Source organism: Rattus rattus, chromosome 4, assembly GCF_011064425.1.
Source record: "Rattus rattus isolate New Zealand chromosome 4, Rrattus_CSIRO_v1, whole genome shotgun sequence".
Taxonomy (NCBI): Eukaryota; Metazoa; Chordata; class Mammalia; order Rodentia; family Muridae; genus Rattus; species Rattus rattus.
Genome location: NC_046157.1, coordinates 93,564,303 through 93,852,660, shown reverse-complemented (window position 1 = coordinate 93,852,660; position 288,358 = coordinate 93,564,303). Strand labels below are relative to the sequence as shown.

General features: G+C 39.0%; 1 protein-coding gene across 4 annotated transcripts; it reads left to right on the top strand.

Annotated features, from left to right (window-relative positions):
• Positions 1-85,154: 85,154 nt before the first annotated feature.
• On the top strand, positions 85,155-275,986 carry Ptchd4 (patched domain containing 4). 4 transcript variants are annotated; one of them, XM_032900840.1, is made up of 4 exons: positions 85,155-85,459; positions 85,801-86,386; positions 147,166-147,646; positions 269,208-275,986. In XM_032900840.1, exons 1-4 carry the CDS (start codon positions 85,455-85,457, stop codon positions 270,839-270,841), a joined length of 2,706 nt encoding a protein of 901 aa, XP_032756731.1. In that variant the 5' UTR covers positions 85,155-85,454; the 3' UTR covers positions 270,842-275,986. The 4 variants fall into 4 exon arrangements, with proteins under 4 accessions (XP_032756731.1, XP_032756732.1, XP_032756733.1 ...); XM_032900841.1 differs by lacking the exon at positions 85,155-85,459 and adding an exon at positions 85,540-85,630; XM_032900842.1 differs by lacking the exon at positions 85,155-85,459 and having other exon boundaries at positions 85,787-86,212.
• Positions 275,987-288,358: the final 12,372 nt, after the last annotated feature.

The window sequence follows — 288,358 nt, the reverse complement described above, 5'->3', positions numbered from 1 at the left end:
ACTACATTCTCATTTCTAGATAGTCACACAGACAGATAAAACTCAGAGCTAAACTACAGCATGTATATGCACTTTACCCCTTCTTCACATAAGGCCATGGAATCTTCTTGAAGATAAAATACAAGCTAAAATAAAATCTTGATACATAAAGGAATGAAAATCTCTTTTGAAACTTATCACATAGTGAAATAAAAATAGAAATCAACACCAAAAGAAAATACAAAAATACAACATCCTCTTTGATCCAATAAGTGGATTATTAAGAAAAATTAGAGTGATTTATAATTTGTTAGAATCAATAGAAGAGAAATAATGGTTTACCAGTACTTTTGGATACAGCTTTTCCAATTTTAAGAGTAAAATTCACAGCTGTGAATGCTTCCATTGAAAAGTCGGAGAGACCTCAAATAAATGACCTAATCATGCACCTCAAAATAGAATAATGTAAATCCCAAAGAAGTAGAAGCAATAAAATTCGCCACACAAAGAAAAGCACAGGACAAGATCAATTTGTAACTGATTCTACCAATTCTCATTGAAGAGCTAACATAAATACTTTCTAAACCATTCCATAACATATCAAGGGAAGGAACGCTAACAAACTCAATCTACGATGCCAGCATTATCCTGATACAAAATTTGATAAGATCACAACAAAGAAGAGTATAGACCATTTTCCCTGTTGAACAAAGCACAAAAATTCTCAGTAAAAATCTTACAAACAAATGGAAGAATGCCGTAATATCATACACTATGACCAAGTTTAGACATATAAGTTTGGTTGACCAGATCAGCAGTTACAATACAGCACATTAGTAGATTTCAGGACATAAATCACATGATCATCTCAAGTAATGTAGGAAAAGCTTTTAACAAGGTTTAGAAATATTCATAATAATAAAAAAAACCCTGACTAACCTAAGAACATGAGGAATATACCTCAGTATAATAAATAATTATGTATTACAAACATATAACCAATATAATATGGGAAAAGTTGAAAGAATTTCCTCTAAAACCTGGAAGAAGAAGGGATCTTTGTCCACTCTTATCTCATATATGCTCAGTCTTTTATACAATAAAAAATTAAAAGAGATGCAAATTGGAAGCAAGGGAGTCAAATTATGCCTATTTGCATTTGACAAGATTGTATAGTTAAGACATTGTAAAGATTCCACAGAAAATGTTCTGACTTCATAAAAAGGTTCAGGCAGAAAACAACAGAATACAAAATCAAGATAAAAAATTTAGTGGTAATTCTTTACGTCAATATAAACTTGATGCTGAGAAATAAATTGGCAGGAATAATCTCATTCGCTATCACTTCAAGACAATTAAAATAACAAATAACCAACAGCTTCACCAAGAATGTAAAAGACTCTGCAGTGAAAACTTTAAGATAGTTAATAAAGAAAGACTATTATCATAAAAGAAGCTATATTGCCAGGAGAAATCTATAATTACAACAAAACCCTAATAGTATTCAGAGACCTAGAAAACCTAATGCTAAAGTTTGCATGGAAGCATAGGTTATCCAAAATAGCAAAGCAATCTACAGAGCAATTCTAAAGGTAACGACATATCTAATCTCAAATTACGTTAGAAAGACATAAGAATAGCCACACAATAATCCCACACAAAAATATATATGCAGAACAATGGAATACACTAGAGAAGACTCACAAGAAATTCCACAGAGTTATGATCATCCAATTTTGTTTTTATTTTTATTTATTTTCTCCATCTTTATTAACTTGAGTATTTCTCATTTACATTTCGATTGTTATTCCCCTTCCCGGTTTCTGGACCAACATCCCCCTAGCCCCTCCCCCTCCCCTTCTGTATGGGTGTTCCCCTCCCCATCCTCCTCCCATTACCGCCCCATTACAATCACGTTCACTGGGGGTTCAGTCTTAGCAGGACCAAGGGTTTCCCCTTCCACTGGTGCTCTTACTAGGCTATTCATTGCTACCTATGAGGTTGGAGCCCAGGGTCAGTCCATGTATAGTCTTTGGGTAGTGGCTTAGTCCTGAAATAAACACATATATTAGAAAAAAGCATCCTCTAATAGATTTTCTCTGTTGCAGATATCCTGAAAGTAGTAAGTGTACTGTTTCAGACACCGCCTTCTGTTTTTGGTTTCTGAGATCAGAGGTTTCTAGTTCATTGTTTCAACTAAAATCGTATCTTTCTAAAGTGATGTTTTTATACATTCTTTGAAAATTTCATAGAATGTATTTTGATCATATGCCTCACCCAGCTCCCCTCTCAACTCCTCCAAAATCCTCCTCTACCTCCAAACACCAAACGTCATATTCTCTCTCCCTTTCAAAGACAAAACCAAAAGTTACCAAGTTCAGTTTACTGTGATACATTAATTGTAGGCACAAGGCCCTTCTTGGAGTGTGTCTGAAATACCAGGAGCCACACCATTAAAGAAAATTGACTCTCCCTCTCCCAGGAGCAATCCAATGCCAATAACTCCTCAGGTGGAGTAGAGACTTTGACCCTACCTTCACTCTTCCACGTTGGGACTTTGTCTGGCTTGAGCTTACACATGTCTCATGCATGCTGTCACTATCTCTGTATGTGTGCAGCCACCCTGTTATGTTTGGAGAACAGTTTCCTTAAAGTCACTCATCACATGTATTCCTGGCCCCTTCTTCCTCACATATTCCATAGCCTCGAAGGGGTGGATGCTTGTAGACGTCTACCTGGAACTGAGCATCCTAAGGTTACTTATTCTCTACATGTTGAGCATTTTGACATTAGAGCAAAAGTACAACAGTAACCTGCCCAAAACAGCCTCTGACATTGCCTTTAAATTGATCCAAGCACTGAAAGTGATTTGTGAAGCAGCTGAACTACATGTATTTCCCACACTGTTCTGAGCTGCAATTCGCTGGGAAGCATACAATGACTTTAGAATCTATTTAAGAGATACAGCTAGAAGAAATGTGGGATGCTCATTAAGATCTTGTGTGTTTCTGTTGTTTCTCCAGTCTAATTGTCGCAAAAGTTTGACATAAATGAGTTCAAACATAGATTTCAGTCAAATCAAGGATGCATTTCTCCATACTCACCAGAAAATGTATGTATGAACAACCCAGCATTTTCTAGCAATCATATCTCAACTGTCTTTCTGTTACATGACCTTGGATTTTAGGTTTTTAAATAATTTCCAAATGGTATCTCAACGACTAAAAAAAAAGGATTGGGAGCCCTTGCACTGGAAGTTTTGCTTCTAATTAGAGCCCTCTTTTCTTTTTCTTGATATAAATTGACATTTGGTCATGGAGAATTTCTCAAGGACCTTAGACTGTAAATATCTGTTTTACTATGAAACATTATAGTTTAGACTGTTGTTTCCAAAACTACACATTTGAAGCCACTGTGGACATGCCATGCTGTTGTGATTGGTTAAGTTTCATGCCAGAAGAGTCATTACAATAATCTAAGAGCATATTGTTGCCAAGGACAAGAATTCAAATTTAGAAACCCATTAAAATGAACTTTGTGATATTTCTTCACCCCTGACCTTCAAACGTCATGGTATTGCAGTAAAACAAAAAATCAAGAAACCAAGCTGTAGTGATAGTCCTCTCAGAATCCTGGATAATTCCAATCCTATCGGCTCCAATTTAAAGTAAGCAATGTTAAGCCACTGAGACTTTTAAATAAATCTTACTGGTAGAAAAATTGTGGCCTTCTAGGGAAACCAAAGTAAGTGTTCTTTTCTGTGACATGTCCATTTTTCAGAGCCAGGAAATGATGGTTCAAAGACTAATAGATGTGACCAGCTCCATCCATGGTTTCCTTCTATATGAATGGAGGAAGCTCATAAACAGCCAGAATATTTAAGTTCAAAAATGTAAAAAGCAACTGAAGGCCATAGTCAAAGATTAATTTGTGAATGACTTTAAAATCCCTTCACTACAAATCAGAACTTTTCTTTCTTTTTTATAATTAGCAGAGTATAATGTTCAATTGATACCATTCAAGTGCTTAAGACCATTCTAACAGGCTCTAATCATTACCTGCACACTTGATTAGAAATTCACAATAGAGAAGTATTAGAACTGCTGATTTCCAGTGTTAATAGTATAAAGTTAGTTTTTACAAAATAATAGCCTCTTAAAGATATAAGAACATTGAGTAGCACCTCTCAATTTATATGTAAAACGTCTGTAAATGTAAGTGCCTGGGAGAATTATTCAAAGACAGTTGGTAAAAAGAATATTAAATATACATCCTATTCAGTTTTCTTGCCAAATACATTGCATTCATGCAAATTCTACTCTATGGTGCTTCCCTGTGAGCTACCCTTCATCTCCATCAGCTAATCTACTACCTCCATCATGAAATATGAACTTAGACTTCAAGCAACAACTTACTCCACCAGACAAATATAAGTTATGTGTCATTGATATGGCAGCATTGAGCCACTAGGGACATGTGCTAAATCAAGACTTGTCTGATACAAGCCAACGAACCTTCTGGTAGAAAAAGCGTATGAAGTTCCTCACTAGAACAGACCTTCACTAGCCATCTCCAACTTAAGATCAAAAGTCAGGGAAACACAGAGTCTGATAATGGATAGCATTCATAGTCACGTATGAGTCATGAATGCATTGCATGAAAAAGAAGGAACTCCATGGCTAATATAAAAGATACCCAAAGTCTATTGGTAAAGACTTGGTCCTTATATGGCAGGGCTGTTGAAAGGCGAGACGAGGTAAGACAAGGGTACCTGTCTCAGAAGAGGATTTTGAGATATCAGTCCTCTCCTTTCACACTGTTCTCCAGTCACCTCTTCCTCCTTGCTGACATGAAGTGTTACCTAATCACAGACTCAATAGTAATCAGACCAACCAAACACAAAACGAGACCCTCAAAACTCATGATCCAAAATAAAGTCTCCTATTCTTAAATTATCTGAAGTATTTTTGCTACAGTCATGTAAAACTAACTAAAAAAATGATATTTAAAACTTACAGATGTTAGCCTATGACATGCTTCTCTGGTGACCTTGTTGGCATCTGGTTATCTTGATCAGGTTCACTTTTCCTGTCATTTAAAGAGTTAAAAGGCAGGAAAAAAACTGAAACACATCAGGTTGCAGAAGGGAAAATCAGCAGAATAAAAGAATTCTTTTAGCATAAGAGGTTTGTCTTGTCTAGCCTCAATAGAAGATGTGCATAGTCTTACTGCTACATCATACGCAAAGGCTGGTTGATATCAGTGAGTAGCCTCCCCTTTTCTGAGGTGAAGGGGAAGAAAGGTAGATAGAGGGGAGAAGGGTAAAAGGAGGGACTAGGAGGAAAAGAGGGAGGGGTAGCTTTGACCAGGATGTAAAGTAAATAAATAATTTTTTAAAATGCTGCTAATAGGGGTGGGGGAACATACAGAGAGAGAGAGAGAGAGAGAGAGAGAGAGAGAGAGAGAGAGAGAGAGAGAGAGAGAGAGAGAAGAGAAAGAGAAACTCTCCATAAAGCAAAGTGTGACACATGAAGTCGAAGCCTGGTTTCTCTATGAGGAGTATGAAGACTGACTTTTCTAAGACATTGCAAGGGTTGTCCCAAGTCCCCAGTTTAGGATTGATCAGTTTTGGAGTTAGGGAGGAAATGTGATGGCTGGTTGGCCTCCAACTGTTGTGTAAACCCATCCAGCATGCACTGAACTGTCCATGAACTTGTTGAGTCAGAGCATCAACAGGATAGCATCTCCAATAAGAACTTTGTGTCCAGTCATGAGGGTGAGGAAGAAGCCACCATCTTGGAAGTTCACCATCCTTATCACCAGCCATGCCCCTCTCCCTGTCTGACTACCAGGAAATCTTTTAGACTCCTAGTCCGTCAACCAGATCATGAATTCCAACCTGCCCTCAATGCACTCGGTGCTTACAAATTGAAAGATAGTTATAAGCCCTCGTCTCTGTTTACCTATTAGCTGAACTGAGTATGGACAGCTTCTTTTTGGTATGACCACCCTCTGCAGCATCCCTGACCCTGGGGAAGGACAGTCTCAATAAAGGCTGTATGAAAATGAAGGTCTACAGAGAAAGCACAAGATGAAAACAAAACAAAACAAACAAAAACAACAAAATACAAGACAAAGTCAACTTTTCCAATAGAAAGCTATCACTATGGAAATTTCAACGAAGGCTGAAAACACTGCTTTGTACAAATAAGTTTGAGATAAAGTTTCTCTGAATACATACATTTCAAGCTAAATGAAAATAACAGTATTAACAATGCCATCACAATAGTTTCTGGTCCATTTGAAAGCTTGTAAGGAGCTTTCTTTCTAAATTCTTTTTTTATTTATGAAAAATGAGGAGTAGATTTATGGACCAGACAGATACAAATGAAGCAGTGCAGGAGATGGAAGTTAAAAGGAATGAAGAATAAAAGTAATTTTTCTCACGAAAGGTTGTGTTTTATTTACAAATCATGGCACATATACTTCAAAATACAAGTTAGAAAGCAGGTTCAAAGAATTTACCAACTTAGTTACAAATGAATGAAGAATAAAAGCAAGAAAACAACAAACAACAAATATGCACACCCATATACAAACAATTTTTTTTTTAGTTTGGTAGTAAAACATTTGGCTAAACAGTCATATTGATTTGGCAATGTTATCATTAAGATATGATTCCTTTCTCACTTTTCAAACATTTAAGCTTTACATTGCTATGTACTCTATTTCTTAATGTAAAAAAGGTACGAGCTCTTGGCTGCCCTGGCAGATGACTCAGGTTTAATTCCGAGCACCCATCAAACGGCCTCTAACCATCTACTATTCCATTTCTAGAAGAGCTAATGTCTTTGTATGCTCCCTGTGGACACCATCAAGTCCAAAGCTCCTTGTCCCCAAAAACGGCAGTATTGGTGACAGTATCCTAACTGAAGGCCTCAGGAAAGGTAAACTGAAGGATTATTATTGGGTTAATAAGCCTAAATGTTTCTATTTGCTAGAAAACTGATCTCATAAGGCAGTTTGTATCATGGGAACTGACCTCAGTCCTCCAGAAACCTCCCTCAACCTTCTAGCAAAAGACAACTACCTCTGGCAAAGGTACCATTTTGGGAGTCAATCTGAAAAACCTACATGAGTGCGGATCCCACCCTGCTGATTGTCATATAAAGTCTGCACGCTCTTCCACCATTTTGCTCTCCTCCCTGGCCCCACATCTGAGTAGAAATAAGCATAGCAAAGCTACACAGGCTTCATGTCACTACACAGCACTATTTACAATAGCTAAGACAATTGACTCAGTTGCTGCTCTAAAGATGAATAAATACGGAGAGATGGCCTTTGTCTTTTGATCCCCAAGAAATCTAATTTTTTGCCCATAAGTACTCTAGTTTAGTATTTCTAAGCATCATTGTTTATAGGCAGAAGACTCATATACTGGGCACAGATATACATGCTGACAAAATACCTGTATATTTGTAGAATAAATAAATTAATGCATACATTTTTTAAAGTAAGAATGCTAATAATAGGAAGCGAATTGCAATTCACTGTGTGTCGGAGAAACACACTGGAGAAAAAAAAAGTGTCTTCAATAAAAGCCTGCATAATCAGTAGAAGCCTCACACATGACCTCTGTGTCTCACCATCCATGATAATCATTTCACACAAACATACATACTTAAAATATTTGTTTCATGAGGCTCCAAATGCAAAAGACAAACCAAAAATAGAACATTAAATTTTACCTCAAATTAAAAAGCAAGAAATAATCAAAAAGGTAAAAACACATGCTGGAGAATAGGGAAGTGTGTGTGTGTGTGTGTGTGTGTGTGTGTGTGTGTGTGTGTCTGCATGTGTCTGTGTGTGTAGTGCCAACTATCCATCAGCAAAAGGTCAATGTCTAAAATATATTAGTAGCTAAGAAAAGTTAAAGACAAGCCACATGATATAGAAATGGTCCTGATATCTTTAAGAAACAAAAAAGCATTCGCAAACATGAAAAAAATGCTCACTATTTTAATGCTTCTTGAAAGACAAATTGAAACTATGCTGCAATGTCAACTCACCAAGGTCAGAATAACTATTATCAAATCAACAAATTCTGTTAAGAATATGAAAGAGGGGGAAACCTTTATACACTGTTATTGGGGATATGAACCAGTGAAACCATCAGTGAGTATAGTAGAAAAGCTGCTTTAAAACTAAACATAAAATAATCACATTAGGAAATACCATGTATGCGTAGAAATTGCATAGCAAAGCAATACTTATCTCCATGTCACTACAGCACTATTCCCAGTAGCTAAGACAGTGACTCAATCTAAGCATCCCTCAAGAAATGGATACAGAAATTGTGGTATATACACACAATGGAATATTATTTTACAATAAGAAAAAGCAAAGTCTTGTCATTTGCTGAAATTTTGGTGGAACCAAAGAAAAGCATCAGTGCTATATACCAGACAGGAAAAAGACAAGCAGCTCATGGTCGTCATTATATTTTGAAGCTGAAAAAGTCAGCCTCAGTATCAACTTCAAACTTGTAGAGGATTGATAAAGAGAGGTTAGATAAGGAGTACTAAATCACAGGTATGTGGAAAGAAATTGCTGGTACCACACAGCACAGAAGGATAATTGTAGTCTGTAGTAAGCTGTTATGTATTTTATGAAGATGTAGAGGAGAAGAATTCAAGGGAGCCAAAGAAATGAAAAACTAAATTGTCACGTTTACTGGGTTGATCAGAGTACATGTCACATGGTGTTGAGACATAATGCTAAAATTTGTTTTATGATGCAATTGACACATGTTTATAAATAATGAGAATTTACAATTAGTACTCAGAAAGTGAATACACAGCATAATACAAAATAAAACTCATTTAAGCCATGTGGTGGTTTGAATGAGAATGGCCACTTTAGGTTTATAAATTTGGAAATTTACTCAACAGAGAGTGGCACTACTTGAGAAGGATTCACTGTTGTGATCTTATTGGAGTAGGTGTGGCCTTGCTGGAGGGAATGTATCACTGGGGCTACCAAGTGTCTTCCTCTTCCTGTTGCTCACAGATCCAAATGTAAAACTCTCAACTACTACTCCAGCACCATGTCTGTTTGTGCACCACCATGCTCTCTGCCATTCTGGTAATGGATTAAACCTCTGAGACTGTTAAGCCTGCCCTCAATTAAATGTTTTCCTTTACAAGAGTTGTCAGGGTCATGGTATCTCTTCACAGCAACAGATTTTTAAAAGCCCATAAGCTAGCTAAGGAATTGGTTTGAAATTGGTGGAGATAAATTGACAAGACAAAATTAGTTTTGCAAGACTTTCTTAGAATGTTTGGGATAATAGCATCTATCTGGTGAATCTTTGTTAAATTAATGCTTACTGAACCCATGTTCAGCTCCTGACAACGTGCTGTATGTGAGATTGTACTAATTAAAAATACAGACACAATCCTTCCTGTTGTGATATTAATCATCATGTTGAAAGAACTGAGAATTACCTGGAAGATGGGTTTGTAGGCAAGCTTAGGAGTGGTGGTTTTGGTTATAACTGAGATGGGAAGACTAGGCGGTAGGCACACTATGTTTGGAACTATCCACTGGTTAGGATCTTAATGACATAAAATTGAAAGAGCAAGCTGAGTCCAGCATTCACTCCTGCATATGGATGCTGTGTCCAGCTATTTCAAGTTCCTGCCACTGTGACTTTCTTCTGTAATGTCCTGGAACCTGGAAATGTAAGCTAATAAATCCTTTCTTCTTTAAATTGTTTTTGTCAGAATATTATATCAGAGAGCAGGAAAAAGTACCTAAAAACTACCTGTCTCATAAAATTTCAAATTTGTTAGCCAACTATGAGAGCAAAAGTTCATTTTCTGAAATCCAGTTACCAACTTAATTGTGCAAGTTTGTTGTATAGCTTCAGGAATTGGAATCATGAACATAGTTTCTATAGTCAAATGACATCTGTGATCTCTTTAACTTATACTGTCTGTGTTCAAAATTACTTAGGTCTTAGAATGAAATAATTCTATAATTTTCTAATCCACTACATGTAGGCAGTCTGATTTAAAATAAAAAATATGCTACCTTATCAAGCATATGACACATATAATACAGTGTAGAAAGCCATTGATTCTAGTATTTCAGGTGAAACATTTGCTCAAACAGTTGCTTATGCAAACAGTACTTTAGTGGTAGACAGTTGGCAATCAGGATGGTGGATAGAAAAGTAGATGCTAATAACTATCATTCTCTAATTCAAGAAAACCAAATGCTGAATAAATCTACCTCCTCTCCTATAAAAGATGAAAAGGGTAAATGTTTAATTAAAGAAATATTGTACATGGATGCAACTGCACATATATTAATTTGGTCCCCTTGGGCAGAAGCCAACTGCTTCAGCAACTCAACAGACCAATCATACCTAAGACAGCAAGGCCTCTGCCCTTTCAAAGGTATTTTGTAAAAGTTCATGGCTAAATATAAGAGGCATCTTGGGGACAAACCAGAGGTTAAGGGTATTGTTCTGTCACAAGATGGGTGCTGAGATGTGTGGGAAATGGGGAAGCATTGAGTAAAAGAGACTACAAGCCTGCAAATCAAGTCTTCGAAGAGAAAATCAAGATCTGAGAAGTAGCCTTTTTCTAAACCTCTTGTGACTCAAGCTGTAAAGTGCTGTCAAAATAGCTTGGTTCATCAGGCTATGAACACAAAATGCCTGTAGCACCCTCCAACTCCATGCTAAACCAGTGAAATTAAGCAATTAATCACACAGTCCTTCGAATGGCATCTTTTTTTCACATTAAAAAAAAAAGAACAAGTTTGGGCTGAGGAAACAGCTCAATTAGTAAAATGTGTGCCTCTTATGCTCAGGGATCTGAGTTTGACCACAACTTCTATAGGAGAAACTTGGTTTTGTGGCTCACATGTGAAATCTCCTTGGGGAGATAGTCAAGTTACATGGGCTTGCTGGCCAACTAACCCAAGAGCAAGGCCACAGAGCCTGAGATGTTTTTATCTTAAAGAAACAAAATAGACAGTTCCTGGGGAACAAGAATTCAGTGTTGACTTCTGGCCTTCACATCCAGAAGTACAGTTGGGCATCTACACACATAAACACACACACACACACACACACACGCACACACACACACACACACACACACACACACACACACACACACACACACACACACACACACACACACACACACACACACACCAGTGTAAAATCATCAGCTAAATTATTAAGCCTGGAGTAAACTAAAAGGTGAAATGATTTTAGAATCAATACTACTTTACCATTAGTGGCTTTTCAGGTAATGCCACTGCAATTTCATAGCTTGGATATCGTTTTCCAATAAGTGCTATTCATCAACTTGGAACCATTTTCATTCCCCTGAAGACTAACTATTGATGCCTTTGTACAATGGGTAGTGATTATATTTTCTCTATGTTTATGTTAACTTCATTATATCTTATTTATGACTAAATATTTTCTGTAATATGTCCACCTAATTCTTCTACTTTGAATCATTCAAAAGATCAAGTAAGTCATGGTCATAATGTAGTTTTTAATCAATAAAATAAAAATATATTGATCTCCAGCTGATGCATTTCAGCCAATAATCATGGCATTACTTCCTTTTCTGTATAGGAAATGGTACTGAAAATTACCAATCATTTTCTTTTCATTCTCCCTTACTAGGGTCTCTGTAATAACATCAGCTATAAGGAAGACTGACACAGGGTGATATCTACTTACCTACTTTATTACTAGAGAAGCAGCGCCCTTTCAAAAATCAACATTCAAACTTAAGTGATTTGTCAAATTAGATCAATGCTTATCAACACTATTTTTGTCAGTGACCACTGCAAGGAAATCTTTACCATATTTCCCATAATAATTACTGTGAATTTTAATAAACTATAGTTTTAGTTTTATAGTTTTGCTGAGGCAGGGAGAGTGATTCTCCTATGAGAACATCACAGCTCAGATGTTCTCAAACCCCAGCAGATGGTCATACACACATGTATATTTGGGCAGCAGTAACTGGACTGAGAGTTATTAATAAAAAAGTATGGAAGGATAAGGCACTGGGAGAGAGTTTGGGGGGAGGCAATTGTGTAAACTTATGAAAATTTCAACAACAACTTAAAATATTACTTTAAAATAAAGTGTCAATATTTACTCTGTTGGAAAATAAGGGCCTGGCTAAGAGCAATTGATAAATAGAATGATTTAGGAAGTGATTCCAATATGATGATTATCTTATCAATTACCAGGACATTTATAGTCTATGTATTTCCAAAGATTACACTTAATGATTTTGAGTCTTCTCACCTTAAATAAGTGAATATTGTAGAAACAAATATACTTAATCTGATTTGAACATTCTACAATGTATATATTCCTGAAACATTTTTATTACCTTCATTAATATGCACAAACTTTAAATCAACTTAAAAACAATTAAAACTTTGTAATAGAGTATCTGATATGGTAAGCATAAGTGTTTATGCAGAAAGCAAAATTTCTTTGAAAGCCTTTAAAAATTCTTAGTTTTCATATCTTATATATTATGTAAAATATATGTAGATATCTCATATTTATATATTCTTTATCGTTCTTCTTCCCCAAAATCTCTCACTCAAGTAGCCCTTCTCCGAGAATATGTTAGAAGAATATCATGGCTCCCTATACTGTGAGTCATTGGACCTTGTGTCATGAGGACCCCAGCTGAGCAGCAGTGTTATATATTTAAGCCTTAGTCTTGACCAGTGAAGAACAAATGACTCAGGCTGGTACCAACGCATTTCAACTCAGAGGACTCCGTTTCCTGCTACATGGAATTCCTGGCCTTATTCGTCACAAAATATTGGGCATAGATTCTGAAGAAAGACTGCTGGAAGCCTGGAATTTAGGAGAGGTTGCTAGGATGAGGACTAAGTGACAGCTTCAGGGTGTTTCTGCCTCTCAACTTCCTTTCTCTACCCCCAAACTCCTACATTGCAAGATAGTATTTCAACAAATGGAAAGATTAGTTACCTTGTTATGTCTCGAGGAAACTAATTGCACACAACTTCTATTCTGGACAGTGTGACCTTGTGTTTGTTGCACTGTAACACTAAAATCTGAGAGAAATTTACTATGGCATGAAATGCCTTGTATTGCGAAGCAGGTATTAGGGTTTTATTTTTAAATACATGTCACTGCTTCTACTTAGGGGGGCTCTGAGAGTTAGAAGCCTCAAGCCACTTTCAGCTCCTTCTCTCTGTTTCTAGCTTGTATTTCAAGATGTGAGCTCTCGACTTCCTCTGAGTGATGCCATGCCAGCCTCTTGGTACCTTGCTTCATCACCATGATGGATACTTATCTCTCTGAAAGCACAAACCCAAATAAACACTTTCTTCTTGAAGTTGCCTCGGTCATGGTGGTTTATCATAGCAACAGAAGAGTAATTATGCCCACTCGTGAAGATGAATAGTCTTACATAATGTCATTTTTAGGTCATTTATTTTTGGTGTTCACTAAGATTTATTTGAAATACATTCTTTGTATAAAGTCCTGGTTTTCATCGCAGCATTGTTATGTGTGTACTTACTTCATATTCCCTCCCTATTATCCTTCTCTTCTTGGTCCCTCTCCCTCTTGTACTTCTTCTCTTACACTTTCCAGTGAGTTTCATCTCACTTTCACATCTTATATTCATACTTGTAGTTTAAATTCTACATAAGAAACAAAGATTATAGTGTTTTCCTCTAATAGGATTGTTCCTGCTGTGATTTAAGTGCTATGAGGTCTTATTTATTTTAAAAAAAAAAAGAGCCAAAGATGTACTGTTAGCATTCCCAAATTCCTAGAGGGAAAGGTTAAACTGTACTCTTATAATTGATTCTTCAATTTTACCATCATTAATGACTTCTTTCTAGTTACAAGGGGCTGTTCATCTGTGTGGGTTGTATTATTCACTTAACTGAACTCCACTTTCATCATCCTTGCTTAGGTAGTAACTATAAATTATAGTTGCTTGGTTTTCTGTATTTATCTTCCTCGTTAAGTATTGGACATCTAGCTAGGAAAGTTATCTGTGTCACATCTTCCAGTAATGAGTTCAGGGGATAGATATGTCATACACTCAGAACACATAACAGACCGTTGCTAGCAGAACTGAGCGTGGAAGACAAAACTTTACTTCAGTCTGTGCTCCTTCTGCCTCCAAACTTTCACTTCCAATCTTATGTGCAGGTGACGGTCATGGCTCAGAGAATTGGATTTGTTTTGAAATGTATAGTAAATTGTCATGAAGGATTGACTTTAAGCAATACAGTGAAGCAAAGCCTTATTCTATGGCGCAAATCTATGAACGTATAAACAAGGTTAGCCTGAAGATTCTGTTTTCAGTGGTCATTACAGAATTGCTATCATACAGGACTGGTTTTGGGTCCTCAGAAATTGTGTAACTGTGATGCCTCATATTAAATCATGCACCAGCTGGTGTACACATCCCGGAACAAATGGGTCATGGTGACTTTCCTGGCCTTTGAGCTGACAAGAGCATTCATGCAGTGATTTCTCCATGGGGTAAAATAAGGACACAGAGAGACTTATCACCTTGTCCTTTATTCTAAGGATCCCAAACTGCAACTTTAATAATGAGCCTTGCATTCACTCAAAGAATTCTATGCATTAGTAATATTCATAAAGCACAATCTTGAATCTTAATTTATTGTTATACAAACAATCCCTCAAGTAAGTCTGCCTGCTGTTTGTAGTTTCATTAAAGAAACTCAATGGATTTAAAGTCAACATCCCTCCATCACCTTTTTAGCACCACAGGCTTAGCCCTGTATATATCAACATTATTAATAATAACTAGAAGCAAACCTTAGATATTCTTTTCACTTAGCATATGTTAATTCTCACAAGATTACCATCTTTTTGAAAAGCATCCACATCTTGTAGAGGAGTCCCACCCTGACACAGCTTTAAATAACTGATATTCTTTGAAATAGATCTTTAATGTAAAGTAGACTGGCCTGACACTCCTCACATATTCCATTTTGGCTTTCATTTCCTAAGTGTTGGGATTTATATAGCTCATCCATGGGTTTAAAATAGCATGCATTGCAGGGTACTGTGCCAAAATAATTAATATGTATAGAGATTATATTATGAGAGAAAAGAATTCAGGCAAATGCAAAAGATGCAGGGAAATTGATGCTTGGGCACCAAACTGTCATGGTGGTAAAATGTAACATTCCTCATATGCCCACTTAGATTAATATGAGTTTAGCACCTGCCTCCTGACATTCACTTCAATGTGATTTTTTTTTTCAGAGATGATTCCTAATTTTCACGTTCAACCCGTGAAACGCATTCAGTTGCAGCTATGGGTTTACAGAGTGTTTTGATCAGACAATAATTATTAGATAGTCTTAACGACTGGAGAAATTTCCAAAATAAAAACAGAAGCCTGATTTCTAGTCCTCATTGGATCCATCCCTGTTACACCACTGAAGCGAAGTTCATTTCCACTGACTTCCTTCACTCCTGTATGGCCTTGAATTCTCTCCTCTGTCAATGGATGTCAAGATGATTGCACAGATGGCAAAAGCTAAGCAGCAACACAGAGCATTTACTGAAGCTCCGAAAAGCATTTCAAGGAGAGTTATAACAATTCAGAGAGGCTGGTTGTATAGGCAATTGTCTTAATGAAGTGTAATTGAGGTTGGAAGACACAAGGAGAATCAAGGTGAGACCCAGCGGGCAAAAGTGAGACCTCAAGGGAAATTTCGGTTTTATTCTTAATGTTGTTTTAATTTCCTTTGTCCAAAAACTTGGTGATTTAAAATGGTCCTAATGATCTGTCCTTGAACTACACAACCATTCTGTCACAACTCTGTGGGGGACCACTTTAGAAGAATAGAAACAGAAATACAGAAGTTTCTTTAGGGAAACTAGAATGATAATGCCCACATTCTATCTATAGATTTTCCAACAGATCCTATGGTTTAGTTTTTACTTGAAAGTCAGTCAAGACTATTAGTGGACTGGGTTAGATAGCTGGAGAACTGGATTAATTCTAAAAAGAATTTTTTTACTATATTTTATATTCTAACATCTTTTTCGATTTAAAAATACTTAAATTTTAATTAAAATGAAAATGCCTGTGGAGAAATTTAGACAAAAAAAGATTAATAACTTTGTGTCTCACATGCTGAATTTTCCCTTTCATCTGTTTTCTGTAATAAAGAAAACATAGAGAAACAAATATCAAGTATGGGATATTCAGGAAGCATCTGGTAAATATATTACATTAAAATAAAAATAGATGTCTAATAATTACAAAGTCATAACATACATACAATTGACATTATGCAGACTGATCAGATTGAATTTATATATTTAGGAATGTAACCTGTATGTATATATACATACACATAGATGTGTATATTTAACAACCATTCATGAAAAACAGTGGCCATGAATTCAAAAAAGAATGAGAAGTATATGAGAGTGTTGGGGGGAAGAAAAAAGAGATAGAAATCATGTAAATATGTTATAATTTCAAATATAAAATGAATAATTTAAAATTTCAATGCCAGTAAGACTTTGACACTAATAGAAAATGAAAGGTACTTAGCTGAATTATGAATCAATGATTTAGAAACTCATTTTTCTAGCTAACCTTGTAAGCTCTGCTTTTTCCTGTAATTCACAAAACAATAGGGCATAGACTTCCTTAATCTCTTATCATGTGGAAAGCAAGCATGAACTGGACCTAAACCTCTGAAGGAGAAACAGAGCCATCAAGTGTCTCTGGGAAAAAGTTGTTAGTTTTAAAAATAAAAATGATAACAGCAGCAGCTTCGAAAGAGGAGTAGGAAGTGGAAGATGAGGAGGAAGAAAGAGGAGGAGAAGGAGGAGGAGGAAGAGGAGGAAAAATCAGTTCATTGCCCTTGGCTGATTCTAAGTATAGTTTGCCTATGCAGAGTACTTAGAATTCTCAAAGTCACATCTCTGGGTCTGCCTTAGTGATCTCCCTATTAACTCCTCACACAAAGGTCCTTGGATGATCTATGCCCCCTGCATCATCACCATCAGTCAAAATCTTTCTTCTGCATCCAGACAAGTACATCCAATCAGTTCTTCCTAGAGTCCAGACAGAATGCCCTCAAGGAAACTCAAGCCCAGCAGATTGAATTTATCATTTCACCTCCAAACCCACTTCTCTTATAGAATTGGCCAGACTCAGCAAGGGAAAATACTATCATGCTTGTGGGTATAGAAAACAGTCAGCTGAAAGTCACTGGCATCCCTCCCCACCATCCACTATTCAATTTCTTTTATAAATATCATTTTTAAATCTTAAAGGTATCTTTATTTTTCCATCCATAACATTTCTGCCAGCCTAGTCTGAGAGCTGCTTCTTCCTCTCTACTTAATGCATCAACAATTCATTGTTATTAAAAGAAAAAAAAACATTTTGCTATAATGAATGTTTAATCCTCCATATCGCACAAAAAAATCTAACAAATGCTCTCCGTATTGTAGTGGAATGGCCCATCGCCTTTTACTCTACTGCCTTCTTCTATAACCTCTCTTTCTTTGACCAAGCCCCTATAGAGGCACGTGTACTCCTGAATGAACTCTTTAGGCCATAGGTCTCTATCAGTCTCCATATTCTTCTTCATGACTACCTAGCCTTTTTTACCTGTATGCTTCTCTCAGACATCAAATCAATTAGCTTCTTTTCATAGAAGTCTGTCTATGACTCTCCGATTCAATGAAATATTATCTTGTATTCCTTTTTCCAGTCCTAGTGCTTGTCAGATTTTCCTTTTATGCATTTGCGAGATCACCTGTTTGCTCTGTTTGCCCATTCCATTCCATATCTATACTTCTGGCCCATTGGGTAGGCTACCATATCTAATTGGTTTTATTCTTGACAAGAACAAGGAAGACATATGCAAAAATAAATGAGGAAATGAATGAAAACAAATGGCAGTAGATGGTCTCCTGACAAAATCAAGCATGTATGCCTCACATGACAAGGACACGATTAAATTCTATTCAGCCATAAAATAAATGAAATCCTGTCCATCTATGATAACATGGTTGAAACCAGTGATTATCAGGTTAAGTAATTCAAGCTATATGTATTTGGTACATGTATTTGGTGTGATTTCCACTTCTATAGAAACCAGAAAAGCTGATCTCAAAAACTTTGAAAGTAGGAGGCAGGATCCCAGAGGGTGAGTAGAACAGGGACTAAGAATTGCAAAATCCAATGAGCCATAAATTTGCAATTAGGTAAGTAAAATAATTTCAGACTTTCTTTTACTCAGTGAGGTTAGCACAGAAAACAATAATGTGCAGTTCAGAAGAGCTGGAAGAAAGGGTGTCTAACTTCACCACAGACAAATGGTAACTATTTGAGAATGTGGAGGGTATATGATTATGTCAGTTTTAATGTGCACATTCACAATTTAAACTATATTAGAATACCACACAGTATCCATAACATGTACTATTTTGGTGTGTCAGAAAATATGGACAAAGAGAAAGACTTATGCAGTCCTTTTGAAGCTGAAATAATTCTGCCTCTAGTGAATATAGTAGAAAATGAAATAAAAATAGGTTCATGAAATGAGCAATTCTGCTTTATACATATGCTTTAGAGAACTGAAATCAGGATCACAGTAAGATATCTGAACTCCCAGAGTTCTTGTGGTGTCATTCATTAATAGACACCGGATGGAAGCACTTTAAATGCTATCAACTGGTGAATGAGTAAGGAAAATCACAAACACAAAGACACACACACACATACACACACACACACACACACACACACACACACACATACATACATACACGTACACTGAAATGTTGTGTAATCATTAAAAGAAAGTAGGAAACCTAAAGTATGTTGTCACAAGGAGCACTAAGGTCAGTGCGCTAAATAAAATAAGGCAGATATAAAATAAAACAGACTCCATTTTCCATATAGATAATTTACACAAGGAGTCAAGCTTCTAGAAATAGAAAGAAGGGGTGTCAGTAGTGTTGTGTCCAGGGTGTATGAACCTCTGTGTTGCAGGATGAAAAAGTTCTGAAGATTTAGAGAACATCAATTAATGGCATTGAATTATCCACCTTACCAAGCTAGAATGATTTGCAATTCATTCACGAATAAAGATTAGCAAATTGGACGAAGGACTTGTGAGGTGGCTTGGTTCAATCAGGTGCCTGTCTCTCAGCCTGACGACCTCATTTTGATCTGCAGGCTCCAGGTGGTAAAAGGAAAGGAACCACGGCTTAAGTTGCCCTTTCTCTGACCTCCACCCATTCGCTGCAACATGCACATGTACTACCCCTTACACACGCACAATAACTAATTTTTAAAATGTTTTCCGTGGAAACACAACAAGGCACTGGTGTATGTACAGCCTTACAGCTTTAGAAGTGCAGAGCATATATGGTTCAGCTTAGGATGCCTTATGAACTACCTCCTACACAGGCGTTCATACAGTTAAGAGTGCTTATTTGGGCCAGCATCCTGAAGCTTTTCCTCCTCTTTAACAATGCATGTAATCATAAAAAATAAAACATCAAGTAGTAAGTTTAGAGCTTTTCTGACTTCACAGCGCCCAACAAAAATATGTTTAGCAACATCTGCATATGTAAAGCTAGAATTTAGGTCAGAGCTCCAACTTACCCTCTATAGAGGCGAGGGGAAAGCTCTTGGAAGAAAAGATTAAAAATAGAAGAAAGCAGAGGGCAAAGGATCCTTGAGAGGCATTAACAATGGGAGTCTCTAATACGAGAACTAGACAAGACTAAAAAAGTTTAAGATGTCACAGAGAATACTCAGGCTTAGGTCAGTGATCATGGTCCCTTCTAAGAGGCAGCAAAGGAAAGTCTTCACTAAATGGAGGGTTAAAGTCTCGTTTCTTATTTTAGCATGAAATCACATCCCGTTGCCTTAGGAGAATTCTTCTCCTGTGTTTTATAATGTGTCGCTGATGTTCCACGTAGGGGAGAACAGAAGTAAATCAAATTCTAAAGCACAGTGTGAAATAAATTGGGGAAATTAGCTTGTTAAAAAAAATAACATCATTACAAAAACGAGTTACTAAAATTCATAACGCAGCTTGCAATGCAGAGCAAAGACAATATAAAGTTGAAATGACATTCATGCTTTAGGAAAATGACATAAGAAGTTTTCCATCTAATTCTTCTATGGTCAATAATGACAACCAATTTCCATGTTTAACTGAAAGGAATAAAGCAAATAACATCCAAATGCAAATGAATTTTCAGTTAATAAGCAAGAAAAAGAGTCACTCAAAACCAAACATTGAACACAGAACAAAGAACTACTGGCAACTCAGACCATTATTTACCCAATGCTATTTGCTCTTAAATATGCGCGCGCACACACACACACACACACACACACACACACACACACACAAATGTTTTATAAAAAGCAATCCAAAATATCATAGGTCTTGGGAAAAAAATGAAGAGTTGAAGCTATCATTTAAACACAGCTGTCTGACCATTTTGGCTACAGTTATATTTAGCCAAAGTTTTCCTGTTCTCAACTCCTTAGTTAAAAACTATAACCAGCTGGATCTATATTAATGTTAGGCTGGAGTGTCAAAGGAGAGAAAAAGGAAAGGAAACTGAACAACAACCGAGGAGGAGGAGGAGGAGGAGGAGGAGGAGGAGGAGGAGGAGGAGGAGAAGGAGGAGGAGGAGGAGGAGGAGGAGGAGGAGGAGGAGGAGGAGGAGGAGGAGGAAAAGAAATTCATCCTAAAATGACTGAAGCAGGCTTTTGGGGTTAATAATTGCCACAGATGTGATTTAGACATGTGTGATTGTCTCACAGATGTGAGACAAGTTAGGTTGCAAAAAGATTTCTAATCAGACTGCGTACTCCACTTAGAAGGCTACACTCACTGTTTCAAAGAGGAAGTCATAAAGAGAAAAATGCCTTTGTCCAGATGAAAACAAAGAGCAGGTGTATGATACAGGGACTCACAGACATATCCAGCACTTAATAATCGGAAGAGCACCCTTATCTTACCCCAGCTTCGTAGTTAGGGAAGTGTAATCCCTGCAGTGTCACCTTGAGAAAGAATAGAGAGTTCAGATGGGAGCATCATATGACACTGTCACCACTCAAATACATGTGCCATATTTCCTTATTCATGAATCTATTCATTCTGGTAGAGTAGGCTCCTAAAATGTAGGAGCCGGTCTATGTTTCTGCCATGCCAAACAGTCAAGAACTCATTTTAAACTTGTTTGATCCCATTCCTTTTTCAGGCTAGAAGGTACCAGAACAACTTTTTCTCTTCCCAACCACCGTCCATGTTCATTTTGGCAGTAAGTAGCCTCAGTGTTCGTGATGTGAGTCTTGGCTATCCGAAGCTTAAAAGTCTAGCTTTTGTTCTCAATTGAAAAAAGAACTGGACTTCATCCAATGCAGGAGCCATAGCTACATTGTAGGAAATTAAGAACACTATATTTTATTGTCATAGTTCACAGGGCCTACGTTTAAAAGAGTTTAATAATATTTTTAAAAAATAGTACAGAATGAGCCTTTTGTAGATATAATTGTCCTTTTCATAAAGCAGTTAGCATTTCACAAGCAAATGATATGTATTCTGATAAACACTTTCTGTTTCTTCAAATATGAAGCAAATATATTTTGACACATACAAAGCAGAGAGCTGCCTGGTCCGGCCTCAGTGAGAAAAAATGGACCTAGTCCTTGAGACACTTGGGGCCCCAGGAATGGGAAGGCAGTGATGGGATATGAAAGTGTGGGGGGGTGACATCCTCTTGGGGTGGAGGAATGGGATGGGGAACTGTTGGAGGGCTCAACATGAGAGTAATAGCGATTAGACTGTGAGAAAAGATTAAAGATAATAATTTTAAAAAATGGTCCATACCCACCAACTTCTGGAACCCTCTCTCTTAGTCATCCAGGACCAGTGGGTTCAAGGGCAGTGCACAAACCAAGCTGATTATACTTAGACATATTTAATTCAATTAATACCAAGAGAATGACTCAGGGCCTTCAGCGTGGAACAAGAGGTCATAGTAAACAATGACTTCACAGTGAGACATATTAATGATACTTATTTAAGTTTTTGCCATCTAGCAGTTCTTGTTAAGAAGTTGAACTTACTTACATAAGAATGATTTTATTCCTTAAGAGTGTGAATAAAAACAAATTTCAAAACTCAAAAATATGAAAATTGTCCCTCCAAAATATTGTATGATAAGTCAGAAAACTATTAAGGCTCAGATCATCATCTTTAAATGATCAGGGGACCAGTACAAAATTCTCAACTTTTTAAAAAATTTTTCCAAAAGAATAATATGTTCATTTACCAGTGGCACATGTGTAAGCATAACAGTTACTGTATACGGTGTTTGTACAATTTTGGTGTCATAACCTCTGTAAAATAGCTAGCCACAATGGCAACTGAAATGCACATTAACTGCTGAAGTAATTAGTTATCTTTCTTGTGACCAAGATAAACAAAAGAGTATATTAAACGCAACAAATAATACAATGATGAGAATTGTTGTCTCTGAATTAATTATAGGCAGTCCCATGGTTTGCCCTCTATCAGGAATATTTAACGAGAAAGATAAACTATGGAAAATTATTAATAAAAACATTAGAATGACATTGTTGCAGCCACACTGAAATAAAATAGAGCAAGCTAAGTAAGAATTTTTTTCCCTTGCTACTTACAATACTGAAATAGATGACAACGAATTTGGCATTTTAAACAGAGGAAGATTAATAGCACTACAGTAATTTTGCTCAATGTACACAGTATAAAACAGTTCCTTAAATATGTACATCTCTACCCATGCCCTAATGCATTTCTCAGCTCTCATGGGAGGAGTTTCTTTGTGCGGTAGGTGCTAGCTAATACAGAAAATGATCACTGAGCAAAGCACTGAGGTGGGGTCAGTGGAATGGCCATCCACAAATGGAATGTCTAAGCCAACTCTCACAGCTGTCAGTAACCATCTCAGAAGAGGGGACTGAAATGGCTGAAGAAATAGGGGATAGGGAGGAAAGGACTGAAACGCTGTCTCTGAACATGACAAGATCCTAGACTCATGAACTCACAGCGACAGTGGTGGCCTGCACAAGATATTCCCTGGATCAAGCCTATCAACATTCTAGTACCACTGTGGCTAGGTAGTTTACGGGTATTACTATGCCAAAACTGTACAAGCACCTCATTATAATGGCGGTGCTTTATCCGCATATCACTGGTAAAGGAATTGGGCCGCAGTTTTGGAAATAATTGAATCTTGTAAGAATGGACTGACAAGCCCAACTTGTAACTGAGGAACTATGGACAGCTGAGAGTCTCTGGAGACTGGATAGTCAGGTTTCTTTAAGGATGTGGCCCTGGTAGCTTGATCATTACCCGGTAGATGACTCTATCTCCATAAGCATATGGACATCATGAGTTGAACTAGGTGTGTTACTTTAAAAACACTACAAGAAAAGGGGAATAATTTTGGGTAGAGGTGGGAGGTAGACCTGAAAGGAATTGGGGGAGCACCTAGTGGTGAATATAACCAAATGACACTGTGTGAAATTCTCAAAGAATTACTAAAAACAATGTATTGAATAAATGAGGAAGACTTCTAGTTGTTCATAGTATTTCCCGGAGTATTGAGAATGCTGCTCATTCTCTGCTTGTGTAAAAAGTAATACCATCCCTATAAGAAGGTGGTAGTAATAACACAAATGCACATATAAATGTGTAAGAAGGCTGCAGTTATGCTTGCGATACTAACGGTAAAGCCCCTGTATATCTAGTAGATAGCAATGCTGAGGTCGTTCCATAAGAAAAAGAAAAGCTTAAGTTCAGTTCCGCTGTGAAGCAAGTGCATGATCTTGGGAAAGTCACATCGCCTGTCTAGGTCTCTACTTATTTATGTAACGGATGAGGGCTGTGATGGGTCACGTGAAGTCTTTCTATTTATAACTGTTCAGGTGCTCACTCCTGGGCAGACGATGAGAACTGCGTGAAACAGCTGCTGTCACTCAATATGGAAGAGGTATGTGATAATATTCAAAGACTCCAAAATAGTCCATCTATTCCTGAACTCCTTTGCCTTAGATGTCCTAATTTCATCAACAAATAGAGCAAAAACTGTCCATAAATGCACATTGTATGCAGAAATGTAAACCAGTGTTTCTTTGTAAGTATATTTAGGAGCACCAGGGAGATGATTTAACAAGAATAATTGAGACAATTCATACTTAATCTTTTGAAAGTGTTATTCTAATAATAATAACATATTAAATATTGTATGATTAAATATTGTATGGAAATTGTAAGTCTCAATTTGCTCAGTAAAGTAAAATGTGAAATGAACTTTCACTCATGATGTTCCAGCATTAGCATCTCTATTTGCAATTTAATGATCATTTGGATTTTATAAAATGTAAATAAGACTCAAATTTAATTCACCTTCTCTCCTTCCAACTCCAGCTCATCTGTTTTTAGTCTGTCTTTAAAGTACAAATGGTCATGACAAATAAGGCAAACGCTCCAGACAGTGTCACTGAATTTCCATATTGTGGAGATTTTTAGGCTGTGGATGAAACACAAACTCTTGGGACAAGTCAATATGATCCTGTGCTTCTTTGAGAACTAAAGTCTTTCAGATATATTACTTACCCTCATGAAATCATTAATTTAATCTAATCATCTTCATCAATATTTTATAGTTATGAAGAGACACCATGATCATAGAAACTCTTATAAAGAAAAGCATTTAATTGGGGTTGGTTTTTAGTTTCAGAAATTTAATCCATTATCAACATGACATGGAGGTATAGAGACTGACATGGTTCTAGAGAAGGGGCTGAGAGTTCTATTTCTGGATAGAAATAGGCAGCAGAAAGAAAGAGACACTGGTCCTAAGTTGAGTGTCTGAAACCCCATAACATAACCCTCCCCATGATGCACTTGCATCAATAAGACCACACCTACTAAATCCCTCTCAAGGGTAGTATCACTCACTAATCACCAAGCACTCAAATATGGGAACCTATAGGGACCATTATATTCAAACCACTACAATCATGAATGTCAAATGAAATTCAAATGTTAATCATAAGTTTGGAAATTATGTCCAGGTTGACCTTGCCTACAGACTTGCCTACAAATATAGGCAACTTCTTCTTGAGTCTAGGTAACTTTTGCTCTACCAAGAGACATGTTTTTTCTCATCTACCATTGGGAATGTTCTAATCCTTTACATTCATTTTCTTAATCCTCTTATTAGCTTCTGCATTTTGGCAACTTGTTTGACAGAATAATTCAGATTCTCTTTTTCTGAAGCACCAACTAGGTTTCTTGTAGAGTTGCCTATAGACCAGTCTGATAAAGGCATCTTCTCAAATACAGTTCCTCTTCCCATAAAATTTTACCTTGTACCAAATTGACAAAAACTATCACAGCTACTGAGTTTATATAGTTGTAGAAATTTCTGTTTGACTTTTACACACACACACACACACACACACACACACACACACACAAGGGGTTAGTAGGGGGATATTTATATTTTGTCATTTGTAAGTGTGTTTTCATTCAAATAATACAACTCCTCTGAGCTCAGTAAATTCTTCTGTACAATGAAAGCAATAATATTATGCTTACAGCACAGGGTTCATGGAATATATTTAACATCTCAGAAGAATATATCTATATTAACTGTGTTCTTTGCTTTTGTATGTAACTTGTTACCACTTTTACTTTAAATTTCAGCTACCCTGATAGCTATGTGTCCTCACAACAAGCACTATATAAAATAGACAGTAGAAAGAAACTAAAATAATAAGAGTTAAGGAGTCTAAATTAATAAAAAATAGTTGAAACTCCAAAAGAGCTGAAAAATACACTTGATACAAGAGGAAGGTGGGTCTAAATGTTATCATTAGCTACCTGGATGATACACAGATGCCTAGCTCCAGTATGACAGAACAAACTAAAGGTCAAGGTCACCAAGGACTGTCTTAGGTATAAATACAAATTATTTACTAACAATAAGAATTTATAGCTACCAGTTCTAAGGGATTAGATATCCTCTTGGCATGTATACATCTATGGAGATGTCCTTCTGTGGAAGGGCACTGTATAAACTGAAAAGGGAGTTCTGCCGTTATTTTGTACTACATATGAATACTGTGAGATAAAAAACTTGATTTCAGATTATAAGACTGTGCTTATTGTTCTATGATGAGTAACATACAGAATTGTGAAGAGTCACTGGGGAAGTCGTGCTGGGGAAGAGAGGTTTGTCATCCTCCTGTTTCAGAGATGAGGGCACCAAATGCAATGGCCTTACTTACACTTATATAAAGACTGCTTGTGTTTGAGAATGTTCCCTCCAAAATTCAGGAGTTTGCAATTTGATAGTACTGACAAATGGAGTCTTTAGGAGATGATTATGCATGAAGACCCCTCCCACTTTATTCAGTTTAAGTTACTTAGAGAAGAGAGTGTTGCTGTCTTGTTCTGACACATGAACACACAACAAGGCCTTCAAGTGTACTTCATGCTCCTATAACAGATTTCCTAGGGTTTGGGAGTTTATAAGGAATACCATTTTCTTTCTCATTGTCCTGGAGATAAGAAATTCTAAGACCAAGACCAAGACACTGATCTCTAGGGAAGGCATTGTTGTGTATTATGTGTAGAAGAACAAGGTAGAGGGACATTGCAAATAAAGCTATTGCTTTTGGTGCCCTTACCTCTAAAACAGCAGGATGGTAGGCCTGTTTCTGTTTCTAACTTAGGACTGTGAGTAAACAAGAACAGTGTAATAAGAATAGAAAAAAAAACTTAAGAAATGTAAAAATAAACTTAGTCAGGATCTCTACTACACCCAAGGCTGTACCCGATAACCAGAACCTACTGACATCACTCACTCAAGAAAAACACAGTCCAAGAACCTCATGACACCCACTGCACAGTACATGAACTGAGACCAAGAACAAAGCTCTGCTTCACACATTTGGAGAGGCACCACCTTAATCTGCCCTGCAGCTGAAGAGTGTACTCCAGGATCCTGATTCTCAAATTAGAGACCTCTGTTACACCCCGGACCCTACCTTCAGTTAAGGTATGGTCACACATGTGAGCAGTCTTGGAGAGACAGGTTAGTTCCACAGATAAGAATCTGGAATGTGAATCTTGTGTGATGACCCTCAGATTAATAAAATTTAACTTTTGTTACACTAATTATGGGTATCTACCTTCTTGCTTAGGACAGTTATTCTAAGAGATCCTTAGAAAAGTGACACTAAGGTGACTTCTTAGTATTCCAAGGGCATCCTCAGACTCACCACTGGGAGAAGGGTGAATTTCTGACTGCACGACTTCCCTCCATGAAGGCACAGTATTCTGGCCTTAAGACCACAAAGATGAATTAGTTTTCTCAGATACATAAGGATGAGGAACTAGATATCCAAGAGACTAATAAGAGTAGATCTTAAATCTGAAGAACTGGTAAATTGGGCCTACTCTACTAGAAACCTTAATTGGTGCTTCAGAAAAAGAGAAGTCAAATTCCTCTATTATTTAGCTAACAAGTTGACAAAATGAAGAGACTAATAAGAGAAAATAAGAAAATAAAGGGTGTAAAGGATGAGAACAGTCCTGAGGGTAGAGCAAAAAGTTACCTAAGCTCAAGAAGGAACCTAAGGTCAATATTCCATTGTCCACCTTAGTAGTTGTTGAGCTCTTGCTAAACAGGGCAGACCCACCAGAGGTTCCGAGTTCTTATTGAAAAATAATTAAAAACATTGTCTCCAGTAGAATGAAAAGGAAACAGCTAGCTAGCAACTTGTCAGAAAGAAAGATGGATAAAATGCCTCAATGACACAAAGATCTTTCGACCAGTAATTGCCCGTAAGGTCAAGGTAGCTCCTAGCCATTTAACCAATCATACTCATGTGACCATTAAAGAAGAATTTGATCCATTTACAAAGACAGAGCTGCACCAAATAAGACATGATTTTGCACAGAGAAGAGATGAGGATACATCCTTACGCAGCCTGCTTATGGGAAAGGGGAGCTGGTAAGTCATATAAGCCTCAAAAGAAAAGAAGGGTGTGTAATGGATTCTAGAAAATCCCCACATAGTTGAAGGTCTAGAACAAATTTTAGATAGAGCCAGAGAGGAAACCTATCTTTTAATTAGACTGGGTAACAGCTGAGTGGAAGCAGGCTTTCCCCACACTTGATCTAACTCAATTAGAGGCAGAAGACAATGAAAAAATATAAGAGAAGAAATTGAACTGGCTAAGTTGGAAATTACTTAATTTACCTTCACAGCTCAACACCACTGGTGTCACCACTGCTCAATGTATGAGGAAAATTCTAATTAATGGTGCCTCTCCACAATTGAGAATGGTACTGACATAAACTCTGGCCAATTGCCAAACTGTTGGAGGAGCAAGCAAGTTATTCAAACAGACTAGAGAACTGGAGACAAATAAGATAGCATCCCTCCAGTCTAACTTACAGAAGTGAACCAAAACAACAACACAGAAAATCTTGCCTAAAGGGCAAAGACAGGTCAAGACCACTTTGCAGACCCAACTCATCATTCTTTCAGGAAATGAAGGATAGATTGTTTGGAAGAGGAGATCAGATACCAATAAGTCAGCCTCAAAGAAGAGGATTCAGAAACTGATTTCTAGGCATACCAAAGAATATATGAAATCAATAACCCCAGAATCAAGGAAGGACCTTTCATATAAATCCCAGTAAGAATTATGAAAATGATTCAACAGATAATTTGGAGAAGAGTTACAGGGAGTGAGGTGACAATTTGCAACTTCTAGCCACACCTACCTACCCCCCCCAAAAAAAATTAGATAATTATTGAAGGAGTAGCAGGAAAGCCATTTAAAGCAGGAATAGAAAATATAGAATCATTAGTCTATAACTTATGTCTAAATATGCCCACAATATTATACCAGCATCTAAGTGTGCACTGGGAATGGACACTATACCTGAGTTGTTTCTTCAATGGCATTACATTCAAAAACTCAAACCCTTGGGCTGCAACATCACCCAAGTACAAATTCCTCCTGTAGAACATCCCCAAGAGATCACTTACCAAGCATTATCCTATCAAGGGAAGTGATGAACCATCACTGACACTGTAAATAAATTATTGAAGGAAGATATTATTGAAACCACAGAACCCTTCAACTTTAGTAGTCTTGTTTGATAAGTATAGAAGACAAATGGTTAATTGAGATTCACAGTAGACTATAAGACCATTAACTTGCTTTCTCCACAAATACCAGGAAATTTACTTGTTGTAAACTATGTATTCTTAAAGACTAGGAATTACAACCCCAAATTACTTGGAATCATAGACTTATCAGACATATTCTTTTGCATACCACTCCATATGCACTCTAGAGACATTGCTTCCTTTACCTGGAATAATATAATAAACAATTAGAATTCAAAAGAGTTCATCAAGAGTATATAAATAACTCAACCATTGCCTCCATAACATTAAGATGGCCACTGAAAAAGCTATTTAAATCAGAGTTCCCGCTTCCAAATATGTAGATGATATTTCCATTGCAGGACACCATAAAGACACTGTTCAAAACTATATGGACACGATAATTGGCACCCTGGTATATGATGGCTGAACCATTAATAAAAACAAGGGGAAAGAGCTAGATGTCTCAAAAAAATTCTAGGTGTATTATGACATATAACGGTTTAATGTTCAGTATTGCATAAGATTTTAAATATCCCCACCCACTCAGGACAAAAATCAGATACCTAATTGGTATGCTTGCATACTGAAGGAACCATATACCATATTTGAAGATTATTATGAAACTCCTCTATAGGGTTTCTAAAAAGGCAGCTTAATTCCAATGGGGACAGGAACAAAGAGAAACTTTTGAGACAGCCTTTAACCTCATCTCTAAGCATGCAACCCTAACCAATATTAAACCTGATGCTAGCTTAATTATATATATATCATATTTATTGGGAAATATAGCAACTGTAGACTGTTCATAAAGCAAAAGGTAGCCAACATTTGCCTGTTGGCTTCAATTACAAGTATGTCCCATACAAAGAGAATAAATATTCTCTCATTGAGAAAAAAATCTAGATATTTTGTCAGGGATATGATTGCCAATCATGGCCCCATTCCAATGATAACCTGGGAAAAGACAGAGTACTTATCAGGATTAGCCATGGAAGGAAAAATATTAGAGTAGAAACAGTATCTATCTGAATTCCATTGTGAGCAGGATATGGCAGCAAAGGCATTTATGCCTTCCTGCACTGAGGAAATCGCTCAGTTGTCTATAATCCCAATCTCTAAACCATTTATCCCTCCCCCAAAAAGGGCACCTATTGAGCTGTGAGTACCTAAAAAATGGTCACAGTATTTGACTAATGCATGATTTACTGATGTCTCATCAACCACTGATAGAACCAAAACTAAATGGAAAGCTGTAGCCCATACACTGGGGAATAAAATTGCTATTACTGAGGAAGGAACCATCAAATCAGCACAACATACTGAAGTAGTAGCAGCACTCTTGGTCATAAGAAAAACAGCCAAAGAAGGCAAGAAGAAAATCTATATTTTCTCTAATGCATGGAATGTCTGCAATGATATATGGTCATCAAAATGGAAAACTACTAACTGGCCAATAAATGTCAAAGACATTTGGACAAGGGGAGCATGGATAGAAGTGGAAAAACATAGAAAAGACATCAAAATTTATATAGCCCATGTAAATGCCCACACAAGCCAAACAGACAAGACATGCAAAAATAATGAAACAACAGAAAAATTGTATATATTCAGTTAAGACTAGAATATTAAATTTTGCTAGGCAATAAATTCAGAATAAATCAGCAAGGATGATAGATCACACAATTGATAAACTTAAAAGTTTATCCCAAACACCAAAAACATGAGGAAAATGGGGAACCAGATTAAATCAGGACAACCCTATGAGGATAGCTATTCAAAGGAACTCAAACTGCAAAATTAAGAAACCTGAGAATGTTGTCATAATTTTGCTAAGAAAGAAATATAATTATGTGAGGAGGAAATCCTAGGTTTGGTGCCCATGGGCACACAGGTTTTGTTCTAATGGGTTGATAAAAGGAACATTAAGGCATCGTGCCAGGCTTGTTAATAGACCTTTCTTTACAGGCAACCTTTGTTCAGCACGTAAAACTGGATTCAAACATCAAGTATCATCTATAACATGATCTCTTAAACAATTGAATTATAAATTAGATTTCATTGGACCCTTGAATACTCACAGAGACCTATTTGACTACACCCTTATAGATGTAAGCACAGAGTCATAGACCATGCCAGTTGGCAATTTTATACAGACCCTGATGTTAGATAGCCAGGTACGGTTTCCCAATACTTATTGAGTCAGCTCAAGGAACACACTTTAAAGGATCTAAAGTTCAGAGATGGTCCCAGACTATAGACATACAATGAGGATTCCATCTAGCAAATAACTCAGCTGCAACTGACAATATAGGAAGATTGAACGGACTGCTTCAAACCAAATTACTACAATTCAATGATACCCCCTTGAAAAAAAGCTATTGCAACTGCATGCTATGACTTAAATACTAGACCACAACTGAATAGAGCTTCTCCCTTAGAAACGGTTAAATCAGACGTACAGCTAGAACAATAACCACCAATTTCCAGACCACACAGTATAATTCCCCATAAATTTGTTTGCAGGGACAGAAATGCTTGAGACTTAAAGGAGACAAGAGTCAGGGCACCCAGAACAGGAAATACAATATGGACCACAGACAAGAAGGGAAATCTGGACCCTAGAAAGTTAGATGACTTACAAGCATAATGTGTCTAGAACCTAACCCGATATATTGGATTTGTAATATCATAACTATAGTATGCTATTCCTAGGATTAATTTACTCAGTGCTGGTATTAACTGGGCATTAGCTACTATCAAGACAAAGAGGTAAATAGCACCTAGTGAGATAAAGCCATAACAAGTTACACCCTATGTCTCATATACACTTTAATAAGGAAATAAAAGAGAACACAAGATGGAACAATGCCATGGTATCAATCTGCTGGGCCAAGTCATCCAGCTTGTTCCTGAAACTCCTTCCTGTTGAATTCTTTCAGTTTAACATGGCCCAGGGATCAAGCTCAGGCTCTTCGACAAACACCATTTTTCATGGCATCATCACCAACACCATTGAGCTCATCAGAATCGGAGACATCATCAACAACCAGATCTATAGTACAGGAACAATGAATGAAGCAACCACCACATCAACAGCTACAATAACAAATATATCAAAACTAGGATATAATTGATTTACCCTACTATGTCTTGGATAGATTCCTACCAAAATACTGGAACCATGAACACTTCATCCTGACCCTCACAAATGCTAGGAATGTAGTTTATTCTCAATATACTCATTGTGAAGCTATTGAGCATACAGCTTGGTATAGCTATTGTGATGAATTGATAAAGGCTAGTGCCAATTTTGTAGCAATTTTGAGAACTATAGCCAGTGATGACCAAGAAAAAACTGAAAACACCAATTTTAAGGAAAGAAACTCATGGGTATGACATTGACATAAATTTGGAGAAATATCTCAGTAGCATTAGACAACAACTTCCACTAGAGAGAAATAGGACCTAAATCATTTTTCCACCCTACAATGAAGAACAAGGAGAGAATAGGGTTTGAGATGCTAGACATGGAAGACTTCATCTTTGACTGTGAGATAGAAGCAAACACAAAATTCCTCTCAGCATTCTTTGCCCAGTACATATGGGCGATAGACCCTGTCTTTGACTACCAGTACAATAAAACTACTGGATTATGAACAGAAATGTATACAACTATCCAGATTGGTACCAGAATGAGAAGCAGGGTTATTTGACTGAGGATACATTAATGTCAATCAAAACAAACTCATGTGAACCCATGATTTAGCAGAATTGTACTGTTGACCCAAACAAAGATAGAAGATTACCATGAAAGCATTTTCTGTCTCAGAATACAATACTATCGCCATATGGATTCAAATGCTCAAATTAACTTTTTACATCAAACATGTCTGTACTGTGTATAACCAAATTTCATAACCTACTGTATCATGGTAGGATGCACATAAAGACTAATCGCTGGAAATAAAGGCAGAAAGTAGTTTATTTCTACCTGTTAATGGTTGGCTGGAAATTGCAGCATCGGGGATGCAACATTACAGATTTCTATTGACCTTGACTGACATACATGCTCCTTCTTGACTAGGATCTAGTGAAGATGATGCTCTTCTATGATGGGCTTGGGTCAGAGTCCAGTAGTCCCAACCCCATATGCCCCCTTAAACCATTTTTGTTTGAATGTGATTCCATAACCATTTATTTCTGAATGTGTTTTTTAACTTGGTGCATACCAAACCCAGAGAAAATATCAATTAGGGATTTATATATACATATATATATATATATATGGATATATATATATTATAGGATATATATCATCAAGAATCACAGTAATATCCCATGATTTTCCTTGTTTTGAACATTTTGTTTAATAATTGCATGTTTTAGTGCCTGAGATGTATTTTTCTGCATTTATTTGTCTATTAGTAATTGGAATATTTATTTTTATGCTTTGTCCTTTTCCTATTGTGGCCTGAATTTGTAAATTGCTGTGAAATTGTTCATAATTCTTATATGTAGTCCTCAATAGCACTGTGTATGTCTCAAGGACCAGGGAATTGAATGGAATGGACGTATTAAAAAGGGTCTTATAGACATGAAAAATAGCTTAGTCGGGAATCCTACTATACCAAAGGCTGCACCTGATAACCAGAACCCAGTGACATCACTCACTCAAGATAAACAGACACAGTCCTAGAAACCCATGACACCCACTGAACAATATATAAGCAAAGGCCAAGAACGATGTTCTGCTGGAGAAATGCCACCTTGGTCTCCCCAAGGATCATGACCCTAGTATCCAAGACTTTTGTTAGAAACAGAACCTGACCTTCAGTCTAGATATATCACACAGGTGAGCAGCCTTGGGAAATAAGCTTAGGAACTTAGTTAGGACTTCAGAATGTGAATCTTTTGTTACTACCCTTAGCATACTAAGATATAACTTTTGTTATAATAATGATGAGTATCTACATTCTTGCTAGAGATAAACAGTCGGCCTCATTGTCAAAGGTCTTAGTTGTAAGAACCACAATTTCCGTGCCTAGTTCTCCGCTAATATTGATAATTTGAAGGACAAATCTGTTGAGCAAATCACAGTTAGAGTGTTATAGCCATGATTTCAGTCATAGAAATATATCTAGGAGGAGTCACATCCATTAGTTCCTGGTGCTAGCTTCAAGGGCCTTGGGTTCTCTGGAGGAAAAAAATAAAGACCATCTTCTACATTCCTGGTCTGATCTTTGTCTCATGGGTCCCAAAACAACACCCCATTCCCCCCAAATCTCCCAAATTCCAGGTTAACACAGACATCAGCCTCTGTCTCTGTCACTCAATTCCTTCTCTATTAGTTCAAACTTGGCCAAGCCAGGGTCTTTGTGTAATTTCTTTTCTTTTAATTTCTTGCTTTGGGACAACTCCCACCCCACCCCAATCCCCCAAAAAGATCTCTAGTATCTAAAGGAAAACACAGGGTAAGATTTATGGAAGCTAAGCAAGGTGGAAATCTATAAGTTATACCATTGACAAAGGGAGAAACTTCTATTTAGTATCAGGTGTCCCAAATGCTTGGTTTTTTTTCTCTTTCTCTCTTTTTAATCCCTTAAGAGGAAGTCAACCCTTTTAAGATAACTTCAAATGCACTAATACTGTAATTTCACAAAGACTTTCTTTCATGCACTATAGAAATTAGGCCATTAAATTTGCATGTCTAAAGGAATGTTTTAGTAATTGCTTTGCTTAAGTACATTTAGTATATCAGCCCGTGAAACCACAGGAAAAAAAGAGGGCAGAGTAAATGATCCAGCTTGATTTCCATGTGTAGACAGAGAAGAAGTCGCAAGTTTCTATTAACAGCATTATTTATGTTGCAGTCTGACTTTGTAAAAGAAACAGCACTTTCAGCCTTCTTTAAGGGGCTTGTCTTCTTGGCACCAGGACTGTCTGATCAGAAGTAAAAACACTTTCAAAATTCTCCCTTAGAAAATTAAAGAAAAAAATTCAAAATCTCTATTGCAAACACTGTATCTCATTAGTTTCAAACTTAATTTATTTTCTGAGTTTTCGTTTGTTAATTTGTAAGGCTAGATTTAAACCTTGCCTTATAAGACCATAGCCTTTGGTACCCTCATGTCTGAAACAGCAGGATACCAGGCCTCTTTTTGTTTCCAACTGGATTCCATGAGCAAACAGCAACAGTATGCCTCATTTGTACTCAACCAAGGGCTTTAGTTGTACAAATCACAAATTTTTGTTTAATTCTCTCTTAAAATGGAGATCACTGAAAGATGCATCTATTGAGAAAATCATGGTAACCAGAAAGATGGCTCAGTTGTTAAAAAAGAAAAAAAAACACCTATAGGTAAACCTGACAACTGGAGTTCAATGTGTGGTAGAAGGAACAAACCTACTCCCATAAGCTATGAACGCCTGTGCGTGCGTACACACACATACACACACACACACACACACACACACACACACACACACACACACCACATGCACACATATACTTACACACAAGCATACATGGACATATACACACATGCACACACACACACATGCACACATACACTCACACATACATACACACACACACACCACATGCACACATATACTTACACATACACAAGCATACATGGACATATACACACATGCACACACACACACACATACACTCACACATACACATGCACCAGGAAGCAAACTTTACCAGAGGGACCTTTGACTGACAAAATCCAAAATAAATTTTACATGCCATTTAAAAGTATATATATAATCTTAAACCACAAAGAGCATTTGAACCTATCCTGACATATATTGTAATTTCTATTACTTTTTCAGAGAGGGAAACAAGCACTTAATTTAGTTTTTACTGTCCTATTTATTATTGAGTAAAACATTTGTGATGTGAAGCAAGAGCTTCAGCATCTCTTGATTCAAAATGCACATTGTGATGACAAGCTCTACTGCTGGCAATTTACAGAGCATAGCCTCTGCTTTCCATCTGGTTCACCAGGGAGCTTTAGAACTGGCTTTCCAGGAGAAAACTTCCCAAGAACACTCAGTACCAGGAGATTCAGTTTAGGAAGACACAGATTGAACTTATGCTTGAATGAGCATAAGTCTATAGTCATGGTTGCCCCTTCCCTCTCAGCCTTTTCTCAGGACCAACTGAAGAAACAGGATTGAAACATTTTTATTTAATCCTTAAATGCTGTTTATTTCAACCTATGTGTTATGGTGTCTAAATAGGATTTATTTATAAAGCACATAAAACTCTTAGTTTCTACTTTGTTACAAGGTATTATTTGAAATAGCTTGTACATATTTAATCATTTAATGTTCAAATTGAGGGAGTGAGGAAAGCAATAATCATTCACACTTTATAAATAAGGAAACTGGGGTGTAGATTGAGTAAGTAGCTTACCTAAACTGTCAGTTTGCCTGGAAATTGCCCAGTGATTGAGCTGATGTGGGGAAGAACAGACACAAAGGCTAAGACCTAAAATGTGTGAAAAATCTCCAGGGCGGATCCTGTAAATCTACCAGTAGAGGATCAAGCATAAATTGCAATCTCAGAGTAGGCTAGTCCTCCCTGTTTTGACCAGCATCCTATGCTTTAAACATCTATCTCCCAAGCATATCTTCCACCTGGAAGCATGCTACCCCATGTCTCAGAGAGTTTCCAGGAAGCAGTAATGTAACCCAGGGCAACTGCCTTTTAAATCATTCAAACCCCATGGTGTGGATCTGACCTTGCCTCAAACAATAACATACATTAAATAAAAAAAAACAATAGCAAGATTTCTGAGTACTGAAAGGTCAAAGATAAATGTTGATGAGATCATTAAATTTCTCAGTGCCAGAAAGAAAGACACAGAAGTAACTCTAAGTCATAATCAAATGTCAGCATCAAAACCAGGAAGAAAAATGAAGTCAATAGACCTGGCTGCTCAAAATGAAGGTGTGGTCAGGGCCATGTTACTCAAGTAGACAGCTGATCTTATGCAGGTGTATTTTCATGACTTTGTAGCTATTATATTTTAAGACATGAGTCATATACTAATATTCCTAAAGTCAATGAGAAATATTGCAACTTGCAGACAGGTTCAAGAATATAGCATTATAGTAATTAAAAGAAACAGAAGAAACAGCCTGGTCCATTGCTGAGCTAGTGCTGACGTTGCCTTCGTTGTTTCCAGTGTGGGTCTTGTTCTCCTCCTTGCTTCCAGTGGATTTCTTTACCTTTGTTTAATATTAATAGAAACTAAACATTCCCTGAAGATTCTAATTGTGCAATGACAAAGGGAAAGCCTGAACGCCTGAAACCTGATTTCGAAAGGAGAGTCAACAGATACGTCATTTTATGGTTCTCAGATTAGTCAGTCTCCAGGAGATCTACTTCCCTTCTCTAGAAGATGCTTGCAACTCACAAAGAGGGCATCTATTTCAGTTCCTTTTCCCCACCAAGATTTGAAGACCATCAGAAAAAAAGAGGGCAGAAAGATTAGAAGATCCAAAGCTCAGGAAGAATAAGAGTCCTTCTGGATTGAGAGGACAGCAGGTTTGTGAACTCACCACAGCTTACATTTACCTCAAATAGACTTGCACAGGATGCATCCAGTTAACCTTCCAACAAAAGGTGGGAGGAGGTTATTAGCCCTGGTTTCTAACTGAGGAGCAATGGGCAGTTGATGGCTTCTTAGGGAAGGGAAAGTCAGTCTTAGTGATGAGCCCTCTGCTTGGTTGTCCATGGTGTAGTGGATGGCTACAAACCTGTGAGTCCATAAACAGAAGAAAAAACTGGAGAGGAGTTACAAGAAGAGAGAAAAAACAGAAGACACAAACTTAGGAGAGGTCATGGGGTATTATCTGGAAGGAGTTAAGAGGAGAAGTGGTTGTAAATATGATCAAAGTACATTATATGCATGTATGAAGTAGACAAAATTCAGGCCAGAGAGATGGCTCAGTGGTTAAGTACACTTGACACAATTAAAGAGGACCTTGGTTCGGTTCCCCACATGCAGATCATAATTGTCTATTACTTAAGTTCCAGGGGATCCCTCTTCTGGCTTCCACAGACACTCCATACTGCTGGTACACATATATGCTTGCAGTCACATAAGCATTCATATATATAATTTAAAAAAGAAAAATTCTCTCCCTTTTGTTCAGTATTTTGGCTAATATCATCCCTGTTGGGTCCTGGGATGCTATTGTTGATGCCAAGAGTTGCTTGCTGACATGAGGCTGGTATAGCTATCTTCTGAGAGGATGTGCCAGAGCCTGACTGATACAGATGTGGATGCAGATGCATGTAGCCAATCATCACACTAAGCATGTGGACCCCAATGGAGGAGTTAGGGGAAAGACCGAAGGAGCTGAAGAGTTTTTCAACCCCATAGGAAGAACAACAATATCAACCAACCAGACCCTCCAAAGCTCCCAGGAACTAAACCATCAACAAAAGAGTACACTTGGAGGGGCCTGTGGCTCCAGCTGCATATGTGGCAGAGGATTACCTTATCTGGAATCAATGGGAGGGGAACCCCTTCCTCCTGTGGAGGCTAGATGGCCCATCTAGGGAAATGCTAGGGCGCTAAGGGGGGGAGAGGGTTAGGGTGGCAGGAGTACCCTCATAAAAGCAAGGGGGAAGGGAAAAGGATAGGGGATTTAACTGGGAAGGGGGATAACATTTGAAATGTAAATGAATAAAATAACCAATAAAAATTTTAAATAAAAAAAAGTCGAAATCCAAAACAGTCATTTTAATTCATGCCTTAAGAAAGTAAAGAATCCATCCATTGAAAACACCTCAGGATAAAGACAAAGGTCACCTTTGTAAAAGGTTTGGAACAGTAGGAATTACCAGGTAAGACAGATGGGAATGAGGAAGGCAAAATGTAAGGAAAGAGAGGTGACATTTGCAAACTGTGACCCACTTGAACATTGGTTTTAATCAGTAGGGTAATTATGCAAAAACCAAACCTCAGGGATTATAGTGTAGGGGATTCTAGAACAAGCTCAATGTAATCTGAAACATGAAAGGGCTACATCCTCAGAGACACAGCTCAGACTGTAAAAAAAAATTAAAGTTTTGGTTTTTTAATTGGGTTTGCCTAAGCCATGTCCTAGACCCCTGAGAGGCCTTATATGCGAGTATTCAGGCTACTTTTGCCCTGGGGGTCCACAGGCACAAGGAGTAAGGGTGAACCAGGAGTAATATGGAAACAGGATGCAATCCTTTCATTGAATAAACACACAAACAATAGTGTTTAGCATACTATAAGGTACAATGGGAAATTTAAGATATAAATACAAAATTGGAAACTATAGAAAAATTATTATGAACTTGAAAACACTTGCCTCTTGAGAAATTACACACAAAATAACTAAAGGTTAACTTCTAAAAAGCTCTAACCATAGCTTATCAGGATTGCAATGCTGGAATCTGGGGACAATGCAAACACTGAGGCGATAGTAAGCATCTACTGGAGAAATATTATGAATCAAAAGAATATCCTGGGGCTGAGAAGATGACCCAATTGTATGATAAAGTGCTTTGCATAAGCATGAAGATCAGAATTCAAATCCCAGCTCTCATGTAAAAGCCAGGAAGGATGCTTAGAATGCAAGAACCTGAGAGGCAGATGCAAGATGCTCTCTGAGGCATACTGACCAGCTAATTTATTGTTGAGCTCTGGGTTGCATGAGAGATGCTGTCTCAAAAAATAAAGTGAAGAACGAATTGAGGAAAACATCTCAATGTCAACCTGGGGCCCACACACACATGAACAACTGTATTCACGCACATCTGTGTCCCACACCCACCCTCTCAACATGTACATGTATACAGATATACACACACAGTGGATATGCTATTTGTCTTTTGTGTGGATTTTCAAATGATATCCTTGCAAAAGACAATGCCCGATGGATATCTATTATAATATTCATTCATATATATTTTTGTAAGATTACATTATAAGAAAAAAGACTGTTTATAATTCCTGGCAGTCACACTGACCAAGGAAGCAAGTAGGTAATTTTCCAACCTTTGTTCTCTCTCCTCTTCCATATTCTATCCCCTAGTCTCATCCTGGGGTTCTCTCCCCTTCCCCTCTGCCCTCATACAGATCCTCTCCTACAGCCTCCCTCACCACACCATCTTTGTCTGAGTCACCAATTTCACACAAGCATTCCCTGGGAACATGCCAGACACACCAGCCAGGGAAAGAGACAGGCAGTCTTTGAATCTTACTTCTCTTCCTGCCTCTCCAGAACTGATCTGTCTCCCAGTCTCATCCCTAGCTCTGTAGTAGTCTATCATCTGTGGCCTCTCCCCATCACTGTCCCAAATCAGAGGTCCTAAAATGGAAATAAATAACTCATACATTATTCATTTTGATGGCATACCCTGATTTTCTCCTGCAGAACACTCCTCAGTGCCTCACTTCCTAGCTCATTTCCATCTCTTAAGTATCAGTATCTAATATGAAGAAAGACATTCATCCATTAGAAGTCCAAAGAGGCCACTCCTGGCAGGATTTCAGAAGCATTCCAGAACACAAAACCACTACACTCTCCTATGAGCCAGAAAAAAAAAAAAAAAAAAAAAAAAAAAACAACAAAAAAAAAAAAAAAAAAAAAAAAAAAAACAGACACTAAGGATCCATATAGCCCCCAACAAAACAAGACCAGAAATCGCCACTTAGAATTACAATCATCCCAAATCCACATGCCTAAATGGCAGTATAAAAACACAAACAATAACATCCAAGCAAGTATGTCTCCACTAAAGGCAAGGACTACTATAGTAGTCCCTAAGAACGGCAGTAGAGCTGAAGCAAAAGATAAGGACATCAAAACAGATTTATCAATGTGTTAGAAGTCTTCAAGAGGAAATTAACAATTCCTTAAGAAATGTATGGAAACCTAAGTGTTGTTGCAAAAATATAAAAAATAAAAAAAAATGTATTGGTGTCTTTTAATTCATTAGGTTTGGCACCACGGTGCCCCAAGATATCTGACTGATAAACTCTGCCAAGACAGGGTGATCAGCCCTTCAAAGTCTACACTTCAAGAGTCTGTCAGTTGATTTTGGGCCAGAAGGCTGAAGACTTTGTGCTTACATGTTGCTAACAGGGGACTGTGCTAGTGGAGATTTGTCTCTACAACCTCTCAGTTCTAGAAGCTGTGTTAGGTTTCCTATGTGTATAGATATTTGGTCATTCTCAGATTTCTGACGGGGTTGAAGACTGATTATAATCTCATAGCCTATCAGGCTGTTTAACTCTAAATATATATTTTATTAGATAGTTATCAGATAGTATACAAGCTAGCCAATATATATAGATTTTGAGCCTTTCTTAAGCTGGAATGGATAACTAAATGTTCTGTTTAACTGATATAGTGATGGACTGGGTGTTGAATATATCTTATGCTTTACAAATTGTAGAATGGTAATAATCATACTCAATTTATATATAAGTGAAAAGGCTTTTTAACTGGACAAAAAGGGGGAAATGTTGTGCTTTGCCCTGGAGTTCTCTGTATTTTGATGTTAATTCCACTGCCCCAAGGACAGCTGCCTAGTCACATACTCAGGAATCAGGTGACTTCACCAGAAACTTCTCCCTACTGAATTTGTAAAATACAGGTGAGGGGCAGGTACAGGATAAAATGAGGCCTGTCATTGGAGGAGACGGAAGGATGGGTGGGAGAGAAGTTTGAAGGAAGAGGAGGAGTCTGGAACAGAAGGCAGAGAGGAGAGGGAGAGAGAGAAGCCATGGCAGGACAATATGGCGGGTGACATTAAGATTCCACGCTGTACTTTTACAGGTTGTTACAAATGTTCTTAAGGGATGGATGGTACTGGGATTTGTATGTTGGTATCTTACCAATTGGGTCAAAGATTATTGTGTTGTGTGTTCTTTTATGTGACGGTTTGAGTGTAGGAAAGTGTGTGGTGGCTAGAGACACTGGGCCACCAGAGAGTTGGGATGTGTTTCCACCAAGATATCTAGGAGATATCTTGAGGCACCGCAGTGCCAAACCTAATGAGGTAAAAGACACTGATACTTTTTTTATTTTTTATATTTTTACAACAACACCTAAGTGAGGAGGAAGAAATGAAGAAACTAGTTCAAGACATACACATGGAAATGGAATCAGTAAAGAAAACTGAGAGAAAACTGGAAATCAAAATTTGAGGAACTTGAACAGGTCACTCAGAGTCAAGACTCAGCAACAAAATACAAGTAAAAAGGGGAATCTCAGGCATTAAAGACAAGATAGAAGAAGTGCATATTGTGGTAAAAAAAAAAAAAAACAAGCAAACAAAAAACTTTAAAAGTTTCAGCACAAACATCCAAGGAACTACTATGAAAAGACCAAATCTATGAATAGTTGGAATAGAGGAATGAGAAGAAAAACAAACAAACGAACAAACAAAGAAACCAAACTACATTTTCAGTGGAGACTTTAAATGTCAGAAAGGCCTGGGCTACAAACTCTAAGAGACTGTGGGACAGTGAAAGGCACCCTGGTTCCTGGTTGAGGAAGCTTGAACCCCCAAGACCCTGATGGGATGGTAGGCATTTCATTTGACTCCTAGGAAACCAGGCTGGTCGCTAGCCTGCAGCACTCCATAAATTTCTGGACATCAGTCACATATGGGCAATGTCCCAAGCTCCTCTACATGTGGACGACATAACCACAGGTCACATTAGCTCAAGACAGACTCCATTATAACGAGGTACCCGGAGGCTTAGCCAATAACCTTTCCTTCCCAGACACTCCTCCCTACAAAAGATATTTAATCTCAGGCCCACTCTGAGAAGTGGGGTTTGGTTTTACTCATCTACTTTCTGCCATGACAATAAACATGGACTGAACTAGAAAATATCATCCTGAGTGAGGTAACCCAATCACAGAAAAACACACATGGTATGTAATCATTGATAATTAGATATTAGCCCCAATGCTTGAATTACCCAAGATACACAGACCACATGAAACTCAAGAAGGATGACCAAAATGCGGATGTTTCATGCCTTCTTTAAAAGGGGAACAAGAATACCCTTAGGAGGGGATAGGGAGGCAAAGTTTAGAACAGAGACTGAAGGAACACCCATTCAGAGCTTGCCCCACATGTGGCACATACATATACAGCCACCAAACTAGATAAGATGGATGAAGCAAAGAAGTACAGGCTGACAGGAACCGGATGTAGATCTCTCCTGAGAGACACAGCCAGAACATGGCAAATACTTAGGCCAGCAGCAAACCACTGAACTGAGAACAGGACCCCCGTTGAAGGAATCAGAGAAAGGACTGAAAGAGCTGAAAGGGCTTGAGACCCCATATGAGCAACAATGCCAACCAACCAGAGCTTCCAGGGACTAAGTCATTACCCAAAGACTGTACATGGACTGGCCCTGGGTTCCAAATTCATAGGTAACAATGAATAGCCTAGTAGGGGCACCAGTGGAAGGGGAAGCCCTTGGTCCTGCCAAGGCTGGACCCCCAGTGAATGGGATTGTTGGGGGAAGGGCGGTAACCGGGGTGGGGTGGATGAGGAGGGGAACACCCATGTAGAAGGGGAGGTATAGGGGCTAGGGTGATGTTGACCCTGGAAACCGGGAAAGGGAATAACATTTGAAACGTAAATAAGAAATACCCAATTTAATAAAGATGGAAGAAAAAAATTTAACAAAGAGCAAAAACAAAAAACAAAACACGGATTATCTCTTTTCATCGGGATCTGTCATGGGGAGCCACAGAGAAGGCCTTCGTCTTCAGAGCCGCCTTCTAATCTCTCAAAGAAAACCTCCCTGTGCTCCCAGCAGAGACCACCAAGCTCAAGCTTGCTGCTGTCCAACCAAGGTCTCCCCAGACCCACCACCCAACCCTTGTGGGACCAGTCTCTGCTTCCCTCCTCTGTCCCCAGGCCCTAGACTAGATCCAGCACTCAGACTCCACTCCATTTTCAGCTCTTCTGCATCATCCCAGAAGCTCCTGGATGCCCAAGCGGTTGAGAACAAGACTGCCTTGGCCTCTTTGCAGGCCCAGGGACCGTTGAGCCAGCTCTTGCTGTGTCCCGAGCTTAAACTGTGCTTCCCTGCCCCCAGAGAGATGTTCCAAGGCTTTTCACAGCCTGGCACCTTCCCTGCAATGGCATGGGGTAAACTCGGTAAATGGCTCAGCCTGTGGAGGAGCTGACGAGGGAACCCACAACTAACCTACAAGAAACCACAGATGCCAGCCCAGACTATTATACCCAGCAGAACTTTGAATCACAATAAATGGAGAAAGACATTCCATAATAAAATCAAATTTAATCAGAATCCATCCATTAATACAGCCCTACAGAAGGCACTAGAAGGAGCACTTAACATGAAGAGGCTAACTACAACCAAGAAAACAGAGAATGAATAGATAGTATCAGGTAGAAAAATCAAAAGAAAAGAGAAGGAAAGATCCACACTAAAATAACGGAAAGCAATAACCACTGTTCATTAATAAGCCTCAACATCAATAGCTTCAATTCCAGAAAACAAAATAAAACCACAGAATAACAGAATGGGTTTGGATAGACTATCCATCCCTCTACTGCCTCCAAGAAACACATTAACATAACAAATAGACATCACTTCAGGGCAAAAGAATGAAAAAGATATTGCAAGCAAATGGACCTGGGAAGCAAGCTGCTGTAGCTCTCTTAATATCTGTCAAAATATACTTCAAACCAAAATGAATCAGAAGTGATAAGGAAGGACAATACATACTCACCAAAGAAAAAGTCCACCAAAGGATATTGCAGTTTTAATATGTCTCTACCAAACACAAGGACTCAAAATTTCATAAAAGAATCACTACCATAGCTTAAATCACATATTGACTCCCACACGCTGCTTGCTACTGAGTGACTTCAATAACCCCTCCTTGTCAATATACAAGTCACCCAGAAACAATTAACCAGAGAGATGCTGGAGCTCAGTGAATTCATAAACCGTATAAACCTAACAATTATTTATAGCACATTTTCCCCAAGCACTGAAGAATACACATCCTTTTCAGCACCTTATGCAACTCTCTCCAAATTTGACATGATAGTTGAACACAAATGACTGTAAATAGATTCAAGAACAGTGAAATAACACCCTACATCCTATCTGACTACCACAGTTTAAAGCTAGGTATCAACAACAACAACAAAAACCAACAAGAAGTTCACAGAAACTGAACAACTCACCGGTGAATTTAAAAATGGGTCAAGAAAGTAACTTAAAACTTTCTAAAGTTGAATGAAAATAAGAGCACAACGTAGCTAAGTTTGTTTGACAAAATGAAGATGGTTCTAAGAGGCAAGTTCATAGCACTGTCTACAGATAAATAGATGATAGATAGGTAGATAGATAGATAGATAGATAGATAGATAGATAGATAGATAGATAGATTTAGATATATTTAGATAGGTGTAGATATAGGTGACATAGATACAGACATAGTCATAGACATATATATATAGATAGATAGATAAATAGATAGATAGATAGATAGATAGATAGATAGATAGATAGATAGATAGATGCGAAGAAATCTCATATAGTAGTAACTTAACAGTACACTTGATAGATCTGAAACAGAAAGAAATCATACCAAGAATAGTTGTTGGCTGAAAAACGTCAAGCTCAAAACTAAAATCAATAAATTAGGAACAAACAAAAACCAGTACTACAAATCAGTGAAACAGAATTAGTTCTTTGAGAAAATGAAGACAATCGATAAACCCTGGCCAAACTGACTCAAAGACAGAGGGAGAAGGTCTAACTTAATGAAATTAGAAAAGACAAGACATAACAGACACAAAGGAAATCCAGAGAAAGGATTCATATTCTTATGTATCATAAGGACATACTTCAAAAGCCTGCACTCTACAATATTGGAAAACCTAAAAGGAATGGCTAATTTCCTCGATATATACCACCAACCATAGCTAAATGAGGATGAGATAGCAATTTAAACACACTATAACCCCTAGTGAAATGGAAACAGTAATTAAAAGTCTCCCAACCAAATATTAAAGCCCAGGGCCAGGTGGTTTTAGTGCAGAATTCTACCAGACTTTCAAAGAAGGGTTAACCCTAATATAACTCGAATTATTTTAAAACATTGCCCAATTCTTATTATGAGGCCACCATGAACCCAAAAACACAGTAATACCCAGTAAAGAACGTGGTTACGAAATTTTCTCATTAAAATACTTACAAACAGAATCTAAAAATATATCAAGAAGATCATCCACCACTATCAAGTAGGTTTCATTCTACAGATGCAGGGATAGCATAAATCAACATGCGTGAATCGTCAGAGTAGTCCACCATATAAACAGACTGGAAGAAAAAAAAATATGATCATCTCATTAGACACAGAAAGTGACTTTGACACAATTTGATTCCATTCATAATAAAAGTCCTGGAAAGTATGAAGACAAAGGACTCCACTAAAATCAAGATCAGGACAAGGGTTTCCCATTCTTTCCATACCTATTCTATATAGTACTTAGCAAAATAGCATTTAGTTTATCGTTTTAAAAAATTTAAGGTGTGTAGGTGCATGAGTGCATGTTTGAGTATGTTTGCATCTCTGTCTCTCTCTGTCTCTCTCTGTCTCTCTCTCTGTCTCTCTGTCTCTGTCTCTCTCTATCTCTCTGTCTCTGTCTCTCTCTGTCTCTCTGTCTCTGTCTCTCTGTCTCTGTCTCTCTCTGTCTCTGTGTGTGTGTGTGTGTGTGTGTGTTTCTGTGTACCATGTCCATGCAAGTGTCCTCAGAGGCTGAAGAAGTTATGATACTCTGTAACTGGATCTACAGGCAGTTGTGAATCATGTGAAACTGAAATTCTGGAAACTGAATCCAGTTTCTCTTGAAGACAAGCAAGTGCTCTTAACCATTAGGCCATCTCTCCAGGACCCAACATACTCTCTCTTGCTCTCTTGCACTAGCTGCACAGGTCTCTACACAATCTAGGACTGGGCTTCCTGGCTCTATTGTTATAAATTGTGAGCTCTACTTACAGCCTTCTTTTCATAGTATCAATTCAGCAGTTCAAGTAATGCCTTGTCTCATATCAATAATCCCTCTTTTGTTTTTCTTCACTTAGAGAACTAGGTGGGTGATAAAATTATCTCGTCTTTTTTTCTATCCTGTGGAATGATGGAAAATGCTATTGGAATTAAATCATCTAGTAAAAACATGGGTAGAGTCACAGTAGTTAATCTTCACAATATAGAAAGTTACAAAATTTAAAAGATGGATGTGCCATTTGTCCCTAGTAATTTCATCACCTGTAGCAGTTGATATTTCAATATCACTCTCTAGGCATTTGAAAATGGCAAGATGTCTTAGCTCTGTGTCTACAAACCAGGACTGCACCTCTTTAACATGTTAAATATCATGTTAACTATTTTGATCATCGATTTGTAAGCCATTGTATGACAGTAACTGAGGGACTTTCATGCATGAGATTTTGAGCTATCCATAAGGCATGATGCTTGATGATGGTGCTGCATCTGGCCAGATGGTGTTGCCATGATACCCTTTCTCTTTGAGATGTAGCCAGAGAGTGCATTACATAACAAAAGACTGGTGTCCCAGCACTTGGGTTGGCAAAAGTTGTCTAGGATTTTCAAGTTTTTATGTTCTGATAGATAAAGCCCTTTTAGGTCCCTGCATTGCGCAAGAACACATTATACATTTAAGCAATTCTATTATCATGTGCTATAGGTTTAAATAAATTAATGTAAGAAATAACATTAAAATAAAACATGACGAATATCCATTATGGATAAATGATACTTATGTGGATATAACAACGTTTTAAAAATGAACACATCCTTGCATCTGGAGAGATAGCTCAGCCACTAAGAGTAACTGTTCTTCTAGAGGATCTGAGTTTGGTTTCCAACATCCATGTCAAGTAATTCAACACCTCTATAACGCTCTGGTTCCAGAGCATCTGACACCCTGTTCTAGTCTCCTTGAGCACCAGGACACATACATCATGCAATCACCTGCACACACTCATAAATATGGAAAAAAAATCAAAAAATGATGGAAGATACCATTGTGGAATTGTGTGTGTATGTAATATATATGTAATATAAACACATGATAAATATGATAACACATTATATAAAATACATTATGCATTTATATATTATATATTAACATTATATATACTATATAAGCAGTATATAATATATTGCTTTACTTTATTAATGTATAATATTTTAAAATTTCTATATTATTGTTGGTTCTTACAAAAGTGTATGAATTCCCTTACAGGGGATGTGAAATACTTAGGTATTAACAACTCAAGAAATCAATCGCCATAAATAAGGTTGAGGACAAAGGTAGAAAATGATTTTCATACCACAACCATGGTACGAAACCCAAACATGGCTACGGCAGGCTTGCCCAGACCTACCTAGAAGTAGCTTGACCACAGGCAGATGAATACAGCACCTACCAATGGCATTGTAGCAAGTGATAGCAGAGTATAGATAGTAAAACCAAATATCATTCTACATTTCTGTTAGAATTTTCATAGACTAATTAAAATTGAAATCTAAAGGGAGTGGGCTCCAATATCAGTCTCTTAGTCGTCACAGGAAGACAGAGCACAGATATAGATAGATGGTCACAGACACATAAACTTTGCATGTTTTGAGGGTTCATCATCATTAATAATACCTACCATGTATTAGGCCAAGAGCATTCAACAGTGAATGAAATAAATATACTACCTCCCTAAAACTAACAACTCTATATAGTGAAGACAAAGCAAGATAGCATTGAAAAAATACTTGTTAAGCACAAGGCATTGTGTGCAGTGTTCGTGTATATTGCCTTAGTAGGTAATTGGATAGCACCAATTCGATATCATTTTTCTTTCCATTTATTCTTTTCTCATATAATCCATATTGACAACAACCTCCCCTCCCTCCAGTTGCCCTTGTCTCCACCTTCCCTTTCCCCCGATCCACAGTTCCTCCATTTCCTTTCAGAAAACAGCAGCCCTTCCAGGGATATCAACCAAACAACATAACAAGATGCAATAAGCCTAGGCACAAGTCTTCATATCAAGGCAGGCCAAGGCAAACTAGTAGGAGAAAAAGGATTCTGAGAGCATCACAAGGGTCAGAGACACCACCGCTCCTACTGATAAGAATTCCACAAAAACCCCAAGCTAAAAAATACCCCACAGCATATATGTAGACATCCTATCTCAAACCCATACAGGTTTTTGCGATTGCCCCTTAGGTCTCTCTGAAGTCCTATAAACCCTGTTTAATTGATTTGGTGAGCCATGTGATCCTGGTATCGTTGGCCTCTCTGGCTCTTAACCATAATTGAATGACAGAACTGGGGCAGGAATAAAGGACTGCAGACTAAAGCATCAAGATCAATATGTAAGAGGACAGTATGCAGAGGAAGACTGGAAACTCTGCTTCACCTGGCCTTCATCTAATGAACTAAGTGCTACAACACCATTCAAGACCCATTAAGGAAAAGCTGTTGCCTCTTAGCCAAAAGAATGGAATGTACCTCTAAGTCTAGCCAAAAGAATGAAATGTACCTCTGAACAATGATGTCCCGTTGTCTACTCGCTTAAGAATTAGCCCAGTTAAGCCAATAATGCAGCTGAGGGACTACCTTGATAAAGTCAGGTTCACTTTTAAGTCATAATAAAGAGGTAGGGGGAATAATTAGCTTTTAAAGAGATATTGTATTTTTCCACACCAGAATTCAACTAAACGTTTCCTTCCCATCATATGGTTGCCTGCCCCCAGGTGGTTGCCCATCATTCTATCTCAACTCAAATGGTATGTTTTTTTCTTCCTTCCATCTTCCATTTGCTTCTGAGAAGCTGCTGAGACTGTCGATATACCTGCCCTCAGGTGCTTCTTCTAAAAGCCAAAGACTTTGTCCATGAGCTTCTCTCTGAGTCCATTCTTAAATTCTTTTATTGCTGAATCTAATGATCCCAGGGGGGAACTCAGTTCCATAGTATCAAGAGCATGTGTGAGAAAAGCCTGAGAAACACACGTGCAATCAGGCTGGTTCTGTGCAAAGCTCTTATGAAGGACCGTGTCTTCATTGCCCATTACTTCTGAGGGCTCTGTTCCCATAGATCACTAACTCACACTTACTGTCAGAAGTGCCTTCCATCTCTTAACAAACTGTCCATATTTCTATCAGCATGTTTTTTTCTTTTTCTTCCCCTTATCATTTTTTTAGATACCAATCAAAAGCCAGAGAATACTTTCCTTGACACTCTTAGATTTCTCATGGTTTCTACATGGTTTTCTCTCCATGTCCCTCATCCTGGAGGCAGGAATATTTTTTTAATTTATTTATTTACTGTAATTAATTTGTACACTTTGCATACTGTTTGTGCCCCCTTAATCTCCACTCACACAGTCCTCCCCCATACCTCCTCTGCTTTTCCTCTGAGAAGGTCCCCTGGGTATCCCCAAACTCTGACACACCAAGTCTCTGCAGGGCTAGGCATATTGTCTCCCACTGAGGCCAGACAAGGCAGCCCAGTCAGGCGAGCATAGAGAGCCAACAGCCTTAGGATAGTACTCATTCCAATTGTTGGGGGATCTAAAAGAAGACCAAGCTGCACATCTGCTACACATGTGCAGGGTCCCTAGGTCCAGAATGTGTATGTTCATCAGTGGGGATATGGAACCTGAAAAGGCCACCTGGGGTAGCCAGGCAAGAACTTTAATGGAGGGATAGGGACATTAACACACCCACAAAACTTTCAACCCAAAATCCATTCTGTGTACAAGAAAGGCAGGGGAGGGGGATGGAGGAGAGACTGATGGAGTGGCCAACCAATGACTGGCCCAACTTGAGACACATCCCATGGGAAGCACCAAGACCTGATACTATTCATGATACTGTTTTGCTTGCAAACAGTAGATTAGCGTGACTATTGTCAGAGAGGCTCTACTCAGCAGCTGACTAAAACAGATGCAGAGACCCACAGCCTAATGTTGGATGGAGCTTGGGTACTCTTATGTAAGAGTTGGGGGAAGAATCAAAGGTCCTGAGGGGATAAGAACGCCAAAGGCAACCATGATTTCTATTTTGTCCACCATTCTTAAATTCTTTATTAATGAGACTAAGGACTCAACAGAAAAATCTCGAATTTCCCTGGTAGCATAAGTTACTTTTGCCCCATTCTTGGATGCTACTAACAATATCAAAATGAATATTCTTAGGCATCCTTTGTGCAATGAAATAAGCCTTTCCAGATTTCCAGACACGCAATGACTAATTCAAGAAGAAGGTATTGCATTGATGTTAACAAAGTTCATTCCAATGAACAGCACAGCATAGCAGTCTCCAATGAGATTTTCAGTCTCTCCCATTCCCCTGCAATAACTGCTCTAATCACGGTTTCTTTGTTCTTCCAAGAACCTAAGCAAGAAATGACACATATTGTCTTAATTGGGTTTTTCTAGATATTCATGAGCTTGAGTGAGTCCACTTACAATCATTAGCAACTAAAATTTCTATTTTTCTCTTCAACTATCTATAAGACCACTTCTATTATAACCTAAAATAAGTTTGGTCTGTTGTACTTGAACTAAACAATATGATGTTTGTTATGCCTATGGACACGATAAAGACATGATTATAGTCAAGAGAATGAAGAATTTCATCATGTGACATAGCCTGTAGAAAGAATGTTTAGCATTAAATATTGTCTTATTTTGTCTTAGGGAGCGTCCATTATGGAGTGTCCCCATTTCATGAACTACTGTCATACTATATAGCAATTTATTATTCCTGCAGATGTATAGTCTTCAATCTTTGACCAATATGTCCCTCTCTCCTCATCTGACACTTTAATTTCCTCTGTCATGGTGGCTACTGTTGTACTTTTTCTGTGTATTTAAAAACAAAATACACAAATAACTGAGATCACACTGTGTTTTTCTTTCAGTGCTCATCTACTCCAGTTGTTACGATGTCTGTTACTTTAACATGTGCAATCACAAATGTCAGGAAGTCTCTCTTGCTAAAGGCTAAATTGCATGCTACATTTTCATGACTTATTCATCAGCAATACTTGGATTGAGTCCATAGGGAGATGGTTAGATCATATAGTGGTCATATTTTTAATTATTTAGAAACTTGCATATTATTTAGTATCATAGATGTTCCAGTTCATATTGCCAACAGAGTGTAATAAATCAATATATAATATGGAATGTGTGATGTGTGATATGCGACATATAATAATATAGATATAATATATAGTACGTATAATAGTTATGTTGTCCACTTTCTTGCCTGATCTCTCTTTCTCTTTCTCTGTCTCTGTCTCTGTCTCTGTCTCTGTCTCTCTCTCTCTCTCTCTCTCTCTCTCTCTCTGTCTCTCTCATAGACAGAGAGATAAAGATAGATGAAGTGTGGGTGTATGTGTGTGTGTAAGAGTGGAGAGAGACAGAGAGACTTCCCCATGGCTTGTATTTCTATTCTCTGATGGTTAGAGATATATAGCAGGATCCAGTCCTGGAAAAAGAGAAAAGGGTGAAGCAACTAGGAGACAAAAGAAAGGAAGCTGTCACCTCCCATTACCTACAGCACTCCCTGCAGCATCGCCAATGAGAGAAAGACAAAAGAGAATGCCCAAATCAGATGGGAACTTGATAGTGATTTAAGAGTGGACTGTATTGTCTGCATCAGGACTACTTGGTAAATTAATATAAACAGGAATTATCTATTCATGACAAACCCAATTTATTGATGTAGAGGAAAGTAGAAGAAACAGCTCCACGGAACAGCTGTGAATGATGACTAGAGGTGCGTCCTATGGATCCTGTTTCTTTGGGCACTGTTAGATATACTTGGTCTGAAAGCTTCTGGGAGGACATGCTGGCATTTCCTGTAACCATGATGTCTTCATCTGCTTGTCCCCGTGTAATTCATCAGGTTTTCTTTGTGACCTTTAAACTGATGCCACCAGAAGAATAACGGCTCCTGATGGCTGCCTGTAGCAAAATGGGCTTTGTGTTTGTGCTACATTGAAATGGGCCTCTCTAGAAAATAACTTGTATGTTGTATACTATTTTGTTAATATTGCATCAACTATGGTTTTTTCCTTTTTAATTAGCATACATTAATTACACAAAAGAGCACTTACTTTTTTTGTTATCTTTATTAAGTTGAGTATTTCTTATTTACATTTCGATTGTTATTCCCTTTCCCGGTTTCCGGGCCAACATCCCCCTAACTCCTCCCACTCCCCTTCTATATTGGTGTTCCCCCCTCCACCCTCCCCCCATTACTGCCCTCCCCCCATTACCGCCCTCCCCCCAACAATCACGTTCACTGGGGGTTCAGTCTTGGCAGGACCAAGGGCTTCCCCTTCCACTGGTGCTCTTACTAGGCCATTCATTGCTACCTATGAGGTTGGAGCCCAGGGTCAGTCCATGTATAGTCTTTGGGTAGTGGCTTAGTCCCTGGAAGCTCTGGTTGGTTGGCATTGTTGTTCATATGGGGTCTTGAACCCCTTCAAGCTCTTCCAGTTCTTTCTCTGATTCCTTCAACGGGGGTCCCATTCTCAGTTCAGTAGTTTGCTGCTGGCATTCGCCTATGTATTTGCTGTATTCTGGCTGTGTCTCTCAGGAGAGATCTACATCCGGTTCCTGTCGGCCTGCACTTCTTTGCTTCATCCATCTTATCTAATTGGGTGACTGTATATGTATGGGCCACATGTGGGACAGGCTCTGAATAGGTGTTCCTTCTGCCTCTGTTTTAATCTTTGCCTCTCTATTCCCTGCCAAGGGTATTCTTGTTCCCCTTTTAAAGAAGGAGTGAAGCATTCGCATTTTGGTCATCCCTCTTGAGTTTCATGTGTTCTGTGCATCTAGGGCAATTCAAGCATTTGGGCTAATAGCCATTTATCAATGAGTACATACCATGTGTGTTTTTCTGTGATTGGGTTAGCTCACTCAGGATGATATTTTCCAGTTCCATCTATTTGCCTATGAATTTCATAGTCATTGTTTTTGATAGCTGAGTAATATTCCACTGTGTAGATGTACCACATTTTCTGTATCCATTCAAGAGCACTTACTTTTTAAAATAAAATTTACCTAGCATTTCCATTTGTGCTTTTTGTATTATAATCTTTTATTTACTTATTTCAATGCATTCATGTATGGCATATTCATGTATTCATGGAGGTCATAGGATCATTTGCAGTAGCAACACTTTTCTTCTAACACGTGAACTGAATTAAAGTCGTGAGGCTTGGAGGAAACCATGCTGGCCCACTGAACCATCCTCAAGGCACCCACTAATTAGTGGCTATTTATTAAGGATATGTCCCTTAAAGCAGCATTTATGTGTTGTATGAGTTATTTATTTTTATTCTTGTTTTCTCCCCTTTGATTTTTTTTATACCAGCCAATGTTTTCTAACACTTAGAAGAAAATTTTAGGCCTTTGTATATCTTTTCATTTCTTTCAAAGTATTTTCATTATTCATTTTATTGTTACAGTGATTTTGATCTAATGAAATAGAATACTAAATTACTTTAGGCAATAGACATCATTGATTCTTGACAGTCAAGGCATTCTGCCCATGGACTTCAAATTGGTCCTGTGTATTTTTAAGTGAGATTTTCACTTAAATTCACAATACTAGAAAAACATGTGCACATGTTTGTATTTAGTCTGGTGCCAGGAAACAGAACAATGAGAGAAGCACACACGGCCTTAGTATTGGCAGAATGTCAGAGCTTAACCAATGGCAGGGAAACTGCCTTCTGTCACCGAGCTCAGCTTATTCTCTGTGGCATTGTTTTCTGTGACTTTTGCAAATTTTGTCTAGTGATAGATTTAGGTTCATAATCTTTGAATATGAAGGTGAACCATCACATGGTAAGATGATATGGCAGAAAATAATTTAGATGTCTCTAATTTTGAACATCTTACATCAATAACAGTCTCTTGCAAATTATATTCTCCACTATTAATAGAAAAAGAAGCAAAGCCCTCACGTGGCTACCATACCTCACTATTGGGGGTCAGATCAACTTCTTTTATGGATTAGGCACTTTAATTCTTAAAAATTGTAATAGAAACACTGAAGTGTAGCTATTGAAAGTTGATGGCTTCTGGCAGAGGTCGGGGGAAGGAAGGACTAAGTTTTCTTTAAGGGGCAGGCCACTAGGAGTTTGGCCATGGTCCAGTGAGTATGTAGGTAATCCAATTTAGACTTCTTCTTTTTCTTCTCCTTCTTTGTCGTCTTCTCCTTCTTTGTCTTCTCCTTCTTTGTCTTCTTCTTCTTCTTCTTCTTCTTCTTCTTCTTCTTCTTCTTCTTCTTCTTCTCCTTCTTCTTCTCCTTCTCCTTCTCCTTCTCCTTCTCCTCCTCCTCCTCCTCCTCCTCCTTCTCCCCCTTCTCCTTCTCCCCCTTCTCCTTCTCCCCTTCTCCTCCTCCTCCTCCTTCTCCCCCTTCTCCTTCTCCCCCTTCTCCTTTCCTTTTCCTTCTCCTTTTCTTTTCTTCTTCTCTTCTTCTTTTATTTATGGTAGGTCACAAGTTTGGGGTGTGGACCTGGGAGGACTGAGAATTGAACATGGTCAAGGTATAGTATGTGAAATTTCCAAATAATCAAAAATATTATGACAAAAAGATTAGTAACTTTATAATATATGCACATTGGCATACACTCATAGATAAATCTCTCAAACCCACTGTATCTGATTGCAAATGCCCCAGAAGTCTCAACTGTTTTGCTTTCCCCCTCTTCCACATCGTTACTTCAGGGTAAAAGTTGCAGCTTGTTTCTGATTGCATCTAACAATGTTGGTTTTGCTTATATTCTTCTTGGTGTATTCATTCTCAGTAAGAGAAATTTTATCTGGGTTTAGCTTGCTATGGAAAAGCATTTACCCATCCCACACTGTTGAGCCTCATTACCTATGCTAGAGGCAAATATTGCTTGTAGGGGTTCTAATGAAACCTTAGTGGTAGAAAATCTACTTAGAGTAGATATTTGTTTGCATACGAGGCATGTCCTCAAATACTCTGGGGCATATTAAGTCTATATATAATGAACTACATTTTACATTCCACAGTATGTAATTCAGAAAATGCTACTCACAGCATACCCTAGAAACTCAAAGAAGCCAAAAGTTTTGCTTCAGATATGCTGGAAGAGAGTGAAGGGCTTGGATACAGAGACTCTCCTCAACATCAAAATTATTTTCCTTGGCTTTAAACCTATAAATACACTGTCATAGTGCAGAAAACATGGCTGAACCTAAGTCGTTGTCTGGGATTCTGAGATGGCTAGGACTGTAATGATAATCTAATCTACATTTACACCCCATTGGTTTTCCTTGGTGAGCCTGCTTCTCACACAGACTTCAAATTATAGTTATCCTGTACAATAAATACCTGGATTGATGTTACTATAGAATTGATATCTTGATCACAGGGCATGGATTACAGAAGCAAGCAGCTTTGGGTTACCCTTATAACACAAGAAATACAGTCATTTTTGCCAGCTCCAGAAAAAATTAGAAATTTTGGAAGTGTTAAGAATTTCTGCTGCATACAGAGGTCCCTCAAATGGCCAGCTTACTAACAACTAATCTCACAGAAAGCAGGGATCCCTTTAAGGATTGAAATCCTGTAAGCTGGCAACCACTTACCAAGACCCTGCAGCTCTGAGCACCCTCTCTAAAGGCAAGCTGGAAATCTGGACCAGGACTATGTTTGTGGTGCCAACCTCATTACTACCAGGAAGGAAGAAGGTTCTCAAACAAAAGGAAGAGAATAAGATTCATACCAATTGCAGAAGAAGGAGAAAATAAATTTTAAAAAGCTTTTTAATAACAAGCAAATTACTTTGGACCTTGAAACGTTATTGTTTTAAGTTTGAGAGTTTAAAGACTCTGCTCGTCTATATAAACCTTCAAAACAGCCCAACACCCTGTTCTACTGAGAAATTTCAATGGCTTTCTTTTTGTTTTTGTTTTTGTTTTTCACTCCAATAAATACAAGAACATCTACAGTTAACAAAATCAGAAACGAATTTTGGTGGAAAGAAAATCTTCTACAGAAGCTAGTTAGCAGTATGTAGTATTACCATAGCTTAACTATAATTCTAGAAATATTAATTTCGTAGTCATGAAACTCTAGTAGTTGCTTCCATCCATCTATCTGTCTTCTGTTTTCAGTGACGCTAATGTGACTCCTGCTGCTATGTACCCAGTTATACTTTGTGTTGGGAAATATGAAGTTTGTGCTACTTGAAGATATCTTCAGAAGTTGCCCCATGTTTGAGACTATCATCTGAAATGGTCATGGCTACCACGAATGGGGCTATTGATCATCCTCACTAATGCTATGAGACCTGCTAGATTCAGTACAGGAACACAATGACTAAAGTGGCTAAACTAGTCTTTGAGTCTTTGTTTCTTCCTATCTTCATCTGAAGAACATATTGAAGGATACTTTTATCTTCCCCCTGCTATTCGGCTTGTCTATGCTATTTCTTAGATATCCAGAAAGGTAATCCATTAGTTTTCATAGATGGAAGAACTTAGCTTGTATACTATAACACCTTTCTGAATTTTCCCTATTACAACTGGACTACATCAAATCCCTTTGTTTCTAACAGCTAGCATCTAAGGTCTTCCCCCTAGAGAACAAGGGTTATGTCCTATTCTCTGCCAAGATGCTAGACAAAGAGGTGTCAGCAGTCAGGGAAATTGCTTGAACAAAGCAATTCAGAGACCAAAGTTAAAGTAGATTGGAGAGCACCTCTTGTGTAACAGTTTTCTCTGAGATTGAAATATTCCATTCTGCAGGGAGGATGCTCCTAAGGAAAAAAAAAATAAAGAACTCAAAATATCTTCAGGAAGTCCCTGAAACTGAGCAGATTCACTATGCCTTTTCCCTCCCAAGAGTGAACAACAAAGAATGTTGACAGTCACTCTCAGACAAAACAAGGTACAAAATGGATTCTCAGGTTAACTGGGCTACAAAGAAAAAGCTGAGACCAAGCCAGCTTTCTAAAAGATGCAAAAACTAGGTGGAATGTCTGTAAGATGCTTAGGCTAATGGAATCACTTGGAAAGGACACTCTTTAGATGACTACAGGCTGTGCACTGTGCTCCAAATTTCATCTTTTATTTTCATGCTTGGGAAGGGGGTACTTTGATTGTATGGCTGCCTCTTAGTAATCTCTGCTCCTATAAGTAACCTCCATACATACCCCTGTAAATAACCCAAATAAAACTCATTAGTTCACCAAAGTTAGATTTTGGTGGTATGCATTCTTTAATCTGTGGTAAACTACCTATCTGCCTTGAGTAGACATGTGTTATATCGCCCCAGGAAAAGTTTCATCACACAACAACCAATACCTTAAAATGTTTCTACTCTTTTATTAATCTTTTCCCTAATTATTTATTCACTGGAAAAAAGTGAGCCTGCTATCTTGGTTTTGGTTGAATTTATTTCTGTTTTTCCAAATTTACCACTAATATCTGTATAAATGAAATATCTTTCAGGTAGACTAATGCTACCTTTTAAAGAAGGTGTCTGCAAGAATTATACTCAAATCATAAAAACATATTAAGAATTATATTTGTCATCTCTGACAGGAATTTCTCTCATATTACCAACAAAAACGTAATGTTTCAATCTTAGGTTAGAACAATGAATACTTTTTGTAGTTTTCTTAAATATTTAGTTCTTAATATATCTTGAATACTTATTCAAGCTACATGATTTTATTGGAAGCTTTCGATTGTAAAATTGAGTCCTTTTCATGGTCACATTGCTGCAAGCAAAATCCTTCTAAATGATCCAGAATTAAATGTAAATTTGTTTCTAGCTGAAACAAATTGACAGGTGAATGCATAGGGATGAGCTCCATCCCTTTCTTGCCACCAGTGAGGATTAATGAAGACAGTCCATGGTTTTCTAGGACTCTGAAAAATTTTAAATCCAGTGGATATTTAAAGTTATTTACAGCTCTAGTTGGCAGTGGAAACTGGGGGAATGGACCCTAACAATGCACAGACTAACATGTCAAACAATAGGTAACTTTATGGGCTGGAGAGATGGCTCAGCGGTTAAGAGCACTGACTGCTCTTCCAGAAGTCCTGAGTTCAAATCCCAGCAACCACATGGTGGCTCACAACCATCTGCAATGAGATCCGATGCCCTTTTCTGATGTGTCTGAAGACAGCTACAGTGTACTCATATATAATAAGTAAATCTTTAAAAAAAATAGGTAACTTTATTCAGAGCATCAGATGGTTTGTACCCTGAGGATTAAGAAGGTCATAGGAAGAGAGAGTGTATACATTCAACACATATAATCACATGTACAAGCAAAAACATGTTTTTGCATAGACATATAAATAAATAACAGTAGCCAGTTGTGATGAATAATCTAAAGTAAACTCATTCCTGTTCCGTTACACCTAGGAGATGCACAAAAGCACACTCCAGGAACAATTCCATGTTTTTGAAGCACATGAAGTCACGCAATTCTCGTATTGTTTTCTTGGAGTTTTCTCACAACCACTCAGTATTTCCCTGGCACAGCTTCCATCTTGGACCGTGTTCTAACACTAGGTCTCTAATTTTATAGAATTTTTCTTACAATTCTGAAGATTAAAGACAAATTACCACTTTATTAATTTCAGAATTGTGGCAATAACCATGTATCTTGACATCCAATTCAATTCTGTTCAACATAGACCTGTGTGTATGAGAGAACAGCTGTTTCCACACTGGTCATTTTAAGTCTTTTTCCGTGTAGATAAAACAATCGTGATATTTTATTTTACAGTGTCTACTGTATATCAAGTCTATGCTATATATATATTGTAATTATTGTTTCATCAAAACTTTATAAAATCTTACAATTTGAATTATACTGATATTCTCGTTGGACAATAAAGAAATTATTGGAATCAAATAAATCACTTAAAGTTATCATCCTGCAACTCTCATGATCCATGTTAAACTCAGTCCATCCTCACATGAAAGGCCAGGCTGGAACAGCACCAAACCAGGAAATTGTTTCGATGTGTTGGATACCTCAGTAGTCTTTGAAAATTTCAAGGTTAATTAAAAATAATTAAAAATCTGGCTTCATTCAGTGAAAAACATTTTTCCATATCTAAGGTTTATACTCTATAACTGGACCCCATGTGGAATTTGGCTTTTCGGTTTCATTTACTCGTGATCAATTATGATCTACAAATATTAGATAAAAAATCTGGACATAAATTATTGATTGAATTAGAAATTATTCAAAGAATATAATCAAATCTCACTGCCCCATTCCATCCTACCCAGGAAATAAATCATCTCTTTTTCCAGTGGACCCACATTTTATATGATACCTGCCTTTTAGTCATTTAGTAGCTACCTGAATCTATATATTTGCAATACTGTAGTCACCAAATCCAGTTGTGAGTGGTTGGTTGTTCCTGGAACAGTCATACCACTAGTGCATCAGAAGATGCATCTTGTCTGTTAAGTCAATACTGTTGAATATTGACACATTTTATGCCCAGCAGATGTGTAACACCTTCCAATGCTTCCAATATTAGTTGGCCAGATGCTTCCAGATCACTCTCAGCTTGGTTTCTCCATGCCTTATATTCAAAGAGGGCATTGCCTTCAGCAATAGGTTATGGTAGAGAGTCAAGAGTAATAACCACAGCATTTATTATCTGGGGATTCTATGGTAGATCTCTGTCAAAAATGGCATATATTTATTTCCCAAAATGAAGCTAAATTTAGTTAATATTTTTAAGGAGACTTTTCTGATCCATGGTAATAATAAATAAGCAAACTTTATTTTTTAAATAAAGTTTGAAAGTCTTGGGTAAATATTTATTGTAAATTTATCTAGATTTATATTGAGAAATCATTCAATAGAGAATAATATTATAAACTTTTAATTCTACTTTTGTATCATTTTTAGTTATATCACTCCAATTTTATTGATTATAAAAACAGACATTTTCATTAAAGTAAAGGTTAAAATAGTGGTTTCCAGAGCCTATAAAGTATGGGGAGAAGGAAAAAAATGGACACACAATATTTAGCAATATAAGGGACACTGTTGGATATGAGTTCTATGGTCTCTGACATAATAAAACAACTATAAATGAGAACAATTAATGTATATATTGGGATAGCTAGTAAAGAGTATTTTTAATATCATATTACAATGATAAATATGTGAGATGATAATTATTGTTCTGATTATTAGTAAGCTATTCACATATCAAAACATTACACTCTATGTTATAAATGTATTCTGTTATTATCAATCAAAAATAAAAAGCAATTTTTAAAATGTCAACCATTTAATGGATCTCCTTTTATATTAATTATTTAATGTATGAGTCAACTTTTACTAATATGGTATAATATATATTCATGCTAGTTTTATATTCATTATATACTTTGTATGAGTAAAGTGCTTCAGTTATGTCTAGGTTCCAATCGTATTACCATACTGACATGCTAGAGAGCTCTGTGCCAAGTTGACACAGCTGTAGAAAATTTTGGAAGAGGGAATCTCAATTGAAAAACTGCCCCCACTAGATTAACCTGTATAAGCAAGATTATATTGTCCCTTTTTAAAAAAAAAGTAGAGAATGGGTGTGGGAAAGCCCAGCTCACTGGTGGTGGTGCCCCTGTTGGGCTGGTGGTTCTTGGTACCATAAGAAAGCAGGTTGAGAAAGTCAGAAAAGCAAGTCAGTAAGCAGCCTTGCTTCAGTTCCCAACTCCAAGTTCCTGTATAGAGTTCTTGCTTTGATTCCCATAGTGATGGAGTATGACCTGATAGTTGTAAAGTGGAATAAGCTCTCTCTTTCCCTAAGTAGATATTTTTGGCAGTATAGCAAAAGAAGAATCATCCACACTGACTTCAGATTTATTTCCCCATGTTTGCCCTCTCCTCTGAGCAAATTGAATTTCATGACATATCCCATACACTGCCTTCTTTTGTCTGCTTGTCTTCTGCACAATTCTTTTTTTTAAGAATTATTTATTTTATGTATATGAGTACACTGTAGCTATCTTCAGAGGGCATCAGATCCCATTACAGATGGTTGTGAGCCACCATGTGGTTGCTGGGAATTGAACTCAGGACCTCTGGAAGAGCAGTCAGTGCTCTTAACCACTGAGCCATCTCTCCAACCCTGCACAATTCTTTAATAATCAACCTGCACACTCTTGTCACTGTTAAAATATTTCTTTTTCAAGAACCAAGGGAAATGTCATCTCCTTGTTCCTCAGAGGACCTCCCACCCTCAGCGCTCTACCTTCTTCTTTTCATGGCACTCTTGTGAGATTCCAGGCATCTCTTAACTGATTTGCTTATCTTTCTACATATGTATCAATTTATCATGTCTCAAGCTTCCAGGGAGAAGAGACCATATCCTACTGACCTTTGAAACCTCAAAACCTTGAACAGTTTGAACAAAAAGATATCGTAAATGTTTTTCATAACTTCATCTTTTCTAGCGTGTGAAATGTAGCATACTTTCATTCCCATGTGTGTGGGGAACTCATATGAGTTCTAATTCCATGATCAGATATTTACCATCAACAGGTGCATAGCCTTTAGGACCAATGCACTGCAGAACTCTTTAATTCATTGAAATGAAACAGTTGTACTCTTTGGTAGCCATCATTACAGTTTAGTTTCTCTGTTTGGCATTAAGAAGAGAGAGACCTGTTTTGGAGAGTCAGACATTCCAAAGTGCTACCCAAGGATGCATTTGCCAAAACTACCACACGGTGTGCGTGCAATAGCTTTAATACCCCACATATTATCTTCTTTTAAAATCTGTTTCACTGTGTGTGTGTGTGTGTGTGTGTGTGAGAGAGAGAGAGAGAGAGAGAGAGAGAGAGAGAGAGAGAGAGAGATTTAACATGTGTATTTGCAAGCACATGGCTGCCTGTTTAGCACTGGGGAAAAAGAAGATAGGGAGCACGCCCATGAAATGTTCCTTGTGATTCATAATAATGCATCCTACCCTGTGTCATTCCCCAAGCAATCACTAATGCAAGGTCTATCCATATTATTTCGTTTGGTTTTCTACAGTTTCATTTATCTGTTTTCTCTTGAAAGTGGAGGCTTTTGCCTTTGACTTTTCCAGTCAATACAGAATGAAGGAATTAGGAATACAACCATGCTATTTTGCATCTCAGTAAGAATCTCCAAAGTCTCGTCTTGCTACCCCCTATTACGTTCACCTTTTATATTTAATTATTTGTTCGTAGGATCCTCTATTTACCCCTGTGTTATTTTCCTAATAGAGCCTCACACACAGCCTACAAATCAGAAATCTATCCCTGTGCTATCTTTTGAGATCCAAACTTCTAGATGTACTCATATCTCTTAGAAAGGAAGGGTTTGAAAAGATAAAACCTGAAATATGTAGAGAAAGAAAGTCAATTTCTGAACGCTCAATTCCTAATGTGTTCTAGTGCTCTGCCCTTGCCTTTCTTACTTGATTTCATTACACAGTACACAGTGAGGCCTCTGTCAACCTGTCTTCTAATTGATCCCAGTACCTCTGTAATGTAACCCTATTTCCCATTTCTTCTCACAATTCATCAGCTAAAGAAAACATTTTCAGTCTCCTAAGTGAGTTCCCTCAAGCAGATTTCGCCCATTGTTGCTATCCATGACTCATCCCTTCATTTCCTTGCATTAGGTCTTTATAGGAACCATAATGCTACCACTCACACATGGAGCAAAGAAAGTTTATGATGATTCAGCTAAAACAAGTTTTATTTGGGAATGTTCTTTCCTGGTCAACTCATTTTTTGTCAACAACTATTTATCCCCCCAGATTCATTTTGAATTATTTTCCTTACCTATTCCAGCTATAATTTGATTGAATATCCTTTGTGTGTGCTCTCATATCAACTCTTGTTGGCCCTATCATTATATAACATTATTCATTCATTATATGATATATGTTGTATAAAATATATACATTAATGTATAACATATTTAATATATTGTATAAAGTATATACAATATAATAACACATACCATTATATAGCCATTAAATTTGTGGTAAAGTGTTGTAGGCACAAGAAATACTTCTAACCTATGAGATGGTCAATTAATTGCATTTCAACATCAGTGCAGCTCTCTGTTTTTCTTTAAAATAGATGTAAAACTCCCATGGTGAGCAGAGTCAGGGACTGACAGTCTCTTCATGGCCAGCTTCCATCGTCTCCCAAATTATTCTACCCTGAAAACTGACAGATAATAATGTGAGGAGACTATATTATGAGAGTGGACTTAGTATTTTAAATTAGAAGAATAGTTATCAGATTATTTTTAAAGGACTCATGTCCTTATTTTTTTTCATGCCTTGAAACTAAGTAGCATCTGTACTAGATACTTTTCTGTTGCTGTGATAAACCCCATAACCAAAAGCAACTTAAGGAAGAGGGGGTTTACGACTCCAGAGAGAAAGAGTCTACAATGGCGGAGAAGGTATGGCGTGGCAACAGGAGCAGGAAGCTGGCTGGTTTTCATCTATACACAAAAAGCAGACAAGGATACTAGAAAGTGATATGGGGTTATACATCCTCAAACCAGGCACCAAGGGCATACTTCCTCCTGTAGTCTCCATAGCGTCCCCAAACAGAGCCACCAACTGGACATCAAATGTGAAAATATGTGAATGAATAGGATACATTTATTATTCAAGCCATGAAAGTATCCAACCTTATTTTACCGTTACTTAACAAAAATATTGACATGTCAATTTACAAACTTACTTCTCCACGTTACCTCCAACCATTTATTCAACCTCAAAAGGTAATTTGTGACATTCCAAGCTAACGATGACATTAATAGTATATTAATGACATATTTATCCTGCAAGAGAACCTTATACCATTTTGGAGGATTCCATCTGGTCAATGAGCTAAGACCGCAATTTCACTAAACTGATTAATTATACATGCCCCTTGTCCTCTAATTAAACCTACATCATATTCCAATATCATATAAAAGTGCTTTGGGTCATGTATTCGTTTCTGTTCAAAATGTTAACAAATGAATAAAATTCTCTTCTCTGGAAAAAATGAAACTAAACATTTTATATTTACAGGATTTAAAACATAACTCTGTGGCTTAGAATGATTAATCTGACTCAAACTTACACTCCTAAAGAAGTGCTCTGCTTGAACAAGTCACTTCCCCTTTGAGATTTCAATTTTTCATCTGCAAAAAAGAAGGAGTTTGAAGCAGATGATGGTTGAAGTTTCTTTCATCTCCAAGACTCCATGAATCTGTGACTTTATAAAATGTGCCTTGCAGGGATTCTGAAAAAAAAAATAATGTTTTTGAAATAATTTAAGACCTAAGGATGAAAGGTTTTATGTTCATGCCAAAAACTATTTTTATTAAATGAAGCATGCCAGGGAAATCTGTTGTGCCCGGGGACAGCTGCTGTTGGTGGCATTCCCCAGTGTTGTCTGTGTCCAACACAGTTCCAGAAACAGAAAGAGGAACAAGAATACCACCAGGAGGCCAGAAACCACAGTGAGTGGAGAGGAAAAGCATTCCTGAAATTCAAATCCCATGGCAACAGCACACATGTGCACATATGCAAACTTGCCCTGGTGGTCTTATTAATGACCTTTCACATGCATACTTATGTAAGTGATTGTCCAGCCACTAATTTTTATTTCAAGACTACTTATATGTTATTAATCTAATTTTTCTGATTTTGCCTCTGTTCATAGACAATCAAAAATCACAGTCGATGCATAATTAGCTCGTGACTGAATAGCAGGTCTATAATTCATAGCCAGTGTTTTTCAACCACAATTTATTGTTTTAACTTTTTTTTTACATTATTGCCTCTCATTAATTACTGAATTCAATGAATGTAGCTGCTTATTTAACAAAAGACCTCAATGTTTTCATTCCAAATGTTAAACGAAGGTTATAACCTAGTATATGTGTATTAAGATATTATACAGCAATACTGCAAGAGCAGGTATGAATTGTTCCTCACCATGAGTTTTAAAAGACATTTACTTTTGTCAGTGTGTGTGTGTGTGTGTGTGTGTGTGTGTGCATGAGTGCAGTACACAAGACAGCCAGAAGAGGGCACTATATTGCCTAGAGCTGAAATTATAGATGGTTGTGAGCAGGCAAACCTGAGTGTTGCCTAATGCTGCTTTTGCTCTGAGTTTATGGGCATAAAAATTAAAAAAATATAAACGTTTGAAATACGTTCATAAGATATACAAAAAAATTAAATATTTGCATTTACTCGCCTGATTCTTCGAATTTAACCTAAATGATAACGATAATTTTGCTGGAATTTATCTTGGCATTACAGAGTATCCTCCCAGAATGAAATGAACAGTTCATTCTCCTACTATAAATACTGCCTCAAACTCTTACTATAGGATTTAAGTAAAATAAAAAGGAAATGATTATGTTAGAAATTGATTAATAAGTGTGAGCTTGTAAAGTTTTGAATAAATTAAAATTGTGAAAATGGCCATATTACATATAGTGAGCACTTTGTCAATAAAAGAAAGACTGAACATACATTTACAACTTTACTTCTGGCACAAAAGAACCCATCAAACTCAACACTTAGCAGGAAATAGACGAGCATACAAATCTCTAAGTGATTTTATGAGTTTTGAACTGACCCTTTTGCCAGTGTTCATTCTATATTAATATTATTGTCCATAATTTTGCATGGCCATACACTGTGATAGCAAGGAATTCTATGTCCATCGGCAATGTCATTTCATCATGGAATAGATATTGTCCCCATGTGGAAGTATTCGTGCTTGTAAAGAGCAGTTATAAGCTTTGAAAGAGATAGATTTCAGTTTGGGCACAGGTACTATTTATTAGAGTGAACGTTTTGAAAAACAACATCAAAGGAAGAGATTTTCCAAGGGGAGAGATTGTATTATGTGGAGAAGAAAGGGGGAAAAAGAATAATGGAGATGGTTTTTATGGAAATAGGAGGACTTTCAGGGAGGAAGAATCCAGCTAGAGGAGGGCAGGAAATGGTGGAGGGTAGCAGAGAGAAGGGCTCACAAAGCAGTATCTGAAGATACATGTGTGAAAAAGCCATAACAAAACATGCTATTTTGTATGGTAACTTGAACAGTAACAAAGAGATCTACTGGGAAGGGTGCTGTCTAACAGAATGAGCACAAAACAAGCTGAAGTACTTTAAAGGGAAGGTGTCCCGCAGACAGGATTTCCCTGGGAACAACTTTTCCTCCAGACAAATACCCACTAATCACCTAAAAGTAACAGCTGTCAACTTGTAAATGTTAACCTAAAAGATGGTATACAGGGAGGGACAGAGGGATTTGTGTACATTTCTGAACACATTTTCTTATTTTTCCACATTTAAAATAATTTCTAACCTTAAATATATTACCTACTCTCAAGTTTAAACAAACAACGCTGAGTGTTTATCAAATAGGCTCTCAATTAGCTAACATATATTGATATATAATAATCTGTAGTGATATAATATACTAGGAAGTAATCTGAACTGAATAGCATCCATGTAATAAATATTGAAAGTGGAGAAACTGCCCTGAAAAACTAAGAAAGGGCTGATGGACACTGAGGGAAACAGGCCAATTGCTCCTCTTCCAAGCAGAATTTCCTATAAGAAGGCAGGTGGAAATGATGAAAGAAAAAGATCAGCATACAAAAATGCAAAAATGCAAGATAATTTGATAAAAGTCCAGGATTTGAGTTAGTAAAAATCCAGAATCGACCTGAAGACAAGAGACAGGGAATAATGAAGGCATGGAATTCCTGTTTAAGACACTGCGAATCAGGATTCCCAAGGTTACTGACACTTGAAACAAGGGCTGCTACGGCAGGAGCTTTTCCATGTGTGACAAGAGAGCAGAGAAGGGGTAATGGCCCCACTCCTACCAGAGGACCTATTGGCAGGAAGTGGAGGATGATGGAATGATAGTTCCTTTGGAGTGTGGCTATAGTAGGTCTATCTGCTTTATTAGATGATTCAGTCCATTCACATACAGCGCATACGGGCAGCACTAACTAGATATACCATTGGTATTTTAAGCACACACACATGCACACACACACACACACACACACACACATACAATGTTGGGAGGAAGGTGAGTTGGGAAAATATGGGGGAAGTTGGAGGGATAGCTATGGGTATGATCATCATACATTGTATCCATGTATTAAATTCTCAAAGAAAAAATAAATTCTGCTAACTTTAAAACATTTAAAAATATTTTTCAACTTTCTGTATATCTAGTGATACTTATGAACAAAATTACATTAAAAATCAAAATCCTGTGTAATAGAAAATTCAGCAATGGGCTTTGATAATGTTTAAACATTAAGTTGTATGCTAGTTTTCAAAAGGCTCATCATGGGATTGCAATCACATCTATTATGAATATCATTCTCAGGTGTCTTTTAAATGACCATACGATTAAATGCATTAAAACGTGTTGATGTTTTTAGTTCGAGTAATTAGAATCTATTAAAAAAAACTTAAAATTGTTTATGGGCTTAGTCAGAGATGACGCTGTGGCAAATGGAGACAGTCTGACAGCTTTTATTCTCTGCTAGTTGGTGGTATTCTCTGCCACCACTTAATTAGTGGCCCAAACTTCCTGAAACCTCAAGAGCTAATATTATGCAAATTATGAAATCAACAATATTCAGTGTGTCCTTAAAATCATGTCTGTGTTGGAAGAAGGTTGCTCTTAGTGACTCTGCCGCCATGGTATTTAATTACTGCTAGTGTTTGGGGATTTCTGGTGCTGCTGCCGTTAATTTCGCTACACTGTAGCCTGGCATCCTTCCGTCCTCAACACCAGCAAGCTTGTTTCAGTTTGCCCATCCTTCCTGTTTCTTTAAACCAGAGATTTGGGTGAAGCATCTGTATTGGTTGAAATGATAAGTAACTTCATCTCTGTGAGATCCCCACTGAGCTAACAGCACAATCTTTTAGGCCCTTGCACATTAAGTGGCATTCTTGGAGGATATACTGGCTTTTACAGATATTTCAGAGCACAGCTTTTAAATGACAAATCACCTTCAATAACTTCACCTTCCCATGAATAAAATCACTCAAATGTAAGAGCATCCATTTCATATGCTGATTCTGTTTCACCTATTCCCCAGCTATGCTTAGCGCCATTGAATAATATTCATTAAACAAATAACAAAATGTCAATTTTATGAAAAAAAAAAAAGAAGAAGCATCACAAACTGCAAACTGCATTTATTCCAGATTTGGGGATTTCCATAAAATGTGTTGATCTAAAATTCACATGTGCTTTGAGCAATCAAATGTGCTTAGAGGGATGAAAATTAGTCAGTACAGATCAAAGGGGCTCCACCTTCCTAACAGGACACGTGAAATATGGCCTTCTAAAACTGATAGTTTTCTTTTATATTTTATCAGATCAATGAGCATCTCCCTTGCTGATGACAATGCAACATGTCCACTCCAAAATTTGACTTCAAAATAAAATGCAATATTCTTGGTCTACATTTCCATTTATGCAGTTAATCAGACTGTCTATGATAAAATGAAGCTTGTAGTATTACTGAGACATAAGTTGTTTACCGTGTCGTTGGGATGCCTGGATTGTATCCCTTATCTGAAATTTAACTGCTCAAGTTCCGCCATATAACCATTCTATTGGGAATGTAGATACATACACGCTATCATTGACTTTGTCTTGATTGGATAACTAATAACACCTGGATTCTGCAATAAACTGTAGTTACCGTAACCGCTAACAAATTCTTTTTGGATAGTGACAGCTTTTCCCTTTGTCTCATCGCTTTGTGGGTTTGGGAATGACACACATCTGGATTTGGATCCAGGCTCTGCCATCTAGTGGCTGTTAAGACTTTAGAGAAGCCATTCTTCTTCTAGCCTCAAGTCATCATGCTCATAATGCTAGTTAATAATATTGTGCACCCAGGACTTCTGTAACTATCAAATTAAATAAGCTAGGGTCTGTAGAGACTTTGGCTCCTAAGAAGGTCCCCATAAGCAGTCATTAGTGTGACCAACATCCTTAACATTGTTATTGACAACTTGATTTATCAAATTTGATTTTTTTAATTACTGAGAAATATGGTTACAGATTTGAACATACGTCAGAGGGTTATTTTAAAAGTAGATAACATAAAATATCAGTATGGGTGTTCAGATTGCTAAAGTATTGAATAGGCCCCAAGGAATAAATAATGAGAGAAGCTCACACGAAGTTAGGAGGTTTGCTCGTCTCAGGTTAGTCCTATCTGGAACCAGTAGTATGACATCATGATGTGAGGAACAGGCCCAGGGACAGGAGGAGAGGGTGTTTAATGGGAGAGCTGGCAGTTGCTCCGTGTCCGCCATTTCATTGTCGTAAATGCCTCACTGTGGCACCTTGGTTTTCAAGTCCACTTTGAACAAATGGTGCTATAACATTTAATTTCAACAATATAATTTCACCAGTGTGGTAACTAAAGATTTATCATGCAAAAGGGAAGCTTCATATTTTTTTTTATCTTTTAGAAAACAAGAAATAAACCACACGTAGAGGTATGTACTTGGCTCGGTGGCTTCGCAGACTCAGGCTGGAGGATCCCATGAGCCCAGAAGTTCAAAGCAAGCATAGGCAGCAGAGAAAGGTCCTGCCTCAGAGACAAACAACATGATACAAGGGACAAAAGAACCCCAAAGCAACAAGTTATAAGTCAAATTTTCATATTTGTGAAACAACAAAACTCCTAGACTGCATGAAATTATTAAGTATGTATATATGATATAAAAGTAAGCACAAAACTGTGCAGGGAAATCAAAGAGCACTGATGGGGGGAGGAAGTCTTTTCATAATACTTTATGTATATGAATATATAAATGTCCTTCTGAAACCCATACAATGTATATGAATATATACCCATTAGAAAGAATATTGACATTTTTAAAAGCCATAAAGGATGTACAGTGGAAATGATTTATTTCTTTTTCACAGGCGTTAAATTTTCTCTACAGACGTTCTCTCGCCTTATTAGTCTGAAGCTCACTCACGATTGAAATAAGAAACGCTAACGGAGAAACTACAAACGCCACTTTTCATTTACATAATTTTACTGTCCCCTGCTCATAGCAGGCATGGACCTTTAGTTCATTTGTGTTGGTCTAGAAGATACCTACCCGCCCTTTTCCTTTCACATCTAAATGCCCATTCTGCCACGCCATTTCTGACTGAAGAATATAGGGAAAAATACATCAAATTGGAAAAAAAATTTAAACGTAACGTAGAAATAAACCTTCAGCCTAGAACCTGCAGACTAAATTCAGCCTGATAGTTAAATAAATTCTGAGTTAAGGATAAATTTTCCTTTTGTAAACTGACAGAAAAAAGATTTAAAGTATGCCTTGTGAAAATTGGCATGAAATTCGGATGTAAACATCCATAATTAAAGATGTACCGGAGAGGGAGTATACTAGTGTTTTGCACATAGTTATTTGGTGCTGTAGCACAGCTGGGAAGTTGTGACAGTGTCCATAGTTGGCATCCTGGTGCTTAGCACGGGTGTGTATTTCACAGCAAATCACCCGAACACAGCCACACTGCCACAACACCTCCCCTACCATGCACAAGTCGGCATCACAGGCTTCATTGTTTGGGATCAGGAGGAACAGACAGAAGAAAGTAGATGACACATTGTAGTGTTAGGTGCAACGTGTGGATTAACTCACTGTCGACTTTGACAGTCAAAAAAAAAAAAACCTTTTAGAATCAATGGTGCTGAACTGATATTAAAAGAATAAAATGCCGACAATTCCAAGTTAAGTTACACCACATCTCTGAAAGACAGGGATCAGGATGAGCAGGGATGTTGAAGCAATGGTCTCTTCACAGCAGACTCTCCAGGAAATAAAAGGCAGAGATGAGGCCGCATCTAAACTCCTCAGCAGCTCCGAGGCAATCTGCATCCCTGTGCTGACTTATGAATCGCTAGGATTATGACAGTTGAAAACACAAATAGAGGGAGTAATTAAAATTATTAACCTCTGAAATTACTTCTCTTGTTTTTTGAGATTATAATTATACATATCACTTCTCCCTTTTCTCACTCCAAATACTCCCATATACACCAGCCCTTTTTCTTTCAAATTCATGGCCTTTTTCTTTCTTTTCATTAAATATAATATTCATATACTATATTAATTATTGTACTGTAATGTATATGATATATTAATTATATTGTATAACATATAGTATTATTATGTATTATAAATAATGTTATATTTATATAGTTTGTATTTTATATTATATACTTTATATTTTATGTTTTATATTATATATTCAATAGACCAAACATAGATATAGATATAGATATAGATATAGATATAGATATAGATATAGATATAGATATAGATATAGATATAGATATAGATATAGATATAGATATAGATATATGTCAGTCCACATAATGTAAATTGCATTATGTTTTTAATGCTGACCCTTTGGTATTGGAAAGCCAACTTTAAGAACCAGAGGGTAGGGAGGTTGCTATGAGACTGTGTCTCCTAGAAATAGCTGACACTACCCAAGTAGTCACATCGACATTAGTGCCTGAACATGTGCTGAACAAAGGTAACATCAATAGATGTGCAAACAGCAGGAAAGACCAGGAAGCCTCAACCCTATGCAAAGAACATAGACACTGAAGGAGAGTGCTGGAGAGTGAGAGAAATGGTTTTCCCTGGGGAGGAGCACAGCAGTCATTTCTAATTTCTTGGCAAGAGTAATTTCTCAAAGTAGTGAAAGGAATGGAATGGTCCCAGTAGTCAGTTTAAGAATGAGGGAAATCATTATGGTGAGTTTCCTAGGCTCTTATGAAGTAAGATGTGACCCACATCTGTCCATTATTGTTCGAGAAGCTTGGGGGACAGTTCGACAGGAATGACCCATGGACACTTATCAACATCTGTGCAAAAATAAAAGTTAAGTGAGGATATTTTCAAACGAAGCTGAGAAAACACCAATCCAATACCACCTAGTGTATCATCTAATAGGGTGGTGAGATTAACTGTGTAACGCCAGAGTCTTTGCTGTTTTTAAGTTTGCAAAGTTTACAGAAATGTTAGCTGTTTATTACCTGACCTATTCACCCTATTAGTTATCAGCAGTAACATGGCAGAAAATATGTGAATGTCTGCTGGGTTAGTAATGAAATGGTAATGTTGATAATAATGTTGAGTCAGTAACGCAGACAGTAAAAGTATCATGAGCTTAACCATTGTGTGAGCTTGAGATCAGCTCCCAGACTAAATGTTCTCTCAACACTTATTCTTAACACAGTTATAAAACACTAAAAACTTTTGATACTGGGTTGGTGATATTTTCCTTGCCAACTCAGCAATACTCCTTAATGAGAAATAAGAAAGACTAACACTTATTTTGAAATATATTTTATTAATCATTCCCATAAAAATAATTTTTGTTTGAATCACACAGTAGAAAATGCATGGGCCTTGTGTTTTCAAAAGTTAAAACAATCATCCACTCTTCATTTTCACACAAGTTGATAGTGGCTTAAAGTACAGTTCTGCACTAAAACAAAGTTTCAGTAGAAATCTCCTCACAATGATGAAAACATCTAGGAATTTTTGTGTTTCACAATCCAGTTACCCACTCAACCAAAATACCTTCTCATAAACTCCCATTGGAAGTGACTAATTTGCATGGTAGCTCATGTTACAAGTCAAGTATCAACACAGGTATCAAATAGACTCTAGCTATGTCTTCCAAGGCGCCAATATGTTGAACAAATTCATATGTTTTACACATTGAGTTTAAACGGTGTGTAAGAGAATATTTCCTTGATGAATTAAGCAAAACCTAATTCAAGATAAACATTGATGAGCATTTGCTACCAAGGTGGTAAATCAGAACGCTAAATCCTAACCTAGGGGTGTTTTCAAAGCATCGCTGCAAGAAATTACCACCAGATTGATAATTTTACAGCGTCTTCTTTGAAGAGATTGCAAGATTATGATAGGTCATCTAAACATATATGTCGAAGCTAAATAATTAAAAAAAATTTAAAGGAGAGTATAGGATGGAAATAAGAGTCAAGACAACATGATCCATGACATGACAGATAACATGACATGACATGACAGATAACATGATCCATAGAGCATATAAGCACGGAGGAGGGTACTGGACAGAGGAAGAATAGTTAGAGATGGGAAAGGGAAAACAGCCGAGGAGTGGGCAAAGATGGCCAAGAGCAAAGTATGTATCTCCGTGCCATAGTGAGATCCATTATTTACCATGGTAAAGCAGAGCATGGACATCTTTGTTTTGTTCTGCTACTTAAAAACATATAATACCCTCAATTTTACCTGGGACACCTGTGATCTGTGCTCTACACACCAAGAAACAACATTCATTCTACAAGAAAAACAACTTCATGTAGAATGCCGAAAAGCAAAAACAAACAAAATCTCAAAATATGCCTGAGAATGCATCGCTTTTTCCCCACCGTGCTTTTCTAGGAGTCTGTGTGTGTGCTTACATTTGGGAACAGTGTTTGCCTATTCCACAACATTAACAGCAGCAGAAATACAAAACTAAGCCAAATATGCAATAAGGGCATAGTTGAATGAATGAAAGAAATCCATTCGGCATAAAATTACAAAGAAAAGCATTATTGGTTGTGCACTTGATGATTTCATCAGGCATAAATATTATATCGAGACAAGAAATATAATTAGAACTGGTTTTATGGAATTGATTGCATTCTGTGGGGACAGTAAAAGAAACAATAAAAAGCAATGAGAAAAATGGACAATCTATGAATAGAGCTCCAGAAACATTGTTCAGAAATGTGAAGCAGTCTTCACCTACAAAGGAAGCCCAAATTCTGTAGTATTACCTCACCTTTACGATCTGCACTCCTCAGAAGTAGCAAGCTTTTCATTTGCTGAGGAAAATTATAATTGTTCAATAACTCTTTGAGAACTGTGTTGGATGAACTTGGCCTCCAACCTCTTCATAGTCTCATACTGGTTCATTGCTTCAAGAATCTTCTTTTGTTAATCATTCTCTTGAATTTACACACTGGCTATAATGAATTTTGTTTGGATCTCAAAAATCACCAAGAAAAGGAACCAGCTACTGGAAATATACAGGAACGATAAGCACCAAGCCCAAGATGAGACATCATCACCACAAAAGCTGCAGCTGTTGGCAAAGAAGGAGAAAACACCAAAGACGGTGGAGAACACAGGTATGACCACAAACTGGAACAGGAACCACATCACGGGCCACAAGGACTAAACATTCAAAGTCAAAGGACATCTGTACTTCTGTCATCTTTCTTAGATTTGTCTAGACATATGTCCTTCGAGGAGACTGAATGAATTATGTAGCTATTTCGTTACTGCATATTACTACTACCTGCCATTTTTCCCAGAACTGAACATTTACATTGAATAGGCATTGGCTCCATTAAGCCCAACCCAATGTGTTACTTAGCCCTTACTGCCTATCACCACGGAGGCTATGAGCAGAGACAGGAGCTGAATATGTACGTGCCATTCACTTAGAGAGATAGCAATCTAAGAAGAGAAGATAGCAAGCTAATGCCTTAAAAAAAAAAAAAAAAACTACCTTCCATCTCATCTACAGCCAGATAATTATATAGAGAGATGGCAGTGGAAAGAAAGCTAGCCAACCACTCTGGACTTTAGTCCTGCTTTTCTGATCAGATGGTCTACCATATTTCTGAGAGTGGTGATATCCATGTCTCCTTTGCACTAATCCATTGTTCAGTGATGTGTGGGCTCATGCACTCCTCAAACCCTTGAATCTATTTACTTTCTACTAGTGTCAGCCTTGTACCCCTTCAAGAACATCTGTGTTGGTTTAATTCAAAACAAGCAAACTATAAATAGCATGTGTGGTGTGTCCATAACATATAACATATGTGTAGGTGTATGTGCCGATTTCTTTTTAAAATATAGAGTACAAATGTGTTTGATAAAGTACAACCCTTTCTTTTTCCTGTCTTATGTGAAAAGTAGGCATAGATTTCTTTAGTACACTAAAGACTGCAACAAATTTTCAGTCAGTTCAGCAAAGGAGAGATCCTTTCCAAAAGATGATTTTGACAGAAAGAAATTCCATTACAATTTTTTTGTGTGTGAGTATTGATTTTCCTGTGTCAGCAATATAACTAAATATCCATTCTTAGCCTATGTGTTTTGTATACTTACATAAGAATAGTTATGTGAAATTCATTTTTTTAAAAATGTTCCCATTTGAATATGAGTTGATGTTGCTTGAAATGCTTTTCCTAACTGAAAGAGTAAACTGTCTTCCAAAGGTCAACACAGAATTCCTCTGCTTGATTGACAGGCTAAAGGCCAAATGTTTGAATGTCAAACTTTGTCTGAGTTTGTCTGTTGTCTAAAGTCATTTATTTTACACTATTTCTGAAGAAATCTGTTTTCTCCAGTACAAAAACTCTATTTGAAGCAAAGCACAGATTTTGTATAGGTTTGCCTGAACCAGGAATCAAGGTCTTCCATTTCTTCTACTTCTGTGTCCTTTAGAAGGGACAAAATCATTAGAAGTGGCAGGGCAAAAAATCACAGGTTGGGCAGTGCAGAGATTGCTATATTTAATAATGTTTGCCCTGTTTCCTGAAGACACGAGTTTGACTTCAAGAACTCATATAGGGCAGCTCATAACCACCTGTAACTCCGGCTTTTGGGAATCTGAATGCCCTCTTCTGGCCATCACAGGCTACTGCGCACACATGGCAGCAAATAGACACACACCAAAATATTTCTAATATAGGGGAGAGGAAAATGACATAACTATATATGTATATATACCAAGATATCTATGCGTGCATATCAAGATATTTGTGCATATATAATTATTAAAATCTGTAACTATTTCTTCTGTCATCAACAGTGAATTTAATCCTTTTAACAATATGTAGTAGTATCAAATAGAAAAGTACTCAGAAAACAGTCACAAGTTTTAGGCGCAATGATATTCCATGCACAGAAAGGGTTGAACTGCAGGAACACTCTGCATGGGTATAAGTAATAATATCACTAGTTACAAAACAAAATAAATAGTAAAATGGTGGAAAAATCTGAACTGTTTTTACAATAATTACATACTTTTATTTCCATAGTATCAGTGTTCCTATGTTCTTCCCCACTGGGTTAGAGCTGTCTGTCTAGCCTCCTCTCCTTTGCTTTTGAATGAGGGCATTTATAACCAATGTCACAGCAATCTGAACATGATTGTTGATACTTCATAAGGAAATAGTATGGAGCTTGGCTCCATCTAACACAGAACACCTCTTTAACATAGACAGATACCTACTTCAGTTCAAGCAATGCCCTTGCTAACTTGGATTTCAAGGTTCAAATGGAGAGCAGCCTCATCAGTTGAAAAGTACTCCTTTTCAGGGTGAAAAGGGCACATGTATACACACAAGAATCCCATCATAAAGGAGAAAACATCTCTCTGGATGTGGTGAGCACCACTGATAGCCTAGTTTGCTACACAATATAACTTTATCTGAATATTCACGTTTATGAAAAAACATGTATAGTTTTGTTGACAGTATGTCAAAAATGTACCCATGAGTTCATCCAGGAAAACAAAATATATTATACAGTAGTTCAAATAAAATTCTCTTAGAATTCTAGGGAAGGAAAGTGAGTTCTATCATAAAGTTAGAAAGGAGAGGAAGAAAAATGTTGAAAATAAATTATTTTGAATCTAAAACCGAATGACTTCTATTGTGTTCTTGCAATCTGGGATGCACTCAGCCCTTGCTATCATACACAAGTCACCAGCGAGGAAAAACAAAGGTAGACTGAGATTCAAGCAGGGACCAACAGTTGCAGTTGGTTAACATCTGGGAAATTAACAAATTAGTGCCATAACTCAAACTCCAAAGTGTCCTGAGGTCAAAGCTGGAGGAAAGTATTCAAGCATCTAATTCAACCCCATTGCTTTATCCTAGCTTACAGATATAAGCTGGAGTTTACTTACATGGAATGGTTGGGCCAAAGCAAAACAGTAGTAATCAGGTCTAGATGCTGATCCTTAAGGGAAAACTACATTTGATTGACTGGTATCTTTTCCAGAACATTACTCACTTTCTACCTTACGAAAAATCATAGTTCAGGGGACAAGATGAGTCATTAAAGGAAGAGCTTGTTGGGGCATGTGTGATAATCTGAGTCTAAATGTTATCCTACTAGAGAGAGAGAGAAAGACAGAGAGATGGAGAGACACACAGACAGAGATAGAGAGAGAGACAGAGACAGAGAGAGACAGAGACAGAGAGAGAGGCAGACAGACAGAGAGAGACAGACAGAGACAGAGAGACAAAGAGAGACAGAAAGCAAAACAAAGAGACATGCAGTGTGTGTGAGAGAGAGGGGAAAAGTAGAGGGGAGAGAGAGAGAGAGAGAGAGAGAGAGAGAGAGAGAGAGAGAGAGAGAGACCAGATGTAGCAGCTTGTATCTTCAACCCAATCATTGGTAAGTAAGAAATAGCTAGATCTCAGAAGTTCACTACTCATTCAGTCTACCTCAGTCAGGTTCAGTGAGAAATCTTGTCTCAAAAAATTAGGGTAATGGCCAGCTAAAGAAGGCATTCGGCATTGACTTCTAGACTGCAAACACACACACACGCGCACACACACACACACATACACACAATTCTGTAAAAATATTTATGCTCATAACTCATGAGTCAGCTTGTTCTTCCCTCCTTTTAAAATATCTAGCTGAATAGTTGCTATGATGTTTAGTTTGTGTGTTAAGTATTTACATGAGCTCCAAGGATCTGCCTACCTTCAGACCTCCCATATTTGGGATTACAGACATTTGTAGCCATACTCACATTTTGTGTGAGTGATGCACATTTGAACTCAGGTCAACAGCTAATGCTCTTACCCACTGAGCCTTCTCCCCAGCTCTAGATCCTATTCAAATCTCGATAAAGACAAGATATTTGTAGAGACTCCTTATATCAGTAAACTCTCTCATGTGTTTTCCAAAAGAATAATATGTTGTATATCATTTATATCATTTAAATAAACAGACTTTCTATCCTAATATAAAACTTTGCAACAATGACCAAAAGGAAATTAAAATGAATCAATTTCTCCCTTTTATTCAACTCAGAAAGCAGGATCTCCTAGAACAAAAAACTTTGTGCAGAAAAATCTGCTCAGAAGTTACTGTTAAGATACAAAATATCCGAACATTCACATCCATAGTGCCATGCTTCTTCCTAGAGAAATATTGGTCTAAAGCAAGACACACCCAAGATAAACTTCACAGGTGACAGCAAGCTCGGGGATGAAGCTGGCCCCATTCCCAGCCCAGTAAGAGTCCAGGCTGGCCTAAGCCAATTACCTTGCCATCATTTCTCTTACCAGTGATTCATTTAGACATCGGCATGGGAAATAATGCTTGCGAGGAAGTCCGTTGGGAGCCTTCTGAGAAAGGCTTCTTTACCTCGTGAAGAGCCATACAGGCTGAAGCAATTTCTCCTTCCTCTGAATCTTGTTTTATCGGCGTGTCTTGCTGGGAAGCAAACACCAGCTCAAAATGCCAATCCACAAAGAGCAAGAGGATCTGGATTCCTAACAACGCCTTTGAATTTCTGAAGCAACTAGTGCTGTAACTGCCATTCCTTGTACTTTCCCCTTGTGTATGTGAGATTATTAATTGAGCCAGCCATAGCTGGAGACATCCAAAATACTGAAGATCAGAATTGTCTCATAGATGTAGATAGATATAGACGTAAATAATCATATATCTCATATATGTATCTCATATATATGTCATATATACATGTCTCGTGTGTGTGTGTGTGTGTGTGTGTGTGTGTGTGTGTGTAACAAACCCAAACAATAAGTGTTGATAATCTTAGGAACAAACATTCCTTGAAAACACCACTGAAGACTAGAGTTTCATAAAGCTCATGGCCACATGGGTCCTGGTTAAGCAAGTCCTGGTTGAACTGTCCGAAGGGGGTCAAATGTTAGTGTAAGTACACAGCCGGGAGTTGGAGTGGCCAAGGCAAGAGAATATAGAATGATAAGAGATTTTGCTCCCTGGTTCTTGCATCCATTGCCTCTTTTGAGACCCATAGCTACACTGTGTCAGAGAATCTCCCAAAGGAAATTAGGTAGCAGTCTGAGCAATGTAGCAAAAGAGATAGCTGCCACTCTACCCAAGCCGGCACACCTCCCTGATGTGCTCCTCCAAGCTTGCGTCCCTTTCAGCTGCTTGGCTAGGAAATGACCTTGAACATCACCAGTTGGAAGCAAATGAACATAGAAGCATGCGGCCAACCAAAAATATCCAGAGTAAATATTAACTTCCAGCACCATATAAAACTCTGCTTTGTAACTGACGAGATTTTGGAGGCTTCTTATAATTGCTACTGTTACAGGATTAGCTCAGCAGAGCTGCAGCATTCTGGTGAGTGTTCACCCTGAGTAAGTGGGTTAATGGGATTCCGGTTTACAAATAGGGAAAAGTGAGCATCTGAGAATCAAGTATCTCACCTAGAACAACCAGGAAGTGAGTTCAGGAAACATTCTGTGTCCCCAGTAGCCTTTCCACAAAGAAAACACCACATACATTTCAATCTGCCTCTCAGTCTTGAAAACTAATATTGACCAACACATTTAAAAAAAATGAAGGCTGTGTGAATTAAACATTATTGATTATCGTGTTGTTACTAATATACCTCTAAATACAATTGCTTTTAGCTTTCTACTAAGATTTATTTTTAAACATGCTTATAAGAATTATCATGTGACTGGCATCTACTGATTTTTTTAGTTTTCTATAGGTTGATCATTTGCAACATTCTTCCTTCTTACATACAATTTGTCTTTCTAATAAATCCCTGATAGCTTTTAGTATTAGGTCCTCAAAGGTATCAAAATTAGGGAAAACGAGGCTCTTTCTTCTTGTTGTAAACATTTTTCCTAATAAGAATTGATACATTTTGCCATATTTGTAAAAAAAAAAAAAAGGCAGTTTGAAAAATCACTTCAAAGCCAGGTTTTTTTACTGTGGAATTCTGGTTACAAATTAGCAAGAAAAATGGACTACTGTGCTCTCTTTGGTACTATACTAAGACAGGATGCATTAATGTAAACCGTTTGTGTTAATACGAACTACTGATTTAACATAGAAACAAAGAACATACCTGTAGAATACACACACACACACATACACACACATACACACACACACACACACACACATTCTGAGAGAAGCTAAAAAGAATTGTAATCAGAAAGTAAACAGTCAAATCTTTGTTTCTGATATGTTTTTAAAACAACACAAGCAAAACAAAAATATTCAAGACCGCTAGAAAAGGTCTCAAAGGTATCGAACTTTAGGACCAGTAGTAAAAAGACATAAGGTAAGGCTAGAGCATCTTATAAAATTATGAAGTAATGAATGCTTTTCTGAAAGAGAGAAAAGGGGCTCCCTATAAGAATAGGGTATGTCAAATGTATACAGGAGTCAAGGGGGCAACTGAAAGTGTGGTCAAAAGCTAAACTCAGAATAATCCAAACAATCAAACTGTCTATGATTATAATGCAAAGTATAAAAAATCTATAGGTTTATATTGAAGTAAATAGTATAGTAATGTAAAATAGACCTGTATCCTGCACAGAAGAATTTCAAAGGATGTGAATACCCGACTTTAAGGCAGAAGGAGGCAGAGCTAGCTCTCCAGCCCTCTAGTGTAGATGCATGTATGAATTTCAAAAATATAGTATGGAATATGGTTAGTTTCACAATGAAGAATGTTGACAGACAAGGTCAGGCAAGCAGTTGGGTTCACATTAAGAGTCACATTGAACACACCCTGGATATGATACAGACCTGGCATTTTGCCACTGTGTTCTTCCTTCATTAAACTCCATCTCTTCCTGAGAAAAAATGCCCCATAATTCCAATTAGGGAAAAATTGTAAAAAGACCCCATGAATTCTCTCCTCCAAACTTTCCAGGTGATCAATCAAAAGCAAGGACTCTCTGAGACACCGTCAAAACTGAAAGAGGCCAAAGGGAACACGGCCACTAAATGCACTGTGGATTTGCAGGCAGAATCCTGGGATGGAAAAGGAATATAAGTTAGAAACTGAAGAAATCTAAATAAGTGTTTATTCAATTCATAACAAAGCGAAGTTAGTTTGGTAATTATATCAAATATGCTGTACTAATACAGTAATCATGGAAGAAGTTATACAATGGTTAGATTCAATGTCCTGTACTTTCTAAAACTTTCTGCAATCAAAATGTCATATTAATTTTGTCACCATCATTTTCATCATCAAATTATAAATAGAAATGTTTTAATGCCATTTTGATCTTTCATCTGTGCATGCACCTTTATCTTCCCAGGTGACGTCATACTGTATATAATTTTCACTTAACCGTGGGTAAATGTGTTTCCACAAAAAGTAATTCTACATGATGTGTAACCTACCTATAAGTCATTTTGGCAAGCCATTATACTTTACACTTTTAGCCAATTATATACTGTAATCTTTTTCCCCCAAATTATGATGAATCTATTAGGCAAGGAAATTATCGGGAGTGCAGAGAGAAAGCGGAGATGAAGTAATTAGGACATACTTGGGTATTGTGAGAAGTGACGTGGATATGTACTGTGGGGGACGGGGCGAACATGATAACCCAAACAGAAAATACTCCTCAGGTACCAGTCCCAGCTTCAGTAATGACTCTCAGTGTGTCACCTGAAGTCCCCTAATCTCCCTACTCTCTAGGGTCCTTGTTTACAAAATGGAATAGGGAACTTATTCAACAAGCCCTTTCCCAAATCTTGCCATTGTATTTCTAAGACAGTTTCTTAGAAGATTTCATACAAAGAATATGACCAAGTATATTTAACATAATAAAGATACTGAAGAAAATCGTTTCTATTTTAATACATATTGTTTAAGATTTGTTCATTTTATGTGTATATAAGTGGATTTGCATGTGTGTGTGTACATGCATGTGCCCCATATGTGTACCTGGTGCCTGTGGAGGTCAGAGGAGGGTGGTGGCTTCCATGGAACCAGAATTAAGGATGGTTGGGAGCCACCAGGTGGGTGCTGGAAACCGATCCCGGGGGTTCTACAACAACAACTTCTCTGAACTCCTGAGTCATCTCTTCAACCCTGATGTAAAACCAAAAGTTTTGGATCTCGTGGCACCAATGGAACACATTATAAATGGTATTATAATCTGATAGTTGAAAACAAACAAACGAACAAACAAAAAGTCTTCCCACTGAAGGAGAGAGGGTGTGCCAAACGCTTGAGTTCAACTGAACACAAGTGGCTAACAAAATAACCTTCCTAGAAAATTAGAAAGGCCATTTTTAGTTTTATAAAACTGGAATCTTTATGTAATCTTATTTACACAATCCTATAGATTCTGGTCCATAAATGGTATCTTTACTCCTAAACTAGGCTTTTTTTTTTTTTCTGCCTTAGCTGAGGGATCACTTCTAATAAAGAAAAACAAATGGATAAATAAAGTGCCTCTTTAGAAGATAAGCCCCTTAGCTGTTTGTATTCTGAGATGTGCACCCTTCTAAGCATCCAAAGGAAAATGGGTCCCTGGTTGTTACTAAGAAAGCGAGCACAAAACATCCATTGAGACTTTGTCTTCTTTATGGAAGTCATTCCGAACTGGGGAAAGCAGTTCACAATCGAATTGCACAATTTGTTCTCAGCATTTCTTCGTCTTCTTTCTGTTTATTTGGTTTTGTGTTTTTCCCACACAGGAACATACGAGTGCCCCGGCAGGTTTAAAACTACACATGAATGTTTGACATTGATCTGGCCCGCTGGCTGGTGGGAGTTTCTGGCCTGTACATTTTGGAGCAGGGGGTAATTTTCTTTCTCCTTGATGGAGACTTAAGTGTTTTCTGTAAGATCTGAAGTATGTTGCCCCCTGCCCACCTAGAGCCTGCTGTGTCTCTGAAACTTTTGCTTCTGAAATTCGCCTGACGAAAGAAAATAAGCCTAAACTGTATGTCCTGAAGTGGCTATGATAAGTAGACAGACAGTTGGTGGGTTAAGGGTGTGTGTGTTGGGGGAGGGGGAGAGGGTAAGATAAAGAGAGGAGTCAGAAGCCAATATTAGGTCCTGAATCCTCAAAGAACATGTGTGTAACACTTAGGAAGAAGTCACACTGACACACACACACACACACACACACACACACACACACACACACACACACACACACACAAAACCAATGTTTCCTTCCCAACCTCCAGAGCAAGGGAAGGATCCGTAGAGCCCCCAAGCACCAGCATAGACTGGGGTCTCTGGCAGTCCTCAGCTCAGGGGACCAGTGTGTGGTCAGGCAGCCTGGAAAGTGTTGCAAGGAAAGCCCTTGCATGCTTTGTGGAATGTTAAAAATGCAGCATCATCCTCTCTGCTCCCTTTTCTTTGGCCAAAAGACAGAATTCGAGGGCACGGGGCATTAAGAGGAGCTTGAAATCTGCCCCCTGGAGGAGGCGTGGAGCCACTCCCTCCTGGGTTCTGATGGCCCCTGCTCCAATGGGCCAGCAGCGCCTTCACCCTTTACGTCTCCCATTCATTCCAGCCGGGAGGACAAGGAAAACAAAACTCTAAAAATAACTGTCAGCATCTTAAAAAGAGAAAAGCTTCGCTGTCACCACCACCCCCCCTTCTTCTACTCCCGCCCTCTCTCCGCGCCACGGGGCACATGTCTGCTTCTTACAACACCGCGAGGCACATGGTCCCAGTTAGACACCGAACCCCATCGCGACCGAGAGGAAATCCACCTCTGTGGGACGCTCCGCACAGAACCGCCACCTCCAGCGAGGGAGGCCGGGGGACTGCAGCAGCGACATGAAGAAGGGCTAGAGCGAGGGGACGCGGCTCATGCGGTGAGAGGCAGCGCGCGCGGCCAGCCAGGGCGCGGGGAGGCCGGGGACACCGGGGGGGGGGCGCCACTCCCCGCAGCGCCCGCCGTCCGGCCCCCCACGCGCGCTCCCGAGACTTGCCGGCCTTGCTGCAACTTGCTGCAGTGTTTGAAAGAGTAGTAAGAGCGCATGGAGGTGGGGCCGGGGGAAGACCGGGCGGAGCGGTTGGGGTGTGCGCGGGGAGGGGGCGGGGAGGAGGCGGCGGCAGAGGGGGTTGCCGGAGGGGGGGCTGATCCCTGGAGGGAATGGGATGGGGGAGAGAGGGGTAGCCCCAGCGCTTACACATGTCACATGTGCTTTTTAAGACGGCCGGGAGCGCCTGCGAGCTGGATCTGGTGGAGGATGCTGCGGCAGGTGCTTCGCAGAGGGCTCCAGTCATTCTGCCACAGGCTGGGCTTATGCGTGAGCCGGCACCCGGTCTTTTTCCTCACCGTGCCGGCAGTCCTGACCATCACCTTCGGCCTCAGCGCGCTCAACCGCTTCCAGACCGAGAGCGACCTGGAGCGCCTGGTTGCTCCCAGCCACAGCCTGGCCAAGATCGAGCGCAGCCTAGCCAGCAGCCTTTTCCCCCTGGACCAGTCCAAAAGCCAGCTCTATTCGGACTTACACACCCCTGGGAGGTATGGCAGGGTGATCCTCCTCTCCCCACCCGGGGACAATATTTTGCTCCAGGCTGAGGGGATCCTGCAGACCCACCGAGCCGTGATGGAAATGAAGGTGAACCACAAGGGCTATAATTATACTTTTTCCCATCTGTGTGTGTTGAGAAATCAGGATAAGAAATGCGTGCTGGATGATATTATTTCAGTGCTAGAGGATCTCAGGCAGGCTGCCGTCTCCAATAAGACAACAGCCAGGGTGCAAGTAAGGTATCCCAACACTAAATTAAAGGTATGCTCCTCCTGCATGCTTCAGCCACTTAAAAGAGGCGGCCCTTCATTTCTTGCCCTAAACAAGCAAAGAAAATGCAGAGGTCTCATCCTTAAGGCTCAGAAGCTAAGGCTTCTTTCATTTCTGGAGGGGTGGAACGGAAATGATGGGCATCCGAGCAAAGAAAATGGGCAATGAATGGTATGACTAGATAAGAAGAAATTCAAAGCCAAATCAAATGCCCAAAAAAAAAAAAAAAAAAAAAAAAAAAGAAAAAAAAAAAAAAAAAAAAAAAAAAAAAAAAAAAAAAAAAACAAAAGTTTCTGAGACCCTGCAGTTACATCTTTGTTCAGGGTTAATAAATCAGTGGATGGAAGGGGGAGGGGGGTCCTGAACAACTGGGGGATTTCTTCTCATAATGGGGCTCAATGTATTTCTTATTACTGATTACGCATCCACCTGGTATCATGTCCATCTCTTCGCATCTTCAGCCTGGCTTGATTTTTGACTGGGATAGTCATGGAATTTTGCAGCCCTGTGGATTATGTCTGTGGGTTATGAATGTGTCATGGATTCCAGGAACTCTGTGTGTGTGTGTGTGTGTGTGTGTGTGTGTGTGTTTGCATAGTAAAGGAATTGGGGGGATTTCTATGAATTTGAAGAGGGATGTGTGTTTAGTGGATAGGTTAGTTTACCTAGGAAGCCTTCCTTCCCATAAAATACCCCAAACAAAAGAAGATTGGAAGGGGAAAAAGTCCACCATCAGAAGAAAGTACGAGGCGCTTCAACATTACATGGAGTCGGCTGTTTGGACTCTCAAGTAAAATTGTGACACTCAATGAGATTCCTAAACTCATTCTACACGGTCAGGTCTGAGATGGTGCAGCCAATGAGGTCTGCAGGTGGCATGAAGTCTCAGGGACAAATGTGACTTCCAAAGGACTCACTGCACCATTTGTGTGCTTGACCCTATGTGTACTCAAAAGCTACCCCTCCAAGAGCTCTCAAGACAGGCGTTGCTCTAGAAGAAACATAAGAGTGTGGGGCCATACGTGCTCCCTTATGGAGATAACAGAACAGAAAAGACCTCTGTAGAACATCAAAATTCACATTTATTGATTTTTACAGGTCACCAGTATATAAAGATTCAAATAACTTCTTCAGGACATCTAAGAGACATTTCTCATTTCCTGACTAAGTGACAATTTAGTAGTTAGAAAACAATTTTTAAAAAGACAAGCCTTGCCTCTTTTGAGCTTGACACTTGGTTTTCTGGGATCCGGTTGCTGACACTGGTCTTAGCTGTACCAAGTTGAGCAGCCCTCAGAGGTCTAGGGAACGCAGACAGTTGAGTCAGTAGCTTTAATTGGGTGAGGGGCTTGCCTGCTTTGTGTGCACTGGTGGAGCATGATGGGTATCTGTGATTGGGCAGCATGCTTTCCATTTTCCCAGCCTTTGCCATCACCATTACCACCTGCTAAGGAATGGATGTGGTGGAGAGGTAGTCTTTCTCCCCTGTAGTCCTACCCCAGTTCTGCCTGGGGTCAGTCACATACAGAAACGTTTGCAGCTGTGTCCTACTCACCCTTCAGCTTGTTTTTCCTATCGAGTCAAGTTCGCAGGTCATTAAGGTACAGAATTAATTGGACCTCAAGGGCCTTGATTCAGCAGAACTCTCCAAGGGGAAGAGCGCAGTCCAATCAGCAACTGCGGGCATTTTGTTTGTGTGGCGAGATCATCTTGACACTCACAATACAAATCTCTCTGGTATATTCCTTCTATTCACCTAACAGTTATTAGCTGTGCCCGTGTGACGGGCTGTGTAGTCTTCTAGGCAGGAAAGACGCAACAGGCAAGGTAAATGTTCTTACAGTGAGTTTCAAGGTAGTAGATGTCTGAATTGTCATGCACCAAGACAAGGGTGACGTGCCAGCAGGGGCTCTGCGGTTGTTGGGTACACGCTTGAACAGTGATACCACACTGACTTCATCTTCCACCTACACCTTCTGACTGACTAGTTGGTTGGTAGACAATTAGTTCGGACTCTATGAGTAATCAGAAAGGAATGACGTAATTCATTACAAAGTTTGCTGAGTAATAAAATTAGTCTGTTACCCATAGAAGGAACAGAGCTATTACACATGGACCAGCATTTTTATTTATCAATATTCCATCGTTAGCCTTTCCTCAAATGTGCTGGCTTGAATCTAAAATCATGGCTTCAATGAGGGGGTCTTTAAGCTATTTTGGGGTAAACTTTCCGAAGGCTAGACGTAATCTCACAGGTGCTCATGCAGTATAAAATACAACTTCAAAACTACCACAAAAACCTAGAATTCTGCCACAGAGACTCTGGGAATCTCAGGTACAGAACTTTCTAGGAGAGAACGAAACGAGCTGGCCTTCTGTTTTGTTCGGGTGTTATTTTTCAAATGTTTTTAATTCATGTATGGCAATGTCTGTCAGGTTGAATCTCCATGCTGTTTGGTACTCAAAGTTTGATCAGTGTTGTTGCTAAGGATGAGAGGTGAAACTTCATACGTAGATTTTAGGTCTTTAATTCATTTTACTCTGCTCTCTTTTGAGAGTATCCACACCTCTGTCCAATACAAAAAAACTTATGTGCTGGGACAACCCAACAGAGAAGACTCACACGTTGAATGAAATATCAAAAAAAAAAAAAATAGTAATACCGAACAGCATGAATTGGGATCGTCAGTCATTTAGCTTGAAAGGGGTGGGATCTGGAAGATGGCTTGAGGTTGAGTAAGCACTGACTGACAGGGAGAAGTGGTTAAAGACCTCAGTTAGGATGGTTGAAGTATTAAAGCAGCTGGCTCATCCTGAATTCAGAAAGGTTTAGATCTGGTGAGCGTCATAATCCTTTTGACGTGATCCAGACAAACTTGGGGGTCACATAAAATCGGCCCAAATGGAAAAAATCCACCTAGGAGATCAAACATACCCAATGTGAGAAAAGTGCCTCTTGGCCCAGAATACTACAGAGGTAATCACATGGATCCAGGCTTTCAAAATCTAGGCATAAAAAGTTGTAAAGTCAGAAACACATTCTGCCATCTTGTTATGAATTCTCTAATCTGTACTTCGTACTAATCTTCATGGCACAGCTTCAAAGGATGACAAGGATCGTGTATTATTTCCTTTGTGCAATCCTTTTCTCCCAACATTGATACTTTCATAAAGACAATATTTACAGCAAATGCTGAGTGACTATTCTCCCAAACAATTGATGCATTCATCCAATGTCACAAAATTTATTATTAATCTTTGTGGTACGCTTCCATTCTAAAGATTATATATATATATATATATATATATATATATTCCTTTAAAATCTTTTACCTCAATAATTGAAATACTCATCTTTAACACACACACACACACACACACACACACACACACACAGATGAGCAGATACAACAGTTAATGTACTACATTAGGTAAAGTAGAACAATGTGGCCACACTGTAGTTAAGTAAAATTCTTGTATATTTCCAAAGCATTCTGCTTTTTTTTAAATGAAATGGATACTAAGGACCTGTATTTGTGGGCTGTTCTAGATTGTAATAAATGTTTCCATTATCATTTGGGTACCTTTGGGTGGTGACAGAATATGTTTCCCTGCTTCTTGGACAAGTCCTCATAGTTTCACCTTTCTCCATGTGGAAGTGGAAATTCTCACTAAGCCCAAACCCCTGACAACAGAAGCAGACGTAGTGTAGAGAAATCAGGTGAAGTGGACCTATATCCACTTTAAAGGGAAGTAAGACAGGTTGTATCTCTCTGCAGCACGTTCTTCCCATTAAATTGCACTAACTTCCACACATCTGGACACATTTTAAAATCAGTATTACATCAGTATACCACATTTATAAACGGGAGCAAGATTGGCATTCATGATCATTAATAGAAGACACTGCTTCTTAAGTACATCGTCCACTTTTGGAAGATATTACAGTTAATTTTATTGTTCTGATCTTGGTGGAAGGGGAATTAGAGCCAACTGGAAAAGCTATGGTCAGCATCTAAATTTATCCTAAGATATATATAGATATATATAGATATATATATTATACATTTTCATATATTTTAATTCAAGTTTAACTTACTAATTCTGCCTTTCAATAGGAAAAAAAGTGCAACTATATTGAACATTGTGCTTGTGTCATAAAGGTTTCCAGATGTTACCTTCACACTGTGCCATTTAACTTATATAAAGTTTTAAATTGCATTCCCACTTCCCAGGGAAAGACCAAGTTGCTTCAATGATTTCCTTGAGCTCTTCAAACTAGTGTGTATATTCAGGGTCAGAGTTTAACTCGAGTCTCTCTGGCTGCAAAGCCTAAACACAACACACTATTGGTCTTCTCGACACATCCCCTTCTCTTACATTGGACTCTATAATAACATTAGCCTTTCTTACAAAAGAAGGAGCAGGAGGAGAAGCAGGAATAGGAGAGGCAGATTTTCATACCATTTCCCTTGCAGACTTGGAATGACTGGCACAGGTGAAACTCCAGTCAGGGCAAACACCTGCTATCTACCTAATATGGCAGCTACTACAAGTTTAGCAAATTCCTCTTTGGCCTATGACTTCTCCTTTGATATCCTTTTCCCTCGGTGCAGAACAAAAGAGAGTACGGTTCTAAGATCAGTTGAAAGTAAGAAAGCTGAAAGGAACCCAAGGTTTTGAGCCAGGGTCTTATATGTCAAGGAAGCTTCAGCTTTCTTGGCTTGCCCTGGCACTAAGGGGGTGGGAGAGAAGTATTGATAAGAGAGCATGAGCTCATTAAATGCATTTTAAATTGAGAGATATTCAGGAAAGACCTGGGTTCCTGTGTTAATTCTTTAAAGACAAGTTAGTGGCTGACTGATCTCACCATCCATTTAGGTGTCAGCATTTTTTTAATATGGAAAATTGACAGAGCCAGGCCAAGAAATGGCACGAATTTTTGTCAGCAAGCAAAGTTCTCTTATTGGTGTTAAGCAACATTCCTATGCATAGCATGTGTTACCCCAATGGATTTAGAGTAGATTTGGATGATGCTATTGAAAAACATTGACCCTGGCTCCCTAACAAAATTACTGCATCTGAATCCCAGCTACCAAACCAGAAATTTGTTTGTTCATTAATCTGTGCATACACAGATTATGCTCAAACTTCCTCAGTATTGGGGCCTGCCGCTTGCTTATTGGCTGCATTCAAGACCGACTTTAAATCAAATTAAATTATATTTCTATGTGCTTCTTCATATTGCTGTTTTTAATCCACTGGGCTTTTATAAGAATAAGTTTAATTAGCATGCAAAGTATTAGATTTCATTATAGCACTTCAGAAAAGTCTGTTTATGTGGGTGCTTTTCTCTGCTTCGCTCCCCTGGACCCCATCTACCCTCTTGTGCTCTTACACCTCCAGTAGTCTCCTTCCTACTCTGCCACATATGCCTGCTATACCCCACTCCCTCAATAAAGCCTCCCAAGTCCCCGGTCTAGTTTCATCGTCTGTAACATAGCCCCATCCTCTTATAAAATCTTTGTGTGAGAGGAGTAAGATCCCTGTCTTTCTGAGTCTGAGTCACCTTGCTTAATAGGGTATTTTAAAGGAAGATATTAAAAGGCATTTGTGCTCCCACATCCTTCTTCTCATTTTCTTACTCTTGACTGGTCTGAGGAGGCATTCCTTAAGGTTTCAAGACACCAAAGGCTAGGAAGAGAGGAGGGATTGGAAGTCAGGGTGATGTGACAAATGTGTAAGAAGACACTAATACCTCCCATCCCCTTGGAAAAGACTCCCCTCCCTCTTCTGCTACCTTAAGACATACGATAAGTTTTCTCTTTCCACTTCAATTTAAAAAATTTTTATTTCAGCTAGGTTTTAAAATACATTTGGGTAACATCTGGCATTTTTAACCTACCGGCTATTGCATCGCGATTAGGACACTCTGAATTTAATTCCATTGCAGAATTAATCAGCGTATGTTCAGGACTATTTTAGTTACATTCAGACATTTATGAGTATGTTCAATATAAGCGTTTTGAAGAGGACATCTGTAAATAGCAAACTTCTAGGGTACCCCTCTGAACCATCAACTTCCCTTCCATTTTTTCTCTGTATGCACTTCGGAGTTAGAGATGATCCTGTCTTAGTCCTAGGATGGGCCTCAATATTTCTAACTCACAACTGTCATGAATTTATTTTTAGATCAAAAGCATTTAACAGAAAATGGGGCAGTGGAGGAGACCATCAAGGAAATGTGTGGCAGATTATTGAGTAACCGTTCTATCTTGAAAAGCCCTCGCCTCCATCGTGTATGCTTGAGCCAGTCACTGGCTGAAATGTAAAACTGATTACAGCCATTCAGCAAACCCTGAAAACATTGAAATTAGATTTAACCCTTTTAAAGGGAGCATTTTGCAAGCTCTTTTCACAGGAACTGCACAGCCATCTCAATGCCGAGCTCCTGTCTCCTACATACATTAACAGCATCAGAGAACACAACACATCATACGTAGGAACAAGAATGTCTGAGAGAGGCAATACATAAAATCCCGTCAGGATGCACTGTGGTTAATGCTGTGTTAATGGGGTATGGTAATCTGCGAGCTTTCAGATGGGATTATTATGAGTTCCTGAACATAATCAAGACTCATTTTTCTGACGTGCTGAGCAATCCAGGCCTCTGAAAGGTTCTTAACGAGCAGCATTCCAAAAAGAATGATCTGTGCTTAGGTAAAGGCTATGGATTAGAACAGCCAGGTTTCCTCTCAGGAGCTCCCAGCACAGTGAGAGGACTCACCTATGATCCTCTGACTCACATCTGCTGTCACAAAAACTGCAGCCAGAGTGAGCTCTCTTGAGTTCAAAAGTTGTAGATTTAACCCACCCTGAAGAGAACCTTAGGGTGTAACCCTAAACTACACACATGCAGACTTTTTTATATTCATTATTCCATAAACAATGTGGGTTAACTATTTATGTAGCACTTATACTGTGTGAGCTATTTAAGTCTTCTTTAGATTATCTAAAGCATATAAATAAAAAGGAAGCATAAGCAAATGCACAGGAAGATGCATGATGTTCTGTAAACACAGAGTGACATTTTATACACAGAACTTGAGAGAAAGGATTTCATTACTGGCCAGGGATCCTTGATTCATAAAGATTCTAAGACAAGGCTTGGGGTCCTGGGAAGCCAGAAATGTTTTTCAAGTATTCTCAGAGCTTCAGAATGCCCCTGATGAAGATGTGGATATTTTGGGCAGGTGTAGGTATCCTGAGATGTTTAGAATTTAGCATCCAGCTTTATGCCACTCTTTGAGCAGTAGCAGGATCTTTCAATGACTTTGAGAATAATATTGCTTGATTCAGTAGTCGGTATTGAACATGTTGATGTGGGTGAGATATGTGTTACATCATGTGGATAAAATCTAAAAACGTTCGAATACATGTTCACTCCGGTACATACTGTGTCTTTTCGGTGTCAGGTACTGTATTGCCCATCGTGAGTTTAGCAGGAAGCAAATCAGATGTGGTGCTGGCTGCCTGGGAGAGACAACATTACACATATAACTCATAACTACAGATTACCGTGGGTGAAAAGTACATGACGTTGTAGCGATAGGTATCAAGTCCTGTGGCACTGAAAACTACTTTCTGAAGAAATGACTGAGCTGAACTGTGAAGTGTAAGAGGGAGTTTACATGAAAAGTGTGGCATAGATGGGAGAGACAAACACTTGACTGCGAGATCATGATACTTTAGAAGCACTGAACAAAAGCTTCTTCCGTGACTGGGAGTGACCAAGTGACAGCTAAGAAGGTGTTAGGGACATAGTTATAATTTTTGGAGATGGGTTTGTGGACCCCGGGAATATCTATGTATATATACTAACTCTACCTTTATTAAAATTTTGACTTGAGGTCCATTTCAGCCTTTCTATAACTTGATTTCCTCGTAATAGCCTATGCCTCTTGGTATTAAATACATAAACTGAGTTGGGAGTACCTTTATGAGTGCTTCAGAAAGTACAGTTGTCACCCAGGGATATTGTTAAAGATGCATCTTCTGCTTCAGAGAGCAACTTAAGATTGCTGGTTCACAGAGATGCTAGTGTTTCTCTTCTAAGAAGGACAGCTCTGGGAAGCAAAGGCATAGTGTACTTCCTGTGGAAAGTGCTGGGACCCCTGTAAATTCTTAGCAAGCGCCATCGTTATCCAGAGGACAGGTAGAGTTTGCTAAGTGGCTTTCTTGAGAAGCAATTTTCAAAAGAAGCAACCCTCTTGATTTCTTAAGTTTACAGTTGCTCTCTCTGACTGTAGGCCTCACTATTGCCCTAGGATGTGAAGCGTGACTGGGAGCTCTTGTGCCTTTCGCTCTGTGAATCTGGAGCTGCCTACAGCTCATCATCCTGAATGTGACCTTTGACTGAGAATAAGAAAAGTTGGAAAAGATGGTGTCAGACCTAGGACGCTGTGTACACCTAGGTCTGAAAATACCGTGAGGCTTTTATTCTTATGACATTCTCAACAGAGCGAGCCTTAGCCACCCTGCCAGTTCCTGTCTCCTGCAATATTATGGCTCTCTGCATCATAACGGCTCACTTTGCAATATGTTTTTCATATTATGATTTTTCCTCATCAAAAAAATCATATTATGATTTTTTCTCATCCATCCAAAGAACTACTGTATTTATCCATATGTGTGAATTTATCATAGTATTGTCATTTTGCTACTTACCCAAACTCAGAGACTCAGCCTTCTATGATTAACTCTTCTGTCTGCCTCTCACAGCTTGCCTAGTTATATACACTATATTAACTGACTATCTGACTTCAAACCTCATGAGCTCAACAAGCCCTCAAAGTATCAGAACATTTCTTAAAGCTCATAAAAGTAATCTGTATCGGCCTTGAATCCTCAGGTAGTGAACTCTTTATCCAGGAGTGTCTGGGCCTTAAATATCTCCTCTAGATTCTATATGAGATCACCAAGGTTGAGGACCAACATCTCCTTCTCAAGCTTCCTTTCCTCTTCATAATCACAACCTCCACATTTGGTCTTCATTGCCTTTGGCCTACTGGACTTCTGTCTCTGTCTTAATGACTTCTCAGACAAACTAGCCTGTGTAACATGGTTCTATGCCTCTCGCAAATGTATGCTCTCTTAAGCACTACACAAGAGAGTGTGTTAAAAAGAAACTCCCATCTCCTGGCTATGCCTAATGATACCTGTCTGTAGTGACGCCTCCAACCTCACTTGCAGCATCAGATCACATTGAATCATATGGCGGTAAGAAAGCAAAGCCCGCAAACTTTCCTGTTTTCCTTACTTCCCTCAAACTGTTTCTTTAGCTTGGACTATTTTACTTTCACAGGGTCAAAATTACACATGTCCCTGAAATGCTAAGACCCTAGCTAGCCATCTTCCCCACGATGGAACATTGCTAAGATATTTAGATGCATAAAGCACTTTTATGTACTTTTGGGAATTCTCATCCCCGTCTAATTTGCATTATGGGCTTAAAGTGAGTCTGTATGTGCCTAGTGAGCTAATAGGGTTAGAAAGCCTCTTTATATAAATTAATTTGCCTGCAAGAATCCAGTCAAATGGAAGTTCCCACGCCAAGCCCTCGGGGAAGTTTATAATAAAACAGGGAAGAGCTCGTCCAGGTCAAGCTAACATCCTGTAGCTATGGTTGAGCTCTGAAGAGAGATTCTACCTAAAGCACGTTGAAAATGACCTTCGGGAGTGATTGCAACGTACACAAAGAACAAACAGCATAGTTTTAGATTTGGGAAGAATGCCAGAAAGAGAGAGGGAGAGAAATGCCTTCCCATTCACCTATGTGGTTTCAGCTCCAGGGAGGCTGGAAAGAACAATACATGGTCATAACATTAGATAAAGTTGCAGAATTTAGCAAACAAAAATGCAGGGAAACTTACTAAATTTTAGAGAAAAACTTAATAGGCACTTATGGTAAGTACCATGTAGTTTGAATTTATAGAACCATATTTGGGGTACTGGGTTGCCAGAACCAACTCTAACTTTTGCATGAAAGGGTTAAAGCCCCTGCTATGGAAGCAGGAACGCATGCCCTGCTATTTTATACCTGGCATTGCAAGAAACTAGGCCACTCTGGACCTTCCCATTGGTTCAGATAACTGATTTTTTTTTCTTTTCTTTCCTCTGTGGTTTTGGTTTTGGTTTTGGTTTTGGTTTTATTAGTGATCACCATCCAGGGAACTAAAAAGAAAACTGTAGCTAGAAATGAATAAAAGATATTCCCCAAATCTCCAGAAATGCACATATAAAAGTCTGAAAGGACCAGAGTCCTATTCAGCTAGGAAAGTGAGCAAATGAAAGTTAACTTTCAATCTGACCTCATTTACATAGTCTGGCCTCAGAAAACCCATTACCTTTAATGTTCTACTAATACTGAGAGATTTTACTGAGCGAAAATCCCACTTAGCCAAAATACCTTTTATCATATGTTTTAACTTTTAAACCTTTTGCCAAAACAAAGATGATACATGTTCTGAATATATATATATATATATATATATATATATATATATATATATACCATTTAAAATGGGTCTTCCTTTCCTTGGAACTATAAATGTTTTAAGGTTAGAAATCAGATCTTGCTCATATATGTAACTTCTCCATATTATTGAAAGACAGTCATATATATATACATATATATGTATATATACATATATATATACGAAGTATTTCATACAATTAAATAAATGGAAATATATTTTTAAAAAGGGGATTCTCGTTGACTGCTGACTTGAGTTCCCTGGAACTGTCTAATAGTGTTTACCGTTCTTTGCCAGTACTATCCTAACAGTCAATGTGGAACCCTCTGTGGCACTCACTGTTCATGGCAAAAGTCCAGCTTGTTATTTCCCTCCCACCAGGACTCACCTTCCCATGCAATGGGAATGTATATAAATGTATAAGCTATATAAATGTAGAGAGTGAACTTATCTGAAGCACAGATTGCATAACAGGTCACAAAGACAGAGAAGATAGGACCCATAACAGGGTTACAAGGACAGAGCATATAGCCTTGGGGACAGATACCTTGCTAGAGCTCCCTGGGGGCCTTAGAGAAGGTCAGCGTCTGAACTAGTTTCGTGACCCCCTTTCATAGATAGTACACCCTCTCTCAGGGAGTAGCACAAAAAGCTAATATTAGCAACCTGACACTTGTCTTCATTTCATTCTTTTCAATCCTATTTTATTATTATTATTTTAAGGATTGTTTTTAAAGGAAATGGATTTCTTCTAGGTTGTGAAACTTGACACCATGTTCTCTAGTATTTTTCTAAGTAATATTTAAGTTTTATACTCTCAGAGCGAGTTTGCCTTGTGCACTGATGTTATTTTTCTATCAGGCAAGCCCCTGATAGAATAGTTTAGTAATTAACAGCTACTCTGTTAAGTGATCATCACTCCCTAACTTTCCCTGGGCTCAGTACCTTGATTGTTTACTGAATGCCTTAAAGTTGTTAGAATTCCTTAGTAATCTAACAATGTAGTCTACCCAAAACAATGAAGTCTAAAGCAGCAGTTGCTTTTATCGAGCCAATTCTTTGTCTTCAGGAATTAAAATAGGGAACCAATTAAAACTTGAATCCCCCTCCTAATTTTTTGTTTGTCTGTTTGCTTGTTTGTGTGAATTGGAGTCTTGTAGTCCAGCCCAGCCTTCAACGCATTAGGGAACAGAGAATAGCCTTGAACTTCTAACTCCCCTGGTTTCATGAGTGTAGTAACCGTAGGCATGCACCACCATACCCAGACTCCCAGAGTAGTATCTAAAATAATGAAGGAAAAAAAATGAGAATCAAGCAAACTTACTTTTGATTTCATTCTTAACACTGTGTAACTTTGAATGTGTTACTCGACCTCTTTGTCCTTTCATTCTTCTGTGTAAAAGCAAACAAAAAAATTAATCCCCACGAATACCTACCCTTCAGTCGAACTTCTAACACCTAGTACTTTCTTGGTCGGCTTTAACATTTTTAATTAATTATTTTATGTATTTACATCCCAAATGTTGCCCGCCTACCATTCCCCTCTCCAAGAGTTCTTCATCCCATGCCTCCCTTAGCTGCCAACCAAAGAGCATTACTGGCTGGTCGAGCCCGTGACACATGTGCAGCAGAGTAAACGTTTTCATTTACATAAACTTGAAATGACAGTATCACGGGAATATAAGAGAACCAAATGGAAAGCCATTCACCATCCCATTCACCAAGCAGATTTTTAAAAATCGAGTTTTAGCAATAAAATACAGTTGTTATCATAGAGGAAACACCTGTTTGATCCTATTTATTTCCACAGATTCTGTAAATGTATTTGTCATATTGTCTTATTGATTGCACAAAAGTTCAGTTGATATTTCTACTCCTCACTGAGGAACACTTCTGTGTTTGTTTGTTTGTTTGTTTGTTTGTTTGTTTGTTTGTTTGTTTCATCCTTACCAAGCATAAGAAAGCAAGCAAAATAGTCTGGCTCATTATTAGGAGCCTTAGACCCAGAGCGTTTTTATCTGACTTAGAAGGCTGCTTTTATAAGTGTAACTTTTTGTGAACGTGAAATAGAAATATAGGTCAATAGACTCTGGGGTAGCATTATCCCAGAAGAAACCTTTGATAGCAATTTGGAAGACCTAAGTTATTTATAAACCATCTTGAAACGCTATATATCTTTAAGGACCACATCCAAGATTAAGCCTCTAAGAGTACCTTGTGGCTTATCAAACCAAGAGTTAGTTTACACTACTTTGGTGAAACTTAATAACTCTTGAGAGAAACGATTTAGACACTCTACAGTGAACTGATCCCTATAGCCTCTCCCCAGGTCCATTAAGTCAGAATCTATGGAGAAAGAGCTGGACACTGGTATTTCCACATTCTTAAATGATTCTAGCAGGCCATCAGATTGGGAGGCTTAGACCTAACAAAGATTCTGACATTTTCCCCAGCTCTTTAGCAGACAAAGTAGGAGAATTAAAATCATCAGTGAGCTGGGCAGTGGTGGAGCCGTCTTTAAACGCGGCACTCCAGGGGATGAGGGGAAGCAAGCAGATCTCTAAGAGTTTGAGGCCAGCCTGATCAACAAGAGTACCAGGACAGCCAGGGCCATACAGAGAAACTCTATCTTGAAAAGTCAAAAGTGTGTGTGTGTGTGTGTGTGTGTGTGTGTGTGTGTGTGTGTGTGTGTGTGTGTGTGTGTTGGCGGTGGAGGAAGCATTAGTGAGGGTCTTTATGTCCATCTTGGGTTTTCACAATGGGGAATGAATTCCCTGAACATACAGGTACCTTTCTCTTCTAGGTAAGCTGCCTGCCCAGGATCTGTGTATCTAATGGAGATGACTTTATCCTCTTCTATACTTACCTAATCTGAAATTTCCTGAGCAAAATGGAACATCTCAATCAATTGGTCATGCGCCAAAGATATCCTGACTTGCTTATCTCTGGGAAAATAGATCATTTATACTATGGAAGACGTGCTTATTTAATAGATTTATACAAGGAGATTTAATTTTTAAAGCTGTGGTTGTATGGTAAATATTTACTGCCATGGTGGTATATGTAAGTGTGATAATTCTTGAAGTTCATGAGAGTAATAACACCAGAGCTTGAAGAGGACCTTTGGTTTTTATTTCATTGCTATTAGCTCCCCAACTTAAATAAAGATCATCTAAATCATACAGAGCCTGAGGTGACTAGTGTCTGCCAGTTGGAAACAAATTTACAAACACTGTCCACTTTTCTTTTCTATATAAAACCAACTTTATTCAGAACATCGGACAGTTTATACTCTGAGGGTTGAGAGGAGTCACATGAGTAAAGTATACCCTGTCCACGCTTAATCAGTGCTTTTGCTACTCTGATAGAAGAAAAAGAAATGTTTGTCCAGTGAAAGGTTGGATGGATTAACTCTTAGCATTTTTAATTTACGCTTTGAGTATGGGACACTTCATAGTAAGAATTTAAATGGGACAAGAGTGGAGCTCAGTTGGTAACACACTTTCCCAGTAAGCACAAAGCTCTGGGAACAATCTCCAGCATCATGTGAGCAAGCTTGTGTGTGCCTATAACTCTAGCCCTTGGGAGTAATGGCAGGAGGACCCGAGGTTCAAAGTCATCCTACGTATATAGCAAGGAATACCAATGTATTATGTACTTAGCAAGCTTCAGCAGTATATGAATGTACATAGAAGTCCTGGAGTACATGAGGCCCTGTTTCAAAGTAGATAAAAAAAAAAAAGAAGTGCCACCAATTTCTATTTAAATGGGATTTAGTAGAAAAATCTTCAACCAATTCATACAATTTTCTTTTCCCTCCTCGCCTGTGACAATAATCATAGAATTCTTCCTTCAATGCATTTACTCTTTGAGACGCGTAGCTAACGCATACAGGTGCCCTGGCTTCACCAGGAGGCTTCACCAGGAGGCTCATGGTTGCAAGTCAACCCCTCTTAAAACAGCGTTAACAGGATGTCTAATTAAAGAAGAAGTATGTTCATTAAACTGTAATGAATATTTAAAGTACTTCAACTACATAGGAGCCATAACAATCTAAGTGCTTTCTTTGAGTCACTACAATGCCTTTCCATTAGTTTTGCAATGGACTCACAAATCACACCCTCACTCTCTTATTATTTTTAAATGAAAGTTCTAAATCACTTGATACATGGGTGAGCGGATGTTTTTTAGCCAGAAAAGCCGAGCAGTGTAGGGTTCGCGGCAGGCTGTTGTGCATGGCATGCATTCATACATATTAAGTACTTTATTTTTGACAAAATGACAAAATCAATGAAACTGCATGCACACCCATATTATATTTTTCAGAAATATACATATATATACATATATATACATATATTCTTATATATATATATGTATATAATACATATATATATATATATATATATATTCTTTTCTCCGGGTTACACTTTCAAAATGTTAAGTAGCTGTGATTACTTGAAGAAACATTGGCAGCATAGCTTTTTAAATATATGTAAAATTCCTCCATTATTGTCTCCCTACAAAGTATCTCTCTACAAGAAAATTATATTCATCATATTTATTTAAAACAAGTATTTCTAATGATTCTTTCTCCAGGAGAGAGAAGGACCCCAATCATAACCATGTTTTTTCCCTAGATTAAGGGCTTTGTTGTTTGATGACATTCGCCCCCATACTAACCTCTCTTGTTCTACAGTCCCCCATAGTTAAGAAGTAGTTTTTGCTTTTATTACCCTTTACTAGACTCCACATATGAGGGAAAGTGTGTGATACCTGTCTCTGTGAGTTTGGCTCACGTCCCGTGGCATAATGGTCTCTGGAGAGATCTGGTTTTCTGCAAACAATACATTTCCTTCTTGAACAATCCTCTACTTGTTGAAACTTGTAATTGTATTTTCTCATCATTCTCTTCTCTGCCCAGAGAGTCTATTACCCGCGGGCCTCAGCCTTAGCCTCTTGCTCACCTTTGTTTCCATTCTTTAAGGAGGAAGCTTTTAAGTTCGGCACAATGCTGAGTCGGCTAAGACTTAAACGAGTGTGGTGTGTTGTTATAAAGCAATCAGAATTCTTTTCCCTGCTCTGAACTTTCCTGTCCCTGCATTTATTTCAATGAATAGCTCCTCTGACTAGAGACTTATTCTACACTTACACTGTTAGACATTCGGTATTTGGTGTTAGTATCTGGATATAGCCATAAGTTATAGGCTTTTTCAAGAAATAACACGGTCTAGTCAGGAAGGAAAACGCATAAATGGGAGTTTAGCAACTCAACTCTGGAGCTTCAGTATAAGAGACTAATTCAGAATGATCCAGAACTCTGAGGAACACAGGTCTGAGGTTAATCCAAAATAATTCAGACTGTGAGAAACACAGAGCTGATGGATCTTCAGTTTCAACTTCCTCAAGAGCTTTTCTCGCAAACTGGTTTTCGTGAAAGGATATTGCTGGTGGGGATAAACACTCACAGAGGCTTATTTCCATTGGTAATGAATGTTTTCCTTTCAAAAAATGTATTCAATAAAATTGAGGTCAGTGGAAATCTGTTCCCTCCCTGTAAGCAGAGAAATATTTGCTATGATCATTCTTTCTGACGGTTCTGAAGTCAGCAAAAAAAAATCAATAATTTTAAAGATAGAAAAATGAATAAAAAAGGTGGGAGTTTTTGTGGGTGTAGGCCACGAAATATGAAGTTAAAAAGCACAAAGTTCATTAATCATCCACAGGACATGGCTAGAAGATTGTTTCACAGGGAAACTTTCTATGAGCTCCCCAAATCATCCAACCTTTGTCCTTTCTCCCACATTATGGGGTAACTGTTTAACTCTCCAAATTGAATCATGTATACAAGGTGTCTTTTATAAATTATGAAACATTCATGATGGAGGTGGAGAAACTATGAAGTTTCAAGTTTGAACATTTTAAAAAAGGACAGAGCATAAGGAGTGAATTTTTAGGTTGTTTTATATAACACCTGGTTTCAAACCCGTTTCTTAAGGTCCACTTGAATAGTAAATCATCATTTTATTCCCACTCAAAAAAATGAATCATTTCCATAATTTTAATTAAAGGTCACATTAATTAGCCTTTATTTAAAAAATGGCTAAAATTTGTCTACCAACAATAACACGTTTGACTAGCTGAAAGTTTTCGTAATGTATTTTTCAGAGAATTAATGTTTACAAATCATAAGTCTCTGAGCCTATGAATTAAGAAACAAATGGAAGAAATGTGCAGATGTTCCTATAGATTCCTTGTATGCATTAAATGTGAGTAGTACATTAAATAACTTGTCATCACAGGTAGGAAACACAGACATTCTTACTTAACTGTCATATGACTCAGTTCTATTTTTAACAAGTCTCCGGAATTCAGTTCTCTGTAATAGATGTCTACTTGCTTCCCTTAACGCAAGCATAGTAAGACTATAGGTAGTGAGTCTCTTTCATTAGATATTTTGAAGGCAGAACTATCCATTCAATCATGATGAATGACCCTGTGTAATGGCAGTGTGTGTTCCTGTGGGCCAAGTACTCCGTGCCATTTGTATCACGGCCTGTTCTAGATAAGCATGCCTGAATCAACTTAGTTATCTCTCACCACTATATCCTCGTTTTTCATAATGGGAAACTGAGGCACAAAGAGTCAAGTAATTGATCAAAGTCTACTAAAGTGGATAGAGCCAGTAATCTCATTCACTCTTATCATTCCTGGCCATGGACCATGACACCAGTCTCTCAGTTGTTCCGTGGGCTGCTCACACCATCTCTAGCTATTCCTAATGGTTTCATAGAAAACTCAAATTAGAAGCTGAAAAGTATTCACCAGGTCATTAAACTCTCTCATCCCTAGAACTAATAAAACTATGTTCCCTACAGCCCCCTTTCCAGAAGTAATTTAGTCATTTTTATTAAGTGAAATTTATGTGCACCCTATTTAATTGATCGACTTTCTGTCACTTTCCTTGGAATACTCTTCCACAGAACTAATAAACCTGACTAATAACAGGACACTTCATTATTATAAAACCATTTCTCTTTATTATGATTTTTTATTGTTCCTCTTTCCATTAACAGTATAGAAAGACCTTAAATAATTCTTCTTATTCTAATAAGTCATGCTGATGTCTCATTTTGTAAAGGCCAGAAATCAGAGTCCAATGTGATTTTGTAGTATATTAGCCATTAAAAACAAGGATGCATTCGATGTAGCTTTGTGAACACTTCTTTGTAACACTCAGAGAAATTGACATCCAAATCTGTTAGTGTCCATCATTTTTGAAGGTATGCTGACTAACATTTATGGAGTCCTTCCTTTGTGCAGGATAATAATGGGTTGTGTGTTGCCAAACCAATATGAAGTAGAAGCCCAAACAGCGAGGAATTTATGATCTAATTGACCTGTCTTTCACATAGATACAAAGCGTCTAAAATACGATAAATACCCAACAACATAAGTAGACATTGCTGTACTGTCTATATTGTCTACTGTTGATAGAGAGGTTAGTGGGCAAGTGATCATTTTACTATTCCCAAAGGCCTTTAAGATGATGGGGGATTTGAGCTGGTTCCAAAACAAGCACTCGAATCAAGGCAGAAAACTAGAAAGAAAGCATTTTGGTGGGGAGAGCAATATTTACAGCATTCCTCCTTGGGTGGTAAAGCAGTATTTTCATCTTCAGTAGACAAAACAGGAGGGTGGTTTCATTTTGTGAAGCTATGTTCAGTCAATAAAGGAGCCATAGAAAGCCTTCAAGTAGACGTGTGCCTTCATTTAAGTGATCTCTAATATTATGTAAGCTCTTTATTCAGGATAGGGTTTCCTAACCTTTATTGATTTTTGGAACCAAAAACGTCTTCCTCTGAGGGAGATCTAGCAGGGTCTCTGCCACTTCCCATTAGATGCTGGTAATATTTCCTTTCTGCCCCAACTTGGGACAAGCTAAAACAAATCAAAAGATTCTGCCAAATGTTCTCTGAGGTGTGAAATAGCCCCCTGCTGAGCCCCTCCATTTTCATCCTTTAAACTCTCAGGGAATCCATTCCCACAGACCTTGCTCCTTCTATAAGGCAGACCATCAGAAAAGTGCTTCTGGTCCCTAACCTAAATCTCTCATTTTGCTAGTATGGTCAATTACTTTGTCAGTGGTCTCAGAGGTGCCTACCAGGAAGCCTGACACCACTCTAGGCAGAATATCGAAGATGTCCAGTGAAAGCCACTGAGAAATGCTCACAAACACGTCTTTCCCACTGCAGAAAACCTCTCTAGGCTTCATCACTTGTCAACACTGTACTCCTGTTTAGATTGAAAACCGATTTCAATTGTAAATTCTGCTGGTGAGGGATGCTCAGTGCCATGGAAGCAGCAAGGTTTCCTGGATGGAAAATAATTCATCTTCCTTACTTTAGAGAGGGAGAAACAGCGAGTCGTGATGTTAAATCCACAATGTAGTATTCCAAGCCTGGTCACGGACAGTAAGGATAGAAAGGTGTACTAAATCACAGAGGCCTTCCCACCACCTAGAAGAAGCCATAAAAGGAGCCCTATTTACTAACTTGATTCTCCCCAGTTTGGGAGCACGCACAAGGCAGGTCGTCCTGGGAGAGCCTCAGAAAAGCCAGCTAAGAAGAGGACATCCTTCATACACATTCGAGACGTTGGCAGACTTGTGTCACTTGTGCATGTGGCTCATTTTCTTCCAATGAAATATTTTGACCTCCCCAGAAACCACTTTTCCCCGGGAACCAGAAGGTGAGCAGGAAAGAGGGAACCAACCATCTGTCCAAGTGTAGTCTGTAGGAAACACAGCATCTGATTGGCTGCTTGGTGACAGATATTTCTCCTTGGAGTTTCTCTTTTCACATTTGGCTTTTTTTTTTTATTGCATAATCCATTTCAGTCCAAATCATCCTTGTATCTCTTTAAGCTTGTCTAGGGTATCATGTGATTGTGTAAACTCCTCAGTTTCACTGACAGCCTGCTTTGGGTGTTCATTATCAGGATTTTAGGTAACTAGTAATCTTAGAATGTCTATTTTTATGCTTTGAAAAGAGGTTCTGTTCTCATCAGAATGCTCATTTTCCATAACAATAAATTATCTCCTCCACACATGACAAGGTCCTTATGTGTGATAATATATGTATACTTCTCTCTTAGTCTCCTAAGGGTGCTATAATAAAGTCAGAAAAGGGAGAAAGAGTGGTTTAAATAAGCACAATTTATCTCTTTCAGTTCTGCACATTGACAAGTCTAAGATCAATATAATGAGAAATCCTTGCCTCTTGATGGCCCACTTTTTGGTCTGTAGACCAGTCTCCCCTCCCTCTCCCTCTCCTCTCCTCTCCCTCTCCCTCCCTCTCCCTCTCCCTCTCCCTCTCCCCTCTCCCTCCCTCTCCCCTCTTTATCCCTACTCCCCTCTCTGTATCCTCACACAGTGGAAGGGGTAAAAACAAGCCCCTGTGATCTAATCCCCTCTCAGGGACCCACCTCCACAAACATCACATGGTTATTAGATTTTCAACCTACCCTTGGGGAGAGCAAAACATTCAGTCTACTGTAGGTCAGTCTAAGCAAGGTCCATTGCTTGTCTGTTCGTAGTGACAACCTTCAACATAAGTAAGGTTAAATCATATATGTTTTGTGACCAACTTATTTGAACAGGTAACTATGATACAAAAATCAAAGCAAACATTTCTGTTGGTCAGACTTTTCATTTTTATCTTTATCTCTACTGGGAGTCAATGTAGAACAAAAAAAGTAACAAAATTCTCCTCATAATCAAGGCAATATGCTATCAAGGCAATTCAAGCTTCTATGTGATTATTAAATTCTTTACCTAGGGGATTTTTGCCCCCTCCCAGAACATCTATGTGGATACACCACCACCACCACCAACAACAACACCAACAACAACAACAATAACAACAACAACAACAACGACAAAACTAATTTCTCACCTGGAAACTCTCTAGGTGTAGTTTGTACAAATCTAGTTCATCAGAAACAAAAATAAAGAGCATTGCAGTCATTTGAGCAGATCAGAAAGAGGGAGCATTCAAGCAAACAAAATCTTCAATTTCAGAACAATTGTTAAACTCTTTTTTTCAATTAAAAGAACAAAGAATGTAAAGAATCCCAGTTATGGGACCCATGAGCCATGAAACTCAATATTCAGGCTCTGATAATAAATCCCTGACACTACAAGCAACATTCAGCTTCTGGTATTGGTGCTCAGGGGGATTTATGAGCATCTGCAAGATTCTCTCCTTTAGAAGTTAGGAATATAATCTGAGAAAGTGTAGATTCTCTAATACACAGGTGTCTTTAGCACACCCCAAAGGACAGCATTTAATTCGTTTTATGTTGCTTCCTCTGGAATCTTCTTTGAATTTTATTTCATTTGAAAAGTTGACAGGTTGTATCATATACCAGATATTCTCTTGCATATGTTATGTGTAACCGATAAGTTCTAGGACTTTCAAATGTCAGAACAATTGAGAAATGTATGATAAATTTAGAAATACACAATGAAATAAAAATAGAAATTTTAGGAGAAGACTGAAATAAACGTCCCTAGAGAAAATGTTAAACATGATAATATTGAGCATTATAGCTAAAAATAAAAGGTTAAAAAATTACCCCATACTATTAATTGCATATATGTTTGATTGATTTCAAGTGGAATCAAGAGTTCAGAACATGCTTAGCATTTTCATATCTGTCAGAATCTCATCCAAAGGAGACTGGGAGCACAGCCCCAGTTTTGTAGGAATGGGGCTTCCAAACAAAGTTCTTGAATAAATTTGTTCTGTAAGGGAGGACCTCAGAGATTGTGCCTCAACTTAGAGCACTGACTGCTATTCCAGAGGACCCCTGTTCAATTCCTAGCACTCACATGGAGGCTCATAACTGTAACTTCAATTACAGGGAGTCTCAGCACCCTCTTCTGGCCTCAGTGAGCACTGCACCCACAGGGTGCATCATCTCATATGCAAGTAAAACACCCTCATGCATTAAATAAATAAGTAAAAGTAGTCTGTAGAGAATCAGCTCCAAAAGAAATGATCAGGGAATTAGGAGTTAAAGCCAGATAAATTTTGGGAAGGTAACGACTCAAGAAGACAAGCGCAAAAATGCTTAATCAGAAAGAAAAGATAGTTTATGGCATTCTGAACTAAGCTAGTTAAAAGAAGGTCAACTTTAGGGTTGTTTTCTGATTCAATTTTTCTAATAATATATTTGTTTCATAAAACTATTTCATTTTGGAAAGTGACTACATACCTCTTCAAGTTTTCGTTTTTAATGTTTTTTTAATGTATTATTCAAACAAATTGTGAGTTCATGAAACTCAATCAGAACATATCAACCACTAAGGATATGGCTTCTTGTTATTGTTATTGTTATTGTTGCTTGAAATGATGTCTTCCTATGTAGTCCTGGACTGCCTGGTATTCACTCACTATCTAGAAGACAAGCTTCAAACTCGAAGTATGTGTTACAATTGCAAGCATGTACTCTGCCTAACTCCATAGCTAGCATCTCAGTATTTAAGCATCTTAATGCATGTAGACATTCATCCAATATACACTGTAGTGATGTCCTCTTTACCAAAATCTATCACAGACCCCATTTTAATGAGATTTCAAACCACTATGATAAGCAGTGTGACCAAAATTAACTTAGGGAACAAAGGGTTTGTTTTATTTTAGAGTCTACATTACATCATGAAGACAAATTCAGGGCAGGAAGTCAAGGAAGGAACACAGAAGCAGAAGCCAAGAAGAGACTGTGAAAGGGTGCTGCTTCGTGGCTCGATGCCCGAGGTTTACTCAGCCTAATTTTCTAGACAGTCCATCACTACCGCTCCATACATAGCACCACCCACAGTGGGCTGGGTTCCCCTATATCAGTATTAGTCAATGGAATACCTTATGGTCTTGCCTACCAGCAATCTGGTGAGTGCATTCTGTTGGGTGAGTTTCCTTCTTTCCAAGTCACTCTAGCAAAAATCTAACCAACACAAACCCTGAAGGAAATTAAAATGCAATTGATCCAACCACCACTCTTTGAGCTTCAGTAATTGATGGGCAAAATCCTCATCTGTGGAAACACACTGACTGAGGATCGCCTTCTGACCTTGTGATGGTGGATAAAAGACCGAGAAACTAGATGTGTCCTTGAAGGGTGTATCCCCAATGACCTACTATTGAAAACCTGATGATACTTTACAGTTATTACAGCTTAAATATTTTAAATGGGGTCACTTCCAGATTAGAGGAGGTAATGGATTCAAACTATGGTAAGGCAATGGCCAAAGGAAATATTCTAACTGCAGATGTTGTTAGTAAAATTTATCACCCCCCAAAAAAAGGTATTTTTAGAAATATGACATACACCTGTATCCTCTAGATGATTTGGATGTGGGGCTGACTGGAGCCAGAGGGTGAAATCTTTAGAATCCTCCTCTTCATAACTGATGGAAGCAGGGATGGTATGCAAAATTGACAACTTATAACACTGTGGCTAAGATGGTAATGGCATATTACCAGGTCCAGGGAAATGCAGTCATGCATCTATGAGAAATGGCATATATCCTGTAATTTGGGGAGTTGTGTAGTCTTTTAAAGGCTTAATGTGGAAAACTGAAGGTACAAATTTTGTTCAAAAACACTGCTTAAAACCACAATGTTTCATGCTTACAATACTATTGCAGTGAAGTCCACTGACAAGTTAGCTAACACAATTTGGTTTGAGCAGAAATTGTAGACATAGTAAAAAGGAATCTGTAAGCAAATAAGTATGGCTGTGTCCCATTAAGATTTTATTTTTATAAATGGAGGAGGAGATGATTTTATAGATAGGTTTTAATTTGTTGACACTTGCTTTATATTTTTAAAAGAAGAAAATGAGTACCGTTTTTGAAATGTTGAATGATTCTTTTTTTTAAAACAAAAGAGTATAAAATTTCTATTGATTCTGATGAATAATTCTTACATGCTTCTACTGGGTGTCATATTTCACCAGCCACAAAGTTGGTTTCTGTGTCTATCTAGCTTTTCTTTCTATTCAGAATGCACACTCTATAACTAAACTTTAACAATAAAAATTCAACCTTCGTAGAGCTGACCACTTTGTATTAGGTAATCAGCCAGCACAGGTAGGATGGGGTAAGGATGCTCATTCCTGGGAGAGGCTTATTCTCCCATTCTCAGAAGTCATACATATAACAGTACTAATCAAACGGGAAAAGGCTATTAATTTGAGAACGAGGAAGGACATAGAAGGGGGATGGCGAGAAAAAAAGTGAATTGAAAAGTTAATGTAATTATATTTTATTTACAAATGTAAAAACAATTATTTTAAAAGAAAAGCCCAATTCTACAAAAAACATTAACAAATGCAGGCTGTTATTCCATATCTGTGTCCAGTTGAGAAGTCATTTGTGTGCCATAAAGAGGAATACGTCATAATGACACAAAAATACCCTCGTGGTAATGTGTTAAAACTTCCTGGAAGAAAATGTCAACTTTTTCCTTCTTTGTGTATAAAGTTTTTTCAGCTGCCTAGAGATACAAACACAAAATTTAAAACATTAATGAAACTACATAAAATACCAGCATTCAGCTACCATGGAGAAAGGAATGTACAAGAGTTTTACAGGTCTCTGTAAGAAGACACAGCGAGGAAAAACAGGGACCCTACTCTATTCCCTCCACAAATCCCTTCAGCTTTACACAATACATCTCATCTATTGTAGCCAATTTTTGCTGTGGACTTTGGATCTAGGGCGTAAGGCTAAGAAATCTGTTTCTGCCTCTGTGATGAGTGGCACATCTTCCTTAGATCTTTTGGAGCCCTACATAACTACTACTATCCCCATAAGTTTCATTCCCACCCACCACCTACCAGAAGGCAGAGAACCTCAACTTTATATATAGTCAGCATCTGGAAGCACGTTTTCATTTATGAATATCATTATGAGCTAAGCACCTATTTTGGGTGACATTTCTTAGAGTTGATGTACATGAACCAGCAACGACAAGCGTTTGAACTAGGAGTGATGATATTCTTAGATTTTAGATCTTATCCCCTTCTTGCTGTTCAGATCAACACCTTGTGGCAAGCCTGTAGAGTAAGCTGTTCTGTTAATGACATAAACTATAACTAAGGAAATTCGCATACAGGGAAGGTGTGCATGAGGGGTCGCTTTGAATGAGATGAGTGAGCAAGTGGACCATTAATGTTCCAAGTCCTCACCTTCTGAGTGTGAAAGTAAAAAGATGCAATCTGTCACCATAAAATGAATAATTAAATAGTTGTATGTAGTGTAGTGAGAGTGATATTTATCATATGGGTGGGTTTTCCTCTCAGGTTGGCTTTAAGACATTGCTTATGTTGTGACTGTTAAAAAAAAAGAACAGTTCATACCAGGAAAACTAAATTAAATTGAATTTTAAGGTAAGTACTATGGGAAGCTATGGGATGAATAGGATGAATGTAGAGAGGTTTGGAAGGGCCTCTGTGCATCCATCTATGTTAAAGCTCCATTCATACCTTCCTAGCAATGGATGTGTTCAATATGTTTATCTCTCCAGACCTTTTCTAATAAGACTGTGTTTCTTTCACCCTACTCTAGTATTTGTTACCCTGTAGTATCAACTTAGCCACTGCCTTAGAGTTTATATAACTGTGATAAAACATATAACCTGTGGCAGGAAGGGTTTGTTTCATCTTCCCATGTATAGTAATCATCCAGAGAAGTTAGGGCAGGAAATCAAGACAGAAACTGGGAGTCAAGAACTAAAGCAGAAGCCATTGAGGGATGTTGCTAACTAGCTTGCTCGTTCATGGTTTGCTCAGCCTGTTTTCACTTAGCACCCAGGACTACCAGCCTAGAGATAGTACTACACAAGCACACACAACACACACACACACACACACACACACACACACACACACCACACACGCGCGCACACACACACACACAAGCAGACATGATCCGCGCCCCCCCGTATCAAACAATCAATCAATCATCAATTAAGAAAATCTACTACTTGCTTGTCTACAGACCTCGCAAAATACGGTGGAGACATTTTCTCATGAGAGTCTCCATCTTCTGAAATGACTCTAACTTGCATCAAGTTGATGTAAAACTAGCCAAGATACTTTCCATCCTGTATATTGTAGGAAATCAACAATTGTGTTTGGCATATCTGCTGAGGAGTTAGACCCACCACCACTGATGGGCGTCATTCTAGCTTTCTGTGGAGTTCTATTTCTCTCTGGCTACTAGTTTATGGTAAAAATTAAGCCAATGAGAAAAGTCAGGCATCTGATTAAAGCGATGGATTTTTCCATCAGTTGTTTCTAATTAAGCACTTTGTGGATGAATACATTTCTTAAGTTCCCACCGTATCAGATACCTACCCAATGTTTTGAATTAAGCAAGACCTAGAAAACACAGAACTGGGAGGCAAGAAAAGGAGGAAATTGAAGTACAGTTTGTGGACAGGATGTCTCCAAAGATGTCACCAAGCACCCTCTAGAAAATCAAATTGGGTCACAGAATTGGTTGGAAAGGGGAACTGGGAGGATCGTGGTCCATTGCTCTGTCCAGAGTGCTGAGCTGTTATTTGTAGTGTCTTTCAGTCTGTCTAATGGATTCACCTTTTTAATGAGTTGCAGGATGGGGATGTCCTTCTCTAGCCCTGAGTTGGATTTTACATTTTTGTTCATTTTGCACAGAGGACCACTGTACTATTCAGTACTCTGTTGCATGCAATATATTGCTGTAGGATCATTTTATATTAACAATAATTTCAGGGATTTGTTTCTCAAAGGGCACAAAGGAGGAGATTAGCATAAATCTAACTCCCTGTTTAAGAACTTCTCCCTTATTTACTCTGCATGGTGAAGGTGTGATGGAGACGTTGTTATTCCCATGTAGACGTCCACTATTTGGAGGTCATGATTTATACTTCAACTTCAAATTCAGATATCTTTTCTGGATACTTTATAAGATTAAGAAAAGGCACAAGCTTTTCATTAGAAATAAGTTTTTCTCCCATCACTGAATCACAAATGATTAATATGTTGATCAAAAATGCCAAGGACAGTTTTAAAAGCACAGAGGTAAATTATATGCAGCTTTGGCTGTCATTAATCTATGATAAAGATGAAGAGAATATCAGTAGAACAACTTAATAGGGAGTGTTCTGAGAGTGGTAAGCTGATATGGATACTTGTGTAAATCTCTTCCATTTAAATTGGTGCTGGAGAAAGGATTTTAGCATATCCCATAGAGTGGGTGTGCAGCACATCCTTTGATAGCCTTACCACGGTTACTTTATTTAGCTGACACTCGGCAAGAATTAGATTCAAGATGTTTGAAGTGAATTCTCTGATACAACTCAAGAGCTAATGTCCTATATTGCTGATAGATGTATTGGCCACATTTCTTGTTGCTGTGACAAAATAGCAGACTCACCACAACTTCTGGGAAGGAGTGGGCTTTTGTGCTCAGAGGTTGGGGGCACAGTCTATCATGTTAAGTAATGTGGGCAACAGGAGTTGAGGCAGTTGTATCTATAGTCAGCAAGCAGAGAGAGATGCTCAGTTTGCTTTTCTCCTTTTACTCAATCTAGGACCTGGCCTATGGAATGGTGCTACTCATATTCAAAGTGAGTCCTCTCTGCTCTGTTAGTGCTTTCTTGAAACACCCTCATATTCACATTTAGAAGTTCATTGCCATAGTGATTTTAACTCTAGTCACGATGACATGAAAATTAACCCTCACATCATAGGAGGTAAATTTGGAAATGGAGAAAAATCAGAAAAGACACGGTTGATACACCATTATAAATGTTGTGAGTCTGGTTGGGTTCTTTCTGGGTTGAACCTGATTAGTTTATATATCCCAGGCTATGCTATGAATCAGTTTCCCACTAAGCTGAACTGCTACTGCTGTAGAAATTAGTTTTAAAACAAAACCTGTCTCACCGTAATCTGTAGAAGTTGGTAACTAGTAAGTAAGAAGTTAGCTGTCATATTTATTCTGTTACTACAAAAGAAAAAAAATACCACAACCAAAACTAACTCATCAAGGAAGAGCTTACTCAATCTCCCAGGCAGTCATTCAGAAAAATCCAAGCAGGAACTCAAGGCAGGACACTGGAGGTGGGAACTGATGGAGAGACCATGGAAGATCATCCCTTACTAGCTTGCTCCTCGTGGTTTGTTCAGCCTACCTTCGTACAGTACCCAGAACGACCAGCCAAGGCTGGCAAGACTTAGGTGAGACCTCCCATATTAATCGAAAGTCAAGAGAATGCTTCGTAGGCATTTATAGACCACAAATCAACAAGATTACCTCCTTGATATATAAATTTGATAGTAACTGTAGATATTAGGTTTTATGAGAATCTGCTCAATGTTTTTGTGCTGCCCAGTTTTATGTCAACTTGGCATAAGGTAGAGTCATTTGGGAAGAGAGAATGTCTACTGAGTAAACAGTCCTCCTCTATAAGTCAGCCTTTCCAAAAAGAACCCCAGTTACCCAGAAAATATAACCAACAGTCATCAAGTTGGACTTCATGAAATTACAAAACTCCTACACTATGAAAGAAATTTCTAAATGACTAAAGAGACAGCCTACAGAATGGGGGAAAAGACCTTGCCAGACACCCCAATTAAAAAATGGGCTAAGCAACTTAACTGAGAATTCTCAGAAGAAATACACCACAAATCAAAAACTTAATAAATATTTTTGAAGAGGTTCTTCATTCTTAGCCATCAAGAAAATGTAAATTAAAAAAACCTTGAGATTTCATCTTATCCCAGTCAGAATGACTACGACTAAGAAATCAAAAGGTAATAAATGCTGGCAAGGGTGTGGGAAAGGGGGCACACTCATGTACTGTAGATTGGAGTGCATCCACTATGGAAATCAATGTGAAACTTCCTCCAAAAACTAGAAATAGATCTATCGTATGACTCAACTGTACCACTCCTGGGCATATTCCCAAGCACTCTACATTCTACTATAAAGACACAGGCTCACCCACATCCATAGCTACTCTGTTCACAATAGGACATGAAAATAACCTAGATGCCCATTAAATGGTGGGCAGATAATAAAAGTATGGTACTCATGTACAATGGAATTTCACTCAGCTGTAAAGGAAATGAAATATGAAATTTGCAGGTAAATAGATGGAACTGCAAAACATTATAGTGAATGAGAAAACTCAGACCAGAAAGACAAATGCCCCCATGTTCTCAATCATAATAGATCCTAGTGTTAAATCTTTAGATGTTTGTGTTTGACATGGAGAAACAGTTAGTGCAGTGGGGGAGACAAATATCAAGGGAAGGATAATAAACATGGGGAGATAGGAAGGGAAAAGTGAGTGTGAGGGACTTTATATGTAGGGCAGGGATAACTAACACTAGGATGTGGTAAATGATATGGGCAGAGGAGCAGGAGAAGGGAAGAAGGAACTTTGATTGAAAAAGTGGCTGGATCAGATTGTACTACAGGCATGCTGGGAGCATAGTCTTGATTGGTAATTGATGTAGAAAGGTACAGGTTACTATTAGTAATGACATTCTTAGATGGGTTCTCTTAGGTTGTATAGCATAAGAAAGATAGGTAGAAGATATAAAGACAGGGACAAACAGACATGCATACATGTATAGATGGGGTGGGATCCCAAAGACTTTTTGCTCCCTTGTATTGGAAATATGATAACAAAATGCCTTTCAAAATATTTTTTATTATTTTTTTCTTTTCTTTTTTTTTACACTCCAGATTTTAGTCCCCTCCTGGTCCACCCTCCAACTGTTCCACATCCCATACCTCCTCCACACCCACCCTGTCTCCACAAGGATGTCCCCACCCCACCCACCCCACCGACCCCACCCACCCCACCAGACCACTAAACTCCCTGGGACCTCCATCTCTTGAGGGTTAGGTACAGTTTCTCTCACTGAACCCAACTCTGCAGTCCTCTGCAGTACATGTGTTTGGGGCCACATATCAGCTGGTGTATACTGGCTGATTGGTGATCCAGTGTCTGAGAGACCCTGGGAGTCCAGGTTAATTGAGACTGCTGGTTCTCCTACAGGGCCACAATCCTCCTCAGCTTCTTCCCAGTTTTTCCCTAATTCAACCACAGGGGTCAGCAGCTACTGTTTATTGGTTGAGTACAAATATCTGCATCTGACTCTTTCAGCTGCTTGTTGGGTCTTTCAGAGGGAAATCATGGTAGGTCCCTTTTTTGTGAGCATTCCATAGCCTCAGCAATGGTGTCAGGCCTTGGGGATCCCACTAGGGCCTGTCGCTGGACCTTCTTTTCCTCAGGCTCTTCTCCATTTCCATACCTGCACTTCTTTCAGGCAGGAAGAATTATGGGTCAGAGCTTTAACTGTGGGATAGCAACCCCATCCCTCACTTGATGCTCTGTCTTTCTGCTGGAGGTGGACTCTACAAGTAGGGCATTTCACCCAGGGTCTCTCCCTTTGAGTCCTGAGAGTCTCTCACCTCCCAGGTCTCTGGTATATTCTGAAGAGTCCGCCCAACCTCCTTCCTCCTGAGGTCACCTGTTTGCATTCTTTTGCTGACTCTTGGGGCTTCAGTCCCTTTCCTCCACACAATATATGGTCATGTTCCCCTCTCCCCATCCCTTTCCCCTTTCCCTCTCATGTGCCTCCCTCCCTCCCCCTTGTGGTTGCTTTCTTCTCCCTCCCAAGTGGGACTGAGGTGTCCTCACTTGGGACCTTCAGCTTGTTTACCTTTTTGAGTTCTGTGAACCATATCTTGGGTATTCTGTACTTTTGCAGGAGGGGGGCAGCTAATAAGTATTAGTGAGTATATGAGTCTCATGTACATGTCCTTTTGGGTCTGAATTATCTCACTCAGGATGAAATTTTCTAGTTCCATCTATTTGCCTATAAAACTCAGGATGTCCTCATTCTTAATTGCTGAGTAGAATTCCATTGTGTAAATGAACCACATTTTCTGTGTCCATTTTTCTGCCATGGGATATCTGGGTTGTTTCCAGCTTCTGGCTATCAAAAATAAGACCACTATGAACATAGTGAAACATGTGCCCCTGTGGCATAGTGAAGCATCTTTTTGCTATATGCCCAAGGGTGGTATAGCTGGGTCTCCAGATAGATCTATTTCCAATTTTTTGAGAAACCTCCAAATTGATTTTCAGGGTGGTTTCACCAGTTTGCAATCTCACCAGCAATGGTGACATCCTTGCCAATATGTCTTGTCACCTGAGGTTTTGATCTTAGCCATTCTGATTAGCATAAGGTGGAATTGAAGGGTTATTTTGATTTGCATTTCTCTGATCACTAAGGACTTTGAACATTTCTTTAGGTGCTTCTCAGCCATTCAATATTCCTCTGTTGTCAATTCTCGGTTTAGTTCTATACCCTATTTTTTGATTGGGTTGTATGGTTTTTTGGTGGTTATCTTCTTGAGTTCTTTATATATTTTGGATATTAGCCCTCTGTCATAGTGAAGATTTTTTTCCCAATCTGTAAGCTGCCGATTTGTTGTAGTGACTGTGTCCTTTACCTTACAGAAGCTTTTCAGTTTCATGAGGTCCCATTTATCAATTCTTAATCTTAGAGCACAAGCCATTGGAGTTCTGTTTAGGAAATTTCCCCCTGTTCCAAAGAGTTCAAGGCTCTTTCCCACTTTCTCTTCTATTAGATGAGTGTATCAGGTTTTATGTTGAGGTCCTTAATCCACTTGGACTTGAGCTTTGTGTAAGGTGACAAATATGGGTCTATTTTCATTTTTTTTTACATACAGACAGTCAGTTAGACTGCACCATTTATTGAAGATGCTTTTTCCTTTTTTTTTTTTTTTTTTTTTTTTGGCTTCTTGGTCAAAGATCAAGTATGCGTACGTGTGTGGTTTTATTTCTAGGTCTTTAATTCTATTCCATTGATCAGCCTGTCTGTCTCTGTACTATTACTATGCAGTTTTTATCACTCTTGCTCTGTAGTAGAGCTTGAGGTCAGGGATAGTGATTCCTCCAATTGTTCTTTTATTGTTAAGAATTGTTTTCGCTATTCTGGTTTTTTGAGTTTTTTGTTTTGTGGTTTGTGGTTTTTGTTTTGTTTTGCCTTTCCAGATAAATTTGAGAATTGCTTTTTCCATGTTTTTTAAAGAATTGTGTCATGATTTTGATGGGGATTGCACTGAATCTGTAGATTGCCTTTGGTAGGATGGCCATTTTTACTACGTTAATTCTGCTGATCCATGAACATGGGAGATCTCTCCATTTTCTGAGATCTTTGATTTCTTTCTTGAGAGACTTGAAGTTATTGTCATACAGATCTTTCACTTGTTTGGTTAAAGTTACCCCAAGAGAGAGAGAGAGAGAGAGAGAGAGAGAGAGAGAGAGAGAGAGAGAGAGAGAGAGACCCCTGTAAACACCAAGCCACTGCTAGTAGTTCAGCATCCATCTGCATTAGTCACACTGCGACCATTTCCTTCTCTCTAATAGTGCTGACAAAGTAAACCTTGCATGATAACCTCCTTCTCCTGTTTTCCTTTATGGTTTTTCCCTACTAATCATACATCTCTAAATAATTTGTTCAATTTCATGAACGGGGTTCTATGACATGCCTCCCTTGCTGTGTCAGTGACTCAACTACGTGTTTGAGTCAACCATTTTCTTCTGTTTAGCTTTATCATAGGTTTTTTTCTTTGCTGTAGTATTTTTGGCATTGAGTTGTAACTTCATAACTTATTCTTTCTTCTGTTTCTGAGCCTTTATGTTCTTTATTCTTTGAATATCTGTCTCCTCGCTCCCCACCCCACCTCCTCTGTTTGTGTGCACATGCATGTGTGTGTGTGTGTGTGTGTGTGTGTGTGTTTCTATATCTTCTACCTAACCTTCTTATACTACAAAACCCAGGAGAACTCGTCTGGCAATGACATTACTATTAGTAACCTGTGCCTTTCTACATGAATTACCAACCAAGACTGTGCCCACAGCATGCCTGTAGGATAATCTGATCTGGCCACTTTTTAAATTGAAGTTCCTTCTTCCCAGTTGACTCCAGGGTGTATCAACTTGATAATAAAAATCAACTAGGACAGTCAGTCTCCCTGGTTATGTTCTCATGTGAGAAATGAAAGCTCTGTCACTCTTCATAAGAGCCTTTTTCAGGTGTAGCTTGAAGAAGCCCAGATATGCTAGGCCTTCCATAATTCTATGGCATATCAACTTTTCTTCTCATTTAAAAGAAAACCAAGTAAAAATCACAATGCAAGCACTATTTTTCATTTATGCTTTAAGTTTCCCACTTTAAGTTACTATCCAACCCTTCCTTGATATTCCAAAGCCAAAACAAAAATCAACCTTTATATACCTATGAGTTACCTGTAAGAAACTCATTTTCCTCTTTTTTATAAAGCTGATACTATACCTTATTACAGCAAGATTCTGATATGCTGCTTATTCTCTGTGGATTCATTAATATCACTGTGGATAAGTCAGTGTTTCTTCAGGATCTTTTTAGAATATCATTTGAGCAATTAATCCAGATTAGACGATGTTTATAATTTAAAGTCACTGTTTACCAATGATTTTATCACCTTCTGATCTATTCCCAGCTTCAATCCTCAATCCATATATTCCTCCCCTCTCACAGTTTTTGTAGTTTTTGTGCATGTATGTGTATATGGGGTGCATAAATATACTTACACGTGTGTACACATGCATGTTGAAGCCAGAGGTCAACCTCAGGTATCATTATTAAAAACTCTTCATCTTGATTTTTGAGACAGGGTCTCTCATTGTCCTAGAGTTTGTCAAGTAAGCCGGGGTGGCTTGGCAGTGAGTCCCAGGGATTTGCTTGCTACCTTTTCCTCAGCTCCTGAATTGTAAACATATTTGTCCTTTTGAATGTGTTCTTGAGGGGGGGAGGGTGTTGAATGTAGGTCCTCATGCTTGCAGCATAAGAACTCTACCAACTGAGCTACTCTCTGCCCTCACATCTTTATCATAGGGAAGAAACAAAAGACCGAAACCACAATCTGCATCTTTAGTTTTGCATTTACTCAGCCATTAAGAATTACATTGCTAGTCAAACAACTGAGATCATTTCATCTCTAATCTTAGCCCAAGGAAGGAATAACCACACAAAACAAGCCTGAGCAGCGAAGAGCAATTTACTATACTCTTAGCACATGGCCATTTGTTTTAAGTTTTGCCACTGAACACGATTCTCATAGATCCACATTGTCCTTTAAATGTCTGTTGTTTTGTCCTTTGGCCTTCCTTTTCTTAAGTGTCAAGATCACTGGAAACCGTGGGTCAATAGGTTCTAAGGTTGTCCTGCTCTCTCACCCTCAGTGGAACTGCTTGCTTTTGCACAGTAAGAACAATGTTCTTAGGACATTTCTAACCTTTGGCCTTCTGTTTTCGGTCCTCCAGTTTTATGACAACATTTTCTTGTTCAATGTTCTAAATTTCCCATTGTAAAGGTCACAGTGTCTTGTCTAAGCACAAGCTTGATGAAAATGAAATTTTTACAAAGAGGTGAAGACAGCTGTCTGTATATACTTTGTTTATGAAGACAGAGCCCTGGCTTCTGGAGTCTTGCTTAGTAATTAACTGACCCTCAGATTCCTTCACTAATGATTTTCACTCACCTGCCTGTCCTACTTCCATTTCCTTTTGCTCAGTCAAAATACTCTGGCAAAAGTAGCTTAGAGTATGGGTTTACTTTGTATCAAAACTCCAGGTAACAATCTAACTGTAGGAAAGACATGGCAAGAACCTGGAACAGCTAGTCACATCCAGAGTCAAGAGCAGAAACAAATGAATCCAGTCATGCCTATCAATCAATTCACATTTTCTACTCTTTCATAGTCCTGGAAGATATTATCCATAGTCCAATCCCAGATATTATCCATAATGGGCTGGATCTCCCCACAATATTTAATGTAATCAAGACAGTCTCCTACAGCAATGACCACAGGCTAACCTGATCTAAACCATCTCTCCATAAATGCTCTTTCAGGGTGTCAAGTTGACAATTCCACATTGTGTCAAGTTGACAATTAAAACCATCACACTGCTATAACCATCAGTATGACTTCTTTGTATAATCTCTTCCTTCTGCCAATTTTGTTTCTTTCATTATCTTGGTTTAGCCATCTCTTTCCTTACATGTGAGGTTTTAATGTCTCAGGAACCAAAACCAATTGTTGTGCCATGTTTCTCGGATCAATTTTGACCCATTAACATTAAACTGACATTGCAAGATTTGGAGAAAGATATCCTAGGGAAGTAATCCTCAAAACTCAAGTGTACATCTGCTAAAGACACAATTATTCAATAATGCTGTTGAAGGATGGTAAGGCGGACTGTTTCAGGCAGCATGTCATGAACAGATATTGGGACCCCAGTAGGACGGTGAACAGTAACAGAAGAAAGACTAAAATCAGTTCCAAGTATTATAGAGGAAAGTGTGGATTTATAAGTCAAGGAATAGAAGAAAGGATTTTTCAGTAAAAACCACAAAGAGGAATGTTGGGTGCCTAACTAAACTGACCTGATCAGATTCTTGCCAATCAGTCATCATCACAAGAGATAGTGGAGAATGGAGAACCCAACCAGATATTCAAGATGATCGTATGTTGAGAAGAGGGCTTCCTGGATCAACTGACTTTGATACATTCTTTAAAATTTGCATGTAGGGTATTTTTAAAACTCTAACAATTGTATGCATTAGCATAGATGACCAAAAAGCATGCTCTGCTTTTGAAAGTTGCTCAGAACAGAAGTTGGAATACAATTCTTTCAAGGAGAAGATCTTTGCCACTTCAAACTCATCTGACAGTGTAATAAACCAGTTCTCACTGAAGCTCATCCCCTGAATTTCTGATTCAGAGAATTGAAAGTTAGTGAATTTAATATATTAGGTTTTTCAGGTCATATTAAAGCTGTTAATCCAGAGAACACACTTCGTTATCCAGTGGATTAAATACAGGATTATGATCATGCTAGACAAGCCTTCTACCATTGAGCTATACTCTATCCTAAAGGGTACCGTCTGAAGACCACTACATTAGATATATCTGCGTTCTATGGAATATTCATATTTCCAGTTCCTAGTGAACCCATCCTCATGAATTCCTATTGTAAATGAAGGAGTTTAAACTGATGCTGTGGATTTGTGTACTGTCATCATGCAAGCAAACATTTTTATGGCCTATTCTAGGAATGAGGCATGGTGACCAAATGCATTTCTCTGCAACGTGATGAAGTTCTTACTTATCTACCATACAGATAATGTAGAAAACCAATGTGACATAAGGGAGGAAGGCAAATTGTTTACATTTTGTACTTGAAATGCATGTAGAGTCATAGAACATTCTGGTAAAATAGAATTTCATGAGAAATTCATGGCCTCCTTTTTTTCGGAGTGATCTATAAATTCAGATCCCTTGTAAGGCCAAAGGGTACTGAAGAGAACGGTGCTCAGCTTTCCCTGTTAAGGAGCAGTGCTCAGCTTTCACTCTCATATACCAGATACCATCAACCAGAATTCTTTTATTATGCACTGTTCAAGACATATCATCTCTTAATCATCATGTGAAGAGTGAGGTGGTTAGGAAGTAAATGCAACACTTTCATCGACTGCAAAGAGAACTGGGTCTGATAAGGGATGTAGCCTGTGGCAATCAACTCGGGAGTAATGGAGCTGCTGACAGATGCAGAAAAGTTGCAATGTGATTCAGGCGTAGATGAACAAAACCGCACCAAAACGGAAAGGCTGTAACTCTGGGAACATCATCGCTCCTACTTCTGCACTCTCTCTGCTGTATTTCTGAAATGTTTCTGTGTAAGACTTCCAAGTTCTATTTAAATATTTACACTCTAAATCCACAGGATCCTAAAACACAAAGAGTATTTGAATATTTTCCTACCAATCAACTGTGTTGTATGAAAGTATTAGCCAAATTGTTCCCATATAACCTTCACTTTTCCAGAGGAAGAAGCATGCAGTAGTAATCTGTTGTACTGCCTTTTGCTTCAGGAGGTGACAATGCACTACCAGCCCCTCCCAGCTTCCTTTGAATCCACAGATAAAACACACACACACACACACACACACACACACACACACACACACACACACACACAGTTTGTTCCTTTACAACTTGCCCTCTTGGCACAATTGCTGGGTGTTACTGTCTCCCACCTGGAAAAGCATGCACTTACCAACTTATTACCTCCGTCTCTCCATCTGCCCTAAGTATCAGTGACTAGTCCCTCCTAGGCCCCGCCAAACAACTATGACCACCTACCTGTAGCAGCCACAGGCCCAAGCTCCCTCCCACCCCACCCCCCAAGACCTCCACGGTTGCTGTGTTCTTCATCTTCTGAAGAATACATGGCATGGCAGAAAACTCCTCCCTCCTTCCTTGGGTCTCCTTTTCCTCCTGGGACCTGGAAGTCCCACCTGTACCTCCCACTCAGCCCTTGGCCCCGGCTTTCTTACTGACAAATCAAGAACCAATAAGGGAACAATACCTTAGCATAAGAACTGCCTCAATCAGTAATCATTAGTTATTAATTTTTACATCTATTCTCTCATTTTGGTCTCTCATGATGAAGTCCCACATCCCAGCTTTGACAACCGCATGGTAGTTACCTGGCAATGACTATTCTTATTCATCTCTCTTTATCTACACATGTCATTATTGAGGGATCAACCTGCAGAATTAGAACCTTCTTTGGTAAGCTAGGTGCACCTGTTTGTATGAAATAAACACATATCAGTCGTGTAATTGAAATGGAAAATAGTGCAGCTACCTTTAGTCAGAACTCTACAACATTCTGAAGTTCCTTCTATCTTTCAGTGTTTCCTTAAAGAGTCAGTACCTGTTATGATTCAAAGCACTCATCATGTCTGACTTTTCAAAATCTGTCTATTTAGTGGGTAGCCACTTCCAATAAAATGGTTTCTCATGCAGGCGATCTTGATTATGGGGAAAATGCATCATTCAATTATTCATGTCCAGCAACATTTTTTAACAGTGAACTCTCAGATAATGTTGTTAAAACACTTAGTAAAATTTTCAGGGACAAATAAGAGATGAAGGCAAAATTACAGCTATCAGTACAAAGGTGTAGTTCAGAGAAGGCATGTAAATATGCCTGAAGTCATTCTAATTATCAATTTGATATAAAATATTAATTACTTGGACCCCATCTGTCTTCTGAAAACCTTCATTGATACAGTCTGTGAAGAAGCTCAGGCCTGGGAACTACATTGTGGTTTGTAGTAGAAGTCTACACAACCCACAGTGAATCCAAAGTAAACAATGGAGACCTGCACCACTCAATGAAGAGGAATAGCCAATGTGTTGTCCCTGGAGACATTTGTTGCTCGGAGTTTGAATGGAGGCAGATACTCACAGAGCTGATCTTGAAAGTCAGAAATACAATACAGCACTAGGCTGCAAAGGTGACCACACATGGAGGAAAGAACCCAAAATACTGCATTCCCCTACCCCACAGGCCCTAGTACTGCCCCAGCACACTGAGATCTCTCCACACTAAAGATGACAGATTCCCTGGATGATACCATTCCAGCCCTGCAAGTGCAGGTTGGTGGGATTTGCATAACAATGGAAGACAGTTTTTGCACAGTACCTTCTGAGAACAGCTTCCCAGTGATGACTGGCAGCAAGTTTCCGACTTTGAAATTCCATATGCGTATTGAAAGCTAACTGGTTTCCTTCTGTACCAGACAGTTACCTTTTCTATTCAGAAAAACAAACAACACACAAAGAAAATACTTTCAGCTAATGAGTCATCATGTCTCTCTGTTTAATAGATAACTCTTGATAGAATACTCTATAGCAGACAATTTATATATTTATATATTTATATTTATATATATTTATTTATAAAATCACTCCTTTATTCTGCTCTCAGGGCCTTCCCAGTAAAGACAGAAACAAAAGTCTTTAAAATGGCATATAATACATAGAAATATCATAGAAATGACACAGAAAATAGCCTGAAACTTCAGAGGAAACATTTCTTTCAGCTCGTGTTTACCAAAAATATAGATTATTTCTAACTTGTTTGACTATCCCACACAGGAAGTTCTCAGACCAAAAAATAAATGATTTATATCATTGGGTTTTATAAAAGTGCTAGAGCATTAATGTTCATATTAATCCAACTTGATAATCTGTTTTATTCTCATAGAAAATGTATTAAGTTGTCAAATTGTTCTCCACACAATATGCTATTGTTTTGTAAACAAGAGATCATTTTATTAATTCTTTAATGCTTAATTTTACTTCTGTCTTCCAAATTGTTTTCATGTTGTGAAGTTCAAATTTTCAAAGTATTCCCTCTCATCACAAACACATATGCACACATGTACACAAACAGTGAAAGATCCAGAGACAGAGATTGCCAATTCTCATTGAAAATCTACCATAGACTCAAATGTCTCTAAATAAACAAGCTACCCATTTGCAAGTAATTCTTATACATCCCAGACCTAATCTAACACCATTCCTTTTTCAACAATAGCTCCAGCTTTCAAGATTCATTGCCATGAAAAAAGAAATCTGTGAAATCACTTCTACCAATACTCTTTATGTTGTACCAAGGAGAATATGCTATTTTTTGAATATTCATTTTCTTTTAACTATTTTTTACTATCTAAGATAACTTTTTTCAGTATCTGTTGTTATTCTATGCAGTATCTGTTGTTACTATATGCTGAGCACAGGATTGTGAGAAGTCCTTTCTTCTGTACAAAATAGTCCAGTCAAGGACAGAATTATGTCCTTCTAATGAAATGCAAATTTCTCATTAAAAGGCAACTCCTTCCTCTCAGAAGGCTTTATAGGATACAACTTAAATGTGACTGGTGGGAATTCCTTATGAAGAGTCCTGAAAGAATATTCCAATTGGAGACAATGTAGGATCCAAGTTACTTTCATTTTAATGAATTAGAAAATGTGAATGCATTTTCTAGTCCAGAGCCAAGAAACAATTATTCTGAGATAGCTCATCACATGTTAGCCAATGAGCTGACATCAAACTCCATTTCCTTTTTTGTTTAATCTCTTTTCCCATCCTTTGCTTAGTATACTTATGGATGAACTAGTTCATTAATGGAGACTATGAGCCAATGCTAAGTTGCAACATTATTTTGTAATAAATTTTCTCAGTATTATGTGTCTTACTCCTGTGAGAGTCTTTCACAGTAGCCACTACCCCTGGATAATTATACTCTCAGATGGTAATATGTCTTAGTTTTCACTTAAAAAATAATCACTAAGGTCAGGCTGGTAAGGCTAAGACTCAGAAGGCTGAGGAGAGGAACCCATGTTTGAGCCCATGTGAGCTACATTGTGAGAATTATCTCAGAAGCAAAATAAAATGTTGGGCTTAGAATGTAGCTCAATGACAGAGTACCTGTCAACCATATGTGAGAACTTGAGTTAAATACCAAACATTTATAAAAATAAAATAATTATTCATAATGCCAATTAAAGACAGGAAGAGACTCTCAAGGGATCTGTTGCAATAGGCATAAGGATTACTGCAATGGCATTTTGTAATAGGGACGTGAGGGTAAATTAGCTTTACATAGGATGAGGAAACTGTGGGTTTATGTCTATAATCAGGTTAATGGGTGAGAGGTTATTAGGAGAAAAATTAGAAGCAGATGGCAATTCTACCTTAACCAAACTAACAGGAACTATGTTGACAAGACTGTGATCAGACATTATCCAGGGATGATGCAGGATCATCAAGACCTCAATCTCATTTTGAGGGTCAGGAATTCTAACTAAGTCTTTCTAAAACATAATTTATAAGGAGATGCACAGAGGGTCCCAAAAGAAATACAAGGCTGGATTAAAGTTTGTTAAAGTCAAGAATCTGTGTAACTTTCCCCTCTTGGAAAATAGTAGGCCTGTTTTCTAATTCACTTACTTTTTGTTTATAAGGACCAAGTGAGTCATAGGCCGACCCACAGATAACTAACAAAGCCCACTGTTCTGAATGTCTGAGTCCAGAGGTGGTTACTTGAGATATCAAGATTCTGGGTTTGAAGCACTGTGACCATATGGAGCAGTTAAGAATTGGCAATGTGTCTTAGCTATTTTTCCATTGCTGTAGAGGGACACCATGACCAAGGTAACTTGTGTACTTTTTTTTTTAAATCCTTCAATTGGCAATTTGCTTTGCAGTTTTAGAGGGTGAGTCCATAACCACAGTGGTGAGCATGGTAGCAGGAGGACAGGCATAACGCTAGAGCAATTTACGTGTTGAGACAACAATCATGAGTCAGAGAGTAGGGGTGTGGGGAGTGCCTGGCATATGCTTTCAAAACCCACCCTGACTGACATACCTCCCCCAACAAGGCCACACCTCCTAATCCTTCCCAAACAATTCCATCAACTGTGGACCAAGCATCCAAATACATAAACCTGTAGGGCTATTCTCATTCAAACCACCACACAGAGATAATTTGAGACATTCTCTGATTTGTAGTTTGATGATGTCATTGGTAGTCCTGGTAAATGCCTCTCACATATCATACAGCAGCAGACATGAAAGCTAACTGCACATGATTTGTTTTGATAGTGCTTTTGGATTTTATATCTCGTCCTTCAACTTCAGCTTATGGAACTTTGAAAAATGGGAAGTTTTAAGTTCAGTGTTGTTGTTACTCCAAGTTAAGAATATATAAGAAAAATGGAAACATTTGTTTAAAAATTATATCAGATAGGAATCTAGAATTTAAACTAGCTCCAATAATAGGTGAACAGAATCTTAAGGAAATGAACAGTACTATGATTTCTTACTGACAAGAATCTGCTATAATTGAGTTGTGAAGCTACCAGACTAGCTTGGTCGTTCAGACTTATAATTCAAATTGCTTAGAAGGATGAGCTTGAGGGATAATAGGGACCAAGCTGCTTAGGAGGCCACAGGCAAAGTCCAAGGCCTGAGTGAGCAAACAGAGTGATATTTTGTCTCAAAAGACAAAATACAAGGAAGGAAAGGGGAAAAACAAAGACAGAGATGGTGTTGGAAGAAGAGAGGAGGAAGGTAGAAAGAGGAGGGAAGGGAGGGGAGACAGACAAGAGGGAAACTCTGAAAGTCAACCCTAATTCTTTCAGTTATCTGGTTTGAATTTTGATTTTCAATTATGGCAGTTTATTAAAGCCTTGGCTAATATAATCAAGGTTTCCAATTCTCTCCTGATAGATAAACAGGTTATTATTTAATTAGTGAATAGCTATCTTTCTATAAAAGCAAAAGCAGTCATTTAGAGTTCCTGAATTCTGTAGGGACTAGGTTTTAACTTCATTCACAAATATACTCTTGACTAAATTATACAAAAGAAAAAGGTTGTTTTGGTGTGTGTGTGTGTGTGTGTGTGTGTGTGTGTGTGTGTGTGTGTGTGTGTGTGTTTCCTAGAATGTAAAACTTCCAAGAAGCAGCCACGCCTCAATCAGTGAAGCCGTTCAAGCTCTAATCTTCATGGTCAGCAATGATTAACTGTTTTGCTTGAATCTCAACAGACATCTTTACAAATCCATCAGCCATTCTTGTATCTTTGGTAACTCTCGCAAGTCTGCTCATTTTAGAGTTCCGACATTCTTGCTTTTCAGGTTACACGTCAGAGTATTTCCCATGCGTCTCTTACGACTCAGAGCTCTCCAGGGTTATCCAGAGGAAAAGCAAACAAACAAATAACACTATGTAGGTAGAGACTTAGAAAGGTTGAGAACAAAGGTCCTATCAATAAGACATTTATTTATTTATGTGAATGCAATGTTTGAAATAATAGCTAGAATTATAAATAATAAAATGATGCAGAATATATCAAATTTCCATTCCCCGTATAACCACCAGGTTTCTGAGAAATAAAGGTGGTTCCATTCAACTTCTTCCTCTTTGGTAGGATACTAAGAATTGAAGCTGGTGCTCATCCAGGCTAAGCAAGGGCTCTGCTACTGAGCTATGCTTGCAGCCCTGTTTTATTTGTCCTTCTTGTCCTTCTTGTTTCTCACATATTCAATTAACCACCAAATTCTATCCATTGGGCTTCTTAAACATCCCTTTACTAACTCATTTTCTCTTTTGTTTCTTGTCACTTGCCTAAGTTAGGGCTTATCTCTGAAGCAGGATATCTGCTGTGAGCAACTCCTCAATGTTCTTATTATTACTATTAGTGTAAAAATTTCAACGTAATCTCATGGAGACAACTGCACGTACATTGCAAACCACTGTTCACGCTGCTTCTAAGAGAACTTCTTGCACATGCATCTCATTACACAGCAGAAGATTTTCAGTGGCAAACATTACTTAGGAAGATGCCGAAGTGTCAGTGGCTGGGGGGTGGGGGAAATGAAGGACCTCACTGCTGGTCAGCTTCAGGAGGCCTGTCTTTGGAAGCACACTCAGTGTTCCAGTACAAGCAGCTCTGATGAGATCCAGGCAGCTGCCAGCTCCAGTTCTGGGGGAGTGTTGTTTGGGGTACACACTATCACTGGTATTTTTAACAATGCATTGACATAGAATTCGAAAGGCCTCCCCCTAACTACCTGCTTATGTAACTAATTACAATGGCTTCAAATAGCCCTGAGCTTTCAGTCAAAGCAAACACCCACTTGCAGAGTGAAAGTGCCTCTGTGTAAATGAAGAATGTTAGATTGTTTTCTTTATATAATCTCTTTAAAGAGGAGAGCCTCTCTTCCTATTCCTAAGGGTAACACTGTCACCTTGAATTGTCTGAGTTCTTGCAATATCTAAGGGAATTACTTATCTGGTACTCAGAGTAAAAAGATAATGTATTTAGGAACGACGGGCTACATCAGGTGCCTGTCAAAGAGTTTTTGCTGTACCAACTGCTTTGTAAAAGCACTTCTTCATCAGAAGCGTTGAGAACGAAGTCTTTTGTATTTGCAGTTCTTACTTTGTATTTTTCAAAAGCCCACTGTACTCTAAGCAAGTCATCGTAATTACTATATCTACTAGTAACGGACATGATGCTACACATTAAATTTATACAATGCAGTCCACACTCTGCTCTTGGCATTCAAATATTCTATGTCTGTATTATGTCACAGAATATGAGAGAGCATTAAATATATGCAACAATGGACTATTGTGCTCAAACATGTATAAGGAAAGTTTGCTGCAGAGTATCTTGATGAAATGTATTCTTCTGAATAATCTAGTATAGTTGAAATCATGAAGTTTCAAACACAAGAGCTCTCTATACCAGCAGCCTTCCTGTGGATCACAAACCCTTTGTGAGTTGAATGACCCTTTCACAGGAGTTGCCTATCAGATATCCTGCATGTCAGATATTTACATTATGATTCATAATAGTAGCAAAATTACAGTCATGAAGTAGCAACAAAAATAATGTTATGGTTAGGGATTGCCACACCATGAGGAACTGAATTAAAGGGCCACAGCCTTAGGAAGGCTGAGAGCCACTGCTCTTACATAATTCTAAGTGCCGCAGAACTTACTATGCAGACCAGGCTGGCCTTGAATTTATGATCTCCTGTCTCAATTAAAATCCCCTGCTTGATACAAAGGTGAATGCTCGCAGCCAACCACTGAACTGAGAACGGGGTCCCCATTGGAAGAGTTAGAGAAAGAATTGAAGGAACTGAAGGGGTTTGCAACCCCCTAAGAACAGCAATTCCAACCAACCAGAGCTCCTAGGGCCTAAACCACCATCCAAAGACTACACATGGACAGACTCATGGCTCCAGCTGTAAATGTAGCAGAGGATGGCCTTGCTGGGTACCAATGGGAGGAGAAGCCTGCCAAGGCTGGATCCCGAGTGTAGGAAATGTCAGGGTGGGGAGGCAAGAAGGGGTGGGTGGGTGGGTGGGGGAAAAGGGATAACATTTGAAATGTAAATTTAAAAATCCAGTAAAAAAAAATCCCCTGCTTGGATTAAAGGTATGTGCTACCATGCCTGGCAAGGTAGATAGGTAGGTAGGTAGGTAGGTAGGTAGGTAGGTAGGTAGGTAGGTTGATTTCCATATATATGGCAACCATGAGAAGCTCCTTTATGCCTCAGCTAATGCTTTTAGTTAGAAGACTATTTGTTAGGGGAACTTTTAATTACAGAACCCTCCAGTAGGGGAGGCTTTTAGTTACAGGACCCTCCAGTAAGAAGACTTAGCTATCTGATCCCCTATTGGTGGGAAGGGAGACTTTTAGTTACAGGACCCTCCAGTCGGGGGGACTTTCTTACAACCGTGGAGTCAAGCTTGGATTTTCTATCTTGACCTCTGGCTTCCAGAGCCTACTATAGACTGCAGACACTGCTTCCCTGTGGAACCTGTCACACCCGAAGTCCCAATCTGCTTAGCCCCTGGAAGAAAGCAGATGGCAACCCTGACAGGTAGCTTCGAAGCTAAGTCCCAAGGGATCCTGGGATCCCTGCCATAACAGAGGAGAAACCCCCCAGCTCTCTGAGCTCAGTGGCATCAGCTCAGATAACAAATTGTCTTCCAGGTTTGAGAAAGCCCCTGTCCAGGTGGTCACCCGAAGTATTTACAGGGACATTTGAGCTGTCTTCTTTGTGTTTCTCTTTTAAAATACCTGAAACATACTGTCTGTCCTGCAAACTTTTCAGTGACCTAGAAGCAAGCTCTGTGTGGTATGAAAACCACATCTCCAGGACAGCATCAGGAATGATCTGGATCTTTTATTCCCTGCTTTAGCTGAATATACTCTCCTTAAAGAACCCTGGGAACATCCTTTGTTTGTATTGCAAGCTGGTGCTGATGAAAGGATTTTGGTGTCAAGGGCCATGGTCTGGTTTAATTTATTTTATTAAGACCAGTAAATCACCCAACCACCAGTTTCTAATTAGACAGCAACTATTGATACAGCTTCTATAAAATAACACACAGGATGCCAGCCCTCTTCAAATACCAAACTCGACTATGCTAAAGAGCCTTTTGAGCCCTCTATCTCCAGCTTATAGATGAAGAAGAAGCAGAGCATGTGAACGAAGTTGAAAAAGCCAGAGTAGTAAGTAACACATGACCAAACGAGCATTTCAGGCAAAATCAATTGAATTTTAAAAGCATATCATTCTTTCCAGTGGCATTGCCTGTGAGGACAAAGTGGCCTGCCTTCACCATTACAACCAGGTCTGGGGACCTCTATGATATACAGTGTGGACCTTCTGAGGAACAGGGAATAGACCTTAGCCCATTTCCTAGCACTTTATAAAAGCAGGATTGGAAGAAAATTTTTATTAGTTAATTTATTTATTTATTCACTTTACATTCCCACTCAAAGTCCCTTTTCCTCCCAGTCCCACTGCCTCACATGGTCTATCCTTCCATTCCCCTCCCCTTCACCTCTGAGAATGGGGAAATACCCCCTGGGTACCAACCCACACTAGCATGTCAAGTTACTGCAGGACTAAGTATGTCCCCTCCCACTGAGGCCATCAAGAACTCTTTATGCTGAAGTCTTATCCTTTAAAAAGAACAGTGACGATTTGTTGAAGAGAAGTATTGATTGTCATGTTATGAGAAATTAAGCCACGAGAACTTAAAAGCAAACAGAGGGAGGCTTCATTGATCAAAGTGTTGGCAGCAACCCCTGTGAGCTAAGACGGTGGTTACATCAGGATGACACAGTGAGGGGGAATATTTCTGTGCTACTAGAACGAGAAGCAGTGTAGATGTGTAGAGTGAGGGAGATAAAGCCCCCATGGCTATGGTGAAGGTTGGGCTGCTCACTATCTGCCTTGTTTTGATTATTACTTTCACAAGACCTGACTCCGCTCTGATGCCTGCCTAGCTTAGCATTTTCACCCACTGCACAGAAACCTAAATAAATTCAGTATGAAAGCGTTAGGGTTATCCAACCACGCATGCTTCCTTCCATCTGTTAAAAGCACTTGGATTTTTAAAGCTAAAATATTTTCTAAGGAACCGTCTAGATCTATAACCAAAAGAAAGGTTGTAATTTGTGAATGTTATTAACTGTAAAACCTCACAAGGATAGAAAACAAAGCAAAAAGGGGGGTTTATTTCATGACCTGTTCTCATTGGAGCAACAACATTACATGAAACTTTATCATTCTTTACTAATGCTAGTAAGCTGTTATTTCACATAATTTAATGTATTTCTGAAATAGGTCCCAGCTTAGCTTGGTTTACTACATCATAGAAGTGACTACAAGGAGAATACAAACTAACTTTAGAGTTAGCCTTGAATAAAAACATCCAGAAAGACATTTGATTTACCTGCAAAGAAATAAAAAAGAGTAATTATTTCTTAAAACTTTAATAAGTTTTGGTTCACCTCTTGCAATGAAGCAAAATATCATTTTTTAAAACCCACATGCACTTTGCTCTAGAGTGGTTTTTATGTTTTCTTTATAATATTTACTTTCCGAAGGTGTCGAGGAATTCCTCCTTTGGATAACATTTAAGACTACTTTCAAAATACACCTCACCAGACCAGAAAATGTTAACACAGTTGCAAAGCTAAGCCATTACAGTCTCATTCCCCATGCTGAGAAAAATATTATTTAGCTCCCACATGGAGCTGCAAGATAAGGGAATACTTTCCTCCTTGCCTTTATCAAATGACATTCAATTATTTTCATAATTGAGGCAGGAAGTGTTGGTCATAGTAATGATCAATTGTAAGGCTCTCATTAGGATGTGTATCACAGACTGTAGTTCCAAAGCATGCCTGTCCTCTGGGAAACATGCCTGTCCTAGGGGGATTAAAAAGAAAAGGTAATTCGGTGGAGATAAATTGGACTTAAGCAAGGGTCTCACCCTTTCACACCCTTTCTTTAGCATTTTGCTGACAGAGCTCAATAATTATCTCACATTGTGTATTTAAGGGAGCTAACGTTCAGATAGCAGAAGGGTAGATTCAAAGGGGGAAATGTAAGACCAAGGGGATGAAGGTTCTGAGCTAGTTAGAGAGAGGACAAAGAGAGAGAGGGAAAGGAGAAAACATAAACAATGATGGAAAAACAATAAAACATGGAGGTCTGAATTGAGTTGGTGAAGGCCCAAGAGTGGTACATTTGTTCATCAGGGGGAAAAGGTACAACCACAGCTGTGAAAAAGGCTGTATTTTTGACTTCACGTTCTCTCACATATTATTTCTTTGACCTAAGGAAAGGTACAATCTGCATTCCCTATTCCCATTAAACTCATAAGTTCAATATATATATATATATATATATATATATAATTTAAAAAGGTTTCATTGGATATATAGTTGATACATTTGAAAATGAAGTAAAAATTAGGAAACTGCATTTTCTTTCCAAAATGCTAACATTGCTTCTAGATTACATAAGCCTATGTCATATCGGCTAGTAATCTTATTTAATTTCATAATCCTAGATTCTTATAGCTTTTGAGATAATCCAAGAAAATGTATAAGCCATATTTTATTTTGCAGGATGGTCTGAATATGGGAACTGCTCACAAGATAAATATTATGAGATCAAAGGAACAAAAGGGAAGGGACAGAGCCTTGGGATGATGTACACATAACTCAAACTCAATACAAAGGTGACATTGAGCCATTAAATTCATGAGATTTGTGTTTTGTTAAGAAAGCACTCTTCAGCCAAGTGCAAGGGCAGTTCAGCTCAGGGATTAAGTATATTGAGATTTCACCTGACCCTTAATACCAGACTGTTGACATTTACCTGTAGCCTTAAGCAGAATGCATTACTAATGCCTCAGTGGGGCAAAAACACAGTCCATTATGAAGAAGGCTGATGTATCCCCATGAGTTCATTACCTATAACTTGATTCTAGGGATGAGGGCGTTCTCCTACCTCCTCCACTGCCATTCTCTTCTATATGAAACATGGTGAAGTGTCACATTCCAGTCTACCCCTTGACTCTGTTTCAACGACCCATTCTTCTCTGTTTCTTTTGTAAATGAGTTGGGGTGGGGGTTATAGTTTTCAAGATAATAGAATATAGCCTGCAAATGAAACAAAAGTGGACTGGAAGTTTATACCAAGTGCCAGCCAGTGCTTCTCTTTAGAATGCTGATACGAGTGTGCAAGACTTTAAATGAGTCCTACTGAGTATCTGTGATTTTGAAGCAGGCATGCTTACTTGGGTTCTTTAACACTCTTTTCTGCACTTATGTCTTATTCTTTTGTGACTGTATTGATGTGCTCTAGCATTTAACAAAAACATGGAAGAAAATGCATGTTCCTGTATTTGTCTTTATCTTGATTTTATACTCAGTGATCTACCTTCTCAGACACTTAATACAGATATGTCTAATGTGGGAGAGTGGAGGGAAATCTATATAATTGCCAACGACTCCTACACCTCTAAGTGGCAAAGTTTTTCTAAAACGCCCTTAACACTCCATAAGGGGTTCTTTGGGAAAAAAACACAGGTGTGGAGACATTTATTTTCAGAATACTGTGTATTCCAGAAGAGGTTTAAAAATAGCTTCCTAAGGCTCACAAATGTTAGGTAATGTGCTTTAGAGGAAGCTGTGAGGAATATAAAATGTTCATATGGACAGATGTATGGTATGTATGTCATCTTTCCTCCCTGTAACACAACCCCATCTCTGATGCACTCCAGATGTTCAGGGTTTTTTTTTTAATCTTACAATCAAAGAAAGCTTTGGAGGGCAGAACTGCCTACTTCACTATCAATCCCACCTCAGCCCCCACATTGCAAATTTCAGTCATTCTGGAAGTTCCAGAAATACAATGTACTTACAGTCCTGTGCAGGCCTTTATGCGTACTGTTGTTCCCCGTGTGCAAAAGCCAGGAGGAATCTCATCGTTACTCTGGCTTCACAGTTTTGCTAAAAGACCACTTTCTCTGAAAAGTCTTCTTGCTGCCTCATAGGTCATCTTAACATTCATTCCCTAGGAATGGTATGCTAACTGATGTCAGATAGGTAGCTAGAGAGATGATAGATGATAGATTAGATAAATAAATAGACAGACAGATGATAAATACATACATGATAGATAGATAGATAGATAGATAGATAGATAGATAGATAGATAGATAGATAGATAGAGATAAGAGATAACATAGATGACAGGTAGATACATACATACACACATATGTAGATACATGATGATAGATAGACAGACAGACAGATAGAAGACAGATAGATGATAGATAGAGGATAGATAATCCTACCTACTTATCGCTCCCACCTCATTCTTCTACTCTAGCCAATAGCCACAGTCTCTGAAGTAACTAACTGTACAACTAACTGTACTATTCACTACTCTATTCTGTGCTCACTGGGTATATGAACAAAAACTCTGCCTTATTATCTGTTTCTACCCATGTGTAACATCCTTAGATACCCGGATGTGTTCACTATACTCGGGTCTAATTGTGTTAAATGTCTCCAATGCTTGATTTTTCTGCTTTTCCTAACTTTCTTATTGCTTAGATAATGCTTTTTATTTGAACAGTTTTTATAAAAATATATCAACATTGTTCCTCTTTTCCTTTTCTCTCTCCAGCTCTTCTCATGTTCCCCCTTGCTTACTTTCAAATTCATGGACTCTTTTCCTTTAATTGTTATACATACATACGTATATACATACACACACATACATAATACATACATATACACATAACCCATACATACACACATACAGAATCCTTATTAAGCCCATGTAATGAGGTGTTTGTATGTGGATATAATCATTACTGATCACTTGGTGTTGGATAATTAATTAAGGGTCTCATCCCTTTGGAAAAGTAGTTCTTCCCCCAGAATTTTTTAATTGCCTATAGCTCTTTGTTTAAGGATAGGCCCCATGAGATTGCCCCATTCTGTTAGCATGTCTGTTGATGTTCTCCCTGTTTGGATCTTGTTCAGGCAGCCATATTGTTGAGGTATCATGGGTGAATATGCCCTGTCATTTCTAATAGCCACATTCTCACAGCTGACTTCCTGATACTTTGATTCTTATTATATTTCTGCCCCCCTTTCTGTGATTTTTCTCAGTCTTACATGTATAAGTTGTATTATAGATATATTTATTCAAATCCATGATCAACTGTTCTCTAAATTTTGACCAATTGTAGTTTTCAGTGCTGGTTTTTGTTATTTGAAAAGAGAAGCTTCTTTGATGAGGAGTGTAAGCTATGCTTATCTGTGGGTCAAAGGGTAAGTATTTAGAGTGCAATTTGGAATTATGCTGATCTCGTAAAGTAGAGGCTATAAGTTCACCTCTAAAACCTATGAGCTCACTAGCCTTGGGTAGTTGGGTACATTTCTAGTACCAGGCATAGTTTCTCTCCTGTTTAGGGAGTATTAAATCCAATTAGACAGTTACTGTTTATCGCCATGATGTTAATGCCACTATTGGGTCATCAGGAATAGCTTACCGAACTGGTCAATACCATGATTCAGACTAGGTAGGACTCCTTGTTGGTTCCCTCTTTTGTCAGCTTATATGGTAACTTCTGGAAATATAAATGTTAGTCCTTGCCAGGCTTTTAGGGAAGATGAAACTCAAACCATTTATCTAAAGTGCATAGTGTTTTCAGCAACAGGAGCTTATCTTCATCCGTGAGAGAATGTTCTTAACTCTACACTGAGGTTTTCCCTGCAGATCGTCAATATGGCCTGTTTTTCAACTCAGGGGCTGATAGCCTAAGTGCCACATTCATCATAAGGCCTGTGGTTATAAACAGAGCCTTTGAAGGGGAAATATTCTTAATCCAAAGAAAGGTTATGATGGTGAAACTTTCAATACTTCTACAAAAAGAAATAGCTCGACCTAGGGACTTGTAGTATTCCTCGAGAATTCACTTAAGTGGCAATCAACTTCCTTACTGCAGGTCAGCAACAAAGCTTTCTACTGTTTGATGTCAAATACTTGTCTTTGAGTAGCCGTTACAATTCCCTTGTGAACAACTTAGCTAAACATAAAAATGTTGCTTTTAATGGAAAATTGGGTGATAAGATCTCTAATATGAGCTATAGAGAAACAACATACTAATTTTCATGGCATTATGAGTAAAGTTGGACGTTTTCTCCTTGAGATCTTAGGTTCCTTGATAAAGAATGTATAAATGGGTTTGAAAACCAATTGTTAGAGTTTGAAAAAAATAGAGTTGGAATGATGCAAATATGGCAATTGCTAGAAGAGACATCAAGGGAGGAAGAGAGAAAACAAGAAGATTTAGTTATGGAACAGCAAACAAGATGGACCAGATTTGATTGGCAGGAGAGGGAACCTCTAGAGACAAGGGATTCAGAAAGCCCAGAGTGTCTCAAGAGCATGACCAGGCTTTGGCCAATATGTGAAAGAAAAAGAGATAGAGAAAAGCAAAAGCATAACACAGAAAAACTCAGATGCCCTAGTGCTGATAGTGGAAGGCTGCAAGTGACTGCATCACATGGGGTAATAGTGTTTTAGGAAACACGAGTACATTATCTCACTAAAGGGATAATTGTTCTTCTGGTCTTCTTAGCATGATTTAGATAAATTGGACTTCCCAAGGGGTGGTGTCTTGCAACTCCAGGTAATTTACAGACCCCAGCTGGAAAAACTGTTCAGGCAGGAGACAGTGGTGTATAATGTTTTAATCTTTGGAACATGTTTCTATCCAGGACATGATATATGGTTTTTATTCTTTTGATCAGCAGAAAATAGCTTTTCCTCAACGGGGCTCAACAGAACTCTGATATTCATCATCAGCTGCCATGAAGGCTACTGTAGAGTTTGCTTCTAAAGGACTGGGTCCTTAAAAATGGGTTGAAAATAGGAAATAGTCACCACTAATTTCCAGTATGAAAGCCCAAAGCTGCAGTTTCAAAGCTAATCATCAGAAGAAATTAGCATCTAAACTAGAAATTTAATCATGCATTGACTTTCCCTTGTAGGTAGTGGCATTTAGTAGAAGAATGCTAGCATATCTGAGATGGGGCTAGGGATACAGCTCAGTGATTATACACTTGCCAAGCACGTGTAAGACTGTAAGTTCAATGGTCATTACACACACACACACACACACACACACACACACACACACACACACACACACAATCAGAGCTCTTCTAATACCTCAAATTTTCTTCCACAACAAAAGTGAAATGAAATTTGGCTTTTGATTCAGAACAAAATGGAACTGTTCTTTTGTTCTTTTTGGGGCCCTTCTCCTCCCTATATCTGCCTCCTGTTCTTATCAACATAACTCACATTAAATATAGGTGATAACTCTATTTCTATTCTGTTTATAAATTTATGGGAACATTCTTACAAACAGGAAAATCTCAATGCGTGCATGCTGTTGTGCATTAAGCAAACAAATATGGTAGAGGTGATTTGATAAGGATCTGAAGAACAAATGACATTTCCTACCTAAGAAGTTTATTAGTTCCATTTGTGTTATTGGTGATTTACATCCTGAAGAAAGAGGACAAATTTCTTTATGTTGTTATTTAAGGCATCTCTCTGGAGATTACTTAAGAGAAAATAAAGGAATGACTTTGTTAAATTTAGAAAGAGATAACAACCTCTTGTTGCTATGAAAATGAGCACGGATTGTGTTGTCCTCCCATTCCTCCTATTTTCCTCTTATCACAACAAAGCATACTGATCTAGCTTGTTTTGTAGTGTCTGATGGCTTCACCACTGAGGAATCATTTGGTTTCTGTTGCTGTGTTAAATGCCATGACCAAAAGCACCTTGGGAAGAAGATGACTTCAGCTTCAGTTGTAGGCCATCATGAAAAGCAGTCAGGGCCAAATTCAAGGAAAGAAGGTGGAGGTAGGAACTGATACAGAGGCTATGGAGGAGTGCTGTTTACTGGCTTGTTCAGCTGCTTTCTTATAAATTCTTTCTTAGAAAACCACTAGTCCAGGAGTAGCATTACTGCCCAGCGATCTGGGTTCTCCCACATCAATCAATATCTTGAAAATGGCCTGTGGATTTGCATACAATTTGTATACAAGAAAATGCACCTATCTGATGGTGGCATTTTTCTCAATTGAGATTCATCTTCCCAAATGACCCTAACTTGTGTCAAGTTGGGAAAACAAAATCACAAACAGGACATTATTTAATGAAGAGTGCAGCAGAACTTCAGAGATAATATAAGTCAAAATTTTTGCCCCACCTGAAGGAGAGAAAGGTCAGAGAATCCAGTCAGCAGCTCCTGTCTTACGGTAGCAAAAGTAGAAATTAAATCCCTATGACTTGATCCTGTGCCTGTGTTCTTGACAGCACATTTCAGACACCTGCTGGGAGGTGGAAATAAATTTAAATGACTAAGTGAATAAACAGTATTATGTAAATACCCCATGTGTTGCATATTAATAAGCACAATCCCCAACCCTCTCAGAAGTCTAATCATATCTTATATTAACATATTTGACCCTCACAAGACCTTAAAATTCTTACTTTATGAGCTATAGAAATTATCCCTGAAAGCATAGTCATCAATTGTCATTTTAAGCACTATTAAATCTTATGCCCAGGAAACTTAAGACACCTGTATTCTTTGTCAAGGGTTGTGGCAGGGACCCTAAGCATTATGGGTGGCCTCTGGAGCCTTTTCATAGAACCACTATCTTGCACATTCTCTCTTCTAAGTGCATTTAATAATCATCCCGAAATATGCACATGTGTTATGAATATAAGTGTTAGAGCCAGAAACAAGAATGAAGCCATCGGCAGTGCTACTGACGTGAGGCTGTACATTCTTGTTTTACTTGCCTTCTCTCTTTCCGACTCATCCTCTCATCGATGCCTTGAAGTCATATCAGTATAACCGGTCCTCATAGACTGGTGGAAGAGTTGCCCAGCACAACACAAATCAAGACCTTAAGTCTCTGTCACTTGAATTAAATCAATCCTACCAAGCTCAGTTCGCCACTTGTGCTCACACACTGGGTTATACTTATTTTATGTCCTGGTTGGCTAACATTTTTGTTTTAGTTCAGCAGCACAGAAACCCTGTGTTTAATTACTTTTAACTTCCCTCTCTGAAAAACAATACAAAATACTACATTTTCTGAGCTTCAAATGGCAAAAGGAATCACAGCTATTCTCTCTTAGGGGCATTTTAATGCTTTAGAGACCTCATCTAGAAAATGATTTTTTTTATTATTATTCTTTAATCAAATACCTTGTAGGAAGTTGTTTTCTCCTTATTTGCTTATCACTTCCAAATATGAAACCAAAATAAATAACGGTTTCATTTAGTCCTATTTTATACTTACATTTTTACAAGGGGAGATGAATAAAAAATATGTTAGGAAACAAATATGGAAGCATTATTTATACAAATAAACAAAATCTCATCATTCTTTTTGAAAAATGCCACTAGCTCCTTCATATGCAAGAAAACTTTCTTTACAGTAATAAAAGGCAGTTGACCATCTAAAGGTTTATAATATCCTCACAGAGTCTGCCTCATTGAAAATCAATACAATCAGGCTGGAGAGATGGCTCAGTGGTTACGAGCACTACCTGCTCTTCCAGAGGACCTGAGATCAATTCCCAGCAACCACATGGTGGCTCACTACCATCGGTTACGGGATCAGATGTCCTCTTCTGTTGTGTCTGAAGACAGTGACAGTGTCTTCATATACATAAAATAGATTAAATCTTAAAAAAAGAAAATGAATGCAATCACAAAATTATCTGAATGTCAACCTAGCATCTAATGAAGCAAAATCCTGGCTTGTTTCCTTATAATTTCAAAGCACCACTGAGTAATTTTTGCCCAGCCCAGTTGTCTACAACATGAATATCTCCATATTATCTTAGCTCTGTGAGAACATATTCTCTGATTTTAACTCTGAGTTTAATTTCCTCTTCTCTGGAGAGGTGTGGACTGGCTGGAAGTGATTTAAGGGCTACAAAGTAGTAGGTTTCCAAACAATCTGAGGGATCCAGGGATCTTACTGCATTGCTGTTATTGAGCAGACGCTGATGGCTTTGAGACAGCCTTGTGACCAGTCATTTTATTGATTCGCCTTGCAACAATTTACCTACTGGAGACAACCTAAGCTGGCCTTTTTCTTACGCCGCACTCAGAATCTGAAATGCTGCAAGATTTCCTAACTGACTGCTTTGCTTCAGAGTCATCCTGACCCCCAAACTCTTCCTCCATAGTGCATGAGTTTAAGAATTCAAAACAAGTACATCAAATCTTTCACCCGAGTAAACCAATGTTTTCACACTAAACTACCAACCCATCCCCTTGATGAGACAATGTGGAAGGAATACAGCTGTCTCTTTAGCCTAACGTCTCACCCCTCCTTTCTGTTCTTTGAGCTTCCTATGTCCTTTATCATCAGACCCTGATGCATGCAAATTCTTCTCCTTCCTGGCTGTCTTGCATTCACTGAGGGTCTGTCTATTGACTAGTGACTTACTGTCCTGCATATGCCTCAAGCACAGCAAAAGCTGCCAGGGAAATGATATAAGAAATGAAGAAGATTGGAAAGTGGATAATAAAGGGGGACAACATTTGAAACATAAATAAAATAACCAATAAAAAAGTGGATAACATTGCTTCAAATTGTCCAATTTTTGCAAAATAGTCTCTAAAATGCCTTGTGAATAGTAATTTACACATGAAAGTCTATTCCCTCAGTTAAGAAATTTTATGCAGAGAATAGGCTTGTTTGAAGCTCCAGGAAGTTATTAGTAAACAAACCAGGAAAGGTCCTAGCTCTCAGCTCTTCTGTGTTCTAACTGAAGAGACAGAAAAGGGGCAATTGAGTGACTCTATACAATCATCTCAGATAGAAATCATTAGCAGGAAGCACATAAAATAGGACAGTGCAATGGTCTGAAATGGCCTATCTTTGGGGAATAGGGCATCTGATTTGAATTATATGATTTATATAATTTTTATAGCCTAGACCTTTATAACTGGAAGTAGTCTTGACTTTAAGAAGAATATAGGAAAATATTCAAAGCAAGGAGCACACCAGACACAAACATCATGGGGTGGAAATTAACTTGATGTGTTCATGGAGAAAGAGGAGCATGGGGAGGAAGAAGAGACAAAAGAGACAGGAGAACAGTAGGCAAGATCAGAAGACATTTCTATCTGTGGCTATGCATTGCTCTGCAGGCTTGGGAAAGAGCCCATGTTGCAGACCTAGTGCATGTGCAAACCAGTGGAGGGTTTTAGGCATAGAAACAATGTGCTATCATTTGCAATTGGATGAGTAGGCCCTGGCTATGATATGGAGAGTTGAAAGAGGAACAGCGGAATCAGACCATGACATAACCAGAGACCTGACATCATCTCGTGTTGTAGACATGGCAGTTGAGCTCAGACCAGCACAGAAGTAGAGCAGCACTGAACTCAACATGCTACCAACATCCTGCTATTAAAAAATCTAAGATATATCTCTATGATAACTTAAGAAAGATTTATACCCATGAAAACTTCAAAATTTATATGAGAAATTACTATGATAAATGAAGAGACTGAGTCATATTACAGGCAATACTTTATGTGTCAGGCTGCCTTCCATGAAGAGGAAGACGTTGGAAAGGGAGACTACAGGTGAAATAAAGTTCCAATACCTCAGGCAAGGGGGTTTCTCTGCTCTGACTCCAGGAAGGTCTAGAAATGATTAGACTTGGCATCTGAAGATCTCAGTAGGAACTCAGGGTTATGCCTTTTCTAAATGTCTGGGTTGACTTAGCTAGTAAATAAAACAGCTCTGCCTATAACTAGTTAGCTCTTAACCTGTTGCTGAAACAACCAATCAATTGCTCTAATAGTTGTAAGAGCATCATTTCTAAAATTCAAGTCTCTTCAAACTCTTCATATAAGTAGAGTTTTTTGTTGTTGTTGGTGGTGGTGGTGGTGGTTTTGGGGTTGTTTTGTTTTGTTTTGGTAGAACAAGAGAGCTGAAAACTTAACTTCGATATCCTACAATCATCACTCCACATGCTTACATCTCCTCCTAATAAAGATAAGAAAACTGAAGACGACACAGACAATGGATCAGGTGGAAGGTTCCCCAGTTAGAATGAGTTGTATGCTACAACTTGAGTCAAATGATCTTCTGAGCAATTCTTTGCATTAACCTTACTGAATGTCTTACCACTCCAAGGAAGTCCTCTACAAGGCATAAATATTTGCTGTATTCATTCTTAGTTTCTTCTACTTATAAGTATCTAATGATGGATAAATTTGAGAAGAGAAATTCTTTGCTACTCTTATCCAATAGTAGAATGATCTCATGCCCATAATATGTTTGATTGAGTTTCTAAGGACGACAGTGGGATAAGTTAGCTGATTCACCAGCATGCACATGTTGTAATCATCGAATGGAATTTTGATTCAGGATGTGAAAACACCTCATTTATATTGTGCAGGTACATAGCTTTAAACATGGACCAGAAATTCATTCTTATTTACTTAAATACAACAGGGACAGGGAGACACAATGAAGGTGTATCTTTTATAAGGTGTTTATTATTTAAAAATGGAAATTAGTCAACTTCAAAGGGAAGGTTAGCAGCTGGTCAGACTCAGAAAACTGAGGTTTTAAAAAAAATCTACACATCTCTAATTATTTTACTTTTGTTCGCTCATACAATGAGCATCTGCCTTGTCTACTATAATCTCCAAGTGAGACCTGAGAGACTCTCTGTACTGCTGCTAAAGTTCCCCAGAAGTTTCTTTAATGACAGAGATGAGTTAAGGCACACATAGCAGCACATTCCTAAATGATACAGGGCTTTAGGGATAAGGGCTCTCAGACAATCAGACGCACAAGTTTAAATAAAGATAGAATTTAAGAAAAAGTCGAACCAAAACATTACGTCAATTTTTAGATAAGAATACACCAAATAAATGAACAATTTTTTTTGTAAATGCAAACTAAATCCCCACTACTCAGTTCTGGGGCAGAATTCACATCTCCTTTTGCAAAGCTTGCCAAACCTCTTTGCAAGAGCCAACATATTCAAACAAGGAAACTTGAAGCTAAACTTGTAGCTTGGTTTTTTTTACTCATTATTTAATGTATATAGATGTTTGCCCTGCAGGTGAGTTTGTGCACTAAGCAAGTGTCTGGTTCCCATAGAGACAAGATTATTAGTCATATCCCTTGGAACTGGGGTTACAGATGGTCATAAGCTGCCTTCTGTGTTCTGGGAATTGAACTATAGTCCATAGGAAGAACAGTCAGTGCTCTGAATCACTGACCCCTCTCACCAACCCCGGCTTAGTTTTATAAAGAAAAGAAATAGCATTCTTTTAAAGATCCCATGGATGCCGTAGATACACCAAGGAAGAACTCTCAAATTAAACTGATGTTAAGAAATAAGTTGTTCGTTTGGGTTTGTTCAGGTTTCTTAATGTGATTATAGCTATTGTAATAATTACCTTGTAGGGACAGATACATATTGTGACTGTGATATTGTTTCTTTCCAATGTTTGATCACTCTTCATGTGGCATTTATAATCTCTAAACATCTAAACCCTTCATCTTTGCAAAACACAGTAGGGTTACTTTTGTGCATGCTAAAAGCAAAATGCAAGTGTTTCGCATCTAGGTGTCTGGATTAAACAAAGCCATGATAATTATCCATGTGCTAGCTAGAGGCCCAGCAGTTCCATGTAATCTCTTACAGTCAACACACTGATCAGTGTGCTACTCCTGCTCTTTGGAGACAAACATTCTTTGCTAAGAATCAACTCTTTTTTTACCCTTGAGAGATCACCTCTTCTGACTTCATTCACGTACGAACAACGTACAGCATGAACTTTCATGATGGCATCTCACACACTGCCAACAGCATATTTCCAGTCCTATAAGTCATTCTGGAGCCTGTCTTTGGGCTCAACATTCTATCAACCATCATCATTGAAGTATGGAGACAATTGTGGCAAAAAATGAAATTTCCAAATAGATTAAAATTTTGCAATGGCCATCAAGGAGCACCCTCACAGGATGAGAATAGCTGGTAATTCTGTGTCTATCCATGTGTGCTTAAAGGAGAAATGGCCTCTTTGCCCAGTTCCTAGAATGTTGACAGTCCCTCAAGGCCAACTTTGAAGCTGAGACACCATTCGGTGACACTACCTGAAAAGTTTATCAGCCTCATTTTGAAATTTATTTTTAGGAAAAGATAAGTGTGAGACATAGTCAGATGTGTGTGGGGATATTGTACAGGCCCAGCAAGTGCCCGTATCACATGCAGGAAGTATATCAATCCCACATTAGCTGTTCCAGAGGTATTTATCACATTCAAAACTGCTCATTTAGCTTCAGTAGTATAAGGAAGTAAGGGTCTTCAAATCTGGGTGTTGGTGCTTAACTTAGTTCTGGAATGCTTGGCATATTTACATGTAGGGTGATTGTTTTAATGTTTGAAGCTTAAAGACTATTATAATTTAAAAAGAAAACACCTGGGGCAGGCAAACTGTAAAGCTCCGAAAGTGCCTGAGGAGGAGACTGAGAAGTGAAGGAAGAGAAAGGCATGCCTTTCAAGCCAGCATATAGACCAGGCACATGGTGGGCAAGCAGCCACATGGCAGGAAAATAAGGCTTTAGAGAAGATAATGGATCCAAAGTATCAGGGAAAAGGCTTAGCTAGATTCTGGCCTGAACCTTAAAGAAATAGGCAGAAAAGAGATAAAGGATACACAATCCCTTTCTGACTCATGCCTCAGGAGGGACACCCTCATGGTGTCTCAAAAGGATGGGGCTGGGGACAGGAGTCCTGAGGGAGGAAAGTGTAGCGTCTTATTGAAGAAATTTTTATTCTATGTCGTTAACATGACCTAGGGTGAGCCTTGACACATGCTCTACTTACAGCTAAACATCAATCATAAACTTGATCTACCATTAAGGAATGTGACTACATTGCTATAAAATAAAATGTTACGAATGAGAACATTTGATAATCCAAACTTATGAGCCCCTTTCCTACACATGTGGCAACTGTGATGTAGCTTTGCAACACTCTGCCCACCCTCTTTATTCCTGTTCGTCATGCAGGGTCTCCCATGTAGCTCCAAAGGGTTGCGACTAAACGTCTGACTTTCCTCTCCACCCACATCAGTTCCACAATCACCAACCTTCCTCGTGCTTCTTCACTTAGAATAAGAAACTGTCCCTTGGAATGTGCATCCTTCTGGTAACTGAAGTTTCCCCTCTTTCTGTTTTCAAGGATGGGAGGAACAGTTTTATTGGACACCAGCTGGGCGGGGTAGTAGAAGTGCCAAACAGCAAAGACCAACGGGTCAAGTCAGCCAGAGCCATTCAAATCACCTACTACCTCCAGACCTATGGTTCTGCCACTCAAGACCTCATAGGGGAGAAGTGGGAGAATGAGTTCTGTAAGCTTATGAGGAAGCTCCAGGATGAGCACCAAGACCTCCAACTGTACTCTCTGGCATCTTTTAGCCTCTGGAGAGACTTTCATAAGACCAGCATCCTGACCAGAAGCAAGGTCCTGGTGAGCCTCGTGCTGATCCTGACCACAGCCACCCTGTCCAGCTCCATGAAGGACTGCTTGCGCAGTAAGCCCTTCCTGGGCCTCCTGGGGGTGCTCACGGTATGCATTTCCATCGCCACTGCAGCCGGGATCTTCTTCATCACTGATGGGAAGTACAACTCCACCCTGCTGGGAATCCCTTTCTTCGCCATGGGTAACTATCCATCCTTGTGGTAATCGGATTCTTGCCGGTTTGGGGCAAGGTAGTACATTTCTTGGCTTCTCAGGTGGATATGATTGAGTTTTGCTTTGGTATGTCTGTGTGTGATTGTGTATTATTTTCCTTGGGGGTTTGTGTTTGTTTTGCCTTTTTGAGGCCTTCAAAGGACATTATAGAATAACCAAACCATCCTTCCCTTTAAGCTAAGGATGTCAAAAGTCTTTAGATTGCACAATATGGAATTTCTCTACTCAGTTTCCTCATTGCCGATAAATTAGAAGTATCCGATATAAAAATAAGGAGAGTTGGTGCTTATTGCAAACATAATTTTGTGCTACCAATCGTAGCCATCTTCAGGGATAGTGACAGGACAGTTAATGACTGTGACAAATGAATAGTCTAAGGACAACTTATATGTCATAATCTCAAATATCTTCTAAAGTAAACTCAAATTCAGTTAATAGTTTTGCCCAGAACCTACTCAATGATTTTACCTGTGTAAAAAAAATTAAAAATAAAAAAAAACCTGCCTAATGCCACTTAGATATATTATCCAGTTTATATGTTTATCTCTGATTAAAATATCATCCTTAGGATTATTAATTTTCTTCCAGTCAGACATAAATGATGTCATAACTATTAAAAAATGGTGTGTGTATGCATGCATGTGGATGGTGTATATGTATGGATATTTACTGGGAACAAACATGAGCAAGGACTCAGTGACAGAGTGAATATGTCTTATTGATAAAGATATTTGTGGTATTTGCCAGGTTCTGTTCTATGCAGGGTAATCATGTATAACAATTCCTAAACTGAACCGCTAGGTGCTGAACTGACAGGGGCAAGGTATCCATAAACTATAACGATTGACTTTTCATGGACTAGCTTAAAATCACTCATAAATAAGTTCCACTATTCAAATGCTAAATACACAGCCATATACATAGAAAACTTTCTATGTGGCTCAAGTACCTTTTTGTTTTTTTACCTTCACAAACATGTTTGTAAATAACAGAAGGCATGTAAATTATACAAACTGACATCAGATGTCTGTGTTCGGAATCCAGCTTCATTATAGCTTAATGAGCTGGCTCATTTATCTAAACATAATCTTGCATAAAATACCAATAGGTCTTCAAATGATTGTTTTCAACATAATATGACATAATTAAAAATAATAGTTGAAAGTAAATGCTAAACAAACATCAACAAGTTTTAGCAGGTAACATTGTGTGACAACTCCGTGAATTCCACAGCGATAAGGAAACAACCTTTGGCTTCGTGGAACTGAGTCTTAAAATTTTTGCATCGCATTACGAATGAATATTCGTTAGCTAACAAAATAACCTTTGCACAAAACATGCAAAATGTTTTCCCATTAGTGATAACGATGAGTCAGAGACTAGATCATTTGTACGTTTTATTCCTTTGTAAATATTCAAGTTTCTTCTTGACTTGACAAATGACACAAAATTTCTAAAAATTATAAAATAAAACTCACAAATAAAACAAGACTATGTCAAGCCTAATCAAAACCAGTAGCACCTTAATTGTGGGATAGAAAGATGTTTTTCAGAAAAAGAATAGGATTATCCATTCTATAAAAATAAGGTTAAAAAAAAAAAACACTACCTGGTGCTAGATTGTAATGTCAGCTCTACAAAGGCAGTGGGCTGTTTATTTTCCTAATAGCAAGAACACTGAAAACCATAGTGCTAGAAAAGTCCAGACCTATCGCACACACTTTGTGCCTATCTGCTAACCTTTGCCATCACTAATCAACTCTGGACCCTGTGGACATAGAGTGTAAGAAGACAGGGCAGGGGTATCCATGGTACTGAGATCTGAGGGAAGTGTGCCACTGTTCTCTGAAGGAAAAGCAATAAAAACCCACAAGTATGTGTTTAAACATTCTGCTTTATCAAGATCAAGATTCTGTTTTCATTCCGATTTTTTGCATATGTTGTATGTTATGCTGAATACTCAGGAGCGTCAATTCTGAATCTTCATGTGAAAATGAAGATTGGGGCTATTTATATTAAATTTAAAGATGCTTCAGCCTTATTCACCATTCATTGAATATAGGATTTTGTCATCCCTTTCAAAATCCCGCCAACCTCTAACCAGAGAGAGACAGACAGAAGGAAAGATAGACACACAGAGACAGAGAGAGGCTGACTGACTAATAATTAGGAAAATCACATGACCTTGCATCCAGAGCATCAAACAAGCAAAACTAGGAGTCACAGAAAACACATGGTTGCCAAGGGGTCGAAGGAGAATTTGATGTTAAATATAAATAAATACTGTTTGTCAAATGCCTATTTGCCTGTGGAATGCACAACATTGGTTGATGCAAACCCTTTGGTGAATTAGTGTTCATGAGTGTACAGACTCTAAAATCAATAGTAAATGGGAGGGAGCACAGCCAACACTTCTTGTAAACCTCTATTTCTGTCCTGGTCTACTTTCTGTTACTGTGATAAAGCATGAACAAAAGCAACTTGGCGGGAGAAGAGTTTATTTGACTCACACTTTCACAGCATAATCCATCATGAGAGACATTGAGGCAGGAACCTGGAGGCAGGAACTTAATCCGAAAACATGGAGAAGTGCTGCGTACTCCTTTGCTCTTTAAACTAACATCCAGCTACCTTGCTTACACCTCACAGAACCACATGACTAAGGAGATCCCCCAACCACGTATTGGGCACTCGTATATCCACCATTAATTTAAAAATACCCACCGCAGACTTACACCAATCTGATGGAAGAATGCTCTTAATTGGGGTTCCGTCTTCCCCAATGACACAAATTTGTGTCAAGTTGACAAAGTAGAAAACAAACAAAAAAATCTTTTTTTGTCTATATTATATAGATGTATAGTTTATTCTATTTTATATAGAAAAAATGAGTATAGACAATTTTACTATCTTCTTGGAAAGATTTCATATGCCAAGATTTAAAACCTTTCACCCTCATCAAAGCTGATTTCCAGAGCTGTATATTGCCAATTGTGGTGTCTGTTCTGTAAACCAAAGAGGCACATATCGGGATACCTTTAATCTTGTGTCTTTCTTTTGTATTCATTATGTATTTTTGATCCATTTGATGGCCCTATGTCATTTCAGAGGCACATAAAATATATCTAAATATCCTTCCTTTTTAAAGCCAGTTCCTGATTTTATAATTTTTCCTGAGGCTCCCTTGAGCTAAGTTTTATTTGTCATGTTACATATTCCATATTTTGGCTTTAAAGGTGACTATAGGTACAGAGTCTCTCAACACTCAACAAATCCAGACATAGAATGCACTTTTCAACTGCCTGAAATGATGCAAGCTGCCTTATCAGTTGATATTTACTGACTGCAATACAACTCAAGGTATTTAGAATTAGTGCCAAAGGCTTTGAATTAAACTATTGCAAATCCATTCCTTATCCTCATAAATTTTATATATAGGTCCAAGAGAAGAGAGAGATGGGACAAGAAAATGAAGAAATGTAAACTTTGCCATATTGTTGAAAAATAAAGCCAAATGTCAAAGTAGAATGGCATGCTTGGTAAAGAGCATTTGTGGACAATAGAGGGTAGAGAAACATTACTAAGAACTAAAATTAAAGTAAGAATCTAGGTGAGATTAAAAAACAAGCAATATAGAAATTGGAAAAGTTCTTCTAGAAAGAGACGGGAATCTGAGAAGAAGAGGGGATGGCTGGAGTAGAATGGACAGCAGACTGAGGAGAAAGGCTAGAAAGGGTACGGGGAGATTCTATGGGGCACTGAACAGCTAACACTTCAAGTTTTAAGTGTGAAGGGGAGATAGACTACTACATGAAGCATTCTGAGACAAAATGTGTGCTCAGATAGTTGCATAAGTCAGTCTGCGGGAGAGCAAGAATGAGGATAAAGGTTATCACAAGGCCAGTCTTGCATCAGGGACAGCCTAACATATCATCAGAACAGTGACAGTGGAGAAAAATGAATTCAACTCGGAATGCGTACCTACAAGTCAAAGTGACAGGATTTGCTGAAGGACTGGGTGTGTTCTATAGGAGAAAGGGGTGTCAAGGGCACCTTCAAGGCTTACAGAGTGAATAATTAATAGATTGCAGCTACCCTTGACTGTGCTTAGATGGTCTTGGGAGAGATGAGTCATGTGTTGAGGGGACAGTAGTCAAAAGTTTAGGTTTGTATCTGCTAAGTCAATGCCATCCATTAGGTATCCAACTTTGGAAATGTAGATAGGACTAGGCGTGTAAACCTGTGTGGAGACCAGGTTCAGAGGTTGGAGCTGTTTGAGTTGTCTTTGCATTAAGAATACTAAATAGTCTGAAAATCTGCTAAGGTCAACTAGAAAGGTGATCATAGATGACATTAAATGCCTTTGGCTCAAATCTGAAGCACTCTAATATTTTCCAACAAGAAAGATGGGATGATCCAGAAAAGGAACAATAAAAATTATTAGACAATAGAAAAGGACTGGAAACCAAAAAGAATAGTGTCCCGGAAGCAAATTAAAGATATCTGTGAAGGAGCAGGATACCAAACCTGTAAGAGATTCTAATGCCTTATGCCCAGTGAGAACTGAGAAGTGGCCTTTGATTCATCAATCTGAAGGTCAGGCCTGGGTGTCTTTGATAAGCACTGCTTTGAGTAATGTTGTGAGTGAAAAGGTCATTTAAAGATGGTCAATGGGGGGGGGGAGGTCAAAAGATAAATACAATGAGTAAGAATGGTGCCAGCTACCTTAGTATTATTTGTTTTAATTGGGGAGTAAAGACATTTATGTATGTCAGGACATGGTCAAAAGATGGAAAACTTCCTAGTGAAGAAATAAAGAACAACAGAAATTATAAAAAGAATGTAATGTGAGCAGAGAAGGTTTTGCATTTGGAGCCTCATTAGCTTTATATAAGACCACAGCCAGGACAGAAGAATCCATAGCTAGAGTTATATGAGTGGAAGCCTGCATGTGAAGGTTTTGTTCTGTGGCTTCAACCTTGTCAGTAAATTATTATGGAAATCGGCAGCGGAGAATAACCATTAGAAGGGAGTATTGGGTTTTTTGTTTTGTTTTGTTTTGTTTTTTGAAAATAAAAGAAATGTGAAACAGTCACTTAAAAATGTTGGGGCTAAATTTTAAGTTTTGGGAATTGCTAGGGAGTGCTAGGAACCAATCACATTCGTGGTCTTGGTTTTAGTAAACCAATCAGTGAGTGAGTGTGCTGAACTTGTAAGCACCCCAGCCACACCAATAGCTGGAGGAAGAAGGTGAATTTGATCAGAAAAAAAAATTAAAGCACAAAACTTTTTGATACTGTGGCATTATATTGTCATCTGCAAAGTCCATGCTTGAGAACAACATAGTTGGATTACAAAAAAAATAATAAAAATGAAAGGCCAATTTTTACATTTTTGTTGGGTCACACTCATAGCAAGCTATCTTGGAGCATGTGCACACATTGAACAGAGCTTGACTAAAGCAGTGTTGATCTTGTTCACATGACTGGTACCCCATCTTGGATCTCTGAAGGATAGTTTCATTTTGGACCATTGGCCTGAGCATCTAAATAGGTTCTTACCAGTATGATGTTCTCTGAATTGTTAGACTACTTATATGAGATCAAGGAACTCCTACAAAACATTTTTCAAGAAAGCTACTCAGAAAGTACAAGTCTAGTTGGCATGCCAAATTTGCATCATATCAGAACTATCATATGTTCTTGGGTGCAGGCAGGGTTCAAGAATGGGACAGTAGAACTCCATGTGTTAAGGATATCTATCATTGGTAGAATAACATTTCAGGAGGGCGTTTAGAACAGGAGTTACTATTCTGGCCATTATTGGGAAATGTGGAGCAAGAAGCAAAGTAGAATCTAGAGATGCTTGATACAAAAGTTTTTCAGAATACATCATTCTGAAATTATTAACTGAATTATTAACAAACCATTAACAAAATGTAGCAACAGTTCCTGGGATCTGTAAATAACTTGAAACACACTATAGGTGATTTGTTCAATATGTAATACGCACTGCAGAAGTATGTTGCTTTCAGAAAGGACAAAGGAGAAAAACATCCATGACCCCCATGAGGATGAAGAAAGATACTTGTAATTCCCTCAATCCCAGTAGTACAGAAACAGAGGAGGAAGAATAGAACCATCTTCAGAAAGCAATTCTTAGAAGCAGTGTACATACACAGGAGCAGCCAGTTTTCATTAAAGCAAGGCTCTAGAGATATCGAGATCTTGGTGATGAAATTATGTCTTCAAGAGCACTTTTTTGGAGATTGGGAGTAATGAGAAAATGGTCAGAGCAGGAAATATGTCGAACTGTATGGGAATATGACTCCCGAGGAGAGAACTGAGTCCCTTGCACCATGTTCAGTACTCAGTTAGGGGAAATGAATGGCAATAGTAGTAGTGGTTCCATAACAGCTTCCCATCTAATCAAATTAAAAGATCTTCAAGCTCCAGAAACTGTTCTCTCTTCATTTCTTGTCTCTTCCTCCTCTCCATCCTTCTCTTTCCCACCATCACCTCATCTCATCTTCCTCATCTGCCCCTCTTTTTTCAACTTTCCTCTTCTTCCATTTCATCATCCCCCTCCCTTTCCTGCTCCCCTCTTCCTCTCTTCTCCATCTTCTTGCCTTCTATATCCTATAAGACATTTTCCATACATAATGTTTGTATTTGAGGTGTTCCTGGCCACTCAATGAAAGATCATGAGCATTTCCTAGCTCCTTCTGCCTCAGTGCTTTTTGGAATTCATCATTTTTTTAAGTATAAACCATTTAACTTGTTCTTTATCTACTTCCCCTCACCGGAATGCAAATTCCTGCAAAATATGCATTTACCTTGTACCATTCCAGTACCTCCTGTGATGACAAGCAGCGTCTGATGTAGAATAGACTTGATAAACATACATACATATAATGATCAAACGGCCTATCAGTGTATTCAGATAGGTTTGGATGTATTAGAGAATCATTAAACCAAAGTAATGTGTCATAGGAATCATTTATATTTCATCAAGAAAAAAGGAGAACAGAAAGGATGGGAAATGTAAAAACAAAACTGCTACATATGGTGCTTCAGTAACATAATTTTCTTTGGTTTCATAGATACATGTATACAAAAGATCATGATGCAAAATGAATTTCATAACATAGACTACTGTCAATATTGTCTTAAAAGACAGTATAGTGCTTGGGTGAGTAATACTGGTAAAAGAAACACATGGAAGAACTCATCAGAGTTGCAAGTAGTACCTGGTCTTGTTGGGAGTAGACTTAAGAGAGGACTGTTTTACCTTTAACATGCTTGTGTCACATGCTACATGGCATCTGACTTAGAATTTTCCCTCTGGAGAATGCAACCATGACTACTTGGCATCATTACTATTGTCTAAAGTACTCACAGTGGGATTTATGAACACTGAGTTGCCATGGTCCACCCTCAGCATGAGGAAGATCCTAAAAAGGAGGGGAAAGGGAGTGGCACTGATCCAATAATGACTAGACATCAGTCGTGAATGCAGGCTATCAGTTCAAGTGTTCTCTCTTTACCGGAGGATTCTCATCATTCTTCCTTCTTTTTCTTTTTCTTTTTTTACCATATGCCTTCTTTTCATTCTTTTGCCTTCTCCCAACCAGAGAGCCTAAACCCAGTCTTTTAATTATTAAAGCTACACTTTCAAGACTTTGAACATTGTTGTATTTAAGAAATCCTTAAATTTACATAAATGTTATGAATCCAAGATCATAAATCCCAACCCATGCTTCCTTAAAACAGAAACTAAACACAAAGAAAAAGACCATTTCCTTATAGTCTTACACAGCCTTTCCTACTTTTATATAAGAACAGAAAGGTGACAGACTACTAAGGTAAAAACAATTTCTTACAAAGTTTTAAGATGTATGCAAGTAAAGCAGTCAGCTCTCTCTCTAATACCTCTCTAGGCATCGTCATCTCCAATATTTCAAGTAACCAGGAGAACAAAGCACTAACTTTTTATGTGCTTCTGCATCATCTTTTAATTCTCTGATCTTTGATTCTTTATTCTAGCAATTCCATTGCCTTGTGTGCTCTCCAGATACTTGTTTCTAGATCATACATAAGCCTCCTCCTACAGACAAACTCATCTATCACTTGTTTTGTAGAGATTCTTCCTTCTTTTCTTTTCCATGACTTTTCTCCTTGAGACCTTTAACTCTCTATCCTTGATGTCCCCAAGTTCAGCCTGGCTAATTAATGCAGCAGTCATTGGACCGGAGAGCACATGTATCTCCTCAAAATTCCAAGTTCCAGGCCAAGCCTGGCAATGAACTATTTCTACAAAGGACCATGTAAGCTTTAATGGCCTCTGTGGTTATATTGTCTAGATCCCTTCCCATGACCCTAAAGGCCAAGCAGAAAGCCTGTTCCTTGTCCTTCGAAGCCTCATGGCCACCTCTCTTCCTCATTCTTGAAAACTGTATCTGTTTCATATACTATGGACTGATTAGCTCACAGTAATGGAGGAAGTATAGTCCCCAGAAATATTGAACATAAACACATAGATCAGCTTCAGGGCAACAGCAACCAGCAGCATACATGAGGATCAAAGGTCTGGTGATTTTCCAGGGGCAGGAACTGCGTCACACCACCCCTTATATAGCCATGCTGGACCAGCATTTATTCATTCTTAGCTTTCTCAGAGTTGAAAGTTTTGTTTGTTTCTTGAGCTAGATGTCTTAATATGTCCCACATGCTATTATTTATTTTTAATTTCCTTACATTGTTCTCTGTTCTTCTCTAGCTTTGGCACGGCCCCCATGAGTCCATTTCAATGAGTAAAGGCACTATCATAGTTTCCTTTCTATTTTCTATAATGAGATACATTGACAAAAGCCAACACAGGAGAAGGGGTTTATTTTAGTAATTTTAGTTCACAATGGACAGGTTATAGTCCATTTCAGAGAGAAAGTCGGAGCAATAGGAACTTTAGACTGCCAGTAGTGTCATACCCACACTGAATAACAGAGAGAGATGAGGACAAGCATGCTTACTTGCTTGCTTAAGCTCAGCTCAGTTTCTGATACATGACCCCTACCTACAACCTAGGAATTGGTGCCACCCACAGTGAACTGGGTCTTCCCACATTTATGAGAAATTTCTCACAGCCACGCTTTATGCCAACCCAATGTAGATAATCCTTCATTAAGACTCTCTTCCCAGCAGATTCTAGGTCATGTCAGGTGGACAATTAAAACTACCCATCACGTTCACTTTTCTCTTTTGGTAGACCTTTTAAAGGGAGAGAGAGAAGATCTTAGCATAACAAGTCATTGAAGCTTACATCAAATATTGGAGGTAGCATTGAATAGTATGTACTCAGTGTATAATGCTATCCAAAACTAATTATACTTATAAGCTGACTCTTGATCCCTTAAGGTTTTATAGACTCTATAGCAGTGGTTCTCAATCTTCCTAGGGCTACAACCCTTTAATACAGTTCCTCACTTTGTGGTGACCTCTAACCATAAAATTATTTAGTTACTACTTTTTAACTATTGTGAATCATAATGTAAATGTCTGATATGCAGGGTATCTGATATATGAGCCCAGTGAAGGGATCATTTAACCCCCTAAGGGGTTGTGACCCACAGGTTGAGAACTGCTGCTTTGAAATCATCCTCTACCTTTGAATATGTTTTTCATTAAAGTAGTTGTTGGAGTACTGAAAAGAATTTAAAAACAAAGAACACTGCTAAATAGCACAATTTTACTCAGAGTAAAAACCATGTAGACTAGTTCTGAAGAACTTAATTTGAGGCCAGTTGATATATTAAGTTACACTCTTTAAGTGAAAATAGGTGTAAATATTCCTCTCACTGCTCAATTTGTAGTGCTTCTATTTTTAGTGTTTAGATTAGATGGCAATTCCTGATTGGAGAGTAAGCAGATAGGGAAATGAGTAGAGCAGCAATTTATCCACATTGCAGAATGACGGATATGCCAGAGAGCTTAAAGTCTCCCAACTTGGGCATCTGAGCAGTCCTCAAATACACGTCCATCAAACACAGCCTCAACCATCCTCGTTAATTATAGTTGACGTGGATGTCAAGTCAGAATGTTCCAAGAAAAATATTTCTGACATAGGGCAGCTGTAATTGCCAAGCAGAACGTGATTTTCTGCAGAGCAGCCTCAGAGTACGCGCTGCCGTTCACGCTCTGGAAACAGCAAGCTGAGAATACAATAAAGCTTACGTCATTGCTTTTCCGATGGAAAAATAAAGCCCTTGGCAGGTAAAATTTACTCTAAAAGTGAATTCTTATTACCTACATAAATTTGAGTCTTAAGCCAGAGTTTTCATGCCTTTTCATCTAATACAAGAAAAATTTACCATAGGGGAAAAAAGAAATATACTATATGTTTATTTGGGGACCCTAAAGGACTACGTTTAAGAATTGAGGCATCTTTGAGCAAGTGATTCCAGCCGATTTTCTGAAACAGTGTTTACTTGTACGTGTGTCAAATATCTGTTTATCAGATTTGTTGATTACTTGGTATTTTTACTTTTTTATTCTCTCTGTGTCTCTCTGTGTCTCTCTGTGTCTCTCTGTCTCTCTGTATCTGTCTCCGTCTCTGTCTCCCCCCCTCTCTCTCATGATTAGTATTGTGACACATACATGTATATATAAATACAACCTCCTGAGCTGAGTCCTTCTAGTGCTTACAGATGACCAGTTGGGGATTAGATTACCAATTAGCAGCCTCATCCCTAAAGAAGACTGGTCCTCCTTCTCTCAGCACCCTATCAGACCTCCCTCTTCTCTGGGACCCCTAAGTCTCTCCAGGGTTAGGTACATCTTCTCTGACTGAACCCAGACCCAGCAGTCCTCTGCTGTATATGTGTTGGGGGCCTCATATCAGCTGGTGTATGCTGTCTATTTGGTGGCTTCGTGTCTGGGAGATCCTGGGGGTCCAGGTTAATTGGGACTGCTGGTCCTCACATAGGGTCATCCTCCTCCTCAGCTTCTTCCAGCTTTTCCCTAAATCAACCACAGGGATCACCATCTTCTGTCCATTGATTAGGTATAAATATATCTTCTGTCCGTTGATTAGGTATAAATATATACACTTTACTTTCAGCTGCTTGTTGGGCAGTCAGTATAGGCCCCTGTTTGTAAACACACCATAGCATCAGTATTAGTTCCAGGCCTTGGATCCTACTCCTGAACTGGATCCCATTTTGAATCTGTCACTGGACCTCTCTCCTCCATTTAGTGTGCCTTCAGTTCTTTCAGACAGGAACAATTCTGGGTCAGAGTTTTTTACTATGGGATGGCAACACCATCCCTCTACTTGATGCCCTGTCTTTCTACAGGAGGTGGGCTTTACAAGTTCCCTCTCCCCACTGTAGGGCATTTCATCTAGGGTCCCTCCCTTTGAATCGTGAGAGTCTCTCACTTCCCACATCTCTGGTATAGTCTAGAGGGTCCCCTCACCTCCTACCTTCCATGGTTACTTGTTTCAATTCCTTCTGCTGGCCTTCAGGACTTCAGTCCTTTCCCCCCCACCCAATACCTGATCATGTTCCCCTCTTCCCCTCCCTGTCCCCTTTCCCACTGAGGACCCTCCCCCATCCCTCTCCTAAGATTGCTTTCTTCTTCCTCCCAAGTGGAATTGAGGCATCCTCACTTGGGCCCTTCAGCTTGTTAGCCTTCTTGAGTTCTGTGGCTTGTACCCTGGGAATTCTGTACTTTTTGGCTAATATCCACTTATTAGTGAGTACATACCATGCATATCCTTTTGGGTCTGAGTTGCCTCACTCAGGATGATATTTTCTAGTTCCATCCATTTGCCTGCAAAACTCACTATGTCCTCATTCTTAATAGCTGAATAGTATTCCATTGTGTAAATGAGCCACATTTTCTATATTCATTCCTCTGTTGTGGGACATCTGGGTTCTTTCCAGATTCTGGCTATCACAAATAAGGCTGCTATGAACATAGTGGAATGCATGCCCCTGTGGCATGGTGAGGCATCTTTTGGCTACATGCTCAAGCTGGGCCTTCAAGTAGATCTATTTCCAATTTTCTGAGGAACCATCAGATTGTTTTCCAGAGTGGTTTTACCAGTTTGCAATTCCACTAACTGTGAAGGAGTGTTCTTCTTTCTATACAACCTCGCCATTCTGTGCTGTCACTTGAGTTTTGGATCTTAGCCATTATGAGTGGTGCAAGATGGAATCCCAGGGTCATTTTGATTTGCATTTCCCTGATGACTAAGGACTTTGAACAATTCTTTAAATGCTCAGCAATTCAAGATTCCTCTGTTGTAAATTCTATTTAGAGAGACCCCATTCCTGTTTAGAATACCGCATTTTTGATTGGGATGTTTGGTTTCTTGGTGGCTAGCTTCCGAGTTCTTCATATATTTTAGATATTAGCTGTCTGTTAGATGTGGGGTTAGTGAAGATTTTTTCCCCAATCTGTAGGTTACATGATTCGTCTCATTGGCTATGTCCTTTGCTTTACAGAAGCTTTCGAGTTTCATAAGGTCCTATTTATCAATTTTTGATCTTAGAGCCTGAGCCATTCGAGTTCTGTTCAGGAATTTTCCCCAGTGCCATGAGTTCGAGACTCTTTCCCACTTTCTCTTCTATTAGGTTCAGTGTATCTGGTTTTATGTTGAGATCCTTGATTCACTTGGACTTGAGCTTCCCTCTTATAAGGGTTACAGGAGATAAAGTCTCCTGATTGCCAAGAAAGATGGTGTGAGAGAGTGCTAAGAGATTTGATTATGGCATAATATTTAGTTCTACTCCTTCCCAGAGTCTGTCTTATAGATCAGGATAATGATACAGTGGCAAAATTGTCAATGTTATAACACCATTCACCAAGTTGACAAGAGATAAAAATGTTAGCGATGCATTTCAGTAATCTCTAAGCATTGAACTACATATAAGTCCTAACAAAGCTTGCTTTCTGCGCGCAGTGTATAAAACACTAGTTATTACGCAGTGATGCTGTAAACCACAGCAAGGGGACATCTTGTAAATATTCTGGGTCTCAAAAAATACTGCAAAATTCCTTCTTTGTTGTCTCCCAGATTCATCCTTGTTCTTCCTCCTAAATCTCTCTCCATAGTGGAGAGCTGTCCCCCTTGCTGGATTCTACCCTTTAGTGCCACTTATCAGCGTCTGACTGAATCAGTAGAGCTTGCTATGACCTAAACAAAGTTTCTGTTGAGACTGGGAGACAATCTTCCTTTACTCTCCCAATACTGATCAAATATATTCAGTCTTCAGTGTGTGATCCCTTCCCTGTTTCAAATGGTCTGGGGGTTCTTCCTCATTATGGAGTTCTTCCTCTCCCCATAATCTCCCAGTGACAGTTTTCTCGAGTTATGTTATTTCAGTTGCCACTGAAATATGTTACGTTATTTCTTTAGCCACTCAAATTATGAGTTACACTGGAAAAAATCAAAAACATAAACAAACAAAAAACCCACAATAACAACAACCAAAAAAAAAAAAAAAGAGTACCAAATATCACAGTACGAGTTTTGAATCTTGATAACTCTCTCCATCCCTATTTCAACACTGATAGCAAGAGCTGTAATTAAACAGCTCAGCCCTGCTGTGTTCTAATGACTGCCTGGCCCAGGGACAGTGGTTCATCTGAGGAGGCTAATGAGTTCTGTTTGCCTCTGTATGGCTTCTAACTTCAAGCACCTTTACATTCCTTGCTGTGGTCAAATGAAAACTTTTATGTCCCCATGCACAGGCTGGTTCCTGTCTAATAATGTTCTTTCTTTCTTTTTTTTGAGAAATTTCTGGCACATTTTATTTATTCTAATTTTCAGGGTTCCATATATATATATATATATATATATATATATATATATCTCCAACTCAGAAATGGCTATTGGTTTCCTTTTCTGCTTTCTCTGCACGCTTGTTTACATGTCTATTTCTAACTCTCCTGCTGAGTTTCAAAGCCTACATTAAGGGAGAGAGACTATTTTTGTATCCCCAGGCAGGAGAAGAGGGTTGAGCATTGTGTGGGAGGTATTTTAAAGTTATGCTGTACTGCCTGAATGGAGGGCTGCCTCGCCGTTTGACCCACTATGTATCCTGGGCCTCACCCTGGAGTTCCCAGAACAGTTATGTTGGTTCTGTTTAAAATATCATGCCATACTTTCTATCTTTTATTTTTCCTAATCCTTGTTCTAGAATAGTGATTCACTTCTAGGCACTGTATGACTGACCCTCTCTCCTTCAACCTCTGGCTTTTCTTTTGGTCTGGTCAATGGCACACGCAAGAGGAAGGCAAAGAGAGTCAAAGAGCTCTCTGTCCAGCTCCTGCCTGCCTTGCTGCAGCACTGTTTCATTGACACTAACTCTGTAGAGGAAGTCAGACTCTCTCTCTTTTATCCCCAACTCTCACTGATCCTTGGTCACACTGTTCAGAGCATTTACTTCATAGGACTTAATACTCCTAATAGCTTCTTGTTCTTGATAATATTAAGATGCCAACATCCTTCATTTATTTGTTTTGCCATTGGCTCTGAGCGTATCTACATAAATAGTTCTTTAATATTCAATGGTGTAATCAGACCATCTAAAGGATTTCTATGCCCTGCCAAGCCTTGCAAATTTTGCCTAGCTACGACCGAGAACCCCAGTATTGAAAAGATAGGTATTAGCCCAGGATACCTCAAGACCAAGTTCTTAGCACAATAGGGATAGAAGAGTAAGAGACAAAGACAAAAAATTGAGTACGAGAGAGAGGGAGCAGGGATATTAGGGGAGGGGAACAAAGGACTGCCTCTGGATAAAGAAGAGACAGGTATGGCCCATAGGAAAATGGCAGTTTATAAAAGGAAAAGGGAAAACACCGTGTCAGGATGAAATGTTTAATTTTAACTGGGCATGTTAATTAGGCGAGCCAAAGGGGGCTTTTGATTGCCGGACTTCAAAACTTTAAAAGCCCGACCTTGATAGTCAGCCTCAGGAGGAGGAGGTTGTAGACAAGTAAGAGAACAGAAGTTGGGGTCTAGCTTTAAGAATGCAATCTAATGGCTTTAGGCATAGCAGAGGGAATCGGGAAAAGGGCAGGGACTGCAAGAGAACCAAGTTCGCCATGCATAGCTGGCTAGGGTATCTTTGAGTATTCTCTTAGATTTGAAGTCGTTCCCAGAAGCCCATACACTTACTCTAGCTGTTGTCAAGCAAATGTCAGGGGCAAGGGATGTCACTCACTACCAAATCACATCCTGACCATCAGCAGCCTGACGGTGGATATTGTCCAGCATGTGAGCACATGCCCTTGTCCGTTTCAAGTTCACAACCCCCTTAATTCGTGGCACATTAGATCTCCCTTCAGAGACCAGGATGCAGTCACGATTCACTTCACCCACCCTCACAGTTCCTGGGATACGCTTTCCCTAATAAGTTGAGATTCCGATGCCAAAGCTTCCATGCAGACTTCATTTTAATTTTTAAATCTGTCTCTGCTATTGTGATAAATGTGTTCCGTGAGGAAAAAAGCGTGAAAAATAAAATACTTTAATTCGTTTGTGTCTTTATCATCAGTCCTGGTAAAAGTTGAGGCAGTCATTAATAGCAACCATCTTCTCTAAGAAGTAAGGATGAGGGACGATCCCTCGGAGAACACTGGGTCCCGGGGGGGGGGGGGACGTCACTTTTAGATTGTGGTGGCTATTTTCTTCCTTATACCTAGTTCAAGCTAAAAGTAGATGGATATAAAAATGTTGTCTTTAAAGTCAGAATTTCCAGATATATATATATATATATACTGTCTGTCCTTGTTTTGTGCCATGATTCCTGTGCTTCCGCAGATAAAAATAGCGCTGGCACTGAGTCCTGGCCCTCAGCTCTGGAGGCTTCTCTCTGTGTTGTCCACCCTGATCCTGAAGGCCTCTCAGTATTGCAGCTTTCCAAGCATTTTGTTCTTATTGAGTATATGTGCTTCATTCTACACAAAGCCATTCATTCTCCATCCTCGCAGTTGACACAAATCCATCCACCAACCTTTGCATTACCATTAATGCTGTTTTCTGTTGTCCCCAGAGAGAAGGCTTTAACTTTTATTTTCTTCTTTAATTAACTTATTTTTGAGATTATACTCACATCATTTTCCCCTTCCCTTTTCTCCACCCAAACACTCCCATATACCCCTTCTTTGCTTTCTTACAAAGTCATGGCCTCTTTTTATATTAATTGCTGTTACATGCAAATATGTATTCCTAAAGATGTAAGTGCATCCTGCTAAGGCTATATAATGTTATTTGTTGGTGTGGTAGGTTTTTTAAATTTGCTTTTACCTTTTTAAAAAAAATAGTGCACTTTTGGTATTGGAAGATGGAGAAGCACCATATGAAACAGTAGTCAATGAATATAGCCTTTGCCCATGTCAATTGATGCTAAGATAAACATATAAACATAGAGAAGTAAAACAACTGAGATGTCTTCATCTGTACTGTTTTTATGCTACTTTCACATTTAATGATAAATCAAGAATCTCTGTGCATGTAGACAATGTACAAAATCCATCTTATCTTTGATAATATTAATATGTCAGTGCATGTGAGACTCCAGCTCAGTGGAAGAAATAGGATATTATGAGTGCTATAGCCGCCTCTGGAGGGTCATTCTAGGCACATTCTGCTCCCTGCAATCACTGGTATGCTGGCTTTTACAATGGCCACCTTTAGCTTTTTTTCGATCTTCACTACCTATCTAACTTATTATATATATGTAACTGCACAGTATTGTCTCTGTTGTATATTCTGACACCTTCCATGATAGATGAATTATAGAGTCAGCCTAGGTGTTCATTGAAGGGGTGATTCGTTAATCTGCTCTAAACTTCGTAGAGGGTGCCTGTGCACTCCTCATTACCAGCACAAATGTTTCAAATTCAAGAAAGAAAAACACACATGCAGCCTTATTTCTAATATGCCCTAAGTGGCTCAATGGCTGGGCCACTCCCAAACTTCCATGTTGCTAGCACCTCCCCTCCAATATTCCTGACTTATTACTTACTAAAATCCATATTTCGTATCTGCTACTCCAGACCCAGTTGAGGGAGTGGCCCCTGGGGCAACTTTTTCCTGATTCTTACGTGATTGTAAGCTTTCTCTCCTGCAGCTCTTAGGCTTGACATTTCTGCTTCTCTAGCATCGAGAGTCTAAAAATTCCTACTTCCTGTGGTCCCTTGCCTGAGAAATCTTAAGTCCCTCCTGCCCAGTCATTAGCTGCCCCAATTAGAGCCAACTCGGGGCAGGGATCAGTGATCTCTTACATGCAGATGTGCAAATTCCCGTGTAATTTGGGAACTCAATTAACATAAGAGATAAACCAAATCCATAGCCAAATTCAATAACTGTTCATTACTTGAGGAATATTTTCTATTTTTATGGTAAATGGACTGTGTTACCAGTTTAAAGTACCCCTCTATATCTATTTTTATCATAGCACTAGTCCCCAGAATTTTGTTTTTAATTTAAAGATCACAGTACACATTATAGTGCCCACCCTAACCCATGGGATATATTTTCTTAAAACTTCATAGATAAGTATTTCCTCCTCTCTCTCTTGCCTTCTCTAAATCCTCCTCACATTCATGGTCTCTTACACATAAATATCAAATATATGGTGTATACTAAATTTTATAAACAAGAATATATTTTATTAAACATAAATGGTATCTTTAAATATAGCCTGAGGATTCCATTTAGTCTTGCTCATAGTGTATGTGTTTAGTGTTTACTACTCAGGATTGCATAACCTATTACTGAGCTCGTCCCTGGAAAGGACTCATTCCCTCTCCCTTAGTAGCCCTTAATTATCTACAGTTCTTCACCCATAATCATGGCCTGGTGCAATTTCCCCAATCCACGTTGGTATGTCCATTAGTGGTATCATTTTTTAAGTCTTGTTTAAGTGACTATACTATTGAGATTTCACAGGAGCACCTTCCCTATCACATATAAAAAAACACAATATCATAGCAGACAAACTAATCTTAGGCCCCTTTGCTGTGTTTATGCCCCATCTCAAGTGATGTTTTCTAGTACTTGAGAGTAGTTGTATGTGTATCCATTGGGTGTGGGCACCAAGGATCAATTGTGCTCTCCATTTTGACCAGTTGTGGCTTTCTGTAATGGCCCTTGTCTGCTACAAAAAGCAAGTTCTTTGATGACAATTGAAAACTGCATTCACCTGTGAGAAGGAAGATTATTTGTAATGCAATTAGGAGCTGTACTGTTTAGGGAAGTAGCAGTAGGAGGTTCTCAGCTGTGGGCTTCACCAGACATGATATGATGTAGCAGTGCTGGTTATGAATGTCCACCTACTGAGCTGTGCTTATGTCTGAGTAGATGGCTGTCACTCAACCCTGGATATCAGTGCCACTATTGCCCCTTTCAGAATCTCTTATCATTGTTGCATTTCGTAGACATTACAGAGCTGGATAGGACTGCTGATAGTTTTATTCTCAGAGAATACTTAACTTCTGATACTCAGAGAGGTAATCTTCAAGGTAGCAGCTTCCAGGTCAATGTAAGCTTAATCCCTCCAAGTCCTCTTTCTGAAGTGTGTAGTATCTTCAGAAATATGGTCTCACCTTTGGCTTCTGAGAGGCAACAAAGGGCTATGCCAATACTTTGTATTAAGAGAGAGGTAATCTCTTAGATTCCTCGGACAAACAAGCAACTCAAAAGGAGGTTTCTGTTGTCTGACATTGGTTGTTTTGTTATTCTATACCTTTTTGGTAGACTATTATTACCTCGAGTGGCATAACTCATTATATATATATATATACATATATATATTATGTACATAATATAACTCATCATGTGTATTATATAATACTAATATTAACAACATTAATATATATTTATATACATTTCTATTATACATATATGTAATTTAAGTAAGAGCAAAATAATATGATTCCCTATGACTTTTTCCTAACATCTTTAGTGTTATTTATCCCCCCTCTCCCTTTTTCCCTCTCTGTACCATCCCTTTAAACAATTTTCATTTCAAGAACACAGTGATTTGATTTACTCTGTAGTAGAATCTAATGAGCCCAGATCTATAGAAACCACATATAGCTCCACTAGGGACAGGAAGCCCAGTGAGTTCATGGCAGTAAAACATACAGTATCTTGTAAAGCAGCTCCAGACAGGTAGGGATAGTGACATACTAATCTAGTCAAAGGGCTCTGAATTCCAGGGTCTCAGGCTCAGGGCTGCTAACTGATATGAATTAGATGCTCTCCCAGGACAGTAAGGGCTGGTAGGGAGCTGTCTGCAGAGGAATATATGTACTGTCTGAAAGAGAACATTCAGGTTTTCCTTCCTAAACACAGCACAAATCTGACACTTCTGGAAGCCAGATTTTTGTGGCCGGAAAATCAGAGCACTAACAAGGCACTAAGGATGAATACTTTACATGCGTTAATCAAATTATTTCTCATCAAAAATAATACATGAAAATCATTAGGAATCAAGACAATGATATATCAAAGATAGTTAATGACTACCGAAGATTTAACAAATGAGAGGATGTGGCAGCTGGATGCAAATTAAGTGGCTCTGGTTCCAGCTACATTATCTGTCCTCAGCACACTGTCTCTTCGCATCATTAAAAGTAGCTAATTACTTAGAATGATTAAAGGTCACTAATAAACACAACTCTTACCATCTGCCACATACTTCAAATCTCAGATACTGCTCTCCTTTCAAAAACAGAAAAAGAGAACATATAATTTGTATTAACAGTATTATGTGTTAATAATAAGCCACACTAGTATACCGATATATATATATATATATATATATATATATATATATATATATATATATACAATTACTAAGTTCAATATATGCCAAAATTTACCATGATTTCTCTAAGAAATAATTTAGGGGCCGGAGATATTACTTAGCAGTTAAAAGCACTTGATGTTCATGGAAAGACATGGATCCAGTTCCTATCACCGATGTCAGGTGCTTACAACCTCGTGCAACTTCAGCTCCAAGGGATCCACTACTCTCTTTGGACCTTCAGGGTACACACACACACACACACACACACCTGCTAGGCATACATTTATACAGGCAGAAACACTCATACACATAAAACTAAATTGTAAAAGAAATAAAATAAATGCTGAAAATCTAACAAGCTGAAAAGGAAAAAAAGTCTCAGCATGAGATGACGATATCACAAGTTTTCGTCATAATGAATACTCTGTGGATATGGCATCTTCCAAGTAGCATCTTTTAAATGAAAATCTTGCCACTAAAATGACAGCCTTTGTTTCTTTAAATTAAAATGAAAAAAAAAATAGGGCATAGCAACGGAAACTCATCTGAGGATGGGTTCCCAGCGTAAATCGCTGTATCAGCATGATCTTCATTTAATTAAAATGAATTTTTCACCTTCTTCCAAAAGATGTATTCAAGTGGGAAAATTAAATATGGATATTTATGTTATGAACTGTGCTTTTCATTATTTTTAACTAATCATGTTAAAATATTTTAAGGCTAAATAAATGGCTCTCGTACAGTGACTGGCTCTCTACGCACATGCTTTACTGCGGCAAATAGTTTATTACCAGCTAGAAACACTAGACCATCCTCGCTCACTACTCCACAAATTTCCATCTGTGTCTTAACATCTGTCTTCATATCATGTATAGATCTTAGCATGTTCTTTCCTTTGTGCTGTGATCCCCTTTTCAGTGTTTATCCATGGCATTGAGAGCCAAGCCTCAGCATAGTGACTTTCTTAATTACATCCGCTAAAAGCAACAATAAGAAAGAGAGCTAAACAGACAGAAGGCAGGAGTCTGACCCTTGCAAGTTGGCTTCTTGAGAGAATTCCAAAGACTCACAGGAAGTAATGCTCGTTGAACAAAAGTCATTTCTTGGAGGAAATGGAGGTTGGAGAGAGAGAGCACTTGGTAAGACATTTGCCAGGCAAGCATGAAGATAGGAGTCCTCTCCCTGGCACTCACTAAAAACATTCAGGGCAATGCAAACACTTCTAATAATTGCAATAGGAACGAAGACGGTTTCCTCCAGCTTTCTGGCCAGTCAATCTAGCCAAACCAGTGACCTTCAGGTCACGGATACCTATTTCATCAAACAAGGTGAATAGTGACTTAGGAAAACACTCAAGTGGGGATGGAGGGTGGAAAAGAGTGTTTGCACACAAAGAGAAATGGAGAGAGAATGGATGAATGAATGTCTGGATTATCTGAGGAAGAGTCTCTGGGGATGGGAAAGCCCAGCCCCTGCTGGAAAGTTCAGGTCAGAGGGCTGGGTAAGCCACCTTGTAACAGATAGAGACTGAGGGATGGTGAGAGAACCTGAAGGCCAGGTTTGCTTTGATGAGTTAAGTGGGCACCTCAAGCACTCATCCCTGGTTTTTGTTAATCATAAATGAATAAGGGGTGACATAATCTTCTACGACTACTTCCTGCTGACCTTGGGGAGTTGTTATTGGAGTCTCAAAAAGCTGGAATATTGGCCAAGTTCAGAAAAAGCAGGCTGTTTCACTGGCTAGCTGTTCAGACTCTGTGGGAAAATGTGGGGCTAGAAGAGCGAAGGCCCAGTTGAAGCAATCTCTTAGGCTGGACCACCTGGGTAGCTGTTTGGAGGGGTCCTGGACACAGATTTTGAGGAAACACCTGGACTTGACAGGGTGTTGGAACAGATTTCAGACAGAAGATAAAGCTAAGGAGTTTAGGGAGAAAGGTTTTTTGGGGGGGGTTATACATTTGGAACCTTTAGGTTCATGGTCTTGGTAGTTGGGGGAGTCCCAAAACCAGGGAGAGGGGGAGGAATCCCACCTTCTTTAATAGCCAATCAGTGGGGAACCTCAGACTATTGATTGACAGGAGTATTTACCTGGAGTTTACCTCATGAGAGTTGGATTCAAACTTATAAGAATCTGCTTTTTAAGTTTGTAAAAACTTGTAGACATGTCAGTATTACAATTGTTTGTAACCTGTACTAAAACTCAATATAATAGAGAAGACAATAGACTCCTATGTTTGTGTCATAGTAAGTTTCAGAAAGGATTTTGAGTTTTTTTTAAAAAAGAAAAAAACTCTTTAAGGCAAGCTCAGGGAAGACAGAAACCTTCCATGAACAAGAAGAGGCAAAAGACCATTTAATCTTGATTTTCAGTATGACTGCAAACTGTGCAAGAGGGGTTTCTTTCCTCTATCCAGAAGACTAAGTGGATATCCATTTAGCACAATGAGAAGCACTTTTAAGTCGATGCTTAAAGGGAACTTAAATCTCGAGCTTGTGACTATGACAATAGTGAATTTTATAGTGGAAGGCTTTGCCAGAGTTAGAGTAATAATTTATCAAAACTCCATAGATTAATGGTAAAGCTCTGAACGTTCAAGTCTGAATACAACAGTAGCATACTGAAGGAAAGAAATCTGAAGCATTTTTTATTCCTTCTTATGCCTTAAATCACTTCCTTATCACCATTTAAGTTTTCATGTCCGCCAACCTTCATTTACCAACCTTAAAACACCTTCTTGGATCCTCAATTGCTCTCTTAACACTCTCTTAAATCTTCACAGAGGGATGAATGCAGGGAGAGAAAAAGCAGAGAGAGGGGGTACAGACAGACAGACAGAAAGACAGACTAAAATGTCTGGAATATATAGGTAAGAACCTCTGGGGGAAGGGAAGCTCCACCCTTGGGCTGGAAAGTTCAGGGTAGAGGACTAAGTATGCCCGCTGTACCTTGTAAAAGGTAAGGGTTAGAGACGCTGGAAGAACCTGGAGACCAGGTCCACTTTGATATGTTAAACAGGCACTTCAGCTGCTTGCCCAGTGTCTGAAACCAACAACCATTAAAATGAGTAAGAGTGGAAGAAATCAACTCTCATCCATCTCCTTGAATGTAGGTCTGGCTGGAGATTTCCTGACAGCTAAACGTGATGGTTATGAGAAGTGTACAAAGGCATCTTTTTTAACAGAGGCATGAGTAGGAACCAAGGCATACCCTTGAAGTATTTAGGAACTTGGAAGGAAAAGGAAGTTGTTTTCACTAACAAAGGTGATCCTCAGTAAGAACTGGTCCAAGGGCAGCCTCCGGAAGTCATGATGACCCTGCTACCAAAAGCTGTGTGTGTGGAGATGTACAATCAGGAGAGACACAAGTAGGTTCGTTGAAGGAGATTTTAAGTGAGCCAGACCAAATTCAAGCTTGAGGGCAGACCCACCTTTCCCCCTGAAAACATCCCCCCTGATTTTAGCAAACAGTCATTGGAGACAAAACTGCATCCACATAATAAGCAAAGAAACGATAGAACACACACACACACACACACACACACACACACACACACACACACACACAAAGTATAAGAAACTAAGGCAAGCAACATGCAAGTAATGAAACTCGACCAAGTGTGCTGTCCGCCCCAGGAAACAGAAAATGCCAAAGCCTACCTCAGAAATGTTACAAATGCCATGACCCCAAGATTACAGAAACGGAAAGAATAGAAACAGAGAAAATCAGGGGAGCTGGGGAGACCGCAAAAAGAAAGCTGTCAGAGCCCACAGAACAGTAAGAAGAAGAAATGTAACATTATTAGGAAAATGAACTATTTTGGAAGCAACAAAATGTAATATAAGCTTTAGTGGAAATACATTCAAAACGACTGACAAGGAAATCACAGGAGAAAGACAAAAGAGGAAAGGAACTGGAGAAGTGATTGTTAGCACAGAGACAAACACATTGGCACAACAAAGTGTGGTTCTAAAGAAAGGAGGAAAACAGGAAATCAAAGTACCACCCCAACTGTAGGTTTCTTACAAGCATTAGGAATAAAAATACAAGATGTACCTGAGACATCTCAGAATGGAGCACATGTGACTGTCACCTACATAGGAAACACTTTTTTTTTTAAGTGCAGCTATAAAAAGAAGAATCAAAATAAGACTCTGTTGAGAAGCTACGGTAAAACTGCTCTAGCTAGAACCAAAAGTCACCAGTGCTGGGATTCATAACAGAATGTCGTTGTTGTGCCTCATAAAGGTATGAGTGAATTGTGTGTGTATATGTGTGTGTGTGTACTTGTGTGCACACATATGTATATTTACATTATATCTATGCATATACAAATATATACACATACATACACAAATAACTAGCAAAATTCAGGAGGAGAAAGAGGCAACAAGACCTATCGTTCTGTTATGGGAACAGATAGATATTAATTAACATTGAAATATGAATTTAAAATGATATTCTGCTCTTTCGGTTTTTCATAAGTTTATCATTCTGACTTTGAGTTTTCACTTAGAAACTATAGTGTTAAGTAGAATTATATGCATATTTTAGTAATTTGTTTTGAGCAACTTTATTTAAAGAACATGACAACAATCTACCATTGCTGGGGAAATTTAGTAGTCATCATTGACAGTAGACAAATGCATTCAAAATGATTGGGGAAAATCATGTTACCAAATTCATTCTCTTTGGGAGAATTCCTTAGTGAAAGAATGGAGGCAGGGCTTTAAGCAAGATGAGCAGTTTTGGAGAAAAGAAGGTTAAAGGTCAGAGAACAGGACTAAAACTGAGGGGAAATAATGCATTGATCTCTGTAGATACCAACATGAGGCATGCATCCTTTTCACAATAAAATAAATCCTGTAGCATGTGGACATGCTTACAAAACATGATTTTGTCTGGTTTGGGATAGTGTGTGTGTGTGTGTGTGTGTGTGTGTGTGTGTGTGTGTGTGTGTGTGTTGGGGATGGATGTGGGTGTGAGTGTGTGTCCATATGTGTGTGTGTGTGTGTGTGTGTGTGTGTGTTGGGGATGGATGTGGGTGTGAGTGTGTGTGTGTGTGGTGTGTGTATATATTTGGGGAGACTGTGTGTGTAGATTTGTTTGCTGTGTGTGTGTGTCCTGGGGAATCTTTTGTCTGGTTTAACATTGTATGTTTAAAATAGGGGATGGATGTTTGGTGTGTGAGTGTATGTGTGTATTTGGATGTGGGTAAAATAGAATGTTTCCTTTTCTGTGTTTGTGTTTAAAATTGTTGTGTGTGTTTTTGCTTGGGGATGGAAGTGCTATTGTTTCCATTGTGTGTGTATGTGTGTGTGTGTTTTTAAATTGTTGGGGATACAAATGTTTTTTGTAACTTAGTGTGCTCATATTCTTTGGGGATTTATGTGGGGTATGTTGTGTGTGTGTGTGTGTGTGTGTGTGTGTATGTGTTGGGGATGGATCTCCTTATATAAGCTAAACATCTCTGAATGTATTGATGAAGTGATATTTTAACAGACTACCTGCCACATGGGAGAGAATTCACTTCCCATTTCCCATGTGGGAGTTGTATATATATTGAAGACTAAAAGTCATAGAATTTATGCTTTGCTCCAGGAAGGTCCTGGGAATCTTTTTTTGGTTTAACATTCATATTTAAAAATAGAAGTAAACTTTTTCATCTCTGCTTAATTTTCTATGTATAAAAAAATAGAAGGCTTCCTTTTCTGTTTTGGTCCATTTAAAACTTATTGAGGGAATTTTTGATGTTAACAGGAAGTGCTATTGTTTTATTAGGATTTATATAACCTAACCGAGCTTTTAAATTCTTAATGGAAATACAAACTTTTTTTGTAACTTACCTGCTCATATTCTTTTCTATTTACATGGGGTATGTTCTGTAAATTGTGAATTTGCAACAATCTCCTTATATAAGCTAAACATCTCTGAATGTATTGATGAAGTGATATTTTAACAGACTACCTGCCACATGGGAGAGAATAAACTTCCATTTCCCATGTGGGAGTTGAGTCTTGGTCCTCAGGGAAAGCCCCAGAATGCAGGGGACTCCAGGGGAAGGTGGGAGGATTGTGGGGGGCCTTACCCTCATGAGTGGAAAGAATGGGATAAACTTGTTTCTAGCTGAACTTTGGAGCAAGGCTAACATTTAAAATGTTAAAATTATCCATTAAAAAACTGAAAAAGGGAATAAAAAAAACCAATGTTCAGGAAGCCATCTCCTGACAGGTTTGCCTCAAAGGAATTTTGTGGCCTGAGAGAACGGTCTCTAAATGAACGTTGCCAACCTGAAGGTTCAGAGGAAAAGGCACTCTGTGCTAAGAACAATTCAACAGCCTGGCAAACAAAAGAGTTTGGAAGCTTAAGATGGGAGGATGGACCCAAGGACAGGCACACTGATGCAACAGAGGATAAACTTGTTGGCATCATGCATGAGGCCCTTGCCCTTCATGGGGGCTGAAGCACTAAGGCAGATCCACTAAACAAAAGAGGTGGCCCCAAAACCAGGTGGGAGGGATAAACAGTGGGGGAAGCCACCCCAGGAGATGATTGGTCCATGGAGCAAAAAATGGGATAACACAAATGTTCAGAAACCAGGAAGGAAAATGTTAGCATTTGTATAAACACCTGCCTGACATCAGGATAAAGCATTAATTAGTGTTAGAAGCCTTAATGGAAAACACTCCCCTAGCGGATTAGTCATTCATTTACTTATTCAATAACTATATAATTATCCCACATTCTGGGACAAAATATGTACTGTTCCAGGGGGCATATGGTGGAAACAAGATATACCCAGTAACTTCAATAAATAGAGTACAGAATAAAGGCTATGGTACAATAAAAGAGTTGTAGATTTGTTTGTTTGCTTGATTGCTTGTTTTGTGTCTATGTGTATATGATGAACTGATATTTTAAATCTTTTTATTGTTTGATAATTTCATATATATATATATATATATATATATATATATATATATATATATATATATCATGTTTTTATCAAATTCATCCCCATTATCTCTCTCCTAATTCTTTCCCTTTCTCATTACTTTCTCCTCCCAACTTCATGTGTTCTTTTGATAAATCCACTGAGTTCACTTAGTGTGGCTGTATGTACAGGGGAGTAGGACCATCTCTAGGAGCATGGTCAGCCTCTCAGGGACCACATCTCTGAAAGAAACTGACTCTCTCCCACAACAGCTATCAGTTCCGAAGAGCTCCTCAGTTATGGTTGGGGCTTCATGAACCCCATGAAAAGCCTTTGGCTTTTACTTACTTCATTTGGAAGAGGAGCTATAAAGATTGTTAAAAGAGAATTTTTAAAGTGTTCCTTAGCTAAAATTGTAAGAGGTGAAGGCCTCCTTGACAAGATGAACCAATTCTCTTTATTTAATACTATTGAGTGCACAGTATCTTGAATGTACCTAATAACTTTAAATACTATAGCTATACTCGCTTGTAAAAATGTGCTAAGTAAAAATACATCAAATTTCGGGTGGGTTTTTGGCTAATACTTTTATATCTTTCAGCCAAATTTCCTCCCTGCCAATAATTTTTGGTCAGCAAATAACAACATCCATATTGGTCCACATTAAACATAATTATTAAGAAAGAAATCTGCCTCATAGGTAGCAATGAATATCCTTTTGCCCTGGGTCAGCTAATACTGAACCCCCAGTGAACTAGACATCCATATTAAGGAAGGGAGGGGGGGGATGTTTGCCCACATTAAATATAAGAAAATTATTTAAAAAAAAAAAAAGAAATCTGCATGGAAATTGATATTATGCCTTCTGAGATCAAGTGTTGTAATAGATTATTATAGTGTTCTTAACTAGAGGCAGTTTATCCCCACATACAATATTTGAAAACAGTTCTGATTGCTGTGGAGGGAAAATTGGTAAGCAGGAAAACAACTCTGAATGCATCCAAGAGCCCCAAGCAAAGAAATGCCCATCCTCAAATGCCGGTATGTTAGGTTGAGAAAGCCTGGGTTTTCAGAGGCATAGGCTCTGAAAATATAGTCTTACCTTTGAAATTAGACTCATAGATCCCAGAGTCCATGTTTAATTATCAGGAATATATTCAGTTCCTTGAAAGAACGAAATATCATAGGAAGCACAGAGGGGGAAACAGCCTAGTTCTGGAAACAAGAACACAAAAAGGATTAACCATTGCCTGATGCTAGAACAAGAACAAATATTGATCCAAGAATTTCCTCGATTTTCTTCCAGAATGGAGCTGGTTAAAATTAACAAATGCAAACTGGCTGTCCCTGGCATGTCTCCTAAGTGATCTCTTACTGTTGATGCCCCTTTATTCCACTTCTGTTTTCTCATCACTAAGGACTCCCATTAATTCCATTTTCTTCAATATCCTCCATGTTCTTCAAGTTTCCCATGCCTTATTCTCAATAACCACTTGAGAAAGCCCAGAAAAAAAATACCGATAGTTGCTCATAGGTTTTGTGCTATTGCTCCATGACTATGTTTTTTTTAAAAAAAAAATGAAAATACTTAAAGTAAGTGATGGAAGGTGCTGAGAAGTGAGGGGCAGTCAAAGTCCACCTTGATTTGGTCTGTATTTTTAGATTGGCTTCATAGTAAGTAACTCCTATAACTGTCCTGTGTTGGTAGCCCTGTGTACTTGTTTAAATATTACAAGTATTATTACCAAGATTGGTATTCACCATTAGCTAGAGTTAATCTCTGGCAGTACATCAATGAACTCCTAAGGCATTTTCACACTAATACATGCATAAGTGCATACATATTCTTGAAAGCCTAGCCTTAGTATAGACCCTGTCCCAAATCCCTCAATCGTCCCTGACAATGTTAGTATCTGGACCCACTAGTGCCTCCCCCTTCCTTACCTCTACTGTTTAAAGGGTCTGATAGGGTTTTAGTTATATCTTCAGCCACAACTATTGCCCTACACTTACTGCCAAACTCTTAGTGCAAGTGGAGCATCTTCGTGGGTCCTAATAAGTTAAGTGTGAGTAAGAGATTCTCCTTAAGAATGCTGGACTTGTTTCAGGAAACACTGAGAATCCCAAATATTATCCTCAAATTTAGCCTCCCACAGTAATCCTTACTAAAGGCCTAAAAGTTAATTAATTGTATTAATTAATTAATAATAACCATAGATCCATCTACTTGAGAAAAATGAGTAAAATAACTCTTGAAAGAATATGGCCATTCTGCAAGTGTCCATTTCAAATGCACACTAGAAATACAGTGTTAGAAATAATTGTACAAGCTAAACACATCTCATAAGGATAAAAAATATAATATGCACATGGGTTAAAAAAAAGAGGAAATGAGCAACATAAAACAAGAGGTATGATTAGAAGAGTTCTAAAGCCTGTAATGAAATCATCACCCAGATTCATGATTCTGAAATGCATCACTCAACATGTGAGCAACAAAATCTGTTAAAAGACATTCCTTTAATTTCAAGTTTCTATAAATACTTTAGAACTGAGATCATTATTATATAAAACTCTAACAAACCCAAAAAGAGCTGAAAATAATTCCAAGTCTCACCTTCTAGACTAATTACATCACCATGTAATCTGGACATTTCTTACTCTTTTTGTAGATATCTTGGTTAAATGGATGGATGGATGGATGGATGGATGGATGGATAGATGGATGGATGGATGGATGGATGGATGGATGGATGGATGGATGGATGGACGGACAGATGGATGGTAGATGGATGGATGGATGGATAGATATTTAGATGAAATATTTGAGAGATTACAAACTGAAGTTATTATGGATATTTGGACATATTTGTTTTAATATATGTTTTAAAAGATAAAACATTTGAAACAGGGGTTGGGGGTTTAGCTCAGTGGTGGAGCGCTTGCCTAGCAAACGCAAGGCCCTGGGTTCGGTCCCCAGCTCCGAAAAAAGAAAAAAGGAAAAAAAGCGTTTGAAACAAAAGTATCTACTATAAAGCCCAAAACACCTAGTAAAGATAATTTCTAAAATTTTTATGGACAAGAAAAAATGGGTAAAAATATTAAGAGAACAGAGATTTTTCAAAGTAAATGCTTCCTCTTCGAGACCATCCTCAATTCTTCTTCACTGCAAAATATTTTTTAAACTAGCACATATAACCATAAGCTTATAGTGCCCTCTCCCAGCTCCCAAACCTTGCTGTCATATGCCCTTTGGCAAACATGTACATTTAAGTGAATCCAAGCCAATCACCATCCCTTCACTAAGTCCATAGACAGTCCTCAGTTCTGTGATGCATTTAATAACGTTCCCTGTCGGCTTCCTCTACCGAGCTATGACAACTTAACACATACACGCCATATCTAGCCCACAAGTATCCCTCTGCTCATCTTGTTTTAATGAGTCTTCATTTAAAGCAATGGTCAATGTTCAGATTACTGTGTCCATGCCTTTGTAAAATGGAAACCATGATTAGGGTTCCCTCTTGCCTAGTGTGTTCCTCCTAGGTTGGTGATTGATCTTCCTTTTATGTGGTTATCACAGATCCTTCCCACTGTAGTTCATTTTTCTGTCTGTGACAAACAGAACATCCTGTTCCCCAGAGCCGCCTTCTGGTTACCCTAAATCTGTACATTTCTCCTCTCCCTGATAGTGTCCCTTAGGTAACACACTGGGGACCCTCCGTTCTGTGACGAGGATTCTGTGTACAAATCGCATGTCTTCTGTTTAGATGATATCGATTTTTTTTTCATGGTCACTTATTTATTTTAGTTACAAATGTACATGACACACCTTCTGACAGCTACCCACCACCACAGGCTAGGAAGGTGGTTGGGGGAATAGCTGATGGGTGCTGTCAGTGCCTTGCCAGCTTTTCCAGCTGCAGCCAGATCCCCAGATGATATCGATTATTAAAGAAACAAGATATCTGTAAATGTTAAAGCTTTTTTGTTAGGGTAGCTTGGATGAACAACAATCATAACATCCCCCCTCCCATCTCAGGACTGGAGAGAAGCTCCAGAGATTCAGAGATTAAGATCAAGTACCACTCCAGCAGAGGACCTAAGTTTGGTTCCCAGCACCAAGAAATGACACCTCACAACACAACTCCAGGGGAATCCAATACCTCTTGCCTCTGTAAGCGTCTGTACTCACATGCATATTCCCTCACACAAGCCAACAGAGATATTATGAGAATGACAAATTTTAATCTTTCTGCAGAGCAGAAAGACTGCTCTTTCTTAAATATTGGCATTTTCCTGTCTTCGTGTCTGCTGCAGTGTTGAAGCCATTTGACTGTAGGTTTTACAGGTCCCTTTCTCCATCTCTCTCAAACCCTGTTCCACTGAAGTTTCAGGCTCAGAATGGACGCCAGCATTTTTCTGTTATTTTATTGAGATTTATGCTGCACACACAGGATGCCATTTGAACTTGAAGGACACAAACATTCTTACAAAGGGCCTTCTTTTAATTTCAGCAAGCATACTTTCATATCCTGGAGAGTGCCTCGTTGCCTCTTGTAAAGCTCACCTGATCTGAGTTCAGGAATTCAATCTCTTCGCCTGCCTTCCTTATGAGTTCCAGGAATGCTTCTGACGAGTCCCTGTTCTCATCCGTGTCACGCCTTCTCCACGCTTTGATAATCTGGGTTTCAAATGGCAAGACGTTCTTCAGATCTCCTGTGAATGGCTGTGTGCCAGGTGTTTGGACACCACTTCCTACGTCCTGTGCGTGGATCTAAGTTTAGGTAGCAGGCTTCATGGTGGAGTCATCTGATTGATACTGTTGTACCTCTTGGGCTTGTCAGTTTCTCTAAGGCACTGCTATTTGAGCCTGAGTTTGGAATTGGAAACTTCAATGCTTTGGGTCACGTAAAGGTTTGTTAAAACAAAGCTTGAGTCAGGACTCAGGGCTGAGAATTTGCAGGTTTAGTTTTTATGTGTTGCTAGTGTGGCGTGTCCTAAGGTAGACGTCGGGAAGCGCTTGTCTTGAAAGCACCCATTCCCTTTATGCCCTCCCTTATACTGTTTCCTCTACACATTCCTCTTTGCCGATTATTCAACCAGTAGTGTTGCTCCGATGTCTTTGCTTCTAGATTACATATAATGAAATAATCTTTGTGCTTTTGTTGAGGCCCCAGTGGAAGAACAGCATAAATATAGGCGCCCAATCTGCTGTCTTTGGAATCACCCTCCTTTCTTACTTTCCCCTGCCTTCTGTTGGTTTTCTTAAGCCAGAAGAAAACCAACTCACAGACCGTGGACATCACTGTGGGCACATAGGAGTCTTCCCTCTTCCAGCACTGAACCCACTGTTTGAGACAGTGTTCTTCTCTTTAGGGACCAGCATGAGCAACTGAAGGTTTTAGAAAGCGATTTGCAATGATTTTCTCACTTTCCTTTGTTTTGATTGCTACTTGACAGTATTTTATTCCTAGTATTGTTTGGGGTGTGAGACTGTTCCTATTCCATTGAGGTTAAGTTCTTTGTCATTAATTTGTTCTTAATATTGCTAATTTCAAAGGAGATTAGAGTAGAAAATTGCATTGTGCCAACTTTAATTGGAGATTTCCATTCTGGGGATTTAAAGTTTACTGAATTTTTATTTATACTGGCTTGAAGTAAAATGATAATTACCCATTTGGAAATTCCTCAGACTCTCTGAAAAAGAAACTTCCTAGTACCTATATAGTCCTATTTAATTTCTTTTTCTATTTTTTAAAATTTCATGCTGGTGACATTTAATATATATTTAATGTAATTACTTAAGATTCAAGTCTAACTTTTTCATTTAAATTTCTGAGAATTTCATGTGTGGATGCTACATCATTTCCACATTCCTCTCTTTTCCCTTCCAATTCTCCTCCGTGCCTCCTCCAGTCCCTCTCAAATTCATGACCACTCCTTTAATTATTATAGTTACATATGACCTTGTCTCTACAGAATCAAGTCTATCCTACTGAATCCATTAGTGTTTTTCGTGTGTACCTGTGCCCTGAGCTGAGGGGGACTGCATAACCTAGCAGGAAGCTAAATCCTAAAAAAAATCCTGATTCTCTATATTCAGTAACCACTAATTGCCTATAGCTGTTCCATATGGTGAGACCTTGTAAAATTTCCCCATCCTCAACTTTACTAATTATTGAATTTTAACAGAATTTTTGTTGACATACATCTACGACAAGTAGTGATTGCATTGTTTGTTTCCTGTTGTTTGTGACGGTGATCTCACACTAACTCAGACTGGCCTAGCAGTTGTTCAATTGCTCAAGCTGGCCTTGAACTCCAAGCCTCAGCTACCCCAGTACCTGGATTAGTCGTAAGCTATCATGTCTGGCTCAATTTAATGGAAAAGGGCAAAAACCTAACTCTTTAGGATAGATAGCAAGGGATACAGAGAGAAACCCCGAAAGACTCAAAGTACCCCACCCCCCCAAAAAAATTTAACAAATAAAAAAAAATGGCATAAAGTATTTATTTCCCAAGTCTCATTACAGGTAAACAGTTGTCTCAGAAATAAAAATACCACAAAAAAAAGTGTTCTGATAGTTTTCAATTAAAAATCACTCTAATTTAACACATGCTCAGAACACTGAGAGTTGCTCACTAAAGCACCCAGATTGATAGACGTTACTCCAAAGCCCCATTTTTCTTTATATTTAAAATGGTTAGCCATTAGTGCTCCATCAGGAAAACCTGAACAGCAACAAGAGGAAATTGTTTACCAGTGAATGACTGACGGGAGTGCATTTATAAACAACATTTAGTCACTGTTACCAGCCCTGCAGAAAGTATTTCATCGAGTCAAAAAGAGAGATGTGAGCGTGCTGTTGATAATTCTTTACAAGGCTGCCCAATACAGCACTAACATACTGCACAGGAAATAAAAAGCAATTTTGATTGAACTTGGAGTAGAGTGTGTTCGGCTAATTACGGAAAAGTTACTGCTGCTCTCAAGCAATCAAATAAACTATTCGGCGGCGTGCAGAGCTTATGGTGTTGACATAACTACGACATGATTAAACCACTCGGCTATCTTTTTCCAAAACTGCTTTGCATAAAAGCGCTATTCTAGGTACTGAAAGTGAGATGATTTGTGTATGTTTCAGATGCTTAGAACTGTCTATCAATATTTCTTCTCCAAAGTAAACAAATAAAAACTCTCCAAGGAGTGGGATCCAGTGTTATCTTTAGTCCATGGTGAGCACTTATATGTCCACCATGATTCCCCAGCCCTTTAGTAGCTGTAGTGTATCAGATCCATGTGATTAGCTCTGACCAATGCATTTAAGCAAGTGTGCTGTCTATGCCAGTTATAGACAAAGCAATGGGCAGCCGTGAGCGATTCCTGCCCTGCTATGCTACAGCAAATATGGAGTCTTCCATAAGTAAAGACATCTTCCTTTGATTATTTATTCTTCAAATAAGACAAATGAGGTTTATCCCCTGAACATATTTGCAAGTGTGCTATATGATATTTCAAACCGAAGGCATGATATCATACAACAACTATCTAGAACCCATCCTCTCAACCTATTCTATCTTTCATGGAAGCTTTATGTCTACCAAGGGGCAAAAGTCTGTGCCCCCCGGCCCATATTTCTAGTTCAGCACTGCATTCATCTTTGCATCTGTAAGTTTGACCACTTTAGATGCCTGTCAGAGGATTCCTGCATTGTTTCCCTTCGTGACTTTGGTTTTACTTAAAGGAGATCTCCAGGTTCGTCCATACAGTCAAATGCGTAAGCACTCCACATGCTATGTTTCAAAGATGAATGATATCCACTTGCCTATGTACATCAGGTTGATATTAAATTTCTGTCCCCACTTGGCACCTAAAAACCAAGCTCATATGAACAGGGGAGTGTAGGTATCTCTCGAGTACTAATTTTCTTTCATGTTAGTGCAGAACTGAGATTGCCAAATAGCATGAAAGGTCTACTTCTAAGTTTCCTGTAAGATCACATGGGCAGCCGTACCACGTTCTCTTCGTATTTTATATTCCTACCCATAGTTAACAATGCTTCGTGCTCTTCACATCCCTGCAAACACACTCCTAATGTCTACCTTTGTGCACGGTCAATGCTTTTACAGTGTTGTCTTATTTCCTTGCTTGGTTCATTAGTAGTAGTTCTCCTACTTTAGAATTCACAGCACATTTTAAACTACTGCAGTCTGCTTCCGGCAGGAGAGTTATACTACCTCACGTACAGTCTAACCATACACAGAACGCTCCACTTTTGACAATCTTGGCCTTGCTATTGTGTTGGTCCTGCCCTTTACTTGTTAAGAAGCCGACTTCATGTGATCATTTTTATAAGCAGCCAATTTTCTTTGAAAAGTATGTATGTTAGGAAAAACTCTTCAGTATTTGTCCATATAACTCCTATTCTTCAATTCCGTTTATAATCATATAATTCCTTCAGTTGTCATTTTTTTCTTCTAGTCAAAGACCTGTTCTAGTTTCACCATATTGCTGTGACAAAAAGCACTTTGATCAAAGCAACTTGGAAAGAAAATAGTTTATTTTACATTGCACATGTCACAGTACACCAAGGGGAGTTGAGCAGAAACTCAATCAGGACTGCAGCAGAAACTATAGAGGATTGTTACTTACCCGCTCTGTCATTGGCTCAGCTAGCTTTCTTATACACCCAAGCCCACCTTCCTAGGAATCACTCTGCCCACGGTGGGCTTAGCCTCCCACATCAATTTACCAATGTGACAATTTCCTACAGGCCTCAGGTCAATCTGATCAGGGAAACTATTTCATTGACGTTCCCTCTTCCTAGGTTGTTTACATTGACAATAAAATCTAACCAGCTCACCTTCTCCTAACGTCATCTGTAAAATTTTTATGTATACTTTTATTTCTGTAACTTTTTTAAGCCACATAATTCTAGAATGGCAGATTTTTTCTTTTCTTTGTTTATCTTCAAGTGAATCAATGATTTTTTTTCATTGTTTTTTCATTTTTCTAATAAATTATTGTCTGTCATTTTAATTTTTTCTTCTGTTTGAAAAATACCTTCATTTCTTTTATAGCTCGTAAGATTTTCATTGTTACTAGTTCTGACTACTTTAACAACAATGTATTTTGTGTAGTTTTCTTTCTGGTTCCTGCATTTGTGTGTATTGGAATATTTGGTTCATAACTTACATTTTTCATCAAATTTTGGCCATTGTGTCTTCAAGTACTTTTCTTCTTTGCTTTTCTATTCCAGAGCCCTGATAGCATATTATATAATTCGGGTTGTGCTCAACTGCCTCACTACTCATGAACAATGAGAACAACATGTGATTACTAAGTAATACGAACACCCCACATCTACTACAAATTAACCTTACTTTTAATTTCCTTTAAGATAATGTCTCCTAGCATAGCTCAGTGTGAGCTTGACTTTTTGCACCTCAGTCTCCTGGAAGTTGTGGTGACAGGAAAATACCATTATTTTCAGCAGGGTTTAGACCATTATGTAATGCATTTTTTCCACTTCCCTTCATGTCTGGTAATATTTTAGTAGATGCCAAAGATTGTCTTAGTATTACTATAATTATTTCAGAGATTTATATAAAGATGACACTTATTTGCCAGAATTCTTTCATTCTTTCGATTTTGCATTAGTATTGTTAGGTAAAATCAGACACAGTGCCTGTAGACCACATGCTCTTCAGGATAACTATGAATGTTGTCGAACATACTTGACTTTAACATCATACTGTCAAAAATCTCAAAAGACAGTACAACCCCAATAGAGCTCACCATTTCTCCCTATGATGCATGACCTTTATGCCATAGCTTACAGTTTCCCAGCATGATTGGTGGTTAATAGACTCTATCCGTGAGCATTGAGCACAGGTTCAATCCCCTCTATAGCTTTCAAATGTTCCCATCCCCCAATTAAAGGTGGCTTCCTTACATATATTTGTTAATACCCTATAGATTCTCAGACTCCATTCTGAATAGTTATTTAAACTCTCCAGTACTTTGTTTTGCAAATGCTAGCCAGCACAACACCCCCATATTCTAAGTAACTCCTCAATTCAAGGAGTAAGTACAACTCTGCCTGGGTTTTTCCCCTCTGTACTGTGGTCTCTCAAGGTGATATGGTGCAAGTAATAGGATTCCCACTATTTGCCCTCAAGAATCACTCATTACTTAGCATTACTAATGTCTAGACACTAAGAATAATTTTTCTAGTTTTCCAGTGTGGGAGTTTCATGGTGGGGTCTGTTTCAGATGAAGAGGAGAATGGGAAATGTGATCCTTGTTATTATCTTGGCCAGAAGTAGACGTCTAAACCACTTGCAAGCTTTACTTTTATTTGTTATTACAGTGTAAGCCACTTCAGCCTGATTAATACCTATCTACAGTAAAAATACCACAAAGTGTCTTCAGAAAAAATTAATTTATACCCTATAGTTTCTCAACTTGTTACAAAAAGATAATAGATTTCCTGTTAAAATTTAGAGAGAATTTTATCTAAAGTGTAATGAATTCACTTTATCTAAAGTGTATGATTTTGAACATACCGTTTGGAATTGTTTCTTTCAGCCCAGAGTGGACAGATCTGCTCAGAATTTATGTGCTCAGATCTATTTCTAAATCTAAATGCCAGAAATCTACTCATTCTTGCACCCAAGAAACTAGTTGGATCGACTGTCATGCTCAAAGACCAAGTGTGAAAATCAAGGGAAGACATTCTCACATGTTCAGCAATTGTTGAGACTGTGGCCAGGGCAATCAGCCAGAGCACCGCCCCTTCCCATGGAGCTTGGGCTTTTTCACAGTATGACCTCTTGTTCAAATGTAACCCAAGAGAGAGAAGGCCAGATGGAATCTGTATTACGTTTTCTAATAATCTGGCATAAAGTGCTACACACTGTTGCTTCTCCTACGTTTTTCTTTTGTTTGTTTAGTTGTTTGGATGGCTGTTATTTTGTTTCGATGTGTGATTATCCTGGTTTTTTATCTGGATGTTTATTTATCTTTTTGCTTTGGTGTCAGTTTAGGTTTTTTGAAACGGGGTTTCTAGGTGTAGCCCTGGCTGTCCTGGAACTTACTCTGTAGACCAGGCTGCCCTCAGACTCAGAGATCCACCTATCCCTCCTTCCCAAGTAAATGCTGGTTAAAGGAGTACAGCACTACACCCAGCTATCTGTTTTGTCATCACAGTCGCCTATCCAAAGTCAGGAAGATAAGACTCAATCTACATGTTAGAGAAAGGAGCTAGAACGAAGTGTAAAGACATCATCACCATGACAATTTTGGGAAAATTCAATCCACTACATTCAATCCACTGCCAATACCGATAGTACTAATTGTCTATCAGGTACTTAGGAATGCTATGTATTAAAGTTCCAGTACCAATATAAACGTTGCCTATTCTGAAGGTGTCTGAATCTCTTTAGTATCTAAGATGGTTTCTATATGCTTAGCCCAGGGAGTGGCACTATCTGGAAATGTGGTATTGTTGGAGGAAGTGTGTTGCTGGGCATGTGCTTTAAGATCCTCATTCTAGCTAACTGGAAATCAGTCTTCTCCTAGCAGCCTTCAGATGAAGATGTAGAACTCTTAGCTCCTCCTTCACCATGCCTACCTGGATGCTACCATGCTTCCACCTCGATGATAATGGACTGAACCTTTAGACCTGTAAGCCAGTCCCAATTAAATATTGTCTTTATAAGAGTTGCCTTGGTCATGGTGTCTCTTCACAACAATGAAACCTGAAGTCAATATCGGTTTTGGTATTCATGTCTACTGTTTCACAGGACACAGATTCTCTGAAAGCATAATTTATACCTTTGTCACTCATTCAACTATAGCAATGAGTCTTCACAGAACAGGTTAACGCCAGCATAACATGAATAAAACATTGGACTCATTCCAACTGAAAACACATAAAGTAAAAACTGCATGTGTTTTTTCAACTAATGCTAATTCATTCATAAATTTCTAAGTACTAAGTGGTTTTCGATTATAAAATGAACTAGATTATGTCGAAATTTAAGGAGTTATTGGATTGAGCTCTAGCTTTTCCTAAATGTTGAATTGGGATGTAAATTTGTACACAGCATTTAAGGGGAAACACACATTCAAAAGGGGCCGCTGTGTTGAGTTCATACAGCTTCCTGGATCCCCAGCTCTTGTATTTCATTTTGTCAGACAGCATTCAAAATTAAATGAAGGTTCCAGCTTGGAACAGATAAGTTATGTAACTAGTAAGCTAAATAGCCAGTGTTTTCCTGGGGAATTATTTAGGCTGTAAGTCACATCAGGACATTACCAAATTATTTCAATGGAATACATACAAATCACTGTGGATAAAATAATCATGGCCTTGCTTATTATCCTTTTATGTCCTCTAATTCTAATGTCTCAGGGACTAGCCCGATTTTAATCTAAATGCATTCGTGCTAGAACGTTTCCTTTAAGAATGTCTTGAGCATCTAGTGCAGTAGGAAATCCAGTCTGTCCAGATGCCTTAATGAAGGGGTGGTTTCATTTTACCCTAACCAGGATAAGAAGTGTAAGTGGTTTCTTCTTTGATAAAAGTTCATTCTAACTCAAGACATATCCGGAACTTGTGTGTAGTTAGATCTTTCAATAAAATTTTATCTGAAAGGGTTGTTCTTTCTACACTAATATATGAAATAAACCTATGGCTCTCAATTTTAAAGTTCTGTGTGTTTGTATGTGTGTGTTTATTCATATGTATGTGTACATATTTATTCTACAGTTCTTTATTTTTTATCTTTTGAAATTAAAACATAATTACATTATTTCCTCCATTTTACTTTTCTCCTCCAACTCCTCCTGTGTAGGTCCCACTGTTCTCTTTCACATTTATGACCACTTTTTATTGTTATGATACACTCATACACTTATGTTCATGTATATGTGTAAATATATGTGGATATATGTATAGATATAATCTCAGTCCATATAATGTAACCTGAGTGTATATGTTCTAAGCATCTATCTGTGCCAGATACTTTTATAGACACTATGAATAAAAGGAATGAGCATCTCCTGGAGAAATACATCTTTCATATTGATGGACTCACAGAAAATAATTACAGAGAGATTGGATCCCTAAGCCAGGAAGAGATCGAAGAGACACTGTTGCAGGATTGCAGACTAGGAGACAATTAATTGCCCTTTGTTGGCACATCACTGTGGAAATTTACATTTGAACAGATGTGGAATATCCATGTTCTTAGAAATGTGGGTTGGGAAACAGTAGCTGATTCAGTAAAGTGCTTTGGCATCTAATTTCTATCTCTACAACTTGTGTTAAAATGTTGGCTGTGATGGTCTGTGCTTGTACTTCCAGCACTAGAGAAGAAAAGGTAGGGGGATCTCTGAAGTTCTTTTGCCAGCTTAGCTTAGTTGTTGAGTTCCAGGACACTGAGAAGTCTTTTCTTAAAAAGAAAGAGAGAGCGAGAGCGAGAGCGAGAGCGAGAGCGAGAGCGAGAGCGAGAGCGAGAGCGAGAGCGAGAGCGAGAGCGAGAGCGAGAGCGAGAGCGAGAGCGAGAGCGAGAGAGAGAACCTAGGTTGGCCCAGGGAGTGACATATTAGAAGGAGGTGTGGCCTTTTGGAGTAGGCGTGGCCTCGTTGGAGGAAGTATGTCACTATGGGTGTGGGCAATGAGACCCTCCTCCTAACCCTGTAAGAGATAGTCTTCTCTTAGCAGCCTTCAGGTGAAGATGTAGAACTCTCAGCTCCTCCTGCACCATTCCTGCCTGGACACTGCCATGCTCCCACCTCGATGATAATGAACTGATCCTTAGAACCTGTAAGCCAGCCCCAATTACGTGCTGTCTTTATAAGAGTTTCCTTGGTCACGGTGTAAAAACCTAACTAAGACACTAGGCTAAACTCTGCCCCCTGCCCTACAAACACGTATACACAGGTGCACACAGAACGGTTTGTCAATGAACTAAAAACAAATTACATAACTAACACAGCCATTCAGTTTCATTAGCCCATTCTTAGATTTTTCTATCTAGTTCATTCCAATCCTTTTCAATCCATGCTCATGATTAGCCTTTGAGATCTACTGCGTCTCACTCTTCAGCAATGAGACTATGGCATAACAGACATCTCGCTTGGTCCCTATTCTAAACATCTTTCTTTGACATTCAGTGCCATTTGCCATTTTCTAGCTAGGGACTTTCTGATAATGTGACATATTCACATTTGGGTCTTTTGGTATGCTATATAATATTCCAGACTCCTTTCCCCCTTTTCATCTTGTGCATCTTTCCCAAGCTTGTTATAACATGCAGGGTCATCATCCATGGTATTTAGCGTTCATTATCACAAGACTCTTCCACTCGTCAGTTTTCTGGCAGCCTAGTAACTGATCAAATATTCTATCAGGATATAAATAAGTATCTCTGAGAGATAAAAGAAGATCCAGATTAAATCAAAAGGGAAAAAATTCACCCTTCCTTGTTTGTGATAGAACTACTTTTAGTTACTTTTTAAATAATTCCAGAGTGAAAACTCTATCATAGTTTGTATAATTTATCCCCAAATAAAAGTTGGAGGGCGGCTAGCAGATTCTTAATCACATATTGAATACTTTTCTATCAGAAATAAATGCAGGAACTCTTCTAAGGACAGAAACTTGGGCAGTTCCACATGGAAATGATTCTGGCTTTGCATATGTTCTCTGTGCTAGTCATGAGTGAGTGTTGAGACTACCGAGCAAATTAAGAAGCCATCACTGTCTTGTGATGAGAGAAATGGAAAACAGCGCAATGCATTCATAGGAATGTAAAGCTAGTGGATCCAGACTTAACAGCCTCCCAATCAACAGAGCTTTAACTCTGCCACCCACCTGAAAAGCAGTTTTAGGTATATATTGAAATACCACCAAAGTGCCAAAGGAGATTGCATGGAAAAACAATAAAAAATTGTTTTCCTTTGATATTAGTATTCCGAGCTGCATAGGATCTCAGTGGACCATCTGTTTTATTGCTCATCCCCCCAAAATCTCAGGATTCAAGACCCCCCAAATCCCTTCAAACTTAGCACTGATTTCTCAAAACTTATTGCAAATGATTCTTTCCTCCCTTTCTACTTTCCATACCTTTGGGATATTTCCCCTTGAAAAGATATTATCTCTTAACCCTTCTAATAAAAATCAATCTAGCTGACTGTGACTTTCCCAGATAGCTTTCTCCTCTATCCCTTTGATCCAGGAAACTTATATTAAAAAGTGTCCAAAAGAAAAGTGAGGACAACACAGAAAAAATATTAAAGCAAGTTCAAGAGGGGGAAGGTAGAAAGAAAGAGAGAAGACTCTAGTGCACACACGGATATGCCAATGTATGTCTGTCCTCTGATGGAGAAACTAATACTGATATGGAACCTAAAATTAGTGTCCAGTAATGGTCATACAAACACAAATGCTGTGCACTGTAACTCTCTAAATATTACATGTACAAGTTCTAGAAAGTTACCACGATGATGTAAAACACCAACCAGAATCCATGACTTCCTCTCATCAGCAGCGCTGTAAGCCTAGGGACCATGGTCGCTACAAACTAGACTTTGATTTCCCTATGGTCCAGCCGCTTTTAGCTCTTATTGAAAAATCAAACAAAGGATACTGTGCCTGACCTCATCCCTCTGCAGTGCCACACTATATGATTCACTCCCATTTTTATCAGAACTACTTGGAGTTTTCTCTTTTCAACTGAGTGTGATGGGAAGTTTGCTCCCATCACTCCACCGACAATATTGATAAGGGCAGCAATGAGCTCCACTTAACCAGATCCAATGAACTGATGTGTTTAGCATTCCTTCATTTACCTTTGGGACTCACAGTTTTCTGAATGTTTTCCTCCAACCCAGACTGTTACTTCCCATTCTCCTTGTTTTTCTTCATCTCTCCAGCTTTTAAAAACTAGCCTTTCCTCTTCCTCCTCAGTTCCTGTGTGACATCTAGACCTTGATAGTCCATATATTTTGTGACGTCTCCCACATTTAGAACTTGGTTTCTTGTCTCCATCCCTAGACATATCTATCTAACAAAATATGTTTTTATCCACTTCTCCTCTACATTTCTCCACTCCGGTGATATTTCTGTCATTATTCAAAACCCAATGTCCTGAGTCTTGATCCCACCCACCTTTGCTTCTCTGTGTGGAAGTCAGTGACCGTAAAGCCAGTGATTCATAACACATTGCAACATTTCACCTTCAATCCCTTCGGAGGGTTGTCAAATTCATTATCACCACTGTAGGTTATTTACTGCATTGCTTAAGATCTATGAGGAAAAGACTGTTCATTCTGGTCTTTGAGGTAGATTTTGATGAAAGGGATATTGACAGAAGAAAGAGCAGAATGTGTGAAATCACAATTGATCCACAACCGGGGCCACTCGTTGAGTTGATTGAAGACAGACTGGCTGATTGGGCTGACATAGCTGCACTGCTGCTCTGTGGGGGTGAAAGGAAGGGGCTGGGAATGGGTAGGGGGGATTGCACAGAAAGCCAAATTCCTGATGCCTGTCAGTAATTGTGACCTTGAGTAAAGGACACAGTCATCCATACTGAGTCCTCAAACACAGTCAGTAAAGTAATTTCACAGATACTTTCTCCCTCCCACAGACTCACTGCTTGTGACTCTTTGTGTCCTGCCAGGCAACTTGTGGATGCAGTCACACCAATGAAGCTTCTGGGCAGAGAGCAGGTGGAGGCAGCTGGAGGGCACACAGAGAGTGTAGAGGACACTGATAGAGGCTGGAAAGCCTCCCCTAGGTGATCGTATCTGTTACTACCCTTACCTTATGGTGGCCCAGCCACAGAGACTTGCCAGGTGTTTATTAAATCTTAATGCTAACCACTCTATTCATACTTCTCTTTATTCTCAACCTTAATCTCCCTTCTCATCATTCCAATCTCCTCTTTCCTATGTCTTCCGCATATTCTCACCTTGACAACTTATCTAAATGGGCCAGAGGTCTACCCATCCACAGAAATCACTGCCCTCAACGTCTGACATTGTCACACCTTTCATCGTCTCAGAAACACAAAGCTATGGCTCTGGTCACCTATACTACCTTGCGCATTCTCTTATCCATTTTCTTAAATAAGAATTGAATTTTTCAAGAACACGGAGGCATTGTTACCTTTCTCTGAAGCCCTCAAGAGGGGACAAGCCCAGCCATTGCACACAGGAACACACTGTCTGAGAGATGGCTGGGGTTGTAGTTTCAGAGGACACATCACAAAGAAGCTGGATTACAGATCAGAGACCAGTCAGGCACATGCAAAGGCACTACTGTTGAAGGAATGAAGTCCAAAAGCACTCGAGGGATATAAATCAAAGGTACCTGTATGCCAACACTTACAAGAATATTTGAAATTACGAAGCCCAGAAGACAGAGATGACATTTTGAAATCAGACTGAGTCAAAAAAAAAAAAAAACATAGAGTAGACCAAGATTTAAACTGATATTTGAACAACAGACAGTAGACTAGAATTACCTTTAGGGCACCGAGGAAGAACTACCAATATAAACTTAGGTAGCCGACAAGGGAGAAAAGAAGGTCTCTCATTTATAGATAAAATAGTGGATTTTTCAGACTAAATAGGTTTAATAGGAATAAATTAATACTAAAACATAGCTTATGAATAATTATTCAAAAGAAGAAAGTGATCTCAAAGGTATTATGTTAATCAATTAAAATAAATATGGGTATAAAAACTGCATTAACTTATTGAAAAGTAGTAGACACTGACTATAAAAAACAATAACAAAATTTATTGCAGAGCTCAAAATATCAAGATTGAACTAAAAGTTGTGGAAGTGCTTACATGTAAATGAGAAGTATCATCGATATAAAATATTCTTTTTTATAAAATATTCTTTAATTGAAGGTAAAGTAAATTATTGATACATTTTAGATACCTTTGAATTAAACTTGCAAATTAACATTCCAAGAATAGTCCTAAATAAATGTTTATATATAATTTTTAAACTACTGGAAAATATTTGAGGAAAACAGTAAAAACAAGGCCAAAATATAATTTAAAATTTTAAAGACAAGACAAATTAGATGTACCAAGTAAGAGGACACAAATAATTAAACTATTTAAGTAATCACAATGTAGATTATATGAACCATCCTTGTAAAACTGTCTGATTGTATCATTTTTAAATGTAGTTTTTACTGGGACAGCCCAGTGGTTAAGAGCGCTTTGCTGCCCTTGCTGAAGACCTGCGTTCAGTTCCCAGAACCCACGGGAGAGCTCACAACTATCTGTAATTCCAATGTCAAGGGATCTGAATCTCTTGGCCTCTGAGAGCACCTGTACAGACATGGTACATGGCATATATCATCAGACAAGCACACATGCATATTAATAGAGAGAAAGGGGAAGTGCTATATACTATTTAAGACACATACTGTCTTTGTTAAGATTTCCATTGCTATAAAGAGATAGCATGACGAAGGCAACTTTTACAAAAGACAACATTTACTTGGGGCCAGCTTAATGGTTCTGAGGTTCAGTCCCTTATCATCATATCAGGAAGCGTGGCAGCATCTAGACAACTATGGTGCTGGAGGAGGTGAGAGTTCTATATCTTATACAGAAGGCAGCTAGGAGAACACTGGCTTCCAGGAAACTAGGAGGAGGGTCTCAAATCCCAGCCCAAAGTGGCACACTTCCTCCAATAAAGCCACAGCAACTCCAACAAGGTCACATCTCCTAACAGTGCCAGTCTCTGGGCTAAGCATACTCAAACCAGCACACACACTAAACGCAAGGATAGGGAAAAAAATGATTGTAAGATGTTAAAAATTACACATCAGCAAATGATACCCATACCAAAGTACATAATGCTATACGATATCGGAGAGGGATGACAACATCCAATACAGAAGTTTTATTAGTGAAAATGAGTGTTCCCACATCCTGACTAAGGGCTCCTCTCTCTCAGAAAGGTCAGTGTTCTGGTGTGTGATTTTTCTGTGCATTCACATAAAATCTGGAGATGCATTTTTCTCTGCTCATCCAACTTCCTTGCTGACTCTCTCAAATGCTTACTGAAACCCAACAGTCAGAGAAAGAAAAAGAGGCGAAAGATTGTTTCCCTCCTCCTTCCCCTGTAGGGCATGTTCCATTAACAAAATGTGTGCTTCCTTGTGAAAGTCTGAGCAATGTCTGAGAGGAAAGATAGGCAACATTAAACTCTAGTTTGCTGGGGAATTAGAAGCCCTGCTTTCTATTATCTAATTCTAATTACCTAATTCAGGTCTAAAGACCTGAACTTTCAGATCTAAGTGCGTGCCTAATATTAGGGACACTTTTACTTCTCAAGTGTGACAAGAGCAATAGAAAGAGACCTTCAGTCAAAATTGCTGTCATAGAAGCTGGACTGGTATATACCAGTGTGTGCTTGCGTGTGTCCTTGTGTGTGTGTGTGTGTGTGTGTGTGTGTGTGTGTATACTTATCCTATTTACTTTTGGCATCTTACTCGAAATCCTTAAGATTATAAAAGACAGCTCAACATACTTAAGGGTTATTACAACCTAGAAAAATATTTGGAGGGAGAGGGACTCACTAAGTCCCACTCTAGAATGACAGCCTCTCAGCAATTGATGGCTGCTGGATCACAGTCAGTTTTCTTTAAAAGTGTAGTCCCTGATGACCTACCTATGCTCCAGTAGACGATTCCCATGTACATACAGGCACATACTAAGTGGACTGAATAAATTTTTAAAACATCACAAGCAGTTGAAAAGGAGAAAATGAGTGATTGGCTGAACTAAAACACATTGTGTACATGTATGAAATGAAGGGGCTTGCAACCCCATAAGAACAGCAATGACAACCAACCAGAGCTCCCAGGGACTAAACCCGCATCCAAAGAGTACACATGGACAGACCCATAGTTCCAGCTGCAAATGTAGCTGAGGATGGCTTTGTTGGGCACCAATGGGAGGAGAAGCCCTTGGTCCTGCCAGTGTAAGGGAATGTCAGGGTGGGTAGGCAGGAAGGGTTGGGTAGTTGAGTCGGGGAACACCCTCATAGAAAAAGGGGGAGGGGGAATGGGATAGGGAGTTTATGGACAGGAAACTGGGAAAGGGGACAACATTTGAAATGTAAATATAAAATCCAATTAAAAAATGTTTTATTCTTTTAAATTCATCAACCAAACGGTTCTGTCTGTCCCTTTCAAGGTAGCTATTCTGAGGCAACCAGTAGGTGGCAGGAATGGTGCTATTGTTTGCAATGTGCTGGCAGCCCCTCAGCTGGAATCCCTTTGCATTCTCAACTGTGCTATTTTGAACATCTTTGAGGGTGGAAATGCTCCATCCCTTGAGAGTGTGCCTGGTTTTATATGAGCAGTACTGAGTCATTCAGAGCCAGAGCCCATGAACCAGAGGAATGGACAAAGTTATGTAACAGTGTGTTGTTCTTCAGAGGAGGTGGTGGGCTGTTAGACAGAGAACCTGGACTAGGGAGTTCCCTACCCTGAAACAGAAGAAACTCAAGACTGTGATTGTTACTGCACTGATGTGATTGCTAGATGGGACATCACTACAACTTCAGCTGCTTACTGTCCTGAAATGTGAAGTATTACAATTAGTGTCTAGCTGTCTGAGAACACCCATAGAACTGTAGATTTTTATAGTATGTTTTATTTTATTGATTTTTCTAAATTAAGCTTTTTTGACTGATATAATATTTTAATCACTTCTGGTTCTCTGGATACAAGATAAATTAATCCCAGAAAATACCCTCAAATACCAGAAGTTATTATTTAATTCTATCTGAAACTAAGTACACTGAATGACTCCCCTTCCACACTTATCCCTTTCTCCTCCTACTTTTCCAAGTCCCCAGTAACTACCGTTCACTAGCCTGTGAGATTAGCTTTCAGAGCTGACATATGAACGGAAGCAGGTAGACTTTCTGTGTCCTGCCTATTTGATTTCCTGTCATAGTCTACAGCCCCACAGTGTTGTGAGTGATAGGATTTCATTCTTTTCAAATGGCAAAACAGTATTCTTTTAAGTTCTATGCCACATTTTCTAGTTAATGAATGTCTATGGTGTCCACATTCTTTTGTTAATTGACATTTATGGTGTGTCCATCTCTGGACCCCAATGTATGAATATATGTGTTCATATTAATATTAATTAACACTTAAAGAAAAGCATTCAATATACCCTATATCAACGCCTTTACTTTATAAATATTAATTCCTTAGATTGAATACTATCCCTGAGGTAGGTTATGGTATTAACTTCACTTTACAGATGAGCAAAGTGAAGACATATAACCTCTTCAAGGTCAGTCTCGAAGGTCAAACATCCCACTTTACTAGGCTAGCTTGACTTGCCTCCCACTCAGTTCAAACTCCCAAGCACTTAACATTTTTTGGGCATGTGTTTTTCAACCTTATGGCTTTGCCTCGGATAGGCCAGACTATTACAAGTTGGGTTCTGGTAGCAACCTTTGACTCCCAAGTTATTTTGTTCTACCTAATCTCTGTGTGTCCACACAGTTTCTGTCAAGTAGGATAGGTATGTTAAGTCAAGATTCATTTGGTATTGGAAATTAGGAGATAGAAATCATTAGGAAGACAGAAAGAATGGTCAACAATGGGGCTGGGGATTTAGCTCAGTGGTAGAGCGCTTACCTAGGAAGCGCAAGGCCCTGGGTTTGGTCCCCAGCTCCAAAAAAAAGAACCAAAAAAAAAAAAGTATGGTCAACAATGTGGTTCAATAAATAAGGAGGGCAAACCAGCTTCACCCACCCAGCTACCCCACTCCAAATTGCTCCCCTGTTACTGTAAATGTGGAAGCATCTCTTTCTGAAACATCACAAGTATTTTCTCTGTTTTTCTCCTCCCTCATCAAATCTCATGGGTGTCCATCATTGGAAGACTAAGTTCTCAAACCTGCTAGCAAGGACTCTGGAAAATGTAGTTCCTCTGTACAGCCATGGAGCTGCAAGAGGGAACCAAAAGAAAGGAGAGTGAGGCTAAATGGCTGATAGTGGGTTACACTAAGAGTCAGGCAAGGTTTGCCCCAAAACAATCTGTTTTGTGGCTGTGTCTGCAGATCATATTCTAGAAGACATGTGTGTTCGACTCAGTGTCAGGGAACCAGGGTTTATTAGTGATCTGCTGTGGACCAACCCAGGAAAAGATGCTACAAAAGATTTTAACCCTGCAACCTCTCCAATACTGCAGTATTGATTTGCCTGTTAGTATGGAGTGACCTATTCCTTCCCTCTTAAGATAGACACAGGATCATGTGTGTCCTGAAACTAAACAGGAGTACATAGGAAAAAAAAACAGCAACATGTATATACACTGTTTCCTCTTTGACTTGTTCTCCTAGTGTCTCTACTTTGAAGCTATATCATCCAAAACACCCAAACAAATGAGCACAATAAAGTAGCCAAGGAAAATGTCGATTTCACTCACTTTTAAAGGCTTTAGAAGTAAAAGCTTTAAGTATTTATGGTTTTAATTTTAGGCTAGATGCAGTACAGTGACCTAGAAAAGCTAATGCTTTGTGATATAAAGCCTGAAAAATATTCAGCTGAACAATTCTGGGGAACTCCCTTTGGAAATTAAAGGAAAATCATTTGTTAAATTGCTTCTCTCTTTCTTTATGCTTTTTTTTAGAAAGTCATCCAGTAGGAGGAAGTACATGAGTAATGGGGAGCCCAAGCTGGCTGAACCTAATGCTTCTTTCCAAATTATAGAACAGAACACTGGGAACATATGGGTAATTTAAACTCAGTATTCAGGTCAGTTACTACCACTACATGGTCAATGAAACTATAATGACATTCAAGAAATGCCTCCAAGTTTCCCTCCTGTGATAGTGTTTAGTATGTTCTCTATGGTCATGTCTGAATTTAAGATTAAAGGGTAACAGAAAATCTATGAACAAATCTATTTCGCTACCCAATAAGGACCCTTTCCAGAAAATATTTATAATCACACTTTTCAGTTCTAGGGCATATGACAGTACAGGCAGTTGTAAGCCACCTATCATAGGTGCTGGGGTCAAACTTACCAAGAGCTACATGTTCTTAACCACCAAGCCATCTGTCCAGCCCACATGAGGTTTCTTGATTTTTTTAAACACATCATTCTTAGAAGCTTTCACACTAATGATTCCTTCTGCCTACAGTGTTCTCCTGTTGATTCAGTCACCTCCATAAACCTGCTTGGACCACCTCTCTTTTAAACTTGGAGGTTAACCTAATAGCCTTACATGTTAAGACATGTTGTTACATACTTTGCATCACATCGGTTCCCCGGGTTGGTTGTTATCTTTTTTATTTTTAACATCATCTTCAGGACAATCAGGGTCTTTGTCTAATTAATGTATCTCAGATACATTAATTATAGAACAGAACACTGTACATGGGGCATAACTACATTTTTAAGAACAGTAAATGATTGAAGGAAGTAATGCAGTACTGTATCTACTTAGAAAACTTGACTGGGGCTATGTAAAGGGTTGTCAGTTGAAAAGCCCAAAGGCTTGTCTTGAAATTCTGAATTTGTCATTGCTGTCTGTCTTTAGACCAATCTCTAAAGCTTTTCTTTGTCAATGTTCTGTATCTCTCTGGGGATGATCAGGCTCTATTTACAGAGCTTATTTTTAATCATGTTTGAGGGAACCTTTGAAAGACTAGGAGTTTGTGATTCTGGCACTACATAATTTATCATAAACCGAACATTGTTGGTGTTTATGTGGTTCATTGGTTGGTTTTGGAGACATTATCTCTCTATTATGTAGTCCTGGCTGATTTGAACTCACTTTGTAGACCAGGCTGTCCTCAAACTCACAAACCTTGACCTGCTTCCACCTCCAAAGTGCTGAAATTAAAGGTGTGTGTCACCATTCTCAGCTCAAACTCTTTAATATTAAGCAAATGAGTTCTCAGCTAGGCATGGTGGGACATCTGCATTACCAGCTCTTAGGATAACAAGGTAGGAGGATTACCATGAGTTCCAGGCCAGCGTAGGTAACCTTGTCTAAAAATTTAATTAATTAACAAATTAAATATAAGAAACAATTGAATTCTCAGGCATTATAATGATGTATATCCAATTAAAGCCATGGCAAACAATCTGTCTACAAGTGCCAAGTACTATGAGAAATATTTTCAAAGTCTAATTCAAAATCTTCTTGTCTTCTACTGTTCCCTCCAGCTCACCTTGAATGACCTTTTAAAATAAATCCAATCAGGTTAGTTCCACGCTTCAAATTCCCTAGGGTCTTTTCTTCTCACTCAGCTTCTCAAAAGACCATAAAGTCATTATGAGGTCTCATAAAGACCTCAGCTTCTCAGCAGATAGGAACCAAGATCAATCTTCTCCTTTGACAACTCCATGCCTGCTGTGCCAACATTTCTAGCTCTTTCTCTACTTCCCCCAAACATGTTCTTAACCTGGGGGCTTTGATTTCCTGTTTCCTCTAGTGAGATTTGTTCCCTTTCATAGTTGCATGTCTGTGTTGCCGCCCTCCCTATTTAAGTACCGCCTGTCAAGTTATGTAGTTTCTCCTTTCCACACCACTGGCATACTCTAACATCTTCGTCTTTCGTCATTGGCTTTCTTTCTTTCCACGGACTTATCACCCCCTAATGTAATATTCTGTCTATATTCATTAATTACTGGCCTCATACCTTAGCAGTAAACAATATCAATTAGAGCTAGAATGCTTCCTTCTCCGTTGCTGTCGGTGTCATAGCATCTAAAATGACACCTGGCACCTAATTAGCAATGGAAATGTTTGTCAGACACATGAGTGAACGAAAAGCTGAGGAGCAGATGCTAATGAACGTGTCTGAAGTCAGAGCTACTGAACTAGGACTTGCAAGTGCATGGATTCTGGTTAATTCCTAGCCATGCTGTCCCAGCCTTTGGGCTCTCCCATGATGTAGTTCGGTATGTACTGAAGAGAATGTGTACGTTAGCCATGGTATGATCCAAACTAGAGCTGACAGAAAGAACAATGTGAGCCACAGGATGATACTCCTCTAGAGTCCATGCAGGCTTCTGAGCAATGACGTGCCCTGTGGCATATTCTCATTTTAAAAGACTCCAACATATTAATTCCTTCCCTGAGTTGTGCTCACCATGAAAGCTCTCCAAATACAACTTAAAGCTAAAAAGAAGCAGTACAGAGACCAGATAGTTCCCAGCCGACTTGACAGTTTCAATTTTTTTTAACCCAAGAATGGAAATGTTTGGTATGTGGAACTACATAAAAGAATATTAGCTTATTTTCTGATGAAATTCCTTTTAAAAATCTAATTTCTTGATCTGTGACTAAACAACTTACTGGAAATGAAATACTCAATCAGAAATATCAAATAAACAAATGACATATTTTCAATTGAATTTGCCTTGCTATTGTGAATGTAACCTTATTTAATTTTATACATCAGTGGAATGAAACATTCAACAATTTAATAATGTAATACATATCCAATAACTGTAGGGACTTTATAAAATCCTGTAACTTTGAAATTTTATTTAAACTCTCTCTTTCCTCAAAGTTGACACAGGTTTTGCTGTCAAATATGAATAATATCCCTCACCAGGAGCTGAAGATAACAGAATCAGAGTGGGTGAGGAAGTGAATGAATGTATAAATTTAGAATTCTGCAGAGAAAGACTTCTGAAGCTCTGCCCCGGCACTTTCAATTCAATCCCAAACACTTTTGAAGGGAGTTTATGAAACATATTTAAGAATAATTTTGAAAAAAGAATCAAAGAACATACTAGGCAAACTTAACTCCTTGTGTTAATCATGTAAATCTCTCTCTCTCTCTCTCTCTCTCTCTCTCTCTCTCTCTCTCTCTCTCTCTCTGTGTGTGTGTGTGTGTGTGTCTGTGTGTCTCTCTCTGTCTCTCTCTCTCTGTCTCTCTCTCTCTCTCTCATTTGCTCTTTCTCCCTCTCTCTTTCTCTCTGTGTGTATGTGTGTGTGCATATGTGTGTGTATACAAACATATATAAAGTCACTAGGTTTATATATGCAGTATGTGTGCTGGAAATCAAATATAACATTGTTGACTTAATATCTAGAAAGTTTATACAAATAGAATACAGTGCCTTTAGGAGGAACTTGATAACATGGGTATGTTTGCACATAATATACATTAATGTTTTAAGTGAGGCAGAGATCTTGCTGCTTTACAAACAAAGTGTAAAGATAGCATCTTATGTATTTGCAGATGTCAGTCAGCTCACCAGTTGGCCATTTGGGTTTTGGTGTCTGATAACCAAAATAAATGCCTAGCGGTTTAGAAAAAAATGGTGTAAAAGTTGGTTGTTTAAAATTGAGAAGAAAGAAGGCAAAATTATATTTATCATTTTAGATAAAGCATTTTATATCATGAATGATGATTGGCTTCAATGAGTTGTACAGAGAATAAATTTATGTCAACTTCTGCAATAACAAACCATGGTTTTTCAGAACAGTACTTGGTCAGCTTGTGTCCTCCCTGCCTACCTAACAAGTCAAAACTCAGCCACATAGAGGTTTAATTGAATCTAGACTATCTAAAGGATCTACTAGCCATTTGCTGCATTTCACATTTTTCTGGTTCCTTATTGACATTCAGGATCAGGGTAAAGTCCATTCAGTACACAATACTCACTTTGAAAACCACCCAAATTAAAATTATCTAAGGCAACCCTTAAAAAATGTTTGTGAACCCCAAAACTCTCTTGAGATAATGTTTAATTACACACTAGAGAACTACAAAGAAGATCTAAGAATAAATATAGTATATTTCTCTGCTTGTTCTTTAAAATGCATCTGAAGTTATTTACAGCATCTCTGGATCTCATAGCAAGGAAATGCCTTCTTATTTCTCTGTATTTAGTTGGACTCCTGAGCTGTCACTGCAGACATCAACCTCCCCTGGCTTGTTATTATAACATATGGGTCTTTCTTTGTGCTCAATCACCAAGTTTCAGCAGGTGACGCTCTTAGCAGGAAGACAATATCCATCTCTTGCTTCCTGGCCATAATCAAATAGTGAAGAATGTACTGAAGACACGTTCTTTACTATAAGTGAGGCCTGGAACATGCATAGAGAGTGTATCATGAATACTCTACATTGATTACTCATCAAAACTTTGTTCCACTATAATATTCTGTAGTTTCATATACATCAATTTAATCCTTACAGTAAAACTATATGCTGGATGATGATGTTGCTCCTACTTTATAGATATAGTCAGAGAAATAAAGTCACCTGTCAAATGATACAGCCAGGACCTGGGTTAGGTTTCAAATTCAAGCAGTTTGTTCTCAAAGCCCAGGCTCTTTGGTTGTTTTTTTGCTGTTGTTATTGGTTATATGAAATTATATAGCCATATTTTATTTATTTTAAATCATTTTTTATTCACTTTACATCCCAATATTATTCCCTCTCTCCTCCCAGTGTGCCCTCATGCAAGTCCTTTCCCCATTCCACCTTCCCCTTCTCTTTTGAGAAGGGGAAGCTCCACCCTGGGTGTCACCCCCTCACACTAACACCCCTCAGAGCCCATCCCTCAGGATGGACCTTTTAAAGGAGGTGGTGCACCATGACTTTGAAAGGTCGAGCATTCCACTGGGTGCTTCAGGCTCTTCATCTCTCTTTTCTTCCTGATACATGCAGTATTGGTGTACTGCTTTTCTTCATTAGGCCTCTCTACGGCAATGTTTCTGCCTTGCCACAGCATTTAAAATAGTTAATTGAGCTGACGACACAGACTGAAAACCCTGAAACCATGAGCCAAAAAGTCATTGCTCTTGCAATAGTATTTGAGGTCAGGTTCTTCACTTGTGTCCAGGCATGAAACTGAGGTGACACGGGCTCTGAGAAAAATTTCAAAAACATGCACCAAACCAATTATAACTATGGCTAAGTCCCACAAAGTTTGAAAGGTTTATTTACTAGATTACATGTGCTCCCAAAGTGGCTGTATACTGCTGCGGTGTTTGTGCAGTGACTATTAAATATTATATAGTGTTTGTGTTCCATCAACAAGATTTTCTGGATCAAGAAATTGTAAGGAGTTGCTCAACTCAACATGTTCTAGTCTCAAGGTCACAGCTACTCTAGCTTCCCCTCCTCCTAGGAAGCCCAGGGGCCTTGGGATTTTGTTTTGAAACTAAAAAAGGGGAAGAAACTGAGATTCAAGCCTACCAAGTCCATCTGGCCTTAAATGGAGCAAAATTCAGACAATCTTACAACTACAGAGTAGAAGGGACTCTGGAAATGGGAAGACAGGCACAAAAGTCTCATCTCCAATTTTCAAACAAACTAATTAGTCCTAAACTAATCATCCAATATGGGATCCTATTGCAGACAACTGAATTTTATAATTTAAGAGAAGTGTCTCTGAAATGCTTGACCTAACACCTAGAACCTCAGTATTGGACCTATACTGGGAATAAGAGAGTATTCCTAAGAGGAATAAGGGTTATCTTGTCAACATGACTAACCCAACCAGTCAGCTTTTGTAGAGCCCTGCTGAGGAACTAGGATTTGGAGAGATAATAAATAAATAAGAATAAGAAAGGGGTTTTATTCTTAAAGTTCCTCAGAGGAACATTACAGTGAATGGCTGTTTTACCAGAAAAGTTGAATCAAGAGAGAAAGATATTAAACTCCATTCCGACATGCTGGCTGTTTGGTGCCTTGAAACATGTGAGTAAGGAAACTTTGATTGTCTATAGATCATGTGGACTGGAAACACCAAAGAAAATCTGGAAATTGGCTTAGAAATGTTCAGTTTAAGATTTTCAATCAAGGACTAGGTAGGTGTTTCAGTTGCTAAAATTCTTGCTATATAAGCATGAAGACATCAGATCAGATGCCCATGACTCTTGTGAATAGCCAAGCATGATGACAAACATCCTTAATTCCTAAACTGGGGTGCATAGTGATATACAGCTTCGAGTCTGTCTAACTAGCCAGTTAGCCAAATCAGTGAAGGGAGGTTCAGTGATAGATTCTGTCTCCAAAATAGAGTGAGAGAAAAAGGCATGGACACCTGTAGAGCCTCTACACACACCTAGAGGCAAGTATGCCACTTTCAAATATGGGCAAACTTGACAAACTAAAGCACCATGTAAGCATGCACATACACACATGCACGTGTGCACATGCACGCGGACGCACACACACACACACACAAATTGCTCTCATGGGAGTGAAGGAAAGTATCTGAAAGTAAAAGAACATTCACTAAAAAGGAAAACATGGAACCTAGAACAAAGGCCCAGGGTAGAAATAGAGAAAGGACATTCGAAATGTCAACTAAGCGGTTGGGGATTTAGCTCAGTGGTAGAGCGCTTGCCTAGCAAACACAAGGCCCTGGGTTCGGTCCCCAGCTCCAAAAAAAAAAAGAAAATAGAAAAAAAGTCAACTAAGATTCATTGTCTAAGAGAGAAGAGAATGCTGAGAGAGAAAATAAAGGAAGGTAGGAGAGACCTGGCTTCATTTTAACTGGAAATACGTTAAAATTGAATTATATATGTACTACACACACACACATAGATAATGTTAATTATAAAATTACCAACATAGCATTTTATATAAGAGATGCAAACATACATAAATTGTTATATTACAAGTATTATATTATTATATGTTAACAAGGAGCACTTTCTAGGCTATGTGGAAGTCTACATGTGAGACATCTTTATATGGAGTTCTAGACTGCCCAATGTGTACACTAGAATCTTTTCAGTGAATGGGTCACTGTGCCTTTAGATCTCAATTTCCCCAAATTATGATACTATCTGTTATTTTAAAGCTTCTTTACAAAACTTGAGAGTACTCATAGCGTAGTATCTGGAACACTTCCCTGGCCCTGCAAACATGAGGTTTATTATTATCCTTCTGTTGATGCTCCAGCATTATGCTATTAGAAGCTAAAACTGAAGGAAGAATATATGCTTATTCAAAGAGCACACAGCCTAAATGAGCTCGAGGATCTATTTTCCTTTTTAAACTTATTCACACATGAAAATGTGTTCTAAAAGTACAGAGTGTCTTAAAATCAAGTAAAGGATATATTTCATAACGTCCCAAGCAGTAGTGATTGTATAATTACTGTTTCTCCTCCTGATATCACTACTAGAAGTGTGGTTTTATTCATGTGCTTAGTTCTTAGTCTTTAGCCATCATTTAAAATGCTTGACTTTTGTTGTACATTCTTGGTGCTATGTTTTCTCATGTAGAAATTCTTCCAAAAATAGACAGCATTGGTGAAAGTACCACATTCATGTTTATGTCCCATCAGACTCTATTGACTTTTGCATGTACTGCAATAATAATTTAAAATTAAATTAAAAAATACCACTCATCCCAAGGACAATGGGCTGATTACAGCAAGACTGTTAACCATTTCAAGACATGGATGTAACCCCTCCTTGCTTGTGATAAACAGAGATGGCAGGGCACTCAGACCCTTTGCTTAATGACCTGAGTAGTTGGCTAATAAACTGTCTTAGATAAAACCAGAGTCGAATAAATCCAAATACACTTAATAAATGGCATGAAGTAAGAATATTTGTCAGGGGTTGGGGATTTAGCTCAGTGGTAGAGCACTTGCCTAGGAAGCGCAAGGCCCTGGGTTCGGTCCCCAGCTCCGAAAAAAAAAGAAAAACGAAAAAAAAAGAATATTTGTCTAAATATTCCATATTGCACATCTACTCTCTCTTTCTCTCCCTCTCCCCTCCCTCCCCCCCTCTCCTGTCACTTAAGAAGAATTCCCCAGAACAAACTCATCAGATCCTTGGAGCATTCTTGTTCAAACTCTTGCTCTCATCCCCAGCTCTTGTTTCTAGTCGTTTATCATTTACTTCGTAAGAAAAACGTAATGCCTGTGTCTTTCCCAAATCTTTCTAGAATCCACATGGAAGGATCCAGTAAGCAAATTTTTTTTACAATGATGGAACAAAATAAATTGTGACTAATGGACACAATGAATAGCTATCTTGGCTCACTGTAAATCCTCTAGTAAATCCCTGGTGGTATTCCTGCGAGCGCACGTGTATACACACACACATACAAACACACACACACACACACACACACACACACACACACACACACTAAAGGTCACCATTTCCTAGGTAAGAACAAATAGTACATGTCATGAATCAGTTCAGCAGATGTTGAAGTCAATAGAGACCCATTGAAAGACCAAGTGAAACTTGCCTAGTAGGTTACCAGTGACACTAGATAGCTTAGAGATCAAGGTTTATAATTCACTTGTATACAGGGAAGAATATGATGTCCTCTTGGGAACTCAATCCACCTTCCATAGAGGAGACATTCCCTTGCCCATGACTCTGTTATCACGTCTCCTCCCAGGACCCCTTCTTCCTCATACCTAACCAGAAGCCCATCCCGTGCTTCTGACTCTCAGCATCCTATATTATAGATATGGCCACACTGAGGCAAGTATATTAAACATTTTATTGATTGCACATTTTAGATCCAACTTCCTTTCTCTGATAATAGGAAATGCTATTTGTGACATACATATTTCCTATATGCCTGCTGTAAGAAACTTAAAGAGAGTTCCTATAAATAGTACTTTCTTACTCACTAAAAAAAAACCTATAAAAATACCTCCTTTGATACATATATTTGAGCATTTCTGTCTAGCCCTGTGGGGGACTCAACATGGAGAAAGACTGAAGCATCCTTCTGTAAGGAATTTACAGTTTTAGGACACCTACTAAGCCCTCCACATGATGCCATTAAATATTGTTGGTTATTTCTGCTAATAATGCTTTGTTAAACAGAGAGGAGGAAACGGGTGTCATTACATTCAGAGGGAAAATCAAATTGCATTTGCTTTTGCCTGAGTTCCTCAGCTGGTGGAATCCAGTATAGAATATGCCCTGAGTTATTCAACTAAGTACTGTTCTGCTTACCTAAATATTTACATCTTTTTAAATATTGGAGCCAGAAAAGATAATACAGAAATTTATAACCGAAATTCGGTGTAGTTGTATCGTATGGGAACTTTCCCTTACAAACACCTAAACATTAGCATTAGAACGTCTGATAAATATTTCATTGACTACATTAGCTCCAATTTGGGGCTCATATCTAAAGTATGCAAAAGAAACATTTCTAGAATTGGCCTAGTAATGTGAACTTCTTTATGCTCAAACGTTAAGCTGGTGCCAAAGTAGCACCTGGAAGATATGTTTCAGTGAGTGTTTGTGTACTAACAAAGCATACATAGCTCTCAGCAATGCTTCTTTGGTGCACAAAATTTAAAAATTAAAGTATTTGCTTTAATGCATTAAGCCATGGGGATATGTGCCAAGGATGCCCAGAAATACAACAGCCTTATGCACACAGTTGCGTAAGATTTGTTGTGAATTTCCATGTTGCAGAGAAACACATTTTGATCACCTGCTATCCTTTACCATTTCAAAATCGACCATGCTTACCCCGATGTATAGCTTCTCCTCCTTATTTCTTCTCCCTCTTTTCTTTCTGGAAAAAAAATCAAAAGTAAATCAAGAACAAAAAGCAAAAACATATTATTTTCTAGCAGCTGACTTAGGCATTGACCCAGTTTCAAACACAGGTCACAGCAGCCAGTGGATTAGCCAAGATTAAGTTCAGTATGAAGACCTCATACCGTGTTCCTTACTTCACAGCGAGTGCAATATAAATGAGAGTTGCAGGTGAACTGAGGAGCCAGCTGTAGGTTCATTCATTTTGCCAACCCTGGTCAGCTGGGCATCCTACAGGGACATGAAAAGCAGACTCTGGGGTATATGACATGCAACCACAAGCAAACAGATGTGACAGGGAGCAGGACTGTCCCATGACCTACACTGACATACAATCAGTACATGCTTCGAGTGTGTGCACAGATTACCCATACAATAACATCAGAGCATGGCAGGCTCTGTTTCCAGGCAATGATTCAATGCTCTCATGGCAGCCTGGAGTTCACCTCTGGAAACTCACAATTTCACATATATGGACATCTGTAGAACCACAGTATCATGAGTTAAAACACAGAAGTGATACAAAGGAGATTGGTTTTGTTTGTTTGTTTGTTTGTGTTTTTACCTACTATCTACTGCAAGATGAAAGTGTTGAAGTTACTCTCTCTTTAAAATAGAAAAGAATTCAACATGCTTGCAAGGTTGAGGAGGAAGAAGTATCAGGTACTACCACAGAAGTATCCTTTTTGGTCTATCTGACACACCTCCCTCTATGACTTCATTAACTATGTGTAAAATTAAAAGTAATAACTTTCCACCTTGGTGTGGGAAAGATTTGACATTCAGTCATCCATTTTAATGTGTATAAGTAGATCTTTTCTATTCTGCTAAATCTTCTTCCAGAGATTAAATCCTACATTCAAAACAGCATTTTCTTTGTAGAAGGTGAACTGTCTTTTCCGTGTTGATTACATTCCCTACCAAATTTTTCATTTTGTACTGTTTTTAAGAAAAAATTTCTGTAATTGGGTACTTATATAAAGCAATCTTAATTAAAACTGTCTAGTTGTTAAAATGAAGTATTAGGTACCAAATTGTGACTTTAATAATAATTATTATAATAATAATTATAATAATATTTCATTCTAAATACAACCTCATTTAGAGCTCTGCTATTTAAAAATCTTCAGCACACCACAAATGTAACTAGCTTTAGCTCAAATCTTGTTTTAACGTAGAAATTTCCACTATCATGTGATGAACATATCATGAGTTCTAATACTTCACCTCTCCACCACACCGCTCTAATACTTGGTTCATACCATTGCTCATCAATTCACTCATTCAGCATCAGCAACATAGTTATCCATTATCACCTGCACCAAGTACTACGTCAGTCAAAGATAGGGCAAAGATGATTAATGGAACTCACAAGCAGGTGTGATAGGAAGGATTAATGCAAATGGAAAATACAGCACATTAGGCTACCTGCAGTCACGTGCTATATAATTATGTGTAATTCAATAACAGGCAGCTATGCAGAGCTAAGGCAAAGACAAAGGGATACATCATCAGAGTCGAAGTATAGGAGAAGGTAATGTTGAAGGAAGAATGCTTTCATTTCTCATACGATTTCTTTATGTACACACAGGCTGCCCTTGCGTTCATTGCATAGCCCAGTAGTACCTAGAAATCATGGCCCCCATGCCTTAGCCTCCCAGTTTTGGAATGATAGACTTGTGAAACCATATTGAAACTCCCCCTGGTCTGAGTTAATGCAAATACTATGAAAAGTTAAAGAAAACACAAAAAGCTACTCCAACTGTTTTCTTTCCTTGGAAGTTTAGAGAGAACTTTTTTTTTTCATTTCTCTGTAACACCCCTATTTAGAGTAATAAGTTTCAGAGCCAGCCCCGCAAACTATTCCTTCCTAAAATGAGTGAAGGTCTTTTCATTCATCTCTGACACAGACTACTCCTTTCAAAATTACTCACAAGGGCTTTCTTTACTGGTATCAGATCTTTTCTTTAAAACTCAGCCACTGGAAATCTTTAAGGATATGAGTGCTTGGGAAACTCACTATTTAGAAAATAGAAACCACTGGACAGGGTGATCCCTCCTAACCCCACAAGGGATGCAAGTTATTTTCAGTGAAGAACAGGAAATAAAACAAGCACTATAAACACGGTTTGAGATGTTGTTCACAGCAACAAGATAAAAAATCTACTAAAACTTTAAACAACCTCAGAGTCTCTCACTTCTGTGTACATGGGATTAAAAAAAAAACAAGTTTTAAACATTGACTTTTCATTTGTTACCCAATAATATTGTTGGGAAGGGAATCTGGCCAGCATGGAGAGCATCATTTGGAGCAAGTTAGAACTGTGGCAACAGAGTCAAGAATAAACACATACCTTGTCTCTTCTTTATTTCTCAAAGGTCAAAGGAACTGCCACTTCCGACTGTTATTCCCTAGTCTCTCTCATTTGCCCTATGTAATGAGCTAATAAAAAAAGGAACAGCCACATAAATAGCCTGCCCCCATAGCTCCTCCTTTGTTACAGAGTAAGTATGTCGTAGAAAAGAGAGGATGCATAATTACAGTGAGCTCAGGACGTGAGTAGCTGAACTTATCTCTTTAGATAAGTCCCTGGAAACGAGTCTTCCAGCACGTGGAAACCTCGTGAATAGCTGGACCCCAAAGAAGCTGAGGCGGGCAGAGCTTCTGCCTGAGGAGGTGACTCCAGTCCCAAAGGGCTCTCTGTATGGTCTATTGAGAGGAAGTTCACAACTCACGAAAATAAACTCTGAGTAAAAAAGGAGTGTTTCGAGTATTCTCTAACTATATAGATAATAACTAACAGGCAATGATATTAATAATGATCAAGTGTAAGGTCAGACACAGTGTGAGTGTATCTGTATCTGCCTGTATGTACACATATATGCTATAACCCCCTATGAAAGTTTCTTTATAATTACATTTGCAATATTGAGGTTAGAACGTCTTTCAAGTGCCCTTTGAAAAGAAGGGTGAGTTGAGCTCCAACACCTTCGTAGACAGTGGTATTTTGTGTTCATTAGGCTTGACAGGATGAGGAAAATGGATGAGAGCTTCTAACGCGTGATTCCCAGCAACCTTTCCTGCCAGCCCCCAGGTAAATCTGCAGCCTCTGCACAACAGAGTGCTCATTACTGTGCAATGCTCCCACCATCGATCCCCAGAAACTGTTCTTTTCTGAAGAATGATGAGATTAAAAAGAAGGGAAAAAAACTGTTGTGTGCAACTGGGAGCGAGTCGGAAAACAAGCGCTAATAAATTGTCTCTGAGTCAGAATGAGAGAAGGTGCAGTAGGTGCAAAGGTCCTGAGGAGGGGAGACTGGCTAAAAGTAAGCCAATGCAGACAGACATGGACTCTCCAAATCTCCACTGACTTTCTGGTTGTCCCCACAGGCCATGCATTCAGAGAGGTGAGACAGGTGGGAAGTGAAGTAGCTGGGATGGTTCTGACATTCTGTAGGGATACAGGTCTCTCTAAAGGAGACCTGCAGAGAAATGAGAAGCATACACTTCACTTCAGCAGCCTGGGTGGTGAGCATATATTAAGGAGCTTTCATAGCCAAGGAATCTAAGAGTAACCAGGAAAAATCCCTTAACTACAGATGGAGCTGTGGACATTCATCACAACAAACAATATTTTCATAAACGTGAAGTAGGAGATAAGGGTCCTCTTCATGAAAATATTTGTGGGTGCCTTCCTTTTCTCGGTACTACAATATAGCAGACACCACATATAAAATCTGTGTTTACTCAGCCTTAACAGCCAGAAGGAGACAGCCCTCCTATCAAGAAAGAAGCAGGTAGAGAAAAAGACAGGCAGAGGGAGGGAGAAACAAACAGATGCTGAAAGATGGGTGGGGAGGTTTAGGGGGATACAAAGAAAGTATGGAAGGGTGGATAAAACGATGGATGGGTGGATGGATGGGTGGGTGGATGGGTGGATGGATGGATGGATGGATGGATGGATGGATGGATGGATGGATGGATGGATGGAAAGGTGGGTGGTAGATGAACAGAGAAATACTATTTACAAACATCATAGCAAAAGTCAAGCCAAAACAAGAGGCACAAAAGTGATTGCTAAATACTATTACACAAAGAGGTCTAGGAAGTCTCTGAGAAGACAAGATTTGAACAGATAGTTGAATGGATTGTGTAAGAGGAAAAGAGAGAACAATTCCTTATCCTCAAAGGATACTTGTGTTTCTTGCTTGAACACATGGTGCCATTTTCTTTCTGGTAAGATTTGGAAAAACCCATTGAGAATTCCATAGTAACCTAAGAGTGAGTTCTCCTGAGCTGTCAGTTATAGAATACATGTCCTATGTCATACACTGTGCAACATAAGGTACCTGCCTTATTTCTTATAATGTGTACATGGTTGTAAGGGAGACATCATGGTCCCTAGTCTATATTCACATGGTGTAAATACACAATACCGGCAAAACACTTATACACAATCTAAAATCAAAAATTACAAAAATGAAAACTCTATTTCTTAAACCACACAAAGGAATCTATCAAATATTTTCTCCTTTAAAATTTAAATGTGCAAGAATATTTTAAAGCTTTTTTCTATAATGGATGTATTTAACTGATGGCTATGAATTTCATTAATTTTCCAAGTTATTATGTTCATCCACTCACCCCTATGCCTCTGTCCAGCACCAGCCCATAAGATTTGGAACTTAAGAGAAGACTATGAACTTTATAAAATAAATATCAAATATGCACAAGGCCAATAAATATCAGATATGTACAAGGGCTCAGAAATGTAAAATAAATATCTAAATGATCAAGATTGGATGGCAGAAACTATCAAAAAACATGTCAGCAATAGTGGTATATGTATCAGCCAAGGGATCATGATAGGATTCCTAGATGTAACTGAGAATAAGATCAACAAAGATTGTCAGTATTTAAGCATGAACCCAGTGACAAGTCTGACACCTGATATGAGTTCAAATGTCTCAGAGCAAGGGCTCCCTCCTATACGTCCTTGAATCACTCCTATTGTAGGGGAGCCAAGTCTGCAGGGAAGACATTGGCTGATGAAAAGTGTGCATAGTGTTTATTGTAGAGAGCAGACAGCCAAGAGGATAAGAGGGGATTGAAACTCGGCCCAGGGTCTGCCTGCCAAACCATATGTTCCGTGAGGGGTTATATCCACCAGAGAAAGTGTTGAGTCTCTCAGCCCTCTTGGCAAGGCACGAACCAATGCAACCTCAACCACCTCATGGATTTGCTCATTCTAACTCCTCCAAAGGAGCCATTTGTGTTGGTAAGGTTACTGGTGAAGAAAAGCAAAGACGGGTATTTAGAGTGGAAGCGAGTGAAGAGAGAAATGGGGTGAGATAGAAAAGAGTTGGAAGGGCAAGTCAGAAAATCAAGTTCGAGCAAGGCATTAAGAAAGTTGCTGTTTGTTTTGTTTTTACCCATAAGTTTTCTGACTCCTTCCAATAACTATCTTGAAAGGAATACCTCAAAACCAACAGCCTTTTGATAACAAAAAGTTGAGTTCAGTAATATCTGTATTAATTCAGCATTCCTTCAGGAGGAAAAATGCCTGACAGAAATAATACTAGTGTGAGAAGGTTTGTGTTGCCTAATATTTTCCAGGATGTCAGTGCATAGTCAGTCCAATGATTCTTAGGTCTCTGGTAAAGTAAATCATTATGTCAGTGACAGTGCAGAGATAAAGAGGCTCATTATCTCAGGAATTCAGGCAGCAGCAGGAGTGAGAGACCAAGATGGAGACAGACAGACGGATCATCTAGGGTCAAAATACGCCCTCTAGAAAAGTATATCTCTACCAGGTCCTCCCCAATAGCCCATTAAGTTAAGGACCTATCAATGTATGTATCATAGCAAATAGTACTCATGTGGTCTATTAACTTTTAAAGATCCCACCTCCGAACTAGTGTTCTAGGGATCAAGCTTTTAAACACGAGCTTTGAGAAAGCAATTAAAAATTAAAATGTAATACTTAAGATTGAGCTTTGGGTAAAAGATAGCTGCAAATTATCAACTTCATTGAGGTCAAAATCTATTCCACTCTCACATCTAGTTTTAGATGGGAAGATAGGATGCCCTCTGACATCTGGAAAGCAATGTGTTTACAGACGGACAACCCCAGAGATTCTCTTTTCCTAATGCCTCAAATGAAGAACCAGCCATCACATTCATGTTTTAAACAGAAAATTAGAATGGGCCCATATTGCAGCCAATTAAATAGACTTATCAAAATCTTTTGAATTATATTTAAGTTAATATAGCAACAAATAATAAAAGAATCTCATCTTGCTCTAAGGAATCTTTGGGAATGTTACCATAGCTCATGTGGTCTTAAATACAGGTAAAAATGTGGGGTTCTAAAAGAGGGAAAAATGCATTTGTGGATGGAAAAACATCTAAATTAAAGCAGGGATTCAGTTTTGTCTTACCTCATTAATCCCTCCCACAAAGAAAAATACTAATTTGCATAATGTAATAAACACCAATTTTTTTGTCTTGGGGGCACTGGAACTAGAATATGGTCTCAAAGTAGCATGATTTAAATCTAGTATATGCCTATGATATTTAGTTTGGCTGGTCCTTTTTTACCACTATCTCAGTTTAGCGTTTCTGGCAGACAATTTTAGACTTTGTCTCAGCCTGCAAAGCCAACAGCGTGGTAAATGGAATCACCCTTCAGTGATCATCTATCCTCCCTTCTTCTTCCTGTATCTCAAGAACAATCAGCTAAAACTATTTAGCTGTACTTAGGAGGTCCCCGACGTCTTGTCTTTCCTTTCCTTTGACTCTTGGGTGGTAGCCATCATTCTGTAAGGAATCCAATTTTAGCTAAAGGCCAATGTCTCAATCTGTGGGCTAATTCTTCACAATGGTTAACTTGTTCTTCTGGGCTCATGTCTTTGTAATATCTTTTTTTTATATGATTTCAGCGTGGAAATCTTTATAGGTATTATTTCCCAAACTAAGACAATTCTAAGGGTATGCAGAATTTATTGTGTGGATAAAAGTTTTTTTCAAACTGTTACTATTTATACATGTGTCATCCCCCTCATGTGTTTATTTGTGTGTGTGTGTGTGTGTGTGTGTATGTGTGTGTGTGCACGTGTGTGCATGCGCGTGCGTGTGGGCATGTGTGTGTGAAGACAAGTGCAGAAGGCATAAGAGAGTGTTAGGTATTTTTCTTCTATCACATTTTGCTTATTTCTTTGAGGCATATTCTCTCCATGTACCTGTGACTCATGACTTCTCATCTGTTTTGGAAACCAGAAAGCTCTGGTAATGGCACTCCTTCTATCAGAGCTAAGGTTATCAGTGTTTGCAGGATATGCTGTTTGTTCCATGAGTGCTGGGATCTGAGCTCTGACTTTCATGACTGTGTAGCAAATGTTCTTAACCACTGAGCCATATTTCCAGATATAATGGCTGCTTTTATGTCAACTTGACATGAAATAGAACCATCGGAGAGAAGGAAGCCTCAACTCAAAAGCACCTCTATCAGATCCTGCTAGAAAGCATTTTCTTAATTAATAGTCAAGGCACTCTTCCATGGCCTCTGTTTCAGCTCCAGCCTCCAGGTTCCTGCTCTGCTTGAGTTCCTGTTCCCACTGCATTTGGTGACAAAGTGTTATCTGGAATTGTGAGCAAGATAAACCCTTGCCAGATTGCTTTTGGCCATGTTTTTTCATCACAGCAATAGAAACCCGAAGACAAGTTGGTAACAGGAGTGGGGTGTTGCAGTTACAGACATGACCCTGTTGTTTTAGGGTGGATTGTGGAAGTAGTTTGGAAATTTGGACTAGAAAGTCATTGAGGGTTGAGAGTTCAGTGAGGTATTCTGCTGGCTTGGAAAATAACAATGCTAAGGGCAGTGCAGATGATGTTGTCCTGGCTTGTAAAGTTTCTAAGGGGAGCAAAGACTGTAGCTGGCCTTATCTTTTCTTGAATTAGATGTGACTGATGAAATAGATGTGACTAACAAAATACCAGAACTACAAAAATGAGACCTTAGTTGGTTTTGCTTTTTGTTTTTTGTTTTTTTTTTTTTCTGGAGCTGGGGACTGAACCCAGGGCCTTGCGCTTGCTAGGCAAGCGCTCTACCACTGAGCCAAATCCCCAACCCGAAACCTTAGTTTTGTTGTGATACTTGGGGCTGGTCAGCTAGAGCTGAGAAATCAATGGTGTAAGAAAAGACCAGCATTGACAAGGTGAAATATTCTGGAAAGTCTTCCTGAGAGTTAGAGCACAGAATCTGTGTCCCATATTGGCCAAGTTTGTACCTTGAGCTGGCAGCTGCATCTGGCAGTATGAGTCAACCAGAGGGATCTGGTTTTGAAAGGGTGAAGGGGTCATGGAGAGTAGCTGAGATTTAATGCTGTGTGGCAGGGCTGGATTCCCTGAAGAGAGCCCAGGAAAGTCTACTGGTGTAAGGGAAAGCCAGTTGTAGCAAGGGATCCCAGCAACTTTGGAGATGCCAGATCTAAGGGATGACCACCAAGAACAGCAACAGCAATGAAATGAAGCCAGTTGGAGCCTAGAAGACACGATGTGTGTACTACAGGGGGCAGAGCTAAAGGAGCTAGCCAAGGCCTTAGGGGGAGCGCATTGGATTTTAAATTATTTATGCATTTGAGTTTAGTATCAGTTTGTTCATAACGTGACTGTGCCCTGATTCTTCCCTCTTAAAGAAAGTATTAATTTTGATTTTTATAGGAGCCCACATCTGAAAGACTTTAAACTTATAAAAACCAATTTGGGATTTTTAAAAATATTAGATATTTTAAAGAGACTAAACTTTGAATGAGTTTGAATGCGAAAGAACTCTGGGAGTTTTAAAGTAATTTATGTTTTATATTGTGGTGCTAATATTAATGTTCCATCTTGGTGATAAACGAGAAGGCAAAAGTTCTTAGTGAAAAGTGCTGTATTTGTGTGTCAAGGTGCCAAGGGGTCAGTCGTACTCACTGGTTTTATGTCAACTTGGCCCAAACTACCCTCGTCAGAAAGGAAGGAGCTTCAGTTGAGAAGATGCTTCTAATGATGAACTGTTACGTGGAACACTGAGTGAAATAAAACCCTCCACTCTTCGCAGGTTGCTTTTGGTCATGGTGTTTCATTACAGCAATAGTAACCCTAGCACACCAGCCCTGGAGGAAGCTTTTAAATGAAATCATTGATTGACTCTAGAACATCTATAGAACGATGACTTTCTTTTTTTAAATATTTTATTGGATATATTTCTTTACTTATATTTCAAATGTTATTCCGCTTGCCAGTTTCCTGTCCATAAGCCTGCATCCCCACCCCCTATCCCATATGGTTGTTCTCCCCCTCCACCTCCCTTACCACCTGCCACCCAACGTTCCCCAGGGGACCAACCTTGGCAGGACCAAGGGCTTCCCCTTCCACTGATGCCCCAACAAGGCTATTCTCTGCTACATATCCAGTTGGAGCCCTGGGTCAGTCCATGTATAGTCTTTCCGTAGTGGTTTAGTCCCTGGAAGCTCTCGTTGGTTGGCATTGTTGTTTTTATGGAGTTACAAGCTCCTTCAACTCTTTCAATCCTTCCTCTAATTCCCCCCAAGAGGGTCCTGTTCTCAGTTCAGTGGTTTGCTGCTAGCATTGACCTCTGTATTGGACATGCTCTGGATGTGTCTCTCAGGAGTCTATACCTGGTCACTTTCAGCATTCATTTTTTAGCTTAATCAATCTTATCTAGTTTTGGTGGCTGTATATATATATATATATATATATATATATATATGGGCCACATGTGGGGCAGGCTCTGAATAGCTGTTCTTTGAGTCACTGCTCTAAACTTTGATTCCATATCCCCTCCTATGAATATTTTCCCCCTTTTAAGAAGGAGTGGGAGCATCCACATTTTGGTCATCCTTCTTCTTGAGCTTCCTGTGGTCTGTGGATTGCATCTTGGGTAATTCAAGCTTTTTAGCTAATATCCACTTATCAATGAGTGCATACCAAGTGTGTTTTTCTGTAATTGGGTTACCTCACTCAGGATGATATTTTCTAGTTCATTCCGTTTGCCTATGCATTTCATGAAGTCATTGTTTTTGATAGCTGAATAGTTCTCCATTGTGTAGATATACCACATTTTTTTTAATCCATTCCTCTGTTGAAGGGCATCTGGGTTCTTTCCAGCTTCTGGCTATTATAAATAAGGCTGCTATGAACATAGTGGAGCATGCGTCTTTGTGGTATGTTGGAGCATCTTTTGGGCACGTGCCCAGGAGAGTTATAGCTGGCTCCTCAGGTAGTTCAATGTCCAATTTTCTGAAGAACCTCCAGACTGATTTCCAGAGTGGTTGTACCAGTTTGCAATCCCACCACCAATGGAGGAGTGTTCCTCTTTCTCCACATCCTCGCCAGCATCTGCTGTCACCTGAGTTTTTTAGCTTACTCATTCTGACTGGCGTGAGGTGGAATCTCAGGGTCATTTTGATTTGCATTTCCCTGATGACTAAGGATGTTGAACATTTCTTTAGGTGCCTTTTGTCCATTCTTTAATTCTCAGCTGAGAATGTTTTTTTAGCCCTGTACCCCATTTTTAATAGGGTTATTTGGCTCTCTGTAGTCTAACTTCTTGAGTTCTTTGTACATTTTGGGTATTAGTCCTCTATCCGGTGTAGGATTGGTAAAGATCTTTTCCCAATCTGTTGGTTGCCGTTTTGTCCTAATGACAGTGTCTTTTGCCTTACAGAACCTTTGTAGTTTTATGTGGTCCCAGTTGTCGATTCTTGATCTTAGAGCATGAGCCATTGGTGTTTCATTCAGGAAATTTTCCCCAGTGCCCACTTTTTCTTCTATTTGTTTGAGTGTATCTGGTTTGATGTGGAGGTCCTTGATCCACTTGGACTTAAGTTTTGTACATGGTGATAAGGATAGATCGATTTGCATTCTTCTACGTGCCGACCTCCAGTTGAACCAGCACCATTTGTTGAAATTGCTATCTTTCTTTCATTGGATGGTTTTAGCTCCTTTGTCAAAGATCAAATGACCAAAGGTGTGTGGTTTCATTTCTGGGTCTTCAATTCTGTTCCACTGATCTATCTGCCTGTCTCTGTCCCAATACCATACAATTTTTATGACTATTGCTCTGTAATACTGGTTGAAGTCAGGGATGATGATTCCTCCAGAATTTCTTTAATTGTTGAGTATGGTTTTCACTATTCTGAGTTTTTTGTTATTCCAAATGAATTTGCAAATTGCTCTCTCTATCTCTATAAAGAATTGAGTAGGGATTTTGATGGTGATTGCATTGAATCTGTAGATTGTTTTTGACAAAATGGCCATCTTTACTATATTAATCCTGCCAATCCGTGAGCATGGAAGATCTTTCCATCTTCTGAGATCTTCCTCAATTTCTTTCTTCAGAGACTTGAAGTTTTGTCATACATATCTTTTCACTTGCTTTGTTAAATTCACACCAAGCTACTTAATATTATTTAGGACTATTGTTAAGGGTGTCATTTCCTTAATTTCGTTCTCAGCCTGTTTATCCTTTGAGTAGAGGAAAGCTACTGATTTTTTTGAGTTAATTGTATACCCTGAAACTTTGCATAAGTTGTTTATCAGGTTAAGTAGTTCTCTGGTGGAACTTTTGGAATCACTTAAATATACTATCATATCATCTGCAAATAGTGATATTTTGATTTTTTTCCCTTCCAATTTGTATCCCTTTGACCTCCTTTCACTGTCTGATTGCTCTGGCTAGGATTCTGAGTACTATATTGAATAAGTAGGGAGAGAGTGGGCAGCCTTGTCTAGTCCCTAATTTTAGTGGGATTGCTTCAAGTTTCTCCCCATTTAGTTTGATGTTAGCAACTGGTTTGCTGTATATTGCTTTTACTATGTTTATATATGGGCCTTGAATTTCTGATCTTTCCAGGACTTTTATCATGAAGGGGTGTTGAATTTTGTCAAATGCTTTCTCAGCATCTAATGAAATGATCATGTGGTTCTTATCTTTGAGGTTGTTTATATAGTGGACTACATTGATGGGAGAAATGGCTCAGCCATTAAAGGCTAGGCTCACAACCAAAAATATAATAATGACTTTCAATTTGTAACTTAAGTCTGTCCTCCTCCAAAGAACAAATTCATGCTTCCAACTTTTCCACTTTAATGTTTAATTAAGAGGCTCAGAATTGACCCCGGAGAATATACAATGATTATTCCTCTCACTCAATATACTTGCTTTTTTCCTTGCCTTCAGCTTCAATACCAACCCTACAGTTGAAGAAATTGCAGACCACACTAAAGATTGGGGGGAAATCACAGAGTTGTTTTTGGCTCCCCACATTGCTATCTCCATCCCATCCATCTGTGTGTTTGTTATAGTCAGACTTTATGTAACCTTCTGTGCTCTTAAATATGAGCCATTATGATTTCTTGTTTAGAGTACAACACCAACTATCTGTATGAATAGAGTTAGGAGGCAGCTAAACAAACTTTCTACATCTGCCATGTGTCATAGAAAGATCTCCATAGGATCATGGGTTTAAACACTTAGTCCCAAGAAAATGTCTCTATTTTGGCACTTTTTAGAACTCTAGGAAAACAGAATCCATAGAAGGAGTGGGTTTCTTAGTGAGGAGAGTTGAGGCATATAGCCCAGCCAATCTCTGTTTCTCTCTCTCTCTCTCTCTCTCTCTCTCTCTCTCTCTCTCTCTCTCTCTCTCTCTCCTCCTCCTCCCCTCCTCCTCCTCCTCCTCCTTCTCCTCTTCCTCCTCCTCCTCCTCCCCCCCCTCCTCCTCCTCTCCTCCTTCTCCTCTTCCTCCTCCTCGTTCTCTCTCTCTCTCCTCCCTCTCTCTCACTCTCTTGCTCTCCTGGTTTCCTAAGAGGTGAGCAACCTTTTACCATGTCACATCCTTCAGCTACTGTTGAGCCACCAACCACCATGAAACTGCCTAGATGGTGAGCCTAATTGATGGAATATAAGTCCGCACATCATACACCAAAATAAACCACTCTTTTGTCATTTCTAGCCAGATACTTAATCACAGTGATGAGAAAAGTAGCCAGTATAGACAATTGATACCAAGAAGTGGTGGCATTGCTGTGAACAACTTGACTTTGTATTCTGTAGACCCCCCTAGAGCTGGTTTGGGAAGGAATGTAGAAGAATTTGAAACTCCTAATCATCCTAACATTTCTAGATTTCTCTAAGCAGAGCTCTGATAGAGCGTAAAAGACCAGACTGACAAGAGAAATACAGATAGTGGCAATGAAAGTCATAATTAACATTCATTAGGAGTTGGACTAGGGACCATTCATGCTATATGCTAAGCAATGAATCTCACACCATTCCACCTTTACACTAATGAGGCTGAATGTAAGAATAATTGATGAATTTGTCAGATGGCGGAAGTTTCAAAGCAGAGCATCATTCAGGCATTTGGCTTAATTATTGTTCACTGAATTTACCAAGTTTACAGTGAAAAAGAGCAAATGACATTTAAAAAAACTGTTGTGTTTGGTAAAGAAGGGAGTGTGGACAGAGTGTAGTTAGTGAGGTAAGGAGATGGACCCCCCCCCCCAAAAAAAAAAAAGGAAAGGACTGATGTAAACTGCGCAATTATGAAAGTGATTGGCATGATTAAAGGAAACCTTGTTCTCTAGGGTAGAACAATGGAACAGGTAGTCTGAGAGGAAGACATCACCCATCAAAGGATCCAGCCTGTAAAAATGCAAATTATCATAACAGGAGAGATCCTAAAGTCAGAAAGCCACCATAAGAATTCCCAAACAGCTGACTAGAGAATATTTCCCAGGTGCAGTCAGGAAAGAAAATCGTTACAACTATAGCAGAAGGTAGCCAGGTGACACCTAAAGAAAACAGCAGGACTTAGTGGCAGGGTCCACATGGTACACATCACAAAGAAATACAGGACCAAGACTGACAGCAGGTCACAGGGGTGAACGTATCGAGGGCTCCAATTATTATTTAGGGATTCCTTTTTTAGGCTGAAGAAAAGAGTTTAGTTGCTAAGGGGCAGAGGGTGGATGGTTCTTTATTTTGATTGGCAGGGCTTAGCTTATGTGAGCCTTTGCTTACTATACAGTATTCTTCGCTTAATAGGGCTGAATTTAATCATATGCATATCCAACTATGTATAATTATAAGGTATCAAATAGAATACTATCCCTAAAAATTCACTAAGATGACATATTTTGCCTTCATTCAGATGTATTTAAAACCAGTCTAGGTCAGAATGGCCTCTTACCATCATACCCAGGCATTAGTAGAGCACATTAATGGAATCTATGTTTGATTGGTGTTAAGTGGAGGAGAAAGTTATTCCATTGTTCACAGTCAGATGTGTATTCATGGATGCAGTTGTGTTGTGTGCTTAGTTGCTAACATGTTTCTAGGCACTGTTCAGAATGGAAGTGTACATAGATAGCATTTCTAGGTAAAGGTCTCAGTTCCAGATACAATTTTAGAAGATATATATGTATATGTATATGATGTATATGTATATCTATATGTATGCATAGGTGTAGGTGTAGATATATGTGTATGTGAATGTTATATAATTTTAGAAGCTAAGTGTATGTCAGATTGCTGAACTATTACTCAATCTTATATGTTTAAATTGCAAAATATTAAGAGCAGGCAGCTTGTAAGTTTTGTTTTCTGTAAAAATCTATCAGTAGGAGGTAAATATAAGCATAAAATAACAATTTTTGATTGGATAAATATATATTTCCATTGGATATGAGTTGGAGCCAGCTATTATAAAAATAGTACTTACTGAATAAATATAGGCAAAGTTTAAATAATTCTGGTATAAACAGTCTAGATTTAAGAAGGTCAGGATTGTTACCCTGCCTTCACAGTATCAAAATCCAAAATCCCTTCTACCTTGCTGCTCTCTCCCGCTACTCCGGTCCCTCTAATCTGAAGTTCTATGACTCACACTCTATCCATGTTCCAGACAGAAGGTCAAAGAAAATCAAATGTAACCTTTTCAGTACTCATCCCATTTACATTCCATTCATCACATGATCACACCTTATCATAAGACAGGACAAAATATACAAGTCATTGAGCCAAGATCAAAATCAGGCTTCTGTTATTTACTGAAGAAAGAGGGAAATAAGAAAAGAAAGCCAACAATTCCTCAAATATGATTCGAGTGATCCTTTTTTCCTCCATTTAGAATTTTAAATAGGAAGAATCTCTTTTGATGAAGGAAAACACTGAAACTGCCCTACAGAATGACTCCCCTTGTATATGTCAAACCTAAATGTAGCTATGGCTGGCCAACCACAAATATCGCACAAATACTACAGCATTAACTTACTTCTAGCCCCGTTTCATGGAGTTGTGAAGAATATTCTTGCACTAATGGTTTAGGGCAATGGCTGTCCTGATTCTCATTCAATCTTTGATATTTGGTTTTCACACAATATTTCCCCTCGAGGTGATCTGCATTGTTTCTAATGTAGAACTGAGAAACTCATTGCAAAGTACTTTCAATGTCAGGTTCACTGAATGCAAAGGCATTCTTCATTCTGGCTTTACTATGGGGATTTTTATCAATGGTCTTTCTGTTGCTTTCACCAGTTCCTTTCTTCTTCCTCTTTCTTTTATCCTTAAAACGTACTAACAAGCGCAAATCGAGAGATTGAAGAGTGTCTTTCTGGTGTGTGTATGAAGTTTCTCAGTTATAAATGCCCATGAATGTCCTCTGCATCTTCTACTGGAGGGCATGTCATAGCTTGCTTTCTACAGCTCTGATAAACACTATTATTAAAAGTAACTTGGAGAGTAAAGGCCTCGCTTCATATTTTAGGCTACAGTCCATGTAGGGAAGGAAGGGTAGGAACCCAAGGCAGGAAGCTAGAGGCAGGAACTGCAGCAGAGACCAGGAAGGAATGCTGCTTACTGGGTTGCTTCTCAGGACTTGCTCAGGTTACTTTTAAAGACAATCCAGAACCTCCTGCCCAAGAATGGCACTGCCAATAGTAGGCTATGCTATCCCACAAAAATCAGTGTGATGAAGGCAATTCCTTAAATCAGATTTCTTCACCCCTGATATGTCTCCAAGCCTGGCCATCTTCAAGAAACTAAAATGGAATTCTCTTTTAGACTTCCAAGATGCTATATACACATACCGTGTAACCATTTTTCCAGCAAATGTCTCACTTTGTGTTTGACAGAATTTATAACAGAATAGAGATAGTAGAGTCAAGATTGTCTAAAAGAAGATGGATTAAAAGACATCAGGACTAGCATGATGGGGCTTAGAGCTTTCTCTGCTATCAAGCACCTGACTACCTACTATGTGCATGGTCTATGTGTATAAGAGTCACTCAAGATTTCTCCAGCTGTCTGATTTTTGCTATATGGGCTGTGTAGGGTTATTGATGACACACTAGATTTCAAATTAGGGCCAAAATATGACTTTGAGAAATTTATCCAACTTCTCTGTGTCATGAAAATATAGGTAGAAACAACTACATCTTTGATTCTCAACCTTTGCTAACATGTTGTTGCTTAAAACGGCACCACAGATAATAGTAGTATCAATTGGATCATTGAAAATGTATTTTGTGTACAGTAAATCTTACTTTGCAATGTGGCTTTAGATTATAGAAGGAATCTCTACCAGATAAAAAGAAAACAACAGGACTTTATTCAGTGATTTGTTTTGATCAACTGAGGCTTTTTTGCTAAAATATTTATGGAGCTCCAATCAAGGGCACTATAAATTCAAAGGGATTTCATTGTCTTTCCAATTACTGTCTTCAATATAAGCACTTACAATTTGGACAAATTTATCATTTCAGATCAGTTTCAGACAGTATAACAGTGACTTCCACTATAAATCCTCAATCTTCTATCCCATTAGCCACCATCAAATAGACTTATTAAACAAGAAAGCAGGCTACTACTGTGCTCCTAACATTCTAGAGAGAGGGAAAAGAGAAGAGGTGAGGGGACGATTGTTCCAAGGGGTTTCTATTTCTGTACTTTTATAATAGCGGATGGAAAGGAAAAACAATTAGAAGAGACATATCTCCTTAAATGCCACCTGTGGGTGGTGGAGAGGAAGGCTTTTTCTTGCTCTTATTCAAAATAGACCCACCTACTAGCTAGAGACACCCAGTGTCCACATGGAAGTTGAGGGTGGTTTGCGAGGATTCCTACAAAGAGGGTCAACAGTCTATCCCTCCAGCCTCACCAGCATATGGTGCTTTCGTTTGAATTGGAAGTGCCCCTGACAGACTTGTGTTTCGAATGTTTGCTCACCAGCTGGCAACACTATTTTGAGAGGCTGTGGAACCTTCAGGAGGTAGAGCCCAGCTGGCAAAAGTAGGTCACTTACAGATGAGGCCTAGCCCTAGTCTCAGCCTCACTTCCCTGTTCTACCACTATGTGAGGAACTTTTGCCACGTGCTCACAAATCATGTGCTCTCTTATGCTGTCTCCCCTCACAATGAACTAAAATCTTGCAAAACTTTAAACCAAAACAAAACTTTCTTCCCAGGGCTGCTATAGGCTTGAATAGGTTTGGCTCCCATAGACTCGTGTGTTTGAATGCTTGACCCACAGGGAGCACTATTAGGAGGTGTGTCCTTGTTGGAGGAAGTGCATTACTGTGGGGGCAGAGTTTGAAGTCTCCTATGCTCAAGCTCTGCCCAGTGTGGAATTGGAGCCTTCAACTGGCTGTCCTCAGATCAAGATGTAGAACTCTCAGCTCCTCCAGCACTGTGTCTGCCTGGATGCTGCCAGGCTCCTGCCACAATGATAACGGACTGAACCTCTGAAACTGTAAGCCAGCCCCAATTAAATGTTGTCTTTTATACTAGCTTCTGTGGTTATAGTGTTTCATCACAGCAATGAGAACCCAAAGACATCTGGAAAGATGGCTCAGAAGTAAAGAGCACTTGCTGTTCTTGCAAAGAAGTGAAGTTTAGTTCCCAGAACCCATGTTGTTAGTTCACAGTGGCTTACCATTCCAGTTCCAGTGAATCCAGTGTTCTCTCTTGGCCTTAATAAGCACTTATGCATGTACATATGTGCACGCGCGTGAGCACACACACACATGCATGCATGCACACACACATGCACATACATGCACACATACTTATAAAATATAAACCTTTTAAAATAAAAGTAACTAAAATGTTTCCTGCCTTAAATTGCTTCTTCCAGATATAGTACAAGTCACTCGAACCTCTGCTTTTCTGAGTGGAATGTAACCTTGTCTGGTATATTTTGCCTTAACAGTTTGTAGTTCATTAATCTCTTTGTTCTTTCAGAAGAGAGGCACAACCTGCTAGGCTCCTCTCTTGAGGACTCAGAGACCTCAGAATCATAATTGGTTTTCTGTTGCTATGATAAAACACCATTATAAAAATGCAACTTAGTGGGGAGTGGGTTTATATTAGCTTATATTTCCACATTACAATTTATCACCCAGAGATGTGAAGGCAGGAACCCAAATTAAGAACCAGAGTTAAGAAATGAGGTGGAGACCAGTGATAGGTACTGCCTGCTGATGGCTTTCTAAGCCTGCTTTCTTACAGCACCCAGGACCACCATCCCAGGGATAGCACCTCTCACTGTAAGACAGGCTCTCCCACATCAATCACGAGTTGAGAAAATTCTCTAGAGACTTGCCCACAGATAAATTTGATGGGGAGGTTTGCTTAATTGAGACTTACTCTTCCCAAACTACTCTAGCTTGTGTCAGTTTGACCTGAACTTTGTCAGCACACGCAGGAAACCAGAGGAAGATGTTTCCACCTACATTATGCTCTAATCCCTTTCGAGTTTGGTCCTGCCAGAGGCATCAGCTCTCTGGAGCTCAAAGACCTGAAGCTAACACTGATCTGTTTACTCACACTCAGACTAACACTAGCATACATCCTCACCACACTCTTTCATGTTCACCATGCCGTGGAATAAACCTCAGATCCTGTAGCTCAGAAACCTTGCAGGTTCATAGAGACAAGTTGAGAGCATTGCCAGGCACCTGACTCCAAAATCTCTCACCTTTGCTGTAGCCTCACACTCAATGGTTTCCTTCAGATTGTTATTATTCCTTTGCCAGTCAGGTAATCTCCTGGTGCTTTGTGCTTCTTTCGCTGAATAAAGGACAAACCTAAGGATACAGGAAAAAACCCCGTTGGTGTTTTAATCAACACAGTAATTACAAATGCCAAGCCTGTAATTGACTGACAAATTATTTACAAATAGCATTATGATTCCAACTTTTTTGTTGCAATTTTCTTATACGCAAGATAATCTCCTTTGATTTGGATACCAGTCTCTTCTGCCAACTCAGAAGCTTTTGTAAGTGCCCACGCTTTGACTTCAGAATGGAAGAAGCTGTCACTGCTCCATGAAAGCTGCCTAGGACTTTCAAAGCCAGTGCGGATTTCTCCACCCACACTCAGTTGACCTCCATGAATTTTTTTTTCCACTTTGGTAAACACTTAAATTCTGACTAGACTTCAATAATGGTAGCTCTTATAGTATAAGCCTTATTATAAATCAACATACTTAGTATAAAGAATGCCGACAGACTAAATATATCAAATGTATCACGTTCTTCAATAAGTACTTAAAGATTTAACATTAGCCTCTGAAATCCATATTGATTTCAAGAGATCTGGAGGCTGGGACAACCCATTTCTGCTTTCACTTTTTAAGCAAAGAGATCTGTTCTGTGGACTAGCCACTATAGACTTTGCAATGTGGCTAATCACCACCTGAGGAAAATGTACTTTTTTGTTTCAAATTTGAACTGAATTCTAATAAAAACAAAAGCCATGTATTTTGGAAATTTTTAAAAAGTTGATGAATGTAAACAGAAAAACAAAGTTGTTTTTGTTTTTGATGTTGTTGTTGTTGTTTCTGTGAGGAAACACCATGAACAATGCAGCTTTGATAAAGGTAAACAAATAATTGGGCTGGTTTACAGTTTCAAAGGTTCAGTCCACTATCATCATGATGGGAAGCATGACATCATGCAGGCTCACTTGGTGGTGGAGGGGCTGAGAGGTCTACATCTTGATCCAAAGGCAGACAGAAAGAGACTCTTTTCTACACGGTGCAGAGCCTGAACATCAGAGCCTCAAAGCTCACTCCACAGTGACACACTTCCTCCAAGTAGGCCACACCCATTCAAACAAAGCCACACCTCCTACTAGTGACACCCCCCAGAGCTAAGCATATTCAAATCACCACAAAATTTAAGATAAATAATGAATCATACCCACATCCTCAGCAGACTGGTCTTGAGGAAGTAGGTCTTTTTTTTTTCTTTTTATTCCGTGCCATGTGCATGTGTGCGTGCGTGTGTGTGTGTGTGTGTGTGTGTGTGTGTGTGTGTGTGTGTGTGTGAATATTACGTGTGATTTTATGTACATGTGTGTGCACATGCACTTGGAGGCCAGAGATATTGTGCATCACCTTAGAGTTTGAGACATATTCTCTCCCTGAACCCGAGTCTCACCATGTTGCCTGGCCAGCAAGTTTCAGGAAGCCTTATCTCTGCCTCCTCTACTCTGGAATTATAGATGTATGCTGCACCCGGCTTCTGTGTGAGGACTGGGGACCTACAGTCAGGTCATCACGCTCAGACTGTAAGCACATTGTATACTGAGCTGTCTTCCAGACCTCTTCTTTTTCTATTTTATTGCCTTCTGAGAATTCTACAAAGAAACAGAACCAACCTGATGTGGAAGATGCTACATGCATTCACTATACAAACATTAAACAAATCTGTTAGGATAGCTACCTAAGAGATAAGTACTTATTATATGCAATTCTTCTGTTTGGTTGCAGAGCTGAGAAGTCTCTAATATGTCTTCAACAAATCGTAGATCCAGGAAAGCTAGTCTGAGTGTAGTCCTACCTTGACATTTAGATAGAGAGCAAATTCCTCCTTATTTTAAGCTTTTCCTATTTAGGGCTCAACCACATTGAATGAGTCCCAACTAGGCTGAAGGCAACATACTCAGTCTAATGATTTAATCTCATTCTGAAACACTCAAGAAAAAGTGTAACCAATACCTGGGTACTCTGTGGCCCAGTTATATTGACATACAGAATTATTCATCACATGATACTAAGAAAATATCTTACATGTCCACTGAAAGAAACATACAATACACTGTTGAGAATAAGTAAAATTAATGTCATCCAGAAGATATTCTATGGACATAATATTTAGCATTCAGATATGTGAGCATATTTACTACGTTGTCTTGATATCTCCATTACTATTCATGTTTTTGTATGGCATAGACAGAACCCTAGACAGGAACACATGCATCCATGTGTTATGGAAGTGATAGGGAATCAGTGGCATGTGAGCGCTCGTGAATAAGAATATTCAGAAACAATGAGAGCAGCAACATAGATAAAGGGCATTTCAATATGGAATCAGGAAATAGCTGGCATCAGAATTTCTCAAGTAATCGATAAAAATGCAAGTCTAAGTTACCACTCAATCTACCAAAAAGTTAGAATGAATAACTTCTGTAGTCCCAGTCCTCCTCAAGCATGCCATAGTTTAAAAATATCTACTAATAATCTTTCCTCTGTAATAATTTAAAAAAAAACTATAGAGTTAAAATGAGTGATTGGCAGTTGGCGGCTGCTGAGCTACTCTCCTTTGGGGACATGGCTGTGGACGGCTGTGCACTCACGAGTAATTGCAGAGAGTTACTAATAGCAGTTTTTAAAGGACATGAAGTTGGCAGCAGGAAGGCATGAGGAGAGCTAGGGGAGTTGGAAGGAGGAAGAAGTGGGTGGATATGATCAATGTGCATTGTATAAATGTAAAAAGACTTTCAAGGAACAAAAAAATACTATTATTAACTCGGGGGAAATTGCAAAAGAGGGGGCAAAAACACTGTAAGAGGAAAGGAATGGGACATTTCAAAAATATGGTTTCCGGAGCAAGACCAGCTTAGGGACAGTACCAATTGCCATGTCAATGTGGACAGATGAAATTTGTATTATTCTTACCTCTAGATGAAGAGCTACAGTTGCTCAATGGCTGTTCAGGAACTGAGAATCAGTCAGTTTCCTCAATGGACAAGCTCCCACATTGGTTGTCCAGTTCCAAGGAAGGGGTCAGCCCTAGAATATGCATACAGGAAATATGCAGATTGGATTCTGTAGAGTGAATATAAATGCTCGTATGTGTGGTGTGTGTGTGTGTGTGTGTGTATGTGTGTGTGTGTCTGTGTGTGTGCATGCGCGCACATGCACACACGCACACGCAACAGGAATAATTAAAGAAAATCATATATGTGGGAGAGAGAGACATACAAGTTAGAGAGAAGGAATTAAAGAATCAGAGTAATGAGTTGTACTGTTCTTGTATCAAGTCCTCAAAATATCAGATTGAAACTTTATTTTAAGGAAAAAATGAAAGCGACTCGTGGGCTGAAGAAAGAACCCAAAGGCCAAATTATATAAAATTTTAAATACAAAAACGTGTTAGTGGTAAGGAAAGAACGTTAGGCTCTCTCACTTCTATACATTAGGCCCACCGCTCACAGTAACATGCTTTTCTCAAAGAGGCTTCTTCCCTTGTACCTCTGCCAATCTGGCCAGATTCACACATTTCTTCTCCACGGAGTGTTGGGGATCAAATACCCTTGTCATCTGATCAAATCCCAGCTCATGACCCTAGTGCAATGCCTTCGCTCTCCATTTCCTGTATGCTGTTCTTTGACCTCTCCGTAGCGTGGGAAAGGGTGGAACAGAAAAGAGCAGAACATTGCTGCTGTTCAGAGAAACGAAAATGGGATAGCTGCTCCATTAAAGGAATGAGTAAGCTATTTTCTTGGCAGAGAAGAGACAAGAAACACTACCCCAGTAGGAAGTGGCATGAAAGAAAATCATGGAACATATGCCACCAGGGTCCTCCATTAATAAAAAATCTACTCAAGCTAAGTGGGAGGAAGGAAACGTTCAGTTCCAGAGAATTGAGTTAATTATTGCATATTGGTGAAACACTGTGTGTGACTCTGTGTGTGTGTGTGTGTGTGTGTGTGTGTGTGTGTGTGTGTGTGTGTGTGTGTTTGCTGAGTCTGAAATTTAGCTCGCTGCTGGGAAATAAAGAACATTTTTTTTTGGAAATTTTAAAGGACAGAGGCTTCCAAACTTATGCCGATAGATGATAAAATATAAGACTTTAAATACAACAAAAGACTATGCCCTAAAATTCTTGATACATCCCTAACTGCAGAAATTTGTAACTGCATTTGAGACATGTCACATGCATGGCATCTCTTAACTCAATCAATATTAATATCTCAACATGGAATTTAGTGCAGGGACTCAAGTATAAAATATGCTGGGAGCTAAGAGAAGTTCTGGAGGAACTCAAAGTGGGAAAGTTGGGACGCAGAGGGTAGAAGTTGTGTCTCTACTGTCCGGGAGGCAGAGCCTTATATTTGTTTTTATGGCTTTGGACCTACTGCCACAACTGGTTTTGGATTTGGGACCATGACTCGAGATAACGCCATGGCTAATGTTCATACAACTATCAAGTCCATAGCCACTGGTGTGGTGCAAAGCTCCACCCAAATCGTCAAGGAGGAAGAAAGGCACTCCTTCCATTTTACAGCTCCCCACTCTCAAACTGCTTTATGCCTTCTCGATGGCACATGACCTGGAGCCAGCTGCATGATAGCATGGAAAACAGAGCTTCAGGACCATCTCCTTCAGACAGTCCAGCACCAGGTACAGAGGAACGGGTGCTGAGAGGAAAAACAAATGTCAAACATTCAATCTATTGATAGGATACAGAAATTAGCCTTCTGGACGCTCAACAAACTAGGAGTAGAAAGAGGCAAAAGTCATATAAGAAGAAACTCTTTATTCATTCTGGATCTAATGGCAGGGAATACGGGAGTGTTGGGATAGTAATTTTACCTTGAGAATGACTAGTAAATTGGAGTTTATATCCTGTTGGAAGATGCCCCAACTTTCAAAAAAATCATTTTTAGGTGCATATTATGATCTGGAAGACAACCCAGTTAGGACAAACACCTTTCTTTTTTTAATTTTTTATTAGATATATTTCTTTACTTACATTTCAAAGGTTATTCCCCTTCCCAGTTTCCTGTCCATAAGCCCCCATTCCCTCCCCTCGCCCTCTCCCATATGAGTATTCCCCCTATACATCCCCCCTTACTGCTCCTGCACTGGGGAGTCAACCTTGGTAGGACTAAGGGCTTCCCCTTCCACTGGTGCCCCAACAAGGCGATTCTCTGCTACATATGCAGTTGGAGCCCTGGGTCAGTCCTTGTACAGTCTTTCAGTAGTGGTTTAGTCCCTAGAAGCTCTGGTTGGTTGGCATTGTTTTTATGGGGTTGCAAGCTCCTTCAACTCTTTCAATACTTCCTCTAATTCCCCCCAAGGGGATCCTGTTCTCAATTCATTGGTTTGCTGCTAGCATTGACCTCTGTATTGGACATGCTCTGGATGTGTCTCTCAGGAGAGATCTACATCCAGTCCCTTTCAGCAAGCATTTTTTAGCTTCATCATTCTTAGCTAGTTTTGGTGACTGTATATATATATATGGGCCACATGTGGGGCAGGCTCTGAATGGCCATTCCTCGAGTCACTGCTCTAAACTTTGCTTCCAAATCCCCTCCTATGAATATTTTCCTCCTTTTAAGGAGTGGGAGCATCTGCATTTTGGTCATCCATCTTCTTGAGCTTCCTGTGGTCTGTGGATTGCATCTTGGATAATTTGAGCTTTTTGGCTAATATCCACTTATCAATGAGTGCAGATCAAGTGTGTTTTTCTGTGATTGAGTTACCTCACTCAGGATGATATTTTTTAGTTCATTCCATTTGCCTATGCATTTCATGAAGTCATTGTTTTTGATAGCTGAGTAGTACTCCATTGTGTAGATGTACCACATTTTTTAATCCATTCCTCTGTTGAAGGGCTTCTGGGTTCTTTGCAGCTTCTGGCTATTATAAATAAGGCTGCTATGAACACAGTGGAGCATGTGTCTTTGTTGTATGTTGGAGCATCTTTTGGGTATATGCCCAAGAGAGGTATAGCTGGGTCCTCAGGGACAAAGGCTTTTCACTACAGTGAATTGAATGTTATTAATAGATGTAAGAGACAGTTCAATTCCCTATATTTTCAACTCATTAAGCATGGTAGAGCTACAGACATTTAGTCAACATGGGTTCACATGTAAACTTTGGCTTTTCCATAATGACTGTTGTGAGTACTTTTTTTAAAAAAAGAAAGCAGGAACTAGAGAGACAACTCAGTAGTTAAGAGCACTGGCTGCTCTTCCAGAAGACCAGGATTCGATTCCCAGTACATGTGTGGCAGTCCAGAACTGTTAGTAACTCCAAGTTCAGGGAGACTGACACCTGCTTCTGGCCTCCATGGATACCAACACACAAATGGTGGTGCACAAACATACACGCAACCAAGCAACCAAACAAACAAACAAACCTGTGTACTTAAAATAAATGTAAAAGACCAAAGAGCAAGAAAAATGATGTTAAAATAACAATAAAAATTAATAATAAATAACTATTAAAATTCAAAGATACTATCAATGTCACTTTCAGTAAAATCTTATGTACCGTGCATGGAGACTTTATGACTTAGGTACTACTGATGAATGTTCATTTCAAGAGGGGCAGTAATGAAGCACAGATATAAATGCTTTGCACAGAAGAGAGAGAGACTAGAAATAACTGTAGAACTCAGCCAGGATGATAGCAAGCCGAGCTTTTACCAAACCTAAATTGTCAAGCTATGACTAAAACAGTAAAGGCCGATGCTGGGAATGCAGACAGAGAGGCAGTTTGTGTAAGATGCCTTATCCAGAGATTATTTTCCCCAGTTTTCCCATGTGGTAGGCATTTGCTACATATTATTAATATGCTACATCTGGGCCAAAGTATTTAAGTAAGTATCTGCCTGACACTATCCAGCATGCATGGCTTTGTAGAGTCCATTGTCTCTAAGTAATTTATGTGTATTCTTTGTGGTGTTTAAAGTGCCTCAAATCACTGTGCTGGTCTCTATCTCAGGATTATACTTCATTCCCACAGTCCCTTTGACCATCATTATTAAAGTAGCATTAAGGCTGTATATTACGGTGAACAAGTCATTCTAAACATAAATAATGGTTTTAATTTCGGTACCCATACATTCACACCCACTGTATACTGGGCCCCCTGCTAGATGTTCCACATTTAATTTGTGCAGTATTTTTGAGGGGAAGGTTTTGAGTCAAAGGAACCACTGTGTCTTTTCTATGTGTATCTCTGTTATTATGTTATTATTCACATGTTGTAATCTCAAACAGATTGTTAGCCACCTGCAGTTTCAGATTTTAGATTCACTCTGATGGAAAAAAGGGGTTACTAAAATATATATTTGTTTCAATGATGAGGTCAGTAAGAAAGATTAGTCTGAAGTGCTTGAATTTAGACTCATGGCATAATTATATCTGACCAAAAGCCTTAATGAGTTTAATTTTCCCCTTTGGGTAAAAATGTTGGCATTTCTTCAAGAGGATAGAGGCAAACATCAGGGTGAGATCACCATAGGATGGTTATATGAGCTGTAGTATAATTTCATTTCTATGGTTCAGTAAAAGTGGTATCCAGGAAAACGACTAGTTTTGCCTTCATTGTGGACACATGGATATTCAGAAAGCACTCCCCCAAGTAGGATGATACTACGTTAATGTTAACAAGCCCATTCACTGAATTAATTACTAAGACACAAGAGCAGAATCAGCTGTGTCTCCTGGAAAAAAAACAGTCCCAGAATCAGATTCTAAGCAAAAGAAATCCCAAGCTCCAAACCATGACTCATACCAAATGGGCATCAGCTAGAAGGCAAGGGTGGAGGTGCAAAACTAGAATTAATAATGAGAAGTTGTATGCCCAATGCTTACTCTGATAATAGTAACTTGACCCTTGAGGAATGTCATAAACCTTGGTTTCCAGCCTCCTTAACTAGGAGACTCCCTCTCAGGGCTCATCATGCAGGTTCTGGCCAACATATGGTTCCAATGACAACTTGGTTTTCACAGATTTTTTCTTTACTATTATTGTCTGCTTTGTAAGCCACTCTAAGACCTACATAGAACTCAGGCACTATTCTGCATTGTAGCTATTTTGCAGTGTTAATTCCAATCAGATTCATGCAAGAGTCATTAAATGTCTGCTTCTATAAACTCTCTCCATATCTCAAATTGACAAAGGAAAGACTTGGCTTCAGGTAAAGGCGAGGAGTCCAGGATCCCCTATAGCTTACCACCACTTACTTCCCTAGGTATAGGACCTCTGAAAGCCAACTGCTGGCAAGCCATGTACTATCTCTTATGGCCTCATTACCTCCTGGAACATTTCAGGCAGGTCCCTGTTCCATTGCATTCACCAACGTCTTCAATTTTGGGGGCCATCTTTCAAATACAATCTTCATGGCAAGTGTCCTGGAGAGCGTTTTGTGGCTATGACCAAACACCATGACCAAAACGCAAGTTTCAGGGAGGGGGCTAGCTAATCACCATATGCTTTCTCATTGCTGTTGGTCACCAGAGGAAGTCAGGACAAGAACTCAGACATGGCAGGAACCAGAGAGGCACTACTTACTGGCCTGCTCCCCCTAGCTTGCTCAGCCTGCCTTCTTATAGAACTCAAGAGTTCCACCTCAGGAATGGCACCACCTACCAGGGACTGAGCCTTTCCACATGAATCACTAGTTGAGAAGATGCCTTACAGCAGGATCTCCTGAAGGCATTTCCTCAACTGAGGCTCCTTCCTCTGTGATGACTCTAGCTTGTGTCAGATTAACACATAAAACCATCCGGTACAGCAAATCTACTGACTACCCAATTTAGAGTCCTCTCAGCCTGGCTTGTTAGGGTATGTTCAGTTTAGTTCAATGGCAGGGTTCATACCTACCGTGTAGGAGTCCCCAGGCTCTGTCCCCAACACAGCAGAAACAAACTATTTAGGAGTTGCATTTTGGAATGTTTCTTCCCTCTTGATCCTTTCCCTATGTCCATATTGATCAAGAGGGAGGAAAGTCAAATTGCAGGGCTGAAAAAGATGTACTTTCTGCCCAAGTACATGCACAGAAATTGAGTATGGAGACATTTTGCTTAAATGCTATGGGTATTTGTTAGTGTACTGACAAGACCTCTCGCCCTGAGCTACAAGGATGCCAAGAAAATTCTTTTTAGTGAATCCCAGGGGCAAAAGTTCATTTTGTAATGTTAATTGGAATGGAAGCGATGAATGTGTTTCTTCCTTGGCAACTGGAAACAAAGGAAAACAACTGTTTTTCTTTAGTATTCTTGAGTGTGTAGAGGTTACTTATGAGCAAAGGAAACTGGCTCAAGACATATTTACAATTCCCATCAGAGGAAAAAGGAATACAAAGAAAGATTAGAACATGAATTTACTTCTGTGGAACCAAAAGAATCCGGAGTAAGAAAAGTTAATTTAAAATTTTTACTTTTTGTTTAATTGGCTGTTTTTAAATTGACTGCTCTGAAAGAAAAAGGAAAACACTGGCCAATCAATCTTCCGGTTGAACTCATCACTAATATCTGCCATTTTTTGTTTTAAATAGTTGGTTTTATTTTTTCATCTATAGGTGTGTATAGGTGTGCATAGGTGTGTACAGGTGTCTATAGGTGTGCGCATGCATGTGCACTTGTGCACACACACACACACACACACACACACACACACACACACAGAAGCACAATGCAGTGCAGTTGCCCACAGAAGTCACCAGAGGGCATCAGTCTTGGAGCTACACTTAAAGGAAGTGTAAGCCACTTATGTGAGCTCTGAGAAGACCAAACTCTCTTCCTTAGCAAGATCAGAAAATGCTGTGGACCACTGACCCTCTCTGCGGCCCTAGCCATGGCATTATCAACCTGAGCTTCACCTACAAGTTCTAGAATCCTTACTTTCAGGCTTCCTTTGCCGTGGGAGCTCATATGCTTTCAGGACACCTCCAAATGACCCACAATGCCGACGCCTGTATCCCTGGATTAACGTTTTAAACGCTTCTTTCTTTCTTTCTTTCTTTTTTTTTTTTTTTGGTTCTTTTTTTCGGAGCTGGGGACTGAACCCAGGGCCTTGTGCTTCCTAGGCAAGTGCTCTACCACTGAGCTAAATCCCCAACCTGCTTCTTTCTTTCTTAACTAGAGGTCTTCAACTAACCAAACTGTAAACCTCTCAAGGTAGAAATAACCCTTTCTGTCTTACCATTCAGCATTCAGAACACGAGTCATGCTGAGTTAATGCCAGTTCAACTTGATTTTTAAAAAATGTGTTCATCAAACATGTAAATGAAAGGTTTGCAAAGGGAGAACTTTTGTGCGCTTGATGAGGAGTCTGAGGGCAGTTTTACTGTGGCTGCTCTGGTTCTAAAGCCATTGAATCCCACGTGTTATCACTGCCCTAAGTTATGGATATTAGTCGGGTTAAAAAAACTACAGCACCTACTCTAACTTCGATGCTCCTTGTTCAAATTGCCTGGCTGTTGTCACCGTTGTTGTCTTCGTAGGTTGTCGTTGTTTTGTCGTCGTCGTTGTTGTGTGTGCCCGCGGGTGAGCACATGTGATATGAGTGATGGAGTAGAGATCAGAAGACAGCTCTTGGCGTCAGTTCTCTCCTGCCCCTTCTTATGTATGTTCTCCCTATTGGCCTCATGTCTCCAGACTGGCACTGCAAACACCTCCATCCCCTGAGCCATCTCTCTGCTTTCCTCATACAGGTCCTTTATCTCCACTTAGTTCTTAAAGGACAGAGGAAGATTTAAAACCGCAGGGAGAAGATGAGGAGAAAGAAGACAAATTTTGGAAGATTCAGAAGTGTTTAATAAGAGTCACAAAAAGCGTTGCCATCTTTGAAACACCAAGATTCCATTATGCTGAGTGTCCTTGAGGTCTCTCTCCCTGCACTCACCTGCCACGCAATCTGCCACGAAGCCGCGCTCTCTCTCTCCCACCTGACTCCTCTCGTGGGAAAGCTAAATTGGCTTAAATCATGTGGGAGTATTATAAATACTGTTTAGTGATGAGAATAAATTGGTTCAAATCACATAGGTACTTCACTAAGTGCAGACTGATGAGAAAGTTTGGCTGTGTGGTAATTTATAAACAAAATGAAGGAGGTTACCTGGAACGCAGAGTTTCTGTGTTTCAGATCTTCAAAGTAAAAGAGAAAACCCTTTAAATTTTTTATTTTTATTTCCCTGAATGCGTATGGTGTGTTTGCCTGCCTACATCTGTCTACACACCACTTGCGTTCACGGTGCCCACAGAGGCCAGAAGAGGGCATCAGATCCCGTGGAACTGGAGTTATGAATGGTTGCGAGTTACCACATGGGTGCTGGAAATGGAACTCAGGTCTCCTGAAATAGCACCCTTCAGCCTTAACCACTCACCCTTCTCTCCATCCTGAGGAGAAGACTTTTAAATATTTTTTCTGAAACTAATCTTAGCAGGATGGCAAAACCAAACAAGACACAGCATGAATGAAAACAAGCCAAAATCATTTATGCAAAGTGTCGCCAAGACTCCAGAAAGTTCCAGCCAAGAAAACCCATATATAAAAGTATTATATATAAAAGCATTATATATAAAAGTATTACATATCAAGCAAAGGGGGTTTATACTATACATAGCAGTATCTGGTGTGGATTATGGTAACATCTAAATTAATCTGTATGCTATATCAATAAAATAAGGGTCAAATACTCATGACCTTCTCCACACAGACACTAAAGGCATCTGGACATTCCAACCACCTTTCATAATTTAAAAATGAAACAAAGCAAATGCACCACACACTCTGAAGGGAAGGGAACGTCTAGGCCAGTGAGCTGACTCAGCATGAACCTTTCCCTTTCCACATTTGTGAAAGGAGAAAACTAACTCCCACAAATCGTTCTCTCTTCTCCACATGAGTGCTGTGGTAAGCATGTCTCTGTGTATCTCTGACTCTCTCTCTCTCTCTCTCTCTCTCTCTCTCTCTCTCTCTCTCTCTCTCTCTCCCCCCCAGTGAATGGATGGATAAATAAATAAATAAATAAATAAATAAATAAATGTAATTAAAGGTTTACTTAAGGAGAACACCCTTAATTCAATGACAGGTATCCATATGAAAACCAGAGGCATACTGACTGTTCTCTAAAGGTCAGGGACAGAGCATGGATAGATGTGTTCACAGCTTCTAGCCATGGGCTTTTTAATGTTTTTTCTACACACGAACCTTTTTCACCCATAAAATTTTCTGGTAATTCTGAGTACAGAGACATTCACAATGAGTTGGCAAATCAAACATTTGCTAACCAAAAAAAAAAAAAAAAAAGTTGAAATAAATCTATTTTAACACAATTTATTGGTATATATATTTTATTACTTATTAAAGACAAAAACAAATATACAACTAATAAGATGGGTGTGATTTTTAACAATTAATCTTGTTTTTGTTAATTTTTTTATACTAAAAGACACGGTCTCTTCAACATTCATCGGACATGACCAACTTTTTGATTTTATAATCACCAATGCCGACATACCAGTTTTCACAAATGCACAGTGTGATGGTTTGTATATGCTTGGCCCAGGGACTGGCACGATTTGGAGGTGTGGCCTTGTTGGAGTAGGTGTGTCACTGTTGGCATGGGCTTTAAGACTACTCCTAGTTGCCTGGAAGCCACTCTTCCACTAGCAGCCTTCAAATGAAGACGTAGAACTCTCATCTCCTCCTGCACTGTGTCTGCCTGGATACTGCCAAGTTCCCACCTGGATGATAATGGACTGAACCTCTGAACCTGTAAGCCAGCCCCAATTAAATGTTGTCTTTATAAGAGTCGTCTTAGTCATGGTGTCTATTTCAGCAGTAAAACTGTAACTAAGACACATAGTAAAAAAAGAAAAAAGAAAAAGAAAGGAAAAAATGTATGTTTAGAGTCATTTCAGAAATTCTGCCTTAATACTAACCCAAAACTTATTTAATGACTTTGTATGGAAATCAAGTTATCAAACTAACAACTGACTGACGTCCATGTTGGTACCTGCAGTCAGTGCTGTGGCTGGGGCCCACGTGGATGGCCATGGTCCATGCTGCGGCCAGAAACCATGTGCAAGTGCTTGAGCTCTGCTGCTATTGACTTTTATGGGCAAGGAAGTCTTTTGTACTGACATTGATGATAATTAAGCGTCTTCTCTGACAACCTCAACCCCACATTATAAAGGAGGAGGAAGAGGAGGAGGAGGAGGAGGAGGAGGAGGAGGAGGAGGAGAAGGAGGAGGAGGAGGCGGAGGCGGCAGCGGCGGCAAAGGAAAGAAGAAAAGAAGAAGGAAGAGGAGGAGGGAGAAGAGGAGGAAACAGTCTAGAAAGGAAGCTATTGACGACAGTTCTCAGAAATTGTGATAAAGATGGTCAAGTGTCGCTCTTCATGGTTGATGCTGACTACTGAGTGTTTGACCATGCTCCAATGATAATACGGGAAATACCAAATGGAATCTGTGTACTTTTTTTCTTTTGTTCCCTTTCATGGGGGAGGGAACAAGAGTGGACTGGGAGGAGTGGTTAGTATGATTGGGGTGCATTGTAGAAAATTCCCAAATAATCACTAAAAATATCATGTTAAATTAAATACAAAAATAAATGCAAGCATAACTTTTTAAAATTTTTGAAATTATGATTTGATTACATTTCTTCCCTCCATTTCCTTCTTTCAAATCCTCCTATCTTCCCCTCCCCAATCTTCTCCAAATCCATGGCCTCTTTTTTCACTAATTGGTGTTGCATGCATATGTGTGTGTGTGTGTGTGTGTGTGTGTGTGTGTGTTCCTAAATGTAGCCTGCTTAGTCCATATTATGTAACGTTACTTGTATATATCTATAAAACAGTGAGCCCTGAAAACATACATCTATACAAATGGAACATTTCAACACAATAAAATCCATTGATACTGCTACTGTTTAATGCTGAGGAGAATCAATAGAGCAATGCTCAAAGTATTGGCTTTCCATGATTAAATTCTTATTTTTTTCTGTAAGACTGTAACTAGAAGCATTAACATTCCTCGCATACAGAGTTGACTGGTTTTAGGCAGCATGTGTTGGCACTGCCTTCGGGCATGTGTGCCACAAAGTTCACATGCTGTACCCAGAACTGAGGCTGAGGTGAAATCCTATGGCAAACTGGGGAAGCTTTGCTATGCTACATTCGCTTCAATCCATTGCACCTCTGTTAGGAAGTGTGATTCTTCCTGACTTTATTCTCTTTGATGTTGTATTATTTTTTTCATCCTTGCATCCAGAAACGTTTTATTTTTACCAAGTTTTACAGAACTCCCATATTCCGTTAACTTATGTAGGGCCTTTCAGGTTTTAGCCAGGGTCTTTAGGCAAGAAAATAAAGAGTATCTATATCAGAGGGGTGAATTTAAACTATCTTTATGTGACTGTGACATACTTTTTGCAGAAAAATTTAAAGAATATACTGAAAAGTCTTTGAAACCCATTAAAAAAAGTTCATCATGGGGTTGGGGATTTAGCTCAGTGGTAGAGCACTTGCCTAGCAAGCGCAAGGTCCTGGGTTTGGTCCCCAGCTCCAAAAAAAAGGAAAAAGGAAAAAAAAAGTTCATCATAAGTTTTCAGGATTCAGTCAGCTTAGAGAGGAGTTGGATCCAGAAGAGATGACTAGGTAAGATTGTGTGGAGACGAGAAGCTTCCGGGACGAGTCCTGAGTTAGTGGACAAAGGCAGAGAGCCTCCAAGATGACAACCACCCAGTCAAATAAAAGTTACATTTACACTTGCACTTGACTGAGATGCTGCCGTAGCTCAACACTGTTATTAGCAGCAGCTAACATTTATGAGCACTAGCGATGTGCCGGGTATTTTTACTGAATTGTGTGTTAGATTCATTCTTAGCACACCAACTTTCTAAAGTTACTTCTCTTCTCTTTCTCTGCAGTTTAGAAAGGGAATCACAAAATAGCCTGTATGCCCAAGGCCACACATCCGATAGATCAGGGAGGGAACTTAAATAGAGGAAGCCCTGTGGTAAAAAATTTGGAGGAAGCCCTCCAAATTGTATTACCTCCTAATTATTGATGCATAAAAAATGATGACTCCTCTATGAATTGCTTAATAAGTAATGGCAGCTACTTCACCTACATTCCAGGAAATATCCTAGAGACATTGAAGCCATTACTCACTTAATATTAACATCAACTCTTAAATTTTTCCAGAGGAGGAAAATGAAGGATTGAGAAGTTAAAATAACTCTCCCCAATTACATGTAGTGAGGAAGCCGGGACCATATCTTTTAAGTCACTGAACACATATCCTTTTCCTTTTCCTTTTCCTTCTTCTTTTCCTTTTCCTTTTCCTTCTTAGGGCTGCATACAAAAGGATAGGATATAGATGTGTGTATTTTAGAAAGACTCTCTCCAATAAAGTTAATTCATCCATAAAAGGAAAAATCAGAAGGGACGTTCTGGTTCATTAAATTTAATGACTGTTCAAACGACCAGAGCCGTGTCAGGCATGAGCTTCCTGGTTAGATGAGTTTCCATGGCATTGTCTCATTCTATTCAGAGGAGATCGCAGCCACACACTCTTTCTTCACTGGGGAAAAATGTTAGAAAGAAAGAAAGGGGGGGGAAGAGGGAGGGAGGAAGAAAGAGGAAGAAAGGAAGAAAGAAAGAAAGGAAGGAAGGAAGGAAGGAAGGAAGGAAGGAAGAAAGGAAGGAAGGAAGAAAGAGATGGAGGGAGAGAGAGAAGGAGGGAGGGAGGGAGGGAGGGAGGGAAGGAAGGAGGGAGGGAGGGAAGGAGGGAGAGAAGCTAGGAATGAGGGCAGGCAAGCCTTCTGGAAGGTCTCCAAACATCTATCCTCTGCAGCATCATGTTTCTATGAAGCATCCATGTGTAGCCCCGAAACTTTTCTCTCTTGAATAATATATAATAGAAACTGGAGCTCTCTGCTCCCAGAACCCGTGGGAGAGATACCTTACCGCCTGGTCAGGTGGGCACTCCTGAGGCTGCAGAGCGGAAGAGACCACCAACACTGCCCACCCCTGCCCACATCCCTGACCCAAGAGGAAACTGTACAAGGCCTCTGGGTTCCTGTGGGGGAGGGCCCAGGAGCAGCAGGAGCCCTGCCTGAGACACCACGGAACCTGAAGGAAACAGACCGGATAAACAGTTCTCTGCACCCAAATCCCGTGGGAGGGAGAGCTAAACCTTCAGAGAGGCAGACACGCCCATGAAACCAGAAGAGACTGCTCTCTGCACACATTACTGATTCCAGAGGAAAACACGGAGGCCATCTGGAACCCTGGTGCATGGAGGCCCCGGAAGAGGCGGCACAGATCTTCCTGGTTGCTGCCACCGGAGAGCCGTGGGCAGAACCCGAGAGCTAACTTGAGCCTCGGGACCACAGGTAAGACTAACTTATCTGCTGCAAGTGACCTGCCTGGTGAACTCAAGGCACAGGTCCACAAGAACAGCTGAAAACCTGTGGAAAGGAAAACTACAGGCCTGAAAAGCAGAACACTCTGTCCCCATAACTGACTGAAAGAGAGGAAAACAGGTCTACAGCACTCCTGACACACAGGCCTATAGGACAGTTTAGCCACTGTCAGAAATAGCAGAACAAAGTAACACTAGAGATAATTTGATGGCGAGAGGCAAGCACAGGAACCCAAGCAACAGAAACCAAGACTACATGGCACCATCGGAGCCCAATTCTCCCATCAAAACAAACATGGAATATCCAAACACACCAGAAAAGCAAGATCTAGATTCAAAATCATATTTGACCATGATGCTGGAGAACTTCAAGAAAGACATGATGAACTACCTTAGAGAACAAGTAGAAGCCTACAGAGAGGAATCGCATAAAAAAATGCCTGAAAGAATTCCAGGAAAACATAAATAAACAAGTAGAAGCCCATAGAGAGGAGACACAAAATCCCTGAAAGAATTCCAGGAAAACACAATCAAACAGTGGAAGGAATTAAAATGGAAATAGAAGCAATCAAGAAAGAACACAGGAAACAACCCTGGATATAGAAAACCAAAAGAAGAGACAAGGAGCTGTAGATACAAGCTTTACCAACAGAATACAAGAGATGGAAGAGAGAATCTCAGGAGCAGAAGATTCCATAGAAATCATTGACTCAACTGTCAAAGATAATGTAAAGCGGAAAAAGCTACTGGTCCAAAACATACAGGAAATCCAGGACTCAATGAGAAGATCAAACCTAAGGATAATAGGTATAGAAGAGAGTGAAGACTCCCAGCTCAAAGGACCAGTACATATCTTCAACAAAATCATAGAAGAAAACTTCCCTAACCTAAAAAAAGAGATACCCATAGGCATACAAGAAGCCTATAGAACTCCAAATAGATTGGACCAGAAAAGAAACACTTCCCGTCACATAATAGTCAAAACACCAAACGCACAAAATAAAGAAAGAATATTAAAAGCAGTAAGGGAAAAAGGTCAAGTAACATATAAAGGCAGACCTATCAGAATCACACCAGACTTTTCACCAGAAACTATGAAGGCCAGAAGATCCTGGACTGATGTCATTCAGACCCTAAGAGAACACAAATGCCAGCCCAGGCTACTGTATCCTGCAAAACTCTCAATTAACATAGATGGAGAAACCAAGATATTCCATGACAAAACCAAATTTACACAATATCTTTCTACAAATCCAGCACTACAAAGGATAATAAATGGTAAACCCCAACATAAGGAGGCAAGCTATACCCAAGAAGAGGCAAGAAACTAATCGTCTTGGCAACAAAACAAAGAGAAGAAAAGCACACAAACATAACACATCCAAGTATGAATATAACAGGAAGCAATAATCACTATTCCTTAATATCTCTCAACATCAATGGCCTCAACTCCCCAATAAAAAGACATAGATTAACAAACTGGATACGCAACGAGGACCCTGCATTCTGCTGCCTACAGGAAACACACCTCAGAGACAAAGACAGACACTACCTCAGAGTGAAAGGCTGGAAAACAACTTTCCAGGCAAATGGTCGGAAGAAGCAAGCTGGAGTAGCCATTCTAATATCAAATAAAGTCAATTTTCAACTAAAAGTCATCAAAAAAAGATAAGGAAGGACACTTTATATTTCATCAAAGGAAAAATCCACCAAGATGAACTCTCAATCCTAAATATCTATGCCCCAAATACAAGGGCACCTACATACGTAAAAGAAACCTTACTAAAGCTCAAAACACATATTGCACCTCACACAATAATAGTAGGAGACTTCAACACCCCACTCTCATCAATGGACAGATCATGGAAACAGAAATTAAACAGAGACGTAGACAGACTAAGAGAAGTCATGAGCCAAATGGACTTAACGGATATTTATAGAACGTTCTACCCTAATGCAAAAGGATATACCTTCTTCTCAGCTCCTCATGGTACTTTCTCCAAAATTGACCATATAATTGGTCAAAAAACGGGCCTCAACAGGTACAGAAAGATAGAAATAATCCCATGCGTGCTATCGGACCACCACGGCCTAAAGCTGGTCTTCAATAACAATAAGGGAAGAATGCCCACATATACGTGGAAATTGAACAATGCTCTACTCAATGATAACCTGGTCAAGGAAGAAATAAAGAAAGAAATTAAAAACTTTTTAGAATTTAATGAAAATGAAGGTACAACATACCCAAACTTATGGGACACAATGAAAGCTGTGCTAAGAGGAAAACTCATAGCGCTGAGTGCCTGCAGAAAGAAACAGGAAAGAGCATATGTCAGCAGCTTGACAGCACACCTAAAAGCTCTAGAACAAAAAGAAGCAAATACACCCAGGAGGAGTAGAAGGCAGGAAATAATCAAACTCAGAGCTGAAATCAACCAAGTAGAAACAAAAAGGACCATAGAAAGAATCAACAGAACCAAAAGTTGGTTCTTTGAGAAAATCAACAAGATAGATAAACCCTTAGCCAGACTAACGAGAGGACACAGAGGCGTGTCCAAATTAACAAAATCAGAAATGAAAAGGGAGACATAACTACAGATTCAGAGGAAATTCAAAAAATCATCAGATCTTACTATAAAAGCCTATACTCAACAAAACTTGAAAATCTGCAGGAAATGGACAATTTCCTAGACAGATACCAGGTACCGAAGTTAAATCAGGAACAGATAAACCAGTTAAACAACCCCATAACTCCTAAGGAAATAAAAGCAGTCATTAAAGGTCTCCCAACCAAAAAGAGCCCAGGTCCAGACGGGTTTAGTGCAGAATTCTATCAGACCTTCATAGAAGACCTCATACCAATATTATCCAAACTATTCCACAAAATTGAAACAGATGGAGCACTACCGAACTCCTTCTATGAAGCCACAATTACTCTTATACCTAAACCACACAAAAGACCCAACAAAGAAAGAGAACTTCAGACCAATTTCCCTTATGAACATCGTAAAAAAATACTCAACAAAATTCTGGCAAACCGAATCCAAGAGCACATCAAAACAATCATCCACCATGATCAAGTAGGCTTCATCCCAGGCATGCAGGGATGGTTTAATATCGGAAAACCATCAACATGATCCATTATATAAACAAACTTCAAAAACAAAACCACATGATCATTTCATTAGATGCTGAGAAAGCATTTGACAAAATTCAACACCCCTTCATGATAAAAGTCCTGGAAAGAATAGGAATCCAAAGGCCCATACCTAAACATAGTAAAAGCCATATACAACAAACCAGTGGCTAACATTAAACTAAATGGAGAGAAACTTGAAGCAATCCCACTAAAATCAGGGACTAGACAAGGCTGCCCACTCTCCCTACTTATTCAATATAGTTCTTGAAGTTCTAGCCAGAGCAATCAGACAACAAAAAGGAGGTCAAGGGATACAGATCGGAAAAAGAAGAAGTCAAAATATCACTATTTGCAGATGATATGATAGTATATTTAAGTGATCCCAAAAGTTCCACCAGAGAACTACTAAAGCTGATAAACAACTTCAGCAAAGTGGCTGGGTATAAAATTAACTCAAATAAATCAGTAGCCTTCCTCTACACAAAAGAGAAACAAGCCGAAAAAGAAATTAGGGAAACGACACCCTTCATAATAGACCCAAATAATATAAAGTACCTCGGTGTGACTTTAACCAAGCAAGTAAAAGATCTGTACAATAAGAACTTCAAGACTCTGAAGAAAGAAATTGAAGAAGACCTCAGAAGATGGAAAGATCTCCCATGCTCATGGATTGGCAGGATTAATATAGTAAAAATGGCCATTTTACCAAAAGCGATCTACAGATTCAATGCAATCCCCATCAAAATACCAATCCAATTCTTCAAAGAGTTAGACAGAACAATTTGCAAATTCATCTGGAATAACAAAAAACCCAGGATAGCTAAAACTATCCTCAACAATAAAAAGGACTTCAGGGGAATCGCTATCCCTGAACTCAAGCAGTATTACAGAGCAATAGTGATAAAAACTGCATGGTATTGGTACAGAGACAGACAGATAGACCAATGGAATAGAATTGAAGACCCAGAAATGAACCCACACACCTATGGTCACTTGATTTTTGACAAAGGAGCCCAAACCATCCAATGGAAAAAAGATAGCATTTTCAGTAAATGGTGCTGGTTCAACTGGAGGTCAACATGTAGAAGAATGCAGATCGATCCATGCTTATCACCCTGTACAAAGCTTAAGTCCAAGTGGATCAAGGACCTCCACATCAAACCAGACACACTCAAACTAATAGAAGAAAAACTAGGGAAGCATTTGGAACACATGGGCACTGGAAAAAATTTCCTGAACAAAACACCAATGGCTTATGCTCTAAGATCAAGAATCGACAAATGGGATCTCATAAAACTACAAAGCTTCTGTAAGGCAAAGGACACTGTGGTTAGGACAAAACGGCAACCAACAGATTGGGAAAAGATCTTTACCAATCCTACAACAGATAGAGGCCTTATATCCAAAATATACAAAGAACTCAAAAAGTTAGACCGCAGGGAGACAAATAACCCTATTAAAAAATGGGGTTCAGAGCTAAACAAAGAATTCACAGCTGAGGAATGCCGAATGGCTGAGAAACACCTAAAGAAATGTTCAACATCTTTAGTCATCAGGGAAATGCAAATCAAAACAACCCTGAGATTTCACCTCACACCAGTGAGAATGGCTAAGATCAAAAACTCAGGTGACAGCAAATGCTGGCGAGGATGCGGAGAAAGAAGAACACTCCTCCATTGTTGGTGGGGTTGCAGACTGGTACAACCATTCTGGAAATCAGTCTGGAGGTTTCTCAGAAAATTGGACATTGAACTGCCTGAGGATCCAGCTATACCTCTCTTGGGCATATACCCAAAAGATGCCCCAACATATAAAAAAGACACGTGCTCCACTATGTTCATCGCAGCCTTATTTATAATAGCCAGAAGCTGGAAAGAACCCAGATGCCCTTCAACAGAGGAATGGATACAGAAAATGTGGTACATCTACACAATGGAATATTACTCAGCTATCAAAAACAACGACTTTATGAAATTAAGTAGGCAAATGGTTGGACCTGGAAAATATCATCCTGAGTGAGCTAACCCAATCACAGAAAGACATACATGGTATGCACTCACTGATAAGTGGCTATTAGCCCAAATGCTTGAATTACCCTAGTTGCCTAGAACAAATGAAACTCAAGACGGATGATCAAAATGTGAAAGCTTCACTCCTTCTTTAAAAGGGGAACAAGAATACCCTTGGCAGGGAAGAGAGAGGCAAAGATTAAAACAGAGACTGAAGGAACACCCATTCAGAGCCTGCCCCACATGTGGCCCATACATATAGAGCCACCCAATTAGACAAGATGGATGAAGCAAAGAAGTGCAGACCGACAGAGCCGGATGTAGATCGATCCTGAGAGACACAGCCAGAATACAGCAAATACAGAGGCGAATGCCAGCAGCAAACCACTGAACTGAGAAGGGACCCCCGTTGAAGGAATCAGAGAAAGAACTGGAAGAGCTTGAAGGGGCTCGAGACCCCATATGTACAACAATGCCAACCAACCAGAGCTTCCAGGGACTAAGCCACTACGTAAAGACTATACATGGACTGACCCTGGACTCTGACCTCGTAGGTAGCAATGAATATCCTAGTAAGAGCACCAGTGGAAGGGGAAGCCCTGGGTCCTGCTAAGACTGAACCCCCAGTGAACTAGACTGTCGGGGGGAGGGCGGCAATGGGGGGAGGGTGGGGAGGGGAACACCCATAAGGAAGGGGGAGAGGGAAGGGGATGTTTGCCCGGAAACCGGGAAAGGGAATAACACTCGAAATGTACATAAGAAATACTCAAGTTAATAAAAAAAAAAAAAGAAAGAAAGAAAGAAAGAAACTGGAATGGATGCATAATTTAAATTTGCCAAGTAAGATTCCTTTCATTTCAAATACATTTTCTAATTATTAGATCGGACATTTTTAAGCACTCCGTAGCATTTGGTGTTACAGGAATCCTAAGTCATCATCAATTTTACTCTTTATATGATAAAAGATCCCCAAAGCCAGCAATTAATGAACTGTTAAATTCAGACATATGGATGTGATATGATTTTCAAATGGGACAAATAGCGGTTATTAAACTTCAAAGTGATGGCATTTTCCTGTGTCGTCTTAGTAGAAGACACTCAGGAAATAACCTTTAAATGAATAACTTAGATTTTTTTAATCAGTTTTTGTACTTTAAATGTCATTAGCTCAGTAAACGCTAACATTGCTTTAATTTCTCATTTCTCTGGTTCTTTCTTATTTCCTATGGAAAATGACCCCTTACTCAAGGTCTTGGTTTTTTAAAATGTATGTTTGCATTTGCCCTGCAAACTACCAGTGTGTCCCTCTTAGCCACTGTATGATTTTGAGTTTTCTGCCCCACTTTCAGTTCCACCAGCAACTGGTCTCTTTTTCCTAAAGCATTGAGTTCTTGGTTCCAGTTAACTCCAGTGTCCTTCCATTATAATGCCCATGGGACGCTCCTCTTGAAAGATCTACCCCCTTCACATAGGTTCTCTTTTCAGAGAAGAAAACTAAAACATTACTTCCCTGGGCAAGCCCTGCCTCTTCCCAGTGGTATGGTTTGCATATGTCAACCCTCCTGGGCTTGCCTCTCTTCTGACGTTCCTGGTGGTAACTCCTACACTCAAAGAAAACAGCTTATAAAAATATAATAAATCTTCAATATATTTTGTTTCCACAAAATAAAATTCATGACAACACATTATGTCCTCGAGGCAAAGACCACCAAATATATCTGGATAATTTTACAAATCTACGTTGATCAGGTGATGGTAGTGAGGAAAACCTCATATCACTAGACATGGGAACTTTTGAGAAAGAAGGTATTTGAATAGACTCACTTCATTGTTTTTGCAAGCCTTATAGAATTTGAAAGAGTAGATTAAAGAAGTATGCTACTATGAAGAGGGGGTAAGTCTCTGCTGTTATGTTGATAGTTCTTATACCTAGAGGTAGAGAATGACAGAGCAGTGCTAAGCTGTGGTTAGGAATGAACCACAATCATTCCCCTTCATTGGGGGCATTTGGACATTTTTATACTTCGGAAATACTGCCTTGTTTGTATTCATCTCTGTTCATAGGTGGGTTTATTTTACCTAGTCTATCAAATCAAGATAGTAGCCATTCCTGATGCTGCTTTATGAGATAATTGTCAAGAGGACAACACTAAACCCAGTTTTGAGCACCAAACCAAGTCATGGGAGGACCAACACCTGCTTGCCAGAACCCACTTGTCTGGCCTTCTATTTTGCATGCAGAACAACAATGTGTACTCATTTTGTAGAACTTGGAAGGAGTAGAGGGTACAGAGAAGAAAGAAAAAGTCCCACAAGTGTTCCCTAAGTTGGGAGAATGGAGTTTTCATGGAAGCTGTTTCCAGAGAGAAAAAAGCTGAAGAGAGAGTTCCAGAGCTCCCGGCCAGCTTAGCTGTGACAGAACAGCTACCCACAACAAAAAAAGATAAAGAAGTCAGCATGGATTCCAGCTCCAAAGATTTGGCACATTCCTGATGGCAAGCATCAGGACCAGCATCAGCACCAGCATCAGCACCAGCATCAACACTAGCATCAGCACCAGCATCAGCACTGTTGTGCCAGGAAACTTTCATGAACCCCAAAAAGATCACTAAGGAACCAAACCCAATGCAATAGCTCAAACATAGGCCACACCACCATCTCCGATGCAGAATTGGAGAGGGCCCCAAGCCCAGTTTTTGGCAAGCATTTATCGATGCAAGAAGGGGATATCTAGCCTGGTACAAACCTGATTGGGGTTGTGGGGGGCATTACGGCCTTTAACATAATTGGCTGGTGCTGGAAGCCAAACCATAAACTGAATTTCTGCCTTGTCCTGACTGGTGGTTTTCAGGAAGTGAAGTGTCAGAGGTGGGCTTGTAACCTGGGAGTTCAGAAACTGGTGCTAGGTACTGGCTTGTTAGTTTACTTGAGTTCAACCTTAGGTCAAGTTCTCTAAGATGGAGTCTGGACCCAAAAGATTTTTGTCCCTCATTCCTCCCTTTCTCTGGTGACTAGAAGGCCCAATCATTGGGCTTCCTGAAATTATTATTATTATATTTTATAGGGGGTCAGTATTGTCATTGTCCAGTCCTTGTGGTGTCCCTGGGTCTTGGGTAGGGGCCCCAACAGTAGGAGACAGGAGAGTCCTGAGGTTGAGTTTCTTTCTTTTGGTCAGGGTCATCTTCAACTTCAAACAGGTGTGGTGGATCCATGCTATAATCCCATTGACCTTTAGGGTGATGGGTGTGGTCAAGATGATAACATAGGGACCTTTTAATGAAGCTCTAATGACCCCTACCTGGAGGGGGACCTGATTCATAGAAAGCATGAAGTTTAGGCGAAACATGTTTATGAGCTCATCAGACACCTTTGATATAGTCTAACAATTGGCAATCCTCGAACTCAGTGATGACCTCTACCTGTATGTTAAGAACAGTGGGGGGTGGTATTCTAGACATGATTTTAAAAGGGGTGAGTCTAATCTGATAAGAGGAGTTTTGTACCCGGTAGAGAGCAAATGGGAAAGAGAATTATTCAGTCATTATCAGTCTCTTAGGTCAATTTAGTTAAGGTCTCTTTTAGGGTTTTGCTCATTCTCTCTACCTCTCCTGAACTCTGGGGTCTATATGTACAATAAAGTTTCTAATCAGTTCCCAGAATATTGGCTGGGTTCTGACTTCCCTGAGACACAAAAGCTGGTCCATTTTCTGACCCTATCATCTGAGGAAACCCAAACCTTGTCAGTGTGTACTCTAAGAACTTCTTTGTCACTGTAGTTGCAGTTTTTATGTTTGGTGAGGCAAACCTCTGTCCAACCTGAAAAGGTATCTATAAACATCAGTAAATATTTATATTGGGGTTGTGGGGTTTTTGTTTGTTTGTTTTTGTTTTTTAAGCTGGCAGGCTTTACAGCTTTTGACAATCTTAGCTATCTTTGGCATCTCAAATCTTGATATTAGCATGTCATATCAAGTCTCGCATTCTCCACACATCCATGTGGGAACAGTGGTTGGTCTTCTGATGTATGTCCAGTATCATTTCTTCTGGAACAATGAGTTTGTAGTACACTGGCCTCTCCTATCTGTACTTAGGGTGGTCAGGAAGCATAGGATCCCCTGGATGTAGGGAAGTCAAGGACAAGAGAGATTGTTGCCCTCTGAAACTAAGACCTTTCCTCTCTGGTGTCCTGAGTAGTGGATTTAGGCCCCCGTAGAGCTCTTAGCAGAGAGAGGATTTCCTCTTTATTTTTGATAGTTTTTCCTTCACCATCAGAAGGCCTCTCTCCCTATAAATAGGCATGCACATGAGTGGTAGTAAAGGCATTTTGCCTTTTCCCAGCTCTAACGCCTTGGTCAGAAATACCAGTTCAGCTTTCTGGAATGACACTCCTGCCAGGAGTGGCTCTGCCCATACAATCTTGGTGTTTAAGACCACTGCTGCCCAAGTACACTTCTATCTGTCCTGGATGAGGTTGTTGCCATTAGTGAACAATGTTACCTCTGCATCCATCAAAGGGGTATCCTGAAGATCTGCTTGGATCCCATGGATGTGGGCCAAAATGTCTGAGCAGTGACCCACTGAGGTCTGGGTCAGGCAGCAATGTATCTGAACTTAAGGCAGCTGGGACCTAAAGAGTTACCCTGAGGACATTTAAGAGGAGAGACTAGTAATGAGTCATTCTGGCTTTGATCACAGTCAGGCTTTGGCCCAATGACAGTGGTCAGCATCTATGATGATGTGCAAATAGGAGGGCCAGCCTCTGGCAACTGGGTCTCAGATCTCTCATCCATGAAGAGATAGAAAGGCTTAGTCCCTTCTAGCAACCCCAAAGCTGGTGTGGAAATTTTTTTTTCTGGCCTCTGAAAGCCACCTCTGACCTTCTCTTGATATGTACTTCCTAGATTTAGGAAAGTCACCTGAGATGGCAGAGTAAGGCCTGCTTAGTGGAGGCGAAATTTCTCCAGGGCTTCCAAGAGGTCCTGCGTCTTCTTTAGGCATTCTTGTTTGGTTTGTGCTGCCACCAAGAGGTCATTTGTAAACTCTTGAAGATACTTTATCTTCAGATTTTAGCAAGACAGAATGTTAAGCCCTATTGCCAACAGGTTACCCTGGGCATCTTTTAAGGCCATGGTTTGATTAGGCCCCTCCCCCACACCCTTTGTGGCATTCTCTGGCCCAGTGTCCTTCTTTCTTATAATAAGCCTGTTGGTTTTTTTCTAAGCAGGGACATTCTAAGTCCTTGGGGCCATCCTTAGCTCTTTTTCTCGAAGCCATTTGTTTTAAACATCTACACAGGTAGGCCACTGGCCTGGTGCCAGGGCCTGAGTAAGCACATTGGTTTCTGGAAGCCATTTGTTTCAGACGTCTCCTACAGTCCTCTGGTTTGGCCATGAATGCCAACAGGATCTTTGCCAAGTCATGAGTTTGTTGCCTTTGCTCTTTCACCTGTCTTTCCTGCACTTTCTCTTTTATTAAACATTTTTCTGCCATTATCATTAAGTCTCTCAGACCTTTTTCTCTTAACCTCTCAACCCTCCGGAGTTTTTTCTCAGTATCTGGTGCTGCCTGACTGATAAAAGATAGAGCTACTGCAGCTTTCTCTTTGGAATGTCTCTATGACCCTTTCTAAGAAAGCTGCGGAACTTTATTTCTCTGACTAATACCTTATTTATATCTGGCCAAATTGATAGGCTGTCTTACAGCTGCTTTGAGATCAGCTAACAGAGACTGGCGGTAAGATGTAGAGTTTCTCTTTATCTTTAGTGGTGTTAAAATCCCAATCTGGGTAGGTAAAGGAAAAGCCAACATCAATAGCTGTGTGGTGAGTTCCCCATGGCTTCCCCTGTAGGGCTAAGAACCAGCTTCCTGGCCTCTGTCTGGTTGTTTTTCTCTCTCTTTTTCTGTGATGAAGAGAACCTGTAAAAGTTACTTCCAGTCTCCCAAGTGGGCTGGTGGGTGAAGAAGACCCAAGAGATTAATTACTGAAAAGGAGAAGTTCTGAGTTCTCCTGTTGTAAAGGTCACTAATGACAAAGGACCAATAGTGATGGGGTTGGTTTGCTTGACCATCAGCAGGGCCTGCTGGGCACAAGGGTAGGACAACAGAATCAGGCTCAGGAGGCAGCCCCCTGCAGCTTCTTTTCTCTCAGCAGGCCCCCCCTCCTTCACCTGCTGTGGGGCTGCCCATGGCAGAGCTGGTATTCTGCCTGAGGGCTTGAATAAGAAGGCACTGCCTGTTGTCTGGGGAGAAAAAGGTTTTCTAGTGGTGGGTGACAAAGTATCCTCTAGTTTAAATGTATTGGAGTTGAAGGCGTCTGTCCCGTGTTAAACATCCATTAGAAAGTCACCCTGTAACATAGACAACAAAGAAAAAAACACAAGAAAAATTACGAGCACTCTGCACTGCAATATGCCACCTTAAAATCAACTTTAAGGTGGTGCTCATATGTAAGAAAATAAAATCGTCCCTTCCTCTGTCAGGAACCAGATTGGTGAGTGCTCTCACCAAGCCAAGCCCACGCCTACCCCAGACCGAGACTCAGAATGTCTTCTGGTCCTGTGTAGCTGTGGTCCACTAACACATCTTCCTTAACCGCCTCGGGCCACAGACACAGACTTAAGGTCTTTTTTCAGAACAGAATAACAGATGTGGCACCACATAGAGTTAATGAACAATGGCACAGACAGGAATAAACACATAGACAGAATCACAGACTCAAACAGACATTACCAGTATTGAGGTGCTCCAGGTCAGGTCCTGGAGGCCTGGAAGTTCCCAGCCAATGCACCAGAAAGCTGTGCCAGAAAATGTCTGAGAACCTCAAAAGGACAAGGAACCAAATCCGAGGCAATCACATGAGGGTCTCTTTATTCAGGCTTGGGCTCGGGCCACACCACCATCTCTGATGCAGGAAAATGGAAGGGGGCCCCAAGCCCAGTTTTAGGCAAGCATTTATAGATGTAAGAAGTGGCTATCTAGCCTGGTACACATCTGATTGGGGGATGGGCGGAGCATTACGGCCTTTAATATAATTGGCTGGTGCTTTCTTCCTGATTGGTGATTGTTAGGAATTGAAGTGTCAGGGGTAGGCTTGTAACCTGGGGGTGCAATGTGTTTGGGGAATTAACCTGGAAATTGGTGCTAGACACAGGTCTTATTGGGGAGTAGCCTGGAAACTGGTGCTAGGTATTGGCCTGTTAATAGGGTCAGGTTCTCTAAAATGGAGTCTAAACACAAAAGGTTTGGTCTCTTGGCACCAGCATCAGGACCAACATCAGCACCAGCATGAGCGTAAGAACCAGCTCAATGATTTTCCTTTAAGCAAAGTGTTTCATAGGACCCAAGTGTATGTGAGCAAAGTCCTCCTAGGAGAAATTCACTTCTGTCCCATCTTACAGATTAGGGAGCTAGAACAAGGAAAGGGAAAAAGAATAACAAAGTCATAAGACTAAGACATGAGGGATCTGTGACAAACTCATTAGTCTGGTGTGGAGACAATTATACAACAGTTACAATGCCAATTAATATTACTTACATAATTTTACCAGTGAAGTATGAAAGTATATATATATACTAGATTTAAACAACGTTTATAACAATAAAACTCTAAATAATCTAAACCGATTAAATGTGAACTGTAAAACGAGACTGTTTTTCTCTTATACATTAAGATACATATAGAAGATCAGATATAAAAAAACAGTTCTGAAAAGTACATGAGACTGTTAAGTTTCTACTTTTATTATTAGAGACTTAATGAAAGCCATTAACCTCCTTTCTCATGGAAGGAATGAGTATTTTTCAAATTCATGCTAATTTCCTCTGTTCTTTGTACTATAATGCCAGTCTTGCCATAACCTCTGTGTCATTCATGCTAGGACAATGACATTCCAGGAGAAATCATGTACTACTTTCTAAAAATGTCAAAGTCAGACAATGGTGACACATACCTTTGATCCCAGTACTGGGGAGACAGAAAAAGCCAGATCTCTGTGAGTTCAAGGTCAGCCTGGTCTACAGGAGAGTTCCAAGACAGCCAGGGTTACAGAGAAACCCTGTCTCAAAAAACGAAAACAAACAAACAAAAACAATGTCACTCAAATGTCTCTGGTTAAACCAGCACATGTCCCCAGCTATGGCAGCCTGAAGAATTCCTGCCCAATTGCATTCTACCTCATGTCTTCTGAGTTTATATACGCATGCACCAAGTGTTTAAAAGCCTTGTACATCTTTTCTGAGCTGAGTAACCTTGATGATAGCATATTTATTCTAGATGACAGTTAATGAAAATTTAAATATGTATTAATCACCATTGTGAGGTCACGTCACGGGGATGACAAAATCACCTTTAAATACCACCACTTTGGTTGAAGTGAATTATAATTACATCCCTTTTAGCTTGGTTTATTTTGTGATTGCATTAGTCAGGGATCTCTAGAGTCACAGGACTTATGGAATATCTCTATATATCAAGGGAATTGTAATGACTTACAGTCTGTAGTCCAACCATAAGCCAACAATTGGCAGCTATGAATGGGAAGTACCAGAAATCTAGTAGTTTCTCAGTCCCTCAAGGTTAGCTGTTTGGCCTGGTCTTTCACCTGTATAAGCTGGAATCCTGAAAAGAAGTAGTTCCAGCAGATGTGCTGGCAAGTAAGTGCAAGCAGGTGAAGAGAAGTTGAGTCTTCCTTCTTTCAATGTCCTTATGTAGGCCTTCAGTGGAAGGTATGGCCCAGATTATAGGTGTGTACAACCCTGCCAAGATCTGCTTTGCCCCAGGCTCAACTTGAACTCAGAGATCTGCTTGCCTCAGTCTCCTGAGATTGAAGATGTACACTACCTTGCCTGGGCCTAAGCTTCTCATGGTCACTGTGCCTCAAGATTTCCATGTCAAGATCTGAGTCAGGAGCCTCTGTCTTTCAACCTCGAGATGAGGATCACAGTGTGCCCTCCATTTTTGAATTGTAGTTCATTCCAGATATAGTCAAGCTGATTAATTAGGAATGGCCATTTCAGTGATGGTTTAGTGGAGTTTGTTGTTATTGTTGTTGTTATTGTTGTTGTTTTCTGAGATAGGGTCACACTCTGTGTAGCCCAAGAACTCACTATGGAACCTAGGAAGGTGCCAGACTCATAGTGATCCTTTTGCCTCAGCCTCCCATGTTTTGGTAATACAGGTATGAGCCACAATGCCTTAAATAGATTCATGAATTATACGCTAATTTTCCAAATGGGCCTCACTGCCACCTATCTCCACTCTACCACAAATTATCAGGCAACAGTCATCAGGTGCTCTGCTTGATAAATTCCTGCAAATCACTCCTATCCACAAAATCCTGCACTGTTGATTACCTAGAGCTGTTGGCTATTGTTGTAAGAACTGATAATAGATACTACTTACTATTAACTTTATATTTCGTGAATTTATAAAGCATATAAAAGAATATAACTAGGCTGCCGTAGTACCCAATTAATTACTGAAATCGATCCTGGTGGCCGTTGATCCTGGACACAGTCGGGCAGCCCTCTTGAGGCTGCTCTCCCCCAGCTCCTACATGGCAGCTATGCTCTCTGTCCAGGACACCAGCTGTGGTGTCTTTCTTCTTCCTCTTCTCCTGGCGTGGCAAATATCCTTTTCCCTCCTCCTTCCTTTCTGTCCCTAACCCCGGAATCCTAAAAGGTCTACCTCGGTCTGCCTTGCCCAGCCATTGGCTGCCAACAACTTTATTTACCAATCAGAACCAACTGGGGGCAGGTCCCTTCAGTGTCTTATGTGCAGTTGTGCAGATTCTTGCACAAACAATTTTGGGAACCCAAATTAACATAATATAAACAGTAGCATTAGGCCAAACCCACTGCACTAGGTCACAGTTTTATATTAGCTAAAATAATTATTAATTTATAGTAAGTTTTTCAACGTCGATCTGTTAAATAGATGTTGACCCTGGTCAGTTCAGTTTCACAAACATTTAGTAAATGCCTATATTTTTTTACATTTTTATTGGGTATTTTTTTTATTTACATTTCAAATGTTATCCCCTTCCCCAGTTTTATGTCCATAAAACCCCTATCCCATGTCCACTCACCCTGCTTCTGTGACGGTGTTCCCCCACCCACCAGTTCCTGCCTCCCCTCCCTGACATTCCCCTACACTGGGGCATTGAGCTGTGATAGGATCAAGGGCTTCTCCTCCCATTGGTGCCCAACAAGGCCACCCTCTGCTACATATGCAGCTGGAGACATTGGTTTGTCCATGTGTACTTTTTGGTTGGTGGTTTAGTCCCTGGGAGCTCGGGTTGGTTGATATTGTTGTTCGTATGGGGTTGCAAACTCCTCCAGCTCCTTCAATCCTTTCTCTAACTCCTCCGATGGAGACCCCATTCTCAGTTCCCATTCTCAGTTCAATGGTTGGCTGTGAGCATTCGCCTCTGTATTTGTCATGCTCTGGCAGAGGCTCTCAGGAGACAGCTATATCAGGCTCCTGTCAGCTTGTACTTCTTGGCATCAGCAATAGTGTCTGGGTTTGGTATCTGTATATGGGCTGGATCCTCAGGTGAGGCAGCCTCTGGATGGTCTTTCCTTCAGTCTCTGCTCCAAACTTTGTTTCCATATATCCTCCTGTGAATATTTTGTTCCCCCTTCTAAGAAAGACTAAAACATCTGCACTTTGGTCATCCTTCTTCTTGAGATTCATGTGGTCTGTGGATTGTATCTTGAGTAATCAGAGCTTTTGGGATAATATCCATGTATTAGTGAGGTAACCTAATCACAGTAAATGCCTACTCCATTCCAAACAGTTTTTGAATATAGAAGTCAAAAGGACAAGTGCTCACTCATGCCCCAACCCTGATCATGAGAAATGATCTACAATGGATATTCTCAGTTGAGTATAATGAGAAATCTGACATTTTGTATCAGATTATAGGCTGGCCAGCTGGGGTGAAGTGAGCTAAAGGAAGGTGCTAAAAATTAAACCAGATTTAGCTAGTAAGATTCTTCTGGAAGTCACATTAAGAACTGCACATAGGGGGTTGGGGATTTAGCTCAGTGGTAGAGCGCTTGCCTAGGAAGCGCAAGGCCCTGGGTTCGGTCCCCAGCTCCGAAAAAAAGAACCAAAAAAAAAAAAAGAACTGCACATAGGAGGCAGAGGCAGACAGATAGATCTCTGTGATTTAGAAGCCAGTCTGATCTGTATAGCCAGTTCCATGCCACCCAGGATACACAGAAAGACCCTATCTCTTAGTGTATATTGGGTTACCTCACTGATAAATGGATATTAGTCCAAAAGCTTGGATTACCCAAGATACAATCCACAGACCACATGAAGCTCAAGAAGAAGGATGATCAAAGTGCAGATGTTTCAGTCCTTCTTAGAAGGGGGAACAAAATATTCACAAAGCAAACAAACAAACAAAACACAGAAATGGAGGCCCACCTACTGCCGTGTGGTGTTGGCAGACAAGAAGACAGCCAGAGGCCACCCAGCTACATTGTAGTGGCCACCAGCAGTGGGAGCCACTACAATGTGCAAGTATGTGGTAGACAGATGAACAGTTTGAGCATTAGGAAAAGAGATAGAACTGGAAAGTCAAGGGTGGAGAGGAGCAGCCTATTGTGAGTAGCCACCCCTGCCATCCAAGGCCATAGTGAAGTCTCAGCCCATACTGCCAACAAGGGCTATGTATGGGCCATGGACATGCAGCAAAGGGGGTCCATGTCAATCTCCGTGGCTCATATGACCACTAAAGACCATGTGGATGATGTCCCTGGTCTGGGCAACCACCTGGGACCACATACATAGATGTTCAAAGGTTGGACAGAGCTGACCCTGTCCTTCATTGGCTTTAGCACTTGGCAGAGCAGGCTCTGCACCTCACCTGTGCAGCCTAGTAGAACTGGCCCTCATGGTGGGGATATGGGGGAGCAGGCCTCAAGGACATGAGAGTGAGGAAGCTGCCCCTACCCCTTGCTGGTTGCATCCTGGGGTGACCTAGCTGGGTAGTACTGCAGAACTTGCCCTGGTCATGTGGATGCAGGAGAGCTAGTAGGCTGGCCAACTCAGCTACCACCAAGACGCGGATCCAGCCCTTCGAGTTGGTCCACCCCAAAATCTATCTCTTCTATGAACTGCTGCAACGTGGGAAAGGGCCAGTTCTGCAGGTCCAAAGCTTCAGGGTCTCCACGACACAGAGCTACAACAGAATATCCCAGAGCAGTCCTTCTGAGGATCCAGTATTGATGCGGTAACAGCAGCCAAAGGCTTTGAGGCAGACTCGTTGCAAAGAATGTTTGCAAGTAAAGATGTGAAGACCAAAAGTGGAACTCACTGTGATACACTATGGCTTCCAGATGTACAGCTTTGAGTTGTTTTCTATGATCTGTTTAGTTTTGTTTTATTTATTTATTTTATTGCAGGGCAGAGTTGGGGAGGTTGCAAGGGCAGAGAGATGTAGCTGGACTTTTGGTTCCCTTTTTCTACCACAACTACTCCACCCTTGACCTTTCCAACCTTTCAATACTATGTAAGAGAAACAAAAGGATATATATTCCCAAGGAAGTGTTCAAGAACCCCGAAAGACCACTCAGGAGCTGATCTGCATCTGCTGCAAACACTCCGGGGTCTTTATTTAAGCTAACTCAGGCTTAACTCATCACTAACACGCAGGATGGTTCTGGTAGAGAAAAAACCTCGAACAGTCATCAGAACATGGTTTTATAGAAAACTGCAAGTGAGGGGTGAGTGTTTCTTGCCTAGCAAGCATCTAATTAGCATGATTGACTGGTGCTAGGAGCCAACCCACAGACTTAATTTCTGCTTTCCTCCTGATTGGTGCTTGTTGGGCAGAGGGTGGGCTTGTAACCTTGATGTGCATATTTGGTGGAACTTGACCTGGAAACTGATGCTAAATGCTGGATTTGTTGGGGGAGAATAACCTAGAGATGACACAGATCTTGTTGGGGGTAATTTGGAAACTGAAGCTAAGTACCGACCTGTTAGTTTACTTGAATTTAAACTTAGTTCTGGTTTTGTTAAATGAAGTCTCTAAAATTTGGTCTCTCAGGCTAGAGGGGGAAGGGGACATCAATATTGTGAGACTATTTCCTACTGATTAGGGGCATTCAGTTCTATAAGGCAAATTTGATCTTCATCATCAGGTTGTCTCCAGCCAACCAACAACCAGCAAACAGCAACACCTGGAGGAGCAGCAGAAGTCACAGCTGTTCTATGTGCTCTCACATTTACATACCCTTAAATAGGACCCAGAATTCCAAAGGTCACACACTTAGAGAGAAAGTCTGCAGCTTGCAAAAATCATGCCCCTGCTAGAGCACGAGGCAAATCATAGTCAGCTGTTGTAGACGATCTGAAGTAGCCCCATATCTCACACCTAGGATTACAACAAAAACATAGTCCATAACATCCCTATGTTTTTAAAGAAACCAAAGTTCTCACTGCAGGAAATAGATATGAAGAGATGGGGAGACGAATGGGATTGGGGAACATGTTATAAAACTCACAAAGAATCAATGAAATGATTTTTGACAGACAAATAAAATCACCAATTAAAGAGTAAGTAAATGTTGTCACCTAGTAAGTGAAATGTAACTCACAACTGTCATGAATTACCTACATTTTCTCAGCTGCTTGGCCGTTTTAATTGGGGTTTTATCCTTTCATTCGTCTTTCACTGATTTCTTTGACATCAGGCTGTTACAATTCTAACCTCAATATAAAATAAAATGTCATCTTTCTGTGTATGCTTAGAGGTGAATTTTTACAAGCTTAATTATTGAAAGAGTAGCTGTCATAGTTAGGTTCCCTATTGCTGTGATAAAATACCATGACCAGAGCAGCTTAGAGCGGAAAGAATCCATGTCATCCTACATGCTCATGCCCTACTCCATTACTGAGGGAAGTCAGGGTATAACTCAAGACAGGAACCTGCAAGCAATAACAGAAGCAAGATTAAGAAAGTAGCCAGGTTTACTAAGTAGCTCCTCATGGGCTGCTTGGCCTGCCTTCTTTTAATATCTAGGGCTTTGGGCCCAAAGGTGGCACTTCTCCCCTGTGAACTGGGCCCATTACAGCAAAGGTTTTCATTAGTAATCAAGACAATACTTCATCGGAGACAATCTATGTAAAACTTTTCTCCTCTCTTCCCATGTAGGTCTAGGTTTGTATCAAGTTTACAAAAAAAAAAAAGTCAGAAGCTAACCAATGTAGAAATAACTGCTAAGGAAGAGGGCAAAGTTTTGTTTAAAGCATACCATAGTTCTATAGTTGTGTTGTTTTCAACCTCTGGTTTCATGTCTCTTATATAGAGATGATGTTCTCGTGCCCTGCTAAGAGTTAAACATGTTCCAGAAAGGAGATCAATGAACTGATCTTTCCAAGGCAAACATAGAGACTTCTAACCCTACCAATGATTAAAATAACTAAAAACATACATAAGGTGCTCTCTAAAACATATCACATAGAGAATGATATTGTTGATACAATCAAACTGAACTATTAAAATTATTTTCATTTAGTTGGTTGGGTCTGAAGAGATTGTCTTGGAATAGAAATATCATCTATAACAGCTAGAGATATTGCTCACTGTTTAAAAGCATAGAATACTCTCAAACAGGATCCACTCACATGACAGCTCACAAACTTCTATAGTTCCAGTTCTAGGGGCCTTAACAACTTCCTTTTTACCTAGTCAAATAAGAAACACACATATATTGAACAGATATGAAACACACTCATATGCATAAAATAAAAATACTCTTTTCAAAACTGGCATCTGTAAAAGAAATCTTAGATTTATAAGAGAATAATATTGTTTTGTAGAAAAGCCATTTTATGTTTTACTCCATCAATATGGTATGCAATCATAGTTTCTTGGGGAGTGTTTACTTGAGGTTCAGATGAGAGTGTATAGTTCTTGTCCCCATCACATTAAAGACTGAAGTCAGCTGTGTTTGGTAACGGTCTTTCTTGCTTATCTCATTGCTATCACTAAATATCTAAAAAGAAGCAATTTAACAAAAGAAAGATTCATCTAGACTTACAGTTCAAGATGGGATATACTCATTATAGTAGAGAAGTTATGGCTGCAGGAGCGTGAGACATCCAATCACATCACATCCACACTCAGGAAGTAGTGACCAGACAGGAAGTAGGAATTGGCTACCAAGCATAAAGACCTAACTCCAGTTACTCACATTGCCAAGCAAGGCTACAGTTCCCAAAGGTTCTCTACCCTTCCAAAGGACCAGCATCAGCTAGGGGTGAGTGTACAAACATGTAAACACAGGGAGAACATTTCACATTCATACCACAATGACAGCTACTTTTTTTAATAGTGAAATATTTACTTTAGCACTCCTTCACTAATATGACCAAAAATAGGACCAACTGGTCAATTTTACATATGCAAATAGAAGAACTGTAGGGATCTGTGATTTGCCCCAGACCCAAATGCAACAGCAAAAAGCATTTATTCTGCAGAGATCCAGTATTCAGGGGTCTACCATACATCCAGTCAAAGACAGATGTGTAAGCTTTGTAGGGTCAATTTAAAGCAAGGCAAATGTAAACAGTAGGGTTAGGATAGGATTGGGTGACTTTTATCCTTCTTTCCCTTGATTGGTTGGCTCTATCTCCATGTGATTAAAAATAAATAAAATAAATAGTATGGGTGCTTTTGTGATTGGTTGAGGCTCTGGGAAATGTGGTGAGCTTTCCAGAACTTCTACCCCTTTCTCCCCTCTCTCTCTGTGTATTTGCTTCTGTCCCTTCTCTCTTATTCTCTGTCTTGCCTCTGACCCCCTCCCCTCTTTCTGTATCTGTCTCCTGTATCTCCGTCTCTCCCATTCTCTGTCTCTGCTCCCTTCCCCTTCACACACACACACACACACACACACACACACACACACACACACACACACACACACTGCATGATATGTGCTTTCTAATTAGTCAGAAACATCATTGAAGTCATTCCTAAAATTAACTCTGGCCTTAGGTAAAGATGATTTTAGTGGGAAAGTGAGACAGACCTACTTCTACTCAGGACTGGATTAGCAAAATAATAATAATAATTATTATTATTATTCAAAGTTCAGGCCATGTAATGAGGCAAGTCACACATATATTATCCATAGATCTTCATTTGAGATTACAGTGCCTTGGTCTTTGGGGTTACATTTGAAATGTGAGAACTTTCAAAGTAAGGGTAGAATGAAGAGGAACGAGAAATGATTGCATAAGCAGAAGAGAAAGTTGGAATTTTTTAAAGAAGTATTATAGCACCAAAGTAGGGTCTAATGGAGTGCAGGAAACAAAACACACCAGGGTCAAAAAAATGGGATGTTCATGGTTAACAAACCTGCTATATAAGGTAAGCAAGAACAAATAATCCCAAATCCTAATTTAACTTTTGTAAGACCCCAATTCTATGTAGATGAATAGGTTACAGAGATAAAGATGTAAAAATAAATAAAAAATTATAGTTATGAGACAAAAATAATTATTCTAAATTGTTAATGGAAGTTTTCTGTGTTGTAGGATACAAAATATATTATAAATCATTATTGTGTCTTTAGAAATTTTTACTGGAAATGTATCCTATTTTATGATCTGGAACGGGTGATTAAGTAGGTATGTGTGTGCATATTTTGCTTTTCTTTCAGTTAGACCAGTAATTCTCAATCAAGGGCAGTTTTGTTCCTAAAGCGTAATTATCAATGTCTGGAGAAATTATTATCATGACTCTGGGTGTACTATTGAGAATGAATGGGTGCAGGAATGAGGCTAGACCTCCTACAGCATTTATGACAGTCCCCAAAACAAAGGATTGCTCAGAAAGAAGGTCTAATAGTTTCAGGATTGGTAATTACTGACATTAAACAAACAAAAGCTTTACAAAGTGTTCATGTCTCCATGTCATAAGTTCTACTTATATTATTTAATACTTCATGGAAAATTTAATACAATGTGTTTTGGTTGTATTCCCACTCAGCCCCCCATCTCTTCCCAGCTTCTCATCCCCTTCTCTTCCCACCCAACTGTGTGTCCTTTTTCCCCATTAAGGTCAATGTGTACTACCCAAATATTGTTGAGTGTTTGGTCTTCCTTTGGAGTCCAGTCAGTTCACCAAGGTCTATACTCATAAGGAAACCGGCCTTCTCTCAGCAGCAAATAATTGTCAATAGCTCCTCAGCTAGGAGCAGACATGCATGTCCAGCCCCACTCTACATTCTGAGGTTTGGTCCAACTTCAGCTTGCACAGCTCTTGTGCATGTTGTCACATCTGCTGTATGTTCATATGAGCAGCTGCCTGTTGATTTAAACAATTTGTTTTTAAAGATAAACACTGAATGGGTTCCTGAATTGTCATGAAGTTAATATACACATGCACATGAGCACATATATTTTTATGATAACACATTCTACATAATTATATAATATGTATATACATACACACATACACATGTGTGTGTTAGTTCAAAGGCCATTTCCACATATTATGTTTTCTCAAGGATTTACACTAGTAGTTTCTACCCCCATATCACTTTGAATTATTCTCTTCTTGATTATGTTTCTGCATCTTTATCAATACAGAAATATTAATGGTTTCATCATAGTGTCACTATTTTTTGCATGTATAGTTCCCTACTTAAAACAGGTATTTAGAAGCTATGATGTCCCTCTGAGCATCATGTAGGTCAAAATTGCCTGAGCCAACTTACATATTGAGAAAATTTGTTTATTGTTTGCCTTTACATCATATGTGTTGGGTTATTTAAAAGCCCTAGGTAAAAGCATGTTGGGTTGAATCGCATTAAACAGTATACATTTCTTCTGGAGAGAATTTATACTGGTATAATATACATTACTGTTTAGAATTTATGATAAAAATATTTTTGAAGGTTTATCTATAGCCAAGAATTCAGTCAATGTCATTTGGTAAGAGCTAAATGGCCTGGAGTTATAACTCAGTGGGTAGAATTCCTTTCTAACATTAATAAGGCACTGGGTTTGATTCCCAGCACTCAATAGTGGTTCCTGTGGCAAGTTCTAGCACTATTGAAGTGGTCATAGGAATGGTCATCCTTGGCCATATAGAGAATTGTACTACATGAGACTCTGTCTCAAAAATAAAACATGTTAATGGGTATGTGTATAAAATAATATTTTTCAGAATAAAGGTCACATATAATTCATTTTCCTAACTTTAAAGAATAGAATTACCATGAGAAATTTTTGTTCCATGGCAAAATTGGTTTGTGGCTGAGAAATTAAATAAGAGAATAATGAGTCAGATAAGATTTTAGGGAACAGAAAAGTGTCAGTATAACTGGGACCTTCAGATATGCCTCTGAGACAAAGAGGACTGAGCTGACCTTGAACAGACTAATAAACACAGGAAGCAATGAGAGATGCAGAAAATAGGATGAATAAAGCTGAGAAGAGATTGGTCATGGCCATATTTGAGAAGCCATGAACAATCAGTCATTGCTGGGGCAGCCAATTAATTTGAGCTGCTAAGAAGTGACCAAATTGTGTGAGAGTCAGAAGAATGAGTTTCATAGAAATACCCTATAAAATACCTACACAATACCTATGAATAAGATAAAGTATGTCATGTCCAGAGATCATATTTCCATTCTCTAATACATTTAAAGTGAATACACAAACCTAGCAGAACCATCAGCTTTGTGCCACACACAAAGACTTTTGTACTACATAAAGCAAAACCCTGTCCTACATAGGCCGCCTAATGCTCCATTAAAATGACCATTAGCAAAGGCAAGTCAAATTTAGCCTCAGTGCTCTGTGGCTTTTCCCTCCCTCGTGACTACAAAGAAAACTAATGTCCTCATTTCCAAAGAGAGGTGCTCTAATTAAAGTCTTATTTCAATGACCCTAACCACTATCATAATAGATTATGTTGTCAAGAGAGTAAGAAAGACTTCCTCTTGGTCAATGAGTCTTACAGAAGATATGAATGAACAACCATTGTTGTTTGTCTCATTAAGTGTTTTTCAATAACACAAGTGTTCAGCTTAAAGTTATATGTGTGAAATAATAGAAAACTGCCTCCAAAAATATTTTAAGCCTGCCTTTTATGCATCTGCAGTTTTCATAACTCTTTCTACTTGTTAGGATAACATCTATCCGGACAGGAGACTCAGTAAAGACACCAAAAGCTTGATATTCGAGTTAAGAACTCTGTTGCTTAATTCCCTTTAGTAGTAACCAATAATTAATAACAGTTCCCCAAAGAGAGACAGTGTGCTTTGAAAACTCAAAGATTAACATCATAGCTACTTAAATTTATACACTGCTAATGATCAAATAAATTCATGAAAGATGACTCATTAGCTAGCCATTTTAAAGGTTATCCATACTCAGTCTGCCACAAAGCACAACTGTTTTGGGAAGAGAGACAACTCACATCTAACCAACTCACGCCTGGCTTGAGAGGGTAGCCTATGACTTTTCCTGGTGAACCTATGATGCTATTTAGAATAAAGCACCTTTTGGGTTTCCAATTGGCCCCTTGGGTGATTTCCAGTTACACTCAATTTCCGGGCTCTGTGCCCCCACCAAAAAAGCTACCCTAGTTGGAAAATAAGTCTCAAATAAAAGGAAGAAAGGAAAGGAATGCTTGGGACCAAGTCACAAAGTCTACCACCAATACAAACATGGAGCACTTAGAAAAGACTGTAGCAATTGCAATGTCTTCATTAAAGCACTAAGAGCTGAATTGTATATAGAGCTCATAATTAACTCTAGTATCTAGGTAACGTACAAGGTCCCTTGTCCAGATTTTTGTGAACTAGGTCATTCTGTGTCCTTAAATGTCATTGTTTTCTAATACATTTCTTAGAGAACAACCCAAGCACAGCTTGTATCTGCTTATAGGAAGAGTTCACGTTTGGAATTGCTATGCCTGCAACAGGAAAAAAAAATAATCTATGAAGATTTCCACCCACTCATAAAGTGAACAGTTCATATATTCTAGGTGATGATTGACAGATCAAATTCAAGGAAGTGGAGGAAAAAGGGGAAATTACAAATATAGTCTAATATCTTTGCTTTCTTCTCCTGACGGTAAGGAAGTGATTCTTTCTTAAAAACCTGTCAGTTTCTTGAAAGTAACCAGAGAGCACATGCCAAATTTTCAAGTAATATTTGTTGACTAAACCCTTTGCCTATTTACCCTTATATACAATATACATACATATGCACACACACACACACACACACACACACACACACACAGACATACACACACATATATATGTGTGTGTATATACATGTATATATATATATGGGTACACAGAAATTTGTTAGAAAAAAGAATTCTTCATCCACATACATGCAACAAAGGTTTTTGTTCAGTAACCATGGAAACAAAAGCTTCTAAGGAGCCAAGAGGAAGCATTTGCGATAATCTCTGAGCCTAGAGGTCTTTTATGTGACCTAGGAAAGCATTTTTATTTGCATCCAGTATCTACTAATAAAATTCCTGGGGCTGGAAAGATGGCTCTGCAATTAAGAGATCATAATGCTCTTGAAGAAGACACAAGTTTAATTCCCAACACCCATATGATGTGGTTCACAACCACCTGTTTCAGGGCGTACGATGTCTCTGTTCACCATAAACACACATGCACACACATATATTTTTAATTTACATTCTTAAGAGGGGGCTCAGAAGATGGCTCAGTGAATGAAGTGCCTGATGCTCAAGCAAAAATATCCTCATAACCTATTTAAATTCCGAGTGGGCATAGCAGTGCATCTATGATCTAGCATTGGAAGGTAGAGACGGGATCTCTAGGATAGGCTGGCTAGTGAGATATGCCTCACTGGTGAGCTCTGGGTTCAATTAAGAGATCCTGCCTTGAAAGAATAAGGTTGAAGAACTATCAAATAGGATCCTGACATCATCTTTAAGCTTGCACATGGACGTGTACCTACCCATGCATCCACAAGAAAAAAAACATGACCTAAATAATGAATCATATAAATTGATGATGACATGCTATCACATCTATCTAACAATGGTCAACCATTTAGTATCATCTAGTAATTCTATAAATCAACACACAAATTCATTTAAAAGGACTGTGGATGTGTTAGCCACACATGCATTCCTATTTAAGATGCAGATGACAGCTTCCACTCTTGACTGCTTATGGTTAATTTAGGAAGACTACGCATGCAGAGAGAAAATGTCATATAGATACTGCATTGTGTTTACAACTTTTTAGGTAAATATAATAGACAGTAAATATTTTATTTCACATAGAATATCAGTAAATTCAGTCTTTACTTAAATATGGACAGGGACCAAATATTTCCTCTGAGTTACTAAGAAGAGTATCACACTACGCTGAAGAATAGAATATGTACATTTAGTATCAATAATCTATATGAAATCCACTTGAACCATAGGAGGAAATAAAAGCAACTATTCTTTTTCTTTCTCTTAACATTAGGTCATGGAACTAAAGGAGTATTTGAGCTTCTGTCTGGATGGCGGAGAACCAAAGAGAATTTACCCTTCAAAGACAGGGTAGCAGACGCCTATTCTGATGTGATGGTCACCTACACCATGACCAGTTCCCTGTACTTCATCACGTTTGGTATGGGTGCCAGCCCCTTCACAAACATAGAGGCAGTGAAGATCTTCTGTCAGAATATGTGCGTCTCTATTCTATTGAACTACTTCTACATTTTCTCTTTCTTTGGCTCTTGCCTGGTCTTTGCTGGACAACTTGAGCAAAATCGATACCACAGCATCTTTTGCTGTAAGATCCCTTCTGCAGAATACCTGGACCGCAAGCCTGTGTGGTTCCAGACAGTAATGAGTGATGGGCACCAACAGACATCCCATCATGAGACAAACCCCTACCAGCACCATTTCCTCCAGCACTTCCTCCGAGAACATTACAATGAGTGGATTACCAATATCTATGTGAAGCCATTTGTGGTCATCCTGTATCTCATTTATGCCTCTTTCTCCTTCATGGGGTGCTTGCAGATCAGTGATGGAGCCAGCATTATCAACCTACTAGCCAGTGACTCCCCGAGTGTGTCCTATGCCATGGTTCAGCAAAAATATTTCAGCAACTATAGCCCTGTAATAGGATTCTACGTCTATGAACCCCTGGAGTACTGGAACAGCAGCGTCCAGGAGGATCTGCAGAGGCTCTGTAGTGGATTCACTGCAGTGTCCTGGGTGGAACAGTACTACCAGTTTCTAAAAGCGAGCAACATCAGTGCCAATAACAAAACCGACTTCATCAGTGTCCTACAAAGCTCATTTTTAAAAAAGCCAGAGTTTCAACACTTTCGGAATGATATCATTTTCTCCAGGGCTGGGGATGAAAACAACATCATCGCTTCTCGCTTATATCTGGTGGCCAGGACTAGCAGGGACAAGCAGAAGGAAGTCATAGAAGTTCTGGACAAGTTGAGGCCCCTGTCTCTCTCAAAGAGTATCCGATTCATCGTGTTTAACCCTTCCTTTGTTTTCACAGACCATAATAGTCTGTCAGTCACTGTGCCTGTTCTGATCGCAGGCTTTGGGGTTCTCCTGGTGTTAGTCCTGACTTTCTTCCTAGTGATCCATCCTCTGGGAAATTTCTGGCTAATTCTTAGTGTCACCTCAATTGAGCTGGGCGTCCTGGGCTTAATGACGTTGTGGAATGTCGACATGGATTGCATTTCTATCTTGTGCCTTATCTACACTTTAAATTTTGCCATTGACCACTGTGCACCCCTGCTTTACACGTTTGTACTAGCAACTGAGCACACCAGAACACAATGTATAAAAAGCTCCCTGCAAGAGCATGGGACAGCCATTTTGCAAAACATTACTTCTTTTCTTATTGGGTTGGTCCCCCTCCTCTTTGTGCCTTCAAACCTGACCTTCACACTGTTCAAATGCTTGCTGCTGACCGGGGGTTGCACGCTTCTGCACTGTTTTGTTATCTTACCTGTGTTCCTAACCTTTTTTCCTCCTTCCAAAAAGCACCACAAGAAAAAGAAACGTGCCAAACGAAAGGAGAGAGAGGAAATTGAATGCATAGAAATCCAAGAGAACCCAGATCATGTCACCACAGTCTGAGGGTGGAGACATTTTCTTTTCCAGTGTTGCACAACGATGCAGGGCTAGTAAGGCTCAGACCTCAGCTGCTTGGGCTGGCCAGGGGTAACAAGGCAAGTCAGATCAAGAGTGTATTATTCATGACACATCCAAGGGTCTGCTTTTTTCAGAGAAAGAGATGATAAAATGAGGTGAAGTCCTATACAACCTTGTGCTCCATGACAGATAATTTTCCTGACATTGATCTTAGAGCTTTTCTGAGAAATGGATGGATTGGTGTGTTAAAATGGAAGGCTAAAATATCTAAAGATTCTTAGAAGAAATGGAGAAGGGAGTAAGTGGTCTCCAGATAGGGGGTAAGACAGAGAAAATGTCTAATTTGTCAAGTCACTTCATGTTTGCTTTTTGAACAGGTCAAGCAAAGGAAACTTATGCACATGGGAAGTACATATTTAATCCTGGCTAAACCAAAGGACTGGACCGCCCAATCCACTTTGTGTGTACATATGAGTATACATCTACATGTACTTATATTTGTCTTTAGTGTGCATTGGTGTTTTGGTGAAAGAAAGTGTCCATTTTCAGGTAGGCTGGCCTCTCTCTAAAAGTCAAATCAGCTTTAGCCAAATATATACGCTCATTAGAGAAGATGCAAAATATCTAATTGGCCACTTGAAATCAACTCAACTGTCTAGATAGCAAGATTATTATGAACTGTGTGATAACAAAATAAACAGAAATTTGAATCCATTAAATTCTACATATCATGTTGTTGGTCACTGAGATCCTACCTTTTGAGATGACTTCACAAAAAAAAAAAAAAAACCAAAAGGTATTTGAGTTAATTAGCATGTGAACAAATGTTTAAAATCTAAAATAGTTGAGATAGCTTGTCATTAGCCTTTAACGTTTCTGTGCATTTACATGGAAGGCCAGCATGGCTGCTTTTGGATACCTCACTCACCTGAAAATGAGTACTTTAAGCACATTGTTTTGACGTACATCTGTAAGGATACACAGTGTATGTGAGAGATGAAAAGAAATAATGAGATACCCTATCATAGTTAAGCATTCTTATGTTAGATGGTGAAAATACTCTACTATGTTGCATATAACAGTTAACACAGGAAAAAGAAAATATCTGGGGAACTTAGTGAGTAAAATGGGTCATCTACCATTCACCATCTCAGCATCAAACAGTCCATAGTATAAGAAAAACTTGCAAACTCTATAGATTCTAGTGTGTTCCTTGGAATACGTTTGGAAGCATTAACCCAGACCATGGTCATAATGATGGTGGTCACCATAACCCCTACAGTGTCATTGTGTTGCTTGTTGGAGTACCGTTGTCTTCATTAACTGGAAAGTAAACTCCTATGGCAAGCACAGCTATCTACAGGTGCCATATTAACTGTGTGTCATTGTGCCTGGACTCTTTACATTTAAAAAAACAAGTATTGAGGTAAATGTTTCCATTGAGTTGGTGTTTAAAACTATACCCCCAGGCAGGTACCCAATCTGCTGGGTACTTACAAGGACTAAGGCTGCTATTCATGTTGGAGAACATTGCTAGAAAATTCCTTTTCCATGCCAAATAGAGAACCTAAGGAACAATTTATTTCTGGGTAGAATAAAACAAATGCCTAATGATTACACATCCTGCTAACAAGTTCTTTTTCCTGAGGAACATTTATAATCCCCACCAATTTGGGTTGTATAATTTAAAGGCATTAGCAATACTAATGCTTTAAAGGGCAAAGTACAACTAGAACTTTTAGAAATTTCCATTCCTGTTTCAGTTTTAGGAAATGATGTTGATAGATAACAATGCTCTTCTAAGTGATGCAAATTTTTAGATGGACATCATTTAAATAAAACTTTATTGAAATGGCATTTGTTCTATTCTACCTTAAAGCCACTGTGTTTCAATGTCTCCCCTGATGTGGGTACAATAACTATAGAATTAAGGAGAGACCATAACTTGCCATAACCACATTTGGTGTTTTCACTGTATCTGTAAAGTCATGTGACAGGTAACGCCAGCCTTTCATCTCAAGAACTTCTGTGCTAGGGGGAACAGATGTTTGGACAGTTGGCCTCCAGGCCATGAGCTAATATTTGAAGTTGAAGTTTCTGAGCAGATTTTGCAGTTGGAGAACAGAATTCCTCTTTCAAAGCTACTCATCATTTATGAAGATTGCTACCACTCACACCTGTTTGTAAAGACAGCCACTAAGAAGCTGAGGATTCCATGTCGCTCTGTGTTCGGTGAAACTCCATCACTTCACCTATTTTTGATTTAAAGATAACTTACTTGAGATTTACAGTTACCCTAAACCATTTCAGATCCAAAACAATAAACAACAACAACAACAAGATTGACAAGCTAACTGGCAAGCTTGCAAGTCGCCAAATACATGACAGTACCACTGCATATTCTGCCAAAGCACTGATTTCGATGTCGCCCAAAGCACTTGGATGGGGAAAGACTTGTTTATGTATTAGGTATTGTCGTCAAGGATCAGACTTGTAGGACAAACAGGAATTTCTCATTGTCCAACTGTTTAGAGAGGTGCATTTTAGAAGGGATGCTATCTTCTCCAGAACACGTGATTCTCTCTAAGGATGTGTAGCAATAATTAACTGAAATGAAATTTCGTGTTCTGGAAGAGTTAATGGAATGCCCAAAATGCCTTGTCTTGGTCTTAGGAAGTAATATAAGCCCAAACGGATCTCCCCAAGCATCACGGAAACCTCCCAACCTCACTTTGAAGTAGACATCTCCAAGATTTCCTTCACTGAGTACCAATACTAAAATATGAGATCATGATTTGCAGGAAACCCTCCAAGCTCAGCCTTTTCTGTTTGTTTGTGTGTTCCTCTTTCTAGTATGTCAGGTTTTTACTTGCTTTGTCCATTGGGAAGTAGTGATGGCATTCAAGTAGGACTTTACTATCAAAGAGAGGGCCATTCGAACCCTAGAAGAAATCAGTGGGGGAATCTTTTAGAATTGCGGAGAATTTTATTTACTTATTGTAATGTATTTTCCCTTGAAATGGGAGATTTTTAAAAACTTGTGAACCCCAGACCGTTTCTTGTTTAAACTGGACTGTGTCCCCCATCAGAATGTGAAACATTCTTTATGTTTTATGTTCCATCCTCCTCAATGAGGAACTCACTTAAATTACCAGCCAAGATTTGTCTAAAAGTTCCATGGGCTAACCTACATCATGTGGAAGTCTGTTGAAAGAATAGAGATTTACATGTTTTCCGATGGGACCTTGCAATGACTGTGAACCTCTTTGAAGGCTGTGCACGAGAACCCTATGACAGAGCTATTCTGAACTAAGTTTGTATCACATGAAAGTCTTTCTTCCAATTGATTTCTATCCATTTCCACAGGAAAAATAATTTATGTTTCATCTTGTATGGTGAAAGGAAGAAGTGTGATCCATGTAGCTCCTACGATGCTATAATAGCCATTCTGGTATGTCGAACTTGAGTGTAAGAGCTATGTTCTCCACTCTGTAATTATCCATTTGCACTTTACCATAACGAGCTAATCCTTCTAGACTTGTGACTCTAGCTGGGGATTAACTATTGCCATTCAGAATTGTGCGTATTTTTATATGTTGACTGTAAATATTGTCATTACAGTCAAATATTTTTATAATCAAATATTTATAAATGCATGGCACAGTGCACGCATGATTACTAGTATGTAGATTATTAAAGACACTATTTTCAGGGTTATTACACTTTTTATTAAAATTCTCATATCCTCTATCATGAATGCCTCATGGGGTTTTAGTTGCAAAGGCCTAAAGTCCATAAAAAACTTCATGCTAAGGGAAGCAATCAAAAAATTGCTTTCTCACAGTGTCAACAACAGCCATCTACTCTAAGATGACTATTGGGAAAGCGCAGGGGCTAAGCCAGGTCTCTGGGTAAAGCACCAGGCAGAATCAGCATTAGGCAGTAATTAAATATGTCCTGGGTTTGCTAAGACAAGCCACAAGTTGCAGTACCTTAAAAATGGACCTGTGATGTTGTCTCCTGAGACTAGAGAATCCTATGATTTACTCCCACTTCCCAGAGAAGAGTCTGTGTTCAACCAGTTTCATTGCTCTTTACACAGCCCTCTGTTAATTATTTCAAAGGTGATCCAGAAAGCTTTCATTTCTTTCAAAGGAATTTCAAGATCACTTTCATTCAGCAACAAATTCTTTCTTTTTTGGTTACAAAAAAAGCCAAAATAATAAACAGTTATGACAACGTTCCTTGGCATCAAGTCAAAACATCTATGGCTGAATTAGTATGCCCTTGTAGTCTCCTCATCTTAAATTTAAATACTAAATTCTGAATCATCTCTGTGGCACAGGTCCTTATGCCAACCTTTTTCCACACTGCACAAAAAATAATTACTTTTTTTTTACAGCTTTCTGTTTAATATGACTGCAGGGATAGTGACCAAAACAAGCTGCAAGGCCTCTTTCCAGGACATTCAGCACACAAGTGTTGCACATATGTGTAGCCCTACTTCCATTTCTCTTCCAGATGACCCATGTTCATCAGATGTTCGTCGGTGTGGTAGATAGGAGGGCAGGGGGGACTGCTCTGTGCTCCAAATGTTTGGGGATTTTGTTAGATGACATTTGAATGAGATTGGAAGATACTGAAAGACATAAAGCTACGTCTAAGAAATCAAGATATCAGGGTATGGGCGTGGTAGGAAGACAGACATCATTAAAGTCCTTACACACTAGACTTTATAAGTTAGAAAATAGCACAGAGAGTCAATTGGTGCCTCAAAACCAGAGGTAGCAAATGTACCTACACGTAAATATATCTAACCCACTTGATCGTGTTCTTGTTTGTAAGACTCAGACTCTGGGCCTGCTTCTGGATTTCTAAGCATGACCAGATCCATTCTGTGAGTGAAAGCAAGAACCTGAAGGACTCTGAAAAGATACTTCAAATAAACATCCAGGAAAATATTTTTTTTCAGGATACTGTAATACACTTGATAATTTTGAACATATTTATGTACTTAATGAGGGCCTATGTCTGTTGCTGATGGAGAAGTCATTTGTTCTTCTTGTAAAGAGGGAAACAATTCAAAGAGAAAAATACATGCAACCAGTATTTGCAGTGTGCATAGCTATTTATGGACCATATCTTAGCTCTTCTACGTCCTTAAAGGGGCTGTCAAGATAAAACGAGCTTAGGCTACACTGGGAACCTCTGTTAGCAAGGCATTTTTTTTTCCAGAGCTGGGGACCGAACCCAGGGCCTTGCGCTTGCTAGGCAAATGCTCTACCACTGAGCTAAACCCCCAACCTCCATCAGCGAAGCATTTTTAATATGATAAAGTATTTATAAGTGAGATCATTGACAAGTTGGCACTTTTATAAACTGTAGGACCCCAGCTCTCTCACTCAAATGAACTTTCCCAGAGAAAGCTCCCACAGGTCACAGCAATTATAAAATCCTAAAAATCAAAGGAAACCTTGATGACGTGGGAATAAGAACGATTCACAGGCTCTCGGTGATTCTTGCTCCGTTTCTTGAGCTTAGACATTCATAATTGTGTTCCAGTTTGTTGTGTGGCTCCTGGCGTGCCTGATACAGTTTTCCTTCCCCCTTTGTTTTTTCAGTTACAAAAGCCACTACATTCTCCCCAGGGCTCTTTCAAACCAGTGGAGAAGTAAGAGTTTTAATGTTTTGGGAAGATTTCCTTGAAGAGTTTCCTGGAAAGTATTAGGAGTGACCACCATGAATAAAAGATAAGTGGGGCTTATTATAACCGTGTCCCTTTCCAGGCCTGAATAGATTTAGCTTGGATTCTTGGAAGAGATTGTTGATGGCACACTGTGGGAAGCATTCCATTAGCTAAGTGTAAGAAAGGAGTAGAATCTCCCACTGAACATTGAAATTGCTTTCATCACCCAAGTCAGAGGATTGCGGGGTCTTTATTGGTGGCCATACTGAGAGACCTTGAAAAGGAAACAAACGGGTTGCTGTGGTTTTACAAGTCCTGGTACAATCTGCAGCATTTGTGTCTAAATGAATCGGGATATCCCAGCATCTTTCCTCCTCTGGCATAAAAGTGCGAATGACTGCAAACAGTCCCGCTCCCGCTCACCAGTGTGAGCATCCCAAAGTGTCTGCAGAGCTTATGCGGCAAGCTTCTCCTGTGTTCCCATTAATTATGCATATCCTTCCAGCAATAGACTTCCTTGCTCTTAAGGAGAAAGTCTGTCACCGTTTGAAAAGGACAGAGCTCTTGCTCAGCTACCTCACAGGGATATTTAAAGATAAAATGCCATACAGCCTTTGACTAAACGGTGACACGCTATTATTTTATTGACCGTTTACTTAGTAAATTCATACCCAGATAGTTGGAAGATGAACACCGTGTGCAGTTTTACCCGCGTGTGCTGTTTTCTATAGATATTCACTAGTGCAGCGTCCCTTGGGAAAGTTGTTCAGTTATCTCTTCGTGGGCATCCCAGAGCATGAAAAGTTGATGGAGAAAGAGTATTGGTTCAGAAACACTGTTGCCTAGGATTAACTTAGAGACAGTGGCTCATCAGCAAGATGTGTCCTTGAATAGTCTTCAACTAGCTTCAATGAAAGGCCCATGTGCCCTTCTTTTCAGAGGATGGGAAAACATCGATATGTGTCTTTATCTTATGTTAGGCAAATATGAAACAATAAAGATACTAGAATTACATCCTAAGTTTTCGACCCATTGGCAAACTACTGTTTTCCCCTCCACTAGGATTCTGAACCACTGACTACTTCAAATCAGTGAGGGGAAAACTGCTAGAAAGGATAGCTGGCCCCTCACAAGTCAATAAACCATGGGTGTGACTGTAGAAACTGAGAGATTTATTTCTTTTCCTTTCCCAAAAGAAATGCCACAGGTTCCCAATCCTGTAGAGATACTATCTCTACAGAAAAAATGAAGAAGAAAGATAACACGTATGAAATTGTAAAGGTCTGGCATCCTAACAAAACAAATCCCATGGCGAAACACCATTGCCAGTTGCCTTTGCCGTAGAATGGCTTTTTAATATAATATTCCTTTTACATTTAGGTTCTTTGCATTCTTTTAGTGAAAATAACCTTATGTATCACCCCCTGAGTTCCATTAAAGGATTAAAGACCCCTGTTCCAGAATTCTGCACATAGAGCTCTAACCCTAAAAGTACCTTCTGGACAGAAACTTAAAGGAAAAAAATGTACCAAAAAAGTGTGACTTAGTTATATTTCAGTGTCAAAATGTCTTCTCCCAAATTACAGACTGCCCAAATACGCACCTTAGGTCTTACTAAGCATCAAATATTCCAACAGATATTACTAAAACAGCTTGAAAAGTCATTTCGATGTTTTTCGTTTTCTAAAATTTGGTTCATGGTCAAATTTATATGTGTTTCCGTTCTCAGTAAGCAAAATAGGACAATTTGAAACTGAGGTTTTTGTAACTATCAAGGAAATAAACAAGTGTGGTTCTCCATACTGAATGGTTCTCGCACCTCCATGGGTAGGAATTGGGCGGCAAACATTTATTTTATTATTTTTTTCAGGTCTTAGCTGTACATCTATATAATTACTTGAGTGGGATTTCTCAGGGTCATATGACATAACAAACCTACACCTGAGGCATACAGATAAAAGTCTTAAGAAAAATAATAATTGAGGATTCCTTTGACTGCAGGACTGCTAGACAAACATTTATGAAGTTATTATTTTCACCTTGGACGTCAGCAACAGATAACTGCCCCCCTTGCACGTAGCAAGAGCACTTGGCAATATTTTAAAAGTCATAGCATATCCAAGATACTAACACCATGAAATTCCTCCTCTTAATTGCTCCTCCGGATTTTTTTTAATCATTCCAAATGCTATTAAAGTCAAGTCATTCCTAGACTGACTGCATTGCCCTTGAGCTCTCATTGCAGATACTAAATGACATAACACCCAACTTATTCATCTAACCTCAGGGAGTCCGTTCAACTTCCTGTCTTTTAGAGGAAGGTTCTCTCATAGGCAAGTGTTAAATTTCCCAAACAACTCCTCTTGACTTCACAGTGTGATATACCATAACCTAGATGCTTATATAGAAATACATATGTATGTATAGAAATACATATGTGTGTGCTTTTAGTTTGTCATTTTGATTTGATTTGGTTGGGTTTTGTTGAGGCAGGGTTTCGTTGTGTAGCCCTGACTGGCCTTGAACTCACAGAGATTCCCTGCCTCTGTCTAGAGAGTTCTGGGATTAGCAGACCTAGCCAGGATTTTTATCCTTCCTGGAGATCTGTGTTTGTTATTTTTAATGGCTTGGTTACATAATCTGAGATAGGGTCTTTCTATTTGGCTCCAGGTGACCTGGAGTATCCCCAGATGATCAGTGTGTGTCCCAGCCTGTGAACCTGTAACTCATAATGACCCTGCCTCCACCTTTCCCTCCTTCCCAAATTCTTGGATTATAGGTGTGCACCATAAATCTTGTTTTCTGTTTTTATCATTGTTTAACTTTTAAGGATATTATTTATTAAAAAAGAACGCTATGGTATGCATCAGCTAGCCCTACACCGTTAAGAAAACTCACCATTCCAAAGCAAATTAGTATGTCTCGGCCGTGTTACGAGACATTTTTTATGAAATCCAAAGTCCATAAGCAGCTCTACAATATGGAAATTAGGAATCTATTACCAAAATAGCACCAGTCGTTGTACTAATTTCGAATCTGAAGGAATGTGTAAGCTGGCTGAAGTAAATTCTGCCCAAAATTTAGTGCATTATCTGGGCCAATTCTCTCTGAAGTTTATTGCATTGCAGTAAATCCCTACAGCAACAGAAAGTCTAAAACTGCTTGGATTCATCACTTTTCTCACCATCTGAGAATACAACAATAAATCAGAGAATTGTCCCGAGGCAGCGAGCCGGCTTAGAAAAGAAAGTCCACCACGCCTCACAGGATTCGGCTCCACATCTGTGTGAAATTACAGGCTGTGGGAAATCACGCCTAAGTCAGTCAAACCAAGATTTTGAATTTTTGAGTTTCCAAGTCTGTTGGGTTCTGGAGAGTCATGTGGCCGTGGCATTATGAAGAATATGTAACTAACCCTCATCCACACGATTTAAGTGCACCAATCACAAAGTTAGAGCACACATCAAAGGCTATTCTCGGTACTGAGCCTCTTTGTCTTTGATAACAGCATTTTCAAAATTAGAGCCGTGTCCCTGGGAAGGTCTTATTTTGGACAATTTCTAACATTTAAAAAGAAAAAAAAAAGGAGGCTTTTGTTTCTTTGATGAAAATGATTTAATTTATTCATTAGCTGTTTTCCCACCAGTACTTAATATTTGAATTGCTAATTTACTTTTTCTTTTCTTTTGGGGTAAAATTATTTTTTCTCATAACAACTAAAATGTATTTCCTTTTGGGTAAGAATAAGTATGTCTGGCAAGAGGTGAAGTCAAATTTTAGCAAAATATAAGATGGATGGATATGGGAGCATGCTTGCAAGCACATGATTTAGAGAAATTCTGCTCAATGTTTCTTTGTGTGCATTAAGCAGAAATTCCCCACGTTTTAGTCTTAGAAGCTGTAACACACAGGACATTCCTCTTAGAGATCATTCAATCAATATATATATATATATATATATATATATATATATATATATATATATATATATATATATATATATCACAACATTTTTAAAAGAAAAGAACCCTGTAGCTTCTCACTTGTGACCTAATGCAAAAAGTGAATTATTTTTAGCAAACTCAACCTCTCAAGTGATATACTTAGAATATATTTTTATTTCTTCTTTTCTGGATGATTCTGTCCTATAGCCAATTATACAGGAATAAGGCTTCAAATAAAGGACCCAGTTTTATGTTTATTCAATTTTCACTTCTGGTAAGTTGAAATGTAGCCTCCTAGAGCTTTACAGTGAGGTAGTTAAATATAATTCTTAAAACTCTGTACGAAAATTTTTTTTAAAAATCTGGAAAAAAGATTTGGCTTGGTTTCTGCTTATTCACTTACTTCGTAATTTTTTAGAAACAAAAGGATTGTAAACGATTAGAAAAAAACTTAACATCTATAAATCTCTAAGAGAATTCAAGTTCCTATTCACTCCACATGGCTAGGATCTCATTCATTTACTCTCCTTGTGACTTCTACCTTATCCATTTACTCAATAAATATTAGGGGTACCTAACATCTGAAGAGGAAAAAGCTCAGAAAAATACCAAATTAGATCTCCCAACTAGGTGAGTAGAAGAAATCTCTTTCCATGATATTTAAGGAAGCTGAGAATGGAGTTATAAACATCTATACTGAGTATGAGGCTAACATGTAGAGCCAGAAAAGGGAGAACAGGTGAGGATCAGAAACATATGGTTCCATAGCACCACCCCTCAGGGTGGGGGCAGGTGCAATGGAAAACAGGAATCTATTGAGGATGCTGTATGTGGTCATCAGGATTTAAAAAGACTGTTTGAAGGAGACACTCCTAGGCTTGAAGTCAAGCCCTCACATAATTTAAACACAACAATCATCACTTCTATATGTCTGTATCTTTTTATTCCCTGTTAAAGTCCAGAACTCAAAACCACAGCAACAGCCCATAAGTTCACATTTCTGTCACTAAGGATAGAGTGGTGGCAAGAGCCAGTTAATGCAGCAGGTTTGAGGTCCCAGAAGCTCTCTGGTCACATCATATGTATCAGAAGGTCCTCAAAGTGCAGCCCAGAGAGATGTAACTGGATAAACTAGATCCCAAATCCTCCAGGAAAAGCAACTCGATCATTACATACAAATTAGTCATCTAACAGAGTAGGGCTAATGATCCTGACTCAACAGAGAGTTTCAAGGAGTCCACCGTAACCAGCACTGTGTTTCTATGATATGATGATTCATCTTTTCAACAGGAACATATGTAACAGTTGTCTGTACAAAGAAATCAAATGACAATGCCATGAGAAACTATAGCACAATCTACCCCACCACATGAACACCCTCTTCTCAATGTAAAATTTAAGACCATGCATTGGCTTACGTGCTTCAAATCACATTTATAATTCTGACTGCATTCATTTATTTTGCATGTAGAGCACTACGTCATTTAGAGGACAATGTTTGGGAGTATTTTTTCCTATAGTCATGAGTGTCCTAGGACTTGAGTTCAAGTCATCAAGCTTGGTCACAAACTGTTATCTACTGAGCCATTGCGCCAACCCTCAACCATTTCTTAAAATCACTTGCATGTGATTGACTTTTACATTGTTTTGAAAATCATGGTGAAATGTAATATATGTACATAATTTCAAAGGGTAGAAATAACTCATTTGAATATTAATAACTTCTTTTTTATAGTTGGAGAACATTCGTCATAATAATTGGTATTCTGAGTAAAATAGCAACCCAAATTATTTCTTGTTGCCATAATAAAGGAAGCTATGAGGAGGACGTTTTAACCTTTATATCGGAAATGAGCCTTTGCCAGTGATGTTAGAGTTATAGCTATGGCTGCAGCTGGCATGGGAAGGCTATCTTTCAGAATGTTTTTTAAAAAAAGGCCCTTAGTTTGTATAACTGGGATCGACACAAAGGCCTCCAACCAAATAGTCTGAGGAAATGGAAGTCAGCCAATACACTGCAAGGGGTGATTTGAATAACGTCTGAATTAACACAGCTGATGACTTTCAAAGTCAGGTGGCAATCACCATGTCCTAGAGAAATGTTCCAAAGTCCTTCGTGCCCTGACTGGATATCAAACCAATGAAGTCAGTAGCTATGGTGGACCTTCGGTCTTTTCTGTAAGTATCCTAGCAAGTCCAATATTCAGCTGAATTCCAAAACTAGTGGCTTAGACCACAGATCAAAGACATCAATTCAATGAACATTCAGGAAGTAACACTAAGCAAAGAAATCTTTTTAAAGTTACACACCAAGAATCACGATACAGATCTATCATCCCAGCCTTTAGGATACTGAGGCAGGATGATCGCAAATTTCTCAAAACCATTCTTTGTGACATAGCCAGACCCTGTTACAAAATGAAAATGCAGAATAATGGGTAGTATTCATTGTTTCAGTACAAACCAAAAATGTAAATTCCAAAGGACATGCTCAAAGGTAAAGAGATGATTTCTAGTAGAGGCAAATCCAGCAGCAGTTCATCGTCCTTACCTTAAAACAGGGAAGCTTCCTCTGGGCAAGCCACGAGACAGAAAGCCAACAAAGTCATGGGAGCCAAAGGCAGACTGTGTTCCTGGATCTGTGAACACAGTTTTTCTTCAGGGTTTACTAGCAGAAGAATTAAAAGTTTGGTATGAGAACCTATGAGCATGGTGCCGAAGAAGTTAGATTTCCTTTTGCGGACTCACTTGAGCAGCGTTTGTCCCATCAACCTGGGGAAGAGATTCATTTCTGAGAGCTGTTATTACCTCTGAGAATGGTACTAAGAAATCTGTTACAAATGTGCCAAGAAGGTCTTCTATTATGAATGAAAAAAAATACTTTACTTTGAACTAAGGCCTATAGTATGAAAGATGATAATTTTTTGAAAAGTTTGGTACAAAGGGTTTAGTTAGAAAGTGAAAGATACCAGGTAAAGCACAGGACTTGACTTAAACCTGATATCAATTAGCAATGGATACTCTCAACAAAATAGATATGCAATGCTGTTTGTCACTTATGTGAAATTCATAGTTAACAATATGCCATATTTCAATTTGTTGAATCTGACAACTCTAAGGCTCTGAGTGTGTGTCAGATGGGTGATAGGACCAGAAAGAATGGAGAAGAAAAAGTATTATTAAGCTAACAAAATGTTGTTTTTCATGTAGGATGGAGGAAATTGAGCACATAGAAGCTTTAATGTAAAGTACAAGACACTCTTGTGTTGTTTTTCAATGAACACATACAAAAAAGCCATTTATACAAAGGAGCCATCTCTCAATTCAGTACAGCTGACAGCCAATATTAACCATCCCAGACTCCAAACATACACTCCAGGCTTCCGAACAAAATTCAATCTTTACCTGGATATGGAACTCTTAGTATCAAATAAAACGCACAAAAATATAGTAATAGACCTAAGGAGGAATGCTAAGTAAACGAACCCCAGAGCACTGAAAATCTTTCTGCCCCAGCTTCATCAAAAATTGACATCAAAAGCCTGAGTGTACTCAATGGTGGCAAAAGGTGGTCCCTCTGAAGTGTTGTAGCAGCAGAAAATATTCCATTTCTCAAATAGATCGACCACAGAGCATCTTCACAGACCAGTGCCCATGTATTCAGGAAACAGTGTGCCATGCTTTACTAGAAAAGCTTGTCTGTGTCACTAGAGTAATGATAACTATACATTAGAAAGTCAAAGGACGAGGTATCCACAGGTCAGTGTGAAAATTGGCTATTTCCAAAATAACATCACTGCTTTCTAGATCTCACCCACACAGAGGAATGGGGAAATATGTCATCAGCTTGAGTAATCGTAATGGGAGCCTAGGCTTCATCAAAGATAACTCCAATCTGACTTCCCCTTTCTTCCAGTACAAGTTCAGAATGAAGAAAGTAAATAAATAGAAACCAAGTTGGGCCAGACCAAGAAAGTCTGAACAAAATTTACCAAGTGGCCAAAGATATAAATGGATATTTTCATATTTCTGAAAAGCATTGTACTGGTATAACATATTTGGGAAGTCTTTGTCTCAACACAAATCAGTTTTTCCTTTGAGTACTCTAACAAAGAGAAGAAATGAGTTGCCTACAAGCGAGACGTGTGTGTGTTGAAGTTGCTTGTGACCAGTACATAAACATTTTAAATCTTCTAATAAAAGCAACACTTGGAAATTTTAGTTCTCAGATCTCCAAGGGTCAAAATGCACATACCAAAAACAATAAAGAATTGTTACGGAGCATATCAATGATCTCCTGCAAATGTTTTAATAATTCATTATGACTAAATCTGTGAACACATTTTTAATCACCACTGTTTATCTGTAATGTAATTACCCACTTGGATATTCCTAAAGCAAATGGGTTGGATCAACTAGTATGTTCTTACCCCTGTCATTTGTCTGCCTAGGTGTATTTATAACCTGTGCTTCATGAATAGCTCCTGACCTATGTGGTAAATAACAATATTCCGAGAATTTGAAAATATGAGTTTAGGAAAAAAGATCAGAAGCTAAGGGAAACATTGTGTGGTTGTGTAGAAATACTAATAAAAGAAGGAATGGTCCAGAAGTGATGCCTCCATTTCCTTCGGGTTAGGGTGACAAAGTCTGAAAACACATGGCTGTAATATCTAAATTAAGATAAGCAATGACATAAATCATGAAATAATATCAGAAGAGTATGTCTTGTCTACTGATTTCCAAGTTTATGTATATTTTCCTGTCTAAAGTGATCGAAATTCCTCAATTATTTTTAACTGAGTTGTTCTTTACTTCTCTTAATAGACACATTTATGCTTCTATTTCATATGACTATGCTAAGCTTGTACTCAGTCTTGGGGGAATGGAGAATTACTCTAGGGTATTTCCTCTACCATTAAGTTGTCTGTGATCATTTGGGAGATGCTCACAGAGGAACCGGTCGCATGATAAAACATGACTACATTTCCACTTGGTAAAGGAAGTGCACTTCAGGTGCCTTGAAAAGGGTGTTGGATCCACTCAGCACTCTGCAGGCTTTAACTCCAAGTGAAGAACTAATGGTTAAGGGGAGACACCACTCAAATCTGCCTCCCACCTTCTTACTTCCTGTCTCTCTTCTTTTTAGATTATCCTAAATGTCCGATATACACCCCTTTGAGGGGCTCTGCTTCCAGAGTGCAGAAAGTACTAGTGTGGTGAACCGCACAATAAATTTGGACATCCCCTTGCCTGTGCATTCCTTCCTAGTAACATTAGCTTATAGTCAAGCATCCCTTAAATATTTATCAGTAGCTTAAATATTAACAAAAGCCATTGTCTCCTTTGGCAGCACGGGGATTGTATTCGCACCCTAGCTTGTCAATGGGGGAAAAGGAATATATTTGAAGCAGGCAAACATTAGCTTGCATCCACAACAGCAAATGTAAGTGACTGTTCTCCTCCTGTACAAGAGGGAAAAGAAACTACCCTAAGCCATTTTCCTCTGGAATTTTTGAAATATGAACACAAGCACATGAAACCAGCCTGGCATATGGATGAAGAAAATACACCATCCCATGCTTGGGGTAATCCCTTCCTCCCTCTGAATGAATAATTTATTGGTATTGTACCTGCTGTTTCCAAGTGCACATTAATGATTTATTTCTTGGTCTTAAAAACAGATGCTCATAACTAAAGCACAGGTTCTAGAAGATCGTTAAGGAGTCTTCTGATGGTGGGAAGAATTAAAGTGAAAGTAGGTGATTTAGATCCTCAGCTGGAAGAATGAATAGATGTTTCCTGTAGAAATTGTACCAGTTTTGTTTTTTGTTCTCAAAGAGAAATTTCTCTTCTTGCAAGTGTTCTGTCATGTCAAGCCTGTTTTGTTCCCCTTACCCTTAGCAAATTTATTGTTAAATTCAAGAAGAATTCTGACTGAGACAGTGAGGAAAGCAGTTGTTCATTCAGGTTCTTAGAGCTTTTTCAGTCCTGTGTCTTAGTTATGAGGGTCTTCCCAAAACAACAGGTGTATGCGTTGATGAAGCAGCATTGACTTATTGTTTCCAAGTGCATTATTAATCATACATGGTTTGCAGCATCTGGGAAGCCCCACGAACAAGTGATTACAGGTAACAGTGTCTTGGAATATGTGATAACGTTCATTTCTACTGTTTTTGCTTCCACCTGGCTGTCCGCTGAAATTGCTATTTACCTTTTAACATGCTTGAATTTTGAAGCTGAGGTGATCTGAGTTGTCTCTCATACATACTGTGTGTCCTTCCTACATAAGGAAACTGGCTTGGGGAGAACAGTGAATATGACAGACTACAATCATTTTCTTCTTGCATCTGCCTCTGCTTCTAAAACTGGGGGGGTGCCTGCTAGCCAACCGAGTGTGTTTCTACCTGAGAACCTTTCCCCTCCTATACACATGGAGCTTGTATTCTGGGCTCTCCTTTTCTGTATCTGTTAGTCAACAGCTTCAAGGAAACATACAGGAGACACGGTGGGCAATGCTTGATTAAATATATCCGGAAATGAGCTAACCCTGAAACCTTTTCACTTATCAGCAAAACCGACTGAAAGGCTTTGACAAATGTTTTTATGGATTTGGGTCTGAGACATGAGTCTGTCATCTCATTAAATGTGCTGTCCTCATCCTCCAAGGTACCAATAGCAAATGCACATAATTGCAGGTTGCTCAAAAAGACCATTAGAAATGAAATAAACTTTAGTGGCTTGTAAAGAATGCTTAATGGCATATACTACTGTGTTTGAAACCTGTGTGTTCAGTCTGGAGTCATTGTCGTTGTGTTATTTGCTTCACAGCTTTGTCATTGCTGCCTCCCAGAAGGAAGTACGGAACTGTTAACCCATTCAGCACATTTAACTCTAGGAAACACTATGTGTTAAGGTGGTATGTAACAAAGCCAGCGTTGCCAGGCAATACAGAAAAACACTGGAATGCAATAAAGAAATGTAGATATTACAGATGACTCCTTGACGCTACCTGGATCCTCATTTATTAATGGGATACACAAGCTATTCTTGCATCTTGCCACAGTCAGACACTATGACGTCAACTCCATTCATGGCAGAAGTTTTAAGAGGCAAGGTATTTTTAAATGATGTGGTGATGTTCTAGGCGGCATTAAAGCTCTATATAGCGGATGTCTATATTCTTACTAGTCTAGAAAGAAAAGCAAAATTAAATAAAATGTCCTCTTTTTCTTCCGGTTCAAGATTATTTTCATAGACAGTACAGCACACCAGCACACAGCACCCCTCTGGTACAAAAATGTTGGGAGAAAAGTAACTGGTGTCCTTCTGGAATCTTCTAAAGCAACAGTGACAAAAAGTAAATCTTTTAAGGTGGAGTGAGTAAAGTTTTTAAGGTGGAGTGAGTAAAGTTTTTAAGGTGGAATGCCATTGTGTGAGTTTTATCTATGCTTTGTCTAAAAGATAGTTTTGGCTGGACTTAAAAGACTCAAAAGTTTCTCTACGCAGCCTCAATCATAAACTTTGCTTCAGCTGTGGCAGCTTGGATTCATTACCACTTAGTGGTAGCACTATTTAAACGTGAATATTCCTAATATGAAAAGCTATTATAGGTATATATGGATTTATATAAAGGTTGATGACTATAACGCTTTTTTTATACTAGAAAAAAAAAAACATGTGAAAAGAAAAATCAATCTGATGAATGCTGTTAATTATTTTAACTTTTTTATTAGGTATTAAATGTTCATACAAATATTCTCTCTATAACTTGCCAAGATTTATCAGCTTGTATAATTTTTATAATCAGAAGAGTCTGGTTTTCTAATTAAAGTTTTGTCAAAGAAAATGAAACCGCGTGGTCCTTTCCTC

Excerpts from the sequence above, each read along its gene's own strand:
- Ptchd4 (XM_032900839.1), top strand. The coding sequence starts at position 85,787 with ATGTGCTTTTTAAGACGGCCGGGAGCGCCTGCGAGCTGGATCTGGTGG. Across the intron at positions 86,387-147,165 it reads ATCCCAACACTAAATTAAAG|GATGGGAGGAACAGTTTTAT; the intron begins GTATGCTCCTCC and ends TCTGTTTTCAAG. Across the intron at positions 147,647-269,207 it reads AATCCCTTTCTTCGCCATGG|GTCATGGAACTAAAGGAGTA; the intron begins GTAACTATCCAT and ends TCTTAACATTAG.